This window comes from Pipistrellus kuhlii, unplaced genomic scaffold (genome assembly GCF_014108245.1).
Source record: "Pipistrellus kuhlii isolate mPipKuh1 unplaced genomic scaffold, mPipKuh1.p scaffold_m20_p_46, whole genome shotgun sequence".
NCBI lineage: Eukaryota > Metazoa > Chordata > Mammalia > Chiroptera > Vespertilionidae > Pipistrellus > Pipistrellus kuhlii.
The window spans coordinates 1,375-242,421 of record NW_023425547.1 but is presented as its reverse complement, the minus strand read 5'-3'; the positions used below and the strand labels follow the sequence as shown (position 1 = coordinate 242,421).

The 241,047-nt window shown below is 39.8% G+C and overlaps 3 protein-coding genes and 1 non-coding gene across 7 annotated transcripts; 1 reads left to right on the top strand and 3 right to left on the bottom strand.

Annotated features, from left to right (window-relative positions):
• Positions 1-20,483: 20,483 nt before the first annotated feature.
• UPRT (uracil phosphoribosyltransferase homolog) lies at positions 20,484-47,507 on the top strand. Of its 4 annotated transcripts, XM_036412629.2 has the most exons (8): positions 20,488-20,990; positions 28,633-28,675; positions 35,336-35,405; positions 36,040-36,096; positions 36,443-36,505; positions 44,014-44,175; positions 44,823-44,921; positions 47,243-47,507. In XM_036412629.2, the coding sequence occupies exons 1-8, from the start codon at positions 20,614-20,616 to the stop codon at positions 47,347-47,349; spliced, it is 978 nt and encodes a 325-aa protein (XP_036268522.1). In that variant the 5' UTR covers positions 20,488-20,613; the 3' UTR covers positions 47,350-47,507. The 4 variants fall into 4 exon arrangements, with proteins under 4 accessions (XP_036268524.1, XP_036268522.1, XP_036268525.1 ...); XM_036412631.2 differs by lacking the exon at positions 44,823-44,921 and having other exon boundaries at positions 20,484-20,990; XM_036412630.2 differs by lacking the exon at positions 36,040-36,096 and having other exon boundaries at positions 20,491-20,990.
• An 18,085-nt stretch (positions 47,508-65,592) lies between these two features.
• ZDHHC15 (zinc finger DHHC-type palmitoyltransferase 15) lies at positions 65,593-229,725 on the bottom strand (the record flags this gene model as incomplete). Its single annotated transcript, XM_045572367.1, has 10 exons — positions 65,593-67,301; positions 113,140-113,218; positions 139,550-139,653; positions 164,650-164,776; positions 166,368-166,500; positions 174,364-174,484; positions 175,234-175,266; positions 179,106-179,175; positions 207,043-207,163; positions 229,631-229,725. Coding segments are annotated over 9 exons (851 nt in total), but the record flags the coding sequence as incomplete, so codon positions are not given.
• On the bottom strand, positions 127,787-130,429 carry PMIS2 (PMIS2 transmembrane protein). Its single transcript, XM_045572366.1, has 3 exons — positions 130,415-130,429; positions 128,394-128,510; positions 127,787-128,218 (listed from the first exon to the last, which is right to left on the bottom strand). Exons 1-3 carry the CDS (start codon positions 130,427-130,429, stop codon positions 128,090-128,092), a joined length of 261 nt encoding a protein of 86 aa, XP_045428322.1. The 3' UTR covers positions 127,787-128,089.
• Positions 160,029-160,161, bottom strand: LOC118704748. The gene has a single exon (XR_004983506.1). It is a non-coding gene; the product is annotated as a small Cajal body-specific RNA 14 (non-coding RNA).
• Positions 229,726-241,047: the final 11,322 nt, after the last annotated feature.

Below are 241,047 nucleotides of genomic sequence, written 5' to 3'. Positions count from 1 at the left end.
GTGTAAATGTAACTTGAAATCGTGGAGACAATAATGCAATTGCAATTTTATATTCATTGCTGCTTTCTTAAACCTGTCAGACAGTACAAGCAAATATAATAATTATGAACTTCTTATGTAGACACACCCTGATGAAGACAAAGACTTTGCCTGTCCCAGGAAGTTAGCTTTACTTTGTTTCAAGATTCATATTATACTTCAGGTTTCCAGGTAAGATGATGTTTGAGCAGAATTATTTAAATAAGAATAAATTTTCCAGTGGAAGGGAATTCCATATAAATGAAATGGCTTGCCAAAAAAAAAAAAAAAAAAAAGGCATAAAACTTTTCCATAGATCAACCGAAGGACTTGTATACACGCATATAAGTACAACCAATGGACAAAAAACTCTGGGGAGGGAAGGTATGTATGAGAGGGAGGGGGGCAAAAAAAATCAATATAATATATTTAAAAAAAAAAAAAAAACTTTTCCAGGTTTAGGAGTTTAGGGAGAATATGGCAGAGTAGTAGGAGATCAGCCTGGGTGAGCAAGTGAACTAATGGTGAGAAGGCCTCTAAGAAGTTAGCAATTGATCATATAGACAGTGAAGGGTTTTAATCAGGAGAGTAACATGATCAAATTTGCATATCCATTAAACCGCTCTAGCTTAAGTGGGAAGGCTGGACTGGAGGAAATTCAGACTAGTCAGGTCCTTAAATTCAGTCATAAAATAAAGACTAACCTGGCAGTAACAGTGGTAGTAGATCAATTCCCAAGATATTATGGATCTGGAATTGAAAGGATTTAACGACTAATTGTGGCTTATTATCATCTTGTTAATAGAGCAGTAATGGCCTCTTTTATTAATGCCTATATCATCAGTATATTCAGCATCTGTTCTGTTAGAGAGCAACACTCTGCACTAGAGAAACGCTAGGTTCTTCCCAGTGATTTTGGTTAGGGCTGAATATTGTCACTGAATCTTTCTACCCAGGTAAGGCATTGTCCGGTAATGCTCTGACTTTTTTTTAAAATGTAGAAACATATACCATCTATATCTTTTGAGAAATTGTCAGATATAATGTGACAACATGAAATCTTTAATTTGTATACTTTTAGAAACTCTCATAAACATTATCTTGCAGGATCTTAACAACAGGATTATTAGGGTCATTTCTCGTTTCTAATAGATAAAGAAGACCAGGGCCATGGGGTGATACAGTTGGAAAGAGAACCCTGGTATTCTGGCTTCTCTTCCACTGTTCTTTACACTAAAGATGTTGCCTACATTCAAATGTAAATTTTAATTGAAAGACTATAGAGGCTGTTAGATCTGATCAAAGAATTGAATCAATACTCCCATCCCTGGGAACTGGCCTTTGGCCACTTCACATTGGACTTTTCACTTCCTTAGACCACATTCCACTTGCTAACACCACTATGTCTCCCCTCCGGAGTTTCCCAGAATCTGGACCTGCACAGAGAATTCTCCACCCAGAAAAAGCCCACCTAGAGTCCTTTAAAAACTTCTGATTCCCGCCGAAACCAGTTTGGCTCAGTGAATAGAGCATCGGCCTGCAGAATGAAAGGTCCCAGATTCAATTCCGGTCAAGGGCACGTACATTGGTTGTGGGCACATCCCCAGTGGTGCAGGAGGCAGCTGGTCGATGTTTCTCTTTCATCGATATTTCTAGCTCTCTATCCCTCTCTCTTCCTCTCTGTAAAAAAAAAATCAATAAAATATATATTTTAAAACAACAACAACAACAAAAAAAAACCTTCTGATTCCCATCTTTGGGTGCTGGCACCATTTGGGGGCTCAGCCCATCTGGTATCCAGGTGACCCAATAAATTCATAATTCTTTACCTCTTTGGGCCTCATGCGTTTCTCCTTTGGCAACCCTAACATTTGGTTCCAAAACCTGAGGGGGTTCCATGGCGATGGGGAGCCATCACACCAGCTTCTGTCAACCCGAGTTTGCTACTTGGAGAGGAGTAGGCAGTAGCAGCTTGACCTGGGCTTAACTTCCAATCCTACTCAGGCAACTTGATTGCCGGCCTCAATTAGGCCTTCCTCCCTTATGGACCCTCCCAAAACAGCCAAGGAGGAGGCTGGATCAGAAATCTCTCCTTCTCCATTGCTGAATCTCTATCCCACACCAGCCAATCTTCTCTAAGTGAGTGACTTTCCACAATTTCCCTCGTTTCAAGTCCCTGCCCACTCTTTCTCTCTCTCACTGATTTCTCAAAAGTCTCTCATCCCAAAAGTCCTAGTGCTAAGCCAGAAGTGCTAAGCCATTTGGTTTTGGGTCCTTCTAGATTGGGGACAGCCAGTCCAGAGAGTCACCTCTCCTTTCTCGTGGTGATTTGTTTAGCATCAGGGACACCTCACCTTTGAATTTGTGGTTATCACTCACTCTTCCTCTCTCATGGGCCACACCACACTCCCTCTGCGCACTCCTGGGGGAGATCATGCCCAGCCACTACATTTTATTTTGTAACACTGTTTGGCCACAATATAAAGTAGATAATAAGTATCAATGGCCTGAAAATGACACACTTAATTTCAGCACATTGCACAACTTAGATAATTGTTGTCACTTCAATGGAAAATGGTCAGAGATTCCCTATGTCCAGGCCTTTTTCACCTTCAATCCTAATCCTCTCTCTCAGTCCTGTTCTACCCATCAGATCTTTCTCCTGCACAGAAAACATCATACCCCTAACACTTCTGATTCTGAAGCTACTTTTAACCCAGAAGACCACTAACCCAACCTCCACCCCCTTGCACATCTCCTCCCTCACCTGCAGTAGATTACCAAAACCCAGACCTTCCTAACCAGCAACCACCTTCTCCCCAGCCCCTGAGAGCTCAAATCCCAAGAATACATGCTCCAAAACACCTTTTCCCACCTAACACTCATTCTCAGGCCACCCAAAGACCACCCTCCTCAACAGCCTCATCTATTCCTGTATCCATTCTACAGCTGAGAGAGGTAGCAGGAACTGGGCATTGTGGTCAATTATGACAAACTTACTGAAATCACTCAAGACCCTGATGAAAACCCAGCTCTCTTTCTCTTCCTCCTCATGGAACAGAAATTTACCTTCTTAGACCCCACCTTCCCAGAGGAGCCCTTCTTCTGAACACCCATTTTATATTCTAACTAGTAACCCTGCACACAAATCCATGTGCCAGTAGCTCGCCAGTAGCTCGTTGCTGCCCTCTAGTAGCTCTCCGCCTGCTGCCCTGCCCTCCTGTAGCTCACTGTCTCCTTCCCCCACTCCACCTCAGAGCTTGCTGTCCTGTCCCCTCCTGTAGCCCTTTGCTTGCTGCCCTGCCCTCCTATAATTCCCTCCACCCCCCTACCCCTTCATAGCTTGCTGCCCTGCCCCCTCCTGTGCCCCCTCCTGTGGCCCGCTTGTAGCTCGCTGTCCACCCTCCTGCTGATCCATGATCCGATCATTGCACAGTCGGTCCTTCCACTTCAGGGCAAATAGTGACAAGTTTTCTGTCACTATTTCTTTCAGTATGTTTTCGATATCTTGCTCTCTCTCATCTTCTGGGACCCCCATAATTCTGATGTTGGTTCGCTTGAAGTTGTCCCAGAAGTTTCTTAAATCATCTTCAACTTTCTGGATTCTCTTGACTTCTTGCTTCTGTGGAGGTTTATCCTCTGGCTCTTTATGTTCCAAATCTTTGACTTGATTCTTGCGATCTTCCATTTTGTTTTTAGGACTCTGTATAATATTTTTTAATTCAGACAATGTATTCTTTATTTCTTGTTGATCCCTTATTAGTTCTTGTTGATCCCTTATTAGTTCTTGTTGATCCCTTATTAGTTCTTGTTGATCCCTTTTCATCTCCTCATAGGTCTTATCGACCTTTTCTAGGAAATTCTTAAAAAACCTTATAAGCGTGGTTTTGAACTCTATATCCAGTCTCTTCTTTTCCTCCATTTCTTTTGTTTGTGATCTAATTCCTTGTCTTGGCATTTTCACAGCTTCCCTGAGTTGGTAGGGTGGCTTTGTGTGCTAAGGTGTCCTATATGGTTCAGTGAGTCAGCCTCCCAGTTACCTGAGGTGGACAGTCTTGGTGTAGCCCTTTGTGGGATGGGTGGGCAGTCTTGTTGTTAAGCCTTGCTTGTTGTTGGTATCACTGGGGAGCGTTGATCTCCAAGCCAATTGGCTATGAGGATCAGAAGTGTCTCAGCTAGGAGGGTTTCTGTATTCCACTTGGATGGGCAGAGTCTCCGGGTGGCACAGACAAGCTTTGTTGAATCCCGCACAATTGGCTGTAGGCGCGTGCACCTCTTTGGTATAGGCGCAGACAAGCTTTAGATTCCTGTCTGCCCCTCCCTAGGAGAGTCCTATTGGCAGCGAACGAGGAAGGTAGCCACTGGAAGGGCCTCTATGCTCTGCTTGGATGGGGTGTAGTCTCGGGTGGTGCAGACAAGCTTTATTCAGCCCCTACCTATGAGGGCCTGGTTTCTGAGTCCCACAGTAATGGCCGCTGGCTTCACACACCTCCGAGAGATCTCTGCCAACTGCCTGACAGACTGGCCTCTGTCAGCGCAATAGGGTGGTTTTGTTTTCCTCCCGAACAAGAAAGCCAGCCGCGCATTAGCTGTCCGCCTTCTCCGCACGCAAGGAGTAAGCTAGTAGCGAACTCGGCCCGCCCTCTCCACGCTCCACAAGCAAGCCGGCAGCGAACTCTGCGGCCGCTTTTTTGCGCGCACAGTTTTCTATACCTTCACAGTTCCTGAGGTTCAGCGTGCCTTCTCTCTCCACAGATGGTAGAGCCTACCCTCAGCCAGCGGTCCGGCGCCTCAGGGTGATGTTTCCCCCGTTTTTCAGTTCTAAATTCAAACTTGTTGTGGTAGGCTGCATTCGGGTGTCTGCCCTATGCCGCCATCTTGGTTGTCCCCTTTTCTTTTTTTTTATTTTATTAAATTATTATATGTGTAAAAATCTTTTTTTTAAATATATTTTATTGATTTTTTACAGAGAGGAAGGGAGAGAGATAGAGAGCTAGAAACGTCGATGAGAGAGAAACATCGACCAGTTGCCTCTTCCATACCCCCTACTGGGGATGTGCCCGCAACCAATGTACATGCCCTTGACCGGAATCGAACCTGGGACCCTTCAGTCCGCAGACCGATGCTCTACCACTGAGCCAAACTGGCTTCGGCCATGTGTTTACAAATCTTACCATTGCCCCCCCCCCCATGTCCCTTTCCTTTGATTGCAATGTATAAATACAAATGTAAACCTGCCATTTCTCAGGAGCATTATCTCAATTTGTTGAGGTTCTGCTTCCTGGCATGTCAACAGTTAGGCTCAAATAAACTGACAAAAATTCTTTACAGGTTTACATATTTGTTTGTTTTTTCGTTAACATTACTTGGCTTAGTCACGGCAGGATTCCAAAGAAGTTCACCCAGGACCATCCCTTAGACTAGAACTCAGTGCTAGGATCCAGCATAGGGCTCATTGAGCTCGCCGGTTCTATGCCCATTGGTTGAACTTGGGTGAGTTGTCTCTTGGATCCAGACCTTCCCTTGCTTTGGTAGAGGGTCTGACTTTATTTGAGCTGTGTTTTAAAATCCTTGAGGTCAAACCAGGGTTGACAGAACTCATGTTAAGGGTTGACACAACCCAGGCTAAGGCGGGACTGGAGGAAAAAATGGATGGCTTCCAGGCCAAGAGCAGCAGCTGCCAGGCTGGGAGCGGCCAGGCCCGGAGCAGTGGCTGCCAGGCTGCGAGCGGCCAGGCCCAGAGCAGCCGGGTCTGGTGCGGCCAGGCCCGGAGCAGCCGGTCCTGGTGCGGCCAGGCCCGGAGCAGCGGCTGCCAGGCTGGGAGCGGCCAAGCCCGGAGCAGCTGGTCCTGGAGCGGCCAGGCCCAGAGCAGCGGCTGCCAGGCTGGGAGCGGCCAGGCCCAGAGCAGCGGCTGCCAGGCTGGGAGCGACCAGGCCCGGAGCAGTGGCTGCCAGGCTGGGAGCGGCCAGGCCCAGAGCAGCCGGGTCTGGTGCGGCCAGGCCCGGAGCAGCCAGTCCTGGTGTGGCCAGGCCCAGAGCAGCGGCTGCCAGGCTGGGGGAGGCCAGGCCCGGAGCAGCTGGGTCTGGTGCAGCCAGGCCCGGAGCGGCCGGGTCTGGTGCAGCCAGGCCAGGAGCAGCGGCTGCCAGGCTGGGAGCGGCTAGGCCCGGAGCGGCCGGGCCCGGAGCACCCGGGCCCAGAGCATCCGGGTCGGGTGCGGCCAGGCCTGGAGGAGCAACAGCCAAGTCCAGAGCAACTAGGTCGGGAGCGGCAGTGACCAGACCCGGAGCAGCTGGTTGTGGAACGAACCAGAGCAACAGAGGCCAGGCCCGGAGCATCCAGGCCTGGAACAGCTCGTTCCTCGCCTGCCCTTCCCTCATGGCTGCCTCTCAGACATGGCTGGAAACTTTAGTGGGAATTTGAGGGTCTGCTGAATCAAGTGATGAAGGCTTAGATCTGGATGTGTTGAGTTAGTATAGCGCTGGGTTGTTTATCTGTGAGTGCCTCGGGTGGGGCCTGGATGAGGCTGGTTGACCTATTTGGAAATGTTTTTGTGTGTGAAGTGTATCATTGCGCATGTGGAGGTATTATTGATATGAGAAAATGCTAAGTAACAGATTTACTATCTGAAAAGGAATTTACTATCGGGGAAAGGGAGGGAGGAACAAACTGAACATAAACTGTGCACCTATAGATGAGGACAATGGGGGATGGGGAGGGGTCGAAGGGTGGGGTGGGAACCTGGTGGAGGGGGGAGGAAATGAGGAACCTTTGTAACAACATGAACAATAAAGATTGATTTAAAAAGAAAAATGGGTGGCTGGTTTTGATTTTGGCTTTTCAATTGCTGATGAAGTATTGTAGCAATCATCTCAGGTAGAAACTGTAGTTTTAACTTTAACTTTAACCCTGCTGTTTTGGGTTCTGTACTTATTTTCTTGCTAAAACAATAGAAAGTTATTTTGATTTTCTGAACTTATGTTGTTACGCCCAGACTTCGGGATCCCCAAGGACCACCAGGGAGCCAAGTCTGATGCAATAAACAAAAGAGCCCTTTCCATGCTAACATGGGCTCCTCCCACTCACACCGGCAGCATGGCGGAAGAGAGAGCGAATTTCGCCCAACCCAGGGGTTTTACTCCGGTCAGTGGTGATGTCACTGCCTCGGCTAACCCTAATTGCTTGGGTGAGGGCTAGGGTTCAGTTACAGAATGGAGGATAACTCCGCCCTGCCCCACAGTGGAGTCAGGAGCCCATCCTCGCCCCGCTCTGCCCTCTCATTCCCCCCTTGTCTAATGTGCCTGAGTCAAATCATTGACTCAGCCTACTTCCTTTCAGCGTAAACAACAAATAGTTACCAAGACCTTTAGTACCACAGTTCCCATCAGTATTGTCCTCACTGAAGTTCAGTTCCCCTCCTGTAGGCATCAATTCTCCTCCTGGCCTGCATGGAGCCCAGGCTGGGGATCTCACAGGTGAGGCGGCTAGTTTCCAGGATCCAGGCCATTTTCTGATGCAGGAGCTGGGAGTCATGTAGTCAGGTCTGGGTGCCATCTACTTCAACAGCAGTGGGTGTGCTTAGGATAACAGTGTAGCATCCCTTTGAGTCCTTGGGCAGTGAATTTCTTTACCCACATTGAGTTCCTGGGCTACAGGGTCTGCGGTGGGCACTGGCAGTGCATATGGAACAAGCAAACTGCAGAGTCTGTAAGGACTTGAGCAAGGGAATGGTTACCATACATGATCCCCCCCAACAAAAGGGGGAAACTTGTCTCAGTTAGGGGTACACCTGGCCCTTAAGAGGGCAAAGGTCAGGAGGTTGGTCCAATTTTTACCGATTCTAGGACACATTTAGTTAAACCCCTTTTCCAGAGTCTCACTTTACCTGTCCTAAGGCTAGAGTTATGCTCTGAGATACCTTAGCTACCAAGGTGGGGCTGTTATCTGATACTGGCAGCCTGAATCTAGGTATAATCTCCTGGAGTAATCTCTTGACTACTATAGAGGCAGTTTCTGTCTTAGTGGGGTATACTTCAACCTAATCTGAAGTGTGTACAAAAATTAGACCTTATTGCTGGTGGCTTAATCTTTGAAATCCACCTACCAATGCTCTCCTGGGGAGGTTCCCTGGGACCCGAATTCCCAGGGGGACCCCCCACCTTGCTTAGCATTTACCTGTGCACAGACAGTACTTCAAGCAACTCTGCCTCACAGAAGCTCAGAAGTCTTGGTGACACTTAACCTGGTGTCACTGGGGAACTCTGACCTAGAGCCTCTGGGACCAACAGTCTTGTCATCTGGAGGGTCCACCAATCATCTGGTCCATCAGTGGCTTGCTTCTGTTCAGCCAATTCCTTCCGGCTGCAGTTGTTAACCCTCTTTTCTCTGTGGATGGCACAGTGTCTCCATCAAAGGGCCTGGATTAAGGCCAAAAGTTCTGGAACTGTGCCCAAATGGTGTGGTCCAGGGTGACTACCACTGCCCCTGCATATCAGGTCCCATCCTGAACGTAACTGCTCCCATCCGTGAACAGTACCTTGTCGTCTGTTACCTCTGTGCAGTCATGAATGGGTTCCTCCATCATCATCTGGAAGCAGGCTGGCAGGGTTGATGGCATTCGCTGGGGGTTAAATCATACAAATAATTGTTTTCACATTTTTTTAACACAATTCTAAATTACAAAATACAAGATTCAGGTACAAGTCCAAATTCAAGCTTACAATGTGATTACAAATGACAACAATGGCATATAAAGCACATTAAAACATTACTTCAGAAAAACTGACTTCAAAAAAATACTGCATCACTGACTTAAAATAATTTTTTAAGTGTAAGCATCACATGCTTTCTCATCTGACAAATGAGAATAAATCAAAACTTGGGATCTTTGATCATTACTGCTTATTTTTAAAACATGTAATACAGTTAAGCCTGCCATATTCTAGGCATTTAGTTACTGCAATTAATTCTTTTTAATTTAATTTATACTTTGAACTTTTAAAGCTGACAAGTCAAATATATTTGGCATTTTTTTAGATTAATAACATTACATTTCTAAGAAAAATACAAGACATAATAATTAAGAGCCTCAATTCTGTTCTCTAGGTTTTTGATGGGGCAAATCTAAACTTTACTTTCCTATGTCTTTTTTTTTTTTCTTTTACATCCTGTTTCTTAGGGAGGAGTTTCAGCAACAGATCTGGTCATTCCCTGTAGATCACTGGGGGAGGGATTCGACAAAGGGAGCCATTCAAAAGCAAATGAACACATTCTTTAGCTGAAGACTCCCAGCATTACCATCTAGTTCTTGCCTCAGGGCGGGAAATTTCAAAAGCTGCTTACAATGCCTAGGGAAACCAGTTTTAATTTATCTTCCAGTTAATCTCTACCATTTTGAAAACTCATTCTGTACACAGAAAAGAGTTTAAGCACAGCCCAAAACTATACGCACTCATTTTGAACTGGTCTTTTCCCTTTACACAGCACAGAAATTCGAGATGCATAAAACCTTTCTTGAGGGGTGGCTTCGCCACGTGTCTCCACTCCCCCACCTCCTGCCGGCTTTGGGGGGAGAGAGTAGCAAATTTACAAAGAACACAGGAACAGACAGAGGGCTCCTGAGAACAGTCTTCCAACTCTGTGGAAGCCAAACCAAACGACGGCCGCACCCCAACCGGTGGCTCTCTGACATTGAAAGCTGGCCACCCACTAGAAGGAGTCTGCCATTGGCCATTCCGGACCTCCACAACACAGAAAATCACAACAACCAACAAGAGGGTGCCCAGCGTCAACATTTCAACTTAAAACCGGACTTGGGAGAGTCCACTTCTCTCCCACCTTTACAAGAGCACAGAAATTTGCCCATGAGGCCTCTTCTCCCAGACCTGATGCCACCACACCGGCCCAGGCCCCAGAGCGAGGCTGCTGCCTCCACCCCAACCACACTGCTCACCCCCCCCCCCCCCCAGGAGGAAGCACGGGTCCCCCCAGCGGCTTCCCGTCTCTGCCTCCCCTTCTCCAGGCAGCCAGCAAAATTAACCCAGGTGCCTGCTCCCCGAGCAAGGCCGCCACTGCCCAGCTGCTCCAATGCTCAGACAGAGCCCCGAGGAAGCCCCCCAACCAACCCAATGCCGCCAGGGGGCCCCGCATGTGAGGCAACGGCTCACGCCACTCACCTCGTCCTGGGAGAGGCTTCCATCCCTCTCCGCATGTAAGGGTCCCTCTAGGAGAGGATTCCAAGTCTCTCCTGACTGAGGGGGCCTCCCAGGAGGTCAGAATGTCTTTTTTTATTATTATTATTAAATTATTATCTATGTACATATTTTAACATTGCCCCGCCCCATACATACCCTCCCTCCCCAGAGTTTTGTGTCCATTGGTTGTACTTATATGCATGTATACAAGTCCTTCAGTTGATTTCTTATCTCCCCCAGATCTCCCTACCCTCCCTGCTGTAATTTGACAGTCTGCTTGTTGCTTTACTGTCTCTATATCTATCTTTTGGTTCATCAGTTTATAATGTTCTTTATTATCCATAAATGAGTGAGGTCATGCGGTATTTCTCTTTCATTGACTGGCTTATTTCACTCAGCTTGATGTTCTCCAATTCCATCCAGGTTGCTGCAAATGATGAGAATTCCTTCTTTTTTATGGCAGCATAGTATTCCATTGTGTAGATGTACCATGGTTTTTGGATCCAATCATCTGCTGATGGGCATCTAGGCTGTTTCCAAATTCTAGCTATTGTAGATTGTGCTGCTATGAACATAGGGGTGCATATATCCTTTCTGATTGGTGTTTCTAGTTTCTTGGGATATATTCCTAGGATGGGATTACTGGGTCAAATGGAAGTTCCATTTTCTTTTTTCTTTTTTTTAAAATATATTTTATTGATTTTTTACAGAGAGGAAAGGACAGAGATAAAGCTAGAAACATCGATGAGAGAGAAACATCGACCAGCTGCCTCTTATACACCCCCTACCGGGGATGTGCCCGCAACCAATGTACATGCCCTTGACTGGAATCGAACCTGGGACCCTTAAGTCCGCAGACCGATGCTCTACCACTGAGGCAAACCAGCTTCGGCGGGAGTTCCATTTTCAGTTTTTTGAGGAAACTCCACACTGTTCTCCACAGTGGTTGCACCAGTCTGCCTTCCCACCAGCAGTGCACGAGGGTTCCTTTTTCTCTGCAACCTCACCAACACTTATCGTTTGTTGATTTGTTGATGTTGTCCATTCTGGCCGGTGTGAGATGGTACTGCATTGTTGTTTTGATTTGCATCTCTCGGATAATTAGTGACTTTGAGCATGTTTTCATGTGCCTTTTGGCCTTCCTTCTGTCTTCTTTTGAAAATATTCTATTTAGGTCCTTTGCCCATTTTTTTAATTGGATCATTCACCTTCCTTTTATTTAGTTGTATAAGCTGTTTGTAGATGTTGGAGATTAAACCTTTATCAGTGGTAACATTTGCAAATATGTTCTCCCACACAGTGGGCTTTCTTGTTTTGTTGATGGTTTCTTTTGCTATAAAAAAGCTTTTTATTTTGATGTAGTCCCATTTGTTTATTTTCTCTTTAGTTTCCATTGCCCTAGGGGCAGTATCAGTGAAGAAGTTCTTTTGACATATGTCTGAGATTTTGCTGCCTGTGGATTCCTCTAGTGTTTTTATGATTTCCTGTCTGATGTTTAAGTCCTGTATACATTTTGAGTTTATTTTTGTGTATGGTGTAAGTTGCTGATCTAGTTTCATTCTTTTGCATGTATGTAGGTGAGGGAGACAGCTCAGTGCCTGGGCAGGGAGCCAGGGGTGCGAAGCCTGGGGGTGGGGGCACCCACCCACAGCTTCGACCCTCTACCAGGCTGGTGGAATGGCCAGGCAAGCGGGCAGTGACTCCCGCGGGACTAGAGTCTGAAAAGCTGAAGCTCCAGAGTCCAGAGGCCCAGCCTGGGCTGTACTAAGTATCTCCTTGGTTGGATGGTAGATCAGGGCTCAGCGACAGGAGGCTCTCATAGAAGGCACTGTAATATATGGCGACGCAGAAGGGAGATCTGCAGAAAGCCCGAGAGAAAATGAGAGCGCTGGAGCCAAGCTCTATAATTAATCTTTATAGATAACTAACTTGCTCAATTTTGCTTCTGTAACTGCGTTGTGCAAACCAGGTTCCTCATTCCAAACCCAAAGATGTAATTGATACCTTTCTGATATTCTACCTATATAAGCCAGATGAAGCCAGCATTTTGGGCCTGCGATATTTGGAATACTGATTGCCCCACTGTAAGCCACCAGCCTTTAATAAATGACTCCATAATTCGACTTCTTGATTAAGGCGTCCTTTGTGAGATTCGGGGTACATTACAACACTGAGAGTCTGAGCAAAAATAACCTTCGCCATATAAATAAGCTGAACTCATTCAGCTCCAAAGGTAAAGGGGCACATCCTCCCTCTAGTATGATTCTGGGGTGTTCTTAGGTGACTAAGAATCTTTGTGGATGTGTCAGAAACGCAGGAGCCCCTTAGGGAAGTCCCAAAATAACTGAAAATAACTAAATGGCTCATCTGGGGGCCACCATAAGGATTGGTCTGCCCAGGGCCCCAAACCTTTCCTGTGGTTTTAGACAGCCAGGATAGAAACTGAGACCACATTTGACTCACTATATAACATGTCTAGAAAGTTTGCTCAGACTACAGAGATTCAAAATTAAAACTTTCTCTTCTGTCTTCATGGCTGGAGCACTTCTATCTATTCCTCTCTATTACAGGAATCCAGATGGTCTCAGAGTTGTTTTCTGAAAATATACAAACATATTCTCGACCATAAGTTAATAAAAGGATATTTTCTATAAATTTGACTTGGGATCCTTTTTCATTTTCATATTCATTTTTTCTCCCCAAATGATTTTTCTCTGGCTTGTTTTGACACCATGGGTGTATTTTCATTGGTATCTTGCTGTTAGTGTTTCTAATGAAGGTTAATTTCCTAAAGTACAAATTTTTTAGATGTAATTTACTCGCAAGATATTTTTCCTTACATGATATTCTTCTACTGTCACCCCCTTTTTAATTTAAATAATAGGAGGCTTTGGAAATTTTATAATGTAGTCTAGATAGCTTTTACATTTTAATTATTTGCGCTAAACTATGACTGCTTTAGGTTCATTACATGCTGTGCAATTTTATCATGAGATGCTCTGCCAATAAGAATTTTTGTTAACACTTTAGGAACAGCTTTTTATACAGTACAATCAGTTTTTCTAGACTATTCATTTATTTCCATTAGCCGTGTATTTATTTACCATGTGTGTATTAGTGGAGATGATTATTTGCCTTCTTGGGAAGGGCCTGAGCATTCCTGCTACTAGGCTGCACTTGGATATTAAAAACCCACTTGCCCACACCATGGGTACAAGACCTCTCAAACAAGTCTTGTTGCAGTGAGATGGCAGCTGCTGTCAGCCAAGTCTCTCTCTGTCTATTACCTGGGTCCCAATTTGAGCTGTGCATGGGAAGCAAAGCAGCCATAGGTGCAGGAGACCTCCCTCAGAAGGGGAGAAGGTTCAGGCGCCTGCCAAGTTGCAGGGCGGGGTGGTAAGGGTCTGTGCCCCACCTCTGTTGACCCCCAAGTTCTCTCCTGATGACCCCTCTGCGACTGTGCCTGTCTTAGGTTGTTCCTTCCCTGAGGAATCTTACCCGTCATTGGCTAACCAGACATCCACCGGGGCCAAGCAGGGTGATGTGAGGTTTAGTTCTGTCTTCTTAGTAGCCTATGCCCCCATGGGCTCCATGCCCAGCACCTGCCTCAGGAATCCCTCACCTGCTGGCGAGGCCCCGGCACCCATTTTGAGGAACCCATGTTTCTTCTCCAGAGAGGGCGCAGCTCACCTCACTGGATGAAAGACAGATCCATGGTACCACCCACCATGGTATTTCAGCTTCAGCATGAACTGAAAGGTCAGGCAACAGCTGTGAGCTGCCAAGAATTCTTAATCTTGGGGGGCTCTTCTTGCGCTTGCTCTCTCTCTCTGTCTCTCTCTCTCTGGGTTCAGCTTCCAGAAAGAGCTACAGGCATGGGGAAGTCAACTATGCAGGCTGAATTGGGCAACAAGGTTAATGCTTCCATGATAATGTAGTTCTTAAATAAGAATGGACCACATTCCAAGGTTGACTCCAAGGTCCCAGGGGCATATGACTCCCAGCCAGGTTAGTACATCCTTTCTTTGAACAAAAAGAGAAATCATGGTTAACAGCATAATTAATATTTGCCACTACTATAACTAGCCCCCAATGTTCTATTCCCCCCCCCCCACCTCCACATAACACTGGGAGGAACAGATCTAGAGAAGTACCTTCTTGCAGTAAAGGCGGGGGGAGGGGGTGGAGGGAGGGCGGCACTCCCTGTCTTATAAGGGAACATAAAAATAGTACTTTCACATTAAAGCCACTAAATGATGCTGAGTTATCCCTGTTATAAAGTTTGTCAAGAAAATCTTTAGCAATGGATACAAGACATGGGGGGGGGGGGGCAGGTGAAGGCATATGCGGGGGTGGGGGGACGTCAAGGGGGAAAAAAGGAGACATATGTAATACTATTTGTAATGCTTCAAACAATAAAGAAAAAAATATTAGCAAATAGAATAAAGCAATATATTCAAAAGATAAAAAAGAAAAAGAAAATGCTTTACATAATAATTGGCTTTAAAATCTCAAATTTGTTAGTAAGTCAAAATATATATAATTAAAATGAAGAGTATATGGTAAAAAAAAATCTTTTTCAGTGCCTAAATTATATATGCCTACATATAGTTTTCCAAAGTCTTTGGTAATTTAAAAGTTTGAAGTTGCTGAATTAGATAAAATTTATTAAATATCTAGGTATTTTGAGTAACAGAATACTGAAATATTAATCTGAGTTTGTCTCATATGAAAAATCTGAAGGATAGATTTTAATCTATTAATTAAATGAGTCTTGTATTTTATTTGAAATATATCCTTAAAAATGTGAAAGTATTACTCGTCTGAGAAATGCTAAGAATTTAATTTGCCACCTAAAATTTTAAAGCTTCTAAGAGTTAAAAGTTCAAACTAAGTTGGGAGAAATTATATGGTTGTGATAATAGAATGCATGAAGTATGGAAATTCATTTTTGAGGAAAATAATTATTGTGTTCTCTCTAGAAAAATTGGTAGTTCAAAATATATTATAGTCTTTATGATTATGCGTGTGTATATACTGCATGTGGTAAAATTTCAGCCTAGTATATAATATTTTATTGGCCTAAAAAAGGGGGGGATTAATTCTATAGTACAATCCAAAATTTTAATATTAAAACCAGTTTAATCTTAATTGATGTCTTTAGAATAATTACAAAGAGTGTGTGATATGATCTTTGGGTTGTATATATTTGACAGTTTTTCCAAGTTAAATTTTAGGACTAACCGAGAGATAGCATTGGGACATTCAAAAGGCCCTGGAATGACTCGAGGATTTATTCTCTCTTCTTAAAAGAAATATTTTTGAATGAAATTAAGCCAATTTAATATACTTGACATTACATGGGGAGCTTTGTCAAATAAAAATTAAAAACTATATTCTTTTTATATACACATATTTTGTTAAAATTAATGTTATAGGAATTTCGGTCTGCTTCAGAAAGGAATTTGCAAAGATTCAGAGCCAAGTTCAAACAGGAAACTTTCAGGGGGGTAGCATGTGTCTAATCAGGGACTTCAGGCAAACCAAGATTAATGAATCTCTCTGTGGGGGCATCTGCCAACGATACTCTGGGTATTTGTGTTACACATATTGGAAGTTTATAAATTATTTTCAATGCTCAATACACCACTTGCAATAAGCCATGTGTCTTATTTTAAAATCTTACCTATTATTAATTCTTTATATGATCAAATTATAATTGAATCTAAAAGTATAAAAATTTTATATTATTCTCTATTTCATTTTATAGGAATTATTATTTAACAAGAAATTGTTGTCTTGGAATGTTATATTTTATAGAAAAGCAAAGTTTTTTTTTTTGTTTGTTTTGTTTTTTTTTTTATCAATCTACTAGAAGCCTGGTGCATGAAATTCATGCACGGGAAGGGTGTGTTCCTCAGCCCAGCCTGCACCCTCTCCAATCTAAGACCTCTCGAGGGATGTGTGACTGCCCGTTTAGGCCCAATCCCTGTGGGACAGTCGGACATCCTTCTCACAATACAGGACTGCTGGCTCCCAACCACTCACCTGCTTGCCTGCCTGATCACCCCCTAACCAGTCCCCTGCCAGACTGATCGACACCTAAATGTTCCCCTGCCATCCCAAGATTGCCCCTAACTGCCCTTCCCTAATGGCCTGGTCACCCCCAACTATGCTCCCCTGCAGGCCTGGTCCCCCCCCCCCCCGCAATTGCCCTACCCTGCAGGCCTGCCCCCCCCCCAACTGTTCTCCCCTGCAGGCTTGGTTGCCCCTAACTGCCCTTCCCTGCAGACCTGATCACCTCCAATTGCCCTCCCTTGCAGGCCTGGTTTCTCCCAACTGCCCTCCCTTGCAGGCCTGATCACCCATAACTGCCCTTCCCTGCTGGCCATCTTGTGGCCGCCATCTTGTGTCCACATGGGGGCGACCATCTTGTGTGTTGGAGTGATGGTAAATTTGCATATCACTGCTTTATTATATAGTATAACCATGCCACTTTTAAATTTTCTCATTTATGGACAGCCATTATTTTACACTGATGCATTTGTAGGTATATTATATCTTTAGAAAAATCCATGAGAAGGCCTCTGACTTTAAATTGCAGGCTTGTAATCAGGTCATATCTTTGAACTGGATGAAGATTTATAGAACTTCAAGGAATAACTGAATTTAAAAAATACTGGCAAATAATCAGGATAAACAAAAATAACTATAGGACTAAATGAATTGAGAATAATTCTTATAACTCTGCTTAAAATATTGTTGACTTTATTTTTAAAAAAAATATATTTTATTGATTTTTCACAGAGAGAAGGAGAGAGGGATAGAGAGCTAGAAACATCGATGAGAGAGAATCATCGATTAGCTGCCTCTTGCACACCCCCTACTGGGGATGTGCCCACAACCATTTTGAATCAGTTTTCTCAGTTTCCCCATTGTCAAGGAATTTTCTTGGCTTCTTACCATCCTGCTGCCCCAGTAGTGGATCTAAAATGCTATCAGGCCGAAACCGGTTTGGCTCAATGGATAGAGCGTTGGCTTGGGGACTGAAAGGTCCCGAGTTCGATTCCGGTCAAGGGCATGTACCTTGGTTGCGGGCATATCCCTAGCAGGGAGTGTGCAAGAGGCAGCCGATCGATGACTCTCTCTCATCGATGTTTCTAACTCTCTATTTCTCTCCCTTCCTCCCTGTACAAAATCAATAAAATATATATTTTAAAAAAAAATGCTATCAGGCCCGGAGCAGCAGCAGCCAGGCCAGGAGCAGCCAGGCCTGAAGCGGCCGGGCCCATAGCAGCCGGGTCGGGAGCAGCCAGGCCCAAAGCAACAGCAGCCAAGCCCAGAGCGGCCAGGCTGGGAACGGCCAGGCCCGGAGCAGCTAAGCCTAGAGCAGCTGGGTCGGGCCTGGAGCGGCAACGGCTGGGCCTGGAGCAGCTGGGCTTGGAGCAGCAGCGGCCAGGCTCAGAGCAGCCAGTCCGGGTGCGGCCAGGCCCGGAGCCTCCGGGCCCAGAGCAGCCGGGTAGGGAACAACCAGGTCGGGAGCAGCCAGGCCTGGAGCAGCAGCATCCAGGCCTGGAGCGACAGTGGCCAGACCCAGAGCAGCTGGTTGTGGAGTGGACCAGAGCAACAAAGGCCAGGCCCTAAGAAGCCTGCCCGGAATAGCTAGCTCCTTGCCTGCCCATGCCCCTAGGCTGCTTCTCAGGCATGGCTGGAAACTTTTGGGGGAACTTGAGGGTCTGATGAATCAAGTGATGAAGGCTTATATCTGGATGTGTTGTTATTATAGCGCTGGGGTATTGATCTGTGAGTGCCTTGTGTGGGGTCTGGATGAGGTTGGTTGATGTATTTGGAAGTGTCTTTTGTGTGAAGTGTATCCTTGGGCATGTGGAGGTATTATTGATTTGAGAAAATACTAAGTAATTGATTTACTACCTGAAAAATTTAAAGTTCTGAAAGTTTAAGGTCTCTTGCCAAAAAGACGTTTTAAAGCTAACACCTTAATTTTAATGGAGAAAGAGGAGGACAAGCCCTTCCCACCCAGAAAAGGTAATCCAATTCCAGCAGCAGCTATCTTTAAACAAGGTATTCATTTACATTTGAATGGCTACACCTTTTGATAGCCTAAGGGCAAGTTTACATGTAATCAAGTTTGCTTCTCAGTTCCCAGGGCAGAAAAAACAAGGTTTAAAATTATTAGATTTTAAAATTTATTCTTAAAAATACAAAAGTTTATTAATTTAAAAAAAAACAAGGAAATTAAAAAACCTGATGAACAATATTAACTGTTGATTATAATGGAATCAGAGATATGGGAGGGGAGTGGACTGACAATTCTCGGGGAAAAGGGGAGTGGTGGATGTGGGAAGAGACTGAACATAAACTGTGCACCTATGGATGAGGACAATGGGGGTGGGGAAAGGGCAGAGGGTGGGGTGGGAACCATGGAGGGGGGAAGAAATGAGTAACCTTTGTAATAATATGAACAATAAAGATTGATTTAAAAAAGTAAAATAAAATGCTATCAGAATCCTCATAGTATTTGTACAGTGTAGGATCCAACCAAATCAGATAATGAAAACTCTAGCAGTCGAGTACACTTGGGAAGCTGAAACTGGTTGAACAGTCTAGTAGAGGGCAGGTTGTTGGGCAGCATTCTAGCCATATTTTTACTTTTTCTTTTGGTTAAGTGGGGGCTAAACTATATTAATACTTTTCATACCACTTTCTAAGTTCTTCTGGCTGGGCTAATAACCAAGTGAATAAAGACAGAGTGACAGAAGAAAATCAAAGTTTAATACATGCACCGGGGGAATTCACATAGATATAATAAATCCATAAAATTTCCCAAAGACAATGAGGCAACATTAGGTATATAAGACATTTTGAACAAATGAGAAAAGGAGAGGAACAGGACATTAGATTTCAGAAGTGAAAATGGGGGGTTTTCAGGTAGTTGAGGAAGAGCAAAATACATATGGCAAAAATGTCCTTGCTAGGTAACTCAGAAACATTCGGACACAGGGGGTATCTAGCTACCAGGTCCCTGCCTGAAGCTCTCTTGTTTATCATACTTAATTCAAATTAGGCTAAAGGGAACACTCTAAATTCTACTTCTTGAATCAGGTTCTTTGAATTTCTTGGATAGGTTCTTTCTAAGCCTCATACCAGATTTTAACATTGGTAAAGCGGGACACCACTGACCGTGTGGAGAGCAGGGGTGTTCTTGATTAAAAGTTTGGTCTATATGGAGCAACAAAAATTTTCATGGAACGCAAAAATAGTATTGTAATATATTTTTTAAAATTTCAACATAAGTACAATTTACAAATATAATAAATAAATAAAAATTATGTATAATCGTGTCACTTTGAAGGCCGGTGCTAGACTTTTTGCCGCCACTATAAAATATAAATAATGAGTACTGTCTGCTAAATTCAAGAAAATTTAGGTATTTATGAAATAAATAAATTACTAAATTATCTGAATAGCTGATTTGTAATGACATCACTTGTTTAACTAGCTTACTAGCATGCAGTATGATGTGTATTGTCTGAGAGACAGTTACAAAATGTTTTTGTCGTTGCCAATCCCCCAAAATGCTATTGTTCATTAAGTCCAATCGTGGTAGTCGAATTCTAACAACTGATCAACAATGTGAACTTTGATAAGCAGTTCTCAACAATTATTTGTTATTATTAAAGTTTCACATTATAAAATTAACAAAAATAATATAAAACTCATATCCTGGCTAAATAGCCACATGGCCGCCCAAAACCGTATATTCCCTTCCCGTTCTCCAGCCGTTCCCTAGCTAGTCGTGCATTCTTTCCAAAATGCAGGACTTTTTAAAAACGCCGCGGGACGCGGGAAAATTGTTAAAAATCGGGACTGTCCCGTCTGGTCACCTTAACCAAAGCAGCTTCAGGGTGGCAGAACTTTGGTCCTTTCCGTCACATGAGAAGCTAACTGAAGATGTAGTTATTAAGTATAAGCTCTCTGCCAAGAAACAAAGTCTGTTTATGTCATCATTTTTATCATCCCCCTAGTTTTTCCTAGCTCTAAAATTCACCCAAAGTTCTGCATTCAGAATCCTCAGGGGCTCCCGAAAGACCCAGAAACTAAGCATCTTTAGCCTCAACTGACCTGCCTATCTACTCACAGCACTGGAGTGACTCAAAGGGTTAACTGACAGTGTGCTGCCGCAGAGTGGCAGGGAGAGAAGCCAATAGAATGTCTAGCAGGCTGAACATTGGTGGGCGGGGCCGGGGAAGGGCGAGGAAGTCTAGGGGGTGAGAGGGCAAGGAGGCTAGAAATTCCTAGGAGGTGGTCCGGAGAGCTCGTGAGCACGCACCCTTTCTCCCTGTTCTCCTTTATTCTTAAGTGTTGGTCGCTGCGGGGTTGGTGTATGGCCACGGAATTACGGTGTCCGGACTCCATGCCCTGTCACAACCAACAAGTAAACTCTGCCTCTGCCCCAAGCCCTGAGCCGCGGCGACCCGGCGACCTGATCCCAGATTATGTGGTGGGAAACAACACCCCCAAGGCCAAACCGGCTCTCCTCTCCAGTCCTGCCCAGTCTAGTGTATTGGGGGAGGGGAGCCCTCAGGCCTGCAGCAGCGCCAGCCTCAACCCGGAGCACAAGTGTGGCAGTGGCAACTGTGACGCATTGGCCGGCGACTCCCTCCTAAGGGACAGCCAACTCTCCTCGCAGATTGGGGCTCAGCTTAAGCTGCTGCCTATGAATGAGCAGATCCGGGAGCTGCAGACCATCATCAGGGACAAGTGAGCCAAGAGCTGAAGGGGAGAGGGAGTTGGAGGGTCTCTCTGGAGGTGGGCGGGAATTAGGAGGAAAAGGGCTCAGGGTTCATTTTCTGGGCCTGGGGAAACTGGCTTGTGGAGCTCTGGGCCGGGCTTTTTCTTTGAAGGGCTCTCATGACCCCTACCCTCTTTTTCCTAGTCCCAGTGTTTGACCTCGCTTTGTGTTTCCCGAGGAAAGAAACCTAGTAGGTAGCCTCCTGCTTTCTCTTTGTCTCTTCTGAGCAATGAGGAACCCATTTCAGGCAGGTAAACGCGCCTATGCTATTTGTCCGGTGCCTTCTACCTGGTAAATCTATAAAACTACCTGAAGTTATGAGCTACCTGCCATCACCTCAGGCTCACAATAGAAATAAAACCATTTCAGGGAAATTATGTTGTGCTCAACAAGGCCATCTGTCCCTTTGGGATTTGCTATTACAGATGCCATTCTGTCTTTTAGTCTTGGGGTTAAGGTTTACTTGGTCATGTGCAAACTTGTAATCCAACTCTTATCAGGATTGTTTTACTGTAAACTTCTAGAATATCAACTGTTTCCTGTACAATTAATGGAGGAAAGGAGCCTTTGGTGCTCTTCCTAATCTCACAAGCTAAGGTAGTAAAAACTTCATGTTAAATGCTACTTTGAGCCGAAACCGGTTTGGCTCAGTGGATAGAGCAGCAGTCTGCGGACTGAGAGGTCCCGGGTTCGATTCCGGTCAAGGGCATGTACCTTGGTTGTGGGCACATCCCCGGTAGGGGGTGTGCAAGAGGCAACTGGTTGATGTTTCTCTCTCATCGACGTTTCTGGCTCTCTATGTCTCTCCCTTCCTCTCTGTAAAATATCAATAAAATATATATTTTTTAAATGCTACTTTGAAATCTCAAAACTTATGTTGTAGATGGGGTTTCTCAAGGGTCATATGCACCATGATGGAACTATAGCTGACTTCTATATTGGCAGAACTTTAGACGAGTATGTACTGCATGTCTGAAAATTAATTTTTTGGTGGATGCTTTGATCTTTTAAAATGACTACTGAGCCGAAACCGGTTTGGCTCAGTGGATAGAGCATCGGCCTGCGGACTGAGAGGTCCTGGGTTCGATTCCGGTCAAGGGCATGTACATTGGTTGTGGGCACATCCCCAATAGGGGGTGTGCAGGAGGCAGCCAGTCGATGTTCCTCTCTCATTGATGTTTCTAGCTCTCTATCCTTCTCCCTACCTTCCACTCTGTAAAAAATAAATAATATATATATATATAAAATAAAAAATAAATGACTACTGAGTTAGGACATCATTCCCTAAATCAAACTAGTAACCTTTTCTTAATACTATTGAAATAGGCTTCTAATTTGTTTCCCTGATCCAGTTTTTCTCTTTTCCACATGCATCCACACATTACGGAGCAATCAACCTTATTAATATTACACTTTGATTAGATAACTGCCCAACTCAGCAATTCTCTTTGGTTTCTGAGGGCCTACCATATAGGTAGGCTTCTACCTTCATCTGAAATTCTTTCTACTCCTCTGCATGTTCAAATTCTATCTGTTCTTCAGGGTCAAATCCAGCATTAAATGTCCACCTCTGCCAAGAAGCTTTCCTTTAATCATTCTTCCTCTGCTGTTTTCCCTGACCTTTTAAATTCACTTACTATTTTGTATATTGTTATTTGTGTATTGATCTTATCTCACCTTTTAGATTTTAAGCTCCTCGAGGACCAAAAAAATGTATCTTTTACATATTTGGACTCCAACTATGCCTTGTAAATAATAGATACTTGATTACTAAAGGTTCTTTATAAAGCTCTTAAAAATTGTAGTTATAAAACTATACTATTTGTTTTTAATGAATCCATATTTAAAACCTGTGATCATGTGATTTAATAGATTTAAAATCTAGGACACATAAACTTGGTAGTTGTGGTGGGGCAAACTGAAATAAAATTAACTGTAAAACAAAGAAAATAGGATGATGATTCTTGTTTCTACAGAGCAAGTGTTGCTGGCCTTGAGTTTTGACTCCCTCTGCATCTCTGGATGGGCTTAGGGGCTTTAGTAAACCTTCCAAAATTATCTGGGAAATATTACTTGTATGTGCATTTTAAAAAAAAATATATTTTATTGATTTTATACAGAGAGGAAGGGAGAGAGATAGAGAGTTAGAAACATCGATGAGAGAGAGTCATCGATCAGCTGCCTCTTGCACACCCCCTACCGGGGATATGCCCGCAACCAAGGTACATGCCCTTGACCGGAATCGAACCCGGGACCCTTCAGTCCCCAAGCCAATGCTCTATCCATTGAGCCAAACCGGTCCCGGCTTGTATGTGCATTTTTAAAAATAAAATATTTATCGATATATAATTCACATTCCATATCATACACTGTTTAAAGTGTACAATTCAGTGACTTTCTAGAATATTCATGGCTGTGCAGCCATCACACAATCAATTTTAGAACATTTTCATCACTCCGACAAGAAACCTCATACTCATGAGCATTCAGCACCCATTTCTTCCCAATCCACCGGAAGCTCTAGACTACTTTATGACTATTGATTTGCCTATTCTGGACATTTCATACAAGTGGAATCATACAACATGTGATGTTTTATGACTCGTTTTTTTTTCCTATTTAGCATAATGTTTTCAAGGATTATTCATGCTGTGTCAGTATCCCATTCCTTTTTTTGGCTGAATGATATTCCATGTTATGGATATATACCGTATTTTTTGGACCATAAGACTCACCGGACCATAAGACGCACCAGTTTTTAGAGAAGGGAAATGAAGAAAAAAAGATTCTGAAACAAATAGTGTCCTAAAATATTTTATGTGCATTAAAACCCAACATCACAGTCATAAACACATGTAATCAACCCTGTAAAGTAAACAGCAGCATTTAGAACCATTTTAGAGCCGGGCAAGCACACAGAGACCACACAGAGCCGGGCAAGTAAAAAAACTTTTTTTTTTAAGTATATGTGTAGGCTATTTTTGGACCATAAGACGCAGGGACTTTTTCCCCCCACTTCTGGGGGAAAAAAAGTGCGTCTTATGGTCCGAAAAATACGGTAACAATTTTTAAAAATATATTGATTTTTTACAGAGAGGAAGGGAGAGATAGTTAGAAACATCGATGCGAGAGAAACATCAATCAGCTGTCTCCTGCACACCCTCTACTGGGGATGTGCCCACAACCAAGGTACATGCCCTTGACCGGAATCGAACCTGGGACCTTTCAGTCTGCAGGCCGACCCTCTATCCACTGAGCCGAACCAGTTTCGGCTATAACAATTTTTTAATCCATTCATTAAGTGATGGACATTTGGCTGGTTTCCACGCTTTGGTTTTCATGAATAACCCTGCTATGAACTTTTGCACTTGTGTCTTTTTTTTATGTGAAAGGGTTCCTTAGATTGCATTAGATTTTTACATGAGAATGTAAGAGTAAAGCATTGCCGTAGAACTTGGAGAGGGCATGACATTCAGCATTCATATATGACAATATCAGTACCTGATTTTATTGCATTACTTAGAAAAGCCCGGGTAGTATAGTAAGCCTAGGTGTAAGGGAAACATTTTTTTCCCCGAGTTTGGAAGGGGACATCAGTATCCATAGTGATCTTAGGCAAGATGTTTAGCATCTCTGTGCTTCAACTTTATCATTTGTAAAATGAGGATGTTGGCAGTGTTTCATGGGGTTCCTGGAAGGCTAAAGGATATTTTACTATCTGAATATTTGTTATAAACAGTGAAGAGCTGTGCACATTTAAGGCATTTCAAGATTTCACATTTGGATTTGTGCATGGTTCTGATTGCATCCATAAGTGCTGGTTTCTTGAGCTTCCAGGAGATAGTAAAATAAATTAAATTGTACATACAACTCACATTTTTATTTAAAAAACACACTGAGAGATTCTAGATAATTTTTATCATGCTATGATATAGTAAGGAAAAACACACTATGATTTTTTATAATTAATTGATGCTTAGTTGCTTAGGCTGCAGACAGTGTTTTAGTTTTGTTTTTGTTAAATCTGTTAATAGAGACCTCTTTTGCTTTTATCTTCAAATTTGGCACCCCCCCAACATTAAAAAGACCTGCTTCATCCCCTTTAATTTGTGTAGTGTACCTGTTTGTGTAGCGTACCTGTGGTAAGAGGAACTTTGGATGTTAGTACGCTTGAAGTTGTACCAGAGGCTCCTTACACTGTCTTCATATTTTTGGATTCTTTTTGTTTTTGTTTTTCTTGATGGGTATTTTTTGCTTCCTCATATTCAGATCTTTGGTTTGATTCTTGGGGTCCTCTAGTCTACTGTTGGATCTCTGTATATTATTCTTTATTTCAGACAGTGTATGCTTAATTTCTGACTGGTCATTTTCCATTTTTTGGCATTCTCATTAAGGTCCTTGAAGGTCTCACTAGGTTCCTTAGCTAAGTTTCTCGGCGGTTTCTAGAAGATTCTTGAGTACCCTTATAACTGTGGTTTTGGACTCTATATCCAGTAGTTTTCTATCCTCCAATTATTTCATTTGTGACCTGTTTCTTTATCTCTGCAATTTGGCTGCTTCCCTGTGTTGATGGAGTGGCTTTGTTGGTAGGTGAGCAGTAGGGCCCAGTGTCTCAGCCTCCCCAATCACCTGAGGTGGACACTCTTGGTGCACCCCTTTGTGGGCTGGGTGCACAGTCTTGTTGTAGTTAAGCCTTGATCGCTGTTGGTACGCTGGTAGGAATTGATCTCCAGGCCAATTGGCTGTGAGGATTAGCTGTGTGTATAATGGAAGAACTGCTGTGCTGGAGACACCCTAATGGGATAGGACTTGCTTCAGGACGTGGGGTGGGGCTTTGGTGCTCACTGAGCCTGCCTCTTGAGTGTGTCACTTATGTATGTGAGGAGTTGAAATCTGGTGTCCTCTCACAGTGACCTTTAGGTACACTGGCTCCTGGATCTCCAAGGAGTTGCAAGTCAGCTACTGTCTGAGGCCACCCAGCAGGAGCTACAGCAAAATCTGCAGATTTCTCCTCTTTGCTTGGGGTTTGGAAATTTTGGTGCTGTCTGATCCAGGTGCAATTTGTTAGGTTAAGCTGCGAAAGGGCAGGCCATTTGTATTCAAAAGCTGCTCCGCACAGTTTGGAAGGGTTTGTGACTTGGGTGGGGTAGGGAAACACTAGGGCGTGGCAAACAGCGATGGCTGCCAGTCAGCCATCTCTTCATCTCTGAGGTTCCACGTCTGCATCCCACATCCCATGGCAGTAAACAATGATTCTTACATGCACCTCTGTGAGAAATCCACCCTCACTTTTTGGCCCAGTGCTAGACAGTCCAGTTTCTCCCCTTAGGAGTCTGGTTCCCCAGAGTCTCACCAGAAACTGGAGTTCCAGAGCAGTTGGGAGCTTGTGTCTCCCTTCCAATTGAAAAAACAAAACAAAAAAACAGTGCACCCAGTCACCAGCCCGATTCGTGCGCACCTCCATACGTCTGCTTTTCCGAGCCTCAGCACCTCCTATATAGTCTCAGTGAGCTTCTTTCTTTCCTTCTAGTTGTAGAACTTCTACTCCACCAGCTTTCTTGTGGGTCTGGGTGATAGTCGTTTTGTCTTTTAGTTGTAGTTTTGGTGTGGCTGTGAGAGGGAGCACGTACAGATGTATACCTTATGTTGCCATCTTGGTTGTCCTAAAAGCTATATTCTAATATATCTAATCTGTTTTGATTTCCTGTTTCATTAATACCCATAAGGTGATAGAGCTCTATTCTAATAAACCCAATGCCATTTGTATCAGGAATATTTCATTAATTTTTCATGTCAGAGAAAGTGAATACAAGGAAAAAAATTGCTTATGTAAACATTTTATCTTAGTATACCATTAATGTGCATATGCATTTGAAAAAAGTCATAATTAATGGTATACTGAGATAATATATGTTTGCATATGTCTTTTTGATGCTGTGTTAGGGAATGTTTTAGGTATGCTATGTATAGGCAGACCGAGATTTTTAAATACATAAACTGCATCTCAGTCTGTTCAGTTGAGTCATTTAACTTGTATGGGAGAAGGAGGAATAATACTCAGTTTTTATGTACAGGAAAAAATTGCCAGCCTTTTAACATTTTATTTTTTGACTGGTTAACAGCTTGTGGGTAGGTGCAGTTTGGGATTATTATTACTTGGATACCTCAGGGTATGCAAGGATTGACCAGAAAAAAAAAAATGGACAGGAAAATGTCAGAAAGTCTAGGGAACAAATTATTTGATTGAAAATAGGCAAAAAGAACAAATTGTCAATAATTTGAGAAAGATATCTTAGAGCCGAAACCGGTTTGGCTCAATGGATAAAGCGTCGGCTTGGGGACTGAAAGGTCCCGGGTTCGATTCCGGTCAAGGGCATGTACCTTGGTTGCGGGCATATCCCCAGTAGGGGGTGTGCAAGAGGCAACTGATCGATGACTCTCTCTCATCGATGTTTCTAACTCTCTATCTCTCTCCCTTCCTCTCTGTACAAAATCAATAAAATATATTTAAAAAAAAAGATATCTTAGAAATTCGGTTATGCATTCTTTTTTTTTAAATATATTTTATTGATTTTTTACAGAGAGGAAGGGAGAGGGAGAGTTAGAAACATCGATGAGAAACATCAACCAGCTGCCTCCTGCACACCCCCTACCGGGGATGTGCCCGCAACCAAGGTACATGCCCTTGACCGGAATCGAACCTGGGACCTTTCAGTCCGCAGACCGAAGCTCTACCACTGAGCCAAACCGGTTTCGGCCGGTTATGCATTCTTGAAAGCAATGGCAATTGTATAGGGTTTATTTGTTTGTACCATTCTCATTCCAAAAAGGATTAGAGATAAAGTAGATAGGTTCTTTATCTTGATAATATGGCAAGGTAGATGGAAGGTGAGAACCTGATTTTCGTAACTACAAAGGTTTTCTCTTGTGTGGGTTTGCTTCCATCTTGTTCATCTGAATAACATATTTGAGCAGCTCAGTGGGCAACTACATAATCTTTCCAATTCCTAACTCTAATGTTGATATCAAATAAAGTATTCTTAATTATACTTATAAAATCACTCCATTTAAGCTCCTGTATCCTAGTGAAAAAATAACTTGCCTTAATAATGTCTGTACATGTAAACTTTTAAGCTTCTATTATGTAACTAAAGGCCCAAATAAAAGGCCAGGGTCCCTATACCTAGCCTGCGATCAGGGCCATCTTCTGCCCTCTCACCAGACCCCAGTTCCCTGTGGTTCTGTTTGCCATCCACAGATCAGAGCCTGCGGGTTGGGGGAAGGGACTAAAAGGTCTGCCTTCTGCCCGCTCACCAGTCCCACCCTGCCACCACCCACAGTAGTTCCCCATGGTTCCCCATTGGCCATACATCAATCAGGGTGTGCAGGAGGCAGCTGATCGATGGGCTGGGGGGAGGGACCGAGAAGTGGTCAATTCATCTCTTAGCAACTAGTTGATCTGTCGTTCTTGTTGTTAGGCCGTTATGGTTGCTGGCCTTTTATTATATAGGATAGGTCATAATATCAGTGTTATTATATGTGATGAGTAATATTTTACTTTAAAGCTCTAATCTAGACTAAAACTTTCACTATTTTTTTTTTTTTTTTTAGGACAGCGAGTAGAGGGGACTTCATGTTTTCTGCGGATCGTTTGGTAGGTGGAAATTTTCTATTTTCATTTCATTGTTCCTAGTGATATAACCATAGTAGGCCAAAGGTTTTTGTTTCTTTTTCTAATTATAGCAATCTGGGGGTGAAAGAGATTGTACCAATTAACCATCATCTTGCTAGACTTCTGAAGTGTTGTTTTTACTGTTGTATTAAAACTATGTCTCAATACCTTTCACCTCAAGGCATTTTCCATAAAAATCATTTTTACCAAAACCAGTTTGGCTCAGTGGATAGAGCGTCGGCCTGTGGACTGAAGGGTTCCGGGTTTGATTCCGGTCAAGGGCATGTACCTCAGTTGTGGGCACATCTCTGGTTGTGGGTGTGCAGGAGGCAGCTGATCGATGTTTCTAGCTCCCTATCCCTCTCCCTCCCTCTCTGTAAAAAAAAATCAATAAAATATATTTTAAAAAATCATTTTCTATAGCTCTCAGGTACTCCTACCTTTAAAATTGATCTTGGTAACTTTCTCATAAGTAACCCTTAAATGCCTCATCTTAGGGCAGTAAAGTGAAGTACATTAAAAGAAAACCAAAGATGTAAGGAGACCTAGTAGCTAGTTACCCTGTGATATCCATCTAATGCAAAAAAATTAATAACTGTTTTAGTTTACATGGGAGGAATTTATTTAGCCTCTTTTTTTCTGTACTATCCTCACATATGAAATATTAAGTTGGACTATCTACGATTTCCTCAGGGACTTTCTGTTAAGGGATGACCAAGCTCAATTCTGTTTAGCTAGTGTGATGTGAGAGGATCTCAAACCAGATTGTGTTGTCTTCAGGGTAAATACTGTGTTTCCTTCTTGTGTTTCTCAGTGATTACAATGAAGTTGACACATTTTGTTATTAATATTCAACCATTCCTGAAATATATATTGAACTCCTGTAAGTCAGGCACTGTGCGAGGCTGTGTTGCTGGGGGAGGAGATTCAGTAGTAAAGAATACAAGGCTTCTCTCCAGCTAGACTTCAGTTGGTTATTCAGGATGATTTTTATATATATTTATATTTATATTTATATATATATATATATATATATATATATATATATATATATTATTAAATACATTTTATTGATTTTTCACAGAGAGGAAGAGTGAGGGATAGAGAGTTAGAAACATCGATGAGAGAGAATCATCGATCAGCTGCCTCTTGCACACCCCCCACCGGGGATGTGCCCGCAATCAAGGCACATGCCCTTGACCGGAATCGAACCCGGGACCTTTCAGTCCGCAGGCCGACGCTCTATCCACTGAGCCAAACCGGTGCCGGCAATATTTTAGTTGTAATTCCAGTTTGGTCCTGGGAGAAGGTCAGTGTAGCTTCCACTTAATTCTTCACCATCCTGGAATCTCTCAGCAGTAAAGAACACAGACACATGGTCCCTGCTCTCATAGAGTTTGCAATCTAAATATTATTGTCAGTATTTCATTTGGGAAAGAGATAAAAGTAGTTTATTAATTTTCATTTACATTTTTCCTAGGAAAATCTTTATTTCAAAAGAATGTAGACAACTATTTACTTTTGGCTTTAAAGATTCTTAGTTCAGAGGCAACTTCTGTTTACAATTATTTGAGTTTGTAAGGGCAGTAACAACCCTTAAATTTCATCAAGATAAATGTAATTGACATTCCTGAAGTGACAGGTCATTATGTCATTATGCTTTTATCAAACTAAAGGAACAGGTCCAAGGAGAAAGCAACATGTGCCCGTGGCTGCTGTGGGGAAATCGAAGGTCCTGGTATTCATTGGTAGAAAATGCTTTCTCTTTCCCTCCCTCCCTCCCTTCCTTCTTTCCTTCTTCCTTCCTTCCCTCTTTCCTTCTCTACTTCCCTCCCTTCCTTCCTTCCTTCCTTCCTTTTTCCCCTTTTTTCTTTCTTATTTCCTTATATCCTTTTTCTACAGAAAATAGGAGTTAAGTTTGTGGTTATTATAAATCACATACTAGGAGAAATATGAAAACATACTCAAAGTCACTAATTATCCAAGAGATGCAAATCAAAACAACAGTGAGGTACCATCTCACACCTGTCAGAATGATTATCATCAAATTAACAAAGGACAAGTGCTGGAGAGGGTGTGGAGAAAAAGGAACCCTCATGCGCTGCTGGTAGGAATGCAGACTGGTGCAGCCACTGTGGAGAACAGTATGGAGTTTCCTGAAACAGTTAAAAATGGAACTTCCATTTGACCCCATAAGCAATCGAAGGACTTGTATGCATGCATATAAGCATAACCAATGGACGCAAGACACGGGTGGTGGTGGTGGTAGTGGTATGAGGGCATGTGCTGGGGGTTGTGGAGGCCAGGGCTAAGTCAATGGGGGATAAAAAAGACATATGTACTACTATTTGTAATACATTAAACAATAAAATAACATTTAAAAAGAAGTAAGAAATGGTATACCTTGAAAATGATTTCAGTTTTTCTCTCTGTGCAGAATATATTCAAACACTGCTGCAGTTAAATATTTGACCCTTTTTCCTCCCTGCATGATCTACAATAGTAATGTGTTTCGTGTTGATATTTACTGCTGTGTTGTTTACAATTACCTGAAAGAGAAGTTGGGGTGCTTCATGGGCTGGGAAAAGTTTAGTTATGTCAGAACACAGGTCTACTTAAGCAAGTTTATTCTATCATAATATATAAAAACTCGGGGTGGTAATGACCAGTAATGACGAAGGCTCGTCCAACCAGAAATCAGTCCTGCAGTTAGCACAGACTGCTTCCGCTGCAGGCGTGGTGCCCCAGCACTGATTGCTGATGGGGCTGCGAATCAGGGCCAGAGAGAGGCCTGAAGAGAGAAGCAGGGACTGATCCATTACCTCTGTGGCAGCTTTTGATCAGTGTTTGCTTCTCTCTTTTTCTCCCAATTTGGCCAGCAGACATGCCTCCATTTCTCTTCTGATCAGCCCCACCTTTTGATCAGGCCAGGTGGATAGGCCCCGAGAAGCTGAGTGGCATAGGAACCGACCAATCAGAACCAAATGTGGACGCTGTGATGAACCAATGGCTGCCTAGGAGGCAGAGCTTTTGATGCTGATTGTCATAGAAACCGATCAATCAGAACCAAATTGGCCAGCAGAGGAGGGAAGTTGGGGGTGAGATCAGGGCTTCAGGATAGGATAATTGAGGGCAACCAGGCTGGGAGAGGAGGGTAATTGGTGATGAGATTAGGCTGGCATGGGAGGAACATTGGGGTGAGATCATGCCAGCAGGGGTGGGCAGTTGGGGGCAAGATCAGGCTGGTAGGGGAGGGCAGTTGGAGGTGAGATCAGGACAGCAAGTGAGGGCAGTTGGGGGCAACCAGACTGGGAGGGGAGGGCAGTTGGTGGTAACCACGCTGGCAGGGGAGGGAAGTTAGGGGCAAGTAGGCCAGCAGGGGAGGGCAGTTAGGGGTGATCAGGCTGGAAGGCAGAGGCAGTTAGGGGTGACCAGGCAGGCAGGTAGGTGAGCAGTTAGGAGCCAGCAGTCCCAGATTTCTTAAACTGGCATTTGGACATCCCCCAAGGTGCCCCCAATTGGAGACGGTGCAGGCTGGTCCTATGTAGTAAAAGCCCAGCAACTGAACTGCAGAATGACCAGCCGGCCCCACCCCACAGTGGGCCCCTCCACCCTGATCAGGGGTGAGGCTGGCTGGCAAGCCAACCGCAGCCCTTCGCCCCACCTGGTCCCGACCCCAACACCCCTAAATGACTGTCTGGCTCCCTGGTGCATGTACATTTAGTGAAAGTACAAGGAAATAATTATCAGTCCCTTCTGTTCCAAACCAGAGCCTTTAGAGGGCTCTTCTCATACTGTAGCCCAGGTTGGAATTCTCCCTCTATGGCCTGCTTCTCCAGAAGATCTTCCAAGTTATCAAAAAATTCGACCAAAGCATTAACGGGATGGCTGCTCTTTGCTGAGGAATATAGAGAAGCTGGGTGGGGATTTTATGAAAGTGTGGTGCCTTGCAGATTAGGTGAGCTTTCAATCTCTTTTTAAAAGGGGCAACGTAGAGGACCCTCAGGCTTCCAGGAGCAATAGTGAAGTGTAGGCACATTCAAAAACAGGAAAACTTTTAAACAAACAGACATGAAGATCATATCGGGAAACTGAGGGCAGAGCCCCGGGAAGAATGCAAAAATCATTCAAGGGCCATCATCCATCTTGATATATGTTTGCAAATAACACATATACAACTTCATCTAATGGCATGTGAAATGCAAAACAGTTTTGTTATGGGTTTCTTTTGGCCATACTTAAAGTATAATTAGATTCAGCTGGAGGGAAGCTAAAGCTTCCAGCATTAGACCCTATGGCCGGGTCTGCCCGATGGGCCCCCATTGGAGTGGGCCCCCCAGACCCCACCTGTGCATAATTTCATGCACTGGGCCTCTATACTAATTAAAGGATAATATGCAAATTTGTTAGGATGCCCTCACACAACGGAACAGCAGGCTGTGTGGGGCAACCAGGCCAGCAGTGGGGGCTGTGAGTGGTGACCAAATGAATGAACAGCAGGCTGTGTGGGATGACCAGGTTGGCAGGAGGTTTATTGAAGGGTTACTGAGCGACCGAGCAGCAGGGGCAACCAGGCAAACGGGTGGGGGGGGGGGGAGAGGTTAGTGAGGTGTGACCAAACGACCGAACAGCAGGCTGTGTGGGATGACCAGGCAGCAGGGGGGACAGTGGAGACAACCAGTGTGGAAGGGGGGCAGTGAGGGGGCTACAAGGACTGCAGAGGGGCCAGTTGGGGTCAACCAGGCTGGTGGGGGGGGCGGTCAGTAAGGGGCGACCAGGCCAGCAGAGGGGGCAGTTAGGGGTGACCAGGCTGGCAGGAGAAGCAGTTGGGGGCAACCAGGCCAGCGGGGCTGGGGGGGGGGGCAGTAAGGGGTGACCAGGCCAGTGGGGGTGCCAGTTTGGAGTGACTAGACCGGCTGTGGGTGCAGTTGTGGGTGATCAGGCCAGCAGAGGGCGAAGTTAGGGGCAATCAGGCAGGCAGACAGGTGAGCAGTTAGAAGCCAGTGGTCCCAGAATGTGAGAGGGATGTCAGACTGCTGGTTTATGTCCAATCCCCAGGACATCCCTTGAGGGGTCTTGGATTGGAGATGGTGCAGGCTAGGCTGAGGGACCCCCCCCTCCCCCCCGCTCCAGTTCACAAATTTCATGCACTGAGCCTCTAATATATATATATACATATATGGCTAAGTTGACTCACACATGTGAGATACATATAAAGCTCTCACTGGTGCCTATTGAACACATGTGTTTCCATCTGTCATTGTTGATCATGAGTTTGGCTTATACTTCTATTATAAATGGTGAATAGCGATATTAACATATTTCCTGTAATTAATTTTCTTTCAATGTGCACGAATTTGTGCACTGGGCCACTAGTTTGCTCATAAGAAACATTAACCTCCACAGAAGTTGATGGTTAGAAGTGAGTGAGCACACACACAGTATTTATGAGGTTCCTGGACATTCTGTGTGGTGCTGCAGACTGACAAAGTGCTGGCCATTTAGCATTGATACTTTTATTGGCAACAATAAGGTGTTGTGTTGTGACAGCACAGCATGGGCCTGCATTTCTACTAGCTGTTCCTGATTCTTAACCAATAGTGTAATATTGATTGTAGAAAATGTGGTAGTAGACTCCAGGTGTTTGTTATAGGAAGAAATATCATATCTGTTTCTTATAGTTCTGATGGATTCTTTCCTGTATTCCACACATTAAGATCACTAGGAGCCTTTATTGTTTAGCTGACAAGCCCCGATGCATCCAACCGCTTCCTACCACTCACTGGCTTAATGTAGGGAGCAGCTATAGGGTTAAGCCTTGGACTGACCTGTTGGCAAAGCCACAAACAAGTCCCAGCTTAGAGGGCACAGCCCTCTTAGCATAATTAAGCTTGACTTGATGACACTCCCTAGATCCTTCCTGGGTAGCTAATGGGCTGTGGGAGGTGCAGCAAGTGCTGCCAAAACGAGTGAAACTCACAAGAACATTGTAACTTATGTTGGCCACTACCTTGTTTTTTCCCCTAACTATAAAATAAAGCCTCAGCTTGCTGGCTGGATCTCTCTCTGTGGCCTCAGCCAGGCAGGTTCCCCCCCCCCCCCCCCCCGCCAGGATCACCGAACCCTTGGCTGTGCTGGCCTGGCACAGTTTAACCCTATCCACTCATTTATTTCTTAAGAAATTTCAGGATTTCTTTGGGTTCTGGTGGGCCTAGTTAAAAAACAATCTAATTGAACAATTTCAGAATACTGAACAAGGCAAACACGTTCTCTCTTGGCACTATTTCCAGAGTAACGAGTTTATTACTTCCAAGGCTGTCTGCCATAACTCTTCTCACTTCTGTAATTTTGCATCTCTTTTAAAATAGCTTGAACTGACTGAATGAGAATCATAAGGCATACTTGAGCCTTTTTACTTTTGGGCAATCAGGTGCCTAACCAGGGTTGAATACTGACTAACAAGCAGCCTGGCATTTGGATCTATCTCTATATCAGATACAATGGGGGACCCCTTTCTTCCTCCGTAAGCTAATTCCTTGCCTACTGTGTTACTGAATTTTGCCTAGTGTTCAGTTCTGGATGCTAACAGGTAACAGGAAATTGTTAGCAGATTTTCAACTTATTCTTTCTTTTACTTTCTAGATCAGACTTGTTGTGGAAGAGGGATTGAATCAGCTGCCTTATAAAGAATGCACAGTGACCACTCCAACGGGTAATCACAGCTGTTACTGTAATATTTTCTCATAAAAATTCTGAGTTAGAATTGGGGGGGAAATGGAAAGAAAACAGCCTGCATAAATTAGTATGCAGAATGTGGAGTCCAAGTGGAGCTATTTTTTTAAACAACTTAATAAACCTAGAGACATTTATTGAAGAAATTTATGTGGCTGATTTTTTGTTACTGCCTTGTTTGTCAATTCAAGTTAAAGGTTAATAAATATTCTTCAGCATGCAGGTGATACCTTTGATGACAGCTCATTGGGATCAAAGTTAAGAATTGCTGGCAGTTTATCTTCATCTCTTTGGGGAAGCAAATGGATGTACTGGTTTGGCATTGAAACTCCAAATAAAAGGATGAGAAGTAAAAAAGAAAAAGAAAACAAAAAATGATGAGAATTAGAGAAGGTGCTTTGTGCTACTAAAATAGAAAGCAGCCAAAGATCCTTGTTTCAGGGATTTAAAATTCTGATTTGTTTTTTTTTAGTAAGTAATGGAAGCTGTTCTATTCAAAGTTTGACACTAATTTGGGAGATGAGCTTGCTGCATAATTGAAACAGATTTAGGATGAGACCAAGAGTTGAACATGTCTTGGTAATGATTTCAGTCTCTTTCTTTTGCTTTTAAAGGCAGAATGGAGGCTCATAAAAGGGACAGAATGAGTAGGCTCTCTGGTGTGGCTCACAGTGGGTGCTGGTTGAATTGATGATGTTTATAACATTCTTGGAGTGCAGTGATTCTCGAATTCAATTTGAGGAATATTTTTGTGAATATCATGCTATATCATATGTCCTATTCCCACTTGGCGAAGTCCACCTCCCCCAATTTTCCACACAGGTTTCTCATGAAGAATTAAATAACTAAAAAAACTTTTGAATCTTCTCATTACTTTCACAGGGAACCTAAGACATTATATAGTGTGCCTGGACAAGGGTTGCTCAGTACCCATCTGCTTTACATCATAGGGACGTTATAGAATAAGTAGGTTGTTCCAATGATGAAAGATACATTCTTTGGATTTATTTTCAACAGGATACAAGTATGAAGGAGTGAAATTTGAGAAGGGAAATTGTGGCGTCAGCATAATGAGAAGCGGTAGGTTCACATATGTGTGATATTGTCCATTTGCATGCATACAAACACTTGCAGTTTCCCAGGAGAGAAGTGAGATTTTCTGTCATAATTGAAGCATGCTTTAGCTTAAATCGCAGTGTCTGTGTTTTTTATCCTCATGGTGCATTGTAATCATGGCCTGTGTATTGCTGAGTTTGGCTAATTTTAACTGCAGAGCATCTTCCATAGTGGCCTGCCCCAAGGGCAAGCCAGCTGGTAGGTATGTAGACTGGTGCAGCAGCCACTATAGAAAACAATATGGATTTTCCTCCAAAAATTAAAAATTGAACTGCTATTTGACCCAGTGATCTCATTTCCAGGAATATATCCTAAGAGTTCCAAAACACCAATCAGAAATTTTATATGCATGCCTATGTTCATAGCAGCACTATTTATATGTAATATCTAAGATCTGGAAAGAGCCCAAGTGCTCATCAGTAGATGAGTGGATAAAAAACTGTGGTGCATTTACACCATGGAATACAATGGTATAAATATACCACAGCAGAAAAAAAAAAAAAAAAAAAAAAAAAAAAAGATCTCTTACTCTTTGAGACAGCATGGAAGGACCTGGAGAGTATTATGCTAAGCAAAATAAGCCAGTCAGAGAAGGACAAGTATTACATGATCTCAATCATATATGGAATCTAATGAATATAATAAAGTGATGAATAAAATAGAGCCAGACGCATGAATACATGGAACAGACTGTGATGAATCTCAGAGGTAAGGGGGAAGGCAGGGTGGGAAGAGATTAACCAAATAATTTACATGTATATATGCATAGCCCATGGACACAGACAATAGATAGGTGAAGGCCTGGAATGGGGTGGGAGATGAGTGGAGGGGGACACAGTGGAGAAATGAGGGATATCTGTAATACTCTCAAGAATACAGTAAATTTAAAAAAAAAAACCACACATATAGACACACACCTGTAGTAAAATATACAATGGAATACTATATAGTTGTTAAAAGGAAGCATCTCTTATCCTTTGAGATAGCATGAAATGACCCAGAGATGATTATGCTAAGCAAAATAAGCCTGTCAGAAAAAGACAAAATATCGCATGATCTCACTTATATGTGGAATCTAATGAGCACATTAAACTGATGAATAAAATAGAATCAGAGGCATGAATACATGACACAAGAGTGACAAATCTCAGAGGGAAGGGGAAAAGGGGAAGAGAAGAAATTAGCCTAAGAACTTATATGCATTACAAGTGGCCCAGTGCACAGATTCATGCACATTGAAAGAAAATTAGAAGACATATTTTAATATCACTATTCACCCTTTCTGTATAATAGAAGTATTAAAGATGAAAGAAAATTAGTAAAATGTATCCTATATAATAAAAGGCTAATATGCAAATTGACCAAATGGCAGAATGACTGGTCACTGTGATGCGCACTGACCACGTGGGGGGCACATCTCAGTGCAGGAGCTGTCTCCTGGTTGTCAGCATACTCCCGCAGGAGGAACACTGCTAATCCAGAAGCTGGGCTCATGGCTGGCCAGTGCAACAGCAGTGGTGGGAGTCTCTCTCACCTCTTCTATAGGTGGGTGGTAAGGAGCAAGGGTCCCGGGCTGAGAGAGGGCACAGGGCAGGCTGAGGGACCCCCTTTTCCAGTGCATGAATCTTGTGTACTGAGCCTCTAGTATGAAAATAATATATAAATTGATTAATAAAGAAACAATAAGAACATGATATAACAACAACAAAGATGATATAAAAACAACATTGATAAAAACAATGACAAAATTGATTAAACCTATTCTAATATCTCCCTGTATACCACATTAAGAGTAAAAACACTTTCAGAGTGCTTGACTAATTTCCCTTGTGATGAAGTATTTACAACTTTAACTTTAATATCTCATGTTCTTCGAACTCGAGAGAAAGCAGCATATAACTGACCATGTCCAAAAACAGGTTCAGGTAAAAATATTCCTACTCTGTCTAGAGTTTGTCCTTGTGATTTATTAATAGTCATTGCAAATGCTAGCATCACAGGAAACTGTCTTTGAATTAACTTAAATAGGAGGCTAGTGTCAGATGGGGATAAATAAATTCTTGGAATCAGAACAACCTCTCCTTCCGCAGATCCTGCTAATACTTCAGCTTTGATTATGTTAGGTTGCAATCTTGATAATAAATCTAGTACCATTACAAATACCCCATTTATTCTTTTTAAAAAATATATATTTTATTGATTTTGTACAGAGAGGAAGGGAGATGAATAGAGAGTTAGAAACATCGATGAGAGAGAGTCATCGATCAGCTGCCTCTTGCACACCCCCTACTGGGGATGTGCCCGCAACCAAGGTACATGCCCTTGACCGGAATCGAACCCGGGACCCTTCAGTCCCCAAGCCGACGCTCTATCCATTGAGCCAAACCGGTCTCGGCATACCTTATTTATTCTTAAGAGTATTCAGTAGCATGATGATTGCACCTACTTTCAATTTTAATTTATGACACAGCATTCCTGAAGGAATAATACTATTAAGAAATTCGATGGGACTTTAATTTGGGACTGAAAAGATGGTGGCTGGCAGGACAGAGGTGAGGGAGAGGAAGTGAGTGAATGAGGGTATGAGAGGAGAGTGTGTGATGCGTGTTGCATGTGTGAGTGAGTAAGGGACAGTTAAAACTCGCAGGACCAGCAGGGGTGGGCAGACCAGGCTCTCTTAGATAAGGAGAGACTACCACTGTGGGGGCATCTCCTGGACTGCAGGACTCCGGCACGGAGCCCACGCCATCTTGAAGGGGACAGAGGCCTTTTTTAGGAATTCCTGAGCACCACCATCCAGTCAGGACTTTCACACTGCTTGCGACCCAGCAGCCACTAAAGCCAAAATCCTGCTACCCCAGCCACAGACCCGCAAATCCTGGGACCTCCACCTCCAAAGGTGCACCATTCCCACAGCAGTAAGTGCATCTTCCCTCTCCCCAGTGGTAGAACTCTGGACCCCACATTTGCGCATCTCCAGCTGCACAGGCATCCAGGGCACACCACTCCATAGGCAGCACCTGGGAGCTCCTGCTGGGTGTGATTCTGTACAGACAAGGGTGTGCTTCCCCACAGTAGAAATTCTGAATTTCCTCTGCTTGAATAACTGCTTGCAGACATCCCAACTGCATAACTTCGGCTCCAGGGATGCCCACTTTCACCTAGTATTGGAAGTATTAGCCATTGCAATCAGACAAGAAGAAATAATAGGCATCCAAATTGGAAAAGAAGAAGTGAAACTCTCCTTATTCGCAGATGACATGATATTGTACATAAAAAACCCTAAAGACTCTGTAAAAAAACAACTATTAGACTTAATAAATGAATTTGGTTGCTGAGACCGGTTTGGCTCAGTGGATAGAGCATCAGCCTGCGGACTGAAAGGTCCCGGGTTCAATTCCGGTCAAGGGCATGTACCTTGGTTGCGGGTACATCCTTTCATCGATGTTTCTAACTATCCCTCTCTCTTCCTCTCTGTAAAATATCAATAAAATATATTAAAAAAATAAAATGAATGAATTTGGCAATTTAGCAGGATACAAAATTAAGGCCAAGAAATCTATGGCATTTCTATACACCAATAGTGAACATAAAGTAAGAGAGGCTAAAAAAGCAAACCCATTTGCCACCACACCAAAAATATTAAAATACCTAGGAATAAACTTAACTAAGGAGGTAAAAAAACCTATATGTGAAAAACTACAGGACACTGAAAAAAGAGATAGAGGAAGATATAAACAGATGGAAGAACATACCATGTGCATGGATTGGTAAAATCAACATCGTTAAAATTTCTGTACCACCCAAAGCAATCTATAGATTCACTGCACTCCCTATTAAAATACCAATGGCATGTTTCACAGACCTAGAAAGAACTCTCCAAAAATTCATCTGGAATAATAATAAAATTTAAAAAAAGACCCCAAATAGCCACAGCAATCCTGAGAAAGAAGAATAAAGTAGGAGGGATCTCAATACCAGATTTCAAGCTGTATTACAAAGCCACTATTCTCAAAACAGCCTGGTATTGGCACAAGAAGAGGCATATAGACCAATAGAATGGAATAGAAAACCCAGATATTGACCCAAACCACTATGCTCAATTAATATTTGACAAAGGAGGCATGAATATACAATGGTGTCAAGACAGTCTCTTCAATAAATGGTGTTGGGAAAATTGGACAGATACATGCAAAAGAATGAAACTAGACCACCAATTTACACCATACACAAAAATAAACTCAAAATGGATAAAGGACATAAATATGAGACAGGAAACCATAAAAATACTAGAGGAATTCACGGGCAGCGAAATCTCAGACATATGTCCAAGCAATTGCTTTACGGATTCCGCTCCTAGAGCAATAGAAGCTAAAGAGAAAATAAACAAATGGGACTACATTAAAATAAAAAGCTTTTGCACAGCAAAAGGAACCATCAACAAAGCGACAAAAAAACCTTTATCAGTGATAATATTTGCAAATATTATCACTGATAAAGGTTTAATCTTCAACATTTACACGGACCTCATACAACTTAATAAAAGGAAGATAAATGATCCAATAAAAATAATGGGCAACTGAGCTAAATAGAAACTTTTCTAAAGAAGACAGAAGGAAGGCCAAGAGGCACATGAAAACATGCTCAAAGTCACTAATTATCCAAGAGATGCAAATCAAAATGACAATGCACTACCATCTCACCTGTCAGAATGGCTATCATCAACAAATCAACAAACGACAAGTGCTGGCAAGGATGTGGAGAAAAAGAAACCCTCGTGCACTGCTGGTGGGAATGCAGACTGGTGCAGCCACTGTGAACAGTATGGCATTTCCTCAAGAAAGTAAAAATGGAACTCCAATTTGATCCAGTAATCCCACTTCTAGGAATATATCCCAAGAAACTAGAAACACCAATCACAAAGAATATATGCACCCCTATGTTCTTAGCAGCACAATTCACCATAGCTATGATTTGGAAACAGCCTAAGTGCCCATCAGCAGATAAGTGGATTATAAAACTATGGTACTTCTACACAATGGAATACTACGCTGCTATAAAAACAAGGAATTCCTACCATTTGCAGTAGCATGGATGGAACTGGAGAGCATTATGCTAAGTGAAATAAGCCAGGCAATGAAAGAAAAACACAATCTGATCTCATTTATTGAAAATAAAGAACATTATAATCTGGTGAACAAAAAGATAGATACAGAGGCAGTAAAGCATTGATCAGACTGTCAAATTACAGCGGGAAGGCTGGGGAGTGTTGGAGAGGTGGGAAAAGAGATCAACCAAAGGACTTGTATGCATGCATATGAGTACAACCAATGGACACAAGACACTGGGGTAATGGGATGAGGGCATGTGACAGGGAATAGGGGAAGCTGGGGGAAGGTCAATGGGGAATAAAAGGAGATGTATGTACTATTATGTGTAATACTTTAAACAATAAAATGAAATTAAAAAAAAAATCGATGGGAGCCTTGTATGTATCGCGCATGCACAAATCAATGTTTATTTTTAAATTGAAAGTGCGCATCATGTGTACCCGCCGGTCGGTTACACAGTTAGACAAGTGGTCAGTCACTTGGCCTTTTATATATATAAATATGCATTGCCCTTTTACACAGACAATAGGATGCTGAAGGCCCGGGGTCGGGTGGGGACCAGGTGGTGGGGAGCAAGCAGGGGGGAAGGTGAAGCATCTGTAATACTTTCAACAATAAAGATTTAACAAATATTCAGGGGAGGATGGGAGGATAGAAGGATGCGATAATGCTGTGTTGGAGAGAATAGAACAGCTTGAAGACTTTTGAATGATGGTACAGTTTCAAACCCACAGAACTTTGCATACTTGGCTGGAGAAATTTTTTTTCTTCTGTTTTTTATTTCTTTTGAGCTGGACTGAATGACCAGTTTAGTAATTTTAGTTTTATATTAGATGAGTATGTGACCATGTAGGCAAAATGACTAACTGTCATTAACTCTAGGTATTTACAGTTTTTGCTGATCTAATAAATGTTGTATGTGGTTTGACTACAGCTGATTACCTTTATAAACTAACCTTTGTGCAGTGAAATCACATGCCTGTAATTGGAACCTATATGTCTTACATGGGGATGATTATTTCTATTCAGCAATTTGATTTCCCCCCCCCACAAGATACAGTGGAATCCCCACTTGCTTGCAGTGGAAACAGGTGGACTATTATTATTATTTTTTTTTTTTAAAACACCACATATAAACTTGCCCTTTTTTCCTCTGGCTATAACCTTCTATTTGTGAACAACTGAATACTTGAATTAAAGTAGGAGGTTTAAGCTTCCTTGTATTAAGATATTTGGGATAATGTTGTTCAGTCTTTTAATAATGGTAAAGATAATGGATATGGAATTCTCAGTTACAATTTCTTCTGTTTCAGTCCAGCTCCTGCCTTAAGGCAGCAGCGTGGTCCTTGGATGCCTAGTGTATACCAGATGACCATGGGTGATGCATAGACACAGTTGTTTTTAACCTTAAGAGCTACTGGTCAATTTTCATATATGTTAGAAACTATTTCTATGTTTAGAGCAGTGATTATAAACTTTCTTCTTAAAGTACATGCAAACAAAATGATTAACCTAAAGAAAAATATTAGGTTAATAATAATACAAGTAGAATTCTGCTGTAGCCTAAAATCTTGAAGGTAGTATGACAGTGATTGACTTTTGGCAAACACTTCCTTAAAAGAATTCAGACTCAGAATAGCTCCAAGTTGGTTGGTTGGTTTGTTTATTGTGGTTCTCTAGGGCAGTGTTTCCCAAACTTTTGACATGTGTACCCCTTCTATAATTTTCGTAACGCTGAGTACCCCTCGTACTCATGAGAACGTAGAATTAGGCGCAGCTAAGCACGGTACAGTGCATAGCCCCAGCAAACTGGGGGTATGCGTACCACACTTGGGAAACACTGCTCTAGGGCATGGGAGAGGGAACAATGCACTTTTTTTCCATTAATTGTCAGCAAAACCTTTGCCACTAAAGTCATTGCTGAATGATGTCTCCTAATGCCACCTTGATCTAAAAGGAGATCTTAGGTCTGTTGCCTTCTTTCTTCCATAAACCTTTTATATTTTTTAGATGAAAGTAACAAGTTTAGGTGGTTTTAAGGCTCCCTTAAGTAATAAGAGTAAAATGTTCCTGATATTGGAAAAGCTCAGGGAGCAGCTTAACAAGATACTTTTCCCCCCTGTAATCATAGAAAATTTTCAAACCAGCAATAAAACTAACTTATTCTAGTTTCATTGACCTGCATTAAGTATAAAATATAAACATATCAGAAGTAAAGCTGTTAGTTTAAGAAGTATTTCTTCTGTCTTGACAATGTCCTTTTTATGTTAATAACAGTCACAGACTCTGCTTTGGCCTATTCTTGGACTTTCACTATATCTTCCCTAACCTCTTCTTTCCTTTTTTATTATCTTCTTCAAGGTGAGGCAATGGAACAAGGTTTACGAGATTGCTGTCGATCCATACGTATTGGAAAGATCCTGATTCAGAGTGATGAGGAGACACAAAGAGCCAAAGTATATTATGCCAAGTTCCCTCCAGACATTTATAGGAGAAAAGTCCTTCTGATGTACCCAATTCTCAGTGAGTGGCTTGAGTTAAATCAGTAACCTTTGGTTAGAGTTTAAATTCAATTTAGTGCCTACCTTCTGGGTACCATTTATAAGGCAAAAACTGTTTCTAAATGTTTTTTTCTCACTTAGATTTGGAGTTGCCCTGGGCAGTTCACTGGAGAATTTTTATTGAGTAATAAGAGAATATACATTAGTCAAACTTTATTAGTTCCAAAGAGCTTCTTTCTTAAAATGAACACATTGAAGCAACGGATCTAATGAGGCAAAATATATAGAACACAGAAAATATATTGAAATATGTCCCCTCTCTAGCCCAATGAGTTATAGCAATGATTTTCTCAAGGATTTATCATCTTCGGAGGTAAATTTTTTTCTCATTGTATTTTGTTTTCTAAGCTTACTCAGATCATGGCATGGTCTCCTGGGGTTGGGATGGGTGTTATATTTGATATCTCAAATACTGAATAAATTTTGGACTTGTTGTGCCTTTGAAAACTGTAAAGTGTATGTTTCATATCCATCATTAAAAATAATGAAACTTTGCCTAGTGATGTCTTATGTTAGATTACTAAACTGCCTTTACTTTAAATAAGCATCAAATTCATTTTGAGAAAAAATGTTAAAGTTGACAGTTCATTTGGTTGTCATTTATTTTAGGCACTGGAAATACTGTAATTGAAGCTGTAAAGGTGCTTATCGAACATGGAGTTCAACCCAGTGTTATCATCCTACTCAGTCTGTTCTCCACTCCTCATGGTAAGTTTATTTTTTTTATTTTTTAAAAATATATTTTTTATTGATTCTTTACAGAGAGGAAGAGAGGGGGAATAGAGAATTAGAAACATTGATGAGAGAGAGAGTCATTGATAAGCTGCTTCCTGCACGCCCCCCACTGGGGATGTGCCCACAACCCACAACCAAGGTACATGCCCTTGACCGGAATTGAACCCGGGACCTTTCAGTTCGCAGGCCGACGCTATATCCACTAAGCCAAACCGGTTTCGGCTCCTCATGGTAAGTTTAGCATGAAGTAGTAGCTGGGCTCCAGATGGTCGTTGGGTGGGTAAGAATGCATCTGTCCAGCCTCTTGTCCTGATAAAACATTTATTTGCCTCCACATTAAATCTAAATCTAATTTTGGTAGTTAAAACTTGCGTTTCTTATCTGTAAGCCTAGTGATATTATTTTACACCATTCTAATGTTATTCAAATGGAAAAGTATGAACTAACCCCATGGAATGGGATTGTGATTATTTTCCTAGGGGCTCTGTCTGGTAGAGCCTGTAAATAGCCAAAAGATCTCTATATCTCCTGGTTCCTCATATGAGCCCAAGAACTGCTCCAAAATATCAAGAAATTAGATTTTCTAGATAACCCTGTGGTCTTACTTAAATAAGCTTTGCAGTGTGAAGCAGAGCATAAATTTTTAAAGTTAAACTTCTGCTCAAAGGGCCTCATGAGAAAACTATAATATATGTTCTCCATTTCTTGAGGAAGGTAAGCCTAATTTAAGATCCTACTTTTTCCCCCCATGCAATCTAGGACAGTTATGAAAATATCCTAATAATATAATCATAGATGCATATAGAAGTATTGCATGTAAGAAAACAATTTGAAAATATGTAAATGACTTACAATAAGGAAATGGTTAAATAAATATATATTCAAATGATACAATATTATGAAAATGTTAAATCATGTTTTTACCAATGTACACAGACAACAGGGAGTTGAGAGTATGAGTGGGGGGGGATACGGACACACATGTAACACCTTAATCAAAGAAATTTTTTAAAAAATCATGTTTTTGAAAAACAATGACATAAAAAATCCATGTGGTGAATGTGTAAGAGCAAGATAAAAAAATAACAGCATTAAAATAGTGTTAAATGTTATTACCAAGTTCTGAGATGACTAATACAAATTATGACTATTATGACTACCAAAATTAGACTTAGATTTAACATGGAACCTAATCTTTCCTCAGCAAGAGAGGCTAGACAGATGTGTAATATTATTTCAATTTTCATTTTAAAATGCACATACAATGTTAATAGTGGTTATCTTAGGTTGGTAGGATTCTAAGTGATTTATTTTTTAACTTTTATTTTCAAAATGTTCTACAATGAATTTGTATTTGCTTCATAATTGAAGAGAAAGAGAAATATATGACTTCTAGTTAGGGCATTTCCTCATTTCCAAAGGTTCCAAGTTTCAGCCAACCCTGAATCGGTTATAGATTATCCATTTTGGGAGGGCTACATTCAGTAGGCCGTTGATTATTTTGCTGTTTTATAATTTTAAAAATTATCTGTAATTCAAATGTTGATGGTGACAAGGAGTAATTTGTTTGGTCATCTTTTTATATATCACAGGTGGCATTGTAAACATTGAGATAACCAAATAATTATTGGGTTGTCTGCCTTTGTAGAAACTTAACTGTGTTAGTTCTAATAGTATACATTACAATATTATACTATTCTTTAACATTACAGATGAAAAAATCATATTCTTTGGCAGCCTTTCGATGGCTTTTTAGTTTGAATGGGATACTAGCTATTCTCTTTCCCTGCTCCCTTCTTCTATTCCCCACCCGCCCAGCAAAAGTTAGAATACTAATTTCTTAAAAGCTAGCTTGCTCTGACATAAGTCTTTGCACTTCTTTCACAGTGTTCCAGTTGAGAAACCATCAGCCTACATATCATCCTACTTTCAAAAAGAACTATTTTTTTTTATTCCAGTTGCCTTTAAACAAAACAAAAACAAAACAAAACAAAAGACTCTTCGGGGGGAAGTTGCTATAATGGAATACATTTTTCAAATCATGGATATGAAATAATTGATTGTAAGAATTTATTAGTGAGTGAGCGAAGGTGTAATCTGACTATTATCAAAGCTTTTCAGATATCAGACATTAAAAACTAAGAGACCAAATCTCACTCGGTACTCGAAGGTCATTGCTCTCAATCCTCTGTCAATATGAGGCCTAATGAATGACTGTAAAATTCCTGAATTTGAACTAATGTTACCAGAAATCCTGCATTAATAATAATTTTCTTCCTTTTATTTTTTTGAAGGTGCCAAATCAATCATTCAAGAGTTCCCAGATATCACAATTTTAACTACTGAAGTTCATCCTGTTGCACCTACACATTTTGGACAGAAATACTTTGGAACTGACTAAGTTGTTAAAGTAAAGTTAATTATCTTGTGTAATATTATAGTTATATTTTGAGTTTCTATCTGTTTTACTGATTCACTTGAGAACTGGCAGAGAAAATTGTGTTAAAGATGTTTTGTAACTTGAAAGTGGATATAGTAAAAAGAAAAGATTTGAGGTTTCTTTATTTTATTTGATTCTTTCTTGACTGTCAGCACCATTTTCAACAATGAAACACACACAACTCTTGAAAAATATTTTAATAATACTTTATGCCAATTGCTTACCCCTCAGTACATTGAACTGTTCTCTAATTTATTAACTTCTCTTGCAGCCACAAATAAACTCAAATGGGAATAAGTTGTTTGGCCCAGTATAGTTTGCATTTTGTGTAGTTTGCTTTTAGTTCTAGGGAGTTTTCATTTTTGTAGCTGTTTTCACCTTCCTCTACTAATTAATTTCCATGCTGATAACTTGAGAGAGGATGAAAAAAAATTCTTCCTTATATTTTACATTTCCTTAATATCCTCACTCAATTGGCAGACCCAGGATATATATACTAGGGGCCCAGTGCATGAAATTCGTGTATTCGGGGGGTGGGGTGTCCCTCAGCCTGACCTGTACCCTCTTGTAGTCAAGGAGCTCTAGGGGAATGTCCGACTGTTGGCTTAGGTCTGCTCCTTCTGGGGAGCAGGCCTAAGCCTGCAGTCGGACATCCTTAGTGCTGCTGCAGAGGCAAGAGAGGCTTCTGCCACTGCCACTGTGCTCGCCAGCCATGAACCTGACTTCTGGCTGAGCGGCGCTTTCCCTGTGGGAGTGCACTGACCACCAGGGGGCAGCTCCTGTGTTGAGCATATGCCCTCTGGTGGTCAGTGTGCATCATAGCGGCCAGTCATTCCCCTGTTTGGTAAATTTGCATATTAGCCTTTTATTGTATAGGAGATATATATATATATATATATATATATATATATATATATATATATAATTTATTTATTTATTTATTTATTTTCAGTCAAGCCATTATGTTCTTCCCAATTCATTTCCTATCCTATGTAGTGCTGGTAGGGTATTGCAGTGCAAAAATGGTGGGGCATTTCCTGCATTTGTAACTTTAACTTACATAGATCAAACCAAGAATGTCTGGATGCCTACAAGGAAGGGCTAAGTACTGTTAATGCCATCAATGTCCTATAAAGAGGACAACTTTTCTAGTTGTAGGACTTCCATTCAGCCAGATTTCAGGTGTTTCTGAATGATGGTTGTTTTGTAATTTTGATGTGGTTATGAGGGCTGGTGAATACCGGCATTTACCCACATTGCCTATTTAATGTTATTATTGTTATGAATGGTTTTAAACCTACCATCTTGCTGTTTATATTTGCCTTCTATTAGGCCCATTTGTCCTTTTTAAAAAATAATTCTTTATTGCTGAAAGTATTACATATGACCCCCATTTTCCCCCATTGACTTCCTCCAGCCCGCCCTTGCCCCCGCCCCCGCCCCAGGCCTTCACCATCCCATTGTCTGTGGTTATGATAGGCCCATTTGTTTTTTTATTCACTTTTTCTTCTTTTTCTACACTGATTTGGATTGAATAATATTTATCATTCCATTTTATCTCTTTTAATGGCTTATTAGATATAATGCTTTCTTGTTGTTTTTTTTTAGGGTTTACATACACCTTTAACTTATCACAATCTATTCATGTATAATAAAAGAATTTCAACAAAATTCTTCCATCCCCCCAGCCTTGGTGCTACTAAAGAGATGTAAAAGGATGTAAAAGAAATAAGAAAAAAAGTTATTATCCATTTTGGTACTTTTCATTTCTTTGTGTAGATCCAGATTTTCATCAGGTTTTATTTTCCTTCTATCCGGATTACTTCCTTTAACATTTCTCATGATATAGCTCTCCTAGTAATGGAGTCTTTCAGCTTTTATGTCAGAAAAAAGTCTCCATTTCACCTCTATTTGTGAAAGATATTTCACTAGTATAGAATTCTAGTTTGGCAGCTTTTCTTTCTTTCAGTACTTTGACATTGCTTCACTGCCTTTCTTGTATGTTTTTGATAAGCCTTCTGTTATTTATTTATTTATTTATTTATATTTAATTACTGATAAAGTAGGATTTACATCTATAATTTTGCTATTTTATATGTCTTACATACCTGCTTTATTCCTCCATTACTGCATTCTTTTATATTAATTGAATATGATGTAGTATACCTGTGCAGGGGATCCCAATGACTGCTTCCAGGACTCAATAAGACTCAGAATTCACTATATTTATGGTTATGATTTATTACAGCAAAAAAATGATACAAAGAGAAATCAGCAGAAGGAATTAGGTGCATGCTGCAAAATCTGGAGAAAACCAGGCACAAGCTTCTAAGTGTCCTCTTCCAGTGGAACTGCACAGGATATACTTAATTCTTGTATTTACAAAGTGTAGCAATAGGTGTGAATTATAGTCTATTAGGGAAGTTCACTTGAGCATAAGATTCCAGAGTTTTTATTGGGGCTTGATCACATAGGCATACTGCCTGCAAATGATCACTTTAAATTTCATTATTTACACAAACTATCTAGACATTGGTCCAATGTGGTTCAAAGAAGCTCCAAGTGTGCAAAAAACCTTGTATGAGTTAAAAAATTCCAAGACCTTAATGTCCAGCAGTTGGATAAGGGCCATTGATGAAAACAGACTCTTCTGGGAATTTGCAAGGTTTGAACAACTTACACTTGCTAAATCAACTATTTCCTATTCAATTTACCTGCCTGGCTTTTGTCCCAGGCTCTCTGACACGAAAACAATAGTATTTTTCTGAGCATCTACATTTAGTATAGGGTTTATATAACAGCTATAGTCATAATATCAACCTGAGTATATCAGCATTTGGAGGAGTCAGTACTACATAGGGATAGACATGAAGTAGCAATTAATACATACTATAAAGTCATTATGTATGTCCACATTTTGTGTTAATTTACACCTCATCTACAGTTGTTTGTGCTTTATGATAAACTTCAGTAGAACTACAGTAGGTCACCCTACAGTAGGATACTTTCCAAAACTCACAGTTCATGCCTGAAATCACCTGATAGCACCATATGCTTTTTCCTATACATACATACCTATGATAAATTTAATGTATAAATTAGGAACACTAAGAGATTAACAATAATTAATAAAATAGAATAATTATAGCAATATAATGTAACAAAATTAATGTCAATGTAGTTTCTCATAAATATCTTAGTGTACTGTACTCACTCTCCTCATGATGTGAAATGATAAAATGCCTACATGGTGGGATAAATTGAGGTGAATGATATAGACACTGTGTTGTAATGTTAGGCTACTACTGACCTGATTATATGCAAGGAGATTCATCTGTTTGATCCTGGATCACTGTGCCATGACATGGATGCATATCAGAAGCAGATGATGCTGATGGTTGGGAATCTCCAATATTTGAAGTTTTTTTTTTTTTCTTCTGAAACCTTTTGAAGAACATTGCAATCTGAAATTGTTGTCTTTTTATTTTAACTCATGGAAGTGTTGCTGTCCAGGTAATCCTTTGGTGATCATGTGGGTGACTTTAATCTGAGTTTTATCTGAAGGTCATATTCCTTAATTTTGTCCTTTAATGCCTGCAGTTAGAAACTGCAAATGCTAGTAATGTCCACATTGCTGGTTCTGTTTCAGTTTCTTCATCTTCCTTTTCCTCTGTAGATAACTCAACAAATTTTTCTGAATCCTCTTTTGTTAACACTTGATGGCCTTCAATATGTTCTGCCGGGACCGGTTTGGCTCAGTGGATAGAGCGTCGGCTTGGGGACTGAAGGGTCCCGGGTTCGATTCCGGTCAAGGGCATGTACCTTGGTTGCGGGCATATCCCCAGTAGGGGGTGTGCAAGAGGCAGCTGATCGATAACTCTCTCTCATCGATGTTTCTAACTCTCTATCTCTCTCCCTTCCTCTCTGTATAAAATCAATAAAATATATATATAAAAAAATATGTTCTTTAACTTCATAAAACATGTCAGCAAATTTTCCCCACCAACATGTCTTGCTGTGTGAATGTTTTTTTTTTTTTTCTGACTTCTCCATCAATCCCTGGAAGCCTTTATTTATTTTTAAATCATTATTGTTAAAAGTATTACATATGTCCCCTTTCCTTACCCCCAATCACAATTTCAGTCCATAAGTTCTTCCAGCAGACATTTATAGTTTTCCACTTTAGTTCCTTCATTGCAGCTTTGGTGAATGTTACTGCATCAGCATTAGTAAATGAATTCTTGGACTGCATTATGTCCAGATTAAGGTATTCATCAATTACTGATTGCAATCAAATATCAGTTGTGTGTTTATTGCCTTGACAAAAATGATACCCTGGTTAAAGGGGCTCAAGCAATGAGGTTTTATTTAGAGGTAAAACTAAAACTTTGACATTTTCCTTTTCATAAAAAACAGATTCAGGATGATCAGGTGAATTGCCTGCTATTAACAGGACTCTTTTATACGTTTTTTTTTTGTTTGTTTTTCTGCTGAGATGAAATCTTGGTGGAACTATTGCATAAACAAGATAGCTGACACTCATGTTTTCTGATTATGTTACTAGAACATAGGGAGATAATTTTTGGTTTTGTTTGTGAAAGCATATGTGGTGTTTGTGTGTTGTGCCTGGCTTTATCATATGCCCTACAGTGTCACATAGTGAATTAATCTGCCCTTCCATATTTTCCCTCATACAGAACAATGACTTTAATGATTGTTGGCATTAATTCCAAGCCCCAATATACATGACAGTGACTGAAGTTTGCAGGATTACTTGCTGAATCTGCGTGAGCTACAGGAACAGAGTAAACAGAACTCTGCTTCCTAATCCCCATCAGAAACACTCATGCTCTTTTACTCTACCAAGCTGTGTTTATAACTGTTATAGCTTGACAGTCTTCACATGAGAGGGGCAGAAGGGAATTGGCTGATGTACCTCATTGTGATGCACCCAATATTCCGTTCTCAACTCAGTCAGAAACAAGAATACTGGTACAGCCCATAAAAAGCCAGGGGTATTCTGAAAACTTTCAAGAGTCTGGAGTCTTGAGTTTTTATAAGGAACAATTATCATACTTGTTTTCTGTTGTTGGTTTCTCTATTAGGTAATGAGACAAGCAATTTACTTCTCATAAATGAAGTGTGAGAATTTGGAAGTCAAAAAGAGCAGTCTGACTGTTCTATGTTTTATGTCCTGGTGCCTCCTTTGCATTTTTATGAGTGCAGGTTCTCTTGAGAATCTTTCAGATGAGCCAAGTTTTATCATGACTGAAGGCTTGCTTTCAATGGTATCTTTTCTCCTTAATCAACTTTGCAATAATGGTGGCAGCGGCTTCCTCATGGGCAGATGCAGCCTCTCCAGTATTTTTGGTTTTTCAGTCCAAATCTATTCCTAAATCTGAATAACCATTCCTTAGAGTAAATGGCCTGATGTCACTCATTTCATAATACCCTCAGTATTTTTTTAAAGTATTTATTTTATTTCTTTTTTTTTATTAAGGTATTATATGTGTACATATCTTTCCATTGCCCTCCAACCCACTCCCATACATGCCCCCCCCCAGAGTTTTTCACCAATTGGTTATGCTTATATGCATGCATACAAGTCCTTCGGTTAATCTCTTATCTCCCCTATATTTCCCTATCCTCCCCGCTGTAATTTGACAGTCTGTTTGTTGCTTTACTGTCTCTATATCTATCTTTTTGTTCATCAGTTTATAATGTACTTTATTATCCATAAATGAGTGAGGTCATGTGGTGTTGACTGGCTTATTTCACTCAGCATGATGTTCTCCAATTCCATTTAGGTTGCTGCAAATGATGAGACTTCCTTCTTTTTTATGGCAGCATAGTATTCCATTGTGTAGATGTGCCATAGTTTTTTGATCCAATCATCTGCTGATGAGCATCTAGGCTGTTTCTAAATCCTAGCTATTGTAAATTGTGCTGCTATGAACATAGGGGTGCATATATTCTTTCTGATTGGTGTTTCTGGTTTCTTAGGATATATTCCTAGGAGTGAGATTACTGGGTCGAATGGGAGTTCCATTTTCAGTTTTTTGAGGTAACTCCATACTGTTCTCCACAGTGATTGCACCAGTCTGTATTCCCAACAGCAGTGCAAAATGGTTCCTTTTTCTCTGCACCCTCTCCAGCACTGGTCATTTGTTGATTTGATGATGTTGGCCATTCTGGCCGGTGTGAGATGGTACTGTATTGTCGTTTTGATTTGCATCTCTTGTATAATTAGTGACTTTGAGCATGTTTTCATGTGCCTCTTGGCCTTCCTTCTGTCTTTTTTTTTTTTTAATATTCTATTTAGATCCATTGCCCATTTTTTAATTGGATCATTTATCATCCTTTTATTTAGTTGTATAAGCTGTCTGTAGATGTTGGACATTAAACCTTTATCAGTGATAACATTTGCAAATATGTTCTCCCAAACAGTGGGCTTTCTTATTGTTTTATTGATGGTTTCTTTTGCTGTAAAAAAGCTTTTTATTTTGATGTAGTCCCATTTGTTTATTTTCTCTTTAGCTTCCATTGCCCTAGGGCAGTATCAGTGAAGAAGTTCTTTTGGCATATGTTTGAGATTTTGCTGCCTGTGGATTCCTCTAGAATTTTTATGGTTTCCCATCTTATGTTTAAGTCCTGTATCCATTTTGAGTTTATTTTTGTGTATGGTGTAAGTTGGTGATCTAGTTTCATTCTTTTGCATGTGTCTGTCCAATTTTGCCAACACCATTTATTGAAGAGACTGTCTTGACTCCATTGTATATTTGTGCCTCCTTTGTCAAATATTAATTGAGCATAGTGGTTTGGGTCAATATCTGGGTTCTCTATTCCATTCTATTGGTCTATACGTCTGTTCTTGTGCCAGTACCAGTCTGTTTTGAGAATAGTGGCTTTGTAATACAGCTTGAAGTCTGGTATTGAGATTCCTCCTACTTTACTCTTCTTTCTCAGGATTGCTGTGGCTATTCGGGTTCTTTTATTGTTCCAAATGAACTTTTGGAGAGTTCTTTCTAGGTCAGTGAAGTATGTCATTGGTATTCTAATGGGGAGTGCATTGAATTTATAAATTGCTTTGGGAAGTATAGACATTTTGATGATGTTGATTCTACCAATCCATGAACATGGTATGTTCTTCCATCTGTTTACTCTTCCTCTATTTCTTTTTTCAGTGTCATGTAGTTTTCCGCATATAGGTCTTTTATCTCCTTAGTTAAGTTTATTCCTAAGTATATTAGTTTTTTTGGTGCAATGGTAAATGGGATTGCTTTTTTAGTCTCTGTTTTTGTAAGTTCACTATTGCTGTATAGAAATACCATAGATTTCTTGGCCTTAATTTTGTATCCTGCTACATTGCCAAATTCATTTATTAAGTCTATTAGTTTTTTGATGGAGTCTTCTGGTTTTTTTATGTACAATATCATGTCATCTGCAAATAAGGATAACTTTACTTCTTCTTTTCCAATTTGGATGCCTTTTATTTCTTCTTCTTGTCTAATTGCAATGACTAGTACTTCCAGTACTATGTCAAACAGGAGTGTTGAGAGTGGGCATCCCTGTCTTGTTCCTGTTCTTAGAGGGAATGGTTTTAGTTTTTGCCCATTGAGTATGATGTTTGTTGTGGGTTTATCATATATAGCTTTTATTATGTTGAGGTATGATCCTTGTATTCTCACCTTGTTGAGAGTTTTTATCAGGAAAGGGTGTTGGATTTTATCAAATGCTTTTTGTGCATCTATTGATATAACTATATGATTTTTATCTCTCAATTTGTTTATGTGATGTATCACGTTTACTGATTTGTGGATATTGTACCATCCTTGCATTCCCAGAATAAATCCTACTTGGTCATGGTGTATGATCTTTCTGATGTTCTGCTGGAGCCGATTTGCTAGAATTTTGTTGAGGAATTTGGCATCTATGTTCATGAGGGATATTGGCCTGTAATTCTCTTTCATTGAGTTGTCTTTATCTGGTTTTGGTATTAGGGTGATGCTGGCTTCATAGAAGAAGTTTGGAAGAATTCCTTCCTCTTGGATTTTTTGGAATAGTCTGTGGAGGATAGGTTTTAGTTCTTCCTTGAATGTTTGCTAAAACTCCCCTGTGAAGCCTTCTGGCACTGGGCTTTTTTTTTTTTTGCTTTTTTTTCTGGAAGTTTTTTGATGATTGCTTTAATTTCTTTCATATTTATTAGCCTATTGAGATTTTTCTTTTTTTTTTTTCCTGATTCAGTTTTGGAAGGTTGTATTTTTCTAGAAATATGTCCATTTCCTACATGTTATCTAGTTTGTTAGCATAGAGCTGTTCATAGTATTTTTTAACAAATATTTGTATTTCTGTGGGGTCTGTTGTTACTTAGCCTCTTTCTTTTCTGAGTTGGTTTATTTGAGTACTTGCTCTTTGATTCTTGGTGAGCCTGGCTGGAGTTTCATCATTCTTGTTTATTCTTTCAAAGAACCAGCTCTTGGTTTCATTGGTTTTATATATATATTTCATTGGTTTCATTGGTTTTATATATATATATATATATATATATATATATATATATATATACACACACACTTGTCTCTATGTCATTTATTTTTGCTCTGATATTTCTTATCTCCTTCCTTTTGCTCACTCTGGGCTTTTCTCATTGCTCTCTTTCTAATTCTATAAGTTGTAGATTTAGATGATTTTTTACTACTTTTTCGTGTGTGTGTGTGTGTGTGAGTGTGTTTTAAATTAGGTCTGTAGAGCTTTAAAATTACATCTCAGGACTACTTGCATTGTGTCCCATAGATTTTTGGATTCCTGTGTATTTACTGTCAATAGTTTTTTGAATTTTTTAATTTCTTCTTTGATCTATTTGGTAATTAAATAATTGCTTAATAGCATGCTATTCAGCTTCCAAGTGTTTGAATATTTGGATTGGTTTTGTTTTAGTTTACTTATAATATTATGCCATTGTGATCTGAGATGTTTGATATGATTTCAATCTTCTTGAATTTAGGGAGACTTTGCTTGTGACCCAATAAGTGGTCTATTTTTGAAAATGCCCCATGTGCACTTGTGAAGAATGTGTATTCCGTGACTTTGGAGTGATAGGTTTTGAGGATGTCAATTAAGTTCATCTTCTCTAGTGAGTTATTTAGAATTGCCATTTCTTTGCTGAATTTTTATCGAGAGGATTTATCCAGTGATGCCAGTAGTGTATTAAAGTCCCGTACTATGGAGCCTTTGCTGGAAGATGGCGGCCAGGTAAACACTTGTACATGCTGCCGCTCACAACCACATCAGTGCTGCAACCTGGGATCTTACCTGAGACCTGAAAAAACCACAACTGTGGGGGCCCTGACCGTGCAGACACGCAGATTCCACAGAAAGGTTGGATTTTGCCGGGGATAACATGAGGTGATTGTGTCCCAACAGCGAAAGCGGCAGCCGCAGAAGATGTGGCCACTGTGGTGGCAGAGGCAAAAGCGCGCAGTGGGACCGCGGAAATCTGTGTCCACAAAAGCCCCCCGCTGTTGGGTCTGGCATGATTTAAGAGAGTGGACGGGGATCCCCAAGGTTGCTAATAGTGGGTTCTCTAGGGAGCAACCATTCTGATACAACATGAAGGGAGAACAAAGGATTTGGAAAGCAGTCTGTTTGTAAGTGCGTGCAGACTGGCCCATTGCGCACATAGGCTGGTTCCCCCGCAACCCTGTGCTTCTGATTACAAAGGAGAGATAACCTAGATTGGCTGGCCTTAAGAGACATCAGGGGGAAACTGCTTTTCTGGAAGCTGAGAAGCAGAGCATGATGAAACCATCCAGGATTCAGCTCCCAGGCAAAAAAAAAAAAAAAAAAAAAAAAAAAAATAGTATTGAGTGCCATAGTAAAAAGAAGGGTAGAGCAGCCAAAAAGACAGGGACATCAATCCAGAAACACTGCCACCTAGGGGGTGGAGTACAAACTGTGTTTATTCCTAGTTTTATTTTATCAAAAACCAAGAAACTAAGGAATCGCCATTTTAAAATTCAGGACTGGTTTACAACACAGAGGTGCAGCAGAACGCAGGGAACTGCAATACTGTTTGAAACACACGTACCAAACAGAATAACTGAAGAAGTGAATGGCCTTCACAACGGCACACTTTTTTTTTGCTAAATCTTTTATTTTTTATTTTCATTTTTAGCATCTTTTATTTAAGAAACAAATACTTTCCTTTTTTCCTCACTTGATTTAAACTTTTTAATTATTACATTTTTAGGTTCAATCATTATTACTACTGCTATTTTAATTTTTTTTAAGTGCCATTTTCTCTTTATTTTACATTGGAATTAGTGTTCTTCATTTTATTTTCATTTCTCCTTTAATATTGTTTAACCCTATCTCAACACGACCTTTACACCGTCACTCTCTTTCTAACCTTCCCCCTTTTGCTATCCTGTTTACCTTAACCCTTTCCTGCTTTAGATTTCCTTACTCTTTCTGTATCCCCCCCTGCTAAAATTTCTACCCTACTTATATATCTAATTTCCAATCTCCTGTGCCAAGTGCATACACACCCCTCTCTGAGCTGTATTAACTAGCAAAAAAAAAAATTGTTTTCCTCACTGTCCTTTTGATGCTGTTTTGGGGAATGTTAATTATATTGTATTTTTATGCTTTTTAGTGAGAGTATTTTGCTTATTCTTTTGTTGTTGCTATTGCTTGGTATTTTATTTGATTGGTTTTTGTTTGTTTTTTTTACTTCTGTTTTTCATTCCTTTGATGGAAATTAGGGGGTGTTGTAGATTGTATTATTCTCCAGGTATTGCTGACAGCATTTGCTGGGGTTAGTGGTGGTTCTATTGAAATTCTCTCCCCACATATATAGTTTATTACCCATTTATCTCTAAGTCTCTTCTCTCTCTCTCTCTCTCTCTCTCTCTCTCTCTCTCTCTCTCTCTCTTTCTTCCTTCTCCCTGTTTCCCAATTCCATCTCCACACACACACACACACACACACACACACACACATATATCCCTTTCTTTTGCTCCCTCCATCTTCTCTTTTTACTCTTCCTATTTCTAGCCTATCCCCTAATTTGCCTTTCCCTAGTGATCAACTTTATTGTAGGTTATTAATATCGCAAATACATTTCTGTTCAGTGCCTTGTGTGTTGTACCTGGTTGTGTTGTACTTTGGGCCTCTAAATCAATGCAGGAGAGAGAGATCTACATAACCAGACATCCTGAAAAGAGAAACCATGGGGAGACAAAGAAACAGCCCACAAATGAAAGAAAAACAGGCATCACCAGGAAAGGAAGTAAATGAGTTACAGGCAAGCAACCTACCAGAGCAAGAATTCAGAGTAATGATCATAAAACGGCTGAAAAGAATGGAAGACAAATTTGACAGTATGAGTAAGACCCAAGAGGAAATGAAGATGAATCAAGAAGAAATGAAAAATGACATCACTACTATGAAGAACTCAACAGAAAGCAACAAGAGCAGACTAGAAAAAGCAGAGGACTGCATCAGTGGGCTAGAAGACAAGATGGGAAAAAATACCCAATTATAGAAGCTTCTAGAAAAAAAAATTATAAAGCAGGAGGAGAGCCTAAGGGAACTTTCGGACAATACAAAACAAAACAAAACAAAACAATATTAGAATAATAGGGGTTCCAGAAGGAAAGGAAACTGAGGAAGACATGGAAAACGTATTTCAAGAAATAATGACAGAAAATTTTCCTGAGATAGAGAGGAAAAATCCCACACAAATCCAAGATGCTCACAGAGTCCCAAGCAAAATGAACCCCAGAAGACCGACCCCAAGGCACATTATAATTAAACTGGCAAATAACGGCAAAAAAAGAATTTTAAAAGCAGCCAGAGAGAGACAGAAAGTTACATATAAAGGAACCCCCATCAGACTAGAAACTGATTTCTCCACAGAAACTTATCAGGCCAAAAGGGAATGGGATGAAATATACAAAGTCATGCAAAGGAAGGGTCTGAATCCAAGAATACTGTACCCAGCAAGGCTATCAATCAGAATTGAAGGTGAAATCAGGAGATTCACAGACAAAAACAGACTAAGGGAATTTATCTCCACCAAACCAGCAATACAAGAAATGCTAAAGGGTCTACTGTAAAATTAAAGAAATAGAAAGCAAAGAAGGGACACAGGGATATATTGTAGAATAAAAATGGCGTCAAATAAGTATTTATCAATAATAACTTTAAATGTAAATGGACTAAATGTTCCAATCAAAAGACATAGGGTAGCGGATTGGATAAGAAAACAAGACCCATATAACTGTTGTCTACAAGAAACCCACTTCAGAAAAAAAGATGGACACAGACTGAGGGTGAATGGCTGGAAAAAGGTTTTCCAGGTGAATGGAAATGAAAAAAAAAAGCTGGGGTAGCAACACTTATATCTGACAAATTAGATCTCGGAGTGAAGGACATAAAAGAGATAATGAAAGCCACTTCATAAAACTAAAGGGAGCAATCCAACAAGAACAAATAGCCCTGGTAAATATATATGCACCCAATAAGGGAGCACCCAAATACATTAAAAAAAAAACCTGCTGGAGGACATTAAGGGAGAGATTAATAGCAATACAATCATAGTAGGAGATTTTAATACCCCACTGTCACCCTTGGACAAATCATCTATAGGGAATAAACAAAAAATCAAAAAATTTTTCAATCCTAAATGACTCGCTAGACCAGATGGAATTAAATGATATCTTCAGAACATTCCACCCCAAAGCCACAAAATATACATTCTTCTCAAACACACATGGGACATTCTCAAAGATAGACCACATTTTGGGACATAGGCAAAGTCTCTTCAAATTCAAGAAGATAGAAATAATATCAAGCATCTTCTCAGATCATAGTGGCATAAAACTGGAAATTAACTACAATAAATATAATCCAAAGAAATCAAACACATGGAGACTAAACAGCATGCTATTAAACAAGGACTGGGTTACCAAAGAAATCAAGGAAGAAATTAAAAACATCCTGGAAACAAATGACAATGAAAACACAAGTATCCAAAATCAATGTGACACAGCAAAAGCACTTTTGAGAGGAAAGTTCATATCCCTACAAGCCTATTGCAAAAAACAAGAAAAAACGGTAACAAATTATCTAACTCTACAACTCAAAGAGTTAGAAAAAGAGCAACAAGAAAAGCCCAGTGTAAGCAAAAGAAAGGAAATAACAAACTTCAGAGCGGAGTTAAACGACATAGAGACAAAAGAAACAATATATAAGATCAACAAAACCAAGAGCCGGTTCTTTGAAAGGATAAACAAGATTGGTCAGCCTCTAGCCAGGCTAACAAGAAACAAAGAGAAAGGACTCAAATAAACAAAATGAGAAACGAAAGAGGTGAAATAACAACAAACCCTGCCGAAATACAAAGGATTGTTACAAAATACTATGAACAACTTTATTCCAAAAACCTGAGCAACCTGGAGGAAATGGACATATTCCTAGAAAAATACTACCTTCCAAAATTCAATCAGGAAGAATCTAAAAACCTCAATTGACCAGAGACTTGGGAAGTAATTGAAACAGTCATCAAAAAGCTTCCAGCAAACAAAAGTCCAGGGCCAGATGGCTTCACAGGAGAGTTTTACCAAACATTCAAGGAAGAACTAAAACCTATCCTCCACAGACTATTCCAAAAAAATTCAAGAGGAAGGAACACTTCCAAACTCCTTCTATGAAGCCAGCATCACCCTAATACCAAAACCAGATAAAGACAACTCAATGAAAGAGAATTACAGGCCAATATCCCTCATGAACATAGATGCCAAATTCCTCAACAAAATTCTAGCAAATTGGTTCCAGCAGAACATCAGAAAGATCATACACCACAACCAAGTAGGATTTATTCCGGGAATGCAAGGATGGTACAATATCCGCAAATCAATAAACATGATACATCACACAAACAAATTGAGAGATAAAAATCATATAGTCATATCAATTGATGCAGAAAAAGCATTTGATAAAATCCAACACCCTTTCCTGATACAAATTCTCAACATACTGGGAGTACAAGGATCATACCTCAACATAATAAAAGCTGTATATGATAAACCCACAGCCAACATCATACTCAATGGGCAAAATCTAAAACCATTCCCTCTAAGAACAGGAACAAGACAGGGATGCCCACTCTCACCACTCCTGTTTGACATAGTACTGGAAGTACTAGCCATTGCAATTAGACAAGAAGAAGAAATAAAAGGCATCCAAATTGGAAAATAAGAAGTAAAGTTATCCTTATTTGCAGATGACATGATATTGTACATAAAAAACCCAAAAGACTCCATCAAAATCTAATAGACTTAATAAATGAATTCGGCAATGTAGCAGGATACAAAATTAATGCCAAGAAATCTATGGCATTTCTATACACCAATAGTGAACTTGCAGAAACAGAGACTAAAAAGGCATTTCCATTTACCATCGCACCAAAAAAATTAAAATACCTACGAATAAACTTAACTAAGGAGATAAAAGACCTATATGCAGAAAACTACAGGACACTGAAAAAAAGAGATAGAGGAAGATGTAAACAGATGGAAAGACATACCATGTTCATGGATTGGTAGAATCAACATCATCAAAATGTCCATTCTTCCTAAAACAATCTATAGGTTCAATTCACTCCCCATTAAAATACCAACGGCATATTTCACTGACCTAGAAAGAACTCTCCAAAGGTTCATTTGCAACAATAAAAGACCCCGAATAGCCACAGCAATCCTGAGAAAGAAGAGTAAAGTAGGAGGAATCTTAATACCAGACTTCAAGCTGTATTACAAAGCCACTGTTCTCAAAGCAGCCTGGTACTGGCACAAGAACAGACGTATAGACCAATAGAATGGAATAGAGAACCCAGATATTGACCCAAACCACTATGCTCAATTAATATTTGACAAAGGAGGCACAAATATACAATGGAGTCAAGACAGTCTCTTCAATAAATGGTGCTGGCAAAATTGGACTGACACATGCAAAAGAATGAAACTAGATCACCAACTTACACCATACACAAAAATAAACTGAAAATGGATACAGGACTTAAACATAAGAAAGGAAACCATAAAAATACTAGAGGCATCCAGAGGCAGCAAAATCTCAGACATATCCCAAAAGAACTTCTTCACTGATACTGCCTCTAGGGTAATGGAAGCTAAAGAGAAAATAAACAAATGGGACTACATCAAAATAAAAAGCCTTTTTACAGCGAAAGAAACCATCAACAAAACAAGAAAGCCGACTGTATGGGAGAGTATATTTTCAAATGTTATCACTGATAAATGTTTAATCTCCAACATCTATAGACAGCTTATACAACTCAGTAAAAGGAATATGAATGATCCAATTAAAAAAAATGGGCAATGGACCTAAATAGAATATTTTCAAAAGAAGACAGAAGGAAGGCCAAGAGGCACATGAAAACATGCTCAAAGTCACTAATTAACCGAGAGATGGAAATCAAAACAATAATGCGGTACCATTTCACACCGGCCAGAATGGCCAACATCAACAAATCAACAAATAACCAGTGCTAAAGAGGGTGCAGAGAAAAAGGAACCCTCATGCACTGCTGGCGGGAATGCAGACTGGTACAACCACTGTGGAGAACAGTGTGGAGTTTCCTCAAAAAACTGAAAATGGAACTCCCATTTGACCCAGTAATCCCACTCCTAGGAATATATCCCAAGAAACTAGAAACACCAATCAGAAAAGATATATGTACCCCTATGTTCATAGCAGCACAATCTACAATAGCTAAATTTGTAAACAGCCTAGGTGCCCATCAGCAGATTATTGGATTAAAAAAAAAAAAATGGTACATCTACACAATGGAATTCTATGCTGCCAAAAAAAGAAGGAATTATCATTTGCAGCAACCTGAATGGAATTGGAGAACATCATGCTGAGTGAAATAAGCCAGTCAATGAAAGAGAAACACCACATGACCTCACTCATTTATGGATAATAAAGAACATTATAAACTGATGAACCAAAAGATAGATATAGAGACAGTAAAGCAACAAGCAGACTGTCAAATTACTGCGGGGAGTTTAGGGAGATCTGGGGGAGATAAGAGATCAACCGAAGGACTTGTATATATACATATAAGTACAACCAATGGACACAAAAGTCTGGGGAGGGAGGGTAAGTATGGGAAGGGGGGCAATGTTAAAATATGTACACAGATAATAATTTAAAAAATGTCCTGTTCTTCCACAAAGTCTAATTTGCTCATATGCATAGTGTACATAATTTAGATGATTTTGCATTTCATTATACTGTCCCCATCCTGACAGCATTTCATAAGTTATTTGAGCATTCAGCCCATGGCGTGTGTGGGCTTGCTCCTGACATTTGTCCAAAATTCTCCCTTCCATAGTTAATAATGTCCTCCAGCCAGAGTTGTGCCAGCCAGAGAATACCAATCATAACGAGCTAAGAATGTTTCAGAAATGTTATTCACAATTTCTCCTGTAAAAAGGAGCTACTGGACCATTTTGAACCACACTTTCATGTAAGATCTTCATCATTTTAAAGTCAAATTTTTTCATGCTGTCTTATTATATGATCTGGGAGCTATGGGTCAGCTGCCTGTAAAATAGGAAAACCAAATCTTTCCATATCCTTTTATCCTTCTTGGATAGTTCTTTGCATAGGTGATTCTATTAACAGCGAATTAAATGTTTCAGGATTAGGACATGGAAGTGGAGGGGCCCCTGAAGGGCATTCCCCCAATTTTTCTTTTTGCTCCTCTTTAGGAATGGAGGGAGCAAGGGGAGAGGGTTTATCCTTCTTAGCCTCTCTAAAAAGCTCTAGCAAATGAAATACTATGTTCCACAAGAAGAAACAATTTGGAGGTACGTTTTTCCCCTGCTGCTGAGCTTTTATCAAGTTTTGACCCACTCTTTCCCAACATTAAAGATCTAATGTACCTTCTTCAGGAAACTAAGGGTTATGTTCTATAATAACATGCAAAAACTGTAAGAGAATACCTCCTGATACTTTAATTGCTTTATCTTTAAGCATGCAAACCAAAAGTCTACAATAAATTCTGCCCCACTAGCCTGGCTAAAAAAAGACCTTCCCACCTTATTTACAGACCGCAACTTCTGTAGCTAGCTGTGAGCTTTGTATGTGGTGAATTTCCCCACCTATCCAGTGAATTTTCCCCACATTGCTGGTGAAACTTCGTTTTTCTGCACCAGGCAATATTTTCTCCTCCAGATGTCCCTCGTTGAGGCGCCAGATGTGCAAACTACATCCTGTGTGGTTTAGGGTTTGGGATCTGGAGAAGGGCCATGCGCAAATGACAGAGACGAGACAAGAAATAATAATTTGGAAACATTGGGGGCCAGGCAGAAAGTCCAACCCAAGGGGAAGGACTTCCATTGGTGCACGGGCCTTGCTAACCTTTTATTCAATTTTGGATACACATATAGCCCTTAGTTAGGCAGGCAATTCTGGTAACAGACAGACTATCTTAAAGGTCAGTAAATATTGGTAAAGATTTACTCCGAGCTTAATTTGGTAGGAAATTGTTTGAGCTACCATTGTCTCGAATAAGCAATCGGTGTGTAGCTCTGGCCCTTGCCAGGAGTCAAGGTTCACCAGCATTCCAGGATCCTTGTTTACTTCTCTGATAGTGAAGACAATGGGTAGCTTCCAACAGTTGAAAAGCAATCCCTAATAAATTTAGTCATGTCTAATGATATGCTTGCCACAATCCATTTAATTTATTATAAAAGTCTTATCCTGACCAAAATTACCTAAAGGATCAAAATAATCAGGAATTTTGTTCTATAAGTAGATGGATTGATCATTTTTCAACTCCATTGGAACCTGAACACTGAATTGTTTGTGGCAGGCAACTCTTTCTACTCAATAAGGTTTCAGGGAAAATAATTTAGTAAACCTAACATTCCTCTAGGAACTCAACTCCTTGGTATCATAAGATATCCATAACACTCACTGATCTCTATAAGAATTGGGACTTCTATTGTGAACAGCTGGACACTAGAGCACAGCTTGAGAAATAAAAAGTCATCAGCACTCTTAGATATCCTATATAATGAAAGCCTAATATGCTAAGTGCCCAGTGACCAGTCAACTGTTCAACCAATCAAAGTGTAATATGCTTATGATATGCTAAGGCAGCTCAACCACTAGCTATGACATACACTGACCACGGGGAGTGGAGGGGGGTAGACAGTTGACTGGTCGACCAGTGCTATGATGTGCACTGTCCACCAGGGGTCAGACACTCCAACTGGTAGGTTAGCTTGCTGCTGGGGTCTAGCAGATCAGGATGGGCAAGATGGGACTGGACACATCCTGGAGCCCTCTCTCAGTCCTGATTGTGCATTGGTGGAGTCCCTTGGCCTGGCCTGTGCCATTTCCAATCCAGGTCCCCTCAGGGGGTGTCGGAAAGCTGGTTTCATCCCAACCCTGCAGGCCACTTCCTTCAGAAGGGCACCAGATGCAGGGCGGTGTGAGCTTCTCCCAATTGGGACTGTTTGGGTGCGAGCTTGTGGCAGGCACAGTGGGGCTGGGATGAGCAAGAGCCTGGCAGGTAGGAGCTACAGGAGGCATTGGACTGTGGGTTTTGGCCTGAGCCCCACAGGCTACCCTGAAGGACCCCAACCATGCAAGAATTCTTGCACTGGGCCTCTAGTTAGTACTATAAATAAGCAGCATTAGTGTCCATACTCATTGATTCAGGCACTAGGACTAAAAGAAAGAATGATTATACATAAATTGGGAAATAGATGTAGACTATATTAAAGGCAGAATTACCATTGAAACAAAAATAGAAAAAAAAATACAAAAAGGGAATGTTATCTTAACATTAGATAATCACTATCTGTATACTAACCTTGCTGTGAAAACAGATCTTTAGTGCTAATCCTTATGCCAATTTCAACTATGAAATTTTATCCTGATGAATATTATTGAAATTAAACATAAAAATCATTATTAAAACCCTTAACAAAATCTATGGTCCATAACTTATGCTTATAGGTTTGTTTGTTTTTTTTTTTTTATCATGACAATAACTCATAAAGGTTAAAATAAAGCTAGATAGAAAATAAACGTAATTAGATAATATTACCCCAAGTTGGCATTGAAAGTCTGTAAAACACTATTATATTTAGTAGAGTGGAAATCTGATCTGAACTTACTTTCAGGAACACCACGCATTTATGACTGAAATCAGGTTTTACATTTACATTGCTGTTCAATTCTCAATTTGATTACATAGTCTGTTGAATCTTGAATTGTAGATACCTGATATAGGAGTGGTATTCACAGCTCAGCTATATTTAAATTGTAATCTAGGGAAAAAATGATTGAATAAAAACCTCAGATTTTTAAAAATTTGATTTTCATAGCATCACGGCAGAATTGAGTATAAATGTACTGCACGTATGCATGCTTGTAAATGCACACGCACACAAATAGCACATGTAGTCTGAAGTCTGATTACCCTCAATACCACAAAGACCTTATAGAAATGATTAATGGACTTTTCAGGGAAGTTAAAGAATCCATGAAAGTCTTTTTAATTCCACTTTATCTTACAAGAAGAAGGAAAAGAGTCTTTGGAAAGATATATATGCTTTTAGGCTTTCACAGATTAGGGAAGGAGAAAGGGATAAATATAGAAAGACCGTATTTAATTAACTGCTGTGGGATTGATGAAGTCAGTCAGTAAATTAAATTACTGTAAAGTCCTTAAATACTTATCTGCACAGCAAGTATTTGATAAAATGCTTTTATATTGTGAAGCTTTCAATCCGCCATGGTGACTTATTTTGAAGATTCAAATTGTTCCCAATATTGAACTCTGTAAGCTTCATGGAAGATAGTGGATCCTGGGAATAAAAAGAAGAAATCTACATGTGAGAAGAACAAAAATATGTACATGGTAACATCTACTGACAATGTGCAACTTTTAAAATTATGTTTATAAAGAATATGGGTCAGCATTAAAGGTATTAAGCAATAAACACAGAATGCAAAATTATATATGCAATATTGTAATTATTTTACCCCAGAAATTGTATCTGGAACAAAAGCTTAAGGAAGTACACTAAATTGATGCAAGTGGTGAATTCATGAGTAATTTATTTTCTCTACTTTCTACTTGTATTTTTCACATTTTCTCCAATGAATACTTAATAATTTCATAATTCAAAACATTTTTTTGAAATCCATATGAAAATAACATGTGCTTTGTAATTGGGCAATTCTGAATTTAAGTTCCAGCTTGGCTACTTGTTATTTCTGTGACTCTGTTTAAATAATATCAATGAACTTTAGTTTCTTCATTTGTAAAATAGGCATAATAAAATCTAAAATAATATTTGGCATATAATAGGCACTCAGGTAGCTTTTATTAGTATCAGCGTTTTGGAAAACAATTTGGCATATACAGTATATTGACCCTTTTAAGAATTTATGCCAGTAATTTTTCTTTTAAGATTTTATCCTAAGAAAATGATTATAAAGAAGGAAAGAGATTTATGCCCAATGATATTCTTCTTTTTCTTTTTCTCCTTTTTCTCCTTCTCCTTCTCCTTCTCCTCCTTCTCCTTCTCCTTCTCCTTCTCCTTCTCCTTCTCCTTCTCCTTCTCCTTCTCCTTCTCCTTCTCCTTCTCCTTCTCCTTCTCCTTCTCCTTCTCCTTCTCCTTCTCCTTCTCCTTCTCCTTCTCCTTCTCCTTCTCCTTCTCCTCCTTCTCCTTCTCCTTCTCCTTCTCCTTCTCCTTCTCCTTCTCCTTCTCCTTCTCATTATTATTATTACTATTACTATTACTATTATTATTATTATTATTATTATTATTATTATTATTATTATTACTAGAGGCCTGGTGGATGAAATTCATGCAAGGAGGCATGTCCCTCAGCCCATCCTGCACCCTCTCCAATCTCGGACACCCTGAGGAATGTCCGACAGCTGTCGGACATCCTTCCCTCTTATAATCCAGAACTGCTGGCTCCCAACTGCTTGCCTGCCTGCCTTCCTGATTGCCCCTAACCACTTCTGCCTGCCAGCCTGATCTCCCCTAACCACTCCCCTGCCAGACAGATTGATGCCTAACTGCTCCCCTGCAGGCCTGGTTCCCCCCATCTGTTCTCCCCTGCAGGCCTGGGCCTCCCCTAACTGCCTTTCCCTGCAGGCCCAGTCATCCCCAACTTCCTTTCTCTGCTGGCCTGGTTACCCCTAACAATTCCCTGCAGGCCTGCTCACCCCTAACTTCCCTTCCCTCCCCTGCAGGCCTGGTCCCCCCAACTGCTCTCCCCTGCAGGCCCCAGTCCCTCCTAACTGCCCTTCCCTGCAGCCCCGGTTGCCCCCAACTCCCCTCCTCTGCCAGCCTGGTCACCCCTATCTGCCCTCCCCTACAGGCTTGATCACTCCCAACTGCCCTCCCTTGCAGGCATGGTCCCTCCCAAATTCCCTCTCCTGCTGGCCATCTTGTGGAGGCCATCTTGTGTCCACATGGAGGCAGAATCTTTGACCACATGGTGGCAGCCACCTTGTGTATTAGAGTGATGGTCAATTTGCATATTTCTCTTTCATTAGATAGGATAGAGGCCTGGTGCACATATGGGGCCAGCTGGTTTGCCCTGAAGGATGTCCCAGATCAGGATGGGGGTTCTCTTGGGGGATGGGGCTATCTGGCGAGGGTCCTATGGTGGTTTGTAGCTGGCCATGACACCCGGCAAGCTAAGTGGAGGTCCTGGTATCTGGGATTTATTTATTTTCTACAATTGAAACTTTGTAGCCTTAACTGGAGGCTTGGGCCTGCCAGAGTGTGCAGAAAGCTTGGCTTCCTCCATTACCGGGGGAAACCCTAGCTTCCTGCTCTCACCAGTCTTGCTGGATAGATTATTCTTGGATTCAGGCATTTGATTTGCATCTCTTTGCATACCTCCTTCCATTCCCTTCTACCTTGATGTGTTTCTGTTAAGAAATCACTTGATAATCTGATGGAGGTCCTTTGTAGGTAACTCTTTCTTTCTCTTGCAATCTGTCTTTGTTGTTATCATTTGCCATTGTAATTATGATGTGTCTTGGTATGGGTCTAACAGATTGGTGCATTGAAACTTATGGTGGACAAATGGGAGAGATCTGGGAGGGCGAGAAGGGTAAAGAGCTGATATGAGCAATAGATACAGCCTTGCAGCAAGGAGCAATCTGTGTGACTCAGTCCAGAGAGGGGAGGAATCAGGTTGCCCCTGGTACTCCCTTCACCTGGAGGAGCAATAAAATTCAGTGGGCATTCCTGCAGAAGTGAGCAGTGAACTGTGGCTGAGCCCAGGGACCTGGGAACAGATGAAGCGCAGAGTTGAGGCCACAGTTGTCTAGCAATTTGCATTCCAGATGGAGAAACAAAGCCACAAAACCTGACTGTTCCACCCGGACATCCAAGAACTCTCCTCCTTTCACCTTTTTTGTTTGTTTGTTTGTTTGTTTTTTGTTTTTTTGTTAAAGAGCACATATTTTTCAAACCCAAGAAATAGTATAACCCACCCCACTATTCTCTTAACATTGTTTTTCTTTTCTTTTTTTAATTTTAAATAAATCTTTATTGTTCATATTATTATAAATGTTCCTCATGAGATTCCCCTCCTCCAGGTTCCCATCCCACCCTCTGCCCTTTCCCCATCCCCCATTGTCCTCATCCATAGGTGCACAGTTTTTGTTCAATCTTTTCCCGCACCCCCCACTTCCCTTTTCCCCAAGAATTGTCAGTCCACTCCACTTCCATAACTCTGACTCTATTATATTCACCAGTTAATATTGTTCATCAGATTTTTTAATTCCCTTGGTTTTTAGATTCACTTGTTGATAGTTATGTATTTGTTGTTCATAATTTTTATCTTTATCTTCTTCCTCTTCCTAAAGAACCCCCTTCAGCAATTCATATAATTCTGGTTTGGCAGTGATGAACTCCTTTAGCTTTTTTTTTTTTTATTTGTGAAGCTCTTTATCTGGCCTTCAATTCTGAGTGATAGCTTTGCTGGGTAGAGTATTTTGGGCTGTAGGTTCTTGCTATTCATCACCTTGAATATTTCTTGCCATTCTCATCTGGCCTGCATGGTTTCTGTTGAGAAATCAGTTGACAATCGTATGGGTAACTACCTACTTTTCTCTTGCTGCTTTTAATATTCTCTCTTTGTCTTTTGCTCTTGGAGTTTTAATTATGATGTGTGTTGGTGTGGTCCTCTTTGGATTCCTTTTGTTTGGGGTTCTGTGTGCTTCCTGGACTTGTAAGTCTATTTCTTTCCCCAGGTGGGGGAAGTTTTATTTCACTATTTCTTCCAATATGTTTTCAGTATCTTGCTCTCTCTCTTCTTCTGGGTTCCCATAATTCTGATATTGGTGCGCTTGAAGTTGTCCCAGAGGTTTCTTACATTATCTTCAACTTTCTGGATTCTCTTGTCTTCTTGCTTCTGTGGAGGAGAGTCTTCTGGCTCTTTATGTTCCAAATCTTTGACTTGATTCTTGTGATCTTCCATTCTGTTTTTAGGATTCTGTATAATAATTTTTTATTTCAAACAATGTATTCTATATTTCTAGTTGATCCTTTTTTATTTCTAGTTGATCCCTTTTCATATCCTCATAGGTCCCATTTATTTTATCGGCCTTTTCTAGAAAATTCTTGAAAAACCTTATAACCATGGTTTGAAACTCTATATCTAGTCGCTTGTTGTCCTCCATTTCTTTCGTTTGTGATCTGTTTCCTTGTCTCGGCATTTTCGCTGCTTCCCTGAGTTGGAAGGGTGGCTTTGTGTGCTAAGATGTCCTATATGGTTCAGTGGGTCAGCCTCCCAATTATCTGAGGTGGACACTCTTGGTGCACCCCTTTGTGGAGTGTGTGTACAGCCTTATTGTAGTTAAGTCTTGGTTCTTGTTGATATTATTGGGAGGAATTGACCTCCAGGCCAATTGGTTGTGAAGATCAGCTGTTTATGCTGGGAGATAGCCTTATTCGACTAGACTTCGAAAATTACAAAAGCCTCTGTATTCAGCTTGGATGGGGTGGAGTTTCAGGGTGGAGCCTACAGGCTTGGCTTCCTGTCAGCCCCACCCTATAAGGTTCCTAAGTCTGTGTTTCTCACTGTCCTTTGGTACTCGCTGCAAGCACCTCTGAGAGAAAGGTGCCCTCAAGTTTCACCCACTACCAGACAGCCTCGTCTCTCCTCCAATGAGCCCAGAATTGGGGTTCAGTTCAGTTGGAAGTGGGGTTCAGTGCAGTCCAGAGCTTTTGTTTCCTTCGTGATAGGGCAATCCAGTGGCACAGTCAACAGTCCATCCTCTGCGCGCAATGTGCGAGACTCCAGGGCTCTGCCTTTCACTGCTCCCCTGAGTTTCTGCCTTACAGCCCAGGTTCCCTCCATATGAGCCTGGCTCCTCAGGACTAGTCTAGAACTGGGGTTCAGTGCAGTCGGAACTGGGGCTCAGCACAGTCCGGAGCTTTTGTCTCCTTCCCGCTAGGGCACTCTAGCAGCACAGTCAACAGTCTGTCCTCTGTGCGCAATGTGCATGCCTCTGGAATTGCCTTTTGCTGCTCCCCTGAGTTTCCACCTTACAGCCCAGACCCCATCCGTATAAGCCTGGGTCCCCAGGGTCTCGCCCAGAACTGGGATTCAATACTGTCAGAACTGGGGTTCAGCACAGTCTGGAGTTTTTATCTCCTTCCCGCTAGGGAATGCCAGCCAGGCACTCAGCCGCCCCCTCCTCTCCAGCTCAGTCCTCTCCCCAAGCATGCACCATGTCTCCCTACCTTAGGCTTTTAAAGCTCCTCTGATTTTCCTTCTGATTTTCTCTTTCCTTCTTGTTGTAGAATTTCCAGTCAGTCAACTTTCCGGTAGTTCTGGGTAATGTCCATTTTGAATTTTAGTTGTTGTTTTTGTTTGTTTGTTTGTTTTTGAAATTGTTGTGTGAGGCTGCAGTTAGGCATTTACCTATGCCACCATTTGGTTTCTCCTCTTAACATTGTTTTTCTAATTGATGACTTGTAAATTCACATGTAAGCTACAGATGAACTATCTGTTTGCTTAAAAGATGCCAGGAGCTATCCTCAAAGGAAGCAGACTCCAGCCTCCAGAAATCTTGGCTTCAAGAGATTTTTCTCACCTTCCACCATAAAAACAAAATGGCAAACACCATACCAACAGTTGACCTGTGGTTATCAGGGAATACTGTGCTAACTTGCACACATCACCCTGAATGGAGATTGGATAACCCGCTCCCTCCCATCATTTTCTTTTGTTCTGCCTTCCTTGTACTACCTCATAAAAACCACATTCGGCACTGAGATGTTAAGATGGTCATTGTGACATTAATCTGCCATCTTCTCAGGCTTCTGGCTCTTGAATAAACTGAGTTTCCTTGTACCAGCCTTTGCCTATTGATAACTGGCTTTGGGTAGCAAGCAGCCAAACCTAGGTTTGGTGTCACTGTTACTACAGAAACACTTTTTTTCTTGAATGGAAAGTGGACTCTGCAACTAATACCACTGGCAGGTGGAGGTACAGGTAGGATGCTACAGACATCCACTGATTGCCATTGCTTGGAGGGCAAAGCAACAAAGTAGGCATCAGGGCTCCTCCAGCTCAGCACATCTCATCATAGCTGCTCTGTTGGTAGCATCTGTTTGTGGAGAACAGCACTGGGATTTCACAGAATTGAAGCCCCATCACCCACTGAAATCCCCTGCATGATTGCTCCCCTGGGACCAGGGCTACCAAATCACAGGGAGGTGTCACCTTCCCAGTGAATTCAGGCCATTTTACGCAATCCTGTGGAGATCTCTAAAGCCACAGAAATCCAAGAAATCTAAAATGTGATTCAGTACATCTACTCAAAAACAATATCCTTATCAATCTACTAGAGAGGTGCCACTCATACATGCCTAGACAGAGAAAGAATCCATAAAATACCACAAATAACCAATGTAACAAGGAAGTTCAGAATGAAAATGAAAAATATCCAGAAAATAAACCTTAAGACATAGAAATATGTAATTTAAATGAGAGAGAATTCAAGATTGCAATTCTGAAAAAGAAATTCAATAAGAAAACACAGATAGGCAGTAAAATAATCTCAGAAACTAAATCAACAACAAAAAGGAGTAGTTTACCAATAATATTGAAACTTAAAAAAAAGAACCAAATAGAAATTCTGGAGAAGAAGAATTCATTAAAAGAGATAAAAAATGAACTAGCTAGCACAGTAAATAGAGGTGATCAGAAGGAGAATATAATTTGTGATATCAAAGATAGAACTCTATAAATGATGCAGAGGGGGAAAAAGGGAGTCAACAAGCATAAAAAGAAGGAGAGAACTATTGACTCCATTAGAAAGAGAAATATAAGTTTAATAGGCATACCAAAAAAAGAAGAGAGGGAGAAAGGATTAGAGAGCCAATTCAAACAAATAGTTGATGAGAACTTCCCAAACCTATGGAAAGAACTAGATCATTGGATCCAAGAAACAAACAGAACACCTAATTATCTCAATCCAAAAAGGTCTTCTCCATGGCACACTATATTAAAATTGTCAAAAATTAATGTCAAAGAATTCTCTAGACTGCCAGAGAAAAGAAAAAAGTAACCTATAAAGGAAAGACCACTAGGTTATTATTGACTTCTCCGAAGAAACTCTACAAGCTAGAAGAGAGTGGAACCAAACATTCAAAGTATGGAAAGAGTAAAATTACTAGCCAAAAATAATATATTCAGGAAAGTTATCCTTTATTTATTTATTTTTTAAATATATTTTATTGAGTTTTTACAGAGAGGATGAGAGAGGGATAGAAAGCTAGAAACATCGATGAGAGAGAATCATCGATCAGCTGCCTCTTGCACACCTACTACTGGAGATGTGCCCGCAACCAAGGTACATGCCCTTGACCGGAATCAAACCCGGGACCTTTCGGTCCAGAGGCCGACGCTCTATCCACTGAGCCAAACCAGTTTCGGCAGGAAAGTTATCCTTTATATATTAAAGAGAAATAAAGACTTTTGCAGACATACAGAAGCTGAGGCAATTTACCACCAGAAGACCTCTACTGCAGAAAATTATTAAGGGGTTATTCTACCTAAAACACAGAACAAAATGTTAAAAAACAAAAACAAAAACAAAAAACTACAAGTAAAATCAGCCACAAACTCTCAGTGTAAATAGGGATAATTTATGACAACCAAAACAAAAAGGGAAGGGGATAAAGTTCTTAATTTACAAAGGGGATGGAGATAATATGCATTCAAAAGAAAAAGGACTACTATATATATGAAACTTTCTTTTTCATAAATATGATGTTCACACACACACACACACACACACACACACAACAAAAACAAAACAAAACAAAAAATAAAACCCTGGTGCACATAACTTAAATAAAAAACAAACAGAGGAAAATAGTATGGAACCACCAAACAAAACCAACAGACAGAAACACAAAGGAAAACATGGAAACAACTGAAGTGTACATCAATAGATGATTGGATAAAGAAGATGTGGTACATGTCTGTAATTGAATACTACTCAGCCATAAAAGATGGAATATGCCATTTGCTATAACATGGATGGACCTTGAGAATATCATGGTAAGCAAAATAAGTCAATCAGAAAAAGCTAAGAACCATATGATTTCACTCATATGTGGAATATAAAACTGAAACTCATAGACACAGCCAACAGTATGGTGGTTACCAGAGGAAGAGGTGTGTGGGTGTAGTTAAGGATAAAGGGGGCCAAATATATGATGCTAGAAGATGATCTAACTTCGGATGATGGGCACACAATGCAATATATAGATCATGTATCACAGAAATATACACCTGAATCCTATATGATCTTATTAACCAATGTCATCCCAATAAATTTAATAGAAAATAGATTCTAACATGTTTTGATTATAAAAGCAACTCATGTTTATCATAGAATAATAAATACAGAAAAGGAATAAAAAACAAAATGACCTATAATGTTAGAGACTATTTTCTATGGCACTCATTCATTCATTTAACAAATACTTATTGAATATTTAGCATGTTTTAGGTGATGGCATTAAAATGTGAAAAAGACATAGTCACTGCCCTCTAGTGTGGGAGACAGACAAATTAGGTAGACTATTACAACACAAAGTGCTCCCATAATATTATGGTAGCACCCATGGTAGCACCCAAAAGGTTATCATTGACTTCTCAGCAGAAACTCTACAAGCTACAATAGAAGAGAGTGGACCAAATATTCAAACCAAATATTCCTGAGAAATTACTAGGGAAAAAAAAATAATGTAACTCAGCCATGGAGGTCAATTAGTGGTATACCCTAGGTAAATGATGTGAAAGCTTTAACTTGGAAACTGATATGGAGAATATCAGCTGATGGAGAATGGGATTAAGGAGGTGGGAGGTTGCTGAGGAAGCATCTCAATAACTGGAAACATCAGGGACATGCTTGATGAAATGAAAGAACTAGAGTGTGGTTCAATCATAGAATGTTGGGATAGAACTAGTGAATAGGAAGCTACAAAGTTGAAAATTATGAGAGACAAACCTGAAGAGATGAACAAGGGCTGGATTATGAAAGGGATTGTAAATCATGGAGTTCAGGCTATGCTAAAGCCAATGAAAGAGCCATTACAGAGATCTGAGTTTTTCATTTTTTTAAAGTTGCTATATGGAGACTGGACCAGAAGAAGGGAAAGACTGGAGGCAGTGAAACCAGGTAAGGTGAGATTGCACTAATACAGCTGACACATGATCTGGGGTCATGGTAATCAGGATAGAGAAATGTACACAGCTTTCAGAGATATTTAGAAAATATAATGAAGACATATTTGTGATTAATAAGATGTGAGTGGAAGATGAAGGAGAGGAAACAAAACAGTATGTTTTTAGGTGGGTAAAGTGAAAGGCACTTGGTTACTTAATTCTGGAGCTTACAAAAGAGGAGACCTCTGGTGGTAGGGGGAAGAAAATGAGATTGTCGGAAGTTTGAGAGAAACATGAGAAAAAGATTTTTTTATTTTGCTTACAAAATGTTTAAAATTTAAGTACAGTGAAATTAAATTTTGTGTACAGTTTTATGAGTTTTTGCACATGCATAGAATCTTGTAACCACTATCTCAAATAGAATGTAGAATCTTCCCTATTCCCTAACCCTGGGCACTAATCTCTTTTCTCTCCCTATATTTTTGTCTTTCTAAAAAACGTCATACAAATTGGGTCATATAGTATGCAGACTTTTGAGACTGGGTTTTCATGCAACATAATGCATTTTAGCTTCATCTATGTTGCTGCAAGTATCATTCAATTTGATTGTTAAGTAGTATAGTTGGTTTAACCATTGGCCCATTGAAGAACATTTGTTTTGTTTTTCAGTTTGGGGTTATGAACATTCAAACAAATTTGTATGTGAGCACTGGCTTTACCTTTGGGAAAAATAATCAGGATTGGGATTACAGGGTCACGTGGTAAGTTTATGTTTAGTAATTTTATAAGAAAACTAAAGGCCCGGTGCATGAAATTCATGCACAGGTAGGGTCCCTAGGCCTGGCCAGCTATCAGGGCCAATCAGGTTCCCCACCTCCTTGCCTCCTCGCCTCCCCCTTTCCTCATCACCTGTGCACTGCCACCACAAGTTTCCTGCCTCCCCCCCCACACACACACCTCCTCTTTCCCTCATTCCCTCAGCGTCCCACCACGTTCTGCTCTGCTTCCTGGTGGTCAGTGCACATCATAGCCAGCGATCAAACTCCTGGTCTCCCAGTCAAATTTCCAACAGGATACTTTGCATATTAGCCATCTAGCCCAATAATAGAATAATATGCAAATTAATATAATTCCGCCACACAAACCATGCCCACCACCCATGCCCACCACCTAATCAGAGCGAGTATGCAACTTAACCCAACAAAGATGGTGGTTAATTTGCATACACAGAGGGAGGGAGGAGCAAAGACTAAAGACAGCATAGAAGGAAGAGGGAGGGAAAGTGGAAAGCAAGGCGGCTGTAGCTGCTAGAGGGAAAGCACTGGCAGCGCGCATGTCCCAGAGGCGGTGGCTATGGTGGTCACAGGTACAGTGGGGTGAGAGGTGGGGGGCGGGAGAGGTGGCGGTGGTGGAAGGGAAGCCCCCCAGAAGTCTTACAGGAATATTCCTGCAACAGGTGCCTAGCATATATATGAGATTGCCAACTGTTTTTTCAGAGTACCCATAGTATTTTGCATGCCCACCAGAAATATATGAGAATTGCAATTGTTCTACATCTTTGTCAGCAGTTGGAATTATGACTGTTTTTAAATATTTTACCCATTCCAGTATGGGTGCAAAGGAATCTCTTTGTGGTTTTAATGTAAATTTTCCTCGTAGCTAATGATGTTTAGCATTTTCTCTTGTGCTTATGTACACTTTTTTGGTGAAGTGTCTATCAAACCTTTAGCCCATTTTTTATTATCATGATTGTGTTCTTATTTTTTAGCTTCTAGAACATTTTCTGTATTCTAGAGAAAAGTCCTTTACCAAATACTAGAAGCCTGGTGCACCAATTCATGCATGGGTGGGGTCCGGTGGCCCACTCCAATGGGCCCGATCCTGCCAGGCTGGCCATGGGGAGGGGACGTGGGAGGTTGGCTGGCCAGTCCTGCCCCCAACCAGGGTGGGGCTGTCCAGGGGGAGGGGCCATGGGCGGTTGGCAGCCCGGCCTGGCCCCCTGGTCGAACTCCTGGTCAAGAGGACAATTTGCATATTAGCCTTTTATTATATAGGATATGTTTTGCAAATATTTTGTCCTGGTCAGTGGTTTTATTTTTTATTCTCTTAACGGTGGTCTCCTTAGAGAAAATATTTTAAATTCAAGTCCAATTTGTAAATGTTTCTTTTATGTCTCTTCCTTTTGATGCTATATCTAAAAACTCTTTGCATAATTTAAGTGATATTGTTCCTGTGTTTGCTTCTAAGAGCTTTATAGTTATACATTTTATAAGTAGGTTTATAGTTCACTTTGAGTTAAACTTTGTATATGTTGAGAGGTATACTACCCTGTTTCCCCGAAAATAAGACAGTGTCTTATATTAATTTTTGCTCCCAAAGATGCGCTAGGTCTTATTTTCAGGGGATGTCTTATTTTTCCATGAAGAAGAATACAGTACACATTTATTATTAAATGAAAATAAAGAAAATTTATTACCTGTATACAGTACGGTAGTACAGTAGTTGTCAACACAAACCAGACAAACTGTGAATCCTACAGTATCAAGAATTTACTCATTTATTCAATGACAATCATGTCATCATCTTCTGGAACATCATCATAACAATCCAATTCCTGAATTTCCTGGTGAATTTCTTGTGACTCCATTTCTTTCAGAATCAGTGGACCAAATCTCTCATGTTTAGCAATAGCACTGTTTTTAAATGAGTACTTCTTGTCAAGGTAGCCTGCTCGCAGTGCATTTGCAATGCAACTGTCCGCTCTGCCTCCACACAGCAGTGACATCAGGACTCCGCGTAACGTCACTGGTTGCTAGACGCCAGTTGGGGCGGCCCTAACGACCAGTTTACGATAAATTAATTTTCATTCTGAGACAGAGCCTAAGGGGGCCTTATTTTCGGGGGATGCCTTATATTTCACTCAGAAGGAAACCTGTAAGTAGGTCTTATTTTCGGAGAATGTTTTATTTTCGAGGAAACACGGTAGTACATGGTAAAGGGATGTCCAATTGTATTAGCATCATTGATTGAGAAGATTATTTTCTTCATTGGATTTCCATTACATTCTTGTGTTAAATCAGTTGACCATCTTTATGTGGGTCTACTTCTGTATTTTTCTAAATTTTGTTCCCTTTTATTTCTGGTTTATGGGTCTGTCCTTTTGCCAATACCACACAGTCTTTACTACTGTACCAATATAATATGTATTTTTAAATGAACAGTTTGAGTCTTCCAGCTTTGGTTTTCTTTTTCAGAATTGTTTTGGCAATTCTACTTCCCTTAATTCCATATAAATTTTGGAATCAGCTGCCTAGATTTAAATAAAATCTGCTAGAATTTTTAAAACTTTATTTTATTATTGGCAGTATCACAAACATGTCACATTTTCTCCAAAATTTCTCCCTCCACCTAAAATCCACCCCACTCCAGGCCATCCCCATGCTATAGCCTGTGTCCATGGGTTATGTGTAGAATCATATATGTATGTTCTTTGGTTAATATCTTCCTGACTCTTCGACCCTAACTGAAATGTGTAATTTTGTTATACGAGTCATATCTCTGGACATATTTTGTTCTTTAGATTTCACTTAGAAGTGAGATCATGTGATGTTTGTCTGTCTCTGATTGGCTAATTTCACTTAACATAATAGCCCCCAAGTCGTTCTATGCTGCCTCAAAGGATAAGAGATCCTTCTTTTTTATAGCTGCATAGTATTCCATGGTGTAAATGTATCATAGCACTTTTATCCACTCTTCCACTGATGAGCACTTGGGCTATTTCCATATCTTAGCTATTGTAAAGAATGCTGCTATGAACAAAGGGGTGTATATATTCTTTCTAATTGGTGTTTTGGGATTCTTAGGATATATTCCCAGAAATGGGATCGTAGGGTCAAACAGAAGATCCATTTTTTATTTTATTTTTTTGAGGTATTACCATACTGTTTTCCACTTTTACAGTTTGCATTCCCACCAGCAGTGTAGTAAGGTTCCCTTTTCTCTACATCTTTGCCAGCACTTGTTACTTGTTGCATTATTGATGGTAGCCATTCTGGCAGGTATGAGGTGATATACCTTATTGTTGTTTTAATTTGCATCTCTCCAATGATTTTTGATGTTGATCATTTTTTCATGTGTCTATTGGCTATCTGCATGTCCCCTTTGGAGAAGTGCCTATCCAGATCCTTTGCCCATTTTTAAAATTTAGAGTGTTTGTTTTCCTTTTATTAAGTTGTATGAGTTCTTTGTATATTTTCAAAATTAAACCCTTGTCTGATGTATCATAGCCAAACAAGTTCTTCCATACAGGTAGGTTCCTTTTCATTTTTATGTAGTCCCATTTGTTAAATTTTTTCTTTGTTTCCCTTGCCCTAGGTCAGTGGTCGGCAAACTCATTAGTCAACAGAGCCAAAAATCAACAGTACAACGATTGAAATTTCTTTTGAGAGCCAAATTTTTAAAACTTAAACTTCTAACACCACTTCTTCAAAATAGACTTGCCCAGGCCGTGGTATTTTGTGGAAGAGCCACACTCAAGGGGCCAAAGAGCCAGATGTGGCTCGTGAGCCAGAGTTTGCAGATCACGGCCCTAGGTGATGAATAAGTGAAAATATTGCTACGTGAAATGTCTGAGATTTTACTGCTAATGTTTATCTCTAAGATTTTTATGGTTGCATGATTTACATTTAAGTCTTTTATCCATTTTGAATTTATTCTTGTATATGGTGTAAGCTGGTGGTCTACTTTCATTTTCTTACATCTAACTGTCCAATTTTCCCAGCACCATTTATTGAAGACACTATCTTTACTCCATTCTATGCTCTTACCTACTTTGTCAATATTGGCCTGGGTCAATATGAGGTCTTTGTTCTGTCCCATTGGTCTATATGCCTGTTCTTGTGCCAGGTGCAGGCTGTTTTTATTACAATGGCTTTGTAGCATAGTTGATATCTGGTATTGTCATCCCCCCCCCAACATTGTTCTTCTTTGTCAAGATTTCAGTGGGTATTCAGGGTCTTTTTTGGTTACATATAAATTTTGGGACTTTTTTTTCCTACATCTGTGAAATATGCCATTGGTATTTTAACAGGGATTACATTGAACCTGTAGATTGTTCTGGGTAGTATAGACATTTTATTGATGCTAATTCTTCCATTTTGTGAACATGGTATACGTTTCTATTTCCTTTATGTTTTCCACTATTTCTTATTTTAGTGTCCCATAGTTTTATGAGTACAGGTCTTTCACCTCCTTTGTTAACGTTATTTCCAGTTATATTTTTGTTGTTGTTGCAATGGTAAATGGAATTGTTTTACTACTTTCTCATTTTGAGGGTTCATTATTGGTGTTTTAAAATGTTTTTTAATCCTGCCACTTTCTTAAATTCATTTTAAAATTTTTAAAAAAATTCTTTACTGTTTAAAGTAGGGGTGTCGAACTCAATCAGAGAAGGGGCCAAAATCTAAAATCCAGCCTAAATCGCGGGCCGAATGGTTTACTGAACAGTCATAAACTGTCATTGTGATGGAAACGCAGCGGAGTGCAGTGATGACAGCGCGGTGCGGGCCACATTGCAAGGCCTGGCGGGACGGATTTGGCCCGCGGGCCTTGTGTTTGACACATTTGGTTTAAAGTATTACATAAGTATCCTTTTCCCCCCATTGACCTCACCCTGGCGCCCCCCCGCCAACCCCCAGCACATGCCCTCACCCACTACTATGTCCATTGATTATGCTCATAGGGATGCATACAAGTCCTTCAGTTGATCTTTTACCCCCTCACCCCCTGCTTTCCCTCATAGACAGTCTGTTCAATGCTTCCATGGATATGGTTCTATTTTTGTTCATCAGTTTATGTTGTTCATTATAGTCCATAAATGAGTGAGATCATGTGATATTTATCTTTCTCTGACTGGCTTATTTCGCTTAGCATAATGCTCTCTAGTTCCATCCATGCTGTTTCCAATGGTAAGAATTCCTTCTTTTTTACAGCAGTGTAGTATTGCTTGTGTAGATGTACCATAGATTTCTGATCCACTCATCCACTGATAGGCACCTATGGTGTTTCCAAATCATAGCTTTAGTAAATTGTGCAGCTATGAACATTGAGGTGCATATATCCTTTCTGACTGGTGTTTCTGTTTGCTTGGGATGTATTCCTACAAGTGGGATCACTGGGTCAAATGGGAGTAATTTTCTGAGGAAATGCCATACTGTTTCCACAGTGGTTACACCAGTCTGCATTCCTACCAGCAGTGCAAGAGTGTTCCTTTTTATTCTCATCCTCACCAGCACTTATCGTTTGTTGAATTGTTGATGATAGCCAATCTGACAGGTGTGAGATGGTACCTCATTGTTGTTTTCATTTGCATTTCTCAGATGATTAGTGACTTTGAGCATGTTTTCATATGTCTCTTAGCCTTCCATATGTCCTGTTTTGAAAAGTGTCTATTTAGGTCTTTGCCCATTTTTTTTTAATTGGATAATCTACCTTTTGTTAAGTTGTATGAGTTCCCTATAATTTTTGGAGATTAAATCCTTATTGGAGATGACATTGGCAAAAATGTTCTCCCATACAGTGAGGTTTCTTGTTGTTCTGTTGATGGTTTTTTTTTAATGTGCAGAATCCTTTTATTTTGATGCATTCCAATTTAAAAATTTTTCTCCTTAATTTCCATTGCCGTAGGAGTGTGTCAGTAAAGATATTGCTATGACAAATGTTTCCTATTTTTCTGCCTATAGCTTCTTCTCAGAATTTTATGGTTTCCTATCTTACATTTAAGTTCTTTATCCATTTTGAGTTTATTTTTGTGTACGGTGTAAGTTGGTGGTCTAGTTTCATTTTTTTTTTTTGCATTTATCTGTTCAATTTTCCCAACACCATTTATTGAAGAGACTGTCTTGACTTCATTGTATTATCTTTCCTCCTTTGTCAAATATTAATTGAGCATAATGGCTTGGGTCAATTTCTGGGTTCTATGTTCTGTTTCATTGCTCTATATGTCTGGTCTTGTGCCAGTACCAGGCAGTTTTGAGAACATTGGCTTTGTAGTACAGCTTAATATTTGGTATTGTAATCCCTCCAACTTTGATCTTTCTTTCTCAAGATATTGCTGCAGCTATACGGAGTCTTTTCATTACAGACGAATATTTTGGAATGTTTGTTCAAGGTCTTTGAAGTATGCTTTGACGTTTTAGTGGAGATTGCATTGAATATATAGATTGCTTTGAGTACTATGGGCATTTTAATGTTGATTTTATCAATCCGTTAACATGGTATATTCTTCCATTTGTTTGTCTTCCTCTATATCTTTTTTCAATGGCCTGTAACTTTCTGAGTACAGTTTATTTACCTCATTGGTTAAATTTATTCCTAGGTATCTTAATTTTTTTTTTTTTTTTGTTAAATTGGTAAATGGGATTGTTTGTTTGTTTGTTTTATTTTGAGTTTCTCTTTCTTGAGATAATTATTGGTGTATAAAAAAAGCCATAGATTTCTGGGTGTTAATACTGTACCTTGCTATATTGTTGAATCCTTTTATTAAGTCTAGTAGTTTTTTGATGGAGTCTTTAGGGTTTTCAATGTACAGTATCATGTCATCTGCGAATAAGGACAGTTTTACTTCTTCCTTTCCAATTTGGATGCCATTTATTTCTTCTTGTTGTTGGATTGCTACGGCTAGCACTTGCATTACTATGTCGAACAGTATTGTGGAAAGTGGGCATCCCTGTTTTCTTCCTGTTCTTTGGGGGAATGATTTTAGTTTTTGCCCATTGAGTATGATGTTGGCTATAGGTTTGTCATATAAGGCTTTTGATAAATTGAGATATAACCCCTCTATTCTCACTTTGCTGAGAGTTTTTATCAGGAAAGAGTGTTGGATTTCATCAAATGCCTTTTCGGCATCAATTGATATGATTATATGATTTTTGCCTCTCAATTTGTTTATGTGAAATATCATGTTTATTGATCTGTGGATATTGTACCAGCCTTGCTTGCATGCCCAGAATAAATCCTACTTGGTCATGGTGTATGATCTTTCTAATGTAATCCTGGTTCCAATTTGCTAGTATTTTGTTGAGGATTTTAGCATCTATATTCATTAGTGATATTGGCATGTAATTCTCTTTCTTTGTAGTATCTTTATCTGGTTTTGGGATTAGGGTAATGCTCACTTCATATAAAGAGCTTGGAGGTGAGCCTTCCTCTTAAATTTTTTGGAATAGTCTGAGGAGGATAGATTTTAGTTCTTTTTTGAAAGTTTGGTAAAAGTTGCCAATGAAACCAATCAGTCCAGGGTTTTTGCTTCCTAGAAGTTTTTTTTATTACTATTTCAATTTTATCCTGAGCTATCAACATATTCAGGTTTTTTATTCTTCCTGATTCAGTTTTGGAAGCTTATATTTTCATAGGAGTATGCTCATTTCATCAAGGTTATGCAGTTTATTGGAGTAGAGTTGTCCATAGTATTTTTTTTTTAAATAATCATTTGTATGTCTGTGGGGTTGGTTGTTACTTCACCTTTTTCATTTCTGATTTTATTTATTTGGGTCTTTTCTCTTTGTTTCTTGTTGATCCTAGCTAGAAGTTTATCAATTGTGGTTATCCCTTCAAAGAATCAGCTCTTGGTTTCATAGATTACACACACACACACACACACACACACACACACACACACACACACACACTGGTGAACCGGTGCACGAAATTCATACATGGGGGTTGTGGGGTCCTTCAGCCTGGCCTGCATCCTCTCCTATATGGGATCCCTCTCACAATCCAGAAACTACTGGCTCCTAAGCGCTCACTGCCTGCCTGCCTGCCTGATGCCCCTAACTGCTCTCCCCTCCTGGCCTAAACCCTCTAATTGCCTATGTGCCCTCTCTTCCTCTCTGTGCCTTCAAAGCCTGGTGCAGGAGTGCTGAGAGCTCTCTGCTCAGGCCCTGCCCCAATCCTGACACCCCCTCAGGGCTGGGCAGCACCGTGGGTCTGAAAGCACCTCAGTCAATGGGGGCCACCCCCAGTGGCAGCCTCATGTCCTGGTGGTGCAAGTCCCCAATCCCACCAGCAGCTCCTGCCTGTACTTGCCTCCTTAGGGAGAGGCTTCTGCCTCCCTCCTCTGAGTCAGCATTGCATTAACATTGGGCAGGCCTGTGCGTGCCTGCACTGGGGCAGAAGTCCCTGCCATTGTCCATGCCCACCAGCTTCTGCCTGTTAACCGGTTCTGACTGGGACAGCTTTAGGACCAATTAGCATATTCTCTCTCTCTCTCTCTCTCTCTCTCTCTCTCTCTCTCTATATATATATATATATATATATATATATATATATATATCCTATCTAATAAAAGAGTAATATGCAAATTAACCGTCATTCCACTACACCAACAAGCCATGCTCACAAGCCAGGCCCACCAGTCAATCAGGAGAAAATATGCAAACAAACCCAACCAAGATTGCTATAGCCACAGAGAGCAGGAGGGAGGCTTGGGTTTGCCTGGCAATGGAGGAAGCCAAGCTTTCCACCTGCCCTTGCTGGCCTAGGCCTCCACTCAAGGCTACAAGATTCAATGACAGAAGATACATAAATCCAAACAGAAATGGCGGCAGCCATGGAGTTGGAAAGATGAGGAGGCTAGGGTTGACCCCAGCAATGGAGGAAGTCAAGCTTTTGCACACCCTGGCCGGCCCAGGCCTCTGCTTAAGGCTACAATGTTTCAGTTCGGAAGATACATAAATCCCAACAAAAATGGCTGCTGCCACGGAGTAAGCAGAAGGCTTGGCCACCAAGTTTCAATTGTAGAAGATAAATAAAGCTAGATACCAAGGCCTCCACTTGAGTCACCAGGGGGCATGGCCACCCTGCAAACCACCACAGACCCCTTGCCCTGGCCTCCCCATGCCCCAAAGGAGCCCCCACCCTGATCCAGGACATGCTTCAGGGAAAACCATCCAGCCTCAACTGGTGCACCAGGAGTCTACCCTATCTTATAAAAGAGTAATATGCAGATTGACCATCACTCCAACACACAAGATGGCTGTCTCCATGTGGACATAAGATGGCTGCCACAAGATGGCCAGCGGGGGGGGGGGGGGGGGGGGGGGGGGGGGGGGGGGGGGGGGGGGGGGGGGGAGTTGGGAGGAACCAGGCCTGCAAGGGAGGGCAATTGTGGGCAATCAGGGTAGTAGACGAGGGCAGTTAGGAGGGACCAGGACTGCAAGGGAGGGTAGTTGGGGGCAATCAAGCCTGCAGTGGAGGGCAGTTAGGGGTGACCAAGCCGGTAGAGGAGGGAAGTTAGGGGCGACCAAGGCCTGCAAGGGAGAGCAGTTGGGGGAAGCAGGACTGCAGGGGAGGACAGTTAGTGGTGACCAGGCCTGCAGTGGAAGGCAGTTAAGGGAAAACAGGCTGGCAGGGGAGCATTGTGGCATCAATCATGCTGGCAGGGGAGTGGTTAGGAGGCAATCAGGCTGGCAGGCAGAAACAGTTAGGGGCAATCAGGAAGGCAGGCAGACGAGCAGTTGGGAGCCAGGAATCCTAGTTTGTTTATGGTCTCTTTTGTTGTGCAGAAGCTTTATATTTTTATGTAGTCCCATTTGTTTATTTTCTCCCTTGCTTCCTTTGCCCTAGGAGATATATCAGTAAACATATTGCTAGGAGAGATGTCTGAGATTTTGGTGCCTATGGTTTCTTCTAAGGTTTTTATGCTTTCAAATCTTACATTTAAGTCCTTTATCCGTTTTGAGTTTATTCTTGTGTCTGGTGTAATTTGGAGTTCTATTTTCATTCCTTTGCATGTGTCTGTCCAATTTACCCAGCACCATTTATTGAAGAGACAGTCTTGAGTTCATTGTATTTCTTGCCTCATTTGTTAAATATTAAATAAACATAATGGCTTGGGTTGATTTCTGGGATATATGTTTTGTTCCATTGGTCTATATTAAGGGTGTCGAACTCAATCAGAGAAGGGGCCAAAATCTAAAATCCAGCCTAAATCGTGGGCCGAATGGTTTACTGAACAGTCATAAACTGTCATTGTGATGGAAACGCAGCGGAGTGCAGTGATGACAGCGCAGTGCGGGCCACATTGCAAGGCCTGGCGGGACGGATTTGGCCCGTGGGCCTTGTGTTTGACACATGTGCTCTAGGCCCTAGAGAAAGGTGATGTTTAAGATCCAGGCTGGAGGGAGAAGCAAACACAATGGGAACTAGAATCTCAAAAGAAGACTGCACTCCACAAAACTCTATATGCCTGTTCTTATGCCAGTACCAGGCTGTTCTGAGTACAGTGGATTTGTAGTATAACTTTATATATGGTATTGTGATTCCTCCAACTTAGTTCTTCTTTCTCTAAATTGCTGTAGCTATGCAGGGTCTTTTTTTATTCCATATATTAAAAATTTGGAGTGATTGTTCTAGATTGATGAAATATGCCACTGGTATTTTTCTTCTTCTTCACTTTTTTATTGTTTAAAGTATTACATTTGTCTCCCTTTTCTTCGATTGACTCCCCCACATGGCAATTCCCACCCCTGAGGACAAAGCCGCATCACCCCAGTGTCTGTGTCCATTGGTTATGCTAATATACATGCATGTAAGTCCTTTGCTTGATCTCTAAACCCCCCTCCCTTGCCTTCTCTCTAAGGTTGGATGATATGTTTGGTGCTGCCTTGTCTCTGGATCTATTTTTGTTTATCAGTTTATGTTGATCATTATATCCCACATGTGAGTGAGATCATTTGCTATTTATATTTCTCTGACTGGCATATCTCACTTAGCATCCATGCTGTTGCAAATGGTAAAAGGTCATTTTTTCATAGCAGCATAGTATTCCATGGTGTAGAGGAACCATGATATTCTAATCCACTCATCTGCTGATGGGCACTTGGGCTGTTTCCAAATCTGAGCTATTGTAAATTGTGCTGCTATGGACATAGGGGTGCATATATCCTTTCTGATTGGTGTTTCCATTTTCTTAGGATATATTCCTAGAAATAGGATTACTGGGTCAAATGACACTTCCATTTAAAAAATTTTTGAGGAAACTCCATACTGTTTTCCACAGTGGCTGCACCAGTCTGTTTTCCCACCAACAGTGCACGAGGGTTCCTTTTTCTCTGCATCCTTTCCAGAACTCGTCGTTTATTAATTTGTTAATAATAGCCATTATGACAGGTGTGAGGTGGTACCGCATTATCTTTTAATTTGCATCTCTCCAATGATTAGTGACTTCTAGCATGTTTTCATATGTCTCTTGGCTTTCTGAATGCCCTCTTTGAAAAAATGTCTAGGTCTTTTGCTCATTTTTTTATTGGATTGTGTATCTTCCTTTTTGTTTTTTGTGAGTTCCCTATAAATTTTGGAGAGTAAACCCTTATTGGAGATAACACTGGCAAATATGCTGTCCCATGAAGTGGGCTTTCTTGTTGTTTTGACGATGGTTTCTTTTGCTGTGCAGAGCTTTTTATTTTGATGTAGTCCCATTTGTTTATTTTCTTCTTAGTTTACATTGCCCTAGGAGTGGCATTGTTAAATATATTTTACTACGGAAGATGGCGACCCAACAGATGGACTTGTTCTGACTCCGGTCCCAGAACAGAAAAAAACAGTGTCTGAGTCGCTCAGGGAAAGTTGATTGGCAGCTGAGGGACAGTGGAAATCTAAAGGAAGGTAAGGAAAGTTCCGCTGGACAGGATTTCCTGACCAACCGGCCAGCACTGCGGCCACCGCTGCGGCTCTCCCGGAGCTCCCGGCTTGGAGGGAAGGCTGTGCCATCTTACCAGGAAAGGAGCAGCTTCTCTGAGGCCTGGAAAAACCCACAGTGGGGAGGTCCACCGAGTAGCTGAGACGGCCCAATCGGCGCAAACACTTCGTTTCAAGGGAGTTCTTCAGACACCCACGGAAAGGTCAGAGTTTGTGGGGAAAACTTGAGGGATCTGGGTCCCGCGGCGCAGGCAGTGACGGTAGCCGCTGAGCTCCGGCAAGGCCCCGCCCCCCACTGTAGCCGGGAGTGCAATGCTGCCGCCTGCGCTGAGCTGCGCTCAAAGAAGGATGCAGCGAGAATTCTGCCCAGGACACCCAGTGCTGGGTTTGGCGTAATCTGGGACTTTTTTAAAAAACACCAGGGGACACGGGACAGATTATTAAGAATCGCGGCTGTCCCGACAAGGGCGGAACATCTGGAAACCTTGGCGCCTGATTCCCTTCACCCCCTTGCTTCTGAAAACTAGGGAAGGACTGCCCAGTTGGGCATATCCGGGGAAATTGAAAGGGGAAATTGACTTCCTGGAAACAAGGGATCAGAGCTTTAGAGATAGTCTGGGAGCCAGTTGGCACACAGCCAGCTAGAGCCATAGAGAAAGAAGGCCAGAGCAACCAAAAGGACTGGGAGGTCAAACTGGAAACACTGATACCTAAGAGCTGAATTACAAACTGCTTTTTTTTCTTTTTTCTTTTTTCTTTTTCTTTTTATTAATCAAAAATAAATGGACACAAATAACTAAGATATAGCCTACTTAAAATTAAGGATTACCTTACAAAACTGAGGTGCAGTGGAATGCTGGGAACTGCAAGACTGTCTGCTCCAAGAATTAGGCGTGCCAAATACAATAACAGAGGAAGTGAATGACCACTACTGGATATTTTTATGCTAATTTTACCATTCTTTATTTAATTTTCATTTTTTACATCTTTTATTTAATTTTCATTTTTTACATTTTTTAATTAAGAAACGAATATTTTTCTCTTTTCCTTACTTGATTTTACCTTTTCAATTATTACATTTTTCAATCTCTATCATCACTATTACTACTGCTCATTTGCAATTTTTTTTCCCTCTCCAGTACCATTTTATTTTTTCTTTATTTTACATTGGGAGTAACCTTCATTCTATTTTAATCTCTTCTATATCATCATTCAACCCTATCTCAACTTGACCTTTACACCATCACTTTCGTACTAAACTTTACCATTTTAGTCTCCAGTTTATCCTATCCCTTTCCTGCTTTAGTTTTTCCTCTATTCTTTCTCTATATTAACTAGTTAAAACAAAACAAAACAAAACAAAAAAAATGGTTCTCCTCTCTATCCTTTTCTCATTGTTTGTGTGAAGGTTGATTATTGTGAATTTTTATGCTTTTTAGTGAAATTGTTATGCTTATTCCTGTGTTGTTATTGTTGCTTTGTATTTTTTTTTTAAATCCTCTGTTTTTGTTTGTTACTTTTACTTCTGTATATCATAGCCTTACTTAATAATAGTGGATATTATAGTTTGTATTGATCTCCAAGTATTGTTACTGGCATTGGCTGGGTTCAGTGGTTGTTCTATGGCAATTTCCTCCACAGATAAATAATTTGTCTCCCATTTCTCTTTTAGTTTCCTTCTTCTCTCTCTCTCTCTCTCTCTCTCTCTCTCTCTCTCTCTCTTTCTCTCTCTCTCTCTCTCTCTTTCTCTCTCTCTCTTCTTTTTTTCCATTTTCCAACTTCATTTTGTCATTACTTTTTTCCTTCTTTTTCTATCTCTTTATCCCTCTTTTTTATTTCATTTAGTTATTTTATTTATTATTATTTTTAAAATTTTCTTTATTTTATTTTTACCTTTCTTTCTTCTCTCCTATCCCCCAATTTGCCTTTCTCTAGTAGTCACCTTTGTGGGAGGTAATTAATATTGTAAATACATTCCTGTTAAGTGCCTCTTGTGTTGTACCTGATAGTGTTGTACTTTGTACCTTTAAATCAACGCAGGAAAAGAAACACCACATAACCAGACATCCTGAAAAGAGAGGCCATGGGGAGACAAAGAAATAGCCCGCACATGAAAGAAAAGCAGGCATCACCAGAAAAGGAAGTAAAGGAGTCAGAGGCAAGCAGCCTACCAGAGCAAGAATTCAGAATAGTGATCATAGGATGGCTAAAAAGAATGGAAGAGAAATTTGACAATAACCAAGAAGAAATGAGGAAGAACCATGAGGAATTGAAGAGGAACCAAGAGGAATTGAAGAAGAACCAAGAGGAACTGAAGAAGAACCAAGAAGAAATGAAAAATGACATCACTACCATGAAGAACTCAATAGAAAGCATCAAAAGTAGACTAGATGAAGCAGAGGACCGCATCAGTGAGCTAGAAGACAAGATGGAAAAAAATACCCAATTAGAGCAGCTTCTAGAAAAAAAGATTAAAAAGCAGGAAGAGAGCCTACGGGAGCTTTGGGACAATACAAAACAAAATAATATTCGAATAATAGGGGTTCCAGAAAGAAAGGAAACTGAGGTAGATATGGAAAAAGTATTTCAAGAAATAATGACAGAAAACTTTCCTGAGATAGAGAAGAAAAAACCCACATAAATCCAAGATGCTCGCAGAGTCCCAAGCAAAATAAATCCCAGAAGACAGACGCCAAGGCACATTATAATTAAATTGGCAAACAACAACAACAAAGTAAGAATTGTAAAAGCAGCCAGAGAGAGACAGAAAGTGACATACAAAGGAACCCCCATCAGACTAGCAACTGATTTCTCAACAGAAACATATCAGGCCAGAAGGAAATGGGATGAAATATACAAAGTCATGCAAAGGAAGGGTCTGAATCCAAGAATACTGTACCCAGCAAAGCTATCAATCAAAACTGAAGGGGAAATCAGGAGCTTCACAGACAAAAAAAGACTGAAGGAATTTATCTCCACCAAAGCAGCAATGCAAGAAATGTTAAAGGGTCTACTGTACAAATAAAGAAATAGGAAGTGAAGAAGGAACACTGGTATAGAATAAAAATGGCATCAAGTGAGTACCTATCAATAATAACCTTAAATGTAAATGGATTAAATGCTCCAATCAAAAGACATAGGGTGTCAGAGTGGATAAGAAAACAAGACCTATACATCTGTTGTCTACAAGAAACCCACCTCAGAAAAAAAGATGCACACAGACTGAGGGTGAAGGGATAGAAAAAAGTTTTCCAGGCGAATGGAAATGAAAAAAAAGCTGGGGTAGCAATACTTATATCTGACAAATTAGATCTCAAAGTGAAGGACATAACAAAAGATAATGAATGCCACTTCATAATACTAAAGGGAACAATCCAACAAGAAGAAATAACCCTGGTAAATATCAATATATATGCACCCAATACAGGAGCACCCAAATACATAAAAAAAAAACCTGCTGGAGGACATTAACGGAGAGATTAATAGCAATGCAATCATAGTAGGAGATTTTAATACCCCACTGTCACCTTTCGACAAATCATCAAAACAAAAAATCAGCAAAGAAATATCAATCCTAAATGACTCACTAGACCAGATGGAATTAATTGACATCTTCAGAACGTTTCACCCCAAAGCCACAAAATATACATTCTTCTCAAGTGCACATGGGACATAAACCACATGTTGGGACATAGGCAAAGTCTCTTCAAATTCAAGAAGATAGAAATCATATCAAGCATCTTCTCAGATCATAATGCCATAAAACTGGAAATTAACTACAATAAAAATAATCCAAAAAAATCAAATACATGGAGACTAAACAGCATGCTATTAAACAAGGACTGGGTTACCAAAGAAATCAAGGAAGAAATTAAAAACATCCTGGAAACAAATGACAATGAAAACACAACAATCCAAAATCTATGGGACACAGCAAAAGCAGTTTTGAGAGGACAGTTCATATCCTTACAAGCCTATTGCAAAAAACTAGAAAAAAGGCTAACAAGTGATCTATTGATAACTCTACAACAAAAAGAGTTAGAAAAAGAGCAACAAGAAAAGCCCAGTGTAAGCAGAAGGAAGGAAATAACAAAAATCAGAGCACAGATAAATGACATAGAGACCAAAGAAACAATACATAAGATCAACAAAACCAAGAGCTGGTTCTTTGAAAGGATAAACAAGATAGATGGACCTCTAGCCAGGCTAACCAAGAAACAAAGAGAGAGGACCCAAATAAACAAAATCAGAAATGAAAGAGGTAAAATAACAACAGACCCCACCGAAATACAACGGATTGTTACAAAATACTACGAACAACTCTATTCCAACAAACTGAACAACCTGGAGGAAATGGACATATTCCTAGAAAAATACAAACTTCCAAAACTCAATCAGGAAGAATCTAAAAATCTCAATAGACCAGAGACTTGGGGAGAAATCGAAACAGTCATCAAAAAGCTTCCAGCAAACAAAAGCCCAGGGCCAGATGGCTTCACAGGAGAGTTTTACCAAACATCCAAGGAAGAACTAAAACCTATCCTCCTCAGACTATGCCAAAAAATACAAGAGGAAAGAACACTTCCAAACTCCTTCTATGAAGCCAGCATCACACTAATACCAAAACCAGATAAAGACAACTCAATGAAAGAGAATTACAGGCCAATATCCCTCATGAACATAGATGCCAAAATCCTCAACAAAATTCTAGCAAATCGACTCCAGAAGAACATCACAAAGATCATACACCATGACCAAGTAGGATTTATTCCAGGAATGCAAAGATGGTACAATATCCACAAATCAATAAACGTGATACATCACATAAACAAATTGAAAGATAAAAATCATATAGTCATATCAATTGATGCGGAAAAAGCATTTGATAAAATCCAACACCCTTTCCTGATAAAAACTCTTAACAAGGTGGGAGTACAAGGATCATACCTCAAAATAATGAAAGCTATATATGATAAACCCACAGCCAACATTATACTCAATGGGGAAAAACTAAAACCATTCCCTCGAAGAACAGGAACAAGACAGGAATGCCCACTATTGCCACTCCTCTTTGACATAGTACTGGAAGTACTAGCCATTGCAATCAGACAAGAGGAGGAAATAAAAGGCATCCAAATTGGAAAAGAAGAAGTAAAGTTATCCTTATTTGCAGATGACATGATATTGTACATAAAAAACCCAAAAGACTCCATTAAAAAACTAATTGACTTAATAAATGAATTTGGCAATATAGCAGGATACAAAATTAATGCCAAGAAATCCATGGCATTCCTATACACCAACAGTGAAACTACAGAAACAGAGGCTAAAAAAGCAATTCCATTTACCATCGCACCAAAAAAATCAAGATACCTAGGAATAAATTTAACTAAGGAAGTAAAGGACCTATTTGCGGAAAACTACACGACAATGAAAAAAGAGATAGAGGAAGATGTAAGGAGATGGAAGAACATACCATGTTCATGGATTGGTAGGATCAACATCATCAAAATGTCCATACTTCCTAAAGCAATCTATAGGTTCAATGCACTCCCCATTAAAATACCAACGGCATATTTCACTGACCTAGAAAGAACTCTCCAAAAGTTCATTTGGAACAATAAAAGACCCCGAATGGCCACAGCAATCTTGATAAAGAAGAGTAAAGTAGGAGGGATCTCAATACCAGACTTCAAACTATATTACAAAGCCACTGTTCTCAAAACAGCCTGTTACTGGCACAAGAACAGACATATAGATCAATGGAATAGAATCGAGAACCCAGATATCAACTCAAATCAATATGCTCAATTAATATTTGACAAAGGAGGCACGAATATACAATGGAGTCAAGACAGTTTCTTCAATAAATGGTGTTGGGAAATTTGGACAGACACATGCAAAAGAATGAAACTAGATCAGACACATGCAAAAGAATGAACTTACACCATTCACAAAAATAAACTCAAAATGGATACAGGACTTAAACATCAGACGGGAAACCATAAAAATACTAGAAGCATCCACAGGCAACAAAATCTCAGACGTATGCCAAAAGAACTTCTTCACTGATACTACCCCTAGGGCAATGGAAGCTAAAGAGAAAATAAACAAATGGGACTACATCAAAATAAAAAGCTTTTTTACGGCAAAAGAAACCATCAACAAAACAACAAGAAAGCCCACTGTGTGGGAGAACATATTTGCAAATAATACCACTGATAAAGGTTTAATCTCCAACATTTACAGACAGCTTATACAACTAAATAAAAGTAAGATGAATGATCCAATTAAAAAATGGGCAATGGACCTAAATAGAATCTTTTCAAAAGAAGACAGAAGGAAGGCCAAAAGGCACATGAAAACATGCTCAAAGTCACTAATTATCCGAGAGATGCAAATCAAAACAACAATGTGGTACCATCTCACACCTGTCAGAATGGCCAACATCAACAAATCAACAAACGACAAGTGTTGGCGAGGTTGCGGTGAAAAAGGAACCCTCGTGCACTGCTGGTGGGAATGCAGACTGGTGCAACCACTGTGGAGAACAGTGTGGAGTTTCCTCAAAAAACTGAAAATGGAGCTCCCATTTGACCCAGTAATCCCACTTCTAGGAATATATCCTAAGAAACTAGAAACACCAATCAGAAAGGATATATGCACTCCTATGTTCATAGCAGCAACATCTACAATAGCCAGAATTTGGAAACAGCCTACGTGCCCGTCAGCAGATGATTGGATCCAAAAACTATGGTACATCTACACAATGGAATACTATGCTGCCATAAAAAAGAAGGAATTCTCATCATTTGCAGCAACCTGGATGGAATTGGAGAACATCATGCTGAGTGAAATAAGCCAATCAATGAAAGAGAAACAGCACATGACCTCACTCATTTGTGGATGATAAAGAACATTATAAATTGATGAACCAAGAGACAGATATAGAGACAGTAAAGCAACAGGCAGACTGTCAAATTACAGTGGGGAGGGGAGGAAGATCTGGGGGAGATAATAGATCAACCGAAGGACTTGTGTACATGCATATAAGTACAACCAATGGACATAAAATTCTGGGGAGGGAGGGTATGTATGGGAGGAAGGGAGGGCGGCAAAAAAAAAATCAATAAAATATATTAAAAATAAATAAATAAATACCGTATTTTTCGGACCATAAGACGCTCCGGATCATAATACGCACCAGTTTTTAGAGAAGGGAAATGAAGAAAAAAAGATTCTGAAACAAATAGTGTCCTAAAATATTTTATGTGCATTAAAACCCAACATCACAGTCATAAACACACGTAATCAACCGTGTAAAGTAAACAGCAGCATTTAGAACCATTTTAGAGCCAGGCAAGCACACAGAGACCACACAGAGCTGGGCAAGTAAAAAAAACTTTTTTTTTTTAAAGTATATGTGTAGGCTATATTTGGACCATAAGACGCAGGGACTTTTCCCCCCCACTTCTGGGGGGGGAAAAAGTGTGTCTTATGGTCCGAAAAATACGGTAAATATATTTTACTACAACAAATATCTGCTATTTTGCTGCCTATGGCTTCTTCTAATATTTTTATGTTTTCCTATCTTAATTTTAAGTCCTTTATTCATTTTAAGTTTACTTTTGTGTATGGTATAAGTTGGTGATGTAGCTTCATTTTTTGCAAGTATCTGTCCAATTTTCCCAACACCATTTATTGAAGAAACTGTCTTGACTCCATTGTATGTTCATGCCTGCTTTGTCAAATATTAATTGAGCATAGTAGTTTGGGTCGATATCTGGATTCTCTATTCTAATCCATTGGTCTATATGCCTGTTCTTGTGCCAGTACCAGGCTGTTTTGAGAACAGTGGCCTTATAACACAGCTTGAAAACTGGTATTGAGATCCCACCTGCTTTGTTCTTATTTATCAGGATTGCTGTGGCTATTCTGGGTCTTTTTTTTATTTTAGATGGATTTTTAGAGCGTTCTTTCTAGGTTTGTGAAATATGCCGTTGGTATTTTAATGGAGAGTGCATTGAATTTATAGATTGCTTTGGGCAGTATGGACATTTTAATGATGTTGATTCGACCAATCATGAACGTGGTATGTTCTTCCATTTGTTCATATTTTCCTCTATCTCTTTTTTCAGTGTCCTGAAATTTTCTGAGTACAGGTCCTTTATGTCCTTGGTTAAGTTTATTCCTTGGAATCTTAATTTTTTGTTACAATGGTAAATGGAATTGCTTTTTTTTTTTTTTTTTTTTTACAATTTCTTTAAAAAAAAAATAATATATATATATATATATATATATATATATATATATATATATGTATATATACACACACACACACACACACACACACACACACACACACACATATATATATATATATATATATATATATATATATATATATATATATATATATATATTATTGATTTTTTACCAGAGAGGAAGGGAGAGAGATAGAGAGCTAAAAACGTCGATGAGAGAGAAACATTGACCAGCTGCCTCCTGCACACCCCCTACTGGGGATGTGCCCACAACCAATGTACATGCTCTTGACCAGAATTGAACCTGGGAACTTTCAGTCCACAGACCTACGCTCTACCGCTGAGCCAAACCGGGTTTGGCTGGAATTGCTTTTTAAATTTCTCTTTCTGTGAGTTCATTATAGGAGTATAGAAAAACCAAAGACTTCTGGGTGTTATTATTGTGTCCTGCTACATATCCAAATTTATTTATTAAGTCTAGTAGTTTTTTTTTTATAAAGTCTTTGGGGTTTTCTATGGACAATACCATGCTATGTGTAAATAAGGATAGTTTTACTTCTTCTTTTCCAATTTTCGTGCCTTTTATTTCTTTTTCTTCTTGTCTGATCTCAATGGCTAGTACTACCAGTAATATGTTGAACAGGAGTGGTGAAAGTGGGCATGTGTGTCTTATTCCTGTTCTTAGGGAAATGGTTTTAGTTTTTGAGTATGATGTTGGCTGTGGTTTTTTCATATATGGCTTTTATTATCTTGAGGTATGATCCTTCTATTCCCACCTTGCTGAGAGTTTTTAATCAGGAAAGTGTGTGGGATTTTGTCAAATAATTATTCTGCATCAATGGATATGATTATATGGTTTTTATGTCTCAGTTTGTTTATATGGTGTATCACATTTATTGATTTGCAGATATTGTACCATCCTTGTATCTCTGGAATAAATCCTATTTGGTCATGATATATGATCTTTATAATGTAATTCTCAATTTGATTTGCTAAAATTTTGTTGAGAATTTTTGCATCTGTATTCATGAGGAATACTGGCCTATAATTCTCTTTCCTTTTATTGTCTTTATCTGGTTTTGGGATTAGGGTGATCTTGTTTTATAGAATGAGCTTGAAAGTGTTTCTTCCTCTTAAAATTTTTGGAATAGTCTGAGGACAATAGGTTTCATTTCTTCTTTGAATGTTTGGTAAATCTACTCTTTGAAGCTGTCTGGTCCAGGGCTTTTTCTGTTGGAAGCTTTTTGATTACTGTTCCAACTTTCTCTATAGTTATCAACATATTCAGATTTTTTTTATTTTGGTTGAGTTTTGGAAGGTTGTACTTTTCTAGGAATATGTCCATTTCTTCTAGGTTGACCAGTTTGTTGGTGTAGAGTTGCTCATAATATTTTCTAACGATTCTGCTATTTTTGTTTGGTCTGTGATCATTTCACCTCTTTCATTTCTGATTTTGTTTATTTGTGTCCTCTCTCTTTCCTGAGTCTGGCTAGAGATTCATCCATCTTGTTTATCCTTTCAAAGAATCAGCTCTTGGTTCATTGATTTTTTTTGGGGGGCGGGGGTGGTCACTATGTCATTTATTTCCACTCTGATCTTTATTTTTTATTTCCTCCTGCTCACACTAGGATTTGCTAGTTGCTCACTTTCTAATTCTTCAAGTTGCAGAGTTACATGGTTTATAACCAGTTTTTCTTGTTTGTTTGTTTGTTTGTTTTTTTGTTGTTGTTGTTTTGAGGTTGGCCTGTAATACTATGAACTTCCCTCTCAGGATTGCTTTCACTGTATCTCAAATATTTTGGATTGCTGTGTTTTCATTGTCATTTGTGTCTAGTATGTTTTTTATCTCTTCTTTGATCCCTTAGGTAACCCATTCATTGTTTGTTTAATAGTATGTTATTCAACTACCAAGTGTTTGAATTTTTGTGATTGTTTTTACTGTAGTTGATTTTTAATTTTATGCCATTGTGATCTGAGAATATGCCTAATATCATTTTAATCCTCTTGAATTTGGAGAGATTTTGCCTGTGCTGCAATATGTGGTCTATCTTTGATGTTGTCCCATGTGCACTTGAGAAGAATGTATATTCAATAGTTTTGGGGTTGCATGTTCTCAATAAGTTGAATAAGTCCGTGATCTAGTGAGTCATTTAGGACTGAAGTTTCTTTGCTCAATTTTTGTCTAGAGGACTTATCCAGTGACAATAATGGGGTGAAAATTCCTATTATAGGAACATAAAGAGCCAGAGGACACACCTCCACAGAAGCAAGAAGACAAGAGAATCCAGAACATTCAAGATAGTGTAAGAAACCTCTGGGACAACTTCAAGTGAACCAACATCAGAATTATGGGGGTCCCAGAAGATGAGAGAGAGCAAGATACCAAAAACATATTGAAAGAAATAGTGAAAGGAAACTTCCCCCACCAGGGGAAAGAATTAGACTTACAAGTCCAGGAAGAGCACAGAACCCCAAACAAAAGAAACCCAAAGAGGACCACACCAAGACTCCTCATAATTAAAACTCCAAGAGCAAAAGACAAAGAGAGAATATTAAAAGCAGCAAGAGCAAAGCTCCTATAAAGGAGCACCCATACGATTGTCAGCTGATTTCTCAACAGAAACCATGCAGGCCAGATGAGAATGGCAAGAAATATTGAAGGTGATGAATAGCAAGAACCCACAGCCCAAAATACTCTACCCAGCAAAGCTATCACTCAGAATCGAAGGCCAGATAAAGAGCTTCACAAATAAAAAAAAGCTAAAGGAGTTCATCCCTGCCAAACCAGAATTATATGAATTGCTGAAGGGGGTTCTTTCAGAAGAGAAAGTAAATAAAGATAAAAATTATGAACAACAAATACATAACTATCAGCAAGTGAAACTAAAAGCCAAGGGAATTAAAAAAACTGATGAACAATATTAACTGGTGAACATATAATAGAATTAGAGTTATGGAAGGGGAGTGAACTGACGATTCTTGGGGAAAAGGGGAGTGGGGGGTGTGGGAAGAGACTGAACATAAACTGTGCACCTATGGATGAGGACAATGGGGGGTAAGGAAAGGGCAGAGGGTGGTGTGGTAACCTGGTGGAGGGGAGCAATGGAGGGGAAAAATGAGGAACATTTGTAATAATATGAACAATAAAGATTTATAAAATAAATAAATAATTATTTAAAAAAAATACCAATCGCATATTCCACACATTAGAACAAACGATCCAAAAATTTATATGGAATAAAAAAGACCCTGAATAGCTGTAGCAATCTTGAGAAAGAATAACAAAGATGGAGGAATCACAATACTAGATATCATGTTATAATACAAATGTACCTTTGAAATTAAACTGCACTCAGATATTTTTCACATAAACCTATTAATTGTTATTATTTACTTTTTTAAAACATTTATTTATTTTTATTTTTTATTGATTATTACATATGTGTCCTTATCTTCCGATTACCTCCCACTCTCCCACCCCCCACCCAGGTGTCTCTGTCCATTGGTTAGGCTTATATGCATGCATACAAGTCCTTTGTTCGATTTATCCCCTTTGTTCCCCCCCCACCTTCCCTGTAAGGTTTGAGCATCTGACCTATGATTCTCTGTCTCTGGATCCGTTTTTGTTCATCAGTTTATGTTGTTCATTATAATCCTAAATGAGTGAGATCATGTGATATTTATCTTTCTCTGACTGGCTTATTTCAGTTAGGACAGTGGCTGGCAAACTCATTAGTCAACAGAGCCAATTAGGATGCCTTTTATTTATTCTTCTTATCTATTCACAATGGCTAGTACTTATAGTACAATGTTGAACAGGCGTGGTGAAAGCAGGCATTCCTGCCTTGTTCCTGTTCTTAGGGGAAACGGTTTTAGTTTTTGTCCATTGAGTATGATGTTGGCTGTTTGTCCATTGAATAAGATGTTGGGTTATTATATATGGTTTTTATTATGTTGAGGTATGATCCTTTTGCACCTTGATGAGAGTTTTTATAAAGAAAGGGTGTTGGATTTTGTCAAATGTTTTTTCTGCATCAATTGATATGACTGTGGTTTTTATCTTTCTATTTGTTTATTTGATGTATCACATTTATTGATTTGCGGATATTGTACCATCCTTGCATTTCTGGGATAAATCTTACTTGGTCATGGTGTATGATCTTTCTAATATATTTCTGGATTTTATTTGCTAGAATTTTGTTGAGGATTTGGCATCTATGTTCATGAGGGATATTGGCCTGTAATTCCCTTTCATTGTGTTGTCTTTATCTGGTTTTGGTATTAGGGTGATTCTGGTTTCATAGAATGAGCTTGGAAGTGTTCCTTCCTCTTGCATTTTTAAAAATAGTCTGAGGATGACAGGTTTTAGTTCTTCCTTGAATATTTGGTAACCCTCCCCCGCCCCCCCATGTGAAGCTGTCTGGCCCCGGGCTTTTATTTGCCAGAAACTTTTTAATGACTGCTTCAATGTCTTCCATAGTTATTGGCCTCTTTAGATTTAGAATCTTCCTGATTGAGTTTTGGAAGTTTGTATTTTTCTAGGAATATGTCCATTTCCTCCAGGTTGTCCAGTTTGTTGGAATAGAGTTTTTGCAGTATTTTTGTAACAATCCTTTGTATTTCGGTGGGGTCTGTTGTTATTTCACCTCTTTCGTTTCTCATTTTGTTTAATTGGGTCCTCTCTCTTTGTTTCTTGTTTAGCTTGGCTAGAGGTTCATCAATCTTGTTTATCCTTTCAAAGAACCAGCTCTTGGTTTTGTTGATCTTTTGTATTGTTTCTTTGGTCTCTATGTCATTTATCTGTGCTCTGATTTTTGTTATTTCCTTCCTTCTGCTTATACTGGGCTTTTCTTGTTGCTCTTTTTCTAGCTCTTTCAGTTGTAAAGTTAGATAATTTGTTACCATTTTTTCTTGTTTTTTGCAATAGGCTTGTAGAGATATGAACTTCCCTGTCAAAACTGCTTTTGCTGTATCCCATAGATTTTGGATTGTTGTGTTTTCATTGTCATTTGTTGCCAGGATGTATATAATTTCTTCTTTGATTTCTCTGGTAACCCAGTCCTTGTTTAATAGCATGCTATTTAGTCTCCATGTGTTTGATTTCTTTGGATTATTTTTTATTGTAGTAGATTTCCAATTTTATGCCACTATAATCTGAGTAGATGCTTGATATGATTTTGATCTTATTGAACTTCAAGAGACTTTGCCTATGTCCTAACATGTGGTCTATCTTTGAAAATGACCCATCTGGACTTGAGAAGAATGTATATTCTGTGGATTTGGGGTGAAATATTCTGAAGATGTCAATTAATTCCATCTGGTCTAGTGCATCATTTAGGATTGATGTTTCTTTGCTGATTTTTTGTTTATATGGTTTGTCCAAAGGTGACAGTGGGGTATTAAAATCTACTATGATTGCATTGCTATTAATCTCTCTGTTAATGTCCTCCAGCATTTTTTTTTAATGTATTTGGGTGCTCCTGTATTGGGTGCATATATATTTACCAGGGTTATTTCTTCTTGTTCGATTGGTCCCTTTAATATTATGAAGTGGCCTTCCTTATCTCTTGTTGTGTCCTTCACTTTGAGATCAAATTTGTCAGATATAAGTATTGCTACCCCAGCTTTTTTTCATTTCCATTCTCCTGGAAAACCTTTTTCCATCCCTTCACCCTCAGTCTGTGTGCATCTTTTCCCCCAAAATGGGTTTCTTGTAGACAGCAGATATATGGGTCTTGTTTTCTTATCCAATCTGTTACCCTATGTCTTTTGATTGGGGCATTTAATCCAGTTACATTTAAAGTTATTATTGATAGGTACTTATTTGTCGCCAATTTTATTCTATATCCCTGTGTTCTTTCTTTGCTTCCTATTTCTTTATTTTTACAGCAGACCCTTTAGCATTTCTTGCATTGCTGATTTGGTGGTGATAAATTCCCTTAGTCTGTTTTTGTCTGTGAAGCTCCTGATTTCACCTTCAATTTTAATTGATAGCCTTGCTGGGTACAGTATTCTTGGATTCAGACCCTTCCTTTGCATGACATTCTATATTTCATTCCATTCCCTTCTGGCCTGATGAGTTTCTGTTGAGAAATTAGTTGCTAGTCTGATGGGGGTTTCTTTATATGTAACTTTCTGTCTCTCTCTGGCTGCTTTTAAGATTCTTACTTTGTCTTTGGTTTTTGCCAATTTAATTATAATGTGCCTTGTTGTTGGTCTTTTGGAAATCATTTTGCTTGGGACTCTGTGAGCTTCTTGGTTTTGTATGGGTTTTTTCTTCTCTATCTCAGGAAAATTTTCTGTCATTATTTCTTGAAACAGGTTTTCAATGCCTAGCTCAGTTTCCTTTCCTTATGGAACCCCTTATTCTAATGTTGTTTTGTTTTGTATTGTCCCAAAGCTCCCATAGGCTCTCCTCCTGCTTTTTAATTTTTTTTTTCCTAGAAGCTGCTCTAATTGGGTATTTATTTCCATCTTGTCTTCTAGTTCACTGATGTGGTCCTCTGCTTCTTCTACCTTACTCTTGATGCTTTCTATTGAGTTCTTTATAGTAGTGATGTCATTTTTCATTTCTTCTTTGTTCTTCTTAATTTCCTCTTGGTTCTTACTCATATTATCAAATTTGTCTTCTATTCTTTTTAGCCATCTTATGATCATTACTCTGAATTCTTGCTCTGGTAGGTTGCTTGCCTCTAACTCATTTACTTCCTTTTCCGGTGATGCCTGCTTTTCTTTCATATGTGGGCTGTTTCTTTTTCTCCCCATGATCTCTTTTTTAGGATGTCTGGTTATATAGTTGTCTCTCTCCTTTTTGCCGTGCAGTGGTGTGCTCCTTTGAGTCCAAGTGTTTGTGTTGTCTGGGACCAGCATTCTGGGGTTCACAGCTGCTCTGTGGTCGCTGTGGCTGTGGATATTCAGGCTTCTGACAAGATCCAATTTTTCTTTAAAGATGGCAAGATTTCCCCGTCCAAGCCCGTAGGTAGCTCTGGGAGGGAACCCAGCCCCTTCCGTGGGTGTTCCTCTGTCAGTGGCACCCTGTTCAGCAGCCTCCCACATTCTCCTGGAGTTCGCCTGTCTCTTAGCTTGCTAACAAATACTCCCAGCAAGACTCATTTGCTCTCTCTTTCTGTTTCAGGACAAGGTCCAGAACCCATCCATCTAGTCTTCTGCCCTTTTGTCTTCTCCTTGAATGTATTTCTTATTTATGGATGAATTCTTGTTTTGGGTTGGCAATGTGACTCACCCCTGGCTTCGTTGTACATGCTGTTTTGAATGTCATTGTGGTTCTACTTCTTGTCAGAAAAGTTGCCTGAGTTCTCACTTGTATGTGCTCACTGTGGGTTCCCTAGGTCCATGGCCTGAGAGGAAGGAATCTCGTGGCCTGAGGCTCAGGTAATGTGGCTTTTGCTGGTGTGGTGTGATTCTTGTTGAATTAGCATCACTCTGCAACTCCCTATGGGGGGAGGGGCAGAGTCTGTGATAGTGAGGGAATGGGGAGTGGTGGCTCTGAATCACAAGGGCATTCAGGATCCAGAAGCTGGGGATGTGTGAATCCCTGTGCATGAAATAATGTGACCTTGTCCAGGGGAGCAAATACTCAGTAATTCACTGAGCTGTCCAGTGGTAGGTCACCAGGAGAAGGATGTCTTGGGTCCTACTGAGGGAGTTGTGCATTCTTGGAGAGGCACACGCTCAGTGGAAGCACACAGAGGGTGCCAGGATCCATCTGCTTGGGGGAGTGCACTTGTGGGGCTCACATGCTGGATTGGAGTGATTGTGGTGTGCCACCAGCTCCATGGAAGGAGAAATCCCAGTTTTTGCTTTGGGCAATGTGCACCTTTAGTTGGATACACATTCCCAATGGCTGCTTACAGAGGTGCCCAGGAGTCATCTTCTGGAGCAGTGGGCTCAGGAGGCCCTTATGCTGGAGCAGCACTACTGTGGGGACTGGATGCAAGCAGCTGGGTTTGTGCCTTGCACAGGTTCAGAGAAGCCTCCGGGGGCCACCTGCCTAGGCAGTGGGCTCAGGGGCTTGCGAACTAGATTGGTGTGGCTGCAAAGACTGGAGGTTGGCAACTGAGGAGGGGGAAGTCCAAGTTTCTTCTGTGGGTCCTTAAACCATTGGTTGGATACAAGTGCTCCTAGTGGTAGCTCAGAGGCACCTGAGATCCATTTGCCCGGGTGGCACACTCAGTGTGGCCCTCGAGTTGAAGCTATGTGGCCAAGGTATCTGTGGGCTGGTATCCGGAAAGGGAAAATTCAGTTTCTATTGCTGGTGCAGTGTGTCCTTGTTTGAATAAAAGTGCACCCAGCGGGGGCTCACAGAGGCACCCAAGAACCACCTTTATGACCTTGGCCTCAGGGGGGTTGAAAGCTGGCAGAGCATGACTGTGGAGTCCAGAGGTCTTCAGCTGTGACATGGGAAAACTCATTTTTTGCTGCTGCGCCTTTGATTATATTCTCGTGTGCCTAGTGGTGGCTCTCAAGGTTACACCGGGGCTGATAGCCAGGGCAGTGCATTCAAAGAGGCACTTGTGCTGAAGCCGCGTGATTGAGGTGCCTGTGGGAAGGCAGCTGGGTGTGGGGGAAATCAATATTTCTACTGCTGGGGGCCTTATGACCTTGGTTGGGTATGCGTGCACCCAGTGGTGGTGCACTCTGGCATTCAGAGGGGCCCTGGCACTGAATCCATGTGACTGAGGTGACTTTGGGGAGGTATCCAGGAAGGGGGAGTTCAGAATTTCTATTGCCAGGGAAGTGGGCCCTTGTTTGGATAAGAGTGTGCCCAGTGGTTGCACCCACTAGTGGCCTGTGGAGTGGTGGGCTCAGGTGGCCATCATGCTTGGAAAGAGCAACTGTGGTACTATGGTGCTGAAAAGGCACAACTGTGGCATCAGGAGTTCACCCACTGTGGAGGGGGAAGTCATACTTACTGCTGCAGAAGCATGCACCCTTGGAAGCGGAGGTCCTAGGGTTTGCAGGTCTGTGGGTGGGGCAGCAGGATTTGGACTGGAATGGCTGCAGGGTCATGGGAAGTGTCCAGGGCTGTCTGGGTGATGGTGCTGATGAGTTCCTAGAAGAGGCTGCTCTCCCCTTCAAGATGGCATGGGCACCATGCCCGAGTCCTGCAGCCCAAGGAGTGCCCACAGTGGTGGTAGGTGCTCCATGTCCAGGATAGCCTGGTCTTCAAGCCCCTGCTACTCCTGCCAGATTTAACTGTCCATTCCTCACTCACACACACACATCACACACATCCACAAACTCTCCTTTCACCCCCTCACTCACTCACACCCTCTCCCTCACCTTCGTCCTGCCTGCCACCATCTTCTCAAGGTCTTAATTTTTTTTTAATAATTTGCTTTTAATAATATATAATATTTCACCACAATTATGCAGCTGTTTACTTTACCATTCCTCCAATTTTAGGTATTTCATTTTAATTTTCTGCTATTATAATGAATTCATGATGAATACCTGATTATTTAATTAAAATACATAACTAAGATGAAATTATCAGATAAAATTATAATAAAATTTTGAGGTTTTAATATTGCAAAATTTTTCATAAAAAATGATCTGTGAATTTAGCCTTACCTTAGTAGTATCTAAGAGCACCTGTTCTCCTTTGGCAAGATGGTTGTGCAGTAGTTGGAAACTATGCTCATTTCCTCCCAGAGTCAGCCTGGTTTTAAAGCTAAATTATAGAGCAATCAACCTGAATAACCAACTGAAGTTAACCTGAATAGAAATCAAGTATTTATAGAAGAAGCCACATGGAGACTGGTAAGAGGGATGGAGATCTGGAAAGGGCTGGCTCCCACTTCCATGTGTGGTGGTTAAGAATCTGGAGGGATATCTAAAAGTCCACCCTGAGAAGTGCAGCATCAACCCCACACCAGGTTTTCAAACCCAGAGCACCAGAGCACCAGATCTGGGAACAGGAGTCCAAATATCATCTGGCAATGAAAATCAGTGGGGACTGTGACTTCCTGGAAGAAGAAGGAGTCTGCTATAAACCTAGGTGCCCTTTTCAAGGATCAGTGCACAGGGTGTGGCTCTTGAACACTCACCCATGGCTATAGTAGAGGTGACTGAGTAACTATGGGAGTCATACAGAGACGATCTGAGTGGAGTGGCCTGAGGAGAGATCTGTAGGGTGAACCACAAAAGTGCCTTGCTGAGTTCCTATCCTACACTGCCACCATATACCATCTTCCCAGGGTTGAGTACTCCAATTCTTATAGGAGCAGCTTGCAAAGTGCACTAGCCTGGCTCTCCAACTACAGGCAAAACCAACCTGCTGATTTTGAGTCCTGCCGAAAGGACTGCTACTTGCATTCAGTAGCATCTTTGGTATGCTCCTATTCTCGGGAATATTTTGGCAAAAACTCACGAAGACATTGAGCTGTGCAGCTTGGGAATAATGGCCATTCATTCAACACTCACATGCACAACTAGTGCCTGATCCACAAATCTGTTGATATTTTGGCCTGTACTTCCAACTCCTGGTGGCTCTGTGCAGTTAAGCTCAGTACCATAGGGAATTGAAGTGCTGCTCAGACCTGGGACATTCAGAGAAATTATCCCTCTGAGTATCTTGTAAAAGATTCAGACAGGCACCAGGTTGTGCAGCTACAGCCAGGGTGTCCATTCTTCCCCACACCCAAAGCCCTGAATCCATAGAATATATGCACACTGTACTGTTATTTACAATATCCAAGATTGGGAAGCAGCTCAAATACCCACCAGTAGATTAGTGGATTAAAAAGCTGCAATACATTTGCATAAGGGAATACCACTCAGCAATAAAAAAGAATACAATCTTATCTTTTGTGACAACACGCATGGACCTAGAGGTATTATGCTAAGTGAAATAAGCCAGAGAAAGACAAATATTATATGGTTTTATTTAGATGTGGAATCTAATGAATAAAATAAAAAATAAAAATAGAAACAGACTCAATACAGGGGGAAGACTGAGCTGTCAGAGGTGGGGGTTGGGAAGCTCTGTGAAATAGGTGAAGGGATGAAGCAAAAGAAACCAAACACATAAAACAACTATTAGAGACAGACATAAGTATGGTGGTTACCAGAGGAAAGGGGTGATGGTACAGGTAGAAGAAGGTAAATGTGCGATAAATGGTGACTTAAGGAGATTAGACTTTGAGTGGTGAACATATAATAAAATATACACTGAGTGGCCAGATTATTAGTGTGTGTGTGTGTGTGTGTGTGTGTGTGTGTGTGTATATATATATATATATATATATATATATATATATATATATATATATATTTCAGTGCATGGATTCATGCATGGTTGGGATCCAGCCAGCCTGGCCAGGGGAGGGGGACATAGGCCTGCTGATCAAACTCCTGGTCGAGGGATAATTTGCATATTAGCCATTTATTATATAGGATATACACTGAGTGGCCAGATTATTATGTGTTCAGAGATCATAATAATCTGGCCACTCAGTGTATAAATAGAATTATACATCTGAAACCTACATAATTTTATTAACCAATATAACCCCAATAAATTCAATGAAAAATTAAAAATACACATGTTTTACATATATCCTTGCCAACACCAGGTACATTAATTTATACAAATTGGCTGCTTCAGTACACAAATTTTATATTTTAAAATTTAAAAATTTTTAAAATTATTATTTTTTTTTTCTTTTTTACTGATTTCAGAGAGGGAGAGGGAGAGAGAGATAGAAACATCAATGATGAGAGAGAATCCTTGATTGGCTGCCTCCTGCACAACCCACACTGGGGATCTAGCCCACATATGCCCTGACTGGGAATTGAACTGTGATCTCTTGGCTCATAGGTCAATGCTCAACCACTGAACCATGCTGGCTGGGCAATTTTGGGATATTTTTATTTGTATTTATTTCTAGTGAAATTGAACAAGTTTGTGCTCATTTTTAATATTAACTTTTACTAGTATTTTGTCAATTGTACCTTTGCACATTTTCTGTTGTGTTTATCTTTATTTACTGCTTTCCAAAATTTTTGTAAATTAAGGATGTTACATTTTTGTTTTTTAGATTTTCAAATTTCTCCAAGTTTTTCTTTTCATTTTGAAGAAAATATCATGTAGAATCAGTGTTCTTTTGTGTAAAAATTATAGCAATAATTTTTATATACAAAAATTTCAGTCAAAATAAAAATATGTTAGCATTTGTTAATTCTAAGTTGTAAATAGTTGGGTAGCCTTAATACTTTAATGTTTAAAACTTTTATAATAAAACAAAGGAAAACATGTATAAAGTATCTAATAGTTTGGACATATATAATATATTCAAGCATTCTTTTATCAATGGACATTCAGGTTGTTTTCTATTTAGAGCTTTTATAAACTCCACTATAGTAATTATCCACATACATCAAAATTTTTTCATATTTTGTTAAGTTTTGAAATGATTCTCCTACTCTTCATCCTATGTTGCCAAATACATTTCTATTATCAGAATAAGACTGTTGTTCCCACAAAATTAGTTTATTTTAACAAATTGCCCTGGGAAAAGCATTGATTAAAAGCAAATTTGCTTATCAAAGAAATCACCCTACCTAATAAAAGAGTAATATGCAAATTAATAATCACTCTGCTACACCCACCAGCCATGCCCACCAGCCAATCAGAGTGAGTATGCAAATAAACCCAACCAAGATGGCTACCAGGAGGTAGGTTTGGGTTTCCCTGGCAATGGAGGAAGCCTAGCTTTCCACACACCCTGGCAGGCACAGGCCTCCACTCAAGGCTACAAAGTTTCAATTATAGAAGGTAAACAAATCCAAACAGAAATGGTGGCAGCCACAGAGCGAGCAGGAGTCTTGGCTCTGTTCCAGGCTACAAAATTTCAATTGTAGCAGGTAAATAAATTCCAGATATCAGGGCCTCCACTTGGGTCGCCAGGGAGTGTGGCCACAGGCCCCTCGCCCAGGCCGCCCAATGCTCTAAGGGAATCCACACCCTGATCCAGGACACCCTTCAGGGCAAACCAGCCGACCCCCACCCATGCACCAGGCCTCTATCCTATCTCATAAAAGAGTAATATGCAGATTGACCATCACTCTAACACACAATATGACTGCTCCCATGTGAACAAAGATCCTGCCCCCATGTGTACACAAGATGGCCATCACAAGTTGGCCAGCAAGGGAGGACAGTTGGGAGGGACCAGGCCTGCTAGGGAGGGCAGTTGAGGGGGACCAGCCTGTAAGGGAGGGCAGTTGAGAGGGACCAGCCTACAAGAGAGGGCAGTTGGAGGCAATCAACCATGCAGGGGAGGGCAGTTAGGAGTGACCAGGCCAGCAAAGGAGGGAAGTTGGGGGCAAACAGGCTGGCAGGGGAGCAGTTAGACATCAATCAGTCTGGCATGGGAGTGGTTAGGGTGATCAGGCTGGCAGGCAGAAGTGGTTAGGGAAAATCAGGAAGGCAGGCAGGAGACCAGTTGGGAGCCAGCAGTCCTGGATTGTGAGCGAGATGTCCGACTGCCTGTTTAGGCCCAATCCCACCGGGATCGGGTCTAAAAGGGGAGTTGGACATCCCTTGAGAGGTCCCAGATTGGAGAGGGTGCAAGCTGGGCTGAGGGACACCCCCTCGCCCCCGTGCACGAATTTCGTGCACCCGGCCTCTAGTCTACACTAATAAAAGAGAAACATGCAAATTGACCATCACTCTGCTTCACCCACCAGCCAATCAGGAGTATGGAAATTAACCCAACAAAGATGGCAGTGGCTATGGAGCTGTAGCAAGCAGGAGACTTGGGTTGCCCCTGGTGATGGAGGAAGCCAAGCTTCCTGTCCTCTCTGGCCGGCCCTGACCTCTGTTTAAGGATACAAAGTTTCAATTATAGAAGATAAATAAATCCTAGATACCTGCTTCCAGCCCGCCCTGGCCTCTGCTCAAGGAGGTGCTGAAAAAAATAAATGAAAGAAAAAAAAGGAGGGGCTGGGAACTTGGGTCGCTGGGGTGTGTGGCCAGGCTGCAAACAGCCATCAGCCCCTCACCCAGGCTGGCCACACCCCCATGGCCCAATCCCTGTAAACATGTAGTAGAACATCCCTCGAGGGGTCCCAGATTGGAGAGGGTGCAGGCTGGGCTGAGGGACATTCCCCATCCCCCTGTGTATGAATTTCATACACCGGGCCTCTAGTATAAAATATATTTTATGATTTATTCAAGATGTTCTGAAAAGAAGTTACATGTTAATGTAAGTTTGGATAAACTTATTCCACTTTTGGGGATTGATAAGGTTACTTAGCATATTATACGTCCTGATAAGTACTGCATGAAAGACTATGTTCCATGATCTGCACATAATAAAATAAGTTTAGTCAAATAGTTTCAGAGAGCTACTACATCTTCTTCTTTGGAGAGTTACAAAACTCATTTGTATACTACAGGTTTTGAGAATCCTTATGGTAAAGGCAACTCTCTAATTTTGCTTATACAGGGTTTCCTAAATTTATTTCAATAGAGAACTTTATTCCTTTTTAACAACTGTTAACATGTCAAAGTGCTTCATAGACTATCCATAGTAAAATGTAAAAATAAGAAAATGTGAGAGGTTCACAGCATGGATAACTGAAATCCAAATGTTATTATACAAGTTGTCTCACTTAAACATCAAATACTTCATCAGGTTTTTGGAGAAAAAAAAACATTTAATTCTTCTTGCTTTTTAACCTTTGATTGTAAGTGAAGGTACACAGTAAATAAGCCAAGTCAGGTTTATAAATGTAGTGCCATAGTGGTAAGAGTATGCTCTAAGGTCAGATAGACCTGGGTTGCAATCTTAGTTTAGCCATTTACTAGTTGGACAGGTAACTTAATATCTCTGGACTTCAGTTTTCTCATAAGTAAAATGGGAATAATAATAACATTCATTTCACAGAGTTGCTGTGAGGATTAAATAAAATAACACACATTAAGTACATAGCAAAGTGGCTGACATATACAAGGTCTCTTACAGTATCCATGCTGGTCCACAGCAGGGTTTTATAAAGGAAAAAAAGTGAAGACTAAGAGTCCATAAACAGATCAATAGGCTTCTGAATAGCTTTTCCATGGGAATAAAATTGGAAGGCTTATCAGATCAGAGCTTTGAACTCCATGGTATTTCTATCACTAAAATTCTCCATTTAATGATGAATTGACTAGGTTATTTATCTGTGAATGTTGCAAAGAGAATGCTATTTAGCTTTTCACTAGACCAAAGAGAATCCCATGTGTAATATTGCCTGCCACTGTGAACAAATTAGTAGCATTTTGGGAGAATTGGAGTGTAGGGATAGTACTTTTTGCCTGTGAGTGGATAAGAGTAGGTTGTTAACTGAAATAATAGAGCCAAGCAAAAAGAACCTGTTCATAATCTATATAATCTTAGAGGCCTGAAATGTACCAAGGCGAGATTTATAATACAAAGGTTGAAAGCACATAACCTGAATAGAATGTTTGGCTGTTTCTGGATACCTTGAGTGGTCTTTTAGCCCAAGTGAGTTTGCAGGAAATAAGGGCAACTTTTTCAGTACATCATACAGGGAAATTATGTCTAGAACTTCTACTTATGTGAATAATACAAGAGTGGAGAATTTAACATCTTGTTAACCGGGGTGAAATCTTACTCATTTGCTAGTACCTCCCAAGATTGCCTCTTAGCAGTCCAAGTTGAACTGTATATACCTCCCTCAAATACTGACCTGTTACCCTGCTGGTATTTCTCAGTGGATAGAGCATTGGCCTATGCACTGAAGGGTCGTGGGTTTGATTCCCAGTCAAGGGAACCTAGCTGGGTTCCAGGTTTGGTCCCTGGCCACAGCCATGGTTCGGGCTCGTGTGGGAGGCAACCAATTGATGTGTCTCTCTAAAGCCAATGTTACTATCTCTCTCTCCCTCTCTTCTTCCCTTCCACATTCTCTAAAAATCAATAGAAAAAATATCCTCAGGAGAATTAACAGCAACAACAAAAATTTAAAAAGAGAAAAGCATACTCACCTGTCTTAGAGATGCAGGAAATGTGAAAATTGCTATGTTTCTGTTTCCACTGCAAGAGATGATGAACCTTCTGGATAATCTGTAAGGTTGAAAAGTGAAGGTGATCAAATGTCCCTTTCTCTTATACAGGTAGGTATTTATTCACTGGAATATTTACTTCTTTTTTCAATTCCTAAAAGCAGCATACATCTGCAAATCTCTAAAGATTTGTGTGCTATACTGAAGCATTTATAACCAGATCATACATTCAGATTCCAAGAGTAGTCAGCCTGGTGTACTATGAACTAAGATTATTTTATCAGGATTATCTACAATAATAAAAGGGTAATATGCTAATAATACCAGACATCCTTCCTGACTAAGCAAGGGTGAAGGGAAGCCAGCCTGGGTCCCAGGTGCCAGAAGGAAACTGGTGCCAGCAGCCAGGGGAAGGAAGACCTACTAATGCACAAATTTCACGCATTGGGCCTCTAGTATAATCTATAATAATGGCTGGTATTTGACTTAAATAGCTGTGATTTCATTTCCACATCATATGGCTTTAAATGGAATGTTTTGGGTTTTATTACTCACAAAAGACCCTGTCGTGCTGTTATTTTACTGGATATACTTGAGATAGTTATTATAGTATTTTAGGTGTCAGTGTTTCTAAAAAGGAATGAAATATCTAGAAAATAAGTGCCTTTGGAATCAATAACCAATATCATTTATAGTACAAACAAATGTTTTTGTTTCCAACCTCCAGTCTTTTGGGTATGCAAAGTGAACTCTGAAACAGCTTGCTTAATGTGCAGACAGTCATTTTCTTTATACTCCCTGCATACAAATAAACTTGGCACCTTAGATTTTAAAAAAGTTGACAGTTCTTGACCCTTACGGTTTCTGCTTAGCACATTCTACTTTATGAAGTTAGTGTGCCATTCAGAGTGCTCCAGTAAGTGTGAGGTCTGGATTTCAGAAGATCGAGGTTAACCAGGGTATGTTACACTCACCACAGTTAACCACGTAGATCTCAGACACAAGGCTTCTTTCTTCCAGGAAGAGTGAAAAAATTAAAAGTGGCTCTGAGAGAAACCATCAACAAAACAACAGAAACCATCAACAAAACAACAAGAAAGCCCACAGTGTGGGAGAACATATTTGCAAATGATACCACTGATAAAGGTTTAATCTCCAACATCTACAAACAGCTTATACAACTAAATAAAAGGCAGATAAATAATCCAATTAAAAAATGGGCAATGGACCTAAATAGAACATTTTCAAAAGAAGACAGAAGGAAGGCCAAAAGGCACATGAAAACATGCTCAAAGTCACTAATTGTCCGAGAGATGCAAATCAAAACAACAATGTGGTACCATCTCACACCTGTCAGAATGGCCAACATCAACAAATCAACAAATGACAAGTGTTGGCGAGGTTGTGGAGAAAAAGGAACCCTCCTTCACTGCTGGTGGGAATACAGACTGGTGCAGCCACTGTGGAGAACAGTGTGGAGTTTCCTCAAAAAACTGAAAATGGAACTCCCATTTGACCCAGTAATCCCACTTCTAGGAATATATCCCAAGAAACTAGAAACACCAATCAGAAAGGATATATGCACCCCTATGTTCATAGCAGCACAATCTACAATAGCCAGAATTTGGAAACAGCCTAGGTGCCCATCAGCAGATGATTGGATCCAAAAACTATGGTATATCTACACAATGGAATACTATGCTGCCATAAAAAAGAAGGAATTCTCATCATTTGCAGCAACCTGGATGGAATTGGAGAACATCATGCTGAGTGAAATAAGCCAATCAATGAAAGAGAAACACCACATGACCTCACTCATTTGTGGATAACAAAGAGCATTATAAACTGATGAACCAAAAGATAGATATAGAGACAGTATATCAACAAGTAGACTGTCAAATTACAGGGGGGAGGGGAGGAAGATCTGGGGGAGATAACAGATCAACCGAAGGACTTTTATACATGCATATATGTACAACCAATGGACACAAAACTCTGGGGAGGGAGGGGATGTGTGGGAGGGAGGGAGGGAGGGGGGTAAAAAAATTCAATAAAATATTTTTTAAAAAGTGGCTCTGAGAATGTCTTTTGTAATCAAAGCTTCATAATAAGTATAGCATTTTGTTTTGTCTGGAATCCCAGATTTAGTGTATTCTTGATCTGAACAAAAAGCAGCTATACTGGACCAGCTCTTCAGTGAAAGACAGAGAATAACTCATGTTTGTCAAATAACTGTAAATCTCTAGTCATTCAATAGATGTTAGCTGTACTCTTGGAATCAAACAATGATCTATATGAACCACATTTTGCTAAGAATGCAGAGAATAACGAAATAAAAGTGATAATCTCTCTGACCTCAAGTAATTGCTGTTCAGTTCCCATCCAAACTTTATGTTGGAACCAGTTACTTTTTCATCAGTTAGTTTGAGGTCCTGTTCATTATTCACGATTTTTCTTGTACCTTCTCCTTCTTCATTCCTTTCCACCAACCCACATCCTATATAATCTTTAAGACATAAACTTTACTTCCTCTGTCAATCCTTTCTTACCAGTTCAACCTACAGGAATCACTACCCTTTGAATTCATATAGCACAAACTTTATGGTTCTGCTCATTCAGTCAAACATTATATTCTGTATTGTGTTTTGTCAGGCAACTTTTCATGTATGTGTTTTATCTCCCTAAATCGATTTCACAAATGTTAGTCTCCCCCTCTCACCTCTATAACCAGCCAGACATGCTCCCCAAGTATGGTGCTGCCTCCTATACACTGACTGGCCAGATTATTATGATCTCTAAATGCATAGTAATCTGGCCACTCAGTATATATCCTATATAATAAAAGGATAATATGCAAATTGCCCCCTCGACCAGGAGTTCTACCAGCAGGCAGGCCAGCCAAGCGCACATGTCCCCTCCCACTGGCCAGGCTGGCCAGATACCACCCATGCACGAATTCATGCATCTGGCCTCTAATATCTTATCTAATAAAAGAGTAATATGCAAATTAACCATCACTCTGCTATACCCATAAGCCATGCCCACCAGCCAATCAGGAGCAAACTAACCCAACCAAGATGGCTATGGCCATAGAGAGAGCAGAGGGAAGCTTGGGTTTCCCCGGCGATGAGGGAAGCCAAGCTTTCCTCACACCCTGACCAGCCCAGGCCTCTGCTTAAGACTACAAAGTTTCAATTATACAAAATAAATCCCAACAAAAATGGTGGCAGCCACGGAGCTGGAGAGAGCAGGCTAAGATAGCCCCCCGTGATGTAGTAAGCCAGGCTTTCCACCTGCCCTGGCTGGCCTAGGCCTCCACTCCAGGCTACAAAGTTTTAATTATAGTAGGTAAATAAACCCCAACAGAAATGGCTGCACCACAGAGTGAGCAGAAGGCTTGGCTCTGCTCCAGGCTACAAAGTTTCAATTGAAGAAGATAAATATATCCCAGATACCAGGGACTGGGTCGCCAGGGGATGTGGCCGTACTGTAAACCCCCAAAGGCCCCTGGCTCAGGCCATCCCTTGCCCAAAGGGAACCCCCACCCTGATCCGGGAAACCCTCCAGGGCAAACCAGCTGGCTCCCACCCATGCACCAGGCCTCTATTCTATCTAATAAAAGAGTAATATGCAGATTGATCATCACTCCAACACACAAAATGGCTGCCCCCATGTGGTCAAAGATCCTGCCGTCATGTGGACACTAGATGGCCACCACAAGATGGACAGCAGGGGAGGGCAGTTGTGAGGGACCAGGCCTCCAAGGGAGGGCAGTTGGGGGCAATCAAGCCTTCAGGGGAGGGTAGTTAGGGGTGACCAGGCCGGCAGAGGAGTGAAGTTGGGGGCAAACAGGCTGGCAGTGGAGCAGTTAGACATCAATCAGGCTGGCAGGGGGGTGATCAGGCTGGCAGGCAGAAATGGTTAGAGGCAATCAGGAAAGCAGGCAGGCGAGCAGTTGGGAGCCAGCAATCCTGGATGGGTGAGAGGGACCCCAGATTGGAGAGGGTGCAGGCTGGGCTGAGGGACACCCTTCCTCCCCACACACATGCATGAATTTCATGCACCAGGCCTCTAATACACACACATACACACACACACACACACACACACACACACACACACACACACACTGAGTGGCCAGATTGTTATGCATTCAGAGATCATAATAATCTGGCCACTCAGTGTATGTAGGAATGAGAAAAAATAACCTTGTGGAAAAGAACCAATTCCTAATAATTCCAAATATCCTGTATAATAAAAGCCTAATATCCAAATTGACCAAATGACAGAATGACCAGTGGAAAGACTAGTTGCTATGATATGCACTGACCACCAGGGGACAGACACTCAATGCAGCAGCTGCCCCCAGCCCGCAATCCCAGGCCAACCAAGGCAGGTGCCAGCAAGGGGCAGGGCCCGCAGGCAAGTGGAAAGTGGCAGGGAGCAGGGCCGGCTGCTGAGCAGGCCAGCACTGCCCTCTGATTGCCCTGCTGGTTGCCTACCACAGAGGAAGGTGACTAGTGGTGGTGTGTGTGAAGGGGTGGGGCCAGTTAGAGGGGGCCAGCTGAGAGGGGTGCCAGCGGGAGCCCCCCAATTGCCCCGCTGATTGCTCCACAGATTGGCCCTGATCCAGGGACCCAACTCAAGCATGAATTTTGTGCACTGGGCTTCTAGTCTTAACTAATAATAGAGAAACATGTAAATTGACTATACCTCTGCCACACCCACAGCCAATCAGAGTGAATATGCAAATTAACCCAACAAATATGGTGGTTAATTTGCATACATGCCTGGGTCCCAGGAACCTCCTCGGAACACAGGTCATTCCCAGCTGGCCATCAAAGGGGTGGGGGGCCCCTTCCCAAGCCTAAAGCCTGGAGGGGTGGGGGTCCCCCTTCTCCAGCCTAAATTCTGGGATGGCGGCTTTAGGCTTGGGAAGGAGCCAAACCTGTGATCAGAGGGGTTGAGGAGTCCCCTTTCCAAGTCTAAAGCCTGGGACAGAGGCTTTAGGCTTGAGCAGGGGCCAAGCCTGGGATTGGAGGGAAGGGGAAAAAATCAATGGAAACATATCCTCAGGTGAGGATAAAAAAAAAAAAAAAAAAGAAAGAAAGAAATGTCATATCCTATGAAAGACACATTTTGAAAATGCTTAAAGAAAGTTGTGATTTTTTCATGGTGAAGGGACTGGAGTCTGAGTTGATGAAAATACCTTGGTGGCTGCGGTGACTGGCAGTGGCTGCAGCAGCAGGATAAAGGGGCTGGTGCCTTCCCCTGATCAGCCCGGTTGCCTCCTGCAAAGGGAGGCCAGACTGTGGCTTAGATCCACTCCCAATGGGGAGCAGGCTTAAGCAATTAGTAGGACATCCCCTGAGGGCTCTCAGTGTGTGAGAAGGGCAGGCTGGGCTGAGGGACCCCTCCCCAGTGCACAAATTTCGTGCACCGGGCCCCTAGTATAATCATAAGTATATTACTCATAGGATGATCAGGTTGGTAAGATATTAGTATAGGCCTAGGTATCTTGAATTCCTATCTAGAAAGCTGGTAAATAATTGACTGAGACTAAGGACTCTTTGATATCTACCTATTGCTCCTACGTATGGAAATAAATAAGGTCCATTTGGTGCCCTTGAAGAAATGCACATGGAGCGGCCGGGCAGGGAGCAGCCAGGCCAGGAGCAGCAGCAACCAGGCCAGGAGTGGCAGTGGCCAGACCCAGAGCTGGTTGTGGAGCGGACCAGAGCAACAGAGGCCAGGCCAGGAGCACCTGGCTCCTCGCCTGCCCCCGCCCCAAGGCTGCCTCTCAGACATGGCTGGAAACTTTTGGGGGAACTTGAGGGTCTGCTGAATCAAGTGATGAAGGTTTAGATCTGGATGTGTTGAGTTAGTATAGCGCTGGGGTGTTGATCTGTGAGTGCCTTGTGTGGGGTCTGGATGAGGTTGGTTGATCTATTTGGAAGTGTCTTTTGTGTGAAGTGTATCCTTGGGCATGTGGAGGTATTATTGATTTGAGAAAATGCTAAGTAATTGATTTACTATCTGAAAAATTTAAAGTTCTGAAAGTTTAAGGTCTCTTGCCAGAAAGAGGTTTTAAAGCTAACACCTTAATTTTAATGGAGAAAGGGGAAGACAAGCCCTTCCCACCCAGAACAGGTAATCCAATTCCAACCAGCAGCTATCTTTAAACAATGTGTCCATTTACACTTGAATGGCTACACCTTTTGATAGCCTAAGGGCAAGTTTACATGTAAAAAGTTTGCTTCTCAATTCCCAGAGCAGAAAAAAACAAGGTTTAAAATTATTAGATTTCAAAATTTATTCTTAGAAGTGTAAAAGTTTATTATTGTAATTAAAAAAACAAAAACAAAAAAAAAGGAGATTAAAAAACCTGATGAACAATATTAGCTGTTGATTGTGGTAGAGTCAGCGATATGGGAGGGGATTGGACTAACTGTTGGGGGGGGAGGGGGAGTGGTGGATGCGGGGAGAGACTGAACATAAACTGTGCACCTATGGATGAGGACAATGGGGGGTGGGGAGGGGGTGGAGGGTGGGGTGAGAACCTGGTGGAGGGGGGAAGAAATGAGGAACCTTTGTAATAATATGAACAATAAAGATTGAGTTAAAAAAAAAAAAGAAATGCACTGAGTGGCCAGATTATTATGATCTTTGAATGCATAATAACCTGGCCACTCAGTGTGTATGTATACACACACATTAGAAGCCCGGTGCATGAATTTGTCCATGGGTGGGGTCCAGCCAGCCTGGCCAGGGGGAGGGGACATAGGCTGTTGGCTGCTCTGCCTGCTGGCGGAACTCCTGGTTGAGGGGACAATTTGCTATTAGCCTTTTATTAGTATATAGGATATACACTGAGTGGCCAGATTATTATGTGTCCAGAGATCATAATAATCTGGCCACTCAGCATATATTCTTTGAGGTAGAAATCATTAACTTAACTTAGAACCTTGCCTAAATCTTGTAGTAGTATCTTAATTTCCCTCCTGCATAATCACAGAGGTCCTGTTAGGCCTTAACAAATTAACTGATAAGGTAATTTTTTCTTCAAGCAAGATTAAATGGTTGTCTGACTGGGAGGTGATGTGTGCTTTGATAGGGGTGTCACTTACAATTGAGAGATGCTAACCTTGGTGTTTGTATCAAAAATAAAACTGAGTTTAGTTCCTGTCAGATAACTAAAAAATAGATGTGGTTGACATTATTTTCTGAAGACTCCAATCTGGGTCCTGGCTGGGGAATATTTAAAAACAGATCAATATGAGTTTAGGTTCATTATATATAACGGGGGAATCTTGGAAGTTCCCTGCAAATTCTGGGACAACTTTTCTCTGGGAAGTTCTAACCCTCTATGTCAGGGTTAAGTCTAGACTCATAAGAAATTTCATGAATACCATCCAGAGCTCAGGTGATTTGCTTTCCTTATAGTTTGGGCAAATTAACACTATTGGAGTACTTATTCCTTGAACCTGCTTAACTATGCCAATTTTTGGAGTAAGTTCCACATTGATTCTGCTCAGCTATGCCAACTGTGGAGTCTCTGTTCCCCTGCCAGGAACTGGACCTCCTTGGATGCTGGACATTAGATCAGAAGACCTGAGAAGTTATAGGCATATAGAAGAGTCTTTATTGCAGCCCAAATAACCATTGCTAACAAGGAGCTATCAGACAAAACAGTTCTTCAAAGTAGCTCACAAAGTATCTGCAAACATAGGAGCTACTATAAGAGCCCCCAACATAGGAACGATGCAAAACAGCCTCCTAACACAGTAGCTATTATAAACATAGTAGTCTGATCAAGCAGCTGCACCCTACATAAAAGCAGCCTCAGCAAACATAGGAGCCATACCAAGCAGCTACAAACATAGTAGCCATTGCAAACAAAGTAGCTCCATCAAGTGGCCTTCCATTGGCTGGCCAACAACACATCTTTATACTAACTTAGACAAAAGAGGCTTCTTGCCAAATAGTGATATCAGTACTTGGGCTACAGACAGGCACGACTCTGCAGTGTATACAGTGTAATCTCTGTGTCCTTGCTTTTATACTTGCATATGACAAATTGGCCTTGAACATCTGGTGTACTCTGGACAGGGACCCCACACTCCAATTGGCCTTGAACATCAATGTACTTTGACTAAGGTCCCCTCAACATTTTATGGCAGAGTGTGTTGGAAGATGTTGTCTTGCAATTATAGTATACACTAGAGGTCCAGTGCACAAAATTTGTGCATGGGGGGGGGGGTGTCCCTCAGCACAGCCTGCACCCTCTCCAATCTGGGACCCTTTGAGGGATGTCCCACTGCCCATTTAGGGGAGTCGGACATCCCTCTCACAATCCAGGAGTGCTGACTCCCAACTGCTCACCTGCCTGCCTTCCTGATTGCCTCTAACAACTTCTGTCTGCCAGTCTGATCACCCCTAACCATTGCCCTGCCAGCCTGATTGATGTCTAACTGCTCCCCTGCCAGCCTGTTTGCCCCCAACTTCCCTCCTCTGCCGACCTGGTCACCCCTAACTGCCCTCCCCTGCAAGCTTGATTGCCCCCAACTGCCCTCTCTTGCCGGCCATCTTGTGGTGGCCATCTTGTATCCACATAGGGGAAGCTATCTTAATCTTGTGTGTTGGAGTGATGATCTATTTGCATATTACTCTTTTATGAGATAGGATTAGATAGGATAGAGGCCTGATGCATGGGTAAGGGCTATCTGGTTTGCACTGAAGGGTGTCCTGAATTAGGGTGGGGGTTCCATTGAAGTGTGGGGCGGCCTGAGCAAGGGGCCTGTGATAGTTTGCAGGCTGGCCATGCCCCCCGGCGATCCAAGTGGAGGCCCTGGTATCTGGAATTTTTTTATCTTCTACAATTGAAATGTTGTAGCCTGGAGCAGAGACAAGCCTTTTGCTCACTCTGTGGCAGCAGCCATTCTGTTGTTGTTTATTCACCTTGTATAATTGAAACTTTGTATCCTTGAGTGGAGGCCTGGGCTGGCCAGGGTGTGTAGAAATCTTGGCTTCCTCCATTGCTGGAGAAACCCAAGCCTCCCTCTTACTCTCTGTGGTGGCAGCCATCTTGGTTGGGGTTAATTTGCGTACTGACCCTGATGGGCTGGTGGGCATGGCTGGTGGGTCTAGCGGAGTGATTGTTAATTTGCATATTACTCTTTTATTAGGTAATATTATTACATAGTTCAACTAGGGAGTCTCTGTGGCTGAACACTAGCATGACAACTACAGGTCACTTGAAGTTGTTTAATTGAGCAAAAATAAAAACAAACCTCTCACACCTTTTTGGTAAGATATTATAGAGTCAATTTTCATAATGAGTAGATTGTATTTCCATTTATCCTTAAGTATTTCTGAATGAAAACTTCCCTGGAGCTAGCTAATATTGTTATTCAGTCACTAGTGTTGATAAAAGAGTTACTCCCTTGCAAATGAAAAAAAAGTCATTGTTCTACTGTTGGAGTCTTTGTCAATTTCTCTGTTAAATTAACTGTTTAAAGAGCATACAATGAAATCAAGACAGTCTCTTCAATAAATGGTGTTGGGAAAATTGGACAAGATACATTCAAAAAAATGAAACTAGACTTACACCATACACAAAATAAACTCAAAATGGATAAAGGACTTAAATGTAAGATGGGAACGCATAAAAATCTTAGAGGAATCTACAGGCAGCAAAATATCAGACATATTTCCCAGCAATTTCTTCACTGATACAGCTCCTCGGACAATGGAAACTAAGGAGAAAATAAACAAATGGGACTACATAAAAATAAGAAGCTTCTTCAGAGCAAAAGAAATTCCACTGCATGGGAGAACATGTTTACCAATGTTATCCCCAATAAGAGTTTAATCTCCAAAATTTATAGGGAACTTTTACAACTTAACAAAAGGAAGATTAACAATCCAATAAAAAATGGCCAAAAGATCTAAATAAACACTTTTGAAAAGAGGACGACACACAGAAGGTCAACAGACATATGAAAACATGCTCAAAGTCACTAATCATCAGAGAATGCAAATCAGTAGGACAATGAGGTACAATCTCACCGGTCAGAATGGCTATTATCAGCAAATCAACAAATGACAAGTGCTGGTGAGGATGTGGAGAAAAAAAGAACCCTCATGCACAAGCCCTGACCAGTGGGAATGCAGACCGGTGCAGTCACTGAGAAAAACAGTATGGAGTCTCCTCAAAAAATTAAAAATGAAACTCACATTTGACACAGGAATACCACTTCTAGGAATCTATCCCAAGAAGTCAGAAACATCAATCAGAAAGGATATATGCACCCTTATGTTCTTAGAAGCACAATTCACCATAGCTAAGATTTGGAAACAGCCTAACTGCCCATCAGCATATGAGTGGATTAAAACCTGTGGTACATCTACACAGTGGAATACTATGCTGCTGTAAAAAAGAAGGAAATCTTACCATTTTTAACAGCATGATAGATGTGGAGACCACTATGCTAAGCGAAATAAGCCAGGAGGATAAAGATAAGTATCACATGAGCGCACTCATTTGTGTAATATAATGAACAACATAAACTGATGAACAAAAATAGAGCCAGAGTCATAGAAGCATCAAACAGATTGTCTAATCTAAGAGAGATGGCAGGGGAAGGGTGGGTAAGAGATCAATCAAAGGACTTGTATGCATGCATATGAGCATGACCAATGGAAACAGACAGTAGGGGGTGAAGACATGTGCTGGGGGTTGGGAATGGCTGGTGAGAGGGAAAAAGAAGACTTATATAATACTTTAAACCAGTGTTTCCCAAAGTGTGGTACGCATACCCCTAGGGGTACGGGAACAGTTTGGTGGGGGTACGCGTTGCACTGGAGTTTGGTGGGGATATGTACTGCACCGTGCTTAGCTGCGCCCATTTCTACGTTCTCATGAGTACGAGGGGTACTCAGCGTTATGAAAATTATAGAAGGGGTACACATATGTCAAAAGTTTGGGAAACACTGCAAAGAATTTAAATTTTAAAAATTCACGGCCTACAGAATATTGATTGTAGCTAGCCGCTTTATGTACCAAGGATGCTGTATTTTAAATACCGTGTCTATTATAAAATACTTCAGCAACTAATATGAAAGGGACAATGGGCGAAAATGGCATAGGCTCTGTCACCTGCTAAAAGAATAAAAGGACACAGAGCATTCAGAAAGTATCAGAGCCATGAAGATAAAAATAATATATTGAGAAATCACCTTCATAAAAAATATAATTACCTTCCAGAAGGCTGGGAGCTTCTTTATGGGTTTCACATAAAGGCTTGGGTTTCAATTACAGAAGCTTGAATTTATGAATCACACCCATATTATTTTCCATGACATTTATGAGAGACAGGGATATAAATACTACCCATGAAATTTGGAGGAAATATATTTCACTTTTGAATACAAAAGAAAGACATATTCTTCCTAGCTTAGTGCCGTGGTCGGCAAACTGCGGCTTGAGAACCACATGCAGCTCTTTGGCCCCTTGAGTGTGGCTCTTCCACAAAATACCACGGCCTGGGTGAGTCTACTTTGAAGAAGTAGCATTAGAAGAAGTTTAAGTTTAAAAAACTTGGCTCCCAAAAGAAATTTCAGTCGTTGTACTGTTGATATTTGGCTCTGTTGACTAATGAGTTTGCCAACTACTGGCTTAGTGGATAGAGCGTTGGCTTATGATCCGAAGGCTTGCAGGTTCAGTTCTGGTCAAGGGCACATACTGTGGTTGCAGGCTCCTCCCTGGCCTGGGCCTTGGTCAGGGCTTGTGCAGGAGACAACCAATTGGTGTGTTTCTGGCACATCAGTGTTTCTCTGTTTTTCCCTCTTTTCCACTTTCTCTAAAAATCAATGGAAAAATATCCTCGGGTGAGGATTAAAATAAAAGAAAGAGACATGTTGTAATCTATAATGTTTTTTTTTTTATAAATGACAGAAAAATTTGTAACAGTAGGTTCAATTCCCAATCTGGGCACATACCTAGATTTTGGGTACAATCCCTGGCCGGAGCACATATGGGAGGCAACTGATTGATGTTTCTCTCACAACTTTTTCTCTCTTCTCTTCTCTTCCCTTCTCTCTCTCTCTCTCTCTCTCTCTCTCTCTCTCTCTCTCTCTCTCCTCTTTCCATTCTTTAGAAAATCAAGAAATCTTCTAGAGAATATTTAAAAATAAACAAAAAGCAAACAAGAAATTTAAATGTAGCCCTATGTCTCTCAAAAGACTTTTAAAATCTCTTCAGAAGACACCAATCTGTCACTTTTGATTTGCATATTTCATGCATTAATACATTAATTAAAGACTGTAAAAATCTCATCACAGAAGCCTATTTAAATCTTTTAGGAGGAATGGCAGCATGGCAGATTCCCTTGATATCTCCCCTTGAAGTTAAAACAATTTGAACAGCTATAATTCAACAAAGAGTTCCCAGCTCAACGCACAAACACATCTGCAAGATTCATGCATTGAAACATGTGAAGTCACATAAGTACGAACAAATGGGGGAGATTGGAAGGGAGAAGAGCTGATATTAGCCATGGACACAGCCCAGCAGCCCAGAGCTCTCTGAATGGCTAGCACAGAAAGGGGAGGAATCAGATTGTGGCTGGCACACCCTTCAGTCAAGAGGAGCTAAGAAGTGTAGTAAGCATTTCTGCAGTTATGGGTAGTATGAGCTACAGCTGAGCAGAGAGACCTGGACAGAGATGAAACACAGATGTGTGACCATGGTTATCTAGAAATCAGTATTTCAGACAGAGAAACAAAGGCAAAAAGCCTGGTGGTCTTCCCCACCCTCTCAGAGCTCCTCTCCATTCACCCTTCTTGTTCAGAGCACATGATCTGAAAACACAGGAACTGGTACTAAACACTTTTTCCCTGAGTCAAGGACACATTCTGCAACTAATTCCAGTGTCAAGTTGAAGTGTAATAGGGCGAAGCAACAAAGGAGGAGACCAGGTTCCCCAAGCACACCCCAACTCCATGCATTACACTGTGTAGCTGGCAGTGTCTGGCTATGGGGCACAGCACTGGGATTTCACAGAATTAGAACTCAATTGCCCAATTCAATCACCTCCATTGTTAGTCCTTTGGGCCCTGGTTGACCAAATCACAGGGAGGTGTCCACCTTCCCGGGGAACACAAACCATTTTCCACCACCCTGAAGAGATCTGAAAAGCCATAGAAGTGCATGAGAGCTAAAAAAAACAAAACAAAACAAAACAAAACAAAACAAAACAAAACAAAAACCACTTGTGATTCAGTGCCACCTACTGGACAACAATAGAAGGACTTCTTGTTTATCAATCTACTAGAGAACTGCCACTTACATAAATGCCACAAGGAATTCATTAAATGCTATGAATAACCAAGGCAGCTCAGAAAGAAAAAATATTCAGAAAATAAATTTAAAGACATAGAAATATGTGATTGAAATAAAAGAGAATTCAACATTGCTTTTCTGAAAAATCTCAGCCAGATGCAAGAAAATACAGATAGGCAGTGGTCCGAAAACTCATTAGTCACCAGAGCCAAATATCAACAGTACAATGGTTGAAATTTCTTTTGAGAGCCAAAATTTTAAAGCTGAAACTTCTTCTAATGCCACTTCTTCAAAGTAGATTCACCCAGGCCGTGGTATTTTGTGGAAGAGCCACACTCAAGGGGCCAAAGAGCTGCATGTGGCTCGCTAGCCGCAGTTTGCCGACCACAGAGATAGGCAGTTAAATTAACTCAGAAAATAAATAAAGAAACAAAAGGAGAACTTTACCAAAGATACTGAAACTCTAAAGCAGAACCAAATAGAAATTCTAAAGATGAAGAACTCAAAAAGATAAACAAACTAGTGATCAAAGGACATAGAGATGATTAGAAAGAGAAAATAATTAGTGACATCAAAGATAGAAATCTAAAAGAAAAAAGATAGAAAGCTAGAAATGATACAGAGGAAAAAAGAGGAGACAAGAAAAAAATTTAAAGAACTCTATGAGAATTATCTGACTCCATAAAAAAGAGCATTATAATAATAATGGCATAATAAAAAGAAAAGTGAGACAGAAGGAAACAAAAACCCTATTAAAACAAATAGTTGATGAGAACTTAGACCTATGGAAATAACTAGATCCTCAATTTCAAGAAGCAAACAGAACACCTAATTATCTTAATCCAAAGAGGCCTTTTCCAAGGAACATTGTGATAAAACAGTAAAAAATTCTTGACCAAAAGTTAATAAAGGGATATTTTCTTTAAATTTGATTTGGGATTCTTATCCATTCCCCCCCCCCCCCGCCCCCAAATGATTTTCCCCTGGCTTGTTTTGTCACCATGTGTGTATTTTCTTTATTTATCTTTTTTTTTTTTAAACTCTATTTCAGGCCACACCCTCCAGTGACCCAAGGAGAGGCCCTGATATCTTGAATTTATTTACCTTCTACAATTGAAACTTTGTAGCCTTCTGCTGGCTCTAGGATGGCAGGGGATTTATTTACCTCCTATAATTGAAATTTTGTCTCCATGTGTGTATTTTCATGGGTATCTTGCTATTAGCATTTCGAATGAAAGTTAATTTTCTAAAGCACAAATTTTTTTTTTTTTTGGACATTCCCTTCAATTTTATTGGTTTAAATTTTTTTTTTTCTGAAAGAGCAGCCCAGTATCAAGGAGCTAAGAGCATAAAGGGCATGAAATTGAGGACCCCCAAGATGAAAGAAGTCAGCTCTGGAGGCCACGCGGATGTAATAGTATGGTTTTCCTGAGCTAGCGCATTGCTTGGAGGTTGAGTTCCTTGGCTGGTGGCTTTCCAGGTTAGGGATGTCTCAGTTGTTGGTTTCTTGCATGGTGGCTGATTTGGCTTGTTAGTGCCTTGGGGGCAGGTCCTGTTGGGGGTGGACCCGAAGGACACTAGGCCTGGTCTTCATACATATAGAACAAGGAAATAAAGAAGGCCTAAACCGATGAGTATGGCAAATACATCCAGCCAACCAGTTCGTCCTGAGTTGATGTAAGCTTCTTCCCACTTGCTTTTCTTGTTAGCCTTCGTGGTCTGTAGGGATGGGAGCTTTAGATGTGGGTTTCTGGATTCAGCTTTGTGAAACCATTGGGAAATGGCTGGAGACATACTGCCATTGAGGGAAAACCCCAACCCAGGTCCCAGGAAGGAAGCATATGCAAGGGGCAGTTAGAGGACAGGATGGGTCATAGCTTAGGCATTATTTTACCTTGTGACTGAAGTACATAGCTAGACATCCCAGAGGAAAGAAACAAATTATGGCCAGGATGGTCAGACATATGTAATTCGGGGCATAAAATGCTACTTCTTCAGCTGTTTGTGTAGGCTTTGGCAGTAAAGCACAAATTTTTTAGATGTGAATTATTCTCAGGATATTTTTCCTTACATGATATTCTTCCACTGTCACCCCCTTTTTTACTTTAAATAATAGGAAACTTTTGGAAATTTTATACTGTAGTCTTGATAGCTTTTACATTTTAACTTATTTGAGCTACACTATGACTACTTTAGGTTCATAACATGTTGTGCAATTTTACCGTGGGATGCTCTGACAATAAGAATTTTTGTTGACCCTTTAGGAACTTCTTTTTGAACAGTACAATAGTTTTTTTTATATGGACCTATCCAGTGGCCATGGACAATGGGGGTTGGGGGAAGGCATATCTAGGGAGGGGTTTGGGATGGGAATGGGAGAATAAGGACAATTATGTGAGACCATAATCAATTAAAAAAATTAAAAAAAAAAAGAAAAAGAAAAACTAACAAGAAAATAAATAAATAAATAAATAAATAAATAAATAAAACAGTAAAAAATTAAGGAGAAGGAATGAATTTTCAAGGAAGCCAGGGAAAAGAAGAAAGTAACCTATAAAGGAAAACTTATTAGCTTATCATCTAACTTCTTAGCAAATCTCAACAAGCAAGAAGAGAGTGGAACCAAATATTCAAACTATTGAAAGAGAAATTACCAGCCAAGAATAATGTATCTAGGAAAGTTGTTTTTTTCTTTTGTTTTGGTGTGTGTGTGTGTGTGTGTGTGTGTGTGTGTGAGTGTGTGTGTGTGTGTGTCTGTGTATTTGTTTAAAGGAGAAATAAATATTTTGTAGACATACAGAAGTAAGGGAACTTAACCACCAGAAGACCTCCACTGCAGGAAATACCTGGAGACCTTTAGGGAGGGAGAGGTTGGAAAAAAAGCTGACACAGCAACCAGGGGTGGCAAGCCAAGAGAGAGGGAGTGCTAGGCTATGGGAGGGTCTGTGCCCTCAGAATATTGAGGTCTGGAACCCAGGCTGCACTCCACAGCCTGGAGCACTGGAACCAAGACCTGCGGCCCATGTAACATCCAGCTGTGAAAGGCAGCAGGGCTGCTAGCCCTAGCGGTGTCTGGAGCTGAACAGAGAGAAAGTCTCCATTTCATTTCATTTTTGTGTTTTGTTTTGTTTTTCAAACCTAGACCACCGGAGTTTTCATTTGCAGCTACTCACCTGAGTCTTTGGGGCAGGGAAGAAGATGTGGAATCAAGGTGCCCAAGGAGACCCTGGAGTGGGAAGAATTGTGGGGAAACTTGGAAAAATGGCAGCCAGAAACATTTAGACATAGGCCACCAAACTGAAAGGGCCATTTTTTCCCTGAGAGGAGCTAGCTGCTCCCAGCAGCCACAGTGCAGGTAAAGGGAAAAACCCTGTCCTAGATGATAGAGCATACACCGCCTGCAGGAGCCCTGCCTGCTACACCCTGCATTTTAAACTTTTTAGAGGAAACAAAAGCAGAGGCCAAACCTACAGGTTTGAACAGGAAACTGGGGAAGCTGAGCTACTGGGTCCTGCTAGGACACCTAGCATGCAAAGCCACTCTATCAACATGAGGAAGCAGTTAAAATACAGAGACAAAGAGGCAGGCCACAATTGAAGGAAATGGAGGAAAGCAAAAGAATGGATATAGAGTTCAAAACCACAGTTATAAGGTTTTTCAAGAGTTTTCTAGAAAAGGCCATTAAATTAAAGGAGATCTATGGGGATATGAAAAAGGATCAACTAGAAATTAAGCATACGCTGACTGAAATAAAAAAATATTGTACAGAGACCTAAAAGCAGACTAGAAGATTGCAAGAATCAAGTCAAAGATTTGGAATACCAAGAAGCAAACAGCACTCCACCAAAAAAGCAAAAAGCAAAAAGCAAATAAAATACAAAAAGTTGAAGATAGTGTAAGAAGCTTCTGGGACACCTTCAAGCGTACCATTATCAGACTTATGGGGATCCCAGAAGACAAGAGAGTGCAAGATACTGAAAACCTATTTGAAGAAATAGTGACAGAAAATTCCCCCACCTGGTGAAAGAAATAGACTTACAAGTCCAGGAAGCACACAGAACCACAAACAAGAGGAATCCAAAGAGGACCACACCAAGACATATCATAATTAAAATTCTAAGAGCAAAAGACAAGAGAAAATATTAAAAGCAGCAAGAGAAAAGCAATTAGTTACCTATCATATAAGGGAGCATCCATACGATTGTCAGCTGATTTCTCATCAGAAACTATGCAGGCCAGATGGGAATGGCAAGAAATAAAAAAATTGAATATCAAAAACATACAAAAAAAATTACTCTACCCAGCAAAGCTATCATTCAGAATTGAAGGTCAGATAAAGAGCTTCACAGATAAGAAAACGCTAAAGGAGTTCATCACTACCAAACCAAAATCATATTATATGAAATGCTGAAAGGTATTATTTAAGAAGAGGAAGAAGAAGAAAAAGGTAAAGATAAAAATTATGAACAACAAATACATAACTATCAACAAATGAATCTAAAAAACAAGGGAATAAAAAATCTGATGAACAATATTAACTGGTGAATATAATAGAATCAAGGGTATATATAGAAAGGGAGTGGACTGATGATTCTCAGGGAAAAGGGGAGTGGGGAGTATGGGAAGAGACTGAACAAAAATCGTACACCTATGGATGACGACAGTGGGGGGTGGGGAAAGGGCAGAGGGTGGGGTAGGAACCTGGTGGAGGGGAGCTATGGAGGGGAAAAAAGGGGGGAAAATTGTAATAATCTGAACAATAAAGATTTATTAAATTTAAAAAGAATAAGAATGGCAATAAATAAGTACCTATCCTACGTAATAAAAGTGATATGCAAATTAACCATCACTTGGCTACAACCACAAGTCATGCACACCAGCCAATCAGAATGAGTATTCAAATTAACCCCAGCCAAGACAGCTGCAGCCACAGAGAGCAGGAGGGAGGCTTCGGTTTCCAAGGCAACAGAAGAAGCCAAGCTTTCCACCTGCCCTTGCCGGCCTAAGCCTCCACTCAAGGCTACGAAGTTCCAATTATAGAAGGTAAACAAACACAAACAGAAATGGTGGCAACCACAAAGTGAGCAAAAGGCTTGGCTCTGCTCCAGGCTACAAAGTTTCAATTGTACAAGGTAAATAAATTCCAGATACCAGAGCCTCTGCTTGGGTCCCCCGGGGGGCGTGGCCAGCCTGAAAACCACCACAGGCCCCTTTCTCAGGCCACCCCAGGCCCCAAGGGAATCCCCATCCTGATCCAGGACAACCTCCAGGACAAACCAGCTGGCCCCCACCCATGCACCAGGCCTCTATCCTATCTAACAAAAGAGTAATATGCAGATTGACCATCACTCCAACACACAAGATGGCTGCCCCCATGTGGTCAAAGATCCTGCCCTTATGTGGACACAAGATGGCAACCACAAGATGGCCAGCAGGGGACGGCAGTTGAGAGGCACCAGGCCTGTAAGGAAGGGCAGTTTTTTCACTGCCAGATGTTATGTTTGCACCTTTATTAGTTCTGATGCTCTCTGCTGAAGGGCCCAGCTTGGGGTAAGACTCCAGAGTTCTCAGCAGCAACCCTCCACAGCTGAGCCATCTCTTCAGAACTTCAGCTGCTGTCTGTGGGAGCCCAGCCAGCTCTTTTGTGCCTCCTCCATTCTTATCAGTTTCTATGTTCTATTTTCTATCCTTGGTTATCAGGGTTCTTTCCAGCTAGTCCTCTGTTGATGTTTCAGGGTGGTTCTTCTGTATTTTAGTTGAAATTCCAGTTTGGTCCTGGGAGCATGTCTCTGAACTTCCACTTACTCTGCCACCATTTTAAATTCATATTCTCTCTCTCTCTCTCTCTCTCTCTCTCTCTCTCTCTCTCTCTCTCTCTCCTCTATCAGTAGGAACGTTTGTCTGTTTCATTGGTCCTTTAGAATAGAACCAACTTTTTAATTTATAATTGCTTTCATTGATTTCTGCTTTTACCTTTAGTAATTACTCACTTTTACTTTTATTTAGCTTATGTGTTTTTTCTCTAAACATGTATTTCTAACTATACTAGTAAAAAATTGAAGAATAGTTTAAAAAAAAAAAGCATGCTAGTTGCTGCTGTTATTCACATTTTGTATTGCTTTTGAGTTTTTATTAAGGTACTGAAGTATGCATGTATGTTTGTAATCCCAATAAAAATATTAAACTTACCATTAAAACAGTTCATTAAAAAATAAAAACAAAACAAACACACAAGCAAAAAAGCTTAATTTGATCTTCAATATTTTTTTAATAACTGCAGATTTCAAACCATTGTTTTATTGGTAAATGTAATTCTTTTCTTGTGGTTAATATGTGGCCCTACATGTTTTTTATTATTTGGAATTTGCTGAGATTTCTCTTGTGGCTTTATACACCATTTATTTTTTTGTAATTGCTAAATGTGCAATTAAAAAGTATGTGCATTTCCTGTATGTCAATACAAACATTCACATGTTCAAGTTTGATAATTGTATTATAATCCAATATGTCCTTATTGAGTTAGTATGTTAGTAAGTTAGCACTTAATGTGACAATTCTGCAAAAGGTCTGTTTTTACACTACAATTGTGAATTGGCTGATCTCTATTTCAACCCTATGTTGTAAAGACTTACAGTTATCTTTTTAATAGCCTATTATCAATGAAATACCTTTTATTTTGTAATGCTTTTATTCTGAACCCTGTTTTGTCTGACATTGATATTACTATACTCATATTCTTTATATTGGCATTTGCATATATTTTTCAATTTTTAAATTTTCAAACTGTTTTGTGTTATTTTGTTTTACATGTGTCTTACAGTTTTAAAAGTATATATTATATTTCTAAGCTGCTAAGGTTTACCTGTGCACTATTTTTTATTTTTTTAATATATTTTATTGATTTTTTACAGAGAGGAAGAAAGAGGGATAGAGAGTTAGAAACATCGATGAGAGAGAATCATCGATCAATGCCTCTGGGGATGTGCCCGCAACCAAGATACATGCCCTTGACTAGAATCGAACCCAGGATTTTTCAGTCTGTAGACCAACACTCTATCCACTGAGCCAAACCGGTTTTGGCTACCTGTGCATTATTAATATACATACTAAAACATACACATCCTTAGTCTGTCAACATTTATCATTAAACTGATCTCTTTTCTCCCTCCAAATGAGGCAAGAAGCTTGGTACACATTTTTCTTTTTTAGCTCTGCTCCCTCTTTGACATTCTGGTCCATGCTGCCACCCTAATCACTGCTTGCATTGACACCTTCTTTTACTGATTGGCTGATTTCTTTGATCATTGCTTCTTTCATCACACTTCTTGTGCTTAAATTTATTGTGTTCCTTAGTGCAATATTGGTTATGTCAGAGAATTTGAAGCATTTGAAGCACGGATAACATTTTGAAGCACTGAATGTTAGAAAATACCTTTATTTCACCCTCCTTGTGATCTCTTGGTATTGGGCACCAAAGGTATTCCAGAATTGTAATGAATTTTTAAATATATCTTTTTAAAATATATATAGTGTTTATCATTTCTAGAGATTCAGGATATGAGGAGTTTATTAGATACACTCAGTTCACCACTTTACTCTCCTCATGCCTATTTCTTAACCTAGGTCTCATTAATATTTATAGGCCAGGTCTGGGAAAGTCATCCTTCTACCATTCCTTTCTTTGATATCCTGTCCCCACCAGGAAAATTGGTGAATATCAGGAATATTATTGGGTCAATAAATGGGTCAAGTCAATATGCGTCATGTATCAGCATAAGAGTGTGGATTGCTCATCTTTCTCTTTTGCCCATGCGAATGATGGGCTTTTAATCAGCCATTACATGTGTTTACTTTTTTCTTCCATGAAGCCAGTATGAGTGAACTAAGATCTGGGATTCAGGTTTGGCCTTATGATAAGAGACTTTAAGCTAGGCTGTATAATCTTGCCCGGTGTACTAGAGCTTGCACTGAGGTTTGAGGCCTAAAGCCAAGCTAAAAATAACGTGCTACTTTGGTTTCCTTTGTCCTATGTGGATATATGTCTCCTGGGACCCTTGTGGAGAGAGCTGGTTTTGGTCTGGGCCAATATTTTGGTATTCCCAGTTCCTTGGTCACAACAGAGCTTCCATATCGAGACCATTTGCCTCAGCAGAGTGGCCCCACCACGGAGTTCTCTCCAGCTTGTTTGCACTGCTGGAATCCCTGTCTCCAGTTAAGGGGTCTTCCACCACACCCAGCTCTGTCCTTCAGCCAAGCCACACACATGGAATTGCTTTCATCTCCTTCCTTTGCTGGGCCTGCTCTTTCCCAATGGCTCGGGGACTTCACTCCTCTGGATTCCCTCCAATTTGTCCCCATTGTCCCCATGCTCATGGACATCCAGCTGCACAGTGGCCTCAGAGGAGAGGTGGGAGGCTTGGAAGCTGCAGAACGCTTTCGTGTTCCCCAGGCCACACTAACATCAAGGAAGGGAAGACATTTTGTGTGTCTCTCTGCTTGCCTCCTTCTTTCAGGAGCCTGAGGTGGTCTGGGGGGGGGGGGGGTAGACCAAAAGGATCTGACTTGGTTCCTGCCCATGAGGGCCTAGCAGACCAGTAAAGAGGTCATATTATTAATGATAATAGCAATAATAATACCATGACATCACTTGCCCTGAGGCAGGCAATTCTCTTAGCACTACACACAGATTAATCATTTCCTCCTCATAAAAGCCCCATGAGGCAATAACTATCTCTTCATGTTATAGGTGAAGAAACTGAGGCTCTAAGAGGTTATGAACATTGTTCTAGGAACTAGGGAGTATCAGAACTGGGATTAAATACCCAGGGTAGTTGACTCCAGGGCCTGTGTTTTCAACTTAAACCTGTCCAGGACTTATCAATAATACCACACAAAGGTGGGATTTGAACTCAACTCAATAAACCTGGCCCAAGCTCAGCAAAGCTTTAGAGGTGAGAAAGGCAATTCCAATAGTGAGGATACAGAAATGCTTCCTGGAGGAAGCAGCATTTTCTAAGATCCTTGCAGGGAACCTGAACAGGCAGAAATGTAGGAGGTCATGTAAGGTGAAAATAATAGGAGCAATGATCAGGGAATAGGACTTTGCCAATCAGGTTCAGAGAAGGCAAGGAGCTCAGTAAGGCAAAGATTGGGGAAGCAATGGGTCCTCTGGATGGCCAGCTTCAAGGAGGGACAGAACTGCATTAGAGGCTGCTTTGAAATCTCACTGGGGCTGGAGGGAGAGAATACGGTAATTGTCAGGCAAGAGATTACCCTGTTCTGTCCTGTGATGGCTGCAGTGGGAAATGTCAGAAATAATGGAGTGACTGGAATTGGCCTTGAAATAGATGCCAGGTGTAAAGGAGAGTGAGGAGGCAGGACTCTGCGGATAGGAAACTGGATACTTTGGAGGGAGAGCAGGACACTGTGGAGGGGGAGCAGCTGAGTCAGTGGACCATTTAGTTTAGGACGTAGGGGGTCTGAGGTACCTGCAGGGAAACCAGCAATGAACAAGGAGAGCCTTTCATAGCTTCAGTGTAGAGTCCATGACTTCAAAGGCTGAGAAACTGTACCAGGAAGAAAGACTGGAGCCCTGAGTATCAAGTTACTTAGTTAGGACTGACTCTTTAGGTCACATGTGTCAAACACAAGGCCCACGGGCCAAATCCGTCCCGCCAAGCCTTGCAATGTGGCCCGCACTGCGCTGTCATCACTGCACTCCGCTGCGTTTCCATCACAATGACAGTTTATGACTGTTCAGTAAACCATTCGGCCCGCGATTTAGGCTGGATTTTAGATTTTGGCCCCTTCTCTGATTGAGTTCGACACCCCTACTTTAGGTAGTGGGGAGCCTTCCAAGGGTTTTTCAATAGGGGTATGATACAATCGGATTTGCATTTAAGAAGGCCGCTTTGCCAAGGCCACCCAGACCCTAGTGTGGACTTTTTCTGTTTTGCCATGGATTTGGCTTCAGGCCTTTGCAGTAAGCCCAACACCCATACTCTTCAACTGCCCAGAACAGTTTCCCAAAGGACAAATATAGCATTTTATTGGAAAGAATCCAGGATTTTGAACCAGGATACCTTACTTTAAATCCAAGCTTTACCTCTTTCTTGTTATATGATAATTGTTTAATATTTCCAAATATAATTTTCCTAATTTATAAAATAATAATGCCTAATGAACCTGGCAGTTGTGAGAGACCAAGATATGAAAAAAGTATATGAAAGTACTTTGTAAATTATAAAATTGTATATCTTTTTATGATTGAATACTTTTAATCAAGTATGGCATTAAAAACTGGCTCAGGAAAATAACTTCTTTATAATGTAGTGCTACATCTATACTTAAAGTATTCTGCTTGTCAACACCAGGCTCAGATATGAGTAGTTTTTTTCCATTGTGGATATATTTTAAATAAGGTTAAGATCCTATAAGACTCTGATTTCTATTGGTTTGCGTTTTTTAATACCAAAATAAAAGCTATTACCTTTACTAGTAACTGTTATGAGTTAAAATATTTTAAGGAAAGACTGATAGCCAAAGGAAGGTAAGTAAAAAGTACAGTCAGGGTTTCAATGAAGAGTAAGCCGGAGAAAGTAAGGGAGTTTCTAGTGTTATAAGTTCTTTGGGCGGGGCAAGAGCTCTCTCCTTTTGTAAATATGGATTTTGGACTGTTTTGCCTTCGTTAGTCTTAACATAACTCACTCTAAAACTGGACTTCCAGATACGGAATCTGGGCCTAGATAATCTAACTAGGTGAACATTTAGGAAGGCTTGTTTCCCAGCTCTGCTCGCCACATTAACAAGCCTCAAGTTATTACTAAAAATTTCTGTCAGCTACTGCATGATTGGGACCAGCCACTAAAAATTACTCTATGAAGCCTGTTATTAGTAACATTAGAGGCCCAGTGCACGAAACTTATGCATGGGGTTGGGGGTGTCCCTCAGCCCAGCCTGCACCCTCTCCAATTTGGGACCCCTCCAGGGATGTTAAACTGCCCTTTTAGAGCCAATCCCATCCCGTTTAGACCCGATCCAATGGCAGTCGGACATCCCACTCACAATCCAGGACTGCTGGCTCCCGACTGCTCACCTGCCTGCCTTCCTGATTGCCCCTAACCGGTTCTGCCTGCCAGCCTGATCACCCCCTAGCCACTCCCATGCCAGCCTGATTTATGTCTAACTGCTCCCCTGCGAGCCTGTTTGTCCCCAATTTCCCTCCTCTGGTCACCCCTAACTGCCCTCCCCTGCTGGCTATCTTATGGTGGCCATCTTGTGTCCACATGGGGGCAGGATCTTTGACCACATGGGGGCAGCCATCTTGTGTGTTGGAGTGATGATCAATCTGCATATTACTCTTTTATTAGATAGGATAGAGGCCTGGTGCATGGGTGGGGGCCAACTGGTTTGCCCTGAAGGATGTTCCAGTTCAGGGTGGGTGTTCCCCTGGGGTGTGGAGTGGCCTGGGTGAGGGGCCTGTGGTGGTTTTCAGGCTGGCCATGCCCCCCAGAGGACCCAAGCAGAGGTCCTGGTATCTGGAATTTACTTACATTCTACAATTGAAACTTTTTAGCCTGGAGCGGAGCCAAGCCCCCTGTTCACTCATGGCTGCCGCCATTTCTGTGTGGTTTTATGTATCTTTTATAATTTAAACCAGGGGTCTTCAAACTACGGCCTGTGGGCCACATGCGGCCCGCAGAGGAGTCTGATCCGGCCCGCCAGGTTTTTTGGGCAGTGAGCGCAGCCGAGGTGTTACAGTAGGAATTAGTAGTTCATATAGTCCGGCCCTCCAGCTCTCTGAGGGACCGTGATCTGGCCCCCACTTTAAAAAGTTTGAGGACCCCTGATTTAAACCTTGTAACTTTGAGTGGAGGCCTAGGCCAACCAGGGAAGGTGGGAAGCTTTGCTTCCTCCATTTCGGGGGGGCAACCCTAGCCTGCTCTCTCCAGCTCCATGGCTGCTGCCATTTTTCTCAGGATTTATCTTCTATAATTGAAACTTTGTACCCTTGAATGGAAGCCTGGGCAGGCTAGGGTGGTTGGAAAGCTTGGCTTCTTCTATTACCAGGGAAACCCAAGCCTCTCAACTGCTCTCTGTGGCTGCAGCCATCTTGGTTGGGGTTAATTTGCATACACGCTCTAATTGGCTGGTGGGCGTGGCTTGAGCCAAATGATGGTTAATTTGCATATTGCTCTTTTATTAGGTAGAATAAACAAATAGTGGAGGCATCCTAGAAAGCATAGCATTACATGAAGACAAATAATAGGTGGCAATGGGGGTACATGGCATGAGAACTTTACTTTCAGCTCTTCACAAAAAATATCTCAAAATGACCTAATAATATGGTCGGAGAAATGTGGAAGGGCAAAGTTCTGTTTCCTTATTTTTACTTTGCTCCTCTGCCTCTCAGAAAAGTAGACTACATGCATGTGTAGCCTTGCTTGCAATGCTATCTTTTTTTTTTCTTCTTGTAATTAGGCCATGTTAAAAGAGAATGAGAATGAAATTTCAGAGAAAATTTAAACACTGTGAATGAATCAGGGTAGAGAAAGGTAAGCTTCTGCCCACTGATTGAATTAACTGAAGCAAAGGACAATGGGTGACCAACTGCCAAAACTGTTTATAAAAATTCACAGCACAGTTTATTATATTTTCTGATTTATCTGCTTGGTTATAATCATGGTATCAGAAAGCTGGTAATGAAATGCCCAAAATGCCATCTAATCCTGCCTATGCCTCTCATATTTGCTAATAAGTTGCTGTGAATTGGTGATAGGTAATAATGTCTGAATGCCCCAATATTTGGCTTGCATGGCAGAAAGGTTATTAGGAATTGGGGGGAAGTGCCAAAGTGAAGCACTGCTAAGAGGGCAGATTTACAAATCTGGCCACAACTGTCCTCTATCCAAAAGGCACTTATGAGGTTGGCATGTTAATAACCTTTCTGAACAAAATTTTCTCACTTGGTCTTTATTAGTTAACATGGTTTTTATTAGTGCTTTGTCTGCTGGATGGAGAAAATGATTCCTTTCTTTTGAGCCTACTTACCTGGGTTGTCATAATCATTGTCTCCCCAGTGTTCTTCATTTGCTAGCAGTGGGTTCTGTGATTCATTCATGCATCTCATAGGGAAGGAGTGTCCATCACCAGGGCTGGTGGGGAAAAGGAGGAAATGAGCTCTTATGTCTAACAGATATTTTTGTAAGGTAAAAGCCCTATTGAAATAAGAAGGGAGTTCTTAGCAAGATTTAAACCATTTAGATTATTGGCTAGAACCATAGGGGAACAGAATCTTACAATAGTATCATTTACTTGCTTTATTGCTTTCAATATCTATATCTTCTTTTTCTGCATCAGTGTTGACTGTGCATTGTAAGAAACATGTTAAAGAGTCGCTTACAAACAAAAACATTCTACCGAAACCGGTTTGGCTCAATGGATAGAGCGTTGTGGCTTGGGGACTGAAAGGTCCCGGGTTCGATTCCGGTCAAGGGCATGTACCTTGGTTGCAGGCATATCCCCAGTAGGGGGTGTGCAAGAGGCGGCTGATCAATGACTCTCACATCGATGTTTCTAACTCTCTATCTCTCTCCCTTCCTCTCTGTACAAAATCAATAAAATATATTCAAAAACATTCTATGTGTGCAAAGAACACATCATAGTATAGATCACCAATTCACAGCAACTTGTTTCCACTGCATTCAATGATTCTGAATCTGCTAATTCTTTTAAAAAATTTAGAAGCAATCAATAAAATAGTGGAATATAAATTAAATAATGTTGATGGCCCCAATTTATATTCCACTATTTTATTGATTGCTTCTAAATTTTTTAAAAGAATTAGCAGATTCAGAATCATTGAATGCAGTGGAAACAAGTTGCTGTGAATTGGTGATCTATACTAATAATAGAGGAATATGCAAATTGTCTGGGATGCCATCACAGTAACAGTAACGACAAAACAGCAGGCTGCATGGGGTGACAAAACTGGCAGGGGGGTTAGTGAGGGAAAACCAAACAACTGAACATTAGGCTGTGTGCCAGCAAAGGGGTGGGGGGCAGTTGGGGGTGACCAGGCCAGCAGGGGGGGAGGGGAGCAGTTAGGGGTGACCAGGCCGGCAGAGAAGGACAGTTGGAGGCAACCAGGCTGACAGTGGGGGCAGTAAGGGGTGACCAGGACAGCAGAGGGGGGCAGTTAGGGATGATCAGACAGGCAGGCAGGTGAGCAGTTAGGAGCCAGCGGTCCTGGGTTGTGAGACGGATGTCTGACTGCCGGTTTAGGCCTGATCACTGGAATCAGGCCTAATCCAGCAGTCAAACATCCCCCGAGGGGTCTCAGATTGGAGAGGGTGCAGGCTGGGCTCAGGGGACCCTCCCTGCACAAGTTTTGTGCACTGGGCCTCTAGTATATAATAATACCTAAATGCCCCACTATTTGGTTTGTACGGTATAAAGGTTATTAGGAATTGGGGGAAATAGCCAGAGTGTGGCATTCCTAAGAGGGCAGATTCTGTGTGCAATTTTCTGCATGTGGAATCCACCTAATGAATATCTGTTAACCTAGGATTACCTCCCAAGTTATTCTCTAGTTACTAAGAGATGGGATGCATTGGAGAAGACTGAACTGGCTAAAGTAGGTTACAATTTGAACATTTAAGTTTTTATATCTAATGCACTCCATATTTGTAGGAGTTACATTTGCTTTATTAATTTTATATTACCTGTGCCTTTTATCCTGTTTACAAATATGTTTTACTGAAAATACTCTACCCACTTTTTAGTTAGATTGTTTGGAGTTGAGTTGTATGAGTTATTTGTAAATTTTGGATATTAACACCTTATCAGATGTATCATTAGTGAATATTTTCTCCCATTTAGTAGGTTGCCTTTTGTTTTGTTGATGGTTTCCCTTGCTGTGAAAAAAACTTTTTAGTTTAATGTAGTCCAATTTGTTTATTATTTCCTTTGTTTTCATTGTCTGAGGAGATATATTAGAAAAAATATTGCTAAGATAAATGTCAGGGATTTTACTGCTGATTTTTTTCTTCTAGGATTTTTATGATTTCATGACTTATATTTGTCTTTTATTCATTTTTAATTTATTATTGTATATGTGTAATTTGGTAGTCTAGTTTCATTTTCACGTATCTGTGAAGGATAAGGATGTTAACTTTCACCACTCATATTCAACCTTGTATTCCAAGGATGAATATTTTCCCAATATTATTTATTGCATAGACTACCAATTTTCCCAATACTATTTATTGCATAGACTACCTTTACCCCATTGTATATTCTTGCCTCCTAATTTATAGATTAATTGACCATATAGGTGTGGGTTTCTTTTGGGGCTTTTATTTTGTACCATTGATCTCTGTGTTTCTATAACAGTGCCATGCTGTTTTGATTATTATCACCTTGTAGTATAGTTTCATATCAGGTAGCATGTTAACCCCAACTTTGAACCTCTTTTTAAGGATTTCTGTAACTATTCAGGGTCTTTTGTATTCCCATATAAATTTTAGGATGATTTGTTGTATTTCTATAAGAAAATATCATTGGTATTTTGATAGGCATTGTATAGAATATATAGATTGGTTTGGATAATATGAACATTTTAATGATATTAATTCTTCAATCTATGATCATGGTATATGCTTCCATTTATTTGTGTCTTCTTCAATTTATTTCCTTAATTTCTTACAATTTTCCAAATACAGGTATTTTACCTCCTTGGTTTAATTTATTTCCAGGCATTGTATTTGTTTTCTTAATTTCCCTTTTTGAGAATTTATTATTGGTATGTAAAAATGCAACTAAATTCTGAACACTAATTTTGTATCCTGTAATGTACTTAATTCATTTATCAGTTCTAATTGGTTTTGTTGGGGTCTTTAGGATTTTCTCTATATTCTATCATGCCATTGGCAAATAATGACAGTCTCACTTCTTTCTTTCCAACTTGGATACTTGTTATTTTATTTCCTTATCTGATTGCAGTGGGTACAGCTTCCAATACAAGGTTGAATATGAGTGGTGAAAGTTAACATCCTTATCCTGTTCCTGATCTTAGTGAAAATGCTTCTAGTATGTACAATTAAGTATCACATTTGCTGTGAGTTTATCATATATGGCTTTTATTGTGTTAAAGTATGTTCCCTCATTTGCAAACACCTAGAGAGAAGAAGAAAAAAAAAGATGGTAAAAGTTGTTATTTGTGCCCCAAGTGAAAAAGTTTGATAGATATTTCAGAAGAAGCATGGATGTCAATAAGACAGAGGAGAGGCCCTTTGTGGTGATGCTCCCCTCCCCCTGCTCAGACCACCCTGAAAGCACCATGCTGTCCTCTGCATACTACATTGGAAGAGGATGGACACATACTGATTTAATGACTACAAAGAAACCAGAATTTTGGGGACACTTAATGCCATCTGTGAAATACTGGAAGGGCTAGGCAAATGTATTATCCAAAGAGAACAATACACTGCAGATACTTCATGAAACATCTGAATGACCGGATACTAGAAAATTAATTATTTAGTTATTATTGTTTTTCAGTGTTTGAGGGATGTTGGTTTAGATGCTAAGTGGTCATCCTAACAGAGAGATTTTCAGATACACACAACAAGGAGCTTGTGGTTTCCTCTAGCTGCCCAGAGATAATTGTAGAGGTTGTGAGTGAGGATACAGTCAAGGGCTACTTGTCCAATATGGTGGAGTACTGAGCACTTCCAGTATGGCTTGTGTCACATGTTGAAATGGTAAAGTTTTGGATACATTAAGCCCAATAAAATATATTATTAAAATAAAATAAAAAATAACATAAAGTATGTTCCTTCTATTCCCATTTTGCTTAGTTTTCATCATAAATGGAGGTTGAATTTTCTCAAATGCATTTTCACATCTACTGATGTGATCATATGATTTTTATCTCTCATTTTGTTTCTGTTGGTATTGTGTGAATTTATTTGTGGACATTGAGACAACCTTGAATCCCAGGAATACATACCACTTTTTAATGTATTGCTGAATTCAATTTGTTAACATTTTATTAAGAATTTTTATATCTAATTTCACCAGGCCTATTGGCCTACAATTTTTATTTTTTAAATGTCTTTTTCTGGTTTTAGAACCAAGATTTAAGCTAGCTTTGTAAAATGAGCTTAGGAGTCTCCCCTCCTATTGAAAATTTTTATTAGTTTGAGGAGGATACGTGTTATATCTTTGAATGTTTGTAAAAAAAAAAAAAATATGTGTGAAGCCATCTGTTACAGGACTTTTGTTTATTGGAGGTTTTTTTTTAATTACTAATTCAGTTTCCTAAGTAGTTATTGGTCTGTTCATATTTTCTATTGCTTCTTGATCCAGTCTTGCAAGACTGTATGTTTCTAAGAATTTGCCTATTTCTTTAAGGTTGTACATTTTGGGGAGACAAAATGGTGGCAAAATAGGCAGTTGTATCCTGACCTTTGTCCCAGAACAGATAGAATGAGCAAGTAAATCAAATAACTTCCACCCAGAATTGGCAAAGGAGACATAGTTGGTGAAACAACTCATAGTCAGGAAGGGCAGAGGATGCTTGGAGAATGGTAAAATCAGAGATCTGGGTTGAAGAGAACTGCAAGACCTCCAAGCCCAGAGGGTCAGAAAGAAGCTGCACAAAACAGAGTCCACATCCCTTAGCACATGTGTAGCATCTAACTGTGGAAAGGAGGTCTGCAGGACTTCTGGCAGGAGGGGATTATAGATCTAAGTCCACAATCATGAGAGACTGAGCCCAGAGGGGACAGCCATCCAGGTGGGAGAGGGGCTCAAATTGGTGCAGCTCTTTCCCTCTTTTTTGTCTCTGCTTTTATTCACTAAACCTAGTTCAGTGGTCAGCAAACTCATTAGCCAACAGAGCCAAATATCAACAGTACAATGATTGAAATTTCTTTTGAGAGCCAAATTTTTTTTTTTAATTTAAACTTCTTCTAATGCCACTTCTTCAAAATAGACTCACCCAGGCTGTGGTATTTTGTGGAAGAGCCACACTCAAAGGGCCAAAGAGCTGCATGTGGCTCGCAAGATACAGTTTGCCAACCATGGACCTACTTCATAGGACCTTTCAAATACAAACACCCATAGCTGAGGTGCAGGTGGAAATGCAGACTTGTGCAGTCTGGGGAGAGGCTGGGGAGAGGAGAGAGTCTAAAAGAAGTGGCCGCAAGTTTGGCACTGAGTCATACCTGATATGCTGAACCTAGGCAGCCATTTTGTCCTGAAGAGATAGCCCCTCCCTGCAGTCTCCAGGCAACTAATAGTCACACCCAGACTACACCCTGAGTAATACAAAGGATATAAAAACATCTGAATAGTCCCTGAGAGTCCTAAAGAGAGGCCATTCACTCCAAGCAACAGGAAACTGAGAAGCAGCAGACAGTACAGAAGAGTGGGATCTTAAACCAGCCCTTATGGGGAATTAAAACTCAGCAGAAAGGAAGAACTCACTTTTTCATTTTTATTTTATTTTAATTTATTATTTATTTTATTATTATTTTATCTCTTTTATCTTTTTTCTTTATTTCCTTTTTTTGTTTCTTTATTTTTTATTTCTTTTCACATTATTTTTCATCATTCTAATTTTTTACTTTATCCTATTATTAAATTTTTAAAATTTTGTTATTATTTTTTCTTCTCTTTCTCGTTCTTCTTATCCACTCATCCTCTTTCTACTTCCTCTATACTGAACTGAGTTCCTCCCAATATTCATACAATTCCTTAACCTTACTTTCTGTATATAAACTTGGCCTCTACAAATTCTGCCCCCACCCTCTTTACTGAGTATTTGGTGTTTATATGTTTTGGTTTATCTGTTTATTCTCTTGTGTTTTCTCTCTCCTCTCTCTCTCTCTCTCTCTCTCTCTCTCTCTCTCTCTCTCTCCATATTATATATATATATATATATATATATATATATATATATATATATACACACACACACACACACACACACACACACACACACACACCACAGGCAGTCCTAGGGTTACATAAAACACAACGTATGTTGTTGCATGGTTACATCACCATCTCCCATTTATTTATATAAAAAAAAAGTTCTATCATGCTGAGTGAAATAAGCCAATCAATGAAAGAGAAACACCACATGACCTCACTCATTTGTGGATAATAAAGAGCATTATAAACTGATGAACCAAAAGATAGATATAGAGACAGTATATCAACAAGTAGACTGTCAAATTACAGCGGGGAGGGGAGGAAGATCTGGGGGAGATAATAGATCAACCGAAGGACTTTTATACATGCATATATGTACAACCAATGGACACAAAACTCTGGGGAGGGAGGGGATGTGTGGGAGTGAGGGATGGGGGCAAAAAAAATCAATAAAATATATTAAAAAAATAAATAAATAAATATTAAAAAAAGTTCTATCATTTCAACATATGTACATATGTGCTTTATGTTTTTTATTATTTATTTAACACAAGTAAAAGTCAGGAATTGTTACCTTTCTTTTATTTTTTTTCACTGTTTCACTTTATTACTGCTGTGTATGTACTCTATGTGAGTGATGTAGTTGGGTTCTGACTTACAGTGAAAACTGTTTTACATTGCACTGTAGGAACGGATCTTTGATGTAACCCGAGGACCTACTGTATATATTTCATTTTACTTCTTTTTCTTTTCTGTGATACCATTTTTTCTCTCTTCAATATCATTTGTGCTCTCTTTTCTCTCCCCTAATTCTCTTTTCTCTGGTGATCACTTATATTGGGATTATAGATGTAATGAGTACCTTCATGTTTTGTAGCCTTTGTGTCATGTCTTATCAAGTTGCATTTGTCCTGTTTGGCCGATTGTGGTAGAGAGCAAGCCACAAACCAGACACCCAAAGAGGAAACTTCATTCAGGAAAGGATCAATAACACTCCAGAAAAAAACTACAGAGGCAGGAAGAGGGTGGCATTGAGGGAGAGAGCATTAGTGAGAGAGTGAAAGAGGAGTGTGTGTGTGTGTGTGTGTGTGTGTGTGTGTGTGTCACAGTTAGATCCCACAGGACCTTGGGTGGCAGGCTGATCCAGCTCACCTAACCAGGCAGCCTTAGAAACCATTGCAAAAACAGCCCCAGAGTGGCCAGCTCTTCTGCAGAGGCCGCGCCTTTTTTGACGGGAGAGTTGTTGTGAATGGGAGCACAGCCTCACTTCCACCCAGGGTGCCCATAGACAACAACTAGGACTCTACATCTACTCCTGGCAGGGACCTTCTGCCTCAACTGTGATCCCATGGTCACTAAGACTGAGTTCTAAAGCATTATTCCCTCTGGCCAGCCCAACACTTTAGCCCAGGGCACCATGACCATGTGAGCAGCAGCCAAATGAGCAGCTCATCCCTTTCTGAGGAGCACCCTGTGATAAGCCCGCCCACATCCAAGGAGCAGAATCCTTGTGCAGCCTGCCCACGTCCAAGTAACAGTAGTGATGCAAACAATCTGTCTCCATCCAAGGAGCAGCAGCCATGTGAGCAACCTTCCCCTGTCCAAAAAGCAGCAGTCTTGTGAGCAGCACACCCTCGTCTGGTGGTCAGCCACATGGAGCCTGCCTCCATCCAAGAAGCAGCAGTCACATGAGCAGCCTGCCCCATCTGAGGAGCAGCCTTCCTCCTTCTGAGTAGCAGCAGCCTCATGAGCAGCCTGCCCCTGCCTTCCAGAAAAGCCACTGCTTCTGTGAGCAGTACCCAGTAGAGGAGCTGTCATCAACTGAAGAGTAGCTGGCGCTGCAACCGCCTGAGGGGGAACTGCTGTCAGAAGAGCCACTGCCAACCAAGGAGCAGCCCCACAAAACTCAACACCTAGATCCTTCAGTGAGAGCAAAAATCAGGAAAGAAAGACACCCCCAAAGGAAACAAAAGGAGGAATCACCAGAAAAGCACCTAAGTGAAACAGAGGTATGAAATATGTCAGAAAAAGATTCAGAATAAAGGTCATACAGTTCATAAACCGAATGGATGAAAAAAAAAATCAACAACATATGTAAGAATCAAGAAGAAATAAACAATGATAGAGCTGCAATAAAAACCACCGTGGAAAGTTTCAACAGTAGACTAGGAGAAGCAGAGAAACAAATAAGCAAATTAGAAGACAGGGAAACAGAGCATACCCAAACTGAACTGCAATTGGAGAAAAAATTAAAAGCAAGAGGAAAGCCTAACGGAGCTTTGGGACAACATGAAATGAAGCAACATATAAATAATAGGGGCACCAGAATGACAGAAAGACGAACAATGGTTAGAACACCAATTTGCAGAAACCATGTCAGAAAACATCCCTGATGTGGGGGAAAAATATCACACAAGCACAAAGAGTCACGAACAAGATGAACCCAAAAATACCGACACCAAGACACATAGTAATTATGATGGCAAATGCTCATGACAAAGAGAGAATCTTAAACACTGCAAGAGAGAGACAGAAAGTTATGTATTGTACAAGGGATTTTCCATTAGATTGTCAAATGATTTCTCAACAGAAACACATCAAGTAAAAAAGTACTGGGAGGAAGTATACAAAGTGATGGTGAGCTGGGGACTGAATCCAAGAATACTCTATCCAGCAAGGTTATCATTCAAAATTGAAGGGGAAATAAGGAGCTTCACAGACAATAAAAGGTTAAGGGAGTTTATCACTACCAAGCCAGCAATGCAAGAAATGCTAAAGGGACTACTGTGAAAAGAAGAAATAAAAAGGGAAGAAGAAACACAAACACAAAAAATAAAAATGGCTAAAAGCAAGTACTTATCAATAATAACTTTAAACAGAAATGGACTAAATGCTCCAATCAAAAGACATTGAGTGGCCGACTGGATAAAGCATAACTCATATATATGCTGTCTACAAGAGCCCACCTTTACAACAAGGAAATCACACAAGCTGAAAGTTAAGGGATGGAAAAATACCTTTCAGGGAAATTGAAATGAAAAAAAAAATCTATGATAGTAATAATTATCTGACAAAATAGATCTCAACATGAAGGCCATAACAATAGATAAAGAATGCCATTTCATAATATTAAAGAGATCGATACAACAAGAGGATATAACCCTGATAAACATATATACACCCAATACAGGAGCACCCACATACATTAAAAACAAACAAACAAACAAACTTGAAAATATCAAAGGAGAGATTGACAACAATACAATCATAGTTTGGGACTTTAACACTCCACTGATATTTTTGGATAAATCCTCTTGACAAAAAATCAGCAAAGAAACAGCAATCCTAAAAGACTCACTAGATCAGATGGACTTAAGTGACATCTTTAGAATATTTCACCACAAAGGTATGGAATATACCTTCTTCTCAAGTGCACATGGGACATTTTCAAAGATAGATCACATATTGGGTCACAGGAAAAGTCTCTCCAAATTCAAGAAGATTGAAATCATATCAAGCATCTTCACAGACCATAATGACATAATATTAAAAATAAACTACAGCTGAGACCGGTTTGGCTCAATGGATAGAGCGTCGGCTTGGGGACTGAAGGGTCCCGGGTTCGATTCCGGTCAAGGGCATGTACCTTGGTTGCGGTCATATCCCAAGTAGGGGGTGTGCAAGAGGCAGCTGATTGATGACTCTCTCTCATCGATGTTTCTAACTCTCTATCTCTCTCCCTTCTTCTCTGTACAAAATCAATAAAATATATATTTAAAAAAAATAAAAAATAAAAAAATAAACTACAAAAAAAAAAAAACAATGAAAAAAATTCAAACACTTGGAAGCTGAATAGCATGCTACTGAATAATAATTATGTTACCAAGGAAATCAAAGAATAAATTTAAAACATTCTGGAAATGAGTGGCAATGAAAATACAACAACCCAAAATCTATGGGAAACAATGAAAGCAGTCCTGAGATGGAATTTCATTGCTCTACAGGCCTACCTCAAAATAAATAAATAAATAAATAAATACCCACAAGAAAAAATGATAATAAATCATCTAACTCTACAACTTAAAGAATTACAAAGAGAGCAGCAAGAAAAGCCCAGAGTGAGCAGAAGGAAGGAGATAATAAATATCAGAGCAGAAATACACTGAGTGGCCAGATTATTATGATCTCTGAATACATAATAATCTGGCCACTTGTGTGTGTGTGCGTGTGTGTGTGTGTGTTTGTGTGTGTGTATTAGAGTCCCGGTGCATGAATTCATGCATGGGTGGAGTCTGGCCAGCCTGGCCAGGGGGAGGGAACATGGGCAGTTGGCCAGCCTTCCTAATGTTCAAACTCCTGATCAAGGGGACAATTTGCATATTAATCTTTAATCATATAGAATATACACTGAGTGGCCATGTTATTATGCATTTAGAGATCATAATAATCTGTCCACTCAGTGTAAATTATATAGAGACCAAAAGAAAACAACAATACAAAAGATCAATGAAACCAAGAGCCGGTTCTTTGAAAGGATAAACATGATTGATGAACCTCTAGCCAGGCTCACCAAGTGGCAAAGAGAGAGGACCCAAATAAACAAAATCAGAAACAAAAGATGTGAAATAACAATAGACCCCACAGAAATACAAAGGATTGTTAAAAAACTCTATTCCAACAAACCAGACAATTTAGAGGAAATGGACATATTCGTAGAAAGATACAACCTTCTAAAACTCAATCAGGAAGAAACTACAAATCACAATATGCTATTCCAATAACTATGGAGAAAATTGAGGCAGTCATCAAAAAGCTTCCAGAAAACAAAAGCCAGGAGCCAGATGGCTTCACGGTGGCGGTGTGTGGGGGAGAGGCGGGGGAGGGAGGTTACTAAGCATTCAAAAAAGAACTAAACCTATCCTCCTCAGACTATTCCAAGAAATTCAAGAGGAAGGAGCACTTCCAAGCTTATTCTTTGAAGCCAGCATCACCCTAATACCAAAACCAAATAAAGATAACATAATGAAAGAGAATTACAGGCCAATATCCCTCATAAACATAGATGCCAAAACCCTCAACAAAATTCTAGCAAATAGGATCCAGCATTATGTCAGTAAGACCATACACCATGACCAAGTAGGATTTATCCCAGGGATGCAAGGATGGTACAATATCTGCAAATCAATAAACATGATACATCACATAAACAAATTGAGAGATAAAAATCACTTGGTCATATAAATTGATGCATAAAAAACATTTGAAAAAATCCAACACCCTTTCTTGATAAAAATCCTCAGCAAAATGAGAATAGAGGGATCATACCTCTATTTGGGTCCTCTCTCTTTTTCTCTTGATGAGTCTGGTTAAAGACTTATCAATCTTATTTCTGTCTTTAAAGAACCAATTATTGGTTTTATTGGTGTTTTGTATTATTTTTTAGACTCTATTTCATTTATTTTCACTCTTTATTATTTGCTTCATTCTACGCACTTTGGGCTTTGTTCTTTTTCTAGTTTCCTTGGGTGTAAATAGAGGTATGTTTGTAATGCTATAAATTTCCCTCGTCAGACAGTTTTCACTGTGTGCTATAAATTTTTGGTTGTTTTATCTTCAATTTCATTTTTCTCGAGGTGTCTATTGAGTTCTTACTTCATCTCACTGTTACCCTACTCACTGATTCATACCATATTAATTAGTCTCCATGTAATTTTTTAAAATATATTTTATTGATTTTAGAGAGGAAAGGAGAGGGAGAGAGAAATAGAAACATCAATGATGTGAGAATCATTGATTCACTGCCTCCTGCATGTCTCCCATTGGGGATCGAGCCCACAACCCAGGCATGTGCCGTTGGCCAGAATCGAACCTGGGACCCTTTAGTCTGCAGCCCGATGCTCTATCCATTGAGCCAAACAGCTAGAGCTCCATGTAATTTTTTTCAGTGTTTTTTTATGTAATTGATATCTAGTTTTATACCATTGTGATCAAAGAAGATGTTTCTTGCAATTTCAGTCTTCTTAAAATTATTGAGACTTATTTTGTGACCCTAATATGTTGTCTATCCTGGATAATGTTTCATGAACACTTGAAAAGAATATATATTCTGCAGCATTGGGGTAAAATACTTGAAAATATTAATTAAATATCTGGTCAAATGTGTCATTTAAGGCTCTATTTCTTGTTGATTTTCTGTTAGTTGATCCATTGTTGATGTCAATAGAGTGTTAACATTCCCTACAATTACTATATGACTGTCAATCTCTTCTTTTATGTCCATCGATGTTTATATATTTAGATATTGGGTACATAAATACCTAACTAAAAAAGGTTTTATCCTCTTATTGGATTGATCTTTTTATAATTATGAAATTTTCTTCTTTGTCTCTTGTTTTAAAGTCTATTTTGTCTGATATATAAATATTGCTACCAGAGATTTTTTTCACTTTCATTTGCACAAAATATCTTTTTCCATCCCATTACTTTCAGAATGTGTGTCTCCATGTGAGGTGGGTCTGTTGTAGAAAGCACATATATGGGTCTTAACTTTTTATCCAGTTAGCAACACTATGTCTTTTAACTGGAGCATTTAATTCATTTACATTTAAAGTGATTATTAATAGATATATAAATATTGCCATTTTATCAATATTATTCATACTCATGATCTTTTCCTCCTTCTCCTTAAAGTCCCTTTATTTTTATTTTTTGGTAGTTTGAAAAAGACAAATACTTATTACAAAACAAAAGAGCACATTATAAGAAAATTTAAAAAATAGGTCACGCTGTTTCATACTTATAACTCTTACAGGACATGCCTTATTTAACTTAATTTCATACTTATAAAATTTACATTGTATTGAGGATTTGGAGAAGTTGAAGTCCACATCCAGGCATGGGTGTCATAAACAATCACAGAAGGCTTTTGGAGACAATTCAAGGCAGTAAATGAGTGTGCTATAAACATAAATTTATTGCATTGAAGGCACTACTGCAAAATAAAAATTATTAATATTTCATTTCTTGGTATCATTTACATTTGAGTGTAAATATATTTGGTATTTATTTCAAATTTCTTTCCATGTTTTTCTTCTTCATGGTATCTAAGAGAATATTTCAAATAACATTTCACCAAACAAGCATTAAATGGTGCAAAGTGATTAAGTAATGATGAGATTCTTTATCTTTTACTTGTCTGGGAAGCTATCTGTTTTTGATTCTAAATGATAGCCTTGATGAGTATAGTAGTCTTGTTTTTAGAAAAGTAGAGCACTACCTTTCATCATTTTGGATATTTTAGGCCAAACCCTTCTGGCCTTCAAAGTTTCTGTTGAAAAATCAGTTGACAGTTTTATGAAAGCTCCATTTTAGGTAACTAACTAACTTTCTTGGTGGTTTTAAAATTCACCCTGTCTTTAACCTTTGTCATTTTACTTATGGTGCATCTTCATATGGGCTTCTCTGGGTTCCTCTTGTTTGGTAATCTCTGCACTTCTTGGACATGTATGTCTTATTTTGCCGCATTAGGGAAGTTTTCACTCATCATTTCTTCAAATAGATTTCAATACCTTGCTCTCACTCTTTTTTTTTTTTTCTTGTACTCCTATGATGCAAATATTGGTATTCTTGATACTGCTCTGAAGTTTCCTTAAACTATCCCCATTTATTTTCTTTTTTTATTTTTGCTGTGCTGATAGGGCATTTCCCACTGCCTTGTTCTCTAAATCACTGATTTAATTCTCAGCTTCATCTAATATACTAGTCATTATTTTAGTTTATCATTTCTTTGTTGTTGTTAATCCTCACCTAAGGATATTTTTTCCATTGACTTTTAGAGAGAATGGAAGGGAGGGAGAGAGATACAGAGAGAAAAACATTGCTGTAAGAGGGACAAATCTATTGGATGTCTCCCACATGTGCCCTGACTTAGGCCAGGGATGGACCTGCAACTGAGGTATGTGCCTTTGACCAGAATTAAGCCCAAGACCCTTTGATCTCCAGGCCTACATTCTAACCACTGAGCAAACTAGCCAGGACCCTTCTGGTTTATTTTTTTTTTTTGAAATCTCTACTGTTTTGGATTTTTATTTTTGCACTAGAAGTTCTTTTGAAAAAATCTTTATTGTTTAACAATAAAATAAAATAAAATAAAATAATCTTTATTGTTTAAACGTATTACGTATGTCCCATTCTCCTCCCCCCATTGACTTCTCCCACCCCACCTCTAACCCCCACCCCTGGCCTTCAGAACCCAATTGTCTGTGTCCATGGGTTATGCATATATGCATTAGTGTTCATTAGTTGATCTCTTCCCCCTTCCCCGAAGTCTTTCCTGCCTTCTCTCTGAGGTTTGACAGTCTGTTCAATGCTTTTATGTCTCGGTGTATTTTTGTTCATCAGTTTATATTATTCATTAGATTCTACATGCGAGTAAGATCATGTGATACTTATCTTTCTGTGACTGGCTTATTTCATTTACCATAATGCTCTCTCAGTCCATCCATGCTTGTGCAAATGGTAGAGGTTCTTTCTTTTTTTTATAGCCAGGGGTAGTATTCCATTTTATAGATATACCACATTTCTTAATCCACTCATTTGCTGATGGGCAAGTAAGCGGTTTCCAAATCTTAGCTATTGTAAATTGCCATTATGAACATAGGAATGCCCATAGTCTCTGATTGGTTTTTAAGATTTCTTAGGATGTATTACTAGAAGTGGGATCACTGAGTCAAATGAAAGTTCCATTTTTAATTTTTTGAGGAAACTTCATCCTGTTTTCCACAGAGGCTGCACCAGTCTACATTACCACCAGCAGTGGACCAGAGTTCCCTTTTCTCCACATCCTCGCCAACACTTGTTTGTTGATTTGTTGATGATATCCATTCTAACAAGTGTGAGGTGCTACCTCATTATCTTTTTAATTTGCATTTCTTGGGTGATTAGTGACTTTGAGCATTTGTTCATGTCTCTTGGCCTTATATGTCCACTTTGGAGTAGTTGGCATTTAGGTCCTTTGCCCATTTTTTTTTAACTTGGATTTGTTTATCTTTCATTTGTTAAGTTGTATGAGTTCCCTATAAAATTTGGAGGTTAAATTATTATGCAATGTGTCATTGCCAAATATGTTCTGCCATGCAGTATGCTCTCTTATTATTTTGTTGATGGTTTCTTTTGCTGTGCAGAAGCTTTTTATTTGGATGTAGTCCCATTTATTTATTTTCTCCTTAGTTTCCATTGTCCTAGAATATGTATGGTAAATATATTCAGATGAAAGATGCCTGGTATTTTGCTGCCAATGATTTCCTCTAGGATTTTTAGAGTATCACATCTTACATTTCAGTCTTATATCCATGTTGAGTTTATTCTTGTGTTTGGTGTAAGTTGATAGTACACTTTCATTTTTTTGCATGTACCTGTCCAATTATCCCAGCACCATTTATTGAAGAGATTATCTTGACTCTATTGTATGCTCTTGCCTCATTTGTCAAATATTAATTGAGCATAATGGCTTGGGATGATTTCTGGGTTCTCTGTTATATTCCATTGGTATATATGGCTGTTCTTGTACCAGTACAAGGCTGTTTTGAGTACAGTGGGTTTATAGTATAACTTGATATCTGGTATTGTAATCTTTCCAACTTTGTTCTTCTTTCTCAATATTGCTGCAGCTATTCGGGGTCTTTATTGATTCCATATACATTTTTGGCGAGTTTGTTCTAGATCTGTGAAATATGCTGTTGGTAATTTAATAGGGATTGGATTGAATCTGTAGATTGCTTTATGGACATTTTAATGATATTGATTCTACCAATCCATGAACAAAGTATATTATTCCACTTGTTTATGTCTTCTACATCTATGTATTTTTTTAATGTCCTGTAGTTTTCTGAGTACAGGTCTTTTACCACCTTGGTTAAGTTTATTCATAAGTCTCTTAATGTTTTGTGGCAATGGCAAATGGGATTGATTTTTTTTAGTTTCTCTTTCTGAGAGTTCATTATTGGTGTATTAAAATACCATTGATTTCTTGGTGTTACATCCTGCTACATTGTCAAATTTATTTATTAAGCCTAGTAGTTTTTTTATGGAGTCTTTAGGGTTTTTTATGTACAATATCATGTCATTTGTGAATAATGGCAGTTTTACTTCTTTTCAAATTTGAATGCCTTTTATTTCTTCTTCTTGTCTGATTGTTATACCTAGCACTTCCAGTATTATGTTGAACAGGAGTGGCGAAAGTCCCTGTTTTGTTCCTGTTCTTAAGGGAAATTTTTTAGTTTTTGCCCATTGTTTATGATGATGGCTGTAGGTTTGTCATATAAGGCCTTCATTATGTTGAGGTATATTCCCCCTATTCCCACATTGCTTAGAGTTTTTATTTTAAAAAGGTGTTGAATTTTGTCAAATGCTTTTTCTGTATCAATTGATATGATCATGTGCTTTTTATTTTTCAATTTGTTTATGTGTTGTATCACACTTATTGATTTGTGGATACTGTACCAGACTTGCATCTCTGGATTAAATCCCACTTGGTCATGGTGTATGATCTTTCTAATGTATTACTGGATCCAATTTGCTAAAAAAAATTTTTTGCAGATTTTAGCATCTATGTTAATAAAGGATATTAGCCTGTGATTCTCTTTCTCTTTAGTGTCTTTACCTGGTTTGGGGATTAGGGTAATTCTGGCTTAATAGAAACAGATTGTAAGTGTTCCTTCCTCTTGAATTTTTTTTAACAGTTTGGAAAATAGGGGTTAATTTTTCTTTGATTGTTTGGCAAAACTCCCCTTTGAAGCCCTGTGGACTAGGGCTTTTGTTTGCTGAAAGTATTTTTTTTAATTACTGCCACAATTTCTTAAGTATTGTTGGTCTAGTCATATTTTCTGATTCTTCCTGATTGACTTTTGGAAGGCTGTATTTTTCTATAAATATGTCCATTTCATACAGGTTGTCCATTTTGCATTTTGTTGGAATAGAGTTGTTTACACAGTATTTTTTATGATCCTTTCTGTCATTATTTCTTCATATAGGTTTTTCATTCCTTACCTCTCTTTTTCTTCTTCTATTTTAATATAATAAATCTTTATTGTTCAGATTATCATAATTGTTCCTTTTATCCCCCCATAGCTCCTCTCCACCAGGTTCTTACCCCAACCTCTGCCCTTACCTCACCCCCCCTCCCACTGTCCACATCCATAGGTGTACACTTTTTGTCAAGTCTGTTCTCACATCCCTCTTTCCCCCCAAGAACTGTCAGTCCACTCCTCTGTGCCACTCATTCTATTATATTCACCAGTTGATACTGTTCATCAGATTTTTTTTATTCCCTTTTTAGAATCACTTGTTGATAGATACGTATTTGTTGTTCATAATTTTTATCTGTATCTTTTTCTTCTTCTTCCTCTCCTTAAAGAATATCTTGCAGCATTTCATATAATACTGGTTTGGTGCTGGTGAACTCCTTTAGCTTTTTATCTGTGAAGCTCTTTATCTGCCCTTCAATTCTGAATGATAGCTCTGCTGGGTAGAGTAATCTTGATTGTAGGTTCTTGCTATTCATCACTTTGAATATTTCTTGCCACTCCCGTCTGGCCTGCATACTTTCTGTTCAGAAATCAGCTGACAATCGTATGGGTGCCCCTTATAGGTAACTAACTGTTTTTTCTCTTGCTGTTTTTAATATTCTCTCTTTGTCTATTGCTCTTGGCATTTTAATTATGATGTGTCTTGGTGTGGTCCTCTTTGAATTCCTTTTGTTTGGGGTTATGTGTGCTTCCTTGACTTGTAAGTCTATTTCTTTCACCAGGAGGGGGGAAGTTTTTGGTCATTATTTCTTCAAATAGGTTTTCAATATCTTGCTCTCTCTCTTCTTCTGAGACCCACATAATTCTGATGTCGGTGTGCTTAAGGTTGTTCCAGAGGCTCTTTACACTATCTTCATATTTTTGGATTCCTTTTTCTTTTTGCTTTTCTGGTTGAGTGTTTTTTGCTTTTTTGTATTTCAAATATTTTACTTGAATCTTGTGGTCCTCTAGTCTGCTGGTAGGTCTCTGTATAATATATATATATTTTTTATTTCAGTCAGCTTATGATTAATTTCTAGTTGGTCCTTTTTCATATCCTTGAGGGTCTCCCTAAATTTATCAGCCTTTTCTAAAAAATTCTTGAAAAATCTTATAACCGTGGTTTTGAACTCTATATTCAGTCATTTGCTTTCCTCCATTTCTTTCATTTGTGATCTGTTTCTTTGTCTCCACATTTTTGCGGCTTCCCTGAGTTGGTAGAGTAGCTTTGTGTACTAGGTGTCCTATAGGGCCCAGTGGCTCAGCCTCCCCAGTTACCTGAGGTGAACACTCTTGGTGCACCCCTTTGTGGGCTGTGTGCACAATCTTGTAGTTATCTCTTGATTGTTGTTGGTATCACTAAGAGGAATTGACCTCCAGGCCAATTGGCTGTGAGGATCAACTGTGTCTATGCTGGGAGTACTTCTATGCTGCAGACACCCTTATGAGACAAGATTTACAAAATTACAAAAGCCTCTGTGCTCAGCTTGGATGGGGCAGAGTCTCAGGGCAGAGCAGATAGCCTTGGCTTTCCATCAGTGCTGCCCTGTGAGGCCCCAGGGTCTCAGTGTCCCTCAGTAATTGCTTCAAGCACCTCTGAGAGAAAGCTGCCCTCGAGTTTCGCCCGCTGCCAGACAGTACAGTTTCTCCCTCAATGAGTCTGGGTTCCCAGAGTCTCGCCCAGAACGAGTTCACTGCAATCAGGAGTTCATCTTCTTCCCGCTTGAGAAAGCCAGCCACACACTCAGCAGTCAGTCCTCTCTGTGCGCACACGCCTCTGGACCTCTGCCTTCCACAGCTCCCCTAAGTCTTGGTGTGCTTTTCTCTTTTCCTGACAGTCCACATTCCTTCTGTATGAGTCTGGGTCCCCAGGGTCTTGCCTGGAACTGGAATTCAGCACAGTCAGGAGCTTCCATCTCCCTCCCGCTTGAGAAAGCCACCACGCATCAGCCGCCAGTCCTCTCTGTGCCCACATTTCCATACCTCAGCCTTTTGCAGCTCCTCTGAGTCTCAATGTGCTTTTCTCTTTCCTACTAGTTGTATAATTTCCACTCAGCCAGATTTCCTGTGGTTCTGAATGATGTCCATTTTGTCTTTTGGTTATAGTTTTGAAATTGTTGTGTGAAGCAACAGTTCAGGTGTTTACCTATACCAACATCTTGGTTTCTCCCTTTTGGTTTGTTTTTTGAGTGAAGTTTGTAGTGCTATGAACTTTCACTGTGTCCAATAGACTTTTCATTGTTGGTGTTTTCATTGTTACTTGTTTACAGGATGTTTTTTTTAATTTCTCATTTGATCTTTTTTTTATCTTATTATTTAATAGCATGCTATTTAGCCTCCATGTGTTTGATTGCTTTTGAGTATTTTATTGTAGTTTACTTCTAATTTTATACCATTTTTTATCTGAGAAGATGCTTGATATGATTTCAATCTTCTTGAATTTGTAGAGGCTGTGTCCAAACATGTAATCTATGTTTGAAAATATCCCATGTGCACTGAAGAAGAATGTATATTCCATAACTTTGGAGTGAAATGTTCTGAAGATGTCTATTTGTTCCATATGTTCAACTGTGCCATTTAAGATTGCTGTTTCCTTATTGATTTTTTATCCAGAAGATTTATGCAGTGATGTTAATGTGGTATTAAAGTCCCTTACTATGAATATATCACTGTGGCTCTCTCCCTTAATATCTTCCAGAAGTTTTTTTTTTTTTAATGTATTTGAATGATCTGGCATCGGGTGCATGTAAGTTTATTAGAGTTATAGCCTCTTGTTTTATCAATTCCTTTGGCATTATGAGGAGGCCTTCCCTGTATATCTTATTATGATCTTCACTTTGAGGCTTATTTTGTCAGATAAAAGTATTGCTGCCCCAGGTTTTTGGGGTGTTTTTTTTTTCCCATTTCCATTTGCCTGAAGAAGTTTCTTCATCCTTTCCCTTTCAATCTGTGTGAATCCTTTGTTAAGAAGTGGGTCTCTTGTAGACAGCATATACATGGGCCATGTTTTCTTATCCATTCATCTATGTCTTTTGATTGGAGCATTTAATCAATTTACACTTAAGGTTATTATTGAGAGTTACTTGTTTCTTGCCATTATGTTCTTTATGCCTGCTTTTCTTCTTCCCTTTATATTTCCGCATTATACAACAGTCCCTTTAGCATTTCTTGCATTGCTGGTTTGGTGGTATTAAACTCCTTTATTTTTTTTTTGATTTTTTTTTTTTTTTTTTGTCTGTGAAGCTCCTGATTTCACCTTCAATTTTGAATGATAGCTTTGCTGCATAGAGTAATCTTGGGATAATTCCCTTGTTTTTCAACACTTTGAATACTTCATGCCATTCTCTCTGGCCTGATCTATTTCCTTTGAGAATCAGCTGATAATCTAATGGGAGATCCCTTGTAGGTAATTTCCTATGTCTCTCTTGCAGCCTTTAAGATTTTTTCTTTGTCTTATGTTTGCCAGTTTAATTATGCTGTGTCTTGGTGTAGGACTTTTTGCATTTATCTTTTTTTTTTTTTAACATGTATGGAGCCATCGCACAGAAAATCTGATAACTATACAGACTCTGTCGGCAGGAACCATGTTTTGATGTGTGTGACTACCTATGGTTGCACTGTACAGCCAACAATGCAATCAATACCAGGAACAGTCACAGTTTTTGCATTTATCTTGATTGGTCCTCTCTGTGCTTCTTGGACTTGTGTGACTGTTTTCTTGCCCAAGTCAGGAAAGTTTTCTGACATTATTTCTTTAAACAGAGTTTCTATTCCTTGATCATCTTCTTCTCTTTCTGACACCCATATTATGAGGATATTGTATTGTATCATGTTGTCCCAAAGCTCCTTTAGATTCTCCTCCTGATTTTTAATTTATTTTTTTCTATTGCTACTCTGCTTGGGTGTTTTTTCTACCTTGTCTTTTAAGTTGCTGAATTGATCCCCAAATTGTTCTAGTATACTGATGAAACCTTCATTGTGTTCTTTATTGCAGCTATATCATTCTTCACTTCCTCTTGATTTTGTTCATCGTGTATTTCTCATTCAGCTCCTTATAATTCTCATTGTGTTGTTTGTAATTCTGTCAGGTGTTTGAGCATCCTTATAACCATTACTCTGAATTATTTATCTGACAAATTACTTGCCTCCATTTTATTTAGTTCTTTTTCTGGTGATTCCTCCTTTTCTTTCATTTGGGGATTGTTCCTTTTTCTCCCCATTTTTTCTTTCCCTTTGTATTTGTTTTTATGTCTTAGATCAAATTGCTAAGCCACTCAGATTTTTGGGGGTCATCCTATGTAGTAGGTGTTTTGTGGGACCCAGTGGTGCAGCCTCAGATCTCCCGATCTGGGTGTTCTAGGAAAGCCCATTACTTGAGTTATTTGGGTTCTCCTAATGTAGTTGGGACTTGAATGTTATTGTACTGTTCATGGATGGAGTCTCCTCATAGATTGACAGACTATGTAGTTTAGCTCCAAACTTGTCGTGCAAGCTGTTGCGGATGTGCTCAGGGTCCTGGCTCCCATAGTAATAGCTGCTTGTAAAGTCCCACTGGCATATGACTTACTGTGCTGTCCTGGAAAATGCTGCTGGAATGGTGTGCATCTCTGGGACTCGCTATGGGGTCCCGGAGCCCATGGTGGGGTGGCACATGACTCTTCCAATCATTGCAGGGGGTTCTAGAGCCTGCAGCCAGGGTGGTGTACTACTCTGCAGCAACCCACTATAGGGGTCATGGGGCCTTCAGCCGGTGCTTAATTTCTGACTGGTCCTTTTTCATGCCTTTGCAATTCTCACTCAGATCCTTGAAAGTCTCACAAAGTCCCTTGAAGCTCTCATTGAGGCTCTCATTAAGATCCTTGAGCAACCTTATCACCATTGTTTTGAACTCTGTATCCATTTCATTTATTTCTTTTTCTGAAGATTTCTTCTGGTCTTTCATTTGTGACATATTTATTTTTCTCTGTATATTGGCTACTTTCCTGTGTCTGTTTCTATGCATTAAGTAGAGTTGCTATGTCTCCTGGAATTGGTAGAATGGCCTTGTGTAGCAGGTGCCCTGTAGAGCCCAGTGGTTTGGTCTCCCCAGTCACCTGAGCTGGGCATTCTAGGTGTGCCCCTGTTTATGTTATGTGTATAGACTTGTTGTAGTTGACCCTTCATTGCTGTTGGTGTCACTGGGAAGAGTTGATCTCCAGGCCAATTGGCTGTGAGGATCAGCTGCATTACAGTGGAAGAGCTGCTGTGTAGGAGACACCCATATGGAGCAGGACTTGCTACAATGAGGCTTTGGTGCTCACTGAGCCTGCCCCTTGAGTGTGCCATTTGTGGATGTGTAGGGTTATAATCTGGTATGGTCTGAAGTTGTCCACCAGGTGCACTGACTCTGTGGCCTCCTGGGAAGTGCAAAGTCAGCCACTTGCTGGGGCCACTGGGAGGAGCTACAGAGTGATCTTCAGATAGCTGCTATTTGTATTGGGCTTAGAAGTGCACAGGTGAAGCCAAGTTGTGAAGCAAAGTACACTGTTGCTAGTGCCAGGTCTTGGACCTCTTATGGATAGGTATGGGGCATGCTGATGCCAGCTGATGCTTGTTTGACAGATTTCAGGAAATTTTCAGGCCTGAGCCAGGATAGACCTTTCCTATGGAAAAGCCATTGCAAGCCACTTTGGTGGGGCTGCAAGTTGGATGGGGTGGGGTTTCAGGGATTCACCAATGTGGAGGGAGCTGTGTGAGCCACACTGATGGAAACTCAGATATGGCTGCAAGTCAGCTCTGTGATGTTGGAGATCCCAGCACAAGAACAATGATCTCTGTGAGTACTCCCATCTTGGAGAAAACTATCCCTGAGTTTCTGCCCAATGCCAGACAATCCAGTTCCCCTTCATATGTCCCTGGTTCCCCCAATGCTGCCACTCTGTGCTGGAGATCAGACAGAGTAGGACCCTATAAATTCATGCACTGGCCCTGTAAGAGGAACTGCCTAGGACTCCAACAGCCTCCTTGTCACTCAGCCACAATCCCTGCCAGTTTTTATAGCCTGAAGTTATGGGGACTTCTTTTTTTAGCTCTGGAAACCTGGGCTGGGGGTCTGGTGTGGGGCTTAGACCCCTTGCTTCTCATGGGAGGCCTCTGAACTGGATATATCACTCCTGATTGTAAAAATCACCACAGGTGGTTGTCAGATCAGGCTGCTCAGGGCCTCTGACCCTCCTACCAGACTTGTGTTTTGTTCTTATCTAGTTGTAGAACTTCCATTCATCCAGATTTCAGGCAATTCTGAATGATGGTTGTTCTTCATTTTAGTTGTAATTTTGCTGTGGTTGTGGGAGGCAGTAGTACCAGCATTTACTTACACTGCCATCTTGCTTCTCTGGTTTATTTTTTATTCCAGATAATGCATTCTTCATTTCTGACTTATTTTTAATGGTTTATTATGGTTTTCAAATATATTTCCTTTCTCTATGGTAATATTTTCACTGAGATAATGTATTCTTAGCCTTAGTTCCTTAAATATCCTTATAACCCATGTTTTAAACTCTGTATTTGATAGATTACTTGCCTCCATTTCATTTAATTCTTTTCCTGAAAATTTCTCCTGCTCTTGCTTTGGGACTAGTTTCTGTGTCTCCTCATTTTGGCTCCCTCTCTGGGTTTGTTTCCATGTATGAGGTAGATCTGCTATATATACCAGTCTTGGAAGAGTGATCTTATGTAGTATGTGTCATGTGGAGCCCAGTGATGTAGTCTCCTTGGTCACTTGAGTCAGGTACTCCTGGAGTGTCTTTTGTGTGGTTTGTGTGTACACTCCTATTATAGTTGATCCTTGACTGCTGTTGGCCTATGAGTAGGTGTGGTTGACACAAAGGTTGACTAGCTATGAGGCTTGGTCAGGATCATAGTGTATGAGCTGTTGTATGTGGGCTGACCCCACAGAGCAGGGTTTACCCCATTGGTGCTCCACTAACTGCTAAGACCACCCTTTAGGTATGTTGTTTATGAAGCCAATTTGATGGTGTTCTTTTGTGGTCTGAACCTGGTTGCTGGGTATGTTTGTTCTGTGGCTTCTTTTGATGGGCTCTGGTGCAAGCCCAGCTCAGCCTCTTACTGTGTTCCCCTAGGGCCACCTGTTAGAAACTACAAAGTGATGTATGATTGGTACTTGCCTACACTGTTCCCAGAGTCACATGAGAGATGCCATGCTACCTAGGCCAGCTGACACCAGTTCTAGGACTTAGACCACTCAGAAAGAGGCACCAGTCACACAAAGGCCAGTAGTCACCTGCCTGGGGCTTGTGGAGCTTTGAGAGTTTTTAAGAGTCGTCAGCATGGGCTATAATCCACTGCCTATAAGAAACAAGTGCTGAAAGAGACTCGGGTAGTGCTGAAATTGGATAGGGTGGGGTCCCAGGGAGTCACCAGGGTTTGACCAGGGGTTTTCACCAGGTTAATGCAAATTCTTATTTGGTGCCTGACTGCAACTGCAGTCAGTGTGGGGAGAGGGCTCAACAAAGGAACAATAGTGGCTGCCCTTCAAGCTCTTGCCTTGAAGCCAAACAATTCAGTTTATCCCCATGTGTCCCTGATACATTTTTAACTGCTATCTCTTCACTCAAGCTTAGGATGAGTTTTTGTGATTGAGTCGGACTCAGGACCTTTAAGAAGATGCCTGGGTCTATAGCAATCCTCCATCTCATCTATACAGAATCCCCACTAATTTTTACAGCTTAAAATATAATAATCATTTCCCTTATTGTGACATAGTCTTTATAACCATTATTTTATATATATATATATTCATTCTCATATTCTCAGCCTTTAAGTTGTATCCTAATTATTGCTGTGGCAAACATTTTTGTATCTAGACAATGGCTTTGTAGATTCTTAGGATTTTAAAGTGCATATTACAAAAATCATTTATAAAAAAGTGGTACCAGTTTACACTCACAAAAGAAAAATGGCATAAGAATGCCTATTTTATCATACATTTACCTCCTGATTTGTCTTTGCTAACTTAGAAATGGAAAACATAGGGAATAAATTTTACATTGAACTGATACCTGCTGCATTTTACAATAAAAATTGAATCTGTTTCTTCAAGGTATGGTCCAACATCAACTTATTTTAGTGGTAATAATTACCTACCTGGACCCAATAGGTATTAACCAGAACTTCTTGTTGTCTCCAAACACCTGCTGGATGTTTTTGATGAAGCCAAGGTTGAACCCATTTTTCTTTGGACCACTTATAAACACTGGAGTACAGAAGGCCTCTGGGACATATAGGGGAGTTAAATATAAAAGAGGAAGAAAACAATAAGGGGGGGGGAAAGTTTCAGGAAAGTCATGTTTTTACAGTTCTCCATGAATGCAACTTGATTTTATGATACCTTTCTGCTGTGGTAGCATAGGATTTTCATTCTTATTTATTTAGTAAAGACTATTTTAACCACTTACCACAAAGTAAGTTTGTTATTAAATACAAAGAATTGGTAGTCTCGTTTATTTTTTTTTTTAAGGCAGAAAAATGTATGATGGTAGAAAAATTAAACAGCCATGGGCATAATATATATATTTTTAGTGCTTCATGTAAGGAGTAAAATAATAGATTTAACAGCACTTTATTTAAATCTTATTGGCAACAACAGCCAAATGGTCTCCATCTATAGAACTGGGACCAAAGCAATAACATAAAGATATAGTAATAACATAGATTTGATTTTGAAACATTTCAGGAATGAAAATGTTCACACTGTAAGAAGCTGAATTTTACTCCAGAAAAAAATGTGAATGGGGGAACTATAATCAGACTTAAAGACTAAGAAGAATTTAACCATATTAGTGCATATTATATTTAAAAACATTTATTCCATTAAGCAAATACTTTCACTGATGGGCTCTCTGGCTGCATCTAATCATTTCCTACTTGTTCTTTGTTTTCAGACTCTTTTATCATGAATCTTTTAGTTCTTTTCTACTTTGCAGCATGTCTAAACCAAAAGTGCTAATCTGCCATACTAATAACTAAGTGCTACATATATATTTGGTTTGGAAAATGAGTGCAAATGCCTTCTTACCTGTTAGTGTAATTAGCAAATGAGTTTAAAAAGTATAATGGATTTTGTACTAAACTTTCTCCAAATCTATTTTAGCTAAACATTCAACATTTTGACATTTTCTCTTCACTTATCCTGAGTTGATTTGCATACAATGTAAATATTTTGTTTACCATAGATTAAAAAAATTTACACTGGGATCCATCAGAAATATAGTTCTTCAAACAACAGACCAGAGTATAGTATAATAGACAGAAAAAGTTAATTTATTATATTCATTTTCTAGTAACTCACTTGTTCAATCTGTTCATCTCCACCCACATTCCCTACACAGCTCCTTTAATGATTGTAGATATTCAATTTTTTTTTTTTTGGCTTGAATTCTTTCTTAGGACTCTATTTTTGTAGGTGCTCATTAAGTTAGATTCTTCTATCTTTATTGACCTTTACCTCCAACTTCTGGTATTTCTTCTGTACTGATTCTTTCCTTCATTTCCTCATGTGAACACATAAAAATTCCAAGCTGTAAATCTAGAGAGCTATTACCCAAAATGAACTATAAAGAGCTATGGTCATTTTTTGTTTTGTGTGAGATTTCATTCACTAATGTTCTCCTCCCTATGTAAGTTTCATTCACCATGGCTCTCCTGTTTGGTAAAACTTGTTTGCATTTATCTCAATAGGGGGCAAATGAATGTCACTGCAGCTAAAATGCTTCACTGGAAGCTTTTCGCTTTCTTGGGGTTAATCCACAGATCACTATGATATACATTAAAATTATTTTTGTAGTCTTAATATCCCATCTTACCTAAGGTGGTTTTGTTTCTGCTGACAAGCCAACAATGATAACCTAAGAGGATCACAAGGCTGACAAAAAACATGCAGGCCACAAATAGGAGAAAAAGGACATGGAACTTAGAGCGAACACTGGGTAATTCCCCCTAGAAAAGAAATAATAAACAGAAACAAAATATTAAAGTTGTAAGGCTCGGCTAGTTTTTCTATAAAGGTTAGTAATCTTTCATATGCTTAAAATGTCTAGCTGTAACTAAAAAGTAGATTTTGTAAAATTTGTAAAAACTTTCTTTTGATGACCATGCCTCTTATAGATATGCTTTCTGCTTGCAAAGCCTAAAATGGATTCTTGCTTAAGTGTAGGTCACTGTAAATTAGAGTATATAGTGTACCAATTAGAAAAAGATAAAATATAAAGAGTATACTTAGTCCTTAATTGGTAAGCAATGTCTTAGTTTTATAATTAGTTTCTAAATTATGAATCACCGACTAAAGGTAATTTTGAGATCATATTGTCTCAAGGTAGGTTACTCTGGAATACTTTATATGTCATATTTCCTTGGATGCATATGTATGTTTTAAAAATGTCATGATGGTATATGTAGGAAGTTAAAACACATAGGAAGAATTTTTAAAATGTTTTGCTTATAAGTCATGAACTTGTTTTAAAGCTACTACAAATTTTGTATGGTTGTGTGTGGTGAAGTACAATGTGCTCATATATTACATCCTGTAAAATTACTCTTTTGACAGTAAAATTATGCAGATTTAAAAGGTAATTTAAAAGCAAGTAGCTAAATATTTTTATAGTTAGCTGTGACATCTTATTCTCCATGTGTCACCAGTTGCTTTTTTTAAATATGCAACCCTAGACCAAAATGAATTTTCTAAAGTTCTATAGCATGCACAGCTCATAACATTTTGTCTTCTCTAGGTAATCTTAGAAAAAAATTTCAATTTTGGAGTGAGAAATTGTGGTAATGACTTTTCTTTATCCCCTCCTTTTCTTGCTGGTCATTGTTTGGGCTTGATGAATTGTTTTGAAATATTTACAAATGATCTCAAGTGACAAAGTTAAAGCTAATTCTCAAAGTGGACCTAACATTTTGATCTGGTTCTACTCTAGCTTAGAAAAAGAAAGTTAAGGTTGGGAAAAACTTGGCAAATTTAGATAGTTCTGATTTATTTCTTCTCTTAGAGGAGATTTTTATTCATTTAGATGTGAAGAAATATTGGGAATCTTCCTGTGTGTGTTTGAAGGCTAAAGATAAAGGAAAGTAAGCCAGTGAGATGCTTTCATATGAGGGGTGGACTGGGTGAAAATTGCATAAAATTTGCTGCCTTTTGAAGTGATTGTTCTTGGCCTAAGCATCCAAACTGAATTTGAATGGTTTTTGTTTGTTTTATTTTGAATTTATAGGAAACAAATATATCAGTTTGTAGGGGTTTTTACCGGGCTGGGTTTTTATTTCACATCTCTATTTTTTAAATACGTTTTTTAAAATCTTTTAAAACTCATTTATTTTAATTTTTACCTTTTATGTTTAAATGGGAAATAGAGAAACCAAGATGGCAGCCTAGGTAAGCACCTAAAGCTGCCGCCTTACACAACAATTTCAAAACCACAACTAAAAGACAGAACGAACATCATCCAAAACCACAAGAAAGCTGGCGGAATGGAAAATCTACAACTAGAAAGAAGGAGAGAGGCTCACGGATCAGATTGGGAGCCACAAAGTGCTGAAGTAGGGAGACTGGCGCACAGAGAGGAAGTGTTGCCAAATGCCTGGCTGGCGGGACGGGAAAGGAAGTCCCCGATTGCACTGAACCCTTTCCGACTGCACTGAACCCCAACCCTGGCCAAAACCCTGTGGACCCAGGCTCATACAGGTGGAGTCCAGACTATAGAGAAAGGTACCTGGAGACTCAGAGACTGGGAGACTGAGGGAGCCAGGAGCCAAGGCAGGTAGGTCTACAGTTGCGCAAGTGAGTGTGCATAGAGAGGTTTGACCATGGAAGTTGCCGTGGCCTCTCCATAGTGGAAGGAGTCAGAAGCTTCAGACTACAGAGACCCAACCCAATTCCGGGCAAGCCCCTGGGGCACCCATGCTCTTGCACAGGGAATCTGGACAGTCAGGTTGAAAATGAGGGGAGCTATGGAAGGCAGAAGTCTGAGGCTCGTGCACAAGGGCAGGGCTGACGGGAAGCCAAGATTGTTGGCTCAGCCCTTAGACTCTGCCCTATTCAAGCTGAGCACAGAGGCTTTTGCAAGTCCGATCCTATAAAACTATCTCCAATACAGAAGGTATCCCGGAGTAGACACAGCTGATACTCACATCCAATGGGCCTGGAGGTCAATTCCTCCCAGTGATACCAACAACAATCAAGACTTAACTACAAGGCTGTATACACAGTACACAAAGGGGAGCACCAAGAGTGTCTACCTCAGGTAACTGGGGAGGCTGACCCACTGAGCCATATAGGACACCAAACACACAAAGCCATCCTACCAACTCTGGGAAGCAGCGAAAATGCCAACACAAGGAAATGGATCTCAAACAAAAGAGATGGAGGAGAAAAAAAAAGAGTGGATATAGAGTTCAAAACCATGGTTATAAAGTTTTTCAAGAATTTCCTAGAAAAGGCCAATAAATTTAATGAGACCCAACTAGAAACTAAACATACACTGACTAAAATAAAAAATATTATACAGAGATACAACAGCAGACTGGAGGAACATAAGAATCAAGTCAAAGATTTGGAATATAAAGAGCCAAAGGACACTCCTCTGGAGAAGCAAGAGAAGAGAATCCAGAAAGTTGAAGATAGTGTAAGGAGCCCCTGGGACAACTTCAAGCGAACCAACATCAGAATTATGGGGGTGCCAGAAGAAGAGAGAGTGCAAGATACTGAAAACCTATTTGAAGAAATAGTGACTGAAAACTTCCCCACCTGGTGAAAGAAATAGACTTACAAGTACAGGAAGCACACAGACCCCAAACAAGAGGAATCCAAAGAGGACCAACCAAGACACATCATAATTAAAATGCCATGGGCAAAAGACAAAGAGAGAATCTTACAAGCAGCAAGAGAAAAGCAGTTGGTTACCTATAAGGGAGCACCCATTGGACTATAAGCTGATTTTTCAACAGAAACTATGCAGGCCAGAAGGGAGTGGCAAGAAATACTCAAAGTGATGAATAGCGAGAATCTACAAAACATTACTCTACCCAGCAAAGTTATCATTCAGAATTGAAGGGCAGATAAAGAGCTTCACAGATAAGAAAAAGCTAGAGGAGTTCATCACCGCCAAACCAAAATCATATTATATGAAATGCTGAAAGGTATTCTTTAAGAAGAGGAAGAAGAAGAAAAAAGATAAAAATCATGATCAACAAATACATATATATCAACAAGTAAATCTAAAAATCAAGTGAATTAAAAATCGGAGGAACAGAATAAACTGGTGAATATAATAGAATCAGGGGCAAAGAAAGGGAGTGGATTGATAATTATCATAGGTAAAGGGGTTTGGGGTTCAAGAAGAGACTGGATTAAAATTGTACACCTATGGATGAGGACAATGGTGGGGAGGGGAGTTAAGGGCAGACGAGACGGTGGGGCGGGAACCGGGCGGGAGGGAGCTATGGGGCGGGGGGAGAAACAATTGTAATAATCTGAGCAATAAGTATTTATTTAAAAAAAATTTTAAATAAATAAATGGGAAATAAATAACTGTGCAAGAGGAACTTATATAAAGTCAGTTTACACCCTGGGTGACAGAGCTGAAAATCTTTCTCTGCTCTAATTACTCTTACAGAACTCTCTTGTGTCTGCCAAATCATATCTACTGTATTGTCTCTTGATAAAGTACTTAATATTTAACTTTTTTGTTAGAAGATAATGGCCTTATGTTTAAAATTAACTTCTCAGAAGATAACCAAGCTAAATTACTCAAAGTAATAACCATCAAAAACATTTCAGGGGAATACTAGTGGAATAATATGTATTTTCTTGGTTCTAAAATAATTCATATCCCCTATGAAGAGATTCATGACCCAGAATGGGAGATGTAAGTTACTAATTTTTCCTAACAAAGTAGCTACTCTTTAAAGTTATTATTAATGGGAAAGACATAATGTGGTGATCTTCTGAATTCTTCATTCTAAATGTGATAGAGCTTTTCCACAGCAGGACTATAATGGACAGTAAGATATGGTACCATGTTTAAGATCAGTGGAAGGAAGAATGGGCTTTGAGTCAGATTCAAATCCTGACTTTGAAACTTATAAGCTGGGTGATCCCAAGCAAGTTACCTAACTACTATGAGCCTCAGTTTTATAATCTTTAAATGAGACTAACGATTCCTACTTTGTCTACTTCACAAGGCTGTGGTGAGGATAAAATGAAATAATAGATATAAAAGTGCTTTGAAAATAGTAAAGTACCATAGAAATAGATGTTGCTGTTCTTAGGAGCACAACTAGCTTTCTTGATACGTAGCTTTTAAAATAAATGTCAGCTGAAACCGGTTTAGCTCAGTGGATAGAGTGTCGGCCTGCGGACTGAAGGGTCCCGGGTTCGATTCCGGTCAAGGACATGTACTTTGCTGCGGGCACATCCCCGGTAGGAGGTGTGCAGGAGGCAGCTGGTCGATGTTTCTCTCTCATCGACGTTTCTAGCTCTCTATCCCTCTTCCTTCCTCTCTGTAAAAAATCAATAAAACAGATTTTTAAAAAATAAAATTAAATAAATGTCAGATAAGTGTTCAGGTTGGTATGGTGATTGTGAGGGGAAAGGAGGTGAATGGCAACAGAAGAGGGTATAGAGGGATAAATAGTAATGGAAAAAATAAAATAAAGAAAACATAATAAATGGCAGTGTTTATATTTAATTTTAAGGGAGACTAAATTTACACTGAGAAAGCCATCTCTAGAACACATCAAAGTGCTCTCTGGCTAGGGAAACTGAAAAGAAGCATTTCTCTGAATGTTCTTTTCATTATGAGGGCAAGACAAAATAAGTTTAATTGCCTTTCTCTCGTATGTCAGGCATAAGCTAGTATATTGTGGAGAAGAAATGAAGGCATAGGAAAGGACAAGTCTATGTTTATTCCTGATGTTGCTTGTGAATACTGACATATTTCTGGTGATTGATTCATGTCCAACTATTATCTTTCAAGAGTTAAAAAAAACAACACCAACAACACATATGCATGATTGCTGGTTGACATTTTGTATTTGGTTATTGGCTGTCTAGGAAGGCCAAAGGCAAAATGTGTAAAATGTAAAATCGTTTAGTCGGTTATAAGAATAAAGAGCGATTCTTTTTTATTATTATTTTATTTTATTGATTTTTTACAGAGAGGAAGGGAGAGAGATAGAGAGCTAGAAACGTCGATGAGAGAGAAACATCGACCAGCTGCCTCTTGCACACCCCCCTCCGGGGATGTGCCCGAAACCAATGTACATGCCCCTGACCGGAATCGAACATGGGACCTTTCAGTCCGCAGGCCGACGCTCTACCACTGAGCCAAACTGACTTCGGCTAAAGAGTGATTCTTAAACAGTAGTCTACTGTGATAAGGTCCAATAAAGTCATTAGTGAAGACCAAGGCTGACATTTTGCCTAATGAGTTGGATGCAGTTATTTTCTTTACTTTCACGGTAGTAGCACAATGTGTGAATACAATGTCAAACATATCATAGAAACCTGAGCAATAGGTAAGAGATCATGTGTTATAGAAAGGGACCAATGAAGAAATACCAAGATGGTGAAGCATTTTATATCTGGGGAAAATACAAAATTGATGAGAAAACTTTATTTCTGTTTATATTTTTGTATCATGTACACTGATACAAGAGTTGAAGATTTCAGCCGAAGCCGGTTTGGCTCAGTGGTAGAGCGTCGGCCTGCGGACTGAAAGGTCCCAGGTTTGATTCCAGTCAGGGGCATGTACATTGGTTTCGGGCACATCCCCGGAGGGGGGTGTGCAAGAAGCAGCTGTTCGATGTTTCTCTCTAGCTCTCTATCTCTCTCCCTTCCTCTCTGTAAAAAATCAATAAAATATATATTTTTTAAAAAAGAGTTGAAGATTTCTATATCCATTATATTCTTTCTGATTCTTAATATTATTAAATATCTGAATTGATTAAGCAAGTGGAAGGAAGAATGGAAAGCAAATCCTAATATATCAAAATCCTGGGTTGTAATGACCAGTAACAACAGGGGGCTAACCAACCAGAAGTCAGTGGTGGCCCACCCCCAAGCAAGCAGTAAGGGGCAATCAGGCAGGCAGACAGGCAGAGGGGTTAGGGGTGATCAGGTAGACAGACAAGTGGTTAGGAGTGATCAGGTAGGTAGGAAAGCAGTTAGGAGAAATCAGGTAGGCAGACAGCCCCTCCGGACTGGCCCTGCCCCCAAGCAAGCAGTTAGGAACAATCAGGCAGGCAAGCAGAGTAGTTAGGGGTGATCAGGTAGGCAGACCTGCGGTTAGGGTTAATCATGGAAGTAGGCAAGCAGTTAGGGGTGATCAGATAGGCAGACAGCCCCTCAGAGGGCTGGCCCCACCCCCCAGCAAAGAAAGAGGGAAGCCTAGGCCAGCCAAGCCATTGCACCCCAGACTATTGCCTGCAGAGGGAGACTACCAGTGGCAGGGGATTGGGGGGAGGGGCAGTGCTACACAGATGGCAAGCAGTGGAAGCGGCAGAGGTGGGGCCAGCTGCCTGCAGCCCCAGAAGGAAAGCCCTAATAGGCCCTGATCTCAGGCCAGTTCTAGGGACCCTAGCCAAGGGGTCCCGGATTGTGAGAGAGTGCAGGCTCGGCATGAATTTTCCTGCACTGGGCTTCTAGTATCACTATAATTTTCTATACAAGTAGGGATAAATCACTATTTAATAATTTAAATCTCAGCTACCTAGAATCTCACTGCTGTGCCTTTCTCTTCCCTCCCTCCTGGTTTATTATAATCCATATTCTGGTCACAGGTTTCTTTCCCTGCTGCTTTACCTCTCTACTTGAGGTAAGATATTCCTATAGTACAGGCTCTTGTGCAATTCCTAAAATAATAACTAGTACTACCTCTGCCTACTTCTGTCTCTTGTTATTCAGGTTCAGGTGGGACAATTCTCTTCATGGAACGTTATGATATCTTAGTAATTATACTAGAGTTGTAGGGAGGTAATGTTTTTTGGAGTCCATTGGCATGAAATAAAACAAAATATTTTGTTATATTGCTGCCAGAACCGGTACACATATGTAAACTAAAAATCTACACTCAATTATTTTGGAAATAGATGGGTTATGATGGATAACTTCAAGTAGAATAAAGATGAAAGTAGAGTTTCTTTATATTTCATTATAATTATAAGAATCATATTTTGAAAGGCAGAGTACTTCCAACAACTGTTTCACTTGATTTTGTTAATGAGTCTGTGAATCAAGTAACAGAGCCAATATTAGAATCCCAGTGTTTGTTATACAAAGTTCAAATAAAACTCCTCATTTCATTTTGGCAATATGTGAAGTTAAGTTAATGTATCTTGCTTTCCCTGTAGGAATTTTGCAACTCTCCTTTAAACAAGTAATTAGAAAGTATTTTCTAAGAATGAGGAAGTACTTTGTTACTCCTTTTCTTATGAAACTAAGAATGTAGAATTTGTTTCAACATTTGTCAAGTCTATAATTGATAGTATTTTACTTTTTAAAGCTTAACTAAAGAAGTACATTGTAAAGAATCAGTAAGAATCAAGAGGTTAGGTTCTTGAAGGCCTTAAAAAGATTCTCATATATGACAGGAACTTTTAAAAGAGGAATCTTTAAATAACAGCTCCTGAATCTCAGAATATTCAGCATGGGAAACTAGCTTTTGGTGCTTTCCTTTGTGGTTATTTCCATATTAGTTATTTCAAAATGTAATAAAAGATAAGTTAAAAAATGTCACAGCCTTGAGTATGTGTGTGTTTGTGTGATTTAGGGGGAGGCAAGGAACTCAAGATTTTTTAACTTACTCTCCAGTATTTGATGAAATAGCTGAAGACTGTTGTAGCAATGTACAGGCAGTAGAGAACAGAATAACCTAAGAACTGAAGGAAGAATTTATAGTTGGAAAATCCAATGCAATTATTAACCCTAAAAAAAGAAAAAAGAAAAACTATTTTGAAATCAGGACCCATTTATTGAGAGCACACTGATACATAAGTGAATTAAGCAATGGAAGTATGTTGCTCCTACTGTTTCATTATGTGTTGTGTAGAAATTCAATGGAAATAAAACTCCCATAAGAGGAACAATCTAGAAAAACAAGTTAACATCTCATTTGTTCTTCCTTTCATTCTCACGGACAGATATACCTGATCAATCTAATTGTTCTGAACATCTTTCTGACACATCTGATCAAACCTAGATCTTGGATGCTGAAAACCTATTAAAATCTCAGCAGCTACATTTAGTACAGTGTGGAATGTTCTCTTTGTAGTTAGATGATTTCAGACTAGTTCTCTAGATCAGACAAAAAGTTTGGAGAATTGTTGATGCTAACAATCTACAGTATTTCAAACATCAAGACAGGAAAAAAAAAAAAAAAAACCTGATTGTGTAATGTTAAAAGGAAGAAGTATTTGTGCTCTATTTCATTACTATGACTAATTGTTAAAGCTAATCGACATGAAACCATTAGCTTTGTAGCCCCATGAATTATCATGATACCTTTTATGGTATATTTATTCTTGATTTAAAATGTTAAACCCCCTTTCCCTCACAAAAATAAAAATCCTAGTGAATAACAGAAACAGGCATGTTACAACTATGCTTACTAAAGTAGGCATATTAAGCAAATTCAACTCTTTTTTTGAGCAAAGAATAAAATAAAAGGGACTTACCAAGGGCAGTGATGGTCCATTTTTAAAACACACCTAAAAGGGAAGCAAAATATGATGTGATAAGTAGGGCTATGGAAATGAAGCAACACCTCATAATTTAAGTCAATTTCACACTAGTATTTTTGCATGGTACCAGTAAATTTATTTCTATAGCTACTCTAAGATTATTGTGTTCTCAGTTATTCCTTGTATTAGCCAATCACAACAATTTATAGAATCATGCTGGCAACAAGTTGCATTCCTAAAAATCCAATCTATAAAAGGGGTTGGGAGGTCTGGTGCGGCCAGGCCCGGAGCAGCGGCTGCCAGGCGGGGAGCAGCCAGGCCCAGAGCAGTGTCTGCCAGGCTGGGAGCGGCCAGGCCCGGAGCAGCAGCAGCCAAGTCCAGAGCAACTAGGTCGGGAGCGGCAGTGACCAGACCCGGAGCAGCTGGTTGTGGAATGAACCAGAGCAACAGAGGCCAGGCCCAGAGCAGCCAGGCCCGGAACAGCTCGCTCCTTGCCTGCCCCTGCCCCGCGGCTGCCTCTCAGACATGGCTGGAAACTTTTGCGGAAAATTGAGGGTCTGCTGAATCAAGTGATGAAGGCTTAGATCTGGATGTGTTGAGTTAGTATAGCGCTGGGGTGTTGATCTGTGAGTGCCTTGGGTGGGGCCTGGATGAGGCTGGTTGACCTATTTGAAAATGTCTTTTGTGTGAAGTGTATCATTGGGCATGTGGAGGTATTATTGATATGAGAAAATGCTAAGTAACTGATTTACTATCTGAAAAGGGATTTACTATCGGGGAAAGGGAGGGAGGAAGAGACTGAACATAAACTGTGCACCTAAGGATGAGGACAATGGGGGATGGGGAGGGGGCGGAGGGTGGGGTAGGAACCTGGTGGAGGGGGGAAGAAATGAGGAACATTTGTAATAATATGAACAATAAAGATTGATTTAAAAAAAATAAAAAATAAATAAAAAATAAAAGGGGTTAGGAAATCTAGACTACTAAAACAGAGAAAAGGTCTAGGATATTGCCTTTCATTTTGCTCAATATACAGTTAATTAAAACTATGGAAGAAACTATATGGCTACATCTGTGTTTGAATCAAGGGCAAGATAAATACAAGTGGAACAAGCACCCGAAAAGAAAGATATGAAGATTATGCCCAATTAACATAAAAGTGTGGTTTTATAAAGCTGGAACAATTATAGAGTAACAAAATAATGTAGTACTGAGTTATAACACAAAATGTAAAGAGAATGAAGCATCAATGATGACAGAGAATCATTGAACAGCTTCCTCCTGCTTTCCCCGTACTGGGGATTGAGCATGCAACCTTGGCATGTGCCCTGACCAGAATCAAATCATGATATCCTAGTATGTAGGTCATGTTCAAGCACTGAACCACACTGGCTGGGCAAGAGTAACTTGATAATTGAGAAATCTGACAAACACTACCTCACCCAGATGATCAAGATTAACATTATAATGATGTCATATTTATATTATGTACCCTATGTATGATATAATGAGCATGGTACTTTACCTCTATGGTTATCCTCCCTGAAACATATTACCCAAGTCTAATCTAGAGAAAAATTTCAGCTGAAATATATTCTACATAATACCTGACAATACTAAAAGCTGTTAAGGTTATATAAAAGAAAGAAAATTCTGAGAAAGTATCACATCTAAGAGGAGCCTTAAGAGATATGGCAAATAAATGTAATGTGGTGTCCTGAATGGGATCTTGGAAGAGAAAAAGAACATTAGGGGAAATCTGAATAGAGTATGGATTTAAGTCCAAAATAATGTATAAATATTTGTTCATTAATTGTAACAAATTTATCATCCTATATAATAAAGAGGTAATATGCAAATTACCCCTCACATCAACACAAGATGGCTGCCTATGACCAGGATGGCAGGGTGGTTAGTGAGAAACACAAAATGACTGAACAGAGGCTGCGTGGGGCAATCAGGCAAGCAAAGGGGGGAAGTTGGGAGCAACCAGGATGGAAGGGGGGCAGTTGTGGGGGATTCGGCTGATAGGAGGGGCAGTGAGGTGTGACTAGGCCAGCAGGGGGGCAGTTGGAGGTGACCAGGCCAGCAGGGGGAAATGAAGGGCAACTAGGCTGTTGGGAGTTGGGGGTGACCAGACTGGCAGGGGGTCAGTAAGTGTCAACCAGGCCAGCACTCAGAGGCAGTAAGGGGCAATCAGGCTGGCAGGGGTTCGTTAGAGGCGACCAGGCAGACAGGTAAGCGATTATGAGCCAGTGGTCCAGGATTGTGAGAGGAATGTCTGACTGCTGGTTTACACCCAATCCTGGGGATCAGGCCTAAACTGACAGTTGGATATCCCTTAACCTGTTAACCCGGGAGTTCCCTTTTTAATGGTGCAACCTATAATGGGCGTGTACTCTTTCACTAGGACGTGTCAGTACGTCACGCCCGGAGGACGTAATTTCATATTATTTTTATTTATTTATACTTAATGAAAATAAATGAAATATATATATATATATATATATATATATATATATATATATATATATATTTGTTTATTTATACCTATATATAAAGCACAAAGGAAAATACAAAATTACAAAAAAAAATTAGAAAAGATTACCGACAAAAAAAATGGACACGTCGAATTAAAATATTATAAATTTTACAAACAATGATAAAGATTGCAAAAAATAGCCGAAACCAGTTTGGCTCAGTGGATAGAGTGTCGGCCTTTGGACCTAAAGGTCCCGGGTTCGATTCGGGTCAAGGGCATGTACCTTGGTTGCCGGCACATCCCCAGTGGGGGGTGTGCAAGAGGCAGCTGATCGATGTTTCTCTCTCATCTCATCGATATTTCTAACTCTCTATCCCTCCTCTTTCCTTCCTCTCTGTAAAAAGTCAATAAAATATTTTTTTTAAAAGAATACAAAAAATATATACCGTCCCTCTCGGGGTGCAACATATATTTCAAGGACGTATTCATACGTCCTACCCATTCTCGATATTGTTTACCTTTGACGTATTTATAGGTCCCGCTCAGTTATTAAGGGGTCCCGGATCGGAGAGGGTGCAGGATGGGCTGAGGAGATCCCCACCTATGCACAGATTTTGTGCACCGAGTCTCTAGTATTAATATAAGCTGTTAATAATAGGGAAACTATGTGAGACTTATGAGAATTATCTTTAAAACTAGAGTCCTTGTGCATGACATTTGTGCACTGGGGGGAAGGAGGGTCAATTCAGCCTGGCCTGCACCTTCTCACAATCTGGGACCCCTTGGGGGATGTCAGCCTGCCAGGTCCCAAGGGGTCCTCAGCCCTTCCTGGCTTCTGAACACCATGGGGCAGCTCCTGAATTGAACACCTGCTCCCTGGTGGTCAGTGTGCATCATAGTGACTTGTTGTTCAGCCATTTGGCCGACTTGTATATTAGCCTTTTATAATATTATATAGAATAATTCTATTCATCTAATACAGTTCTAAAAATGTTTATTTTTATTTTTTGTTAATCCCATTGATTTTTAGAGAGAGAGGAAAGGAGGTGGAGAGATAGAGAGACACACCTATTGGTTGCTTCCAGGTTGAGCCATTTACCAGAATCGAACCTGGGACCCTTCTGTCTGCAAGCCAATGCTCTATTCACTGAGCCAAACTGGGTAAGGCTAAAATATTTATTTTTTAAATGAGACTTTATTTTTCTCTTCTATCTTTAGAATAGTTTGAATTATCATCCCTATGAGTGTGTTTGGCATGTGCTCATTATAATTGAAAGGAAATGCTCTTATCTAGGAATGGTTACACATTAAGATCAGTCACATTGTTGTCTTGCCAATGATCTGTTGCAAAGCTTAGTCCAGGGAAAATATAGCTATCACTTACATAGCACAGGCAGAGCAGTGGTGGCAGCGATCTGGCTTGATCAAATGGCACTGGTCACAGAATCTTACAGCTATAGGAAAAATAAGATGATTAACACTGATTAGAGCTCAATGTGATACCATCTATTTTCTAGCTTATCTGAATGGCCTAATATATATATATTAATTACAGGTAGTCAAACTCATTTCAAGTTATCAAGCAAAAAGCAAATTGCATAAGAGAATTGTAGTATGTATGTTTTATAATTTAATAAATCTTTATTGTTCAGATTATTACATTTGTTCCTCTTCCCCCCCCCCCACATAGCTCCCCTCCACCAGGTTCCTACTCCACCCACTGCCTTTACCGCCCCCCCACTGTCCTCATCCATAGGTGTACACTTTTTGTTCAGTCTGTTCCCACACCCCCACTCCCCCTTTCCCCCGAGAATTGTCAGTCCATTCGCTTTCAATGCCCCTGATTTTTTATATTCACCAGATAATGTTGTTCATCAGATTTTTTATCCTCTTAGTTTTAAAATTCACTGTTGATAGATACATATTTGTTATTCATAATTTTTATCTTTATCTTCTTCCTCTTCCTAAATAACCCCCTTCAGCAATTCATATAATTCTGGTTTGGTGGGTGATGAACTCCTTTAGTTTTTTCTTATCTGTGAAGCTCTTTATCTTCCCTTCGATTCTGAATGATAGCTTTACTGGGTAGAGTAATCTTAGTTGTAGTTTATTGCTATTAATAACTTTGAATATTTCTTGCCATTCTCATCTGGCCTGCATAGTTTCTGTTGAGAAATCAGCTGATAATCATATGGGTGCTCACTTATAGGTAATTAACTGTTTTTCTCTTGCTACTTTTAATATTCTCTTTGTCTTTTGCTCTTGGCATTTGAATTATGATGTGTCTTGGTGTGGTCCTCTTTGGATTCCTTTTGTTTGGGGTTCTGTGTGCTTCCTGGACTTGTAAGTCTATTTCTTTCACCAGGTGGGCGAAGTTTTCAGTAACTATTTCTTCAAATAGGTTTTCAGTATCTTGCACTCTCTCTTCTTCTGGGACCCCCATGATTCTGATGTTAGTACACTTGAAGTTGTCCCAGAGGCTTCTTACACTATCTTTAACATTTAGATTCTTTTTTTCTTTTTGCTTTTCCAGAATAGTGTTTTTTGCTTCTTGGTATCCCAAATATTTGACTTGATTCTTGCAGTCCTCTAGTCTGCTTTTAGGTCTCTGTATAATATTTTTTTATTTCAGTCAGTGTATGCTTAATTTCTAATTAAATTTATCAGCCTTTTCTAGGAAATTCTTAAAAATTTTTTATAACCATAGTTTTAAACACTATATCCAGTCTTTTGCTTTCCTCCATTTCTTTCATTTGTGGCCTGCCTTTTTGTCTCCGCATTTTAGTGCTTCCCTGAGTTGATGGAGTTGCTTTGTGCGCTAGGTGTCCTAGCAGGGCCCAGTAGCTCAGGCTCCACAGTTACATGAGGTTGACACTCTTGGTGCACCCCTTTGTGGGCTGGATGTGCAGTATTGTTGTAGTTAAGCCGTGCTTGTTGTTGGTATCACTGGGGGGAGTTGACCACCAGGCCAATTGGCTATGAGGATCAGCAGTGTCTCCACTGGGAGGGCTTCTGTGCTCAGGTTGAATGGGGCAGAGTCTCAGGGTGGAGCAGACAGCCTTGGTTTCCATTAAGAGGACCCTGTGTCTCACCCTAAAAGGGCCCTGTGTCTCAGTGTCCCATTCGGCAATGGCTGCATGCACCAGTGACAGAAGGCTCTCGAGTTTTGCCCACTGCCAAACAGTCCAGTTTCTCACCGATTGAGTCTGGTACCAAAGTCTCACCTGGAGCTGGATTTCAGTACAGTCAGGAGGTTTTATTTTCCTCTCAAATGAGAAAGCTAGCCGTGCATTGCTGCCCGCCCTCTCCACGAGTAAGCCAGCCGTGTATTCAGCCACCTGCCCTTTGTACGCGAACAGGTCTCTGCACCTCCACAGATCCTCTGAGTCTGTGTCCTTTTTTCTTTCCTTCGAGTTGTAGAATATCCACTCAGCCAGCTTTACGATGGTTCTGGATGATGTCCACTCTGTCTTCCAGTTGCAGTTGTAAAATCGTTGTGCGATGCATCAGAATAGGTGTTTACCTTATGCCTCCATCTTGGTTTCTCCCCCAATATGTATGTTTTTTTCCCCTGTTGTATCAATCTTTATTTTCAAATACAAGCAAAAGTTCATTTAGAAAGTCATAGAAAGCTTAGCCAGCTGGGCTGCACGGGCTCAGGAAACAAGCTACAGAGGCAAAAGAAGGTCCCTTGGAGCTTAGGAGAGAACGTGTGCACAAAGGTATGTGACTTCAGGGGGGAAGAGAGGGAATGGTGAGAGAGAGAGAGAGAGAGAGAGAGAGAAAGGAGGTGCCCTGCCAAAAGGAGGGGTGGGGAAGGGCTTAGGAATATGCAAGAGATAGAGAAAGTATAGCCTATTGTATCAATCTTGAAAATATAAGTACCTTTTTGGGAATGAAGGTAAGGGGAAATTTTTTCATATCATAGGATTAGACAAATACCTAATCATAAAAGAAACTATACTGTCAACTTCTGGAGTGATCTTGGGACAATTATTTAGCCTATGTTTACTTTAACTCTAGTATCTGAAAACTAGGGTTCATATTTTATCTTCTGTTTTTTCAGACATTTCATTCTATGAGGTAGATCACATGTGTCAAACACAAGGCCCGCGGGCCAAATCCGTCCCGCCAGGCCTTGCAATGTGGCCCACACCGCGCTGTCATCACTGCACTCCGCTGCATTTCCATCACAATGACAGTTTATGACTGTTCAGTAAACCATTCGGCCCGCGATTTAGGCTGGATTTTAGATTTTGGCCCCTTCTCTGATTGAGTTCGACACCCCTAAGGTAGATAAAATTCTTAAAGCATAGAAAATATAGTGGTTTTTAGAATAACTATTTGGAAAATAGAAGAGACATTGTAGAAAAATAGTTCAAGTGACCATTTCATAGATAAAGGAAGTAAAGACCTGAGTCAAACCAAGTGAATTATACAAGGTCACACAGTCAGTGAGTGGTAGGGCTGTGACCAGTATATGTTTTCTGACCCCATAGTTTAGTGTTCTCTTCACACTGTAAGTCTGATATAAAAATCATTTCTCCCCCCTCCTTCCTTATTTCCCTTAGATAAAAGGCATTTTTAAGCTTTTTTTTTAATTAGTTAACATGCCATATTAGATTAGTTTCAGGTGTACAACATAGCGGTCAGATACTTATATAGTTTACAAAGGGATTACCTTGATAATTCTAATACCTAGCTGAAACCATACATAGTTATTACAATACTAGAGGCCCAGTGCATGACATTCAGGCACGGGGGGGGGGGGGTGCTCAACCCAGCCTGCACCCTCTCACAGTGCAGGGGAGCGGGCCTAAGCATGCAGGTGGACATCCCCTGAGGGTCCTTAGCATTGCCACAGAGGCAGGAGAGGCGAGCTTGACTTCTGGCTGAGCTGTGCTCCCCCTGTGGGGGCACATTGACCACCAGGGGGCAACTCCTGCATTAAGTGTCTGCCCGCTGGTGGTCAGTGCATGTCATAGCCACCAGTTTTTCTGTTGTTTGGTTTACTTGCATATAGCCTTTTATTATATAGGATAATTGACTATTTCCCCTATGGTGTACTTTATAACCCCATGACTATTTTGTAACAATGAATTTGCATGTCTTTTTCAATTAAAATATATATATATTCCTTTGATTTTGGAGAGGAAGGGAGAGGGAAATAGATAGAAAATAACAATGACAGGGAATCATTGATTGGTTGCCTCCTGCTTGCCCCCCACTGGGGATCCAGTCCACAACTCAGGCATGTGCCCTGACTGGGAATCAAATCATGACCTCTTGGTTCATAGATCAACACACCTGCCGGGCACCAATTTGCACATCTTAATCCCTTCTCCTTCTTCTCCCATCACCCCAAACTACCCTTCTGACAATCATCAAAATGTACTTTGTATCTATAAGTTTGTTTCTGTTTTGTTTGTTTACTGTTTTTAGATTCCACATACAAGTGAAATCATATAGTATTTGTCTTTCTTTTATTTATTTCATTTAGCATAATACCCTTTATATCTATCCGTGTTGTTACAAATGGGAAGATTTCATTTTTTATGGCTGAGTTATATTACATTATACAAATATACCATATATTCTTTATCCACTCACCTATTGATGGACATGTAGGTTGCTTCTATATCTTGGCTATCTATCCTATATAATAAAGAGGGAATATGCTAATTAACTGCCATTTCCTCAAGGATGGTGGCACCCACAGCCACAAGATGGTGGCACCCAGTCCCTTTAGCCCAGCCGTGGCAGCATACATGTGGCATGGCTGGACCACCCCCAGGCAGGTCCAGCCACTCCATACACCTGCCTCCAGAGTCTCCCCGGCCCCTCAGCCTCCTTGCCACCCATGGCCAGCCTGAGGCACAGGCAAGCCTCAGATGGCAGCTGCCCAGCCAATGCCCGAGGTGCAGGCAAGCCTCGGAGGGTGACTGCCCAGCTATCCAGGGCCAGCCTGAGGCTCAGGTAACCAGGGCTGGGATGAGACTTGTGCTGCCAGCAGTGGCAGCAGCAGAAATGTAATGAGGTGTTACCTTCCACTGATCACCGAGTCACCTCCTGCCCCTGAAGGATCCTGGACTGTGAGAGGGGGCAGACTGGGGTGAGGGACACCCCTCCAGTGCATGAATTTTCATGTACTGGGCCTGTAGTTATATATAAAACCCTAATATGCAAATAAAATGGTGAAACAGCCAGTTGCTATGATGTGCACTGACGACCAGGGGGCACGCGCAGGATATGGCGGGCATTGGCAGCAGACAACAGAGCACAAAACATGGTGGGCATTGGCTGTGGCTGGAAGGTAGAGCAGGTGAACAAGGGCTCTAGACCAAGGCAGGAGTGCCAGTTGCTGTCATCAGGGCAAGCCTCTGATGATTACTGAAAATTCTTTGCTTCCATGTGCTGAGGTCCTGCCTGGTGCTTGCACCTGCTACTGGCGCTGGCCCCACTTGCACCTGCTGTAGGTGCTGGAGCCACTGCTTGCACCCACTGCCAGCACCTGGAATCCGCCCTGATTGCTTGGCACCATCAGCAGGTACAATGATAGCTGCAGGCCATGATCACCCCTCAGGGCTTCTCCACCTCCCCCTGCTCCTGAGGGATGATCAGGGCTGGAAGCCACCTCTCACACATGCTGCTGGTGATGGCCCTGCTTGCACCCACTGCTGACACAAGAGATGATGCTCGCACCACTGCCAACACCGGCCCTGTTCACATCCATAGTCAGTGCCAGAGTTGCTGCTCACACCCGTTGCCAGTGCCCGGTGCCAGGACCGATCTCTTGGTGCTGTCAGTGGATGCAAGTGGTGGCTACTGGCCCCGATTGCCCCTGAGGAATTCTCCACCTCCCCTTGCTCCTGAGCGGTGATCGGGGCAATAGCCACCATTCATACATGCTGCTGGCTTTATGCCATCAGTGGGTGAGAGTGGTGGTGGCAGGAGTGGGGCTGCCAGCAGACAGGGGATTGGGGGCCACAGTGAAAGGTGCGGGGAGAGGGCTTGGAGGATGGGCCAAGACCTGCCCCTCTGCCCACCACAGCCTCGTGCCCCACAGTTATTTTCAAGGTACACTGGTCCTAGTAGTAAATAATGCTGCAATAGACATAGGGTGGTATATATCTTTTTGAAAAAGCAATTTCTCTTCCTGCTCATTTTCTCTGTATTTATTGATATGTGTTTAATGACTGTGTTTAATGACATTAAGGGTAACAACTAAAATTATGAATAATTTGAGCTAATATCATAATTTCATCAAAAGTGTTCACTAAACATACACAACTGATTCAATAGACTTCAAATTCAGCACAATATGTGTTCATTTCCAATGATAGGTAGTAATCAAAGCTTGTTACAATTGATGCAAGAAAGAAGGGTACTTGCCTGTTAGACTCTTTCAGCATATTTAAAAAAAATTTTTTAATGAAATTTGGGGGGGTGTAGGTTAATAAGATAATATAGGTTTCAAGTGTACATTTCTATGATACATGATCTGTATATTGCATTGTGTGCCCAACCCTAAAGTCATATCATCTATCACCAGGTATTTGTCCCCCTTTATTCCCCCCAACCTCCTTTCCTCTGGTAATGAGCATACTGTTGTCTATGTCTCTGAATTTCAGTTATATCCCACATATGAGTGAAATCATATGGTTCTTAGCTTTATTTGACTGACTTATTTCACTTAGTACAATATTTTCAACCATCATCCATGCTGTCTCAATTGGCAGTATTTTATATTTTCTTATGGATGAAAGATATTCCATGGTATATACATACCATATCTTCTTTATTCAATCATCTATTGAGGACACTTGGGTTGTTTCCGTGTATTGGCCACCATGAATAAAGCTGTAATGAACATAGTTGGGTATATATCTTCGCAAACAAATGTTTTCAAATTTGGGGGGCAGATACCCAGGAGAGGTTTGTTGGATCAAAAGGCAACTCTATTTTAATTTTGAGGAACCACCATACTGTTTTTCTATAGTGGCTGTATCAGTTTACATTGCCATCAGCAGGGAATGAGGGCTCCTTTTCCTCCACAACTTCTTCAACACTTGTTATTAATTTCCTTATTGATAATAGGCATTCTAACCAGTGTAAGGTGGTATCTCATTGTAGTTTTGACTTGTAATTATCTAATAGCTAACCAAGTTGAGCATCTGTTCACATATCTGTTGGCTATTTGTCTTCTTGGGAGAAGTGTCTGTTCGAATCCTCTGACCTTTCTTTCCTCTATTTTTTTAAATATATATATATATTTTTTTTTTTTGTAATAATTTTTAATATATTTTATTGATTTTTTTTGCCCCTCTCCCTCCCTCCCACACATTCCCTCCCTCCCCAGAGTTTTGTGTCCATTGGTTGTACATATATGCATGTATAAAAGTCCTTCGGTTGATCTATTATCTCCCCCAGATCTTCCTCCCCTCCCCGTTGTAATTTGACAGTCTACTTGTTGATATACTGTCTCTATATCTATCGTTTGGTTCATCAGTTTATAATGCTCTTTATTATCCATAAATGAGTGAGGTCATGTGGTGTTTCTCTTTCATTGATTGGCTTATTTCACTCAGCATGATGTTCTCCAATTCCATCCAGGTTTCTGCAAATGATGAGAATTCCTTCTTTTTTATGGCAGCATAGTATACCATTGTGTAGCTGTACCATAGTTTTTGGATCCAATCATCTGCTGACGGACACTTAGGCTGTTTCCAACTTCTGGCTATTGTAGATTGTGCTGCTATGAACATAGGGGTGCATATATCCTTTCTGATTGGTGTTTCTATTTCTTGGGATATATTCCTAGAAGTGGGATTACTGGGTCAAATGGGAGTTCCATTTTCAGTTTTTTGAGGAAACTCCACACTGTTCTCCACAGTGGTTACACCAGTCTAGATTCCCACCAACAGTGCACGAGGGTTCCTTTTTCTCCGCAACCTCGCCAACACTTGTTGTTTGTTGATTTGTTGATGTTGGCCATTCTGACAGGTGTGAGATGGTACCGCATTGTTGTTTTGATTTGCATCTCTCAGACTATTAGTGACTTTGAGCATGTTTTCATGTGCCTTTTGGCCTTCCTTCTGTCTTCTTTTGAAAATGTTCTATTTAGGTCTATTGCCCATTTTTTATTTGGATTATTTATCTTCCTTTTATTTAGTTGTATAAGCTGTTTGTAGATGTTGGAGATTAAACCTTTATCAGTAGTATCCTTTGCAAATATGTTCTCCCACACTGTGGGCTTTCTTGTTGTTTTGTTGATGGTTTCTTTTGCTGTAAAAAAGCTTTTTATTTTGATGTAGTCCCATTTGTTTATTTTCTCTTTGGCTTCCATTGCCCTAGGGGTAGTATCAGTGAAGAAGTTCTTTTGGCATACGTCTGAGATTTTGCTGCCTGTGGATGCTTCTAGTATTTTTATGGTTTCCCATCTGATGTTTAAGTCCTGTATCCATTTTGAGTTTATTTTTGTGAATGGTGTAAGTTGGTGATCTAGTTTCATTCTTTTGCAAGTGTCTGTCCAATTTTCCCAACACCATTTATTGAAGAAACTGTCTTGACTCCATTGTATATTCATGCCTCCTTTGTCAAATATTAATTGAGCATAGTGATTTGGGTTCATATCTGGGTTCTCGATTCGATTCCATTGACCTATATGTCTGTTCTTGTGCCAGTACCAGGCTGTTTTGAGAACAGTGGCTTTGTAATATAGTTTGAAGTCTGGTATTGAGATCCCTCCTACTTTACTCTTCTTTCTCAGGATTGCTGTGGCTATTCGGGGTCTTTTATTGTTCCAAATGAACTTTTGGAGAGTTCTTTCTAGGTCGGTGAAATATGTCGTTGGTATTTTAATGGGAAGTGCATTGAACCTATAGATTGCTTTAGGAAGTATGGACATTTTGATGATGTTGATCCTACCAATCCATGAACATGGTATGTTCTTCCATCTCCTTACATCAGGCGTCCTCAAACTTTTTAAAGTGGGGGCCAGATCACGGTCCCTCAGAGAGCTGGAGGGCCAGACTATATGAACTACTAATTCCTACTGTAACACCTCGGCTACGCTCACTGCCCAAAAAACCTGGCGGGCCGGATCAGACTCCTCTGCGGGCCGCATGTGGCCTGCGGGCCATAGTTTGAAGACGCGTGCCTTACATCTTCCTCTATCTCTTTTTTCAGTGTCATGTAGTTTTCCACATATAGGTCCTTTACTTCCTTAGTTAAATTTATTCCTAGGTATCTTAATTTTTTTGGTGCGATGGTAAATGGAATTGCTTTTTTAGTCTCTGTTTCTGCACTTTCTCTGTTGGTGTATAGAAAAGCCATGGATTTCTTGGCATTAATTTTGTATCCTGCTACATTGCCAAATTCATTTATTAAGTCAATTAGTTTTTTAATGGAGTCTTTTGGGTTTTTTATGTACAATATCATGTCATCTGCAAATAAGGATAACTTTACTTCTTCTTTTCCAATTTGGATGCCTTTTATTTCCTCCTCTTGTCTAATTGCAATGGCTAGTACTTCCAGTACTATATCAAACAGGAGTGGCAAGAGTGGGCATCCCTGTCTTGTTCCTGTTCTTAGAGGGAATGGTTTTAGTTTTTCCCCATTGAGTATGATGTTGGCTGTGGGTTTATCATATATAGCTTTTATTATGTTGAGGTATGATCCTTGTACTCCCACCTTGTTAAGAGTTTTTATCAGAAAAGGGTGTTGGATTTTATCGAATGCTTTTTCTGCATCAATTGATATGACTATATGATTTTTATCTTTCAATTTGTTTATGTGATGTATCACGTTTATTGATTTGCGGATATTGTACAATCCTTGCATTCCTGGAATAAATCCTACTTGGTCGTGGTGTATGATCTTTGTGATGTTCTTCTGGAGTCGATTTGCTAGAATTTTGTTGAGGATTTTGGCATCTATGTTCATGAGGGATATTGGCCAGTAATTCTCTTTCATTGAGTTGTCTTTATCTGGTTTTGGTAGTAGAGTGATGCTGGCTTCATAGAAGGAATTTGGAAGTGTTCCTTCCTCTTGAATTTTTTGGAATAGTCTGAGGAGGATAGTTTTTAGTTCTTCCTTGAATGTTTGGTAAAACTCTCCTGTGAAGCCATCTGGCCCTGGGCTTTTGTTTGCTGGAAGCTTTTTGATGACTGTTTCGATTTTTTCCCAAGTCACTGGTTTATTGAGATTTTCAGATTCTTCCTGATTGAGTTTTGGAAGATTATATTTTTCTAGGAATATGTCCATTTCCTCCAGGTTGTTCAGTTTGTTGGAGTAGAGTTGTTCATAGTATTTTGTAACAATCCGTTGTATTTCGGTGGTGTCTGTTGTTATTTCACCTCTTTCATTTCTGATTTTGTTTATTTGGGTCCTCTCTCTTTGTTTCTTGGTTAGTCTGGCTAGAGGTCCATCTATCTTGTTTATCCTTTCAAAGAACCAGCTCTTGGTTTTGTTGATCTTTGGTTTTGTTTCTTTGGTCTCTATGTCGTTTATCTGTGCTCTGATTTTTGTTATTTCCTTCCTTCTACTTACACTGGGCTTTTCTTGTTGCTCTGTTTCTAACTCTTTGAGTTGTAGAGTTAGATCATTTGTTACACTTTTTTCTAGTTTTTTGCAATAGGCTTGTAAGGATATGAACTTCCCTCTCAAAATTGCTTTTGCTGTGTCCTATAGATTTTGGATTGTTGTGTTTTCATTGTCATTTGTTTCCAGGATGTTTTTAATTTCTTCCTTGATTTCTCTGGTAACCCAGTCCTTGTTTAATAGCATGCTGTTTAGTCTCCATGTGTTTGATTTCTTTGGATTATTTTTATTGTAGTTAATTTCCAGTTTTATGCCATTATGGTCTGAGAAGATCTATGCGCATGCCTAATAGATAGCAAGTATGGCAGCCGGCGAGGCGGCCGGCGAGATCACAAGCCTCCTATGTCACCGCGCGTCATTGTGATGGAACGCAGCGGAGTGCAGTGATGACAGCGCGGTGCGGGCCACATTGCAAGGCCTGGCGGGCCGGATTTGGCCCGCGGGCCTTGTGTTTGACATGTGTGCTCTAGAGCCTCTCCAGCTTTTTTTTTTTGTTTTTCCCTGTCCTCTCTGAAGCTGGAACTACGGAGTGGGGGAGGGGGCAGGTCCGAGCAACTGGAATCTCCCACAACTCTCCGATATCCCTTCGAGCCGGATCCAAATGTGTTGCTCTTTAGATATCTCCCCTGTTAGGAGCCCCGTCCACTTTCAAGGGTGACAACAGCCCAACAGCGGGGGCTTCTACTTGTAATCACCGCCCTTGTCCTCCAGCTTCCGTGAGCACGCTCTGTGCGCGCAGGCTTGTTGTTTTCGCCGCGATCGCTCTCCACCCTCTCCCCACGAAATCTGACCTTTTCGCTGAGCAGTGGGGCAATCCTGTGAGGGCAGGTGTTCGCGGCGCCTGGGATCCGCGTTCTGGGGGTCACAGATGCTTGGTGGTTGCTGCGGCTGTGGATATTCAGGCCTCTGACACGATCCTATCTTCCTCTCAAGATGGCGAGGTTTCCCCATCCAAGCCGGTAGGTAGCTCCGGGCAGGGACACAACCCTCGTGGGTGCTTCCCTGTGAGGGGCACCTCTGTCAGCAGCCCACCAGCAGTTTCTTCTGGTGTTCCCTGTCTCCCAGCTTGCAGATAAACACTCACAGCACAAGACCCTCAGTTGCTCTCTCTTTCTGCTTCGGGAGAGGGCTCAGAATCCGCCCATCTATTCTTCCGCCATCTTACCTCCTCCAGTATTCTATATTTTTATTTTTGATAGTATTACAGATATCTCCCATTTTCTCCTCCCCCACCCCCAATTCTCCCAGCCGCTACCCACTCCCGAATGTCTTCACCACGCTTCTGCCTGTGTCCGTGGGCTATGCATATAAGTATATAAGTTATTTGTCTTATCTCTTCTTATCCCCCCACCCCACATCGAGGTATGTCAGTCTGTTCAATGCCTTCCCGCTTCAGGTCTTATTTTGTTGGTAAATTCATTTTGTTCACTAAATTCCACAAATAGGTGAGGTCATGTGATATTTTTCTTTCTCAGTCTAACTTATTTTACATGGCATAATATTCTCCAGATCCATCCATCCGTCCCAAAGGGTAATAGATCCCTATTTTTCACAGCTGTATAGTATTCCATAGCATAAAAGTTCCACAGCTTTTTCTATCCGTTCATCTACTGATAGGAACTTGGGCTGTTTCCAAATCTTAGCTATTGTAAATAATGCTGCTATGAACATAAGGATGCATATATTCTTACTGATTGGTGTTTTGGGGTTTTTAGGATATATTCCCAGAAGTGGGATTGCTGGGTCAAATGGAAGTTCCATTTTTAACTTTCAAAGGAAACTCCATACTGCTTTCCATAGTGGCTGCACCAATCTGCATTTCCATCAGCAGTGAACTTGTGTTCCCTTTGTCCTTATCTTGGCCAGCAGTTGTTGGCTGTTGATTTTTTCTATGATAGACATTCTGACAGGTGTGAGGTGACAGTCACAGGTCATTGTCATTTTAATTTACATCTCTCTGATGATCAGTGACTTTTTTCATGTGTCTCTTGGCCATTAGTATGTCCTCTTTGGAGAAATGTCCATTCAGGTCTTCTGCCAATTTTTAAATTGGATTGCTTGTCTTCTTTTTATTTAGTTCTATGAGTAATTTATATATTTGAGATATAAATCAAATATCAGATACATCATTGGCAAATATGTTCTCTCATTCAGTGGGTCTTCTTTTTAATTTGATGGTGGTTTCTATTGCTGTGCAGAAACTTTTTATTTTGATGTAGTCCCATTTGTTTATTTTCTCCTTAGTTTCCTTTGCCCAGGAGATGTATCCATAAATATATTGTCAATTGAGATGTATGAGATTTTACTACCTATGTTTTCTTCTAAGATTTTTATGATTTTATGCATTACATTTAAGTCTTTTACCCACCTTGAGTTTATTCTTGTGTATGGGACAAGTTGGTGGCTTCGTTTCATGTGTCTTTCCAGTTTTCCCAACACAATTTGTTGAAGAAACTCTTTACTCCATTTTATGTTCTTGCCTCCTTTGTCAAATATTAATTGACCACAATTGTGTGGGTCAATGTCTGGGGTCAGTGTTCTGATCCATTGGTCTACATGCCTGTTCTTGTGCCTCATACCAGGCTGCTTTGCCTATAATGGCTTTGTAGTGTACTTTGACATTCAGTATTATGATCCCCCCTACTCATTCTTTAAAAAAAAAAAATCTTTATTGATTAAGGTATTACAAATGTGTCCTTATCCCCACCCTTTACCCCCCAATTACCCCCCATTCATGCCCTCGCCCCCACCTGCTGTCTGTGTCCATTGGTTAGGATTATATGCATGCATAGAAGATCTTTGGTTGATCTCTTCCCCATACCCTCACCATCCTCTACATTCTCTCTGAGGTTTGATGGTATGATTAATGCTTCTCTGTCTCTGGATCTGTTTTTGTTTATCAGTTTATATTGTTCATTATATTCCACCAATGAGTGAGATCATATGATATTTATCTTTCTCTTACTGGCTTATTATGCTTAGCATAATGCTCTCCAGGTCCATCCATGCTGTTGCAAATGGTAAGAATTCCTTCTTTTCAAATACAGCGTAGTATTCCATTGTGTAGATGTACCACAAATTTTTAATCCATTCATCTGCTGATGGGCACTTAGGCTGTTTCCAAATCTTAGCTATGGTGAATTGTGCTGCAATAAACATAGGGGTGCATATATCCTTTCAGATTGGTGGTTCTAGAGTCTTGGGATATATTTCTATTGTAGATGTGGGATCATCTGCAGAGAATGTGAGTTCCATTTTTAGTTTTTTGAGGAAACTCCATACTGTTCTCCACAGTAACTACACTAGTCTGCAATCCCACCAGCAGTGCATGAGGGTTCTTTTTGCTCTGCATCATCACCAGCACTTGTTGTTTGTTGATTTGTTGGTGATAGACACACTGGCAGGTGTGAGAGGGTACCTCATTGTTGTTTTGATTTCCATCGCTCAGATGATTAGTGATTTTGAGCATGTTTTCATGTGACTCTTGGCCTTCCTAATGTCCTCTTTTTAAAAGTGTTTATTTAGGTCCTTTGTCAGTTTTACTATTGGATTGTTTATCTTCCTTTTGTTAAGTCGTATGAGTTCCCTGTAAATGTTGGAGATTAAACCCTTATCAGTAATAACATTGGCAAATATGTTCTCCCATACAGTGGGCTTTCTTGTTTTGTTGATGGTTTCTTTTGCTGTGCAAACGCTTTTTATTTTGATGTAGTTGCATTTGTTTATTTTCTCTATAGTTTCCAATGTCCTAGGAGCAGTATCAGTAAAGAAATTGCTTTGGCATATGTCTGAGATTTCTCTGCCTGTGCATTCCTGAAGTATTTTTAAGGTTCCCCCTCTTATGTATAAGTTCTTTATCCATTTTTAGTTTATTTTTGTGTATGGTGTAAGTTGGTGGTCTAGTTTCTTTTCTTTCTTTCTTTCTTTCTTTCTTTCTTTCTTTCTTTCATTTTTTTTTAATGTATCTGTCCAATTTTCTCAAAACCTTTTGATTGAAGAGACTGTCTTGATTCCATTGTATGTTCTTGCCTCCTTTGTCGAATATTAATTGAGCATAGTGTTTTGGGTTGATTTCTGGGTTCTCTCTTCTATCGGGTCTAGTAATAATTAATGTCGTTTTTAAACATTCGTTTAAAATCTTGCTTGGCGTTGACTTGTATTGACATAACCTTCAAACACGTGGTATCTACAGAACGTGTGAAGTGCAATTAACAAGTTTTGCTTGAAAAAGTTTCTGTTTGGTTTGGTTTTGGTTGCAAAACTAGGGCTAAGAAGATGGCGGATGAAGAGCATATTCGGCACTGCATGCTTTACGAGTTCCAATTAGGAAGAAAAGCAAGTGAGGCTGCAAAAAACATCTGTAGTGCTCTTGGTCAAGATGCAGTTAGCGCCAGAAAATGCCAGCGTTGGTTTGAGAAATTTCGCGAGGGAAATTTTTCGTTAGATGACAAGAGTGGTCGAGGCCGTGTGTCCAATTTTGATCAAGAAGCTCTTCAAGCTCTTTTGGTGCAAAATCCTCAAATTACCCAACAAGAGCTTGCAACAACTTTAAATTGTTCACAAAAAAACAATTTCCAATCAATTGCGTGCACTTGGCAAAGTCCAAAAGTTTGGAAAATGGGTTCCTCATGAGTTGACCAACAACAACCATAATCAAAGAGTCACAATTTGCAGTTCGCTCATCTCTCGTCAAAACCGTTTGCTGTTTTTAGAGCAAATTGTTACCGGAGATGAACAATGGGTGCTGTATGTTAATTTGAAAAGGCGGCCTCAATGGTTGGACAAAAATGAGGCTCCGCAGCCCACGCCAAAACCTGACTTGCATGCGAAAAAAGTGATGTTGTGTGTTTGGTGGAATTCTAAAGGAATTCTTCATTATGAACTTTTACCATCTAACCAAACCATTACAAGTGCAGTGTATAGTGCCCAATTGGAAAAGTTAGCCCAAGCTTTAAGAGAAAAAGAACATGCGCTGATTAATCGGAAGGGCGTAATTCTTCACCACGATAACGCACGACCGCATACTGCAAGAATCACTGCTGAAAAACTGCGCCAGTTGGAATGGGAAGTTCTCCCTCAACCTGCATATTCTCCTGATATTGCCCCTTCCGATTACCATTTGTTTTGTTCTTTGCAAAACTTTCTTCTTGGAAAAAAATTTAATAATGAAGAATGCCTCAAAAATGCATTGACCGAATTTTTTGCATCAAAATCACAAGAATTTTACAACAGAGGGATTAAAATGCTTCCTGAGCGTTGGGCACAAGTAGTAGAAAACAACAGTAACTATATTGTTGAGTAAATTTTGTTGTATTGTTTAAATAAATTCGATTTAAAAAAAAGTATTAGAAAACGACATTAATTATTACTAGACCTAATATTCCATTGGTGTATATATCTGTTCTTGTGCCAGTACCAGGCTGTTTTCAGAATAGTGGCTTTGTAATACAGATTGATAGCTGGTATTGAGATGCCACCTACTTTGTTGTTCTTTCTCAGGATTGCTGTAGCTATTCCAGGTCTTCTTTCATTCCAGATAAAAATTATTCCAGATGAATTTTTAGAAAATTCGTTCTAAGTCTGTGAAATATGCTGTTGGTATTTTAAAGGAGAGTTCGTTGAATCTATAGATTGCTTTGGGTAGTATGGACATTTTGATGATGTTGATTTTACCAATCCATGAATACAGTATGTTCTTCCATTTTTTATGTCTTTCTCTATCTCTTTTTTCACTGTACTGTATTTTTTTTTCACATATAGTTCTTTTATCACCTTAGGTAAGTTTATTCCTAAGTTATCTAAATATTTTTGGTGCAATGGTAAATGGGATTGCTTTTTTAATCCCTCTTTCTGTAAGTTCACTACTGATGTATAGAAATGTCATAGAATTTTTGGTGTTAATTTTGCATCCTGCTACATTGTCGAATTCATTTATTAAGTGTAATAATTTTTTGATGAAGTCTTTATGCTTTTCAATGTACAATATCACATCATCTGCAAATAAGGACAGTTTTACTTCTTTTCCAATTTGAATGCCTTTTATTTCTTCTTCTAGCAATGGCTAGTACTTCTAATACTATGTCAAACAGGAGTAGTGATAGTGGGCATCCCTGTCTTGTTTCTGTTCTTGGTGAAATGGTTTTAATTTTTGCCCATTGAGTATAATGATGGCTGTTGGTTTGTCATATATCGATTTTATTATGTTGAGATATGATCCTTCTATTCCCACCTTGCTGAGAGTTTTTATCAAGAAAGGATGTTGGATTTTGTCAAATGCTTTTTCTGCATCAATTGATATGACAAGTAGATTTTTATCTCTCGACTTATGTGATGTATCACTTTTATTAATTTGTGGATATTGTGCCAACTGTGCATTTCCGGGATAAATACTACTTGGTTATGGTGAATGATTTTTCTGATATACTGCTGGATTCGATTTGCAAGAATTTTTTGAGAATTTTGGCATCTATGATCATGAGGGATATTGACCTGTAATTCTCTTTCATTGAGTTGTCTTTATCTGGTTTTAGTATTAGGAAGATGCTAGCTTCATAGAATGATCTTGGAAGTGTTCCTTCCTCATGAATTTTTTGGAATAATTTGAGGAGGACAGGTTTCAGTTCTTCCTTGAATGTTTGTTAAAACTTCCCTGTGAACCCATCTGGCCCTGGGCTATCGTGTGCTGGAAGCTTTTTAACAAATGTTTCAATTTCATCCATATTTATAAGCCTATTGAGATTTTTAGAATCTTCCTCATTGATTTTTAGAGGATTGTATTTTTCTAGGAATATGTTCATCTCCTCCAGATTGTCCAGTTTGTTAGATAGAGTTGTTCATAGTATTTTATTTATTTATTTATTTATTTATTTATTTATTTATTTAAATCAATCTTTATTGTTCATATTATTACAAAAGTTCCTCATTTTTCCCCCCTCCACCAGGTTCCCACCCCACCCTCTGCCCTTTCCCCACCCCCCATTGTCCTCATCCATAGATGCACAGTTTATGTTCAGTCTCTTCCCACATCCACCACTCCCCCCCCCCAGTATTGTCAGTCCACTCCTCTCCCATATCTCTGATTCTATTATAATCAACAGTTAATATTGTTCAACGGGTTTTTTAATTTCCTTGTTTTTTTTTAATTAATAAACTTACATATTTTTAAGAATAAATTTTAAAATCTAATAATTTTAAACCTTGTTTTTTCTGCCCTGGGAACTGAGAAGCAAACTTGTTTACCTGTAAACTTGCCCTTAGGCTATCAAAAGGTGTAGCCATTCAAATGAAAATAAACACATTGTTTAAAGATACCTGCTGACTGGAATTGGATTACCTGTTCTGGGTGGGAAGGGCTTGTCCTCCTCTTTCTCCATTAAAATTAAGCTGTTACCAGGCCCTGAGCAGCAGCAGCCAGGCCTGGAGCAGCAGTGGCCAGACCCAGAGCAGCTGGTTGTGGAGACCAGAGCAACAGAGGCCAGGCCCGGAACAGCTCTCTCCTCGCCTGCCCACGCCCCAGGGCTGCCTCTCAGACATGGCTGGAAACTTTTGGGGGAACTTGAGGGTCTGTTGAATCAAGTGATGAAGGCTTAGATCTGGATGTGTTGAGTTAGTATAGCGCTGGGGTGTTGATCTGTGAATGCCTTGTGTGGGGTCTGGAAGAGGTTGGTTGATCTATTTGGAAATGTCTTTTGTGTGAAGTATATCCTTGGGCATGTGGAGGTATTATTGATTTGAGAAAATGCTAAGTAATTGATTTACTATCTGAAAAATTTAAAGTTCTGAAAGTTTAAAGTCTCTTGCCAAAAATAGGTTTTAAAGCTAACACCTTAATTTTAATGGAGAAAGGGGAGGACAAGCCCTTCCCACCCAGAACAGGTAATCCAATTCCAACCAGAAGCTATCTTTAAACAATGTTTTCATTTACATTTGAATGGCTACACCTTTTGATAGCCTAAGCCTTAAGGGCAAGTTTACAGGTAAACAAGTTTGCTTCTCAATTCCCAGGGCAGAAAAAAAAAACAAGGTTTAAAATTATTAGATTTTAAAATTTATTCTTAGAAGTGTAAAAGTTTATTAATTTAAAAAAAAAAAAGGAGGTTGAAAAACCTGATGAACAATATTAGCTGTTGATTGTAGTAAAGTCGGCAATACAGGAGTGGAGTGGACTGTCAGTTCGCGGGGGGAAAAGGGGAGTGGTGGATGAGGGAAGAGACTGAACATAAACTGTGCACCTATGGATGAGGACAATGGGGGGTGGGGAGGAGGCGGAGAGTGGGGTGGGAACCTGGTGGAGGGGGGAAGAAATGAGGAACCTTTGTAATAATATGAACAATAAAGATTGATTTAAATAAAAAAAAAATTAAGCTGTTAGCTTTAAAACCTCTATTTGACAAGAGACCTTAAACTTTCAGAACTTTAAATTTTTCAGGTAGCAAATCAATTACTTAGCATTTTCTCAAATCAATAATACCTCCACATGCCCAAGGATACACTTCATACAAAAGACATTTCCAAATAGATCAACCAACCTCATCTAGACCCCACACAAGGCAGTCACAGATCAACACCCCAGCGCTATACTAACTCAACACACCCAGATCTAAGCCTTCATCACTTGATTCATCAGACCCTCAAGTTCCCCCAAAAGTTTCCAGCCATGTCTGAGAAGCAGCCCTGGGGCATGGGCAGGTGAGGAGCAAGCTGTTCCGCCCGGCTGCTCCGGGCCTGGCCTCTGTTGCTCCGGGCCTGGCGTTCATAATATTTTTAACAATTCTTTGTATTTCTGTGGGGTCTGTTGTTATTTTGACTCTTTCATTTCAGATTTTGTTTATTTGGATCCTCTCTGCTCCTTGGTGAGGCAAGCTAGAGGTTCATCAATCTTGTTCATCTTTAAAAAAAAAAATACAAAAAAAATACAGCTCCTGGTTTCATTGAGTTTTTGTATTGTTGATGTTGTTGTTTTTTGTTGTTTTGTCTCTGTCATTTATTTCTGCTCTAATCTTTATTATATCCTTCCCTATGCTCACTTTGGGCTTTTTGTTGTTGTTGTTGCTCTCTTTTTAATTTATTTCAGTTGTAGAGTTAGATGGTTTCCCATCATGTTTTTTTCTTGTTTTTTGTTTTGTGTTTTGTTTTTTGTTTTTTGGTAGTCCTGTAGAGCTATAAATTTCTCTCTCAGGACTGTTTTCACTGTATCCCATAGATTTTGTATTGTTGTGTTTTTATTGTCATTAGTTTCCAGGATGCTTTTAATTTCTACCTTGGTCTCTTTGGTTACCTAATTGTTGCTTAATAGCATGATATTCAGCTTCCAAGTGTTTGAATTTTTTAAATTGTTTTTATTGTAGTTTCTTTCTGATATTATGCCATTTTTGACTGAGAAGATACTTGGTATAATTTCAGTCTTGAATTTGGGGATAATTTGCTTGTGACCCAATCTGTGCTCTACTTTTTAAAATGTCCTTTCCTGATTTTTTTGTCTAGAGTATTTATCCACTGATCTTAGTGGTGTATTAAAATCCCCTACTATGATTGTATTGTTGTCAGTTTCTCCCTTGATATCTTCCAGAAGTATTGTGTTGTTGTTGTTGTTTTTAATTTGGTTGCTCCTGCATTTGTTGCATATATGTTCATAAGGATTCTATCCTCTTGTTGTATCAATCCCTTTAGTATTTTGAAGTGGCATTCCTTATCTCTTGGTATGGCCTTCACTTTGAGGTCTATTTTGTCAGATATAAGTATTGCTATCGCAACTTTTTTTTTTTTAATTTTCATTTCCATTTGCCTGAAAGATATTTTTCCATCCCTACACTTTCAATCTGTGTGAGTCCTTTGTTCTGAGGTGGATCTCTTGTAGACAGCATATATATGAGTTTTGTTGTGTGTGTGTTTTTTAATCCATTCTGCCATTTGATATTTTTTTATTGGAGCATTTAGGCCATTTACAATTAAAGTTATTATTGAAAGGGAATTAGGGAATTAGCCATTTTTATTTTTTGCACCTATGTTCCTTCTTACCTTTTCATTTCTTCTGTTAGTCCAGTCCCTTTAGTATTTCTTGTACTGCTCTCTTAGTGGTGATAAATTCCCTTAGCCTTTTATTTTTCTGTAAAGCTCCTGATTTCCCCCTCAATTTTGAATGATAGTCTTGCTGTTTTTTGAATCAGTCCCTTGCTTTGCATCACTTCGTTTCCCCACCACCCTTTTTTTTTATTAAATTATTACCTGTGTACATATTTTAACATTGCCCCCCCCTCCTATACATACCCCCCCTCCCCAAAGTTTTGTGTCCATTGGTTGTACTTATATGCATGTATACAAGTCCTTCGGTTGATCTATTATCTCCCCCAGATCTCCTTACCCTACCTGCTGTAATTTGACAGTCTGCTTGTTGCTTTACTGTCTCTATATCTATCTTTTAGTTCATCAGTTTATAATGTTTTTTATTATCCATAAATGAGTGAGGTCATGTGGTGTTTCTCTTTCATTGACTGGCTTATTTCACTCAGCATGATGTTCTCCAATTCCATCCAGGTTGCTGCAAATGATGAGACTTCCTTCTTTTTTATGGCAGCATAGTATTCCATTGTGTAGATGTACCATAGTTTTTGGATCCAATCATCTGCTGACGGGCACCTAGGCTGTTTCCAAATTGCTATTGTAGATTGGCTTTGCATCACTTTGTAAATGTCCTTCCATTCTTTTCTGTCCTGGTGTGTTCCTGTTGAGAAATCATTTGACAATCTAATGGGAGATGTCTTTTACATAACTCTGTGTCTCTCTCTTGTGGTCGTTTATATTCTCTTCTTTTCGTGAACTTTTGCCATTGTAATTACGTTGTGTTTTGTACTTATATGCATGTATACAAGTCCTTTGGTTGATCTATTTTTGGGTTCATCGTGTTTGGGACTCTCTGTGCTTATGTGACTTTTTTTTTCTTACCCACATCAGGGAAGGTTTCTGACATTATTTCTTCAAATAGGTTTTCTAACCCTCATTCCTCTTCCTGTTGTTCTGGAACCCATATTACTCATACGTTGCTTTGTTTCCTATTGTCCCATAGCTCCCTTAGGCACCCCTCCTGTCTTTTAATTTTTTTCTGCTATTGCAGTTCAGTTTTTATGTGTTTTTCTTCCCTGTCTTCTAATTCCCTAATTCGGCCCTCCACTTCTTCTAGTCTACTGTTGAATCTTTCCATTGTGTTTTTTATTGCAGCTACATCACTCTTCATTTCTTCTTGATTCTTATATAACTTGTTGATTTTTTTTTTTTTATTCATTTGGTTTATGAACTGTATGACCATTATTCTGAATTGTTTTTCTGCCATATTGCATGACTCTATTTCACTTAGCTGATTTTCTGGTAATTCCTCCTTTTTTTTTTTTTTTTTTTTTTTTTTTTTTCCTTTGGGGGATTCCTTGTCTACACATTTCTGACCTCACTGACTGATCTACATGTTGAGTTGTAAATGGGCTGCTCCTTGTGTGGCAGTGGCTCTTTGGGCTGCAGTTGCTCCTCAGTCAGTCCCAGTAGTGGCTGCTCCTCAGTTGGCAGCAGCTCCTCTGGTGGGTGCTGTTCACAGCAGTGGTGGTTCCTCTGGCGGGGGGGGGGGGGGGGGGGGGAGACTGCTTGCACAGCTGCTACTCCTCAGATGAGGGTAGGCTGATCATGATGCTGCTGCTCCTCTGATGGAGGCAGGCTGCACATGACTGCTGCTCCTTGGATGGGGTGTGCTGTGCACATAGTTCCTGCTTCTCAGATGGGTTTGGACTACCTATCTGGCTGCTGCTTCTTGGATGGGGGCTGGCTGCTCGCTGTTCCTGATCCTCAGATGGGGCAGGGTGCTCATGAGGCTGCTGCTCCTTGGACAGGGGCAGGTTTATTTCAGGGATGCTGCTCCTATATGGGTGTGGGCCTTTCTCACAGCTGCTGCTCCTCGGATGAGGATTGTCTGCTCCCATGGCTGCTACTCCTCGGACAGGGGATGGGCTGCTCACATGGTTGCTGCTACTTGGACCGGGAGTTGGCCACTCACACAGCTGCTGCTTCTTTGACAGGGACAGGTCATGTGAGGCTGCTGCTTTTAAGCCTAGGGCAGGCTACTTGCTGGCCTGCTGCTCCATGGGCTGGAGCAAGCTGCTCACATGTCTGTTGCTCACATGGTGGCAGTGCCTTGGGCTAAACTTTTGGGATGGTAAGAGGGGAGCATGCTTCAGAACTCACAGCAGCTGTGCAGGGATAGCTGAAGACTTGGTGTCCGTGGGACCACAAGTGAGGTAGCAGGTCCCTGGCATGGGTGACTAAAGAGTCCCAGGTGTTATCTGAGGGCACCCTGGGTGGAGGTGAGGCTCAGTTCCCAGTTACAGAAGCTCTCCCCTTCAAAAAGTATAGGCCTCTGAGGACAAGCTGGCCTCTCGGTACTATTTGTAACAGTAGCAGAGGCTGTCTAGTTAGGCGAGCCCAGTTAGCCTGCCCCCAAAGGTCCTGTGGGGTATAACTGTGCCACAAACACACACACACACACACACACACACACACACACACCACATGACCACACATTCCTCTTTTGATCCCTCACTCACTCAAGCTCTCCCTCACTGCTGCCCTCTTTCTGCCTCTAGAGTTGGGTCTGGGGCGTTATTGGCCCATTTGTGGATGGAGTTTCCTTTCTAGGTGTCTGGTTATGTGGCTCCCTCTCTAGCGCACTGGCCAGGCAGGATAAAATTCACCTCAACAAGGCACGGCACAAAGGGAACCAAGCATGAATGTACTCACAACACTGAGAGCCCCAATATAAGTGAACACCTGAGAAAAGAGAATTATGGGAGAGAAAAGAAAGCACAAATTATATCAAAGAGAGAAAAAAAAGATAAGAGAGAAAAGAAAAAGGAGTATATATATATATATATATATGAAAACACCACAGAACCAATAGATAGACCAAAAAAATACAAACATCAAACGCCCAGCAAAGAGGGGTGGGGGCAGAATCTGTAGAGGTTGAGCTTATATACAGAAAATAAGGTTAAGAATTGGATGAATATGAGGAGGACCCCAGTTCAGTATAAAGGAAGTAGAAAGGGGATGAGTGGATAAGAAAGAATGAGAAGATGATAATAATAATAATAATAATAATAATAATAATTTTATAAAAATTGATTTTAAATGGTATAAAAATAAAAAATAGCAAATACAAATAAAATAGAGTGATGGAAAAATAATACTAAAAGAAATAGAAAATAATGCAACAAACAAAAATATATATATAAATGTAAAACTGAAGTGTTATTCCTTTGAATAGCTTAAGATCCCAGTATTCTGTACTGTCTTCAGTTTCTCAGTTTCCTTTACTGGTAGTGAAGACCTCTCTTTAGGCCAGTCCCTTTGACTCTCAGGGACTATTTATATTTTTTTTAATCCTTTGTACCATTCAGGAGGGAATCTGGGTGTGGCTGTATTGATTGCCTGGAAACTGGAGGGAGGGGCTTCCTCTTCAGGACAAAATGGCTTCCCAGGTCCCAGGCTCAGGTATGACTCAGCACCAGACTGGCTGCCACTTCTGGGCCCCAACTCTCCCCAGACTCCACAAGTCTGCACCTTCTCCTGAACCTAAGCTTGGGTAAGCCTCTGTATCTTAAAGGTCATATGAGTTAGGTTCAGTGAAGAAAAGCACAGGCCACAGAGAGGGGAATGACTGCATCTGTATGAGCTCCTCTACTGCTGGCACTGCATGGTTTGGTCAGCCCTTCAGGCGGCCCCCTCTGGGCTCAGCCTTTCATGTCTGTGGACCCAGATCGAGAATCCCATGCCTGCAGCAGTCCTGTGGACATTCTTTCCACAGTCAGACACTGTCCCTGTACCCAGGGATGCAGCTCAGTGCTGTGCGGTTTCCCTCTGACCCTCAGGGCTCAGAGTTCTGGCAGACTCTCTTGCCCAAATGCTTGATTTTACCCTTCTCCAGGGGTCCTCTGCTCTTCCTGGCTGAAAATTGTCTTACCAGCTGAGTCTCCTTTGCCAATTTGGGTTGGATGTTATTCATTTCAGCTGCTCATTCTATTTGGTCTGGGACAAGGCTTGGGGCATGCCTATCTATTCCAACACCATTATTTCTCTCTATTCATTTTTTCTCAATATTGATGCAGCTATCTGGGTCTTTTATGGTTCCATATACATTTTTGGAGTATTTGTTCTAACTCTGTGAAGTATGCCATTGATATTTTAATAGGGATTGCTTTAAATCAGTAGATTTCTTTGGGCAGTTTAAACATTTTATTGATGTTAATTCTTCCAATCTATGAACATGCTATACACTGTATCTTCATCTGTTTCTTTTTTCAATGTCCTTTAGATTTCCAAGTACATGTCTTTTAGCTCCTTTAAGTTTATGAGTTGTATGAGTCCTTTATAAAATTTGGATATTAAAGCCTTGTCAGAGCTGTTGTTTGCAGATATCTTCTCCCATTTGATTGTTGCTTTTTTGTTTCATTGGCAATTTACTTTGCTGTGCAGAAGCTTTTAATTTGATATAGTCACATTCATTTATCCTTGCTTTTAAGTCCCTTGCCTTTAATTCCCTCAAATTCATAAAATATTTTCTAAGACCAAGGCTAATGAGTTTAATGTATGTTTTCTTCTATGTAATGTACTATTTCTGATCTTATCCTTAGGTCTTTGATCCATTTTGAATTGATTTTTGTACTTGGGACAAACACTACTCTAGTTTTATTCTTTTGCATGTGACTTTTAATTTTTTCCAGCACGGTTTATTGAAGGGGCTTTCCTTTCTTCATTGTAGGTTTTTGGTTCATTTGTCAAAAATGTATTTGTCTATATACATGTGGTTTTGTTTCTAGGATCTCAATTCTGTTTCTTTGGTCTGTGTATCTGTTTTACTTCCAATACCATGTTTGCTTGTTTCTTTTTATTATGTTTGTTCTGTAATATAATTTTATACTACAGGTAGTGTGATACTTTTTCTAATGATTGCTTTGTCTTTTTAGTTCCTTCTGTAGTTCCATATACATCTGATGAATTTTGTTGTATTTATTCTTAAAATGTCATTGGAATTTTAATGGGATTGTATAAATTCTGTACATTACTTTTGGGTAATATGGACATTGAACTATTTTAATTTTTCTAATCCATGAACCCAGTAAGTCTGTCCATTTCACTGTGTCTTTCCCTATCTCTTTTAACAATGCTTTGTATTTTTCAATAGATAGGTCCTTCACTTCCTTTGTAAGTTTATTCCTAGGTATTTTATTTATTTACTTACTTATTTTGTAATTGCAAAAGGAATTTTTTTTTTTCATTTCTTTTTCTGAAATGTCATTGCTAGTGTATAGGAATGCAGGGGATTTTTGTACATTGAATTCTGTATCCTTCTACTTTACTATATTTGTTTATTGTATTTTTGGTAGAGTCTTTTTTTTTAATATACTTTATTGATTTCTTACAGAGAGGAAGAGAGAGGGACAGAGAGAGAATCATCGATCAGCTGCCTCTTGCACACTCCCTACTGGGGATGTGCCTGCAAACAAGGTACATGCCCTTGACCAGAATCGAACCTGGGACCTTTCAGTCCACAGGCCGATGCTCTACCCACTGAGCCAAACCGGTTTTGGCATTTGGTGGAGTCTTTAGGGTTTTATATATAAAGAATCATGTCATCTGTCAAAGTGACACTTTTATTTCTTCATTTCCAATTTGGATGCCTTTTATTTATTTCTCTAGCCTGATTATTTAAAGATATGGTAAATGTCACTGCCCAGTATAAGCCACCATCATCGTTCACATGGATGACTACAATAACTGCTGTCTATTTACTCATTCTGCTTTCATTATTGACCCTCCTCCACCCACAGTATATTTTCTACAAAAGAGCCAGGTTAAAATGAAAATCAGATCATATCACTTTCCACTTAAAGTCTTCAATGGATTTTCAACATGCTTAGGGGGGAAAAATCCAAACTCCTTACCATGGCCTGCATCACCTGGCCTTAGCCTACTTCTTCTATCTTAACTTGTGCCACTCTCCTACTACAATACTACAGTCACTCTGGTTATCTGTTTTTTTCTTCTATTAATGCAAGTTAGTTCCTGTTCCAGGGTGTTTTGTATTTTCAGTTCTTGTTTATTTTCAAGTCTCAGGTCAAATTATTTAGAGAAGTGTGCTATTACTCTCTATCATAGAGGCTGCAAAAAATGCTTTTCAAGGGTCCAGGATTAGGGAGTAGTGACTGAAGAACCTAGTTGAAGACTGTGGCAGAACCTGATAATCTATACCCTATTTAAAGAGAGATTTACTATTCAGCTTTAGCTAATTTCTGCGTATAGAAATGCAGATTATTTGTTTTCAAGAGAAGCCAGAAATCTGGATTTTCATTTGGTAATATTCTAATTGTTAAAAATTAGTAACAAATGCAAAGTTTTAACAGACACAAAGATCAGACAAAATATAATCCTAAACCCAGTACGTCCAATATGCCTCTTCTTTGTAATCACTGCTTTATCACATCATTCTGTTTTCTACTATCTGAAACTGTATAATTTGTGTCTGTCTTCTTTTCAGAATATATTAGTATGACTTAAGACTTTACTTAAAAATCATAATCACCATATGACATTAATACTCTAACAAAATTAACAGCAAGTCCTTAATGTCATCTACAATAATACACAGACCATATTAAAATTTTCCCATTTGACATAAGTAAATGACAAATGAACATAAATAACTAAAGTACACTTCCTAAAGTGTTGAAATAGAATGTTTTGGTAAAAAGAGCCTTAGTTTTCAAATTTTAAAAAGCAAACAATTAGCTAGTATCATTCTAGTTATGCATATAAAAACTAACAGTAAAACTCCACAGTAGATATTTACCCAAGAAAAATGAAGGCTTATATCTCCACAAATACTTGTACAAGAATGTTTTTAGCCGATTAACTCATAATATCTAAGCAGAAAAAATAACGCAAATATGGATTAATGTGTTGTAAATGGATAAATAAACTATGATATATTCACACAATGAAATACTACTCTGCAATAAAGGGAATAACATACATAGCAATGTAAGTTTCAGAAGCATTATGCTGAATACAATAAGGCAGACAAAACAGTAAATGCTGTATAGATGTATTTATATAAAATTCTAGAGCGGATAAAACTAATATATGGAGGAAAATATCAGAATAGTGGCTGTATTTAGTGAGATATACTGAGAAGGAGCATGAAAGTACATTCTGGTGTGTGGTAATATTTATAGAGATTCTGATTATATGAGTGTGTACATTTGTGGAAACACTGAATGGTACATTTATGATTTGTGTTTGTTTTTATATGTATATTTCAGCCTCAAAAGAATGATAAATATTTCATTGCATGTGTACTGATATCTGCTACTTGCATTTAAATGCACCAAAAATAATTAATCTTTATGAATGATGGATAGAGGAACAAGTTTGTGAACAGATGTGTGATAAATCAATATAGATCAATGTTAGTAGTAGACTGTAGTGGTGGGCATACAAATGTTTAATGTATAATTCTTCCATCTTAGATAAATGTTTGAAACTTTTTATAGTAAAACATTGAGAAAGACTCCGTAGTGTTTTTCAGAAGAGAAGAGAACAAAAGAGGGCTAGCCTAAGGATATACTGTATATGATGACATATACACTTGTTGATCTGCCTCTCTGGTTGACTTTGGATGAACTGACCTCCACTTCCAGTCCTTGTGTAAACTGGTAACTTCTTGGCAATATCGATGAGCATCTGCTTTTGGACCTCAGGTCTCTCTTCATTTTCATAGCGTTCCTTGTCTGAATAGGATAAATAAAACTGGAAGCAGAAGTGAGAAGCAAGTATTTATTTCCCAAGGTTCACAAAAAATTAAACACAACAATAATTATTTAGAAGAAATTTGTTACCTATCCTGAAGCTCAGTTGCCTATTTGGCTTATAACTTTCTCTGGATAATTATCTCAATTAGCTATCTGGATTTTATCTCAATCTTTATTACTCTACATGATAGGTAGTTTTGCTTTATAAGTAAAAAAAAAACTTATATTAAGTAACTTGAGCATTGTTATACTCACTCAGCCAGTAAGTAGCAAAACTAAGTCCAAACTCAGTACACCTTACTCTAAGACTTGAGCCCTTTATACTACAATAAGATGTGTGATATCTTAATGACAGGATCCTAATAACTATGAATAACTATGCTTATTATTAACTTTTGAGTATTTTTCATAGGTGACACTTTTGTAGGATCTGGATGAGACTGCTTGCGATATTATCTGGATATTCTAATTTTGAAAATAAGTAGAAATTTGGATATTCTCACTATTTCAATAATTTGTGCTCTGGTATGAAGCTTCTTGCCATGTTTGCATCATACCTTGCTAATCTTGCAAAAGATATTCCAACAATTTTCCAAAGTAACACAGACCTTGAAGCTTTCTTCTATCTGAGCCAAAGAGTAGGTAAAAGTGAAAAAGGAGAAGGATCTGTGTTCATATTTTCTGGGTTTAAACATCATATCTGCAACTTGATAGTTTAAAAACTTACTTTGGAAAATCAGACTCTGTCATTCCAAATTTATCCAACAGTAAAATAAAGGTAATAATAACTATTTAACACACACACACAAAAAAATAAGTGTTACTAAGCTTGAAAAAAATATGGTTTTCTTTAACTGGAGAAAATTAATTATTTATTATGATTTCTTTATAATAAAATTCAAAAAGTGGTATGCCAGGCCACAAAATATACAAAATTATAAGGCCTTTGATACATATTACCAAACTACTAGCCGCCAAAATGAGGAGAAAAAGAAACATCTCTAGATGAAAGAAAAAGAGAAATCTCCAGAAAAAAAGAGCTATCAGTGGTTTTCAACCTTCCTAATGTTGCGACCCTTTAATCAGTTCCTCATGTTGTGGTGACCCCCAACCATAAAATTATTTTCGTTGCTACTTCATAACTGTAATTTTGCTACTGTTATGAATCATAATGTAAATATCTGTGTTTTCAACTTGGAAAGTTCTACAGACAGCTTAGAGAAGAACCCCAATGTATTTAACTTCCCCTCACTGGAAAGCATTTAGAAATGTTATTTCAGACTGATTTAAATTGGAGAATTGGATTGAGTAGATATTTAGGGAAATTTAGTTGTCACCTACTAAAAGACAATTATTACAATTTCTATATTATACCCCTATTATTGTACCAAAAATACTAGGCAGGAACATATTCCTGAAGCATTAACTGTTTTTACTGATGGATCCTCTAATTGCAAAGCTGCTTATCATACAATAAAATTAGACTGAGTCATCCAAACTAGTCATACTTCTGTACAAAGAATTTAATTAGAAGCTATTAAGACTTTATTACAGGATATTCAAGAGCCTCTTAATATTATCTCTGACTCTTCTTACACTGCAGGTTTAGTAAACAGAATTGAAACTGCTCATTTAAAATGGCTCAGTGCCCAAAGTTTATTCTTACTCTTCAAATAAGTTCAGCAGATTCGACAACAGAGACACTATCCTTACTCACATAAGGGTCACAGTGTATTACCTGGCCTGTTAACCAAAGGAAATGCATATGCTGATCAATTGGTTGCTTTATTAAATCAGGCCACATAATCTCATCAGCCTGCCGAAATGCTATCTAGATAATTCTCAATCACTCAGCAGCAGGCAAAACAGATTATCAGAGAATGTCCCACTTGCATGTTACCTCTACTTCAAGGGCCTAACACAGGAATTAACCTTAGAGGTTTGCTATGGGACCATATCTGGAAAATGAATGTAACACATTATACTCCCTTTGGACACCTTGGGCATTGCATGTCTCTGTAAACACCTTTACAAAAATCCTATAGGCTACCGCCTTTACAGGGGAAACAGCAAAACAGGTTATTAATCATTGCCTAGCTAATTTTGTCATCATGGGAATTCAGAAAATTATTAAAACTGATAATGGGCCTGCTTACACAAGCTGTCATTTCCAGCAATTTTGTAAAAAGTGAAAAATTCAGCACATTAAAGTACTATCATATAATTCCCAGGGACAGGCCATTATTGAACAATAACATCAGCAGCTAAAATCCCAACTTTAAAAACAAAAAGGGGGTATTATTATGGAGAAATCATCTATGGGTAGGCTGCAGCAAGCCTTAATTACTCTAAAAGTTTTCACTTCTGATACTAATGGCAAGACAACTATGGAGTTATACTGGTGTCAGAATTAAAAAAAAAAAAAAAGTAAAATGGTCTAGTTAAATGGAAAGATCCCAAGTCTGGATTATGGAAGGGACCTGATCCCTTGCTAATATGTGGTTGAGGGTATGCTTGTATATTTCCAGAAAATTTCTCCAAGCCTGTGTGGATTCCTATGAGAAATATTAAACTGCAGCATGGATCTGAGAGAAGAACTACCCAGATTAATGAGGACCTTGCACCTGGAGCCACACCTTGCAGCTGCAGACAATTGGCTACCCCAGCCACAGACAGCAGCAGCCCCAGGTAACACACTGAAGATGAGGAGTGGAAGAAGAACACAGTGGATGATGAACAGCCTAGAGATGACTTGGGAGTTTTAAAGAAGATGGTCCTGAACGAATTTGTGAAGAGGGCAAAAACCTAAGAACACCTGAAAACGTCTTTCTTGCCATGCTGGCAATCACCAGCTGTGCGGTAATATCACCAAGGGCTAATGGGGAAGTCCTCCTTGGGTAAAATTCCTTACGTGGACTGATCCCCGGCCTAGTATAGTAAGTATATTGGCAAAGTATAATGACATGGTTGTCCCCACCCAGCTTCCCTTTTTTATATGACAGAGAATCAAACTACAGCTACATTATGTGTAGAATTAAAGAGAGGTTTTTTTCTGGCTAGCATCAACACCAAAGGAGTGGGATGTGAAAACCTAAATACAATTACTATCACTGCTTGTTCCTGGGAGAGGCAAAGAGAATTTAACATTGCTAAGACCTCCCCCCACTAAGCAATTATGTAAAAAGTCTTGAGGCCAACATCAACAAATCAACAAACGACAAGTGTTGGCGAGGTTGAGGAGAAAAAGGAACCCTCGTGTATTGCTGGTGGGAATGTAGACTGGTGCAACCACTGTGGAAAACAGTATGAAGCTTCATCAAAAAACTGAAAATGGAACTCCCATTTGACCCAGTAATCCCACTCCTAGGAATATATCCCAAGAAGCTAGAAACATCAATCAGAAAGAATATATACACCCCTATGTTCATAGCAGCACAATTTACAATAGGTAGGATTTAGAAACAGCCTAGGTGCCCATCAGCAGATGATTGGGTCCAAAAACTATGGTACATTTACACAATGGAATATTACGCAGCCATAAAAAAGAAAAAATTCTCATTGTTTGCAGCAACCTGGATGGAATTGGAGAACATCATGCTGAGTGAAACAAACCAGTCAATGAAAGAGAGACACCACATGACTTTACTTATTTATGGATGATAAAGAACAATATAAACTGAAGAACCAAAAGATAGATATAGAGACAGTAAAGCAACAAGCAGACTAAAATTACAGCAGGGAGGTTGGGGAGATCTGGGGGAGATAAGAGATCAACCGAAGGACTTGTATACATGCATATAAGTACAACCAATGGACACAGAACTCTGGGGAGGAAGGGTATGTACGGGAGGGGGGGCATTGGTATATGTACAAAAATAATAATTTAATAAAAAAATATATATTATAAAAAATAAATAAATTAAAAAAATAAAAAATAAAATGTAAAAAAAAATTTTTTTTAAAAGGCTTATGAATGGCACCCATCAATAGCAAACCTAAGAACAGTTTTTTTTCTTTTGTGGACTGAAGCCTCTATGGGTCTGCATATAATAATAATCAATGGAAATCAGCTGCTGCTCTTACGCCAGTAAAATTATATAGTTTAAAATAACTTCAATGAAAAGAGAGATATCTATTGTTCCACTTATTTATACATTTATTGATTGATCTTTTTATGTGCCCTGACCAGGGATCAAACTCACAACCTTGGCATGTTGGGATGATGTCGCTCTGCTCACTTCTAAGCTCCCCCTCTCTCTGTGTTAAGCAGCATGTTACTTTTTTGGATTATTGGGGAAGTCTTTCCTAATAAAACCTAGCATTGTGGAAAGACACACACAAAAAAATAAAATTAAAATAAAATAAAATAAAATAAAATAAAATAACTTCAACGAAAAATCATCTTCTTGGTGCTTAAAATAAAAATAATACCACACTTGAGAAACATCGATGAGAGAATCCAAGATGGCTGCTCGGGTAGGCAACTAGCCACAGCCGCACACAACAATTTCAACAAAATACAACTAAAATATAAAATGGACATTACCCAGAACTACAGGAAAGTCGACTGACTGGAAATTCTACAACAAGAAGCAAGGAGAAAACCAGAAGGAAGCGCGGAGGAGCTGTAGAAGCCCAACGTACGGAGACACGCGTTGCGCAGAGAGGACAGAGCCGGAGAGGAGGGAGGCCGAGTGCCTGGCTGGCGGTCCCAAGCGGGAAGGAGAGAAAAGCTCCGACTGTGCTGGGCCCAGCTCCAACTGCTCTGAACCCGAATTCTAGGCCGGACCCCGGGGACCCAGGCTCATCCATAGGGAGCCGGGCTGTAAGGCGGGACTCTGGGGAAGCGGCGAAAGGAGGTCCCGGAGGCGCGCATACTCCGCGCTGAGAAGGGCCAGCCCGCTGTGCCGCGGAATTGCCCTGACGGGAAGGAGACAGGGGATCCAGACTGCTCTGAACGCCACCTCCAATCCCACTACCAACTGAACTGAACCCCAATACCAGACTCATTGGAGGAGAGCATAGATAGTTTGGCAGCAGGCGAAAATCGAGGGCACCTTTCTCTCAGAGGCGCTCCCAACAAGTACTGAAGGACCCTGAGTCTCAGGAGTCGCATAGGGCGGGGCTGACGGAAGCCAAGGCTGTAGGCTCCACCCTGAAACCCCGCCCCATCAGGAAAGCTGCCTGCGAAAATGCCTAAACCAAATAGATCACAAACGAAAGAAATGGAGGACAAAAAGCGACTGGATATAGGGTTCAAAACCACACTTATAAGGTTGTTCAAGAATCTCCTAGAAAAGGCCAATAAAATAAAAAAGACCTATGAGGATATGAAAAGGGATCAACTAGAAATAATAAGGGATCAACAAGAAATAAAGAATACATTGTCTGAAATAAAAAATATTTTATGGAATCCTAAAAACAGAATGGAAGATCGCAAGAATCAAGTCAAAGATTTGGAACATAAAGAGCCAGAAGACACTCCTCCGCAGACGCAAGAAGGCCAGAGAATCCAGAAAGTTGAAGATAATGTAAGAAACCTCTGGGACAACTTCAAGCGAACCAACATCAGAATTATGGGGGTCCCAGAAAAAGAGAGAGAGCAAGATATCGAAAACATACTGATAGAAATAGTGACAGAAAACTTTCCCCACCTGGTGAAAGAATTAGACTTACAAGTCCAGGAAGCGCACAGAACGACAAACAAAAGGAATCCAAAGAGGACCACACCAAGACAAATCATAATTAAGATTCCAAGAGCAAAAGACAAAGAGAGAATATTAAAAGAAGCAAGAGCAAAGAAGGAAGTTACCTATAAAGGAGCACCTATACGATTGTCAGCTGATTTCTCAACAGAAACCATGCAGGCCAGATGGGAATGGCAAGAAATAGTCAAGGTGATGAATAGCAAGAACCTACAGCCAAAGATAATCTATCCAGCAAAGCTATCACTCGGATTCGAAGGTCAGATAAAGAGCTTCACTAATAAAAAAAAAGCTAAAGGACTTCATCACCACCAAACCAGAATTATATGAATTGCTGAAGGGGGTTCTTTCAGAAGAGAAAGTAAATAAAGATAAAAATTATGAACAACAAATACGTAACTATCAACAAGTGAATCTAAAAACCAAGGAAACTAAAAAAAAAAAAATCTGAGGAACAATATTAACTGTTGAATATAATAGAATCAGAGGTATGGAAGGGGAGTGAACTGTTTATTCTTGGGGAAAAGGGGAGAGGGGGATGTGGGAAGAGACTGAACATAAACTGTGCACCTATGGATGAGGACAATGGGGGTGGGGAAAGGGCAGAGGGTGGGGTGAGAAAGGGGGCGAAAGGAACATTTGTAATAATATGAACAATAAAAAATTATTTAAAAAAAAAAAAAGAAACATCGATGAGAGAGAAACAGCGATCAGCTGCCTCCTGCACACCCCCCACTGGGATGTGCCTGCTAAAAAAATAAATAAATAAATAAAATAATACCACACTTGATATTTTGGAAAAACAGCAGCATATTGTATAATCATCCCAGGCAAAGTTAACAACTAATTCCTTAGATGCCTGGCAGCAATTTGAAGGCATTTTAGCATAATCACTGTTACCAGTCTCATTCTTATTTGTATGTTTTTAATTTTAGTCTGCAGATGCTGAATAAAAATCTTAAAAGAGCCAAGACCGGTTTGGTTCAATGGATAGAGCGTCAGCTTGGGGACTGAAGGGTCCCGGGTTCGATTCTGGTCAAGGGCATGTACCTTGGTTGCAGGCATAACCCCAGTAGGGGGTGTGCAAGAGGCAGCTGATCGATGACTCTCTCTCATCGATGTTTCTAGCTCTCTATCTCTCTCCCCTCTTCTCTGTACAAAATCAATAAAATATATATTTTTAAAAAAATCTTAAAAGAATCGGAACTCTGCAACCTGCATATAAACATCTATTAAGAAATTAAAGAAGGGGGAAATGCTGGAAACCAAGATCAACAGTAATTAATATAAATGCAAGAAATCTGGTCAGAAGGCTAAATGAGGCTTTTTGTGATTCACAGGGATAAATATCTGCATTTTATTACCTACTTCTGACTCAATGGCCTAAAGCAAATTCCTACAACCAGATAACATTACTGTTTACCAACCATCACCTTCGATATGTCTGTTTGCATTCCTAAAAGGCAATTCTGTATTCTAATAAATAAAAGCAGATGGGAATGGAGACTCAGTGGAACTTGGTTCCTTGTACCAAGATCACATCTGGCTTCCCCCATAATTTCTAAAATAAGAATCAGTCAGAAATAAATAATACAACATTGGAAATGAAGAATAAACTAGAAGGAATCAACAGCAGGAAAGATAAAACAAACAAATGAATAAATAATTCTGTGGAGAAGATAACAGTAAGCACCCAAGGACAACATCTAAAAAAGAGAGAATTTTTTTAAAAAGAGGATAGTTTTAGGGACCTCTGAGACAATATCAAACATAACATCTTCATTCTAGGGATACCAGTAAAGGAAAAGAGTGAGCAAGGGATAGAGAATCTGTTTGAAGAAATAATAGCCAATAATTTCCCTAACATAATGAAGAAAAAATACATCTAAGTTCAAAAAGCACAGAGAGTAGTAATCAAGATGAACCTAAAGAGATGTACACCAAGACACATTATAATTAAAATGGAAAAAGTTTAAGATAAAGAGAGCATCTTAACCACAGCAAAAGAAAGTTACTTACAAGTGAGTTCCCATAAAGCTATCAACTTATTTCTCAACAGAAATACATCAGGCCAAAAGAGATTGGCAGGAAATGTTTAAAGTGATGAAAAGCAAGGACCTACAAGCAGGATTTCTCTATACAAAAAGGCTGTCATTTAAAATTGAAGGAAACCAGAATTCTATGAAATGTTAACAGGTCTTCTTTAAGAAGAAGAAAGAAACAAATATATATAGAGAAACATATTTATAAAGAATAAAATATCAATAAGTAACTACCCATCAATAATTACTTTAGAAGAGAAACCAAGATGGCGGCATAGGGTAAACACCCGAATGCAGCCTACCACAACAATTTTGAATTTAGAACTGGAAAACAGGGGAGGCATTGCCCAGAAGCACCGGAAGGCTGGCTGAGAGGAGGCTCTGCCATCTGGGAAGGAGAGAGAAGGCGCGCTGACCCTCAGAAACTGTGAAGGTGTGGAAAACTGTGCACGGGAAAAGGTGACCCCAGAGTTCGGTACTGGCCTATTCCTGGTGCGCGGAGAGGGCAGGCTGGGCCCAGTTCGCTGCTGGCTTACTCCCAGCGCGTGGAGAGAGTGGGCCGAGTTCCCTGCTGGCTTACTTCAGGCGCACAGAGAGGGCAGAAAGCTAACGTGGGGCAGGCTTCTTATTTGGGAGGAAAACAGAATCACCATATTGCTCTGATAGACTGCCCCAGACAGGGAGAGGCTGGATTGTAAGGCAGCGGGCAGAGATCTCTTGGAGGTGTGTGAAGCCAGTGGCCATTACTGTGGAAACCAAAGATTGTCTGCACCACCCCGAGACTCTGCCCCATCCAAGCTGAACAAAGAAGCTCTCCCAGAGGCTGGCTTTCTCTAAGGAGGGACTGACCGGAATTCAAAGCTTGTCTGTGCCTTTACCAAAGAGATGTGCGCACCTGCAACCAATCTTGCGAGACTCATCATGAACAGGACTTTCCTAAGGCGAGACTGACAGGGAACCAAAGCTTGTCTGCACCACCCGGAGACTCCACCCCATCCAAGCAGAGTACAGAAGCCCTACTAGCTGAGACACTGCTGATCCTCACAGCCAATTGGCTTGGAGATCAACGCTTCCCAGTGATACCAATAATAAGCAAGGCTTAACAACAAGACTGCACACACAGCCCACAAAGGGCTACACCAAGACTGTCCACTGCAGGTAACAAGGAAAGCTGTGCTACTGGGCTCTATCAGAAGACCTACCACACAAAAATATTCCATCAAATCCGGAAAACAACTAAAATGCAGAGAAGAGGCAGGACACAAAGGAAGGAGATGGAGGAAAAGAAAAGAATGGACTTTGAGTTCAAAACCACAGTTATAAGGTTTTTCAAGAATTTCCTAAAAAAGGCCAATAAAATAAATAGACCTATGAGGATATGAAAAGGGATCAACTAGAAATAAAAACGGATCAACTAGAAATAAAGAAAACATTGTCTGAAATAAAAAATATTACGCAGAGTCCTAAAAACAGAATGGAAGATCACAAGAATCAAGATAAAGATTCAGAACACAAAGAACCAGAGGACACTCCTCCACAGAAGCAAGAAGAGAATCCAGAAAGTTGAAGATAGCGTAAGAAACCTCTGGGACAATTTGAAGCGAACCACCATCAGAATTATGGAGGTCCCAGAAGAATAGAGAGAGCACGATACCAAAAGAATACTGGAAGAAATAGTGACAGAAAACTTCCCCCACCTGGGGAAAGAAATAGACTTACAAGTCCAGAAATCCCGCAGAACCCCAAACAAAAGGAATCCAAAGAGGACCACACCAAGACACATAATAATTAAAATGCCAAGAGCAAAAGACAAAGACAGAATATTAAAAGGAGCAAGAGCAAAGCAGGTAGTTACCTATAAAGGAGCACCTATACAATTGTCAGCTGATTTCTCAACAGAAACCATGCAGGCCAGATGGGAATGGCAAGAAATATTCAAGGTGATGAATAGTAAGAACCTACAGCCAAAAATAATCTACCCAGCAAAGCTATCACTCAGAATCGAAGGACAGATAAAGAGCTTAACAAATAAAAAAAAAGCTAAAGGAGTTCATCACCGCCAAACCAGAATTATATGAATTGCTGAAAGGGGTAATTTAGGAAGAGGAAGAAGATAAAGATAAAAATTATGAACAACAAATATGTAACTATCAACAAGTGAATCTAAAAACCAAGGGAATTATTATAAAAAGAAAATCTGATGAACAATATTAACTGTTGAATATAATAGAATCAGAGGTATGGAAGGGGAGTGAACTGACGATTCTAGGGGAAAGGGGGAGTCAGGTGTGTGGGAAGAGACTGAAAAAAACTGTGCACCTATGGATGAGGACAATGGAAGGTGGGGAAAGGGCAGAAGGTGGGGTGGGAACCTGGTGGAGGGGAGCAATTGAGAGGGAGGGGGAAAGAGGAACACATTTGGAATAATCTGAACAACAAAGATTTATTTTAAAAATAATTACTTTAAATATAAACTGATTAAATTATTTAATCAAAATACTTATATAGCTGAATAGATGAAAAACATAAGCCATATATGTATTGTATACAAGAGATGCATTTCAGAACAAAAGATACACATAGACTGAAAATAAAGAAATGAAAAAAATATTCCATATAAATGGAAATTTAAAAAAGAAAACCTGGTATAGCAATACTTATATCAGACAAAATAGTCTTTAGAACAAAGGCCATAACAGGAGACAGAGTTCACAATATAATACTACAGTGATGGGTCTTACTACCGTGTTTTCCTGAAAATGAGATATCCTCCGAAAATAAGACCTACTTACAGGTTTCCTTCTGAGTGAAATATAAGGCATCCCCCAAAAATAAGGCCCCCCTAGGCTAAACATGAGAGATTTGGTCCACTGATTCTGAAAGAAATGGAGTTACAAGAAATTTACCAAGAAATTCAGATATTGGATTGTTATGATGATGTTCCAGAAGATGATGACATGATTGTCATTGAATAAATGAGTAAATTCTTGATATTGTAGGATTCAGTTTGTCTGGTTTGTGTTGACAACTACCATACTACTGTACCGTATACAGGTAATAAATTTCCTTTATTTTCATTTAACAATAAATGTGTACCATATTCTTCTTCATGGAAAAATAAGACATGCCCTGAAAATAAGACCTAGTGCATCTTTGGGAGCAAAAATTAATATAAGACACTGTCTCATTTTCAGGGAAACAGGGTAGTACAAGAGGATATGACCCTTGTAAGCACATATGCACCCAAAATAGAATATAGATATATAAAGAAAATCATGAGGGACACTAAATGAGAGGTTTATAGCAATACAGTCATAGTAAAGGATTTTAACATCCCACTGACATCAATGGATGTCTTCCAGATAAAAATCAGTAAGGTTGATTAAATGATATACCCTGGATAAGAGGGATATAATTGATATTTATAAAACATTTTATTCTATAGCAGCAGAATATATATTCTTCTCAATTATACAGTAAATATTCTCAAAGACAGACCATATGTTAGGAAGCAAAATAAGACATTAAATTTAAGAATATTGTAAACATATCAAACATATTCTCTAACCACAATAATATGAAAATGGAAGTGAATTAAAAACCCAAAAACAACTGAATCCGGTTTGGCTCAGTGGATAGAGCTTGCGGACTGAAAGGTCCTGGGTTTGATTCCAGTCAAGGGCATGTACCTTGGTTGTGGGGACATCTCCAGTAGGGGGTGTGCAAGAGGCAGCTGATCAGTGATTCTCTCTCATCTATGTTTCTAACTCTCTATCCCTCTCTCTTTCTCTCTGTAAAAAATCAATAAAATATATTTTTTTAAAAACAAAACCAAAAACATTCTAACATATGGAGGCTAAATAACATGATACAAAACAATGAATTGGTTAGCAATTAAATCAAAGAAAAATAAAATGAAAGTGAACACAAAACAACCCAAAATCTGTGGGACACAGCGAAAGCAATCCTGAGAGTAAAGTTCATAGCATTACAGCCCTCCCTCAAGAAGCAAGTAAAATCTCAAATAAAATCTAACCCTATGCTTGAGAGAAGTAGGAAAAGAAAAACAAAGCCCAGAGTAAGTAGTAAGAAGGAAATAAAGACCAGAGTGGGAATGACAAAGAGACTAAAAAAAACAAAAAAACAAAAACAACAACAACAAAAAAAAAAACTAAACATCAGTAAAACCAAGAGGTAGTTCTTTGAAAAGATAAATAATATTGACAAACTTTTAACCAGAATAATTAAGAAAAAAAGAGAGGACTCAAATAAATAAAATAAGAAATGAAAGAACAGAAATAACGACTGACATCACAGAAACACAAATGACTATAATCAGAAACACCAATCAGAAAGGATAAATGCACCCCTAAGTTCAAAGCAGCACAATTTACAATAGCTAAGATTAGTGTCCATCAGCAGATGAGTGGATTAAAAAACTGTGGTACATCTACACAATATAATACTACACTACTATAAAAAAAAAAAAAAAAAGAAGAAGGAATTTTACCATTTGAAACTGCCTGGATAGACCTGGACAGCATTATGCTAAGCAAAACGGGCCAGTCAGAGAAAATAAATATCACATGATATCATTCAGTTGTGGAATATAATGAACAATATAAACTGATGAACAAAAATAGATACAGAGAAACATTGATCAGAACATCAAACCTCAGAAGGAAGGCAGGGTAGGGTGAGGGGGCATGTAAGAGATCAACCAAAGGACTTGTATGCATGCATATTAGCCTAACCAATGGACATGGACACTGGGGTGGTGGGGACTTCTGGGGGGGATGGGAGTGGCTGGGGAGGTGTTGATGGGGGGGAAAGAGACACATGCAATACTTTAAACAATAAAAAAGAAATAAGTACAACCAATGGACACAAAACTCTGGGGAGGGAGGGTATGTATGGGGGGGGGCAATGGTAAGATATGTCCACAGATAATAATTTAATTAAAAAAAGGAAAAAAATAAATAAATGAATAAATTTTTTAAAAAAATTCATGTACAATAGAAGAAGGAGGAGGCAGAAGAGGAGGAGGAGAAGAGATCCTATTTAATAAAGAGGGAATATGCCAATTGATCATCTTGCCAACAAAAAGATGGTGGTGCCCACAGCCAATAAGGAGGGAATGTGCTAATTCACTGCCATGCCCTCAAGGATAGTCATGCCCACAGTCACAAGATGGCAGCACCCAGGCCCATCAACCCTGCCAGGCAGCATGGCCAGGCTCACCTCTTGGCAGGTCTACCTGCTCAGTATGCCTAACTCTAGCGTCCCACAGGCCCCTCAGGCCCCCAGTTTCCCAGGGCTGGCCCACGGCACAATCAATCATCATATGGCAGCTGCCCAGCTGCACAGGGCCAGCCCAAGGGATGACTGAACCAGCAGGCTGTGTGGGGTGACCAGGCCAGCAGAAGGGCCATGAGATGCAACCAGGCTGGCAGGGAGGGCTTTTTGGGGTGACCAGTCTGGCGGGGGGGGGAGGGGTGAGGGCAACCAGGCTGGCAGGGGGATGCAGTTGGGGGCAAACAGGCCAGCAGGGGGGCAATTAGGCTGGCAGGGAGGCAGTGGTGGGAGACCAGGCCAGCAGGGAGGGGGTAGTTGGGGGCAACCTGGCTGACAGTGGGGGGCATTTAGGGGTGACCAGGCAGGCAGGGGGAACAGTTAGGGCAATCATGCAGGAAGGGAGATGAGCGATTAGGAACCAGCAGTCGAGGATTGCGAGAGGGATCCAGGATTGGAGAAGGTACAAGCTGGGCTGAGGGGATGCCCCACTCCCACCCCACCATGCATGAATTTCATGCACTTGGCCTCTAGTAAATAAATAAAATAAAATAATGCATCCATGGGGGAGAGGGGGAGAAATACTACAAACAACTACATGCTAACAAATTGGACAACCTGGATAACTTTCTAAAAACATACACTCTTGAGAAAGAAAAACAGAGTTGTAGGTACCTAATCTCAAAATATACTAAAAAGCCATTGTAATCAAAACAGCCATTGGTGGTGAATAAAAATATGACTTGGGGTGGTGAACTCACAATACACTGTACAGCTAATGTGTTACAAAATTGTGCAATTGAAACCTGTAATTTTGTTAACCAGTGTCACCCTTATAACTTAATCAAAAATTTCCTGTTACTTGCATAAGAACAGACATGTAGGTCAATGGAACAGAACAGACAGTACAGAAATAAACCCATGACTTTATTGTCAATATTTGAAAAAGGAATCATGAGCATACATTGAAGTAAAGACAAGCTCTTAAAAAAATGATATTGGGAAAACCAGACAGGCATATGCAAAAAAAAATGAAACTAGACCACCAAAGTTCACCATACAGAAGAATAAATTCAAAATGGATAAAAGACTTAAAGCCATAAAAAACCCAGAAGATAACATAGACAAAAAAATCTCAGACATTTCTCATAGCAATATTTATGCCAATATATAGCCTTGGGCAATGTAAACAAAATAAAAATAAACAAGTGGGACTACATCAAACTACAAAGCTGTTGCACAGCAAATGAAGACATCAACAAAATATAAAGAAAATCCACTAAATGGGAGAATATATTCTCCAATGACACATAATAAACAAAATTTATAAAGAACTTACAATTCAACACCAAAAAAAAAAAAACAGTCCAATTTAAAAATGGGCAAAGGTCTTGAATAGACACTTCTCAAAAGAGGACATACAGATGGCCATCTCAACTTCACTAATTAACAGTAGAGAGTTTCCTTAAAAAATTAAAAATGGGGATTGAGAAGGAAGATGGCTGCCTATTGGAAGGCAGACTGCAAGATAGTGTGTGAGTGAGAAAACAAAGGGAGAGTGTGTGGTCGCACAGGAGTGTTTGTTGGTGAGTTGAAGGACAGCTATACTCCAGGAAACTGTGGGGGACTGTCTGACAGGGCTCCCCTGACCTAGTAGCCCCCACTGTTGCTGGGTTCCCTCCCAGAGTGACCAGCTCAGAAGTGAAGACCGCCGAAACCGGTTTGGCTCAATGGATAGAGCGTCAGCTTGGGTTCGATTCCGGTCAAGGGCATGCACCTTGGTTGCGGGCATATCCCCGGTAGGGGGTGTGCAAGAGGCAGCTGATCGATGACTCTCTCATTGATGTTTCTAGCTCTCTATCTCTCTCCCTTCCTCTCTGTACAAAATCAATAAAAATATATATATATATATATATATATATATATATATATATATATATATATATATATATATATATATATTGGGTCGGCAAGTAAGTAATTGCGGGTTTCACACATATATGGCTTCAGTTGAATTTTTAGGTTTGCAGACGTAGTAAAAATGTAAAACACATTTTGTTATTTGATAGTTGGCTATTCAGCTGTTAATCAGTAAAAAAAGTTTTTTGATCTGTTTTGTAGTTTTCGTTTGGCGTTCGTTGAAAAATGGAAAATCAAAAGGAACATTTTTGTCATATTTTGATTTTTTATTTCCGCAAAGGGAAAAACGTATCCCAAGCTCATAAAAAGTTATGTGCTGTTTATGGTGACGAAGCCTTAAAAGAACGGCAGTGTCAAAATTGGTTTGCCAAATTTCGTTCTGGTGATTTTTCACTCAAAGATGAAAAACGCTCTGGTCGTCCAGTTGAAGTTGATGACGCCCTAATCAAAGCAATAATCAATTCGGACTGTCACAGTACAACACGTGAGATTGCAGAGAAGCTTCATGTATCACATACATGCATTGAAAATCACTTAAAACAACTTGGCTATGTTCAAAAACTCGATACATGTGTTCCTCACGAACTGAAAGAATCACAGTTAACGCAACGCATTAGCAGCTGCGATTTGCTAAAGAAACGTAATGAAAATGATCCATTTTTAAAACGACTGATAAATAACAATGAAAAATGGGTTGTTTACAACAATATCAAGCAGAAAAGATCGTGGAGCAGGCCAGGTGAACCAACTCAAACAACATCAAAAGCTGATATTCATCAAAAGAAGGTTTTGTTATCAGTTTGGTGGGATTACAAAGGAATTGTCTACTTTGAACTCTTACCACCCAACCGAACGATCAATTCTGATGTCTACATTGAACAACTAACGAAATTAAACAATGCAGTTGAAGAAAAGCGGCCCAAATTGACAAATCGAAAAGGTGTTGTATTCCATCATGACAATGCAAGGCCACACACATCTTTGGTCACTCGGCAAAAATTAATGGAGCTTGGTTGGGATGTTTTGCCACATCCACCATATAGTCCTGACCTTGCACCATCTGATTACTTTTTGTTTCGATCTTTACAAAACTCCTTGAATGGTAAAAATTTCAATAATGATGATGATGTCAAATCGTACCTGATTCAGTTTTTTGCTAATAAAAACCAGAAGTTTTTTGAACGTGGGATTATGATGCTGCCTGAAAGATGGCAAAAGGTCATTGATCAAAATGGGCAATACATTACAGAATAAAGTTATTTAGTTCCATGAAAAAATTGTCTTTGATTTTCTTTAAAAAATCCGCAATTACTTACCTGCCGACCCAATATATATATATATATATATATATATATATATATATATATATATATATATATATATATATATATATATATATATATATATATAAAGAAGAAGAAGTGAAGACCATGCCATCTTGAAGGACAAGTGGATGTTATTGGGAGGCTGAAAAGCCCAGGGAAACTACAACTACGGCACCCACCGAACGGCTGCAAACCCAAGAATACCCGTTCCCAAGTGGCACAAGCATAGGGATTCAGAGGAGCTCTACACTTCAACACAGAAGGGTCAGATTTTGCCTGGGATAAGGTGAGGTCTGTGGTCCCAGCAGCAGAGAGAAAAGCACATGTGAGAGCTGGATACTTGGGGAAGTCTGTCCCTAGAAAAATCCATGGCTGTTGTGGCTGATGTGATCTATGAATGTTGAAGGGGGTCCACAGAGCTACTAATGGAAGGGAACTCTAAAAAGCAACCCATTTTGAACTGACACAAAAGGACAGACTACAAATTTTAAAACTGTGCCAGCTGTTTAGACCTAAGGGGGAAAAAGACTGCACAGACTTGTGCGCAGCCCCAGAGTTCGCACACTTAACTCTGGCTCTTTTTCCCCCCCTCTTTAAATCCTTGCTTCTTATAAATAAGCCTAAAACATAGGATCACCCAATTGGGAAAACTCGAAGAGACATCAAGGGAAAGTTGTTTTTCTATCGGATCTAGAAATAAGTAATGTCGTTTTTTAACATTCGTTTAAAATCTTGCTTGGCGTTGACTTCTATTGACATAACCTTCAAACACGTGGTATCTACAGAACGTGTGAAGTGCAATTAACAAGTTTTGCTTGAAAAAGTTTGTGTTTGGTTTGGTTTTTGTTGCAAAACTAGGGCTAAGAAGATGGCGGATGAAGAGCATATTCGGCACTGCATGCTTTACGAGTTCCAATTAGGAAGAAAAGCAAGTGAGGCTGCAAAAAACATCTGTAGTGCTCTTGGTCAAGATGCAGTTAGCGCCAGAAAATGCCAGCGTTGGTTTGAGAAATTTCGCGAGGGAAATTTTTCGTTAGATGACAAGAGTGGTCGAGGCCGTGTGTCCAATTTTGATCAAGAAGCTCTTCAAGCTCTTTTGGTGCAAAATCCTCAAATTACCCAACAAGAGCTTGCAACAACTTTAAATTGTTCACCAAAAAAAAAAAAAAAAAACAACAACAAAAAAAAAACAATTTCCAATCAATTGCGTGCACTTGGCAAAGTCCAAAAGTTTGGAAAATGGGTTCCTCATGAGTTGACCGACAACAACCATAATCAAAGAGTCACAATTTGCAGTTCGCTCCTCTCTCGTCAAAACCGTTTGCTGTTTTTAGAGCAAATTGTTACCGGAGATGAACAATGGGTGCTGTATGTTAATTTGAAAAGGCAGCCTCAATGGTTGGACAAAAATGAGGCTCCGCAGCCCATGCCAAAACCTGACTTGCATGCGAAAAAAAGTGATGTTGTGTGTTTGGTGGAATTTTAAAGGAATTCTTCATTATGAACTTTTACCATCTAACCAAACCATTACAAGTGCAGTGTATAGTGCCCAATTGGAAAAGTTAGCCCAAGCTTTAAGAGAAAAAGAACATGCGCTGATTAATCGGAAGGGCGTAATTCTTCACCACGATAACGCACGACCGCATACTGCAAGAATCACTGCTGAAAAACTGCGCCAGTTGGAATGGGAAGTTCTCCCTCAACCCGCATATTCTCCTGATATTGCCCCTTCTGATTACCATTTGTTTCGTTCTTTGCAAAACTTTCTTCTTGGAAAAAAATTTAATAATGAAGAATGCCTCAAAAATGCATTGACCGAATTTTTTGCATCAAAATCACAAGAATTTTACAACAGAGGGATTAAAATGCTTCCTGAGCGTTGGGCACAAGTAGTAGAAAACAAGGCAACTATATTGTTGATTAAATTTTGTTGTATTGTTTAAATAAATTCGATTTAAAAAAACGTATTAGAAAACGACATTAATTATTACTAGACCTAATAGAACCTGGGGATCAGAGTGGGGAATAACCATCAGAGAACCAGCTCTGGGGCAACACACATCCCCAAACCAGCATTAAGTGCCACAGGGAAAACTATATCTAAACACTAGCTAGAGAGGACCTATAAACCCAGAGGTAAATCCAGAAACACTGCCACCCAGGGTTTGAACCACAAATTGACTCTTGTGTAAACACAAATAAACTGTCTCCTTAAAAATCAGGACTGGCTTACAACACTGAGGAGCAGTGGAACAAAAGGAATTTCAATACTGTCATGACTAGGAAATAGGCGTGCCAAACAGAACAGTAGAGGAAGTTAATGACCTTCAAAACTGCACATTTTGATTTTAAATTTTTTTTCATCTTTTTCTTGAGAAACTAGGTTTTTTTTCTCACTTGATTTTACCTTTTTAATTATTACATTTTTATTTTCAATCAGTATTATTACTATCATATTTTACCTTTTTTAAAAATAAGTGTCATTTTATTTTCTCTTTATTTTACTTTGGGATTAGTGTTCAACATTCTATTTTCATCTCTCCTTTAGCATCATTTTACCCTATCTCAACTTTCCCTTTATTCCATCACTCTCTTTCTCACTTTCCCCCTTTTGTTGTCCTGATTGTCTTACCTCATTCTTGCTTTAGATTTTCCCTATTCCTTCTTTTCACCCCCTGTTAAAATTTTGCCCTACCTATATATCTAATTTCCAATCCCCTGCTCCAAGTCCATATACACCTCTTTCCTCTATTTCTTCACTATACAAAATTTTTATCTCTGTCCTTTTGTTGTTGTTTGCTTGATTGTTGATTATATCTATTTTTAATGGCGTGGGTTTTTTTTTGTGAGATTGTTTCGCTTTTTCTTTTCTTTTTTTCTTTTTTCTTGTTTTGTTTTGTTTGATTTTTGTTTCTGTTTTCCCTCATCTTACTTGATATTAGTTGATGGTGTAGTTTGCATTCATCTCCAGGTAATTGTTACTGCCATCTGTTATGATTAGTGGCTGTTCTATTGGAGCTTTCAACCCATATACAGTGGTGCCTCACACAACGAACTTAATTCGTTCCAGGAGCAAGTTTGTTATGCGAAAAGTTCGTTATGTGAAACGCGTTTTCCCATAACAATACATGTTAAAAAAAATAATTCGTTCTGTAGCATAAAATATGCTAAGATGACATAAAAAAAGATAAATTTTTTGTTATTATTTTTATTTAGATACATCATGATATAAAAAAAATATTGAGTTTAACTTAAAAGGACGACTGCCGTGATACGTGCGTGATTTAATTCGTAATGAAGAACGATTGCCGCGATACGTGCTTAAGTTAAGCGCAGTGACTAACGACTGCCTGCAGTGCCTGCGCGGAAGGATGCAATACATCGGCAGCGATCGTGGAAGCTCGGGCAAAGCGGTCATGGAAGCTCGGGCGACTTCGTTGTGTGAAACGAAGTTCGTTGTATGAATCATGAAATGAAGTTCGTTGTGTGCAGCGTTCGCTGTGCAAGGCGTTCTTTATGCGAGGCACCACTGTATGTAGTTTTATTCTCCTTTTCTTTCTTATTCTCTATTTTCTCTCTCTCTTTTTTTTCCTTTTCCCAATTTCATTTTTGCACTCTTATTTTTCTCTTCTTTTTTTCAAACAAGATGAATCCAAAAAGACCAACACCAAGACATATTATAATTAAATTGGCAAACACCAATGACAAAGTAAGAATCTTAAAAGTGGCCAGAGAGAGACAGAAAGTTACATACAAAGGAAACCCCATCAGACTAGCAACAGATTTCTCAACAGAAACTCATCAGGCCAAAAGGGAATGGAATGAAATATACAAAGTCATGCAAAGAAAGGGTTTGAATCCAAGAATACTGTACCCAGCAAGGCTATCAATCAAAACTGAAGGTGAAACCAGGAGCTTCACAGACAAAAAAGGACTAAGCGTGTTTATTACCACCAAACCAGCAATGAAAGAAATGCTAAAGGGTCTGCTATAACAGAACAAAAAAATAGGAAGCAAAGAGGGAACATGGGGGTAAAGAACAAAAATGGCAACAAACAAGTAACCTTCAATAATAACGTTAAATATAAATAGATTAAATGTCCCAATCAAAAGACAGGGTAACTGAGTGGATAAGAAAACATGATCCATATATCTGCAGTCTACAAGAAACCCACCTGAGGAAAAAAGATGCACACAGATTAGGGTTGAAGGGAGGAAAAAAGGTTTTCCAGGTGAATGTAAATGAAGAAAAAAAAAAGCGGGGGTAGCAATACTTATATCTGACAAATTAAACTCAAAGTGAAGGACATCTTAATTTTTTTGGTGTGATGGTAAGTGGGATGTTTGGTGTTTTTTTTTTAGTCTCTCTTTCTATATGTTCACAATTGGTGTATAGAAAGGCCATAGATTTCTTGGCCTTAATTTTGTATCCTGCTACATTGCCAAATTCATTTATTTAAGTCTATAAGTTTTTTTTATGGAGTCTTTTGGGTTTTTTATGTACAATATCATGTCATCTGCAAATAAGGACAGTTTTAATTCTTCTTTTCCAATTTGGATGCTTTTTATTTCTTCTTCTTATCTAATTGGAATGACTAATACTTCCAGTACTATGTGAAACAGGAGTGGTGAGAGTGGGCATCCCTGTCTTGTTCACTAAAAATTGTTTTATAAAGATTACACTTAATCTCCTTTTTGTAGCAGAATGCTTTTTGCTTCTCTTTCTGCCCTCATCTTGCCATACTGGCATTTCTACTTTGTTCTGGTTTTAGCCATTATGAAGTAGCTAGAGGCCTGGTGTATGAAATTGCTGCACAGGTAGGGTCCCTAGGTCTGGCTGGCAATCAGGACTGATCTGTGGGGCGACCAATGGGAAAATTGGGGGAGGGGGGTGCCAACTGGCACCCACCTTGGCTGGCCTGGCACCACCTGCTCGCCGGCCCCACCCCTCCGTCACTGTTGGTCACTTTCCTCTGTGTCCCATTCACCCATCACCTGCTCCACAAGATGCAGCTTATGTTACCACCACTGGCACCTGCCTTAGCTGGCCTGGGGACTGCAGTCTGGAGAAAATTCCTGCGTTGAGTATCTGTCCCCATTAGTCAGTATGCCTCATAGTGACCGGTTGTTCAGCTGGTCATTCCACCACTCCATCATTTGCTTATTAAGCTTTTATTATACAGGACTAGAGGCCTGGTGCATGAAATTCGTGCACTGGAGGAGTGTCGCTCAGCCCAGCCCACACCTTCTCCAATCTGGGACTCCTCAGGGGATGTCCAACTGCCAGTCTAGGCTCCAGGGGATTGTGCCTAAACTGGCAATCAGACATTCCTCTCACAATCTGAGACTGTTGGCTCCCAACAGCTCACCTGCCTGCCTGCCTGATTGCCCCTAACCACTTATGCCTGCCAGCCTGATCACCCACTAACTACTCCATGTCAGCCTAACTGATACCCTCCCAGCCCGGTTGCCCACAACTGCCCTCTTGCTGGCCTGGTTGCCCCTAACTGACCTCCCATGCTGGCCCGGTCACCCCTAACTACCCTTTCCTGCTGGCCTGGTCACCCCCAACTGCCCTCCCCTACTGGACCATTCACCCCTAACTTCCCTCCCATGACAGCCCAGACCATCCTAACTGCCCTCCCCTGCTTGCCTGTTCACCCTTAACTGCCCTACTCTGCAGGTCTGGTTCCCCCCAACTTCCTTCCCTCCCCTGCAGGCCCAGTTGCCCTCAACTGCCTTCTGCTGCAGGCCTGGTCACCCCAACTGCCCTCCCCTACAGGCTTGGTCACGCCCAACTATTCTCCCCTACAGGCCTGGTTGCCCCTAACTGCACTCCCCTGCAGACCTGTTTGCCTCCAAGTGCCCTCCCTGCCAGCCTGGTCACCTCCAACTGCACTCCTCTGTAGGACTGGTCCCCCCCCCCCAATTGCCCTCCCTCCCCTGCAGGCCTGGTTCCCCCCAACTGCCCTCCCCTTCCAGACTGGTTGCCCCCAACTGCTCTCCCCTGCTGGCCTGATCTCCCCTAACTGCCTTCCTCTGCTAGCCTGATCACCACAACTGCCCTTCCCTGCCATCCATCTTGTGATAGCCATCTTGTGACCTCATGGGGGCGGCCATCTTGTGCAACGGTGTGACATTCAATTTGCTTATTATCTCTTTATTATATAAGTTTTCTTACCTTCTGATTTGGCTGTTGAGGGAGTGTAAAAATAGACTTCCAGTAGGTCCAGGTAAAAAACACAAAGATGGCATGGTAGAATATGAGGTAGATAACTGAAATTTAAGAAAAAAGAAAATGTGTTCACACTATCCTTTTGCACATTTCTAAGCATTCAAAAAGACATAATGTTCAAATTAAATTGCCATTTTGTTTTCCTATTACCAATTTTCTTTAGTATTACTATAAAATTTAAATTATTTTTCCCATGTAGTGAGAGAAACAATTATAGTGCCAAATTTTGAACCAGCGACTTTCTGGAAGTTACATGTTTGAAAAGTTGCCATGCGATTCTAAGAATAAAGAGAAAATGTCCTTTATGACAATATGGGGGAAGGTACAGTAGCCAGTTGTTATTAACACTGCCACTGTGGGTGATAAAAAAAAAAGATAATAATAGTATTTTCACAGCACTATAGAGTTTATAATGTGCTTTCATAATATCTGATTTAATTTTTCAATAAATTTCTGAAATTGCTGATATAATAGGAATAGTACAATAACTATAAGATTAGTTGATTATGCCAATTCACACAACTACTATGTAATGTAACCAGATTTTTAAGTGTGTATTACTGGCTCTAAATCACAAGGTCTTTTTAGTAGCTCCAAAGAATGCACACTATTGAAATATTAGTTGTACCTTTAAGACAATTGTAAAAGTGGTTCTCCACTGCTTTTCTTTGTATATTCTTTGCCTCCTATATGGGAAGTTTCAGTATTCTTCATAGACTTCATTATGGGATTAAAGATTAGTTTACTGTTTAATTTTGAGTACTTTCATGGAAAGGTCTTATTATTTCCTTTTTACATACTTTTAAAAAATTATTTTAGAGAGAGAGGAATTAAGAGATACAGGGAGACATCGATGTGAGAGAGAAAAATCCATCAGCTGTCTCCCACACACACACACCTACCAGGGATCGAACCCACAACCTGAGTATGTGACCTGACAGGGAAATTATTCTGCAACTTTTTGATGTACCAGATGATGCTCCAAATGAGTCATACCAACCATAGCTGATTACTTTCTTTAATAATGTTTTTAATTGACTGGGGTAACATTGGTTGATAAAATTATATGCTTAAAGTATACAATTCTATTATTCATTTTCTATATATTGGATTTTGCATTTCTTGACTTTTATTGGTGCACACAAGTTCTTATTTCCTCAATCCATCAGAGAGACTCAAGGAAATTATGTTACAAAGATGTTAATAGGGCTGAAAGTTTCATACATTATGGCTAGATTTATTTTAAAAAGAAACAACTGTACTATCTTCGTCCAGTGTCTTAGCCCTATAGTATAGGACTTTTTTATGTGGTTGATTTGTTTAATTAGGAAACCTCCATTTGAAATTTAAGCAGCATAAAGTAAATATCCACCACACACAGAAGTCTAACTTTCCACATTCCGTTTCTAAGATATAATACCTGTTTGGTTTGGTATTTGATGTGTATCATTCCAAATCTTCTTATTTTTATATGTTTATATAAATATGTATGGAATTTTTAATATGTCAAATTTTTTCCACTGTATTTATTTTGAAAAATAATACAAATACAAGGTTCAAAATTTTAAGGCATAAATTGTACAGTGAAAGTCTCTCTTCTATCTCTGTCTCTCAGCAACACAGTTTCCCTCCCTGAAAGCAGGAAATGTTATACTGTTATGAGTTTATTCTGTATTATTTCAAATTATATATATAAAAGCACCCAAAGAGTGCACTCTTTTCACACAAATAGCAGTATTCTACACATAATTTTTAACCTTAATTCATTTCTGAGAGAGAGATAACCTTCATTCATTTTTATTTACTATAAGTTAGATATCATTCATTTAATATAACAAAGTGAGTGAACTTCTTCATTCTAATTTTAAAAAGTTGTATGAGGACCCAAGATGGCAGCAGAGTAGACAGATGTTACATTCACCCTCCATAGTACCAAACTTGAATTACAACTAAAATATAGAACAATAAACCTGAATGATCAAATGAAGACTAGTTGAACAGAAGTCTTATAATGGAGGATTTACAGGAGCTACATTGAGACTTGTAGGAAGGGTGGAGATAAGAAAAGAGCTGGCATAACTCCTACCAGCAGCAGCTATAATCCTGGAAGGATATCTCAGCTGTAAATGTTCCCAATGAGGTATGAAGGGTCTCAACCCCATGCCAGAAACTTCCCCCACTTGGTGAAAGAAATAGACTTACAAGTCCAGAAAGCGCACAGAACCCCAAACAAGAGGAATCCAAAGAGGACCACACCAAGACACATCATAATTAAAATTCCAAGAGCAAAAGACAAAAAGAATATTAAAAGCAGCAAGAGAGAAGCAGATACTTACCTACAAGGGAGTACCAATACGATTGTCAGCTGATTCCTCAACAGAAACTATACAGGCCAGAAGGGAGTGGCAAGAAATATTCAAAGTGATGAATAGCAAGAACCTATAGGATTACTCTACCCAGCAAAGCTAGCATTTATAATTGAAGGTTAGATAAAGTGCTTCCCAGACAAGAAAAAGCTAAAGGAGTTCATCACCACCAAACCAGTATTATATGAAATGCTGAAGGGTATACTTTAAGAAGAGAGAGAGGAAGAAAAAGGTAAAGATAAAAAATTATGAACAACAAAGTGACAACAAATACATAGCTATCAACAAATGAATCTAAAAATAAAATGAATAAAAAATCTGATGAACAGAACAAACTGGTGAATGTAATAGAATCAGGGGCATGAAAATGGATCAGACTGAGAATTCTCCGGGGTATGGGGTGAGGGGGTGTGAGAAAAGATTGGATAAAGAGCTTACACCTTTGGACGAGGACAGTGTGGGAGGGGTAAGGGCCTGGGGTTGGAATGGAACTGGGTGGGGGGATCTGTGGAGAGAAAAAGAGGAAATCTGTAATAATCTGAACAATAAAGATTTTTTTAAAATGTATGTCATGAAACCATAAAAATCATAGAATAAAATATAGGCAGCAAAATATCAGACAGCTCCCATAGCAGAATTTTCAAGAGAAACAAAGGAAAAAATAAACAAATGGGACTACATCAAATGAAAATGTTTCTGTACAGCAAAAGAAACCAGCAATAAATTTAAAAGGGAACCCACTGGATTGGAGAATATATTTGCCAGTGATACATCCAATAAGGGGTTAAATTTAAAAATATATGCATTACTCATATAAATCAACAAAAGGAAAACAAACAACCCAATTAAATAATGGACAGAAGAACTATATAGACACTTTTCCAAAGAGGACATACAAATGACCAAGAGACATATGAAAAATGCTCAAAATCACTAATCATCAGAGAGAGGTAATTAAAATGACAATGAGGCATCACCTCACACCCACCAGAATCACTATCATCAATAAATCAACAAACAAGTACTGGTGCAGGACGTGGAGACAAGTGAACCTAGTACACTGCGGGTGGGAATTCAGACTATTACAAGCACTATGGAAAACAGTATAGTGTTTCCTCAAAAATTAAAAATGTAATAGCTATTTGACCAGTGATCCCACTTCTAGGAATACATCCTAAGAAACATGAAACACCAATCAGAAAGAATATATTTATAGCAGCATTATTTACAATAGTTAAGATCTGGAAATAGCCCAAATTCCCATCAGTAGATGAATGGATTTTAAATTGTGGTATATTTACACAATGGAATACTATGCAGCTATAAAAAGGACTTCTAACAGCTTTGAAACAGCATAGAGGGATGTGGAAAGTATTATGTTAAGTGAAATAAGCAGGTCAGAGAATATCAATTACTGGATGATGTCACTCATATGTGGAATCTAATGAAGAAAAAAAAAATGAACAAACTACCAAAAGAAATGGTTTCTTCTGTCTGGTAAATGGGATCTTCCCTTCAACATTATTTACCTGACTTAGGATATAAATAAATTTTCAATGAATTGGGTTGTTAAATTGGTGTTTCATTTCATTTTTCTCTGTGATAAGACTGGCCTCATGGTCAGACACAATTCTTTTCCTCAGGAAGCCCACAGTCTAGTGAGGGGGGTAGACACTTATAGTAGTGACTAAAGCAACCATGTGGAAAAACTCTGGAAAGGGTTTCTGCTGCAGCAGGAAGTTTGATAAAAGAGATCCCAGTCTTTGATTGACAAGTCTGCATACAGTCTGAAACAATGACTTCCATTTAAATTCAGGCTCTACCATTAGCTAGCTAGCTTTATAACTTTGGGGAAATTACATATTCTATTTCTCATCTATAACAGGAAATGATAAGAATACTTACATCACTGAGTTGCTTCAAGAATTGAATAGATACATGTCAAGCCTTTAGAAATATATTTGAAAAATATTTTCAATAGTAAGTGCTCACTTTTATATATTATACTAGAGGCCTTATGCATGAAATTCGTGCAAGGGGTTTGGCCCTCACAGCCCCAGCTTTGTCCAGAAGATCATCCAGATGGTCGCCCGGAAGGTCGTCTGGATAGTCATTCTGCTATTCAGTCTAATTAGCATATTAGCTCTTTATTATATAGAATTATATAGGACTAGAGGCCCAGTGCATGAAATTCATGCACAGGTGCAGTCCCTAGGCCTGGTGGGCAATCGAAGCTCAAGAGTCTGGCATGGAAGGGCAAGTCCCAGCTTACCTCTGGGCCCTGGGCAGCACCTGGGCCCCCATACCCTGGTAGCCCCCTGCTGCCACCCCTGGTTGCTGTCTGCAGGATGATCAGCAGGGAATTGGTCTCCACTCGCACTTGCCTGGACTTGGCACTGCCTGCTCTCCTGCTCTATCATTCCTCCATGGTCCACACTCATTGGGGTCTATTGGGGCCCATTGGGGCCGGTAGTGCCTCCACTGCTGCTTGATGCCAATGCCATGTCATCAATGCCCACCATGTTACAAACCACCCCCTGATGGTCAGCGCACGTCATAGCAAGCAGTTGAACTCCTGATCGAGTGGACAATTTGCATATTAAGCTTTTATTGTATAAGATAATAATTACAACCCTCTTAAACCAAAAACCCTATGTTAATATTAGCCTATTAAAACTAGAGAATCCAGGCTTAAAAAAAGGACCTCTTACCTTTTGAAACAACATGGAGACACCTGAAGAGTATTATGCTAAGAGAAATATGCCAGTCAGAGAAACAAAAGTATCATATAATCTCACTTATATGTGGAATCTAATGAATAAAATAAACTGACAAACAAAAAAGATCCAGAGACATTGAAGCATGGAATATACTGATGTATTTCATAGGTAAGTTTGGGATGATAAGGGATAAATCAATGAACTTATATGCATAGCCCATGGACAGACAATTGTGCAGGGAAGGTCTGTTGAGATAGTATGGGGGTGGAGGAGTTTGATGGGGGAGAGGAGCAAAAAGGAGACATCTATAATATTTTCAACAATAAAGATAGTTTTTTAAAAAGCAAACTAGCTCATAATTGCTGACATAATTGTAGCTTACTGAGACTTGTTCTTTGCTAGCATAATAAATGTCCAAGTTCTATACAAAAATATAATATACCTAGGAATAAACTTAAATAAGGAGAAGGAGGTAAAAACCTGAACTCAGAAAACTATAGAACATTGAAAAAAGAAATAGAGGAAGATACAAATAAGTGGAAGCTTAAACCATTTAATATCATTAAAATGTTCATACTACCCAAAGCAATCCATAGATTCAATGCAATTCCTATTAAAATACCAATAGCATATTTCACAGATCTAGAACAAATATTCAAAAAATTCATATGGAACCAAAAATGACACCGATTGGCCTCAGGAATATTCAAAAAGAAGAACAAAATTGGAGGGATCACAATACTGGACAGCAAACTATACTACAAAGCCACTGTAATCAAAACAGCCTGGTATTAGCATAAGAACAGTCATATAGATCAATGGATCAGAGAAGAGGTCCCAGAAATTGACCCATGTCATTAGGGTCAATTAATATTTGACAAAGGAGGCAAGAGCATACAATGGAGTAAAGACAGTACTCTTCAATAAATGATGTTGGCAAAATTGGACAAGTATATTTTAACAAAATGAAACTAGATCACTAACGTACACAATACACAATAATAAACTCACAATGGATAAAAGACTAAAATGTTAGTTGAGAAACCATATAAATTTTAGAAGAAAACTTAGGCAGTAAAATTTCATATAGCAGAATTTCACCAATACATTTCCTTGGGCAAGAGAAACAAATGAAAAAAATTAAAAAATAGGACTACATCAAACCAAAAAGCTTTTACAAAATAAAAGATAGCATCATCAAGCCGAAACCAGTTTCGCTCACTGGATAGAGCGTCGGCTTGGGGACTGAAGGGTTCCGGATTCGATTCCGGTCAAGGGCATGTACCTTGGTTGCAGGCATATCCTCAGTAGGGGGTGTGCAAGAGGCAGTTGATCGATGACTCTCTCCCATCGATGTTTCTAATTCTCTATCTCTCTCCCTTCCTCTCTGTACAAAATCAATAAAATATATATTTTTTTAAAAAGATAGCATCATCAAAATGAAAATGTAACCCACTGGATGGGAGAACATATTTGCCAATGATACATCTGGGGTTAATTTCCAAAAATATATAAATAACTCGCCGGGACCGGTTTGGCTCAGTGGATAGAGCGTCGGCCTGCGGACTAAAAGGTCCCGGGTTTGATTCCGGTCGAGGGCATGTATCTTGGTTGCGGGCACATCAACGGTGGGGGGTGTGCAAGAGGCAGCTGATCAATGATTCTCTCTCATCGATGTTTCTAACTCTCTATCCCTCTCTCTTCCTCTCTGTGAAAAATTAATAAAATATATTTTTTTAAAAATAACTCATACAGCTCAGCAAAAGGAAGAGAAATAACCCAAATTAACAAAGGGGCATAGGGCCTGAATAGGCATTTCTCCAAAGAGGACACACAAATGGCCAATAGACATATGAAAAATGCTCAACATCAACATCACAAATAATGAGAGTTGCAAATTAAAATTGCAGTGAGATACCATCTCACACCTTCCAGAATGGTTACCATCATTAAATCAACAAACAACAAGGCTGGTGAGAATGTGGAGAAAAGGCAATGCCAGTACATTGTTGCTGGGAATGTAGATTGGTGCACATTATGAAAAACCGAATGGAATTTACTCTAAAAATGAAAAATGGAACCACTGTTTGTCCTAGTGATCCCAATTTCAGATATATATTGTTAGAAGCCTGAAACACCCATTAGAAAAATATGTGTATTCCTATGTTCATAGCATCATTATTTACAATAGCTAAGATATGAAAACAGCTCAAGTGCACATCTGTAGATGAGTGAATAAAAAGCTATGGTACATTTACATAATGGAATACTATTATATGTAGCTGTAAAAAAATACATTTCTTATACTTTGCAACAGCAAGGATGAACCTGTGTGAAATAAGCCTGTCAGAGGAAGACAAATATCATATAACCTCACTTGTGAGTGAAATCTATGTGACATAATAAACTATTGAACAAAATAGATCCAGAGGCATGGAGGCATGGGACAGAATGACATATCTCAGAGAAGAGGAGGCATAGAGTTGGGAGGAGGATAACCAAATAGCTTATATACATATATGCACAACGACCGGACACAGACAATAGTGTGGTGAGGGCCTGAGGTGGGACAGGGACTCGGAGGAAAATGGTAAAGTGAGGGGATATTCAGAAAAATCTGTAATATTGTCAAAAATTAAAAAAATAATAAAGTCAGGAGGGAGCAGTATGAAGCCAAAATAGAAGTATATCTAAATTATTATACCATATATAATTATAAAACTAAATTGGAATCTCAAACTTTAAAAATATTAATAAAACTATATAAATCTATTAAAACTATATTGAGTAGCTGAATGGAAAAAAAAACTTTAGAACTAAAGGTAAACAGACTGAATGTAAAGGAATAAAAATTCACACACATGACAATAAAAATAAAAACCTGGGATAATAATACTTATATCACCCAAAATATACTCTAAAACAAAGGCTATAATAAAATACAAAAAAGGGCATAAAGGGAGAATTTAAAGTAATACAGTCATATTAGTGTACTTTAACACTTTGTTGACATGAATAAATTTCCCAGACCAAAATAAGAACCAAGAACCAAGGAAAGAGAGGCTGTTAATGACACAGGTTCAGATTAATTTCATTGCTATTCTCAGAGTACATTACCACAAAGTAGGGGAATATATATTCTTTTCAAGTACACATGAAAGAATTTCTAGGATAGACCACATATTAGCACACAAAATATATCTCAATTAATTTAAGAAAATTGAAATGAGAGAGAACAGACTAGAAGAAACAATAAAAGACATCCAAATTGGAAATTCTATATAATAAAGAGGTAATGTGCAAATTGAACCTCACATCCTCATGTCACAAGATGGCCACCCCTATGTCATCACAAGATGGCTGCTCCGTATCATCACAAAATGACTGACTACAAACCATCACAAGATGGCCACCATAAGATGGCTGTCCCCATGTCATCACAAGATGGCCACCCCCACATTGTCACAAGATGACCGGCAGGGGAGGGCAGTTGGGAGAACCAGGTCTGCAGGGTAGGTAGGTGGAAGAAATCGGGCTGGCAGGGGAGCAGTTAGATGTCAATCATACTGACAGGGGAGCAGTTAGGGTGTTATCAGGCTAGCAGGAAGAAGTGGTTAGGGGCAAAAAGGCAGGCAGGCAGGCAAGTTGTAAGGAGCAAGCAGTCCCAGATTGTGAGAAGGATGTCTTACAGGAATTGGGAGTAAATCCCAAAGGATCGAAGATTGGAGAGGGAGCAGGCAGGGCTGAGGGACACCCCACCCCCAGTGCACAAATTTCATGCACCAGGCCTGTAGTGACATAATATTGTACATAGAAAATCCTAAGGACTCCACTAGAAAATGACTAGATTGAATTAAAGAATATGGTAATGTAGCAGGATAAAAATTAATATTCAAAAAGTTGATGGCATTTTTATACACCAATAATGATCTCTCGGAAAGAGAAACTTAAAAAAAAAAAAATAACACGAATCCCTCCCCCACACACCAGCTGGATTGGCTCAGTGGATAGAGCATCAGACCACAGACTGAAGGGTATTGGGTTCAATCCTGGTCAAGGGCACATGCTCAGGTTGCTGACTTGATCCCCAGTAGAGGGAGTGCAGGGGCACTTGATCAATGATTCCCTCTCATCATTGATGTTTCTGTCTCTCTCTTCCTCTCCCTTCCTCTCTTAAGTCAATAAAAATATATTTTTTAAAAACCAATCCCATTTACCATTGCAACAACAAAAAATTAAGATACTTAGGAATAAACTTAAACAAGGAGTTAAAAACCTGAACTCGAAAAATGAGAGAATGTCAAAAAAGACATAGAAAAAGATACAGACACGTGGAAGAATATACTGTGTTCATGGATTGATAGAATTAGCATCCTTAAAATATTCATACTACCCAAAGCAATCTATAGATTAAATACAATCCCTATTAAAATGCCATTGACAGCCGAGACTGGTTTGGCTCAATGGATAGAGCGTCAGCTTTGGGACTGAAGGGTCCCGGGTTCGATTCCGGTCAAGGGCATGTACCTTGGTTGCGGGCACATCCCCAGTAGGGGGTGTGCAAGAGGCAGCTGATCGATGACTCTCTCCCATCGATGTTTCTAACTCTCTATCTCTCTCCCTTCCTCTCTGTACAAAATCAATAAAAAATATATATATATTTAAAATGCCATTGACATATATCACAGATCTAGAACAAATACAGTCTTTCTCTCTAACTCTTTGAAGTTCTATGTTGAATGTTAACTATACTGAAGTTGTATGCTTTTTTTATAAGATTGATTTGCCTATTCTTTTTGTTTGATTGTATGTTTTTGTTAGCTGGGTTCTAGTCACCTTTGTTAATATCGCACACACATTTCTATTCAGTGCGTTGTGTGTTGTACCTGGTTGTGTTGTATTTTATGCCTTTAAATCAAAGCAGGAGAGAGAGAACTACACAACCAGACATCCTAAAAAGAGAGATCATGGGGAGACAAAGAAACCACCCGCAAATGAAAGAAAAACAGGCATCACCAAAAAAGGAAATAAACGAGATAGAGTCAAGCAACCTACCAGAGCAAGAATTCAGAGTAATGATCATAAGATGGCTGAAAAGAATGGAAGACAAATTTGACAATATGAGTCAGAACTGAGAGGAAATGAAGAAGAACCAAGGAGAAATGAAAAATGACACTGCTACTGTAAAGAACTCAATAGAAAGCATCAAGAGTAGACTAGAAGAAGTAGAGGACCGCATCAGTGAGCTAGAAGAAAATATGGAAAAAAATACCCAATTAGAACAGCTTCTGGAAAAAAAAAAATTAAAAAGCAGGAGGAAAGTCTAAGGGAAATTTGGAACAATACAAAACAAAACAATAATAGAATAATAGGGGTTTCAGAAGGAAAGGAAACTGAGGAAGACATGGAAAACGTATTTCAAGAAATAATGACAGAAAACTTTTCCTGAGATAAAGAAAAAACCCACACAAATACAAGATGCTTGCAGAGTCCCAAGGAAAAATGAACCCCAGAAGACCAACCCCAAGGAACATTATAATTAAACTGGCAAACACCAACGACAAAAAAAAGAATCTTAAAAGCAGCCAGACAGAGACAGAAAGTTACATATAAAGGAACCCCCATCAGACTAGCAACTGATTTCTCCACAGAAACTGATCAGGCCAGAAGGGAATGGGATGAAATATACAAAGTCATGCAAAGGAAGGGTCTGAATCCAAGAATACTGTACCCAGCAAGGCTATCAATCAAAATTAAAGGTGAAATCAGGAAATTCACGGACAAAAACAGACTAAGGGAATTTATCACCACCAAATCAGCAATGCAAGAAATGCTAAAGGGTCTACTGTAAAATTAAAAAAATAGAGAGCAAAGAAGGAACACAGGGGTATAGAATAAAAATGGCGTCAAATAAGTACATATCACTAATAACTTTAAATGTAAATGGATTAAATGCTCCAATCAAAAGAATAGGGTAACAGATTGCATTAGAAAACAATGCCGAAACCGGTTTGGCTCAGTGCTAGAGCGTCGGTATGCGGACTGAAAGGTCCCAGGTTTGATTCCAGTCAGGGGCATGTACATTGGTTGCGGGCACATCCCCAGTGTGGGGCGTGTAGGAGGCGGCTGCTTGATGTTTCTCTCTCATCGTCGTTTCTGGCTCTCTATCTCTCTCCCTTCCTCTCTGTAAAAAATCAATAAAATATTTATAAAAAAAAAAAAAGAAAAGAAAGAAAAAAAGAAACAAAGAAAGAAAGAAAGAAAGAAAGAAAGAAAG

Bases quoted from the DNA above. Each gene is read 5' to 3' on its own strand.
- UPRT (XM_036412629.2), top strand. From the start codon at position 20,614: ATGGCCACGGAATTACGGTGTCCGGACTCCATGCCCTGTCACAACCAA. The intron at 35,406-36,039 runs GTAATCACAGCT...TTGCTTTTAAAG, and splicing joins CACAGTGACCACTCCAACGG to GCAGAATGGAGGCTCATAAA. The intron at 44,922-47,242 runs GTAAGTTTATTT...ATTTTTTTGAAG, and splicing joins TCTGTTCTCCACTCCTCATG to GTGCCAAATCAATCATTCAA.
- PMIS2 (XM_045572366.1), bottom strand. The intron at 128,219-128,393 runs GTAAAATAATGC...CCATCCCTACAG, and splicing joins CTATGTACTTCAGTCACAAG to ACCACGAAGGCTAACAAGAA.